Source organism: Pleurodeles waltl, chromosome 2_2, assembly GCF_031143425.1.
Source record: "Pleurodeles waltl isolate 20211129_DDA chromosome 2_2, aPleWal1.hap1.20221129, whole genome shotgun sequence".
Classification (NCBI taxonomy): domain Eukaryota; kingdom Metazoa; phylum Chordata; class Amphibia; order Caudata; family Salamandridae; genus Pleurodeles; species Pleurodeles waltl.
The window spans coordinates 773,165,743-773,454,100 of record NC_090439.1 but is presented as its reverse complement, the minus strand read 5'-3'; positions in this window follow the sequence as shown (position 1 = coordinate 773,454,100).

The following is a 288,358-nucleotide window of genomic DNA, read 5'->3' as shown; positions in this document are numbered from 1 at the left end:
CTTTTCTATATTCTCTTGTTTCTCTGATAGAGGTTGATGGGTAACTGTTAAACTTGCCCTTTCTCTAAAACATAACAGGCCCTATTTACAACCTTTTTTCGACACCTAAGCATAAACATTTTACAAACCACCAAGGTTGGAGGAAGTTTTGTGCAGGAATTCAAATAAGAATGGGAAATATGTGAATAAAGTAGTCATGTTTTCTTCATGGTGCCACCACGGCCCTTTAATGTAGCCTCTCTCTGTCAAGTAACTTCTCATTTTATCCATCTACACTAAAGTAGAAGCTCACAAACTGACTGCCCACAAAATAACTCAGCCAGCTGAGGCATGATTCACATGAGAGGTGCAATAACTCACATCATACTCTTGCAGCCACTTACTACTTATCAAAAGACAAACCGCTTAACAACTGTCCAAAATGACTTGCTTAACATCAAACTGAGCTGAATCACCTGCATGAGATAGTATAAAGGGCCTGATTTAGGTCTTGGTGGAGGGAAATACTTTGTCACAAAGGTGACAGATTTCCCGTCTGCATTATTACGATCTGATGATATCCTATGGAGATCATAGTAAGGTAGACAGGATATCCATCAAGTTTGTGATGGAGTAATCCCTCCGCAAGATGTAAATCAGGCCCAACTCTATATGCCTCTCTGGAGCTCCCTCTACTCTTTTCTGCTAGTTTTCTCAAACCCCCACCTTTTATAGCTCACTTCTCACAGCTACTCCCCAAGAGCCCAACATACACAACTCCAGTGCTTTGAAGCATTTCACCATGCACATCAACTCAGTAGCACTCCACACATCTCAATACTCCGTGTTAACTGATGATAAAACGTACTTTTACTATATTAGCCACAGCTAGGTGTGCTTACCATAATGTTAGGATCCGGAGGCCTCCAAAGCGGCCCACACTCCCCCCGCCAGGAATACACGAGGCAACAAGCTTTTCTCGTTGGAAGAGGTTTCTTTTATTTTTAAAAGACATATTTTAAAACATCTCATAACTTCAACAAGCCAAAATCAATAGCCAGTATAGCAAGGTTAATCATTAAAGAAAACATTTTTATTCACATGTTAATGAGAAATTCTTGTGACCATAACCCAATCTGACAGAATCCCTTCCTGTCCTGAACCACCATTTGGACCACACAGGTGACCCATGTCTCACCTGTATCCGTAGTAGGGACGGTTACCCTGACTACACAGTACCTTGTCCTCCAGTTTCGTGTTCCGCCCCCCCCTCCAACCACCAATCAGCCCTGGGGTGTAATGGGGGAGCCTAGAGCTGGAGCCCCATGTTCTCCCCCAGTGATCTGAGGTCTCTTACCCCCTGATCTGGTGTGTACATCCGCTGGTTGGCTCAGAACTTCAGGATCCTATCCCAGATGTCCTCCTGGGGGCCCCACCTTGGGGACCCCCTCCTATTGTTTCTAGTCACATTTTTTATCTCAATTTTCCACTTCCTTCCAAACTACTAACCTAAAGGAGAGGGTGGGTGGGACAATCGCGGGCTGCAGCGCAGGTCCGGCCGCCGCACACAGGTAAAGAAGGACTCACCTTCTTCGGGGGGCCTTTAAATAGCCCCCACCAGTATGCGGCGGCTGGAACCGGCCCACAGCGAACGTCGGCCCCACGACAGGCCCCCTGCAGGAATGACTTCCGCCCTAACGCCTCGCGAGGCGTCAGGGCGAAAACACGGCCGACCACAATGCGCTCCTGGCGAGAGGACAGGGGGGAGTGCCCCAGGGCCTTAGAGGCCCTGTCTCCTTACGGGCCGAGCCCCCCCACTTCGGTGCGGGCGCTTTTCCCATAGCGATTACGTCCCTGTAACCTCAGAAGTGTAGAATCTCTTTCACTCATCCCAATCACTGGTCCCTTTCACATTACATCGAATCACCACAGTTTGAATTTTACACTCAAGGAAACCCAATTTTCCTTATCCTAGATGTCACTATCTTAGCACTAGGACACATCTTTCTTCATTGTGAACAAAACACAAATAAATGGTGGTGGTTGCTTTCACCCACAAGTCCCCTAAATGCAAACGGGTTAACTCATTATACTCCTTATTCCATTGTTTCAATGTGGAGAATACAAATACAACATCTAAAACATCGAGACTGAAAATCTTAACACCCACGGAATCTATAGACCCCAAACACATTGACAACAATCATTGGGGAAAACCATCACGGCTATCTTCAATGTAGTACCATATGCAAATACAGCAATGCACAAATGCAAACAGACAACATGGACCCTGACGATGTGCAATCTTTCCCTTTCTTGCTTCTTATATCTATGTTCTGTTTGTCATTTCCAAAAATTGTGATGCTTCAACCACACCATACAGGTTGTATATTTTATCCAAAAATGGTGTGCATATCAGCTATTGAGATGATGGTGTTAATACTAAGTTGGAGGAAGTACAAAGGCAAATGTGAAAAAAGGGAAACACGAGGGTGCTAACTTAAGATGCTATATTTTTCTCACAAGAACTTGTGTGTGAAATTGTGTACTTGCTTTTTTGAAAATTTCCCAACATTTTGTGACAATGACATTGAAGTATGTGAAATTACAGGGAATGTAGGTTGCCTGTATATTGATTGCAAATTTCTACCAGTGTTGTTACTTGCATTAACAAAAAGTAATGCAAGATACCAGCAACCCGTAGCAGCTTTCTATTTCTTGGGGCATTTGTGAAGATGGCGCAGCTGAGGACGCAGGTGGTCCTGCTGGGATTCTTGGTGGATGTTTGCTGAGACTGAACTCAGCACTGGAGGCCATGTGGCACCTCTCAGCAGTTCAGACAACTTTGTTTTCAGCTTCCTGGCACCACCAGAGTTGAGGGGCTGCCACACTGGTTACAGCAGAAGATGTCTCTCGAGCACCATATCTGTGTAGTAGAATTGTCATTGAATTGCGTAATATAACATTTCAAGCACTTTTGCAAATTTCATGTATTGCAAAATTTGCAAATTTCATGAATGTTGAATACGTATTTAAAAGTTCAGCCCACTCCAAGTCACAAGCACACAATGTAGTCTATTTATTACTTACCCCATTTGCAGCGTCTTGGTAACCTATAAGTGTATTTTTTATGTGCAAAATTAGATCTGGAGTCAGAAATCCCCTATTACTGATCAGAAGTTATACCTGTACACAGACAAGACTTAATAAAGATGATGTTGCATTAGCATTCCGGATTTATTGCAGTAGCAAGTTTGTGGGTGTCAAAAATTGTGCGCATGATGTTTCCACCCCACAGTTATTCCTCCAGAGTTATTCCTGTGAAAAACAGGGGTGATTTTCCTGGGCCAGACAGGAAAGGTTGCACCACCATAGTTCAAAGGGGGTATAGGCTGTGCTTAATTTGTAAAGAATTTAGTGCAGATCCCTAAAGTTTTTCTTTGAAGCCCACACTGGCTGTGCTGGGTTAGACTTGTTTCAACCTAATGACTCTTTATTTCACTGCTCTACACACTTGTTTCTTTATCTAAGTCTTACAGTTTATTTTTCATCCGTGCTTTCCCCGCATTTGCTCCCTTGTTTTTCTCTCTGTCCTTTCTGCCTTTTTTCTCTTAATCTGTTTTGCTTTAAGTCTGAGACTTAAGCGGGCCTAGCACCATTCCAGCGCCACATTAGCATCATTTTTTTACGCTAATGTGGTGTTGTGCTTGCATTGCGCCACTTTGTAACCCTTTGCACCACATTATGCTTGCGCCAGGCATAATGTAGGCAAGGGTGGCAGTCCAGTGCTGCGGGGGCCTGAAAACATGGCGCATAGAAATCTAAAAGATTTCTTTGTGACATTTTTATTAGCATTCAGCAGGCATTAAAGGTAGGCTACCATTGTTTTCAATGGGCCTCTGGGTGCTTTGAAGGAATAGCGTTAACATTTTTTACACTAATCCTGCAAAGCACCAAACTAGTGTAACAAATTATGATGCTAGTACCCCTGACTACCGCCATGGTGCACCGTATTTTAAATTTGGCGTACACATGGTGGCGTAAGGGGGTGCTAATGGGCACAAGAAAAGTGGTGCTGCACTAGTTGTAGCGCCACTTTTCATAAATCTAGCCCTAAGTGTATTCATGAAAGTAAGTCCCCCTTCCCAGAATGAGTGCTTGTACCTAGCACTGGCAGCCTCCGGCACAAAGGATGGGAGGCATGTAGGTGACTGGTTTTTGTGCATGCCATCAAGTTTTCTTCATGGAGAGAAAATATGAAAATGTACTAGTAGTATACGTTTCTGCCATATATAGCCCGGTAATTTGTCTGCCAAGAGCAAAGACCTCTGTAACACCAATAGTGAACAGTGCTCTGTGACACTCTCTTCTACTTGTGGCTGGTGAAGTAGCGTAATAAACGGAAGCCGAAGATTCATCTAAACTGAGCCCCTTATTCCATCGGGCCATCTAGGAACCTTATGGCGAAGAAATTCGAGCGAAGCGCAACATATATCGAATCTCTTGTGAAATATCTTGTAAACAGAACAGTTGCAGAGCACAAAGGACTAGAAACAAAGACCCGTGTTTGCTGAAGGCAAAAAAATGTAAACACAAAGAACAAAGCAGTCTTTTTATTGAAGCATCATGTTTTTTTTTTTTTTATATTTTCACCAATGCGCTTGATGCTACTGTGAAAGTATAAGAGCCCTCCAATAAAACAGACACATTAATACCCTGTGGAGGTATTTATTAGAAGCTACCCCTTTACCCTAGCTCTTATATTACGTACATTGAGCTCTAAGAAGCAGGCACCAGGTCCTTTTTCTTTCTAATGAGGGAACTGAAAACATATATCTCAAAGAAGGGAGCGATCATAAATTACATTTATGACATACGAGGTTGCGGACTGCTGTGCAGGGAACACAGAGTAATGGCGCTAATATGCACTCTAGCTCGATTTTCCCAGTTCCCAACAAGCTCTAATTCCACACTACAAATCTTTAAATGGCAGTTATGTTTTAATTAATGTGATTATGGGGTGCCATTAGCCGGCCCTCCCTCTTGCACTTTCTTCTGCCTGCCCCCACGAATGCCAGTAAACTATTAACATAAAAGGGCTGTTTGCTTATTAAATTCATCTACACAAATAGGCAAGGGTTGCGACTGCTGATTTCCTGTGGAAAGCAGAAAGAGAAGGAGTGCTGCACAGTAGCCGGCGCTCACAACTATCTCCGGTAATTAAACCTAATTTATAAACTCCCCCTACCTGCCCTCCCCATGAAAAATAACCATTTTTGTTAATTAATAAAATCATTTGCAAAGCTTGTTAGTTCCATCAGTCCCCATCTAGCTGCAGAGGCGGTGCGGGTGGGGGTGCAGGCATGCCTCAGCCGCGCGCGTCCGGGATGCTTTCTGCAAATTAATCTGTTTGGATGGCCCAATGATTGAAATAGGAGATGGAAATGGATGTTATATTGTAGGCGAGGGAAGATCTACTGTTTTCATTTGTCTTTACAGCAATGTAAGTGCTTTGTCATTATGGTGTGCATGAGGTTTCATTATTGTGATACTCGGTTACAGCGCCTCATGCCATCATCCTCATGCGCCTGCAGGGTACAAGAGCACTTATCTTTGCTGATGACTGTTGAATCATTTAAAGCACGTTATAAGTGAAACAATTAAAATGATATTGGTTCACAATTGTGTTTATAGCTAGCAGGCATAATGAAATATTCTGAAAAGCAGTCGGGGGTTCTCAGAATGGATAGGCGCGTTATTAATCAGAGACAAGAGAGGCCTCTAATGAAAAACTAAATTGCAAGGACACATTAATTGTATTGGAACATTTCATTTAATCGAGAACAAAGGCAAAGTAAAAATCACATTATCAATGTTTTATGAACATGGAGGAATATGAACATTACCGCCTCGTTTGTCACACATCATCCTGACAGGAATGAAAATTAGAAAGGCTGTATTTAACTTTCACGAGCCCAAGTCAAATGTATAACATTTTCCTGAGACTCTGTATGGATATCAACGAGAGAGGAGAGAAGCAAACAGATAAAGAATCTAATCCATAGACATAAAGAAAACACTCACTACGTATCACGGATGTGTCTTTTTTTACCACAATCAAGTTACAAACACACACATGCGCGCAAATTTCCTGCAACAGGATGGGTGCCTATGTCAAAGAAAATGCATGAAGCTTCATTTGTGCTAGGCCTTTTCTTTCCATAAACGGCAAGGCTTTGTTTCAATGTGTAGTTCATAAACTATTTACACGCACAAAAGGGAGGAAGAGAGATGAAATAAAGTTTACTAATTCTTCTCTTAGAAATCTATAACATTCGAGCAGCATAGTAAACTATAATTTCGTTAGTCCGATGATGAAGCATGCCACAAATTGTGTGTGGCTGGTGACCATTCTTACACAAATAAACTCGATTTTCCTCGAAGTATCTAAAACAAATACTCCCTAAAAGTAACCATAGATCAATATACAGTTCGTTCAGAAAATATTGACATAAGAAAGAACATTTTTATTGTGTTCCATTGCCATGAAAACTATTCTGAAACTCATTAGATTCCGAAGTAAATGTGAGGTCAGTTCTGCTAAACTAACATAAGCGAGAGAGGCAGATAAGGCCAGTTTGATGCATTTTGTAACCAGGAGCTACAACCCATGCTACAGTCTCTGCAACATCATACTGTTGGAAATGCAGCACGTCCTACTTTTCCCGTAATTCTCGTGCTACAGCGATGACTAAGGAGCTATATTGAGCAATACAAAAATTAAAATTCCTGAAAAGTCATTAGTGGGCCTGCCATTGATAGTGGGAGGTCATGTTGGCGAAAAACTACTGTCCGTTCGGAAATGTGCTTTAGAAGTGACCAGTGCTAAAATCCTGGGCTGCTGTACCGCATGGGAGTTCACCATGGCAGTGTGGAGCTCAGTGAATATGGCTCACAGGCACTAAGCACTGCCTCAGCAGACGAGATCCTCCCTGAGACTCACTTGAATCTGCGATCCATGGCAAGGATACAGAATTGGAGGTAGATCGAATGAGACTATGGCACTGCCAGAGAGATAGCTATAGCACGTGTGTTACTTTTTCTGCTGGTGTGTAATCTCCAACTACTGCGACCTTGTGGACCATTATTAGTTACAGGACCACTGTCCATCCCAGTGTGCCAATACTCCCAACAGCAAAACCCACAGTCAAGATTTCTTACAGTTCAAAAGGACCACCACATTGGGCCAGGAGTGGCCTGCAGTAATTTCTTGTGGCTTTCATGGTTCATTAGCAGTATAAACTTTTGAATAATTACAGAACATGATCTGACACCAGCCTCTGTGACTTTTTGTCACTATATCACTGCCTCCATGCAACTAGCAGAGTAAAATAGTTTGTGTAAAACATACACTGATGCAGTGTGCAAGGTTCAAGAAAGCAAATGCATACATCATTTAACATAGGTGTGCCTATTTTAGGGCCCAAAATATGACGTGATTTTGTAGTCTCAAAAGGCGAATTTTGCCTTTAGCGACCGCAAAATGGCCATTCCTAATGTAATATCCCTATTTCGTGAGCTGGCATGCAAATACCGACTCACAAATAGGGATTGTGACTCACAATTAGGAAGGGGCATTTTAAGGGCGTTCCTTCCTAATTGTGAGTGGCAGTGCCATGTATGATTGTTTTGTGACCGCAGTTGCAGTCACAAAACAATTGCAGTTGCCACCAATTTAAAATTGGTGTTAACCCATTCACAAATGAGAAGGGTCCCCAGAGGGCACATTGCGAATGGAAGCGAAAATATGTTTTCAGAGAGGATAGCGATCTCACGGATCACAGCCTACTCTGAAAAAATGAAAAGAAAACTTTTCGTTTTTTTGTTTGAAATGCAGCCCATTTTCCTTTAAGAAAAATGGGCTACATTAAAAAAAATGCTTTATTTAAAAAGCAATATCAGACAAGGTAGCCTTGCTGTCTCCAGCAGGTCACCGTCCCTGTGACTGCAGCCAATCCTAATTGGGTTGTAATATTGTGAATATTGATGAGGTAGGTCATTTGCGATCCCATTGTGAATCACAAACACTGTGGTTGACACTGTTGTACATTTGGTTTTGCGACTCACAATTTACGACTTGGAGATGAGTCACAAATTGTGAGTCACAAACCATACGGTCATACATCTGTCCCTTATTCTTCACATTGCACGTTGTATTTTGTCTGTGTTCATTATAAAGACTTCTAGAAGCTTCTCTTTTCATGACAAACATCCCTGCAGAATAGTATGTTACTATACATATGTGTCCCACTAGGAAACTTTGTAAGAATGGAAACATAACACCTGTGCTTTGCCAGGGTAGCTGCTCTAAATATAAATCTCACGCAACCAACTCGAAAATTGACAGATACATGATGCAGCTTTTTGTGGTCCTGTAGGTATATTACAACCACTAGGTGAATCCTGAATCAGAGCATTTCAATCAAGAATTAGCCAAGCAGCCCAAGGTGAAACTCTTGATTTGTTCCATGCTCGAAGGACCAGTCAGCACATCAAGACACACGCTAAGGCGGGTGGAATTCAGTCTTTGTAATGTTTCGCTTCAGGAAGTTAGTCATCTTAGACTGAATAAATTCAGGGCAGGATTTGTTGTTGGGTGAGGATGTTTTTAGGTACAGTTGGTTATCATCTGCTAACTAATGGGTTTTTACAGTTTTTCAGACATGCTACCCAATCAAAGCAGACTGAAACAGAAAGGCTGTAGATTGTAGCTGCACATCTCAGTGCTGTCAAACCAGAAGAAGTTTATCTTTCCAGGATGGGAAAGGGGAAGGAACACCTGCATATTTAATGGCGGTGTAGGGCAATAATATTCATGGGAAAATAATGAACCATTAGTGAAAAAATGTGCGAATGTCAGCTTACACATCATTCCAATATGAAGAATTTCATACCCGCTTTTAATTTCAAGGGCATCCGTTTCGTACTTTGGAATAGTATGGAAAATCGTTGACTATTGTTGATATCCTAAAGAATATCTGCGATCCACTGTGAATCTCTAAAGTGTTGGAATACTTACTTTCCTTTACCCATCACATTAGAGGACCAATTCGAAATCTAAGTGCCTTTAGCTACTTAATTTTAGAGTTGTTAGAAATGGGGTCTTTGGTTGACAGTCAGGTTACCCCCTGTTCAAGCAAAGACCCTCACTCTAGTCAGGGTAAAAGAGAATCACCCTCAGCTAACCCCTGCTTACCCCCTTGGTAGCTTGGCAGAGCAGTAGGCTTAACTTCAGAGTGCTAGGTGTAAAGTATTTGTACCAACACACACAGTAACTTAATGAAAACACTACAAAATGACACAACACAGGTTTAGAAAAATAGGAAATATTTATCTAAACAAAACAAGACCAAAACGACAAAAATCCACCATACACAAGTCAAGTTATCAATTAAAAATCAAAAAGAGTCTTTGAGTAGTTTTAAAAACACACTAGCGCTGCCAGAGTGAAAATGTACCTGGTGTGCGTCAAAAATAACTCCGCACGGCGGTACTTGAGTCAAAAATCCAGCCGGACGATGATTTGAAAATCCCGCAGCGCAGGTTGTGATCTCCCAGCCTCCGTCAGTGATGCTGCGCGTCGTTTCTCCTGCTCCGTGGGTCGATTTTTCGGTCGCGTTTCCTGCGAGCGTCGTTTCTCAGCTGCGGAGCCGGCGGCGCGTCGTTTTTTCAGCCGCAGATCGGATTTGTGTCAATCTTTTCCCCGCACGGCGCTCTGTGCGTGGATTTTCTTGTCTTTAGGCTGCCAGCTTCTCCTTTCAGGGTCCCAGGAACTGGATGGGCACCACAGGGCAGAGTAGGAGTCTCTCCAGAGACTCCAGGTGCTGGCAGAGAGAAGTCTTTGCTGTCCCTGAGACTTCAAACAACAGGAGGCAAGCTCTAGATCAAGCCCTTGGAGATTTCTTCTCAAGATGGAAGGCACACAAAGTCCAGTCTTTGCCCTCTTACTCTGGCAGAAGCAGCAACTGCAGGATAGCTCCACAAAGCACAGTCACAGGCAGGGCAGCTCTTCTTCCTCAGCTATTCAGCTCTTCTCCAGGCAGAGGTTCCTCTTGGTTCCAGAAGTGTTTCTCAAGTCTGTAGATTTGGGTGCCCTTCTTATACCCATTTTAGTCTTTGAAGTCACCTTTCTTCAAAGGGGACTCACACCTACTTGTGAAATCCTGCCTTGCCCAGGCAAGGCCTCAGACACACACCAGGGGGTTGGAGCCGGCATTGTTAGAGGCAGGCACAGTCCTTTCAGATGAGAGTGACCCCTCCACCCCTCCCTCCTAGCAGAGATGGCTAATCAGGAAATGCAGGTTACACCCCAGCTCCCTTTGTGTCACTGTCTGGTGTGAGGTGAAAAACAACCCAACTGTCAAACTGACCCAGACAGGGAATCCACAACCAAGGCAGAGTCACAGAATGGTTTAAGCAAGAAAATGCTCACTTTCTAAAAGTGGCATTTTCAAACGCACAATCTTAAAATCAACTTTACTAAAAGATGTATTTTTTTAATTGTGAGTTCAGGGACCCCAAACTCCACATGTCCATCTACTCTCTAGGGGAATCTACACTTTAATCATATTTAAAGGTAGCCCCCATATTATCCTATGAGAGGGACAGGCTTTGCAACAGTGAAAAACGAAATTGGCAGTATTTCACTGTCAGGACATATAAACCACATTACTATATGTCCTACCTTATCCATACACTGCACCCTGCCCTTGGGGCTACCTAGGGCCTACCTTAGGGGTGCCTTACATGTAAGAAAAGGGAAGGTTTAGGCTTGGCAAGTGGGTACACTTGCCAAGTCGAATTTACAGTGTAAAAATACACACACAGACACTGCAGTGGCAGGTCTGAGACATGATTACAGAGCTACTTATGTAGGTGGCACAACCAGTGCTGCAGGCCCACTAGTAGCATTTGATTTACAGGCCCTGGCACCTCTAGTGCACCTTACTAGGGACTTACTAGTAAATCAAATATGCCAATCATGGATAAACCAATTACATACAATTTACACGGAGAGCATATGCACTTTAGCACTGGTTAGCAGTGGTAAAGTGCTCAGAGTTGAAAAGCCAATAGCAACAGGTCAGAAAAAAATAGGAGGCAGGAGGCAAAAAGACTGGGGATGACCCTGCATAAGCAAAAGTCCAACAAGAGTACTGTAGCCAAATAATGCCAATTTGATGGTAATAAAATAACCAATTGAAAGTAAGAATGTGTCGGTGCATTGAAGTGTTGTACGTACATTTTCTAGTTATCTTATCTGGTTTTGATGAAGTCTTTTCTTTTTTTAGACCAAAGTGACTACTCTGTGGCCTGTTAACATGTGCAAACACAAGCCCACTTGATAGCAAAATACTTTTGCAAACAAAGCCACCACCTGAGAGTTTTTAAACTGCGGTGAAAGAACAGTTCGAAGTTCGACAAACTTACTTCTTTGCCCATACTCAGGCTATCTCAGTGAACTTATAACCATCTCTGTTTCTTTTACATCAATCAATCAATCAGGGATTTGTAGAGCACACTACTCACCCGGTGGGTCTCAAGGCGCTAGGGGGGGGGAGCTACTGGTCGAAAAGCCAAGTCTTGAGGTGTTTCCTGAAAGATGGAAGGTCATTGGTCAGGCAGAGGTGGAGTGGTAGGGAGTTCCATGTCTTTGCGGCAAGGTGGGAGAATGATCTTCCTCTGGCAGTCGTGCGGCAGATGCGAGGAACGTAGGCGAGGGCGTGGTTGGCGGAGCAAAGGTTGCGGGTTGGGGTGTGAAAGGTGAGTCTGTCGTTGAGGTATGTGGGACCTGTGTTGTAGAGGGCCTTGGGTGCGTGGATGAGGATTTGGAAGGTGATCCTCTTTGATACTGGCAGCCAGTGTAGGTCTCTAAGGTGGGGTGAGATGTGGTCGCAACGTGGGATGTCCAGAATGAGGCGGGCGGATGCGTTCTGGATTCTTTGCAGTTTTGTTTGGAGTTTGTTTGTTATTCCTGCATATAGGGTGTTTCCGTAAACCAATTGGTTACTGTCCAAGCCGTGGGTGACGGTTTTCCTGGTTTCGATGGGAATCCATTTGAAGATTCTGTGGAGCAGGCGGAGGGTGTTGTAGCAGGAAGAGGAGATGGCATTTACCTGCTGAGTCATGCTGAGTGTGGAATCCAAGATGAAGCCCAGGTTGCGTGCGTGGGTGGTGGGTGAGGGTGCAGATCCTAGGGATGTGGGCCACCAGGATTCGTTCCAGGCTGAGGGGTTGGTGCCGAAGATGAGTAGTTCCGTCTTGTCTGTGTTTAGCCTGAGGTGGCTTGATTCCATCCAGCTGGTTATGGCGTGGAGTCCATTGTGGAGGTTGTCCTTTGCAGTGGTGGGATCTTTCGTGAGGGAGATGATGAGCTGAATGTCGTCAGTGTAGGAGATTATGTTGATGTGGTGTGTTTGTGCGATGCTGCTGAGGGGGGCCATGTATACGTTGAAAAGTGTGGGGCTTAGTGAAGATCCTTGAGGGATGCCACAGGTGATATTTGAGGCTTCTGATAGGAAAGACGGGAGGCGAACTCTTTGGGTCCTGTCCGTGAGAAATGACGAGATCTAGTCCAGGGCTTTGTTGCAGATTCCAGCGTTGTGGAGGCGTGTGCGGAGAGTGTGATGGCATACCGTGTCGAAAGCTGCGGATAGGTCCAGGAGGATGAGTGCTGCTGTTTCTCCTTTGTCTAGCATGGTCCTGATGTCGTCTGTTGCAGCAATGAGTGCGGTCTCGGTACTGTGGTTTTTGCGGAAACCGGATTGGGAGGTGTCGAGTGCCTTGTTGTCTTCCAGGAACCGGGATAGTTGATTGTTCATGATTTTTTCGATGACCTTGGCTGGGAAGGGGAGGAGGGAGATTGGTCGGTAGTTCTTGGGGTCGTCATGGTCTGCCTGAGGTTTCTTTAGCAAGGCGTTGATTTCTGCATGCTTCCATCTCTCTGGGAAGGTGGCTGATTCGAAGGAACTGTTGATGGTGTGGCAGAGATGGGGGGCATTGATGGTGTTGGCTTTGTTGAAGATGTGGTGTGTACAGGGGTCCGATGGAGATCCAGAGTGGATGGTGGCCATGGTGTTCGCGGTGTCTTCTGTGTTGACCGGGGTCCAGGTGTGGAGGAGGTGGGTGTTTCTTGTAGCGTGGGGTTCGAGGGTGTTTGTAGTTAGCTGGTGGGATTTGGAGTTGAAGCTGTTGTGGATTTCTTCTTTCTTTCGGCGGTAGTGGGATGCGAGTGAGTTGCAGGCCTCTTGTGATGGTGGGGGTTCGTTGGAGCATTCCTTCGGGGTTGATAGCTCTGGGATGATGCCGAAAAGTTCTTTGATGTTGTGAGCGTTGGTGTCTATGCGTTTTTTGAAGTGGGTCCTTTTGGCGGTGCGTATCAATTGGTGATGTCTGCGTAGGGCCTCCTTGAAGGCGAAGTGATTGGGGGTGGTGGGGTCATGGCGCAAGTTTTTTTTCCATTCTGCGGCAGCGTCGTTTGGATTCCTGTAAATCTGGGGTGAACAAGCTGGCCTTGTTTCTGCGTGGGGTGTTTGGGTGTTTTTTGAGTGGTGCGAGGGTGTTGGCGCAGTCTTCTAACCAATGGTGCATGTTGGTGGCGGGTGTGTTGGGGTCTGATGCCCCGGGGGGGGGTTCTGGGCGAGGGTGGAGATCAGTTCGTCCGTGGATATTGTGCTCTAGTTGCGTCGGGATGGCTGTGTGCGGTGGTGGTGAGTGACTGGTTTCTGGTAGGAAAAATGGATGCAGCGATGGTCTGTCCAGTAGAGTTCGGTGATGTGGCTGAAGGCAACATGGTTGCTGGTTGTGAAGATGGGATTGAGTGTGTGGCCTGCGGAGTGGGTTGGTGAGGTTACAAGCTGCTTGAGGCCAAGGTTGTCGAGGTTGTCGATTAGGATGGTTAGATACATGCCCATCTCTGTAGACAATCTGACAGAAAGGTCACCTACCCATGTTTGCCTGAAAACAAAATATACAGGATGGCTATGCATGTTAAACATTTATACCACATTAATGACATTGTAGGACATCCTTGTCGGCAATAAAACCCTTCATGATTAAGCACCTAGAAGATAATCAGTACAAATGTGAAAAAAGCCCTGACTGCTTGCTTGGCTTTGTCATGTAAAGACGAAGAGACCCATTAGAAGGCAAATATCCAAATCACCACAAAATGGGTCAGGTAATGCAGAAGAGTACAGCCAGTAAGAGCGATTTATAGTTACGAAAGTGCCAACATCGCATCCTTCACAATCATATATGTGGTTGATTTCCATGCGTACAGTATCTGTAATATGGTATGAGCAGCTTACCCTTGCTATGCTGACATGGGGCAGTGCACTCTGTATTAGCCAAGGTATATTTGAAATTTACTTCGGGTAATACAGCACTTAGCATTGTTTCCACTAATGGGGAAGAGGTCAAAATATGGCAAATTGCCCTTGGTCTCTTAGGGAGGTGTTAAAAGTTAAAACAGGGTTGTAAAGCTGCAAAATGGTATCATTGTTGTACCTTATGTGTTCCTTAGGTGGTGACTGTAAGTGATTGGTTGCTGGTTGACTGGTGTGTGACCCCCTGGTAAAGCAACAACAACAATGCTTGCCAGGGTCAGGCAAAAGAGAACCACAAATCATCCTGTGTTCAACTCTCTTGTAGCTTGGCATAGAGCAGTCAGGCTTAACTTAGAGGCAATGTGCAAAGTATTTGTGCAACATTTCAAAGAGTAATAAAGTGAGAAAGATCACGCAAAAAGGATACCACACCATGTTAGGAAAATAAAGTTATTTTTAATAAATACAAAAAGACCAAAATAACAAAAATCCAATCAATAGAACCGGGGATATGCAGTATTAAATATTTAAGTGAAAACAGTGCCAAAAAGCACAAAGTGCCAACTGTGGGTATCTGGCCATGCCAGGCCGGACAATGTCGCAAGTTCAGGCCACCTGAATGGGGCACGGGCCGGGTACAGGAAGCCACCATGGCCCACTGAGCAAAGTACCTTAAATTCTGGTTTACGAGAATTATGAGGGATCGCATCAAAGATGTGATGTGCAGCCAAAGCTATATGTGCAGGTTTCAAGATTTAGGTGTCATATGAAGTCCTGCATCATCGTTGAGCATCCCATTGACAAGGGCTTGCAATGCAAAGTCCAGAGTCAAAGAGGCAGTGAGCAGTCGAGATGATGCGTCAGTTTTGAGGAGCTACGAGGCTGTGATGCGAAGTCGAGCATTGTCATCGGGGCTGCCATCAACAAGGGATGGAAGAACCTGCCTGAAGATGCATTACACAGTGGCAGTTCTGATGAGGGTGATACGTCTTTTCCGCTTCATCCACAGAGGCTGGCAGAGCACCTTAGGCACACTTCCTATGATCCAGGACTACGGTGGCACTACTTGGCAGTGTAAACTCATAGAAGGCAGAGTCCAGGTGCTGTGGTCGAAGTTGTTGGAGCCCTCTGTGCTTGAGGTTCAAGTCAAGAAGCCAGCTGACTAGACCTTGGAGCCACTCTGGAGCCTTGGGTTCAACAGATGTAGGCCCAGGCAAGAGAGCAGCAGCCAGCAGGTCAGTGCAGCAGCAAAGCAGTCCTTCAGAGCAGCAGTACAACAGAGTGGCAGTCCTTTTAGGAGCATGGTGGTTCTTCTTCCTGGTAGAATATGCCCAGGTCCAGAAGTGTACTGAAGAGTTGGTGTCTGAGGTCCAATATTTATAACCAGTTTTGCGTTTGAAGTGGGAGAAGCTTCCGGAAGCATGCCTTTGACGTGCACAAGTGTCCTACCTTCTTTGCACTGGGGAATGTAGCCCTTTGTGTGGAGACAGGCACAGCCTATTCAAGTGTAAGCTGAACTGTGCAGAGTTCCTCCTTTCCAATCTGCCAGTGATGACCCATCCAGTAACACCTAAGTTCCCTATTGAGTGAGGAATGCACAAAGCCCAACTGTCAACTACACCCAGTCATGTAACCCAAAGACAGGTTGCAAACACCAACTGGTTAAGACAGGAAACTGGCAACTTTCTAAAAGTGGCATTTTCAAAATTGTAGTTTAAAATCTAACTTCACCTTAAGTAAGGATTTGCATTACAGCTCCAACGACACCGAACATGAATCTATTATCTGTTACCATTTGGAAGTTACAGCTTACTAAATGTAATAAGGTAACCCTAATGTCATCCTATGGGAGAGGTAGGCCTTGCAGTAGTGAAAAAAGAATTTAAGAGTTGGGTTGCCCTGGACATGTATAACTTAAAAGTATGTACCTACTTTTTAAAAGCATGACTTCTTGTCCACTGGACTGACGAGGACTTACTCCAAGGGTGACTGATATGAATTAAAAAGAAAGGTTTGGGCCTTGCAAAAGGTTAATTTTGTCAGAACAAAATGGCAGGTTAAAATTGAGCACACAGGCTGTGATGACAGGCTTGAGACATGTTTAAAGTACTACTTTAGTGGATGGTACATCCAGGGCGGCAGGCCCATTTGTGGCATTTAAATTACAGGCCCTGTTTAGAGATAGTGCCACTTTAATAGGGACTTACAAGTAAATTAAATGTGCTAAATGGATATTAGCCAATTGTATCATGTTTAAGGAGATGACAAGCACTTTAGCACTGGTTAGCAGTGGTAAAGTGCACAGAGTCTTAAAAGCCAACACATATGGGTACAGAAACCAGGTGGCTGAAGGCAAAAAGCCAGGTGATGACCTTGCAGAAAGGGCCAAGTCCAACATTGACTCTTTGGCAATTGGACAGCACATCCCCACATGTAAGGCTGACAAAGGACTTGTCTTTGAGGTGCCTTCAAGTTGGCACAGGCCAGCCCTTTATGGGCAGCTTTAAAGAAAGATATGTTGCCCTGCATGTGGTATGTGCTGTGAAAGATTAGGGCAGCCTGAGGAGGCCTATACAGCAAAATTTAGGGTATATACATGAAACATAAAGAAAAATGTAAATAGCTACAGTGAATACTGGCAACCGAAAGTAACAAAAGAAAAGGGCATGTGAGCACAAAGTAAATTTTTAAATAAGGAACACACTAGTCACAAGAAGACTACAAACTAAATAGGGAGGGAAAGGGCTTTTGTGTGAAAACTGTGAGTCCCAGAACTTAATTTTTAAAATATTAATTGCTGGTGTCCAATGTTTTTCTCAGAAGCCTGCAGCAGTCACTGATGAATGTTGATATTGCTGAATACCAAGGCTGCATAGTCTTGATTCCAAATCATGCGTCTTTTTTTACCATCATACACATCCTGTCCATTTATTTTTCACTCTTATAGGTTTTTTCATCACTGCTTTCTTCCTTTTTTATTGTTTTTCCATCTTTCTCTTTGCCCTACTTTTCTCCTTTTATGTTTTTAGTTCTCTTGCTCTAGACCAAACCCTAAAAATGAGGGTCACTGGGCCCCACCTGGAACCACCAGCTCAAATTAAGAACTGGCAGTAACCCAAGGTCTAATTTTCCAACTTGTATTTTCTGTTGCTACTGTTCAAGGCAACATCAGATCCCCCCTTTCAAAGCTTCCCGTCACTCCTACGGCAAATCACATAGGATAGCTGAGTGGAAGTGATAAGAAAGTTCTCCTGCAGTGTTTCTCCCCCTAGTAAATTTCACACTTTTTGACCCCTCCCACTACTCAGATCAAGATACATTTTTTTTTATCGATGCTCAACTTAGTGACATCAACATCCCTTATTACAACAAACGACAGTGCACCTGCCCCACACTGAGTGCAGCGAAGCATTCTGGATATTTCTGCACCCTATCTGACACTGTTATTTTCAGCAGTGTCTAAATGCGCAGACTCGAAAGTGAATCCCCGACAGCACCCACATTCCACGCAATTGGTCACATATGAAGCGATAAGATTAAACCCTAATCTCTCCCCTTCTAAAATTAACCATCTGAGGCCCGCCAGCACATGTGCCCTGTTTACCTACAATAAACGCCATGATTTCTGCTCACATAGAGAAAAATTAGATTTCCAGAACGTAATATAGCAATAAACATTGGTAAGCAAAACAAATGACTGACCCAGCACGCAATATGCTCCTGTCTTGTGAATAAATTCCGCCTGCACAATATGTGGGTGATTTACTTAAGTTTCCATATCAGAAGTAAAATCTTTCCCTGGGCAATATGAGAATTGTTTTTAACGATAGGGCTCTATACGTTGATGAGCAACTTTAGTATAAGCATAATTGCTTTATTTATATTTGAGTATACTGCACGATCTTTGTGGAATCAGGTTAAATGAGTGCTAAATGCATGCACACCGGAGGTGAGCCTCGATCCCCCAATACCCTGTTGTCTAATTGGAAAAAAAATCTCTTGGTGACTTCACTCGAACGCTTATGAAAGAACAACATTTCAGGATTAATGACTTAAATGAGCAATCCTCGTTTTGTCGGCTCAGTTGCAGTTCATCGTGCTCGAGACGGTGCAAGTTGGCTTTTTGAGATCTCTCTTACATTGTCCTGGGCCTGCTGGCCTTATTAATTCAAATCTTACTTTCAATGCTTGCATGTCGCTAGGATAATTATTAGAAGGGGAGATCAAAGCAAGCATATTATAGTATTTCTCCATTTTCTGCTGATGTGAGTGATCTACCTCCCCTTTGATGTCGTGCGCAGCTACAGTGAAAGTACAGGGGATAAAAATACTACACCATGTAATCTGCCATTTATCCCATGAGAGCAGAATTCCAAATTGTGACACATGTCAAGAAGCAAAAAAAACTTAAAAGAGGCCCGCGGTTTATGAAGTGATACACTTTGCATTTAAACACCATCAAACGTCATTTTCCATTACAAATGTAGGGCCTCACATACAATTCAAAGAATTTTCAAACTTTCGTAAAAGGAAATGACAACATTACTTTATGAAATGGCTACCATGTTTACTATTAGCTGCATTAGTAGCAGCTTATCAGCATTCATTTGAAGTACATACCAGCCCTTCTAGCCGAAGAGATATGCATTTGTGTGTGAGAACTCTTAAAGGCGTGCTCTGTTGGTTTCCTGGTTTTATTCTGGTTTATTAAAAGGCAGTGAGTTCCTATTTCCCATATGTTCATATAAGGCTGTGAGAATCTATTACGGATATGTTCTACTGGCTGTGTGGTTGTTTAATGATTTATTACAAAGCGGTGGGTATACATTACAGATTTGTTTTGTGGGCTGTGTGGTTGTTTTATAATTAATTGTAAAGCAGAGGGTATCTATGATATGTGTGTGTGTGTGTGTGTGCTGTTTGTGGTTTGATTTGGGTCCATTACATGATGAAGAGTCAACAACGTCATCAATCTAAAACAAGGTCCAGCTTGAACAACATAACAAGAGTGCAGAGTAATTTTACATGAAGCGGAAAGTGCAAAAAAAATTGCAAACAGTGACGCTATAAAAACACAATTTGCCCGGTCTGGTGAGGTAAGATTCTTTGCACCCATCACTCGGTGTAAAATGTGTGCACCGGTCAGAAGGCGACAAAGGCAATGCAGTATTGAACTGCAACAGAGGAGGATAGCCTGGCTGCATAGTAATAGAAATAATTCAGAAATCTCCAGGTTTCTCCCGAGTAGAACTTCATGTGCGCGCTGTATCAATTTAGGAGCTGCTCCACATTTTGCGATCCTTTGTAAAATGTGAGATGTGTGAAACTAGGATTTATGCCCTCAATAGTATTTAACGCCCTCTTGTGATTGGAGGAAAGATGCAATCACTTCTGCCATTAAAAAGTGCCTGTTCTTGAGGGCTAGTGATTTCCAAAGTTTACCAACAACTTATAAAATCCCCTTGACAATGGGAGCCAAAGGCCTTGCAGGCTCCATGCTCTCGGGGAGGTTTACCAGAAGTGAACTAGCTTAAAACTCTGAATTATTTATCAAAGAATTGCACTGACAAAACCAGAGCAATTGGAATTTGATAAATGCCTTGCCCAGGCTTCTTGCAGCAGAGCCATTTTTGAAGACATTTCACCTGTCATGGGCTTGATAAATCTTGCACTATGTGCGATGATTAGTGGCTCTCACAACATTTCAAAGAGACCGGAATCCACATTGGCACTCTTGAGAAGCCGGCTATGCTGTTTGTGTTTTCAAACCTTTGAATTCAGCTTGAACGTGAATTCTCGGTTTTAAAAAAAAACAACGAATAAATGTTAGGTGATTTGTAAAAACATGCAGTAATGATGATTAAACGAGCACGTTGTTATGGAGCATGGCATTACACCTTCTGACTGGTCAAGGCACCTAGTCTGATTCAACCCGGTACACTTAGACGCTTGGCCCGGGTGACAGCTGGCTGTTTCTCAATTTTACAATTTGGGCGTTACTCTAGAGAAAACGTGTCTGTTTTTTCTGATTCCAGTTATGTGAACAGTCTCTCAAAGGTCTTCTGCAGGTGCGTGAGGCTCCAAGTATCTCTATGGATTTGTTCTGATATTTAAACTTCTTGTTTTTACACCACCGGCAGTTCTTTGGCAAGTGTTCTCTAGTGTTAGCAGGATGTGTTCTTTTAAGTCGTGATGTAAAGTCAATTTAGCCTTATATCTGTTTTCTTAACAGTATCACATTAATCAGCCATCCTCTGAGGCCCACGAGCCTGGGAAAATGCTGATATGAAACGTCCTGACAATCCGTCAGTCCTCATGTGTGCCCTTCCACCTACCTGACCATTCATCCTTCTATCCATTCCTTTATTCATTTAACCATTCATTCAACTTCCTCCCATTAATATGTTGAAGCGCCTATGCATGCATTTGACATCATTTCCTGGAAGACTTAAGTAATCAAGAGCAGTCATGGACAGTTAGAGATCTATCTTCAAACTGAGCCTGTGGTTGCAGGTGGGCGGTCCTGGCCTTTATCTTCTGAAACATATTTTTTATCATCTGATTTTTGATCCAGAGAAAGAGATCAAAAGGCAGAAAACATCGAAGGACTAAGGAAGAGAAACATAGAAAAGCATTGGCCAGCGGGGGAAGCAGGGAGGACGAGAATGCGCCTGTTTGCGATGAAGCGACAGGAAGTGTAGGGCAGTGGAAGAATCAAGTCTAGAGAGCCTTGGTATTCGGCCACCCTGGCACTCAGCAGCGCTGGTAGGTAGCTCCTAAGAAAAACTTTGAGTCCCTGCATGTATCTACTTATGAATTAATCAATGTGGCACTCTCCATACAATACGATGAAGCTGGCGTTTCCGCACCCACATTTCTGAATATCAAGCCCAATTCATAATGTATTTCTGTCAAAATGATTAGGGCGAGGCATAATGAAAGGGGAAAGATAATAGCTTTAACATTCGCTTGGCGAGAATGTGTCCTACCCGCAATGGTGCTTTAAAAATTAACTAGTAAACCTATTGGCTTGCCCTTAAACAAGCATGACAGCAGAAATTTGCAGTGATTCAATGACCTCATCCATGCATAGATCTCGGAGCATTTCACTCAGTTGGTCACCAAAGTGCCAGACATTGTGAATTGTACGGGGTGAATAAATGCACAGAATAGTGTTTTGTAGTTAGTTGACTATCCCTGACAAACTTTCTTGCTTCTGCGCTGCGTAAGGCATTTAGGGCCATATTTATACTTTTCGACGCACAACTGCACCAACGCAGTTGTGCGTCAAAAAATCTAACGCCGGCTAACGCCATTCTGAAGCACCATGCGGGCGCCGTATTTATTCAATGACGTTAGCCGGCGTTAGCCGGCGGAGCTGCCTGGTGTGCGTAAAAAAAAATGACGTACACCAGGCAGCGCCGGCGTAGGGGAATATGGAGCTTGGGCGCCAAAAAATGGGGCAAGTCAGGCTGAGGCAAAATTTTCGCCTCAACCCGATTTGCGCCATTTTTTTGGACTCCCAACCCCCATTGAAATGACTCCTGTCTTAGCAAAGACAGGAGTCATGCCCCCTTGCCCAATGGCCATGCCCAGGGGACTTCTGTCCCCTGGGCATGGTCATTGGGAATAGTGGCATGTAGGGGGGCACAAATCAGGCCCCCCTATGCCACAAAAAAAAAAAAAAAGTTACTTACCTGAACTTACCTTATGTTGGGATGGGTCCCTCCATCCTTAGGCGTCCTCCTGGGGTGGGCAAGGGTGACAGGGGGGGTCCCTGGGGGCATGGGAGGGCACCTCTGGGCTCCTTCCGAGCCCACAGGTCCCTTAACGCCTGCCCTGACCAGGCGCTAAAAAACTACGCAAAAGCGGCTGGACGTCATTTTTTTTGACCCGCCCACTCCCGGGCGTCATTTTTGCCCGGGAGTGTAAATACGGCGCACATGCCTCGGAGTAAATTTTTTAGACGGGAACGCCTACCTTGCATATCATTAACGCAAAGTAGGTCTCCACGCTAAAAAATGACGCAAACTCCATGGACTTTGGCGCTAGACGCGTCTAACGCCAGAGTATAAATATGGAGTTCGTTTTGCGTCGAATTTGCGTAAAAAAAAAACTACGCAAATCCGGCGCAAACGGAGTATAAATATGGCCCTTAGTTTTATTACGTGCAACCCATTTCTATCGAACTTTAAATGCACAGTTCCACACCATCATTGCGTGACATTTCTGAGACCTCAGCCCAGATTTACAAGATACTCTATGGGTTCGCTGTATTAACAATATGGCGCACCATGGCGCTTTGCTCCACTAGCATAAAAAATGTTGACGCTAGTGGGGAAAAGTGCAGGGATACCTATTGATTTTAATGGGTGCATCCTTTTAATGCCTGCTTTCAGCAGGTGCTAAAAATGGTACCAAAAAAGGTGCAATGAAATGTTGTAAATTTACTGCACCATTTTTGAGGGCCTCCTAACGCCGGAATGTCCCCCTTGCATACATTATTCCTGGCTCAGGCATATTGTAGCGCAAGGGGTCGCAAAGTCATGCAATGCATGTATTGCACTAGTTTGAAAATATGGTGCGGTGATTTTTGCCTTGTTGAGCCACATTAGCAGAAAAAAATGACTCATTTACAGAGCCTCTTAAAAATGTTTATTAAGAAAGTGCTGTATGTGGAGTATTTGATTCAAAATGTTCAAATATCATTACATTTGCTGATTTGTTTAAATATTGCAAAATAAGCATGCATAAGTGTAAATCTTACCAGTAAGAAAACTGCTAACCACACTGAACCCGTTTAGAGTTGGTGGCAATGCAAACGTTTGCTATTGCCTCTGCAATTAGAAATCCTTGACATGGCAGCCTACCTCCTTAGCGTCACCATTTTCTAGAGTCTTTGATCCCATCAGGGGTGTAACAAGGGCCCCTGCAACCCCTGAGGTGTAGGATGGCCACAGTCCTTCAGGACCTACCCAACCCTTCAGGGAGCCCTCAAATTTTGACGCACAATCAGCGCAAACGTTGCCCCATATTTAAACCCTGACGCCTGAGGTCGCGCACAAGAAAAATCCGCAGTGTGCGCCATTTTCTGGAAGCAGTAACCCGCCCTGCGTTAATGATATGCAGGGTAGGCGTTCCCGTCCAAAAAACGACGCACACGGCCGCGCGTCGTATTTATGCTTCTGGGCAAAAAGGACTCCCGGCCGGTGGCGGAGCAAAAAAATTACGCAAAGCCCGATGTGCGTCAAAATTTAACGCCTGGGTCAGGGCAGGCGTTAAAATGGGGCAAACACACCTGTATTTAATCAGAACACACAGAACAAACAGCAGAGCAGCAGAGCAGAAACAGGGAGACATGGAGGTGATTTTTCTTCAGCGTGCACGTAGACGCAGAGCCCTGCAGCAACAACAGCAGCCACAACAACAACAGCAGGGACCCCAAAGACAGCGCAGAAGGCAGGAGAGGATATTCCGCCCAAGAACAACCCTGCATGGCCTCAGGGAACACGACATCATCCAGAGGTACCGGTTGAACTGGCAGGCCATTCAGCAGCTGCTGAGAAATATTGAACAGCAGTTGGCCCCCACTTTGGTGACACTCCGCACGATCCCAACAGAAACAAAGCTGCTTGCCGTACTTCACCTGCTGGCAAGTGGCTCGTTTCAGACAACTGGTGCCCTGGTTGGTGGAATATCACAACCATCATTCTCTGCATTCCTGCCAAAAGTACTGGATGCCATCATTCGCCTGACACCCCACCACATCTGCTTCCCTAACACACTGCAGAAGCAGCAGGAAACTAAACAGGGGTTCTACGCCATCAGTGGCTTCCCACACGTCCTTGGTGCAATCCACTGCACACATGTACACCTTGTGCCACCTGCTGCAACAGAACACCTCTACCGCAACAGGAAGCACACACATTCAATCAACGTGCAGGCCATAGTCGATCACCAAGGACTGATCAGCAACATCGTGGCTAAATATCCTGGGAGTGTACATGACGCATTTATCTTCCGTCACAGCACCATCAACCAACACTTCCAGGATGGACGGTATGGCAATGGACTACTTGTTGGTAAGGACAAAAATCAAACTCATATACACACTGCACAGCAACCCTCTAGGACAAACAACACATACACCACATTAGCAACACCTAGCCAGGAACACACTGAGGTCCTCACATCACTAGCCATGTGTCATAAGTCACCATTGAACCTGTCGCACATTGGAATGTACTCCACAGCTTAATGTGAAGACATTAATGAGTGTGGTTGCCTAAATGTCACCTTGCAAATTGGAAGTGTCACAATAACCTGTACATTAACACATTGCATAAGTCTTAAGGTATGGGATGTCCAGGGTACTTTCATATGAACGTCTTAACTACACTTTCATGTTTTAACTCTGCATGGAACTATCATCTCACCCCCAGTGAAGACACACGGACACGTGTATCACAAGTCACAATGCAAGGGAGGGCACACTGTTATGAAAATCAAAATACAGACTGCTGACAAACGGTTAGCTAACAAACACTTGCTCAGCCAAGGAAAAAACTCAATGCAAAACTTTTACCCTACAAGTATAGTTGTCACATTAGTACACAAAAGAGTCACAGACAACACAAGACAACTACTGCCATCAAAGGTCTGTACAAGAGTGCTTTCTACATCTAATTGATCCCATTCTGTGTTTCTATTTCAGCTGATCAGGGGTATGGCATCCAGCCTTGGCTAATGACATCATTTGGGAACCCCACTACTGCTGCAGAGCGGGCATACAATGATGCCCATAAGAGGACACGCAGCATTGTTGAGCGGACCTTTGGGATCCTAAAGTCAAGGTTCCGCTGCCTTGACATCACAGGCGGTAGCCTACTCTATTCCCCAGAGATGGTCTGTAGGATCATACTCACTTGTGCCATATTGCACAACATTTGTGTAAAAAGGAACATTCCCCTCCTTGAACCAGACCCAGACATGCCTGAAGATGACGAAGAGGAGGATGCTGGCCTGCAACAGGAGGGGGAACAACCAAACACGGCAGCAGGAGTGCGTAGGCGCCAACAGCTTGTAAATAATTTTTTTTCATAATTTCTTATATCAACACTTATTGCACAATTGTAAATAAACACAGATAACAAACACCACATCATGCTTTGGCCTATTCATTTCTGCCCACCTTTAGTTCGAAATTGTTGAAGAAGAATGTCGTCTCATTGAGCAATAATGACATAACACTCATCACACAAAAAATATACACCACAAATGTCTGGACAGAGGGTAGGATGTTACAAGATACATTACCATCCACAGAGGCCAACAGGAGTACAAATGAGGCAATGACACATGCCTGATCCAGACACCTGAGACAGTCTCTCACTCAGCCCAAAAATGTAGATCATTTGAAAGTCTCATTACACGTGTTCAGTGACAGGGTGGGACCATCCATGTGTACGTGACCATGTCCTCAATGGCTTCTCTCAATTTTTGATATAAACAATACCCAATTGGAACAACATTAGCTGCCACTAACTCATGAGGAGACCTTGAAGTTACAGTGACAACATACACCCAGACAGGTGATAGTGGATCCACATTCGCACACACATATAAACATATGTCATCCAATCAACCAAATATTTGCAAGCAGCCCATCACAGTAGTGTCCCAGTTCGAACCTAGCAGGAAGAATGTAACATGCCACTAAACCAGGTAATGCATAAAGGGCCACATACATCAACAACCTATTTGTCATCAGCACATGAGGAACGCTGAGATTTAGCAAACATAGTCAGTGCAAAATGGTATGTCAGATTGCTCCAAATAATCAATAGGGCAAACGTCAAATGGGCTAATGAGATGAATGAATGGCTAACAGTGATTCATACCCTATGACCTTCCATTAGCCTGCTGCTGCAGGTTTTGCATAACAGAATAAATGAAAGCCATGGATAAATTAGCAAATGTGGAAGGGCAAACCCTAGGGTGCTCGGGGCCTAAGTCCACCTCTACCGCCCCCCAAATATACAAGAATCATGTACTTGTGAACTAAACACATGCATAAGGCGCATGTGTGGCCTACATGTCAAAAGTCAAACACAAATCAGATACACAAAATGATAATAGGACATGGTTAGCCCCATAAAAAGTGTAAGTGACTATTGCACTCCCTGTTTGGACTATAGATAAATGCATTACCATGATAAATGTGGACACATTTTTGAGAAGGAATACATCATGGTATCCCATTCATCATTTAAAAATAGCCATCAGCAATTACCCAAAATATGTGTACAAATATGGTTAATACATTTTTTGAGGTTTCATAAATATTACAGTGTGAATGCCTTCTATACATCCAATAAGGGACATGTGTCATAGCTAACCACAAATGTGTATCACATAGCACCGTTTGGTCATGACAAAGTTCCTTTCTCAACTTTAAAAAATGAAGACATAATTTAAAAATGCGTCAAATTTCCACGCATACAGCATGGGCGTCATCATTTTTTCACGTACAGGAGTGCACAGAATGCAGAGTCAAAAAATATGAAATGAAAAATAATAAATTAATAAGGTACATGACATGTCCACCATAATGTCCATGTAGCGTCAAATTTCCACGCATACAGCATGGGCGTCATCATTTTTTCACGTACAGGAGTGCACAGAATGCAGAGTCAAAAAATATGAAATGAAAAATAATAAATTAATAAGGTACATGACATGTCCACCATAATGTCCATGTAGCGTCAAATTTCCACGCATACAGCATGGGCGTCATAATTTTTTCACGTACAGGAGTGCACAGAATGCAGAGTCAAAAAATATGATATGAAAAATAATAAATTAATAAGGTACATGACATGTCCACCATAATGTCCATGTAGCGTCAAATTTCCACGCATACAGCATGGGCGTCATAATTTTTTCACGTACAGCAGTGCACAGAATGCAGAGTCAAAAAATATGATATGAAAAATAATAAATTAATAAGGTACATGACATGTCCACCATAATGTCCATGTAGCGTCAAATTTCCACGCATACAGCATGGGCATCATAATTTTTTCACGTACAGGAGTGCACAGAATGCAAAGTCAAAAAATATGATATGAAAAATAATAAATTAATAAGGTACATGACATGTCCACCATAATGTCCATGTAGCGTCAAATTTCCACGCATACAGCATGGGCGTCATTATTTTTTCACGTACAGGAGTGCACAGAATGCAGAGTCAAATATAAATTTTCATATATATTTCTCATATTTGCCAGGAAATTATAATTCTACACTAGAACTGTAAACTCAGCCTCACAATAATGTAAGGGAACAATGAAGAAATTACTTTTGACTCTGCATTATGTGCAATGTTATGCGTTAAAAAATATGACGCACAATCTGTATGCGTGAAAATATGACGCATAACGGGAAAATAAAAACGGCGGCCATTTTATGCAGGAAATGATGTAATAGGATATCCTGTTTACAAAATCTGTACTGTGAGTTAACTTTCACTTTCACTTTGCAGTCTCAGATTTATCTAGACTGTGTGGTTGTGTGAAAAGAGTAGTCCTGTGTTTAACTGCTTTTGTGTCCTGTGTACCTTGTATTTTGTGTTTTTGTGATCATAGTCTTGTTGTCTAATATTGTCTTAGTCTGTTTAGTATACTTTTGTCCAATCCTGTTTTTGTTTGTATTGTCTGTGGGAGTCTGTTCTGGGTAGTTTAACTTTGGGGTTAGTTGGGCTATTTTTCCTAAGTTTTATTTTTCCTTCACTACTCTACCTTTCCCCATTTCCCACTTTTACGTTTGTCTCATTTTTCACCATTCAATTTGTTAATATGTCAGGTAGGCCTCGGCTTGGCAGGATGGGTGAGGAGGAATTGGGGGGATTCATTTGGCTTGTTTGCCATTTCCTCTCACTCATGCTGGAGGCTGGGGGCCGTGTGATACAGGGGTATCACACGGAGGCACGTAAAGTCCGGTGGGTGAAGGTGCGCCATCACCTGGTCCGGGTGTACGGTAGCATTAGGAATGAGCATCAACTAAAGCACCGCTGGGCTGATCTAATATCCAGGGAGCAGGACCTGCTGGACCACCTGTCAATCAGGATTGGTGGCCATGTTGGTGAGTACAAATCAATTACATGTGAATAATTGAAATCTGTGTGGGGACATGTGATGATTGTTACCCAATCTGCTAGATAAGTAGCTGACTGTGTGTAATGCTAGGGAAACCTAATGTGTATTTGTTGCACAATTTGTAGGAAGACCAATGCTAGCAGTCAGATGGCTCATGTTTTCAACACATACCGGATGCCTGTAGCTGTATGTAATGTAGTTTTGCCTTTGTGTCAGACAAGCGACACGTTAATGCCTCTATTTGAACTCTACAGGTCATATTGGCCAGTGAGAAAGTTATGTTGAAACAACATACCTACATATGTAGACGCCATAGCTAGACACAAAATTGTAAACCCATGATGATGCTATAAATGTGTGGTGCCTTCACGTCACATGAAGTTAGCTATGTTGTCCACACATATGTCACATGTGTGTCTGGTTGCTGTGTGTTGAAAATGTCCACATAGCCTGTTTGAGTTTGCGGGGTCATGCAGTCCTCAAGTAACCAGCTTTTGGATGTTTCTCTGGGATGCACATGATGAGATGAATGCAAGCCATTATTGTTGGGGCATACTAATGGAGGTGTATCTTTGACAACACATGACTGTCCTGGCCACTGCATGTGTGTAGTAGGGTGTGTAACTGTAGCAGGAGACTTATCCAATGTTAATGTTGATTAAAAAATCATCCATGCAGTATGAGCATGTGGGAAAGTGTATCATTACCATGTCATATTCACACAGTGTCATAGTAACTGCAATTATTTGTCAGTGCACGGAGTCTGAGTATATTCTTCCTTTCATGCTTTACAGGTGGACCAGCACCGTACACCGTGGGAGAGGTGGCACATTTTGGGGACCCCGATACCTACAGTGAGTGTGGCCTGAGTGCTATTTTTTTTTTGTTTGCTAGTGATGCATGATGGACTACTGTGCGTTCAACAGAATTCATGATTTGATGCGCTGCCCGTTCATTGGCATTGTTGCTTTAGTGGGATTTCAAATATCACTTCTGTTTCTGTAGACCAATACTTAGCCATCTCTCAGATTTAGGGGCTGTGGGTCATTCCAGTCGGCCCGCTATGGGGAATGGGATGAGTCATGTGGAATACACTGGTTAATGTAAGAGTTGCTCTGGGACTTGGCTTGAACTGAATCTGCATATCAGACTGACATTCTCCCAGATAGCTTTGGCAAATGGCTTGTATGAAATATGCAGTTTCCTAGTTGAGGATGCACTGTGTACACTGTAGGTTGGATCTTCCGGGGGCATGTACTTCCTCAAGTTGAACTAGAAGTGTGTGTGACTAGAGTGCAATGGCCTAGGTGTTCAGTCGACTCCTGATCATGGGTGTTCTTGCTCCTCTGTGTGTGTTGTAAAACATGCCTCACTGATAGTATGTGATGTTGGCCTGAGTCAGAGTATTTTGACATGTGTGGACCTTGGATATGACAATGTTTGGCTGACTCCAACGTGTTGCTAGCCCTTCATTGGTGTTGTGTGTGGAGGCAAATACTTGTTGACCTTTCTATACACTCCTGGGTGTGCATTGAACCTGGGATTGTTGGTTCTTCTTCCCACCCCACCCTCAAAGACTGCCATGTGATTGGGAATAGGGTACCTAGGACTGTAGCAACCAGTATGTTACAGGTACTTGTGACCTTTTGCAACTTTGTTTAAAACCTAGGGCCAGATGTAGCAAACAGTTTTCAAGTCGCAAACGGCGAAAACCGCCGTTTGCGAGTCGCAAACGTGTGTTTGCTATGCAGAAATGCATTTTGCGAGTCGGAACTGACTCGCAAAATGCATTTCCGACTCGCAAATAGGAAGGGGTGTTCTCTTCCTATTTGCTGCTCGCAGTGGTATGCAATCCCATTTGCGACCGAGTACGCGGTCGCAAATGGAGTCGCAGTTACCATCCACTTGAAGTGGATGGTAACCCACTCGCAAACTGGAAGGGGTCCCCATAGGACCCCTTCCCCTTTGTGAGTGGACCCAAAAATATTTTTTCAGACCAGGCAGTGGTCCAAGGGACCACTACCTGCCCTGAAAAAATCCGAAACTAAAGGTTTTGGTGTTTTTTTCGAAGTGCAGCTCGTTTTCCTTTAAGGAAAACGGGCTACACTTGGAAAAAAAAACACCTGCTTTATTTAAAAGCAGTCACGGACATGGAGGTCTGCTGTTCCCAGCAGGCCTCCATCCCCGTGAGTGCCCATAGTCGCTATGGGGGAGCACATTGGGACCCACCGGTTTGAGACACCGTTCTGCCTAGCAAATTGCGAGTTGCAATTTGCGAGTCGCTCGGACTCGCAAATTGCAAGTCGCAATTTGCCGTCTTCCTACCTCTGGCCCCTAGTGTACACATTCGGTCATGGCCCATGGGTTCAATATTTGCAAATAACAAATTACAAATGGCATTGAGTGAGGGTTGTGATAGTTATCACATAGAGTGACATATGTAGTGAAGTCAGTATGCGGAAGAGGTTCAGCCATAATGTCAGCTGCATTAGGCATTATTTGGATGAGAAGTTTATGCTGATGTCATCCATCATGTAGAGACATGGATATGCTAGGTGTGAGATGGCCTTAGGTATGCAGGCTTCACATGTACTTCCTCTGAGACTTTAAATAAACTATGTTGTGACAATTGCTGTAACAAATACAGTACAAGTAATGTACAAATAACCCATTGTGCTATTCCACCCAATGCAATTCCCATGGTAAATATTTGCCATATCTCTTCACAGCTGCAAACATGAGTGCTGCAGATAGACACCAATTTGAGAGGCGTGCCATGCGATACCGGCACATCCTGCAGGTGCAGTCGGGGTACAGGAGAATGGCCCGAAAATACCAATCAGATCGGGCCTCCGGGGCATGGTGGGCCTCACCACAGGGTGGCCCTACATTGCCCACAACAGCCACCACCACCACATCCACCAGGTCTCCCCAAGTGGCCCCAGGAACGTCGGGCACAGTTGACCCTGGCTCCTCATCAAAACCTGGACCCAGCCATGTTCAACAACCAGGACAGTCCAGTGGGCATTCAACTGCTGGCACAAGTTCCACCTCGGCCGGCACACAGACTGCATCAGCCCCTCCTGTGGACCCAGCCGCATTCCTGGCATTGAGCCGTAAATTGGACAAGGTGTTTACAAAGGTGGACAAGCTAAGCCAGGATGTGGCATATTTAAAAAAAAGGGTTCGGTCCATCAGGCGGACCCTACGGAGGGCCAACCTCTAGGACATTTGCCATGTTTAACATTTACCCCTCCCCTCTCTCCTCTTTCCTATTTTGTACTGATAGTTGGGTTTTGGGGATTAGAATTAGGTTAGTATAGGTAGTTAGCTTAGTTAGTGTTAGGGAATAGGGTGGGGGGTACTTATTCTTTCTATCTTTATTTTTTGTGTGGGTGGGGGTCAATGTTGGGATTCCTGTTTGTTTAAAAAAAAAAAATATATATATATATGATTGTTTAGGATAGTATAGTATGTGTGTAGGTTAGTAAGTGTTGTCCTGCATGTGTCCTGTCTCATAATGGTGGGTGGGGGGTTGATGTTTAGATCAATTAGTTATATGTGTAGAGTAAGTTTAGCTTAGGTTAGTTAGGGACAGTTGTGGGTTAGTAGTAGTCAGGGTAGATTAGTGTAGGTATTACTTTTCCCTTAGTTGTCTCTTGTGTGAATAAATAGTAATAAATATATAGTTAACCCTTTACATGATGCGTTAGGTGCTACTTTATCATGGCCTTGACATCAGTGTAGGTGAATGTTTTTTTATGACATTAGTGTCCTATGCTAGCCATCCCCAGAAAATGGAGGTTTAACATGCCAGCTACCCGTGTGATAACTTGGTAAGTATCCACCATTTGGGAGACCCACCATTGGTAGTTTGCATCGATCACCAAGGTTTTGTGTTGGTGAGTATGTATTCTACTTCACAAAGTGTGCTTCCAGACTTGTTATTGTGGGTAATTTCATAGGTCGGACTGCAGTGTGATGTTCAGGGAGATCTTTGTAGATGAGGTGTTCTTAACACTCTTGTCTTGTTGCCTTCATTGCTGACCTACATCATGTGTGTACTAATTCTGCATGACTTTCCTTCATGGAAGTATACTCAGAAAGGGTGATTGATGCAGTGATATTTTTTTATGTTTGCATACATTTTGCAGCATAATTTCATGTTTTAGTATTGCATGGTGCCTACATATCTCAGCCACCATTAGTTGACTAGAATTGCTATAGATGGTGCATCATTCTGTCCAACACAGCATGATTGTGTGTGGTTAGTCCCTTCATCAGTAATTCTCCTCAGTATGGTAAGGCTATGATGCAATCCTGGCCACTGCACAGATGTATCAGACTACATGATGTCAGGACAGTTGTATTGACAAGCTACATGGTTGCCACACAGGCACTTTGGAGTTATGTACTGCACAGTTGAAGTGTGAAATAACACAGAGACATAATTGGTGTGCAAGTGCTATTTATTTATAGGTGCTGTAGTGCAAAATGTCCATTGTCCATGTTTGCTGAGTCCGTTCTGGTACATTCTTACATGGTGATCCTACAGAAGGGGTGTGGATGAGGCTCCTGACATGCTGGGGTGATGTCACAGACAGTGCAGAGGGACAGGAATTGGCAAATAGTAGGAGAGAGACATTCACTGGCAATGCTGACAAGTCATACAGTGGATTGCAGAACAGTCATTGAGAGTAGTTGTAGTGAGACTGGCATTTGAAAAAACGTAGGACCTTGGTCAAAGTAGGCCATGGTGCAGGGACTAGTGCTTCCGGGTACTCTTCCGTGAGAATGTGATCTGTTCCATGTCTTCTTCTTCTGATGTGTGTGTTGCCTGGTTTGTCCTTGTTGTTGTTGGTTGTGAAGGGGCAACACACACCTCAGTGTTAGAAGACGTGGAGGCAGACATCCCGGGGGCTGCTCCCTGTGGAGTTATTAAGGGCAGTACTGCAGCAAGGAGGGCCTGCTGGTTTTTCAGAATAGCAGCCACATCACGATGGTGGGCAGCCAGGTCGGCCCTGAGGGGTTCAATGTTGCATTCGTGCACACGTTGACTGGATTGCAGTTGTAGGTGTTGTGTTAACTGGATGACAGCTGTGCTGATTTCCTTCAGTGTTTTGGCAAGTTCCTGCAACAGAGATGTTCGGGCTTGCATAGCAGCTGCCTGATCTGCAAATGACGTCATGCACGAACGCACCCCCTCAAGGCTGGCTGCCATGTTTTGCATCCCCACCCGCACCTCCTTGGCCAGCTCCCGCTGTACCCCAACTACAGTTCTTTCAAAGCTGGTGCCAGTGTCGTCAGAGTCCTCAGCTGTGTTGGAGCTGGCAGGTCTTAGAATTGGGGTGGTGGGTGGTTCTTCTGTGATGGCTGCTTCTTCTGTGCTCCTCCTTGTGACTGAAGGTGGGGTCTGGAGGGTTTCAAGGACCTTTTGGATGGTATCCTGGGAAATAGTTATGGGCTCGTCATCCATGTCATCAGGGAAATCAGGGACAGTCATATCGGCAGGAGATCCATGTTCCTCTGCAATGAAACAGGGTACAATTAGCGTGTCTGTGTTGTGACAATTTTGCAATAAGATGCAAGCCTTTGGATGACTTAACTTTGTGCTCTGGTTTGGTATTGGTATCTGCTGTCCTTCATATGGGCATTGTTATAGGCCAATGGCCCACCTGTGTGTCACATGTATGATATAGAGTTATCAGACTTGTCTGCCTAATTGCCTCTAGGTGTTGCTTTGTACCAATTTGGGAATAGGCATCTTTTTGTCCTACTCGTCCCTCCGTGTATATCTATTCTTATGGAGAGACATTTTGTTGCGTGGGCTCTCATTATCCTACATGAGATTACTGGATTTCTAGGCAGCAGGATAGCTAATGGTGTGGGGGACTGAGTCTGACCCACTTGTAAATAACTCTGTCACCCTAATTCTTTCTTTTTGCTCTGGCTAACTAGCAGTGCCTCATGTCTCCCACGGCAAAGAAATTATTAGACAGCCGAGTGCATGACATCTTTGGAACTTCTCAGGGAAGTCGTGCTCACTCAGATCCAAACCAATTCTCTCTTTTCCAGTATGATCGCATATACAAATGACAAAGACAGTATTTGTTTTATATGATGATTTCATAAAACAACTGACTTTTAGATAATTAGGTGTGAGCCACAATAACCCAAACAATACAACATGGTAGAATTGAAATAGTCACCAGGAGTGTAAAACATTTGAACAAAGCTATCATGGTGCCTCACTGTTTCTACTCTCCCTCTGCTTGTTCTATTTAGAGCACAGCATGTTAAGCTTCGAGCTTGCCTGTCTGAATCACTGGGGGGACATCAGCCCTCATATCTGAGCAATGGCCTGTGATCTGGTTCAGCATCTGCAGCAAAGCAGGCAGCGTCTAGTTGTGGTTCTCTGTTCGGAAACTCCCTCTTGCGTGTATTGGGACAAGGAAGTGATTTTATAACTAACATGTCATCGTGATGACAAAGTGTCCCTACGCAGGAATGCCAAATCTGAACTCCTACCACATCTATCGGCAATATACCAGACTGTATCCTTGACTGGAGCACAGAGTGAATATGTTATGGAGAACTCCAGTGCTGAAGTAGGCAAAACAGTGTGATATGAATAAAAAACAACACCGTAGAACTGGCTATTTGCAAAATAACTGATACGAAGCCTAATAAAAAGCATTTAGTGCAAAGTGCACAGAGGCTCTCAGCTGTTAGCAAATGAATAAAAGTACATTCAGGGCAAAGTGCACAAAGGCATAAAGTCTGAAGCTAATGCGCAAAGTATATGTAAAACTTACCACACTACACTTTGACTGGCTGTGGGTGTTGTGAATGCCCTGGCAGCACACTTGCCTCTCAGGACCTGCCCCAAACACTTTTTATTCACATTGACCTAAATGTACATGTTATGTGGCATATCCTATGCATGGCAATGTTAGGATGTGGTATGGATGTAAACATTGTTGATATTTCCAGATGATGTTGGGTAATGTGTGTTTAATTGGATTGCCCTGTTTATCGTATCAAAGTCCTATTTGGTTCTCAGACTGTGCAGGTGTGTTTCAGTGACCAGTTGCATGTGTCCCCTCCTCAATGTTGTTGTCTGAGCAGTATGACATTAGTGATGTTTCCTTTTTAGCCAGGCACGTGAGGGACCCTGATCTATGCAGCATGTGTGTGTCCTTAGTGCTGTGTGGCTCCTATTGCTGTTTACTTTGGCTGATGTATGTGTCAAGTATGGGCATTGGCATTTGAGTGTACTGGTGCCTTTGTCTTATTTCTCTAAATAGTTGCAGATGTCATCCTCACCCCCTAATTTAGGTATGTATGTTCCATGGGGAGGTTCCTGCCATTTGCTACTATAGCTGCACAGAGATCAGAGGTGTTATTGTCAACTGTTGTCGCAGTTACATTGCAGTTGTTGTTTTGGCTACTGGATTACTGATAGGGACCTAGTTGATGTAGGATACACTTTGACTGACGAGTGCCTGGATGTAAGTTTGACGTAGTGGCCTTCCCACCTGTTGCTGCTTTCCCTTGGCTCCATTGTTGTAATTACAGGATGGCCCCATGGGACTGTTGTTGGTGCTGTATTTTGTCGTGGCCCAGCTTCAGTCTGTGCTGGCCATGCCCCCCTGCCGTGCCCCTTTACCCATGCCACTTCATATATATGCTGACTTACATGCATTGTGTAGTAGGTATTCCCCCCCCCGGTTGCAGTTATCATTATTGCATTATAATTCCCCATGCGACTTACCCTGCATGTGCGTTGTGTCGTGGTAGTCTGCGCTGTCCTGTCCTTGAATCCCTGTGACGATCTCCTCAGGGATGACGGCTGCGACCATCTCCTCCATGTGGTCCAGGGCCTCCTGGTGTGCTGGACTCCCCCCTCCAGTCTGCAGTGCTGCCTTCCTGTTCCTGGCCATTTTTTCTTTTGTCCTACGTTTGCAGTCATGCCAGAGTTTCTTACACTCGGTGACTGTTCTGCGTTCTTCAGCCACACTGTTGATCTTGTCCACAATTTTTTGCCATATGGCCTCTCTCCTACTGATTGGCAATTTAGAGGTGATGAACAATTGGTGCTGGTGTTCCGTCACCTCTTTAACCAGGATTTCCTGCTCCTCTGCACTGAAGCGACACTTTCTTTTTTTTCTTAAAATGTCCTGGTTCCTGTATGGATCATCCTGGCTGGTTCCTGGTCTGCTGTCATCTTCCTGGGGTCTGTTGTGGCATCTGGGATCCATTTTGGCTCTCCTCTGCTGAAAGGGCAGTGTTCGCGGGTAAATTTGACGCTATTGCGTAAAAAAAAACAGCGCTTTCCGGGTTGCGCTGTCGTAAATCGACCCACAGTCATTTGAGTCGCGTTAACGTTGGTTTCCTTTACGACTTGACGCCGCTGTGTGCGTCACGAAATAATGACTCCCACCTGTTGGTTGCGCCGCCGTGCGTCAAAGTATAAATTTGACGCCCGCACGGCGCATCGAAATGGCATTAGCCGGCGTTAAAATTTTTGGCACAAAGCTGCGCCGGCGCAGCTTTGCGTCAAAAAGTATAAATATGGCCCTAAGTCCATAGATGTAGTAAATCCCAGGAATCACAGGGTCTACACCATTCAACATAAAATCCATTTAGTCTGAAACAAAAACACATGTCTACATTCACTTGTTCCCACAAATAAAGTGTCAGTGCGTGAATTTGGCCTATATATACACAAAGCTTCCCCATGTTTAACTCATCTAACGCTAATCTCCCTTGTGTTTTAAAAGCAGTGTAAGCACAGTTATTTTTATAGGTTCTTTTCTATAGCCCTTTTTCTAATTTCTCTTTTAATGCTTTTCTTCTATCATCAGTATGCTCTATAAATTTATTTTCCAACGGAGTTAGTAAGCAGGTCAAATTATTACAGTGAGCATAAGCAGTTCCAAAAGTTAGTGTTGGCTCAAAGAATCCTCTAACTAATACTATATCATGCTCCTTAGCTATTGTGCTCTAATATATAATGATGGGTACAAAAGAAAACACTAGATCATGATTGGAGTAAAAATACTGGATATACTCTTGATTATAGAATCTGGTTAGTAGCAAACTAATAGTTAATCTGTATGCTAGTGGCAGACTATGATACGTAACCCCTTCTTCCACAGAGGAAGGAATTTGCGTATACACAAGACAATTCTTTGCATCCATCTTTTCCATATACTCTCTCAACAACCGATAGAAAACATTAGAAGAAAACTCTCCTCGTGCATTAGTATAATCATGCAAATATTTTTCATCTAGTTTAAACCTCTCTAAAGCATTTAGTGTAGTAGTGTCATGAACAGGAGCAATAGCAACTTCTTTCATCTCATGAATAGACATAGCCACATTCATTATTATAAACATTATTCCACACATAATTGCCACTCCAACGCTCAAATATCTACAATAACTAATATTTCTAACACTATTATGTAACTCATCCATGATCTGTAATGAATCAGAGAGTAGAAATACTCTTAGATAAGGTGCCACAGAAAAAATCAAAATCAAAATCAAAAATATGCTTCTTTCTTGAGATTCAGTTTCACACATGGGAACCCTTTCCTCCTTTATGAAAATCGGTTAGCAGCTTGTCACATCAGGTTTTCAAATGTCATCTCAGGTTATCAATGTCTTTTCCGGGTTTATTTCAACAGTCTCCTTTTAAATTTCCTTCAGATCAGTTCAACAATCTCAGTCCATTGCCTCCCTTCTGGTTGCATCAAAGTACTGATTCGGAACTTCGCTGTCAAAGCAAAAGGACATGAACTCGTTTTGCCATTCACTTGTTGCTGCATATGCCCACTCAGGACCTGCGTATATTCGACTTGCTAGTCTCTTTCTTTTCAACCTTCGTTCTCCTGCTAGTTCTCCTTCACTTAGTTCATCTTTTCTTGTAGGGTCTACTTCTTCCTCTATTGGTTTGTTTATAACCAACTCCTTCTTCTTGCCTATTTGTGATTCAGGCCAATTGTCTCCTTTCCTTGTTCCTTCTGTGAGTAATCTCTTTAAGATTGGACTCTTCTCTTTCCCTCTATCTGTGGTGTTTTCTCTTGATGGACCTGAAACAGGTTCAGGAGGAGTCAGATCACTTTGACTTTGATCCATCTCAACTCTTTCCCCTTGGTCTGCTTGTGCTTCAGCACTGTCTACTTCTGGGAGAACCCCTCCTGTGCTTGATTCTCCAGGCGCTTCCATTGGGTTAGGCTCTTGCTCCGCTTCTTGTACTCCTGCACCTTTGTCTCTTACTGGGGTAATTGACCCATCTTCCACCAGCTCTGGGTCAACTTCAGGCTCAACTTGCTCTGGCTCAGGAAGTGCCACTTGTTTCACTGCTGTTGGTGCTCTCAACAACCCTTCTTCATGATCTTGTGGACTCACCACTCTCTTGGTATGGCTCGCATGTATCTAGTTAGGTAGTCAAGCACACTTCACAGCTGACGTAGTTGTCAGCACCACCTGGTATGGGCCCTTCCAACATGGCTCTAGGCAAGTCTTTCGAACATGCTTTTTGATGACGACCCAATCTCCAGCGCTTAGATTGTGACGTGGGTCATGGATGGGTGGCAGGGTAACGGGCTGCACCTACTGAGAGAAAGATTGAACCACATCAGCCAGACCCTTGCAGTAGTCCAACACCATTTCATCTGTAATATTGACAAGTGCATTTGCTGGAATTGCTGGCAGTCTCATTGCTCTACCCATGAGAATCTCATGTGGTGACAGTCCTGTCTTTCTGTCTGGTATATTTCGCATTGACATCAACACCAAAGGTAATGCGTCTGGCCATTTCAGATTTGTTGCCGCACACATTTTGACAATTCTTGATTTCAACATACCATTCATTTCCTCTACAAGTCCTGATGCTTCTGGACGATAGCTGCAATGCAGTTTCAGCTCAATGTTTAATGCTGCACATAAGAGTTTGATCACTTTGTTATTGAAGTGTGTTCCCCTATCTGATTCTAAAGAGATCGGGAATCCGAACCGTGGTACTAACTCTCTAAGCAACAGCTTTGCAACCGTGAGACTATCATTCCTACGTGTGGGGTATGCTTCAATCCAATGGCTGAACAAACACACACAATCACCAACACATACTTCAGTCCACCACAATCAGGCATTTCAATGAAATCCAACTGCATTCTGCTGAATGGTCCTCCTGCTCTTTCAAAGTGGCTCAAATTCACTACTGTCCCTTTCCCCACATTTAGTTGCTGACAGATTACGCATCAATGACATACTGCCTCTGCTGCTTGTCTGAAGTTCGGATTAAACCAGTCAACCTTAAACAATCTAACCATGGCATCTCTTCCAATATGTGCCTGGCCATGATAGTACCTGGCCATCTGAGTCAGTAAACTATTTGGCAGTACCATCTGGCCCTCCTCAGAAACCCAAATCTCATCTGGTCTTTGAATACACTTAAACTTCAACCATAGCCTTTTTTCTTCCTTGTCTGCATTTTCCTGCAACATTTTCAACTCTTCTAAAGTGTCAATTATCTTTAAAGCAAAACTTGCACACTTTGTTTCTTCTTCAGGCATTAGTTCCCACTTGTCCTTGAACGATGTACAGTTCAATGCGCAAAACCTTGCGACTTGATCTGCATATCCATTTCCCAAAGAAATGTAATCCTGTGTCTTTAGGTGTGCACTGCATTTCACCACAGCAATCTCTTCAGGTAAGTGAATTGCATACAACAAATCTTTTATCCGGTCGCCATTTCTCACTGGAGTTCCAGTTGAGGTCATAAAACCTCGCTGCAACCACAATTTGCCAAAATCATGAACAATTCTGAATCCATATTGACTATCAGTGTAGATTGTGACTCTTAACCTTGCAGAGACATAGCAAGCTCTAGTAAGAGCTACTAGTTCTGCCACTTGTGCAGAATACACACCGGAAGCCATGAAGCTTCTAATGTGCCTGTAATCGTGCACACAGCATATCCTGCTCTCAGTGTGCCTGTTCCATCTCTGAGACACGAGCCATCAAAAAAATCAATTAGGTAGTTTTCTTCTAAACGCGTGTCTCTAATATCAGGCCTCGGTTTTGTATACAGCTGCGTTACCTCAAGGCAATCATGTTCAATATCTTTCTCCTTTTCAATTTCATCAGTATCACTTGGAAGTAATGTTGCTGGATTCAGCACTGTACATCTTTTCAATGTTACATTCGGAGCACTCAATATGCTCGACTCATACCTTGTCAGTCTAGCTCCCATCAAATATTGTGTTCTCATCCTTGTCAGTAAAATCTCAAAAGAATGTCGTACCGTTACTGTCAAAGGGTATCCCATGACTACCCCCTCACATTGGGAAAGACTTTGACCAACTGCGGCCACTGCGCTCAGAAAACCTGGTAAAGCTGCTGCAACTGGGTCCAAGGTAGCTGAAAAATAAGCTACTGGGCGATAAGTACCTCCATGGACCTGTGTCAAGACAGACAAAGAACAAGCATCACGTTCATGACAAAACAATCTGAAAGGCTTTGTGTAATCACGCATTCTCAGCGCTGGAGCTCTGCACAAACTCTCTCTCAATTCGGTGAAAGCTTTCATCTGGTCTCATCTAGAATAATAGGATCTGTAATTCCCTTCTGCGTCAGCTGCTGTAAAGGTTTGGCTATTTCTGCAAAATTTGGAATCCACTGTCTACAGTACCCCACCATTCCCAGAAACATTCTGACATCCCTCTGTGAAGTCGGGGGATTTCTCTGCAGGATCATAGTAATCCTCTCTCTGGAAATTCTTCTCAATCCCGTCTCAATCTGATGTCCAAAATATTTCACTGACTTTTGACAATACTCTAATTTCACAGGCGAGACTTTGGCCCTGATTCTAACCCCGGCGGTCTTTGACCGCCGGGGCGAGGGTCGGCGGGAGCACCGCCGACAGGCCGGCGGTGCCCCGCAGGGCATTCTGACCGCGGCGCTTTGGCCGCGGTCAGAAAGGGTAAACCGGCGGTCTCCCGCCGGTTTACCGCTGCCCTCAGAATCCCCCATGGCCATGGGGGATTCTGACCCCCCCTACCGCCATCCTGTTCATGGCGGGAAAGCCGCCATGAACAGGATGGCGGTAGGGGGGGGGTCGCGGGGCCCCTGGGGGCCCCTGCCGTGCCCATGCCAATGGCATGGGCACGGCAGGGGCCCCCGTAAGAGGGCCCCGCAAGGTATTTCAGTGTCTGCCTTGCAGACACTGAAATACGCGACGGGTGCTACTGCACCCGTCGCACCTGCCCACTCCGCCGGCTCGATTACGAGCCGGCATCCTCGTGGGAAGGGAGTTTTTCCCTGGGCTGGCGGGCGGTCTTTTGGAGACCGCCTGCCAGCCCAGGGAAAAACTCATAATACCCTCCGCGGTCTTCTGACCGCGGAGCGGTATTATGAGGGCGGAATTCTGGCGGGCGGCCTCCGCCGCCCGCCAGGATTAGAATCACCCCCTTTATGTCCAAACTTTCCCAAATGATTCAACAGGGCAATCGAGTCATGCTTACACTCTTCCCTTGTTCTGGATGCAATTAGCAAATCATCAATATACTGTACAAGAGTCGATTGGCATGGTAATTCCAATGACTCCAGATTCTTTTTCAGGATCTGATTAAACACTGATGGTGACTCCGTATACCCTTGTGGAGCCTGCACCAGCTGTAGACTCTGTCTAGGAATTTGAAACTAAAAAGAAACTGACTATCCTCATGAAGTGGCACAGAAAAGAAAGCTTGCGACAGATCTACCACTGTGAACCACTCTGCATCGCAGGGAATCTGAAACAGTATCACTGCTGGATTGGGCACAATCAGGCAGCATTTAACCACCATGTCATTCACTTTCCACAAATCCTGTACTACTCGTACCTTCCCACATGTTTTTTTCAAACCCATTATCGGTGAATTACATGGGCTGCTCAGCACTTCTTTCAAAACTCCTTGTTTTAAAAAGTCTCTGATTATTTGTGCCACCTTCATCAAAGCATCCTGTGTCATGTTATACTGTAGAAGCTCCGGGAATACTGCATTCGGCTTCAAAGTGATTTTAATGTGCTCCACTCCCTTAATCAGACCTACTTCCTTTCCTGTCAAATCCCAGACATCCTCCTTTACAGTTCCCTGTAAATCTGCATGCAATTCTTTCACAGTAAACATTGGGAAAAATTTAATCAATAGGTATTCTTCACAGGCATTGCTAACTATCATTGCAGATGCCTGCTCTTCTTCCTCATCACTATTTGTATAGACTTCTATCCCTGTGTCTGAACAGTTGATGGAATATTTGGTCTTGCACAATAAGTCTCTACCCAGTAAGGACACAAGACTCGAATCACACACCACAAATCTATGCATTTCCAAATAATTTCCAATTTTAACCTGCACTGGCTCCGTGATTGGATTTTTCAGCTCTCTGTTCTCTACTCCCACAACTTGCACTGTTCTGCCTGAAAGAGGTAAATTTGGGACTTCTATGCTTCTTACTGTAGAGCGCGTAGCTCCTGTATCAACTAACCATGAGACCTTCAAACACATCACCTTTCACTTCACAAAAGGACTTCTCTGATCTACTTCTAAGGACGCAGCAAGCATACAGGCTCTCTCATCCGAACTATCACTCATCCATTCTTCGTTTATTTCATCCTCACTGTAAAATGGAAACTGGTGCACTGTGTTATTACTATTATCTTGTCTTTGACCTGTGACCTACTGAGTAAGCATCACCTGTTGCTGCACCATTGGGCTTGAGGTATCAGCATTTGCTGTCTAGGTACCATGGGAACCTGCTGCTGTACTGGCGGTAATGAAGCAAATTGTGCACGCGGCACCTGCATTTGCTGCACTGGTAGGAAATTCTGTCCTCAATTCTGAGCATTAGGAACAAATCCCTTCATTCGCGGGACTTTCATAATTTGAAATGTACTGATGTCATCTTGCTGAACCACACCATCCAGCACCATCAACGGACACTCCCGCTTCTAGTGTCCCAAGTTTCCGCACAAATGACACGGTAACATCCTTTTCATACCTTGCATGTCATTCTGAACAATCACAGTTCCCAAATCCGGACCACGCATCATATCCATTCCACACCCTCTACCCCTCACTTGAGGTTGAAACATAACAGCTCTCTGTTGCAGTGGCATAGGCGGTACTAAAGCTCCCTGCACTCCGGTTTGAGCTGCTTTAATTTGCATCACCATCACCTTTTCTTTCAATTTCTTTTGTTTCAACTCAATCTCGTCACTACAGTATTTTGCATATTGAAAACCCTCATCAATTGGTCTTGCCTGCCAGCAAATCGAATGATTTTTAATCATCTGTCCCACCTCTGGTCTTAGACCTTCGACAAATCTGAACACAAAATGCAACATGTTTTTCGGCTCAATTGCTTCTTTACCACTGTACTCTTTGAATGCTTTCAACAATCTCTCATAGTAAGTGTGTATTGATTCTTTAGACTCTTGGACCGTTCTATTAATCCGCTGCTAATCAATGTTTTTAGGAGAAATCCTCATCTTCAGAAACTCAATCACCTTATAATAATCTTTCATTACCTCGGGTGAATGCACCCCATTTACCTTATCCCTTTCCGGTTCACTTGTTGGCCAGTCTACTGCTCTCTTGCACTCAACCCACAGGTCTGTTGGTACCACTATTTCCAATAATGTGTTAAAGTCTTCCCACAAACATTTGGAAAGTTTCACAAATCATTCTGGCCCTCATTCTGACCCTGGCGGTTCCCTACCGCCAGGGCCAACGGGGGCGGGAGCACCGCCGACAGGCCGGCAGTGCTCCCTTGGTCATTCTGACTGCGGCGCTTTGGCCGCGGTCAGAACGGGAAAACCGGCGGTCTCCCGCCGGTTTTCCACTGACCCTTAGAATCCTCCAAGGCGGCGCAGCTCGCTGCGCCGCCGAGGGGATTCTGACCCCCCCTACCGCCATCCTGTTCATGGCGGGAAAGCCGCCATGAACAGGATGGCGGTAGGGGGGGTCGCGGGGCCCCTGGGGGCCCCTGCCGTGCCCATGCCCATGGCATGGGCACGGCAGGGGCCCCCTAACAGGGCCCAACTAGGCTTTTCAGTGTCTGCGATGCAGACACTGAAAAGCGCGACGGGTGCTGCTGCACCCGTCGCACGCCTTCCACTCCGCCGGCTCGATTCCGAGCCGGCTTCCTTGTGGAAGGCGCTTTCCCGCTCGGCCGGCGGGCGATCTGAATCAGATCGCCCGCCGGCCCAGCGGGAAAGTCAGAATACCCCTCGCGGTCAATTGACCGCGGGGCGGTATTCAGGCGGATTCCGACGGGCGGGCGGCAACCGCCGCCCGCCTAGGTCGGAATGACCACCTCTGTCTGTTGATACCACTCGACTGGCTTCTCTCTTAATTTTGGATAATCATTTGTGAATGAAAATATATCACTCCTGTGCCACGGGACATGAACAAACTGTCCTCCTGGAATTTCCCACATTGGAAGCATCTTAACTGATTCCCCTTTGTCAGCACCTTCTGCCCCTTCTTGGGAATCCCGCTTTCGTTTATCTTTTTTCGTTGTCCATCTACCTTCCTACTTCTCTAATGCTCCCCAAACGTGGGCACTCTGCAGCAGTTCTCTCAAGTGTGCTTTCTTTCCTGCTGATCTCATGTGTTCGAAATCCTTTGCTTCAAAATCTAATCTGTAGCTGCGTTTCAAATGCTTCGTCTTCTCAATGTCAATGTCACGTTTTACTGCTAATTCTGCTAGCTTCTGATGTATTTTACTTACTTCTCTTGTAATCTTTGGGCATAAATACCTCACCTCTTCTTCTGTGTAAGATTCTGGTCTGTTCACACCTATTGCTCCCTCGACTAATTCAGTGGCTTCTATGTTCAGTCTAACACAATTTATCTGATCCTCACCCTTGGATGCATTCTGAGGAGTGTTTAAACTATCTAACCATTCACTCAACTGCTGAGCTGATAGTCCCTGCAATGAAATGTTATTTGCATTCAGCACTGGTAGTTGTCGTACCACTGCACCTGAAATTTGCAGTGTCAGAAGTCTCAAACTCTGACTTGCATTCTGGCCATTCACTGCATCTGGAAATGCTACAAGTGGACTAAGATCCATTAGAGGGCTAGATCCATTGAAAGTTTGTCCTGAAGATGACATTAGCTGCGCAGGTTCACTCACCCCCTTCCTTACGAGGCTCTGTGATACTTCATTCTGCTCTCCTGTATCTGACTTCTTTTGAGCAAATAAGGGTACCGATGGACCAACAGTAATTGGTAGCGATATTGCATCTGGAGCTGCTCTAGCACCTGCACCTTGCGGAAGTGTTACCCCCATTGCCTGATTCATGACTGGTGTGAGATCTGACTGCGTTCCTGTCAGTGGTGTAAACTTCGGTAGAACCTGTGCTTGAGCTGAAGACAACAACATTGGGGTTGGATCTGTCTGAATCAGCATTGGCTTCGGGAGCACCTGCTCCCTCGGCACCATGATGTTCGAGACCGTCTCACGAACTGGCAAATCTGGATAGATTCTCTGCACTGAAGGTGGAGGTATCTGCACCTGAACTACAGTACTAGTTCTTGCATTAGGTGTACTCTGTACTACCCCTGGTAATTGTCCGCCTTCTGCCTGAACAGCTCCCTCGGCTCCCTGTGCTTGTGCCAGAGCAGCTGTAGGGGCAGTAGCATTAATGCCTGGACCCCGCATAGGTTGTTGAAGGCGGAGGTCTATCTCTCAACAACTGCATAATTAGATGCTCAACATCAGAATCATCATCATCTATAGAGGACTTTTTCTTTTTCTTTCTTCCTCCATTCTCATCCTCTTTGGCACTATCTTCCCCTTCTACCTCATCTCCTTCTGCAATAACAGGGAACTATTTGATATCCTGTAATGCCACTGCCCTCCATCTCTTTTGCTCCCAATCCTACCTAGCTTCAGCTAATGATTTTTCTACTCGCTTCATCCTCCTTTTGAACTTCATCTCTCGTTGCTGTCCAGCAAAGCTCCCAAACCGCTAAGGCTTCAAACTGTGCTGGTTTCGGTAATGGCTTCATGTCATATAATGACATCCCCAATTAATCCAAAATTCTCAAATTGAACGTTCCATGCTCCGTAAATGCTAAAGACCCTTGATTTTTAGTTAACTTGCACCATTGCTTCAACCACAAATACAATGCTATACCTCGCTCCTCCATCATAATGTAAGCTGGAGTATTTTCGGGTGGGGTCGGCTCGACCACTGACACCTTAATGTAAGTATCACCCTTCATCGCAGTCCTGAATGCCTTGAAAAACTTAATTTTGTCTATTCTGTTTACTTTTGATTCAATAATGAAATTACTTTTACTCTGAAAATTCCCTTCATCTGCTTACTCAAGCAATTGCCTCTCATGGACGGCTGCCGATCCGGTCGCAGCTCTTTTCACTGACCAACCTATCCCAGCGCGGCACACCCTGATGTCCCACTCACACACAGCGGCTGACAAAGTCTTGTGGCTCGTCCTCGTTAACTCGATTCACTCAGCTAATGCAATTTATTGCGAGCATTTACCAAAAACCCAATAACTAAAAACAAACCTGCTGGTTTGCTACAGGAAGGGACACAATCGCTTCAGAGACCTTATGGATTTTCACTTATGGCTCCTTTGGCTCATATAGTTATTCATCTTTCTCAGTCCCCCACATTCGCAAGCAAAATTCGACCTGCAAATTTTACTCCCAACTGATGAATGGGTCTGTTCTGGTGCACATAGAACTCGCCAAATCTCAGTCGAAAGTTTTCTCGCACCCAATTACCATACTCGCTGACTTGTTGACCACGCCCGATCAACCTACTAAACCAGACAGATTACAACATATAACCAAGTGTCTTCTACACTTGTCAATATACTCTGGAGTCTTAGACCACGCAGGGTCCGTACATCACCAGCAACCACATGGACAATTTTTGAGCACAAAGCACCACACACATATGAAATTCGACGACTTCTCTACTCTCATGCTACGGACTACGCACACTCCTACTAACCTCAAATGGAGTACACAGACTCACTACTATACCTCACAATTTACCTGCGATTTTGCTTAAGCCTATGCAAGCGCACCCTACTACTTTTGTATTATCTTAAAAACACGCCAAGAACATACCCAACTTTGCTAGCTGGATCCAGGATCTGGGAAAGTCATTTCTGGGCTTAAAGGGACATCATCTTTGCTACAATTGCCATTTCAGAAAAATGAAATTAAAATCTCATAAAATACAAACAACTAATCCTAAACTTAAACTAATACCATAACCAATAATCACCACATAACTAATTCTCCAAGGATACAAACCATCAAGCTGCTACCAAAAACTGATAGTGCGCCTGGTCCTTAGTAAGTAAACTTACAAGGGGATGCCCATAGGTCGATGAATCTTTTGAATTGCATGGAGTATCCTAATCATGCAGTGATTACTGAACCAATAATCAACATCAGAAGATAATATCAACCACTTAAAGAATCAATTAAAAAACACTTTAGTCGAAATAACCATCACACATGGAAAAGGCTAATAGTTTGTATTCCCTATTGATTACAATTCTAATCAAAAGTTAATTTTGCCTTTATTAATCAATCATTATTAATCATCAAGGAAATCAGTATTCTCCAAAGAAAATCATAAGCAATGATGCAGTTCATAAGTCAATGATTATCAACGTTAATGGAGTAATTCAGCAATTCAATTTGTCAGTCATTGTCACTGTCAACGTCTCCCCTAACAGCCTACCTAACCAAGATTAGCATCAGCATGTGGGTCTTCATGCGAAAATAATTTAGAGAAAAACATTCATTTGGAAAATTCTACCTAGGAGGGAATTTCTATAAAACAGCGCAGCTGGTACCTAGAAGGAAATGCACAGTCAGTCAGTCACATTTTCATAGCTACCTATCCAGGTTGGATCAGCAACAAGTCAGTCTTCGTCCCCAGGTCCTCAGTGATCAGCTACGGATCAGGCTCACAGAGTATAAGCCCAATTATCAGCACTTCGGACAGTGTCTCCTGATGTCATCAACTTTCTCCTCGGAGTTCTGATTCCGCGCCCCTTTTCATAACTTTTTATTAGGGTCTCCCAGTCCGTCCCACTAATTGCTAATTGGTCAGTCTCGTCGGAAGTTATGACTCTAACCTATAGTTTTTATTTACCAAATCTCTATTTCTGCATGGGCTTCAAACCCCCTAAATTTGATTGGTCCTTCTTGTTATGAGAACATCATCCGGCTCTTCAGGTAATGAAATTGTTGCATACATAGGTGGTCATTCTGACCTCGGCGGTAAAAGGCGCCTACCGCCGGTCAGAAATCCTCCATAATCCCGCCGCGGTCGCTGAAACCCGCCACGGTCATTCTGACCCGCAGAAGGCAAACCTCCGAAAATCCGACCGCCACAACAGACAGCCAGACCAGCGGTCGGCGGAAAGGTGGAGGTGACAAAACCTCCACCGTCACGCCAACAGAAATACGCCCATGCCATTACGACCCACGAATCCACGCGGCGGTCATTCAAACGCGGTATTCCATTGGCGGGACACACCGGCGCGGTCAGAATACACACAAACGAACAAAACTCAGCCACATTGGACGATTTGAATCCCACACACCTGATACACATACACACACCACTCCCACACACACAATACAATATAAAACACACACCCACATCACCCACAAACCCCTACGCTAAAAAATTTGTAAAGAAGGCAAGAGCGAGACACCAGCATCCAAAAAATAACAGCCACAGTCACTCTACACCATCACCCACACACTATCCACACACAAAACAACACACACCACCACACTCAACTCACTTAAATACACATACTCCACCCCACACATCATACACACCACCCCATGGCACCCCAAAGACAACCCCGCTTCACAGACGAAGAACTCAGGGTCATGGTGGAGGAAATCGTTCGGGTAGAGCCCCAGCTGTTCGGCACACAGATACAATACACCAGCATTGCCCGGAGGATGGAGCTATGGCAGAGGATTGTCGACAGGGTGAACGCAGTGGGACAGCACCCCAGAAATCGGGAAGACATCAGGAAGCGATGGAACGACCTACGGGGGAAGGTGCGTTCCATGGTATCCAGGCACAACATCGCCGTGCAGAAGACTGGCGGAGGACCCCCACCTCAACCCCCACAATTCACATCATGGGAGGAGGAAGTCTTGAACATCCTGCATCCTGACGGCCTCGCAGGAGTCGGCGGAGGAATGGATACTGGTAAGTTGAAGCTTCAATACTGCTTCCCCCCCACCTGCATGCCAAATCAGACCCCAACCCTCACCCCCATCCTCGAACCCCACCCTCACCCCCACCCCCATCCTCACCCCCACCACCATCCTCACCCCCACCACCATCCTCACCCCCACCCCCAGCACACCTATTCCCCGCCAATGTCTCACCATCACAACCCACACATCCCAAAACCTAGGCCTGCATGCGTCCACTAAGCATGGACACCCATCACCAAAGCATGCCCAATGCATATACACATCCCCCCCACAAGCCACCCTCACCAAAGCCCCCACACACGAATGCCAGCACTTGGGGACACGAGAACCCACAGATACACCCATATGCCACTCATTGAAACTATAACCATACCTCTATACCCCTGCAGGACCCGACCGTCAACACACCGCAGCGGAGGGGCCAGAATTCTCCACACCCCCCACCCAAGAGGCCGTCAGCGATGACAGCAGCTCTGTCGACCTGGACACCGATGACCAGCCCGGACCATCGGGGACCTCTGGACAGTCGGTTCCCCTCACACAGGCCCAGGCCACTACAGACCCTAACCCCTCTGGGAACACCAGCACAGCTCCCACCCAGCGGGCCCATGCCTCTGTCTCCAGGGCGCGTCAATCTGCGGTGTGTCTACCACTACAGGGCACCCAGGATAACCCACCACCCCAACAACAACAGGGACCTGGGTGCAGTGGTAGTGGGCACACCGGCCAGGGGGCAGAGGCCCAGGGAAACAGGGGAACTCGGAGGGCAGCTGTGCGACAGGGGGGGGAGGAGAGGCCCAGGGAACCCACTCTCCACGAGGTCCTCACCACCATCATTGGAGCATACAACCGCTCCCAGGAGACGATGGCGACGGTACTGGCCCGGTTCCAGGAGATCCAGGCACTGCAGGAGGAACACTATCGGGGGTACAGGGAGGACATCAGAGCCATCAACACCACCCTGGTTACCATGGTAGGGCTGCTGCAGGACCTCGTAAACACCAGGGCGGACACTCAACAACACCCAAGGGCCCCTGCCACTAGCCTGGACCAAGAACAGCCAACCACCTCCGCCGGCGCTAGTGGACAGGATGTCCCCGCACAGCAGCAGCCCACCAGACCCCCACCTCCTGCAGGAGAAGAACCACCCCGCAAGAGGGCCCTGAGATCTCGCAAGAAGACAGAGTAGGATGTCAAGACCCCCGCCAGCAATGGATACCACCTGATGTCATCCCACTGTCCCACATTGTCACCCTGTCCATCCTTGAACTGCCCATGCTCCATCTCTCCACAGGCCTCTGGACAATGCACCTGTGTGACTGTTACTCTGGACTCTGCCATGGACATTCCTTCACCATAGCCCCCACCCACTTGAAACCACCCATCCCATTTTGAGCACTTCAATAAACACCTATTTTGCACCAAAATATCTGGAGTCTGGCTGTGATTTCAATATATTGTAATTGACATGACAGTGCAAATATGTCCTTGTACATGGTGAAGTCAACAAACAGCTGCCACAAAGCTGTAGTCCATGGGGAAACGAAGCACAGGACTCGTAGTGGGGACCCCAGATCTGAAATAGGGAGGGAAAAGCCAAAACTCAGTCATCATACACTGGGGCAAATAGACAGGCAGCAGAGATGCAGGAGAGTAGTTAACATTTACTAAATTATCTTAGAAATGTTACCTGTGTCCTATTGGAAGTACTGTTCAATGATTCTGTCCCTGTTGTCTGTTTCAGCCCCGTCGTCTTCCTCCTCGTCACTCTCCTCAGGTTCCACCGCTGCCACAACACCACCGTCTCGACCATCCTCCTGCAGGAAAGGCACCTGGCGGCGCAAAGCCAGGTTGTGAAGCATGCAGCAGGCCACGATGATGTGACACACCTTCTTAGGTGAGTACATTAGGGATCCACCTGTCATATGCAGGCACCTAAACCTGGCCTTTAGGAGGCCAAAGGTGCGTTCGATCACCCTCCTAGTACGCCCATGGGCCTCATTGTACCGTTCCTCTGCCCTGGTCCGGGGATTCCTTACTGGGGTCAGTAGCCACGACAGGTTGGGGTACCCAGAGTCCCCCACTAGCCATACACGGTGTCTCTGTAGCTGTTCCATCACGTAAGGGATGCTGCTATTCCTGAGGATGTAGGCGTCATGCACTGACCCTGGGAATTTGGCATTTACATGCGAGATGTACTGGTCAGCCAAACACACCACCTGGATGTTCATTGAATGGTAATTTTTTCTGTTCCTGTACACCTGCTCCCTGTCTCTTGGGGGAACCAAAGCCACATGGGTCCCATCAATGGCACCAATTACGTTGGGAATATGTCCAAGGGCGTAGAAATCACCCTTCACTGTAGCCAATTCGCCCACCTCAGGGAAAATGATGTCGCTCCTCACGGATTTCATCAGGGCAGATAACACTCTGTATAACACCTTCGAAAACATGGGCTGAGACATCCCAGAAGCAATTCCCACGGTTGTCTGAAATGACCCCCTTGCCAAGAAATGGAGTACTGACATGACCTGCACCAGAGGGGGAATCCCTGTGGGTTGGCGGATGGGGGACATCAGGTCGGGCTCCAGCTGGGCACACAGTTCATGGATAGTGGCACGGTTAAGACGGTAGGTCAGGATAATGTGGCGTTCTTCCATTGTCGACAGGTCCACCAGCGGTCGGTACACGGGAGGATTCATCCGTCTCCTCGCCCAACCCAGCGGACGGTGCCTAGGAAGGACAACATGGAGCACACAGTCAAGCAACCCACAGGTACGTACTCACAGCTAGCACAGTAAACGATTCTCTATGCAGTGAATGGCGTGTCTGAGTGGCTATGCAAGGCCTAGGCCTGTGTGACGCAGTTGAAATTGAGCCATGTGGGCCCTGGAAATGGCGGCTGCCTGACCTGTGAAGTGTGACAATGGGATGTGAGGTCAATGCGCTGGCGTGGCACACCGCGGCGGGCGGCGGGCCAAGACCGCGGCGCCAAGCCGCATTGGTTAACATTGAAGCCTATGGGTTTCAGGAGCCAATGGCGAAGGGCGCCGGCGGGACGCACCGCCGCGGGACGCACCGCCGCGGTACGCATCGCCGCGGACGTGACCGCCATTTTCTATCTACTTATCCACTTGCGACTTGAACTTTCACAGGAGAGGACCTATACTGCAAGTGTTGCTGTGACCTCGGTCTGGAAGGGACAATGGCTGCTACGCCTGGGGAAAGGGCCCCTGCCTTCACTGGAGAGGAGTTGGAGAAACTTGTGGATGGGGTCCTCCCCCAGTATGCGCTACTCTACGGTCCTCCAGACCAACAAGTGAGTTTAATTCAATCTGGATTTGGGGCCACGGGCTGGCTTGGGGGCCTGGCGGGGGGCCTGGCGGGGATGGGGGGCATGTTGGGCCTGGCGGGGGGCATGGCGGGGGGCCTGGCGGGGATGGGGGGCATGTTGGGTCTGGCGGGGGGCCTGGCGGGGATGGGGGGCATGTTGGGCCTGGCGGGGGGCATGGCGGGGGGCATGGCGGGGGGCCTGGCGGGGATGGGGGGCATGTTGGGTCTGGCGGGGGGCATGGCGGGGGGCCTGGCGGGGATGGGGGGCATGTTGGGTCTGGCGGGGGGCATGGCGGGGGGCCTGGCGGGGATGGGGGGCATGTTGGGCCTGGCGGGGGTCCTGGCGGGGGGCCTGGCGGGGATGGGGGGCATGTTGGGCCTGGCGGGGGGCATGGCGGGGGGCCTGGCGGGGATGGGGGGCGTTGGGCCACTGGAAAGGAAAATGCTGACAAACTTGAACGTGGTATTTCTCCCTCCCTGTACGTGTCACATAGGTCCGCGCCCATGAGAAGATCGGGATTTGGCGTGCCATCGCCAAGGAAGTCCGGACCCTGGGGGTCCACCATCGACGGGGCACCCACTGCCGCAAGAGGTGGGAGGACATCCGCCGCGGGACCAAGAAGACCGCCGAGTCTCTGCTGGGGATGGCCTCCCAACGTAGGCGGGGTGCCTGCCGTCAACTGAGCCCCCTGATGTTCCGGATCCTGGCGGTGGCCTACCCTGAATTGGATGGGCGCGTGAGGGCAGCACAGCAGACACAAGGGGGTGAGTACAAGCATTATCTACTCTGTTGTCGCGCAGTGGAGGTGTCTGGTTGGGGGAGGAGGGCTGGGGGTCCCCCTAGGCCAGGGCGATATCTGTAGGCTGGGCACCCCCGTAAGCCCCTGTGTCCCCAGCCACCACCCTCAGTAGTTTGTCAGTACAGCCATCCCTGGGCCGTGTCATCCATGGGTGCAGTTGTCAACTCTAGGCGTGTAGGGCATGTTCCACGGAATGCGTAGCGGACCCCAAGTGCGCAACTTAGTGCAGGGGGCATCTGTGTCTGTCATGTCCGCTAACTGTACCGGAGATCCATGTACTCAATATCCCTTTATTTCTCTCTCCCCCCCCCCTTTTTGTTTGTCTTTCTGTGCTTGTGTGCATCAGCATCATCAGGCGGAGGAGAAGTGGCATCGGGGCAGGAGGGAGCTGCATCTCACATGGCCCAGGAGGGCCATGCCACAGAGTCAGACTGGACCAGTGAGACGGAGGGCGAGGGGAGCTCCACGACGGGGACGACTGGACCCTGCAGCGACACGGACACGTCCTCGGAAGGGGGCTCCCTTGCGGGGGTGGCACCATCCGTGCCCCCCGCCATTACAGGTACAGCCGCCACCCAGCGCACCATCTCTGCCCTCCCAGCAGCCCCTCAGCGTTCGCCCCGTGCCCGCTCTGCCAGGAAGCCGGGCATCTCCTTCGCCCCAGGCACCTCAGGCCCTGCCCCTGTTACCCCCGCTGCCCTCAGTGAGGAGGTCATTGACCTCCTCCGAACGCTCATTGTTGGGCAGACTACCCTTTTGAATGCCATCCAGGGGGTGGAGAGGGAGGTTCATCGCAGCAATGCGTACCTGGAGGGCATTCATTCGGGTCAGGCTGCCCATCAGCGATCGTTCCAGGCTCTGGCCTCAGCACTGACGGCAGCCATTGTCCCTGTCTCCTGCCTGCCTCTACTAACTCCCTCCTCCCAGTCTCCTGTTCCTCTGCCTGTCCCACCCACACCATCAGACCAGCCTGCACACACCTCAACACCCAAGAGAAGCTCATCCAAACATAAGCACCACAGATCACGCAGACATTCACACACGCAACATTCCGATGCAGACATGCCAACAGTCACTACCACCTCTGTGACCCCCACCTCCTCGTCTCCCTCCTCCCTCCCTGTGACGTCTACACTCACACCTCCATTCACCTCACCATCAGCCAGTGTTTCCATCACCAGCACACCCTCCACTCCAGTCCGCACACGTGCAGTCACCATCCCCACTGCCATTTACACGTCCCCTGTGTCCTCTCCCACTGTGTCTGTCACCCCCTCTTCCACACCACACAAACGCAGCCACCCACCCACCCAACAGCCATCCACCTCACGACAGCCTATCCCTCCTGCACCTGCACCCAAAGACAGCAAACGTGACTCACCTACAACCACATCCTCTCCCTCCACTCCCATTCCCACTGTACCTACCACTCTCCATTGTCCCAAGAAGCTCTTCCTCGCCACTACTAACTTCTTTCCTGACCCTGAGCCCCCCCCCTCCTTCTCATCGGGGTAAGAAGAGCACCTCAGCCACCACCAGCCCTGCAGCCCCCTTGACAAGGGTGCAGGGGTATTGGAGCCCGCCAGCCCGCATGTCTGGATCTTTGCCCAGCAGCAAGGGGACAGCCATCCCACCCCCTGGGAAGAGGAGCAGAAGGCGGAAGGGGCGCCGCAGGAGCCCGCCTTCTACATCCCCCCCGGACACCACCCAGAGACAGTCACCAGCCACAGCTCCAAAGGGAGGAAAGGGACACAGGCCCACGACTAAGGAGGGCAAGGGCAGCAAGTCGGAGAGGTCAGGCAGCAGGCCTGCTGCCCAGGAGGAGCCCACAACCCCCATAGCCGCTGCCCCGGGAGGAACCGGCACAGCTGCCCCGGGAGAGCCCACCACCCCCATAGCCGCTGCCCAGGGAGGACCCAGCCCAGCTGGCCAGGAGGGCCCCACCACCCACAGCCCAGGTGGGCAGTGAAGGAGCACCATCCCCGCTGCCCAGGAGGGCACCACCAGGCAATTAGCAGTTGGCCATAGACCGGCCGCCGTCTCAAGAACCGCTGAACTGGGCCCTTCAAGGCAAGGAGCGCTGAACTGGGCCCCGCCGTCTCAAGAACCGCTGAACTGGGCCCTTCAAGGCAAGGAGCGCTGAACTGGGCCCCGCCGTCTCAAGAACCGCTGAACTGGGCCCTTCAGGGCAAGGAGCGCTGAACTGGGCCCCGCCGTCTCAAGAACCGCTGAACTGGGCCCTTCAGGGCAAGGAGCACTGACCTGGGCCCCGCCGTCTCAAGAACCGCTGAACTGGGCCCTTCAGGGCAAGGAGCGCTGAACTGGGCCCCGCCGTCTCAAGAACCGCTGAACTGGGCCCTTCAAGGCAAGGAGCGCTGAACTGGGCCCCGCCGTCTCAAGAACCGCTGAACTGGGCCCTTCAGGGCAAGGACCGCTGAACTGGGCCCCGCCGTCTCAAGAACCGCTGAACTGGGCCCCGCCATCTCAAGCACCGCTCCGCTGGGCCCCGCCGTCTCAAGAACCGCTCCGCTGGGCCCCGCCGTCTCACGCACCGCTCCGCTGGGCCCCGCCGTCTCAAGAACCGCTGAACTGGGCCCCGCCGTCTCAGGAACCGCTGAACTGGGCCCTTCAAGGCAAGAACCGCTGGCCCTTTGGCAGACGTGGCAGGGCAGGATCTATCTCGGGCAGGGCTGCAGGATGTCCTCTGGCCAACTTGACTCCTCCAGTGGCAGTGGGGTCTGTTATGGACTGTATGGACTGTGGCTTTGCTCTCCCCAGGATGGCCCAGTGGGCAGGCCACCCACTGTATGGACTGTTTGGACTGTGGCTTTGCTCTCCCCAGGATGGCCCAGTGGGCAGGCCACCCACTGTATGGACTGTTTGGACTGTGGCTTTGCTCTCCCCAGGATGGCCCAGTGGGCAGGCCACCCACTGTATGGACTGTATGGACTGTGGCTTTGCTCTCCCCAGGATGGCCCAGTGGGCAGGCCACCCACTGTATGGACTGTTTGGACTGTGGCTTTGCTCTCCCCAGGATGGCCCAGTGGGCAGGCCACCCACTGTATGGACTGTTTGGACTGTGGCTTTGCTCTCCCCAGGATGGCCCAGTGGGCAGGCCACCCACTGTATGGACTGTTTGGACTGTGGCTTTGCTCTCCCCAGGATGGGCCAGTGGTCATGGAGTCCCCTCGTGGATCTGGCGTCGTGTACTCAAGTGGCTGAGGTGCCCCCCCTTCCCTTCCCCCTGAGGTGCCTGTCCTATTTTCTTTCTGATGCCCCTGCAGTGTTCTCTCCGTGGAGTTCTTGTCGTGGGACTGGGCCTTGCCCCTTTGCACAGGACCCCTGTGATCCACGGACAGTGGTTGGACTACATTTAGTAGCTGTATATATTTTGTACATAGTTTATTTATTTATTGGGATTACTGGTGTACATATTTCAATATATCTGCCCGTTTATGATCTCTTCTTTTGGTCTTTGCATTATTTCGGAGGGGGGTGGTTTGTGGGTTGTGACAGTGATCTGTGGGAATGCATTGATGTGTGTGTTGTAGTGGGTGTGGGTGGGTGGGTGTGTGCCGGTAATCTTTTCCCTCCCCTGTGTCGTAGGTGCAGTACTCACCGATGTCTTCCGCGCCGCCGGGCGTGCTCCTGGTATATGAGCAGGAATAGGAGTGCGGGGATGACCTGCAACTCTGTTTCCATACTGCCGGAATCTCGCGTGGAGTGCGTAGAGGTGAGCGTTTTCCCGTTCGTAGTCTGTTTCCGCCGTGTTCTTATCGGCGGTGCTCCCGCCCCGGAAAAGGTGGCAGATTGGTGGGTCGTAATAGGGTGGGCGGTACATTGTCTGCCGCCTGGCTGTTGGCGGGAACCGCCACGCTGTTTGTTTGTACCGCTGTGGCGGGCGGAGTGTTAAGTTGGCGGGCTGTGTTGGCGGTTCCCGCCAGGGTCAGAATTGCATATTTTAGACCGCCGGCCTGTTGGCGGCTTGGCCGCCGCTTTATCACCGACCGCCAGGGTCAGAATGAGGGCCATAGTCTTTAGTCAGTGACTCTATTGTTCAAGTCCTGGGAAAGTACATTTAGCCTACACTACACATAAATGTATCAAATTGTCTTCATCATATCCTGTCCGCTGGTACATTGCAGAATGTTCTAGCACAGCCGACTGAACTCTGGGCATTTCAAGGTCCTTTCTCCCGGTTACCAGTCCTCACAAGGTTTTTTCGAAGTCTCCATTTATTGAGCAAGCAGGCCCAGTGAAACCAGGCCCTTAGTCGAGCTAATTTAAGAACATGGATTAACATAAAACATAGGTTATACATCCAGTTATGATATATTAATACATTTTATATAGGTCTTCTCATTATTGAACATCTGTTCATACATATGGTGACCATTCCCGATGGGCACATTCTCGATTATTCATGTCATTTTCTAATATTAATTTCTCTACACGTTTTTCTCAATATTAATCACACATTAATCATTAGTAAATGTCCTTAATTAACATATCCGCTCCTTCATACACATCTTAATGATTGCTCTGGCATTACCAATGGGATACTCCATATGAAATCTAGGGAAATGAAGGGAAGCAAGACTGCTTTGTCTTGTGTGTCAGCCATGGGTGAATAAAACCTATGTTCAGAACAAACCAGACTGGGCTGTACCAGACTCACAAAGACATGACTGCAAACGTATTTTCCTTTTCCTTAGCTTACCCGTCTTCCTTCTTCTCTTCCTGCTACTCCGTATCTTACATTTCTGTGTAGCATCCTTCTCATCAATCTTTTTCTCACTAGGAGGAACAGATATTAGTTTATCCTGAGGTGATGAATGCACATAGAAAGCAGGAAAATAGACTTCTCAGTTCTTGTAAGAAAGGCAAGATGACATGCAACAGGCTACAGTTGAATATCAATTAGATTTGGATTTGAATGTTTTTCTCAGTTTTGCCTTTTAGTTGTAGATGCTCCTCCATTCACTAAGACAATGTAAGTGCGGTCCCCAAAGGAATTAAGAGAGGGAAAAGGGTCACCTTGAGTTATTCTGAAGAACTGTTCATTTGAAGGGTTGGAGATTATTTGCTGTTTGTCCGTGATACAATAAAGGCAGCACGTGTGAGAGGACAATTGTGGTCACGACTGTTTCTTCGGGTTACAACATCCTTAAGGAGTGCTGCACCACTAGGGACCAATGTGGAGTGGATAGAAGGGGGTCGCTACCCCGTTGGGACCTGCCACGTAAGGGGCAATGACCGGAAGAGGGTGTTGTTGAACATTGACAGCCTATACAACAAAATCTTCAAAGCAGGACACAACAGTCTTTTACGGGGCCTTACTTTCAGGAAGGAACAGACATTAGCTTGTGCTTTATCTAATGTTTTTCTTTGCCCTCATGTAGTTCACTTCGTATTCCGCTCCATCTTTAGTCTCTAGAACACAGTTATATTGATTCATTAATTCCTACTTCACACAATGGGCAGCTGGTTAATTACTCACTGGGAGACACTAGCTCATCATTCCTATTTTCTAAACCATCATGAAACAAGTCTTTAAATTATCATCTGTTAGCCCTGCCTCCCATTCAGATACAGAGTGCAGACACTCAGCCCAATACAAGTAGCTCCAGATATGTCAAAATTATTTTCAAGCATAGTAAGTGGTCAGGAAGCAGGCTGTAATATTGCATTAATTTAGTGCTGCATGTAAAACACCCAGTTACTCATAAACAGAGTTTCTTGGTGCAAGAGGTAAATAAATCCTAACTGTGTCTTATTCTGTGGAGAATAACAGTGGGGATCTATTCTTGTTGTTTTAAGATTGTGTTCTAAATTTGAAAGGGTGTGTTTCTATTTTTAAATCCAAAGGAAGGAAGATCCAAGGAGAAAATCCACCCCCAATGAAGAAATGTCCCTTCCACCCTAGTTTTTGGTTCAGCACGTTTGAGGTGATTACTGAATCTCATGCTGCAGGAAGAAATACATTTAGCAAATTTGAGTTTTAGAAAGTTAGGGCCGTTGCCATGCTATGTTATGCAGATTGGTAGAGTGCACTGTCACCTAGGAGAATATCCTGGTGTTGAACTATGAATGATCATGTGTATTATGCCTGCTGATTTGAATACATCTCCATTTTAAACTGAAGGCCAGTGTAACTGGCAAAGACATGATCACTATTTTTCAGACTGTGGAGAAGTTCAACTGTATCATTCCAATTTTTTAATGTCAATGAATGTTTTTGTTTCTCAATACTAGATAAACATCATTAACATAATCCAGACAAGACTGATTTAATGCCAGAACAATGGACCGTTAATCCCATACAGTCCAGTGTTCCCTGTTCAGATCATTAGGGCATGAGGCATTTCCACCTCCACAGACATATTCCCACAAGCTAAAACACCTCTAAAAAAATCAATGCAATCGTGCTCTTCCCTCTCACAGAATATATACCCTTGGCTCCATGAGAGGCTTGCAGCAAGTAGAAGGGACAGGGCGGTGCGTGGGGAGGGAGTCGGTTGGGGTTAAAATAAAATGTAAGAAAAAAAAAACTTACCTTAACTGTTGCACGCCACCCCACTCCTGCTTCTCCTCGCTGCAGGCACAGGCTCCCAGCCTTCCCTGCTGCAGCATCAGGATTGGCTGGGAGTGCCGAGCCAGGGCAGACTGAACTATTGCTGGCAAAGTTGGAGCTCCCACAGTATCACATAATTGTAAATAAATTGGGAGCAGCAATAAAATATTTGATGAAGAAATATTTAAGACATAGGGTTTAGCCCAAAGAGATCATAGGCCTTTGAGTCCTACCTATAGTCAAATCAAGAGTCAGCAGGAAGGCATCATTCTCTGCAGAGCTCGTGAACATGGTTCCAGCATCGGTGTTGGTGTTCAAACAGTTGCTGTTTTTAAAAGCCTTCATATTGACTAGTCACTCCTCACTGTTTTTCTTTTCTAATCAAGCCATGGTCCTTACTACTTAGTAAACCGCGCCATCTTGGAACATTGAACTAGACACAAAATATATCGGATGTTTGCACATCATTACTTTTATTACTCAAAGTATTGGTGGAAGAAGACAATTTTGTGAAAAGTTATCAAATTACAGAAATTGGAGATTCAAAACTGTGACGGCTAGTTCTACCTCCGGTTTGAAACAGTAGTTAACTAGGTGCTATTATTCTGCATCAGTGATCTTTGAGCATGTGCAGTTTATTTGAGGGGGTGAGCTTTCACTAGAATCCCTCGATCGATCTGCACCAGATTTGTAGTAAAAGAGGCTAAGGGATGGAATTTCCCATGATCACCCCGAGGATATGAAGTACAAAGTAGTAAAATTAAGGTAAGTTGCCCGTGAAGAAACATTTCTAAAAAATGGTGTAGAGCACATAGAGACTAATAAACATAGGGGGTCATTCTGACCCTGGCGGCCGGTGGCCGCCAGGGCCACCGACCACGGGAGCACCGCCAACAGGCTGGCGGTGCTCCAACGAGCATTCTGACCGCGGCGGTTCAGCCGCGGTCAGAAGCGGAAAGTCAGCGGTCTCCCGCCGACTTTCCGCTGCTCGTTTGAATCCTCCATGGCTGCGGAGCGGGAAAGCCGCCATGAACAGGATGGCGGTAGGGGGGGTCGCGGGGCCCCTGGGGGCCCCTGCCGTGCCCATGCCAATGGCATGGGCACGGCAGGGGCCCCCGTAAGAGGGCCCCGCAAGGTATTTCAGTGTCTGCCTTGCAGACACTGAAATACGCGACGGGTGCTACTGCACCCGTCGCACCTTCCCACTCCGCCGGCTCGATTACGAGCCGGCATCCTCGTGGGAAGGGAGTTTTTCCCTGCGCTGGCGGGCGGTCTTTTGGAGACCGCCCGCCAGCCCAGGGAAAAACTCATAATACCCTCCGCGGTCTTCTGACCGCGGAGCGGTATTATGGGGGCGGAATTCTGGCGGGCGGCCTCCGCCGCCCGCCAGAATTAGAATCAGCCCCATAATCCTGTTTCACATTCCCTAAAACCTTTCTGTGCATTCTTCATGGACAGAAACTATTGTGAAAAGACGAGGAGAACAAGAAGGATAGAGGAAAGTAAGAGAAAAAAGTGGTGAAAGGAAGAAATGAAATAAGGAAATGAAAAAAGTGAAGAACATTTAGGGCCACATTATGGGCCTGATTCTAACTTTGGAGGACGGTGTTAAACCGTCCCAAAAGTGGCGGATATACCACCTACCGTATTACGAGTTCCATAGGATATAATGGACTCGTAATATGGTAGGTGGTATATCCGCCACTTTTGGGACGGTTTAACACCGTCCTCCAAAGTTAGAATCAGGCCCTATGACTTTTTCAGTCTTTTGGGAAGACTGCTGAAGTGGCGGCCACAAAAGACCGCCATATTGATGGTCCTCCAACCACCACAATAGGAGTCACGCTGTGAAGACTGCCATAAACCAGCCAAAAATCTGACACTGCGAGGACACAGGAGGGCAGGAAAGAGGCGGTTCCACCATCAGCACCGCCAGGCTGACACAAATCCACCCACCAGATTACGAGCCACAAGTCAGCACAGCTGTTTTCCATGGCAAAAAACCATTGGCGGTACGAACCGCTGTGGTCAAACCCACTACTGTCAAAACACGACATCACATTGGACAGTTTGAACACCCCACACCTGACACACATCCACACACCGGACACACCCACTCACTGCCATATATAACACACACATCTCACAACCCACAATCCTTTGCAACTAAAGTGACATACACATACACAGAGAGCAGGCAATCAGAGAGAGAGAGCTCCCAAACACCATTGACACACACACACCACTCACCAGCACAACTAACACACAACACACATTATGAGCACACTCAAATCACCACAAGCGCCCATCACTCACAATGCACCACCCACAACCCATCAATCACCCAAAACTGCACCCTTACACACACACAACAACCCCTCTCCCATCAGCACAACCACAACCATGTCCCCCAAAAGCATCTAAGGTTCACAGACAAGTTGATGGTTGATATTGTTAGGATAGAGCCACAACTGTTTGGAGCACAGGCCCAACAAGCATCAATTGCCTGGAAAATGGAGCTGTGGCAAAGAATAGTCAACAGGTCAACTCAATAGGCAACCATCAATGCACAAGGAAGGACAGCAGGAATAGGTGGAACAACTTTAAGGGGCAGGTACCTTCCCGTGCACAAGACTGGCAGTAGTCCCCCACCTCCTCCCCCATAGTTCACATCTTGGGAGGAGAAGGTCTTGGACATTCTGCATCCCAAGGGCCTGACTGGAATACCTGGGGGACTGGACTCTGGTAAGTACTGACAACTTCCATGTTAAACAGTTGTGGTGTCTTGCATGCTTTCTCACCATCCAAGTACTCTCCAATTCACTGTATGTCTCACTACACCTCCCACCTATTTAACTTTTACCCCTCTCCTGCATGCCACACCTCCACCCAGCCCAACTGCCCACAAAAAAACTTGGCAAAGGCACAGATGGCATTGCCTAGTACTATCACTATGTCTCTATCAACACACTAGCCCATCTACGTTAAAACATGGAATGCGCACATCATGTCTCATGCATGTATGACTATTGTACGAGCTACACCAACTAGATGGTGCGACTTAGGAACACTATGGCAATGACAGCAATGCAACGGCACATCAAAATTCCAACCAAGGCTAAATACAGCTACAGCTCTTTGACTAATCCAAATTGCCACTCATTCAGATCTCTAACCCTGAACTGGACTCACCATGGTGTGGAAAGTGTAAAGGCAAACTCCACGCACATGCAGAACATGCTCAGATGGGACATCTAACCTTGCATACTCACATACTGTCCTCCCACTGGGACACATGGCACAATGTCCAGCCATTTCGTGAAACATCTAGCAAGCCTGACTATTCACCAGGTAACAGTGCTGAACAGTCATGTGAACTATCAGACAATACCTGAACCCATCCGCCTGTGCTATATATACCAAACCTGAATGACACCACCCCACATGGAGTATATAACACATGTCACAGACTACTATGTACCACCAAAGATATGCTGTGCAGCATCTGTCATTGTCATAGCTGGGAATCGAGTTAAGCCACTGTATGCATCTGACAAAGAGATAACCAAACACACTTTGAAAATGTAACTCTGTGTCTCACTCCATCCACAGGTACCCCTGCCAGTGCCTTAACGGAGAGGATACCAGAGACTGCCAGCCCTCCTCAGAATAAAGACCCCAGTGAGGACAACACACCTGGATGTCTGGACATTGACAAGCTACTAGGCCCATCTGGGACACCTGGCAATCTAAGACTCCCTGCCTCACCTTGCCCACATCTATCCACCCCCCAACCATGTAGCTACAACTTCACAGCCAAACCTTTGTCTCCAAACCTGTGTCCCAAGGACGTAGAAACTATTCTATGCCCCAGAGTACATGGACCTGAGTTGACCCCTCACACCACAGACTATGAAGGTCCTGCTAATACTGGGAGTTGTGACACCGTGCCAGGGGCACAGGCACCTAGGTGCAGTGGGCATGGGGGGGAAGCTGGGGGCTAGATGTTGGGGCCCCCAATGGACTCCACTAACCAGGAAACCATCTCCCAAGTCCCAAGTCCTGGGAGGATACCAACAATTCCAGGATTGGATGGGCCAGATTATCACCATGTTGGGGGAAAACAAAAGGTACCAGGAGGTCATGCATCAGTGGCAGGCACACAATGCCACCATGGCCTCCATTGCAGGGATGCTGAGGAACATTAACACCACCCTGCGTGCTTCCTCAACCACCATCGGGGCCCATCCGCTAGTAACCTAACATCTGAACCATCTACAAAAGTGGCAGTTAGTTGAATGGAGGTCCTGCCAGGGCAACTATAGTCCTCAGACACCACTCCCTCTGTCGCTGAAGGACCCCCCCACAAATGTGGACATCCACACAGACATCTGGCTGGGGTAGATGCCAAAACCAAACCCACTGCCAGGTAGTGAACCTCACCTAATTTGTCTCTCCTGTGTGCCACTGAGACACCCTGTTGACTGTTCAGAGACATTACTACATTTTCCAATGGCACATGAACACTGCACCTGTGCAACCAGCTTCTGTAGCAGCTACACTAAGGATTCCATCTACCATCACCTCACGCATCCCCTTTGGGCAATTTGAGCACCTTAATTTTGCCTTTCACAATCATGACATGCACAATAAACATCATTAAACATTGCTACTGTACATGTGCCTTTAATAAACATCTAAAATTGTGATGCTTCCCAACCGTGGTCTAGTAATGCCCCCCTACATCGAAGAGGAAGTGTAATGGACAGCAGAGGGAGACACCCTCAGCAGGAGACACATTCCAACAGACACGTCCCAGGACAGATGTCAGAGAGGTTGAAAACCAGGCCCACACAAGACTATAGTCAGTATTCCAACCTGCAAAAAGAGCATCCAGAGACTACCATCAGGATGGAAGGCATGGTGCCACACAAAGCACACATGCAGGTCCTAAGCAGGGGCCCTAAGCAGAACATTCACAAAAATCACCTTACCTCCCATCTGTCATCTACAACCCCAATTTGTTTAATCATTTACCAATAGTTAATGACTATGAGTGCCTCAAACCATAAGTAGCAGAGGCACAGATTTAAATACCAAAGTCAGTGGGGGGAATGACATGAGAACAGGAGAATGCAGGACACATATCTCATTACTGATCTGTCCATTTGAGAAGTGAATGTAGGAAACTGCAGGGAGAAGACATATTCGAGCTGAACCACTTTTACTGTGCACCTTACATTCTATCAGCCAGCTTCCACAACTCACACATAGGACCACATTACATCCCCATTGATGAATCACGTCAGGAGGACTATTGTCATGTATGAATATGGACATACAGGACTTGAAAAATCCCACTCAACATGCCTGTATGTCAATGGAAGTACTGCTTGATGAGCTCAGTCCTAGAGTCAGCTGCACCTTCTTCCTCTGGTGTCTCATCACCTTCCACTTCAGCATTTCCAGCCACTAGCCCAGCTGCCTCACCCTCATCAGCTAGCAATGGTATCTGATGCCTCATGGCTAGATTGTGGAGCATGCAGCAGGCTACAATAATTTAGCATATCTTTTGGGGTGAGTTGAGGAGGGCACCTCCAGATAGGTCCAGGCATCTGAATCTAGCCTTCAGTAGGCCAAATGTTTGCTCAATTACATGCCTCATTGTCCTGTGGGCCTCCCTGAAACGGAGTTCCCCTTCCGTGGCAGGGTACCTCACTGGTGTCAACAGCCAAGGAAGGTTTGGATAGCCAGAGTCACCTGTGTGCACAAATATAGGCCAGTGAAATAATAGGTACAGCGACTGTGCAGAAGGTGATGACAGGCACCATGAAACACATTAATATGCATACATACCACGGAGCCAGGCTCTCTCTGTTGGTAGTCAAGCGATCATGTGAGGGACATTGCTGTTCCTCAAAAGGTAGGAGTCATGCTAAGATCCAGGAAACTTGGCAGTGACTTGTCATATGTACTGGTCTGCCAGACACACCACCTGAACATTTATGGACTGGTAGTTCTTCCTTCCTATACATATGTTCCTTAGCACTGGGAGGGACCAGGGCTACATGGATGCCATCAATGGCACCTACCACATCACAATTGTGTCCGATATCATGAAGGTCTGCCTTCACATAGGCCAAGTCTTCACGTTGGGGGAACCTGATGTAGCTGTCCAGGTGCCTTAACAAAGCATTCAGTACATCCTTCAACACCAGACTGAACATAGGCTGACATCCCTGCTGTTAAAGCCACTGTATTCTGAAAGGAGCCCATGGCAAGAAAGTGTAGCATTGACAAGATTTGTACTGGGAGGGATGCAATAGAGATTGCGTATGGGCGGCAACAAATCCGTATCCAACTGCGTACATAGATTCATGATGGTCTGACGATTCAGATGACAAGTCTGGATTACATGCCTGTCCTCTATTGTTGCAAGATCAGCTAGTGGAGAGTATACTGCCTGTTGTTGATTCAATCTCCTCATGGCAGGATATCTAGGTTGAGAGGAGAAAATGTACAGTGAGTAAAGCAGTAGGCACATGTAAACAGCACATGTTACATTAGCACACTCCTAACACTGTAGGGGATGAGTTGAAACTTTTAGTTGTATCATAATTTCTGAAGCCACCCTATGTAGTAGTGGGATATATTGTCAGTGCAATGGCAGTCATGTAGGTCCATGTGTGCAGTATGCGTACATATCATTTCTGTTTGACATGTATGTTGTGAGGACTTAGGTACAGTTAATCAAATGTCAGGAATGGTGTGAGTTATAGTGGTTTGATCATGTTGTGAAGTCAAAGTACTGTAGCTGCCTGTTAGGTGGACTGTGCGTTCATTAGTTGTGACACTGCACTCGATGATTGACTATGGATATGTCATGTGTGTTATGTAGGCCACTGTAGATGCACTTAGATGTATGAATATTTGAGGTATTTGGTGTTTGCAGATCTTTATCTGTGAATGGGTTAAGAATAATCACATGGCTGTACACAAGACTTGGATTCTACACATCAGTTGTCACCTGTATGGGAGTCCAACTTGTAATGGATACATCAGTTATTTTATCGATATTGGCATTTCTGTACAGAGTGTTAGGTCAGCCATGATGTGTGACAAGCAGGTGCTGTTTAGTCTGTGAGTCGAGTAGTCTTCACTATCAAGGGACACTACAAATGGACATGGACTGATCAGGTGTAGTTACAGTACAGGCCTGATGTGTTTTGTTCAGTCATCTGCTCTTCCAATAGGTGATAGGAGTATGGAGAGGTATGATCAGGATTCAGACAGTCATTTGTACTTCAGCCAGAGCATGATGTGCATGCAGACATGGCTTTGCTGGTTATCATGTGGATTACTTCAGTCATGCTAACTTACTTTGAGTTTGATGTCTGTGTGTGGGTTGGCATACAGGGGTGGCTAGTTGTGGACTGTTGTGACATGATGTAGGATTTGGGTATTGCCACCAGAGATAGCCTAGCCAGAAGAAGTTTACCTATAGACGTGCATGTTTACATGTGTGTATGTGGGGAATATGTTAACCCTTTTTCTTGCTCTCCCTCCCTCCCTCTCTCTGTTTGTGTGCATTAGCATCAGCAGGTGAAGGAGATGGGGCACAGGTGAGTGGGGATGCTGCAGACCATGGGACCTGGAGTGCTGCTAACAGCAACAGTGAAGTTCCAATGGAACGGAGGACAAGGGGAGTGCCCTAAGGGAGACCGGATCTTCAACATCATCTTCAGAATCCTCCTCCAGTATACACTCTCTGATGGTGGCGGACCCTTCTGGGACAACCCCAGTACCATCTAAGCCCACCGCCTCCTTACTACCACTGACCTTCCTGTAGCTCCCCACCCAGTTGTCCGTGCCCACACACCAGAGAGGGTGGGAGTCTCCTTTGCCGCAGGCACCTCTGCCCCTGCCCCAGTCAGCTCTGCTGCCCTCAATGAGGAGGCTATTGACCTCCTGAGGGTGATTTCTGTGGGTCAGTCGACCTTTGTGAATGCCATCCGAGGACTGGCAACTCATGTCCAGCGGAGTAATGTGTACCTGGAGAGCATTTACTGTGCACTGGCTGGCCTACAGAGATTCTTTCGGGCTCTGGCCTCCACACTGATGGCAGCCAGTCACCCCTTGTCTTCCGTCCCCCCTCCACCTACTTCTTCCCAATCCCAGACCCCTCTTCCCCATACCAGCCTAAGCACACAGATAGACAAGCATGCACCCACCACAACATCGAAAGGCCACAGCTCACAGACACAATCACCACAAGACCCACCACTAGCATGCAACAAATAACACCCACCTGCAGACACACCAACATCCACTACCTACACAGACTCCCCCACCACGCCAACCTTCACAGACACCACACTGGACGCACCTGCAGTCACCACACCTACATTCACAGATACAGCCACCACTCCAATCCTACCTACAATCAACACAATAGCAGACCCGCAGACATCCCCTCCTGTCACCACATCTGCAGATACCACAAGCTCCAACACACCCACATGCAGCACATCGTCCATACCTGCAGACACCACCCCAACAGACAGTCAAAAATCCACCATGGAATCTCTCAGCACCTCCTACCCGCTCCTCCCAAGACACATAAACACCCACACATACCCACCCAACAGACACCCAGCACCCACAAGCATACCTCACACAAACATGCACCCAAGACATCTACCATGACATCTCCTACAACCACTCCCTTTATCTCCAATACCAAACCTTTTTGCCATTACCATCCCTGTGTGTCTAAAAAGGTGTTCCTTTCTGAGTTTTCCCTCTTCCCCACTCCTCTCCCACCCCTTGATACCACCAAATGGTCTGTGTCTCTCCCAATCCAGCCCTTCTACCTCCAAGACCTTCCCTGCCCCCTGCCAGTACCCATGCCCCCCATGCCAAGATGTCAACCCCTCCCAAGTGTTCCCAGCCTTCCCCTAAACCTCACCCTAGGCCCACCTCCCAAGCCCAAGCCCAAAGACATCCAAACCAAAGCCCAAAACCCCCTCTAAACCCCCAATCCCTGAGGTGCCTGCCTGCCCCCTTGATGCCCCTACCCTGTAGAGGCCATTTAGCAGTCAGGAGTCATGTAGGGGTACACAGATGTGCCATATGTGCATTGTACACATTGTTATTCATACTGGCCTATGTCCTTTTTATATTGTACATAGGAAAGTATTCATTTGCATATTTATTTTTGCAATATATCTGGGCCAACCATTTGTTGGTACCATGGTCACATATTTGTCCTGCCTTTCTTTCCCCATGGCCGGTTTGGTCTTTCCTGCTTCGGTTTGTGTGTGTGTTAGTTGTGCTGGCAATTGTGTCTAGGCAGCATGTGTGAGTGTGGCCCTAGCATTTGTCCCACTGTAATGGCTGTGTATTGTGTGTTAGACTTATTTGTGTATGGTAAATGCATGTATGTTGCTATTGTGCGTATTGTTTGTGTTTACATGTGTATTGGTAGTGCTGTGTGCTGTTGTGTGGTTGTACTGTGTGCCTGCATGTGTGTGTGGTGATTGGTACATCAGAACCGTTCAATGGTGTGTTTGCATGGTATGGCATATGCTTTGTTATATGGCTGTGTGATTGTGTGTATTGGTTGTCAGGTGTTTTTATGTGTTGTATGTATGTAGTGTCAGGTGGAGGTGTGTATTGTGGTTGCTTGGCGATGCGTTTGAGATGTTGCAGTTGTGATGTGGTTGTGTGATTTTGGCTGTGTATTGTTGTGTTTGACTGTGCCGGTGCAGTGTGTCTGTGGGTTGGTGTGTGTTTTGTAACTGTGCATTAGCTATGGTGTGTATAGTAGGTGTGTGCATGGGTGGATGAGACTGTGTGTGAATGTGCGTATCAGTGTGAGTTAACATGTGTGTGTGTCACCCTTACCACCTGTCAGGGTGTGCATGTTGTGGGTGCATGGGTACTTTGCCTTTTCTCCACATTGTCAGGTAGGTGTGTGTCCTCACGATTGTCGTGGTTGTCGCATGTTCTGGAGTCGTTAGGTGAGCAATAGCAGTGAGACGATGTGCAGTTCAGATTCCGTGGTGCCTACAGACAGGTATGTGTTCCAGAAAGTGGGTGTCTCCTTTTATAAAGTTGGTTTCCGCCAGGGTTTCCATGGTGGTGCAAACCTGGCGGAAATCTTGGCGCTGTGCAGACTTGTGATGTGCAGCCCTGTGACTGGAACATGGTGTTCGCCGGCCTGAAGGTGGCTACCGCTTTCTGTGGCGTGCTGACCACACTGGCAGTGCCAGCAGTTGTTTGGCTGTATTATGTAGTGAATACAGCCATGGTCATAATTTGGTGGTCTTCTCCGCTGGTCTGTTGGTGGTATGACCACTGCCGCCAGGCTCGTAATGACCCCCTTAGTATTTAACATTTGGCTCCAAAAGCAGTTGTTTTGATCTCATTATGTCAGTTATGTATAGATAGGAGCTCCAGCCTGTTTCTGTACAATCTAAATATCATAACCAATAGTGAAGTTCAGCATCTTTGTTAAGTCCTTCTTTCATTGTATTGAACTTCAAAATCATATTACTCTCTCATTAGCATGATTTCCAAATCCTCCTGCCCCACTGGGTTTTTGTTGAGTTTCTTAATCCCACAGAATGTAAAAGATCTCTGTTGGGGATGATATTTCCCAAAGTGTTCAACTAGTGGTAATTTTAAATCAGACTTTTGTATGCTGCAATAGTGTTCTTGGATCTTGTGTTTTAATGGTCTGATCATTCTGCCTCCATAGTTATTTACATAGGGACAGAGTATTTTTTAGACTATATATGTTCTTTCGCAGTTGATACATTCCCGAATATGGTGTTTATGGTTATTTATTGTGCAAACTTGTGTTTTGTTCGCCGCTAATTTACAAATTAAACATTTTCTACAGGTGTAAAAACCAACAGGTTTGGCCAAGAAGGAATCTGTTTTATCTTTTTTCACTTGGTAAAAGGAATGATATAGTTTCTGTTTCAGACTCAGTGCTTTTTGGAAGCTGATCTGAGAAAAGGGGTTGATCTCCTCCTGTAAATGTGTATGGTGTGTGAGTAAGGACCAATGTTTTCTTAGATTCTTTCTGTCAGTGAAACCAGATCCTCGGGGACTGCGCACGCTCCCAATGTCCACCACTAGACAGCTCCACAACTCTGATAGAAATATCACAGAGCCTGAGAGAGTCCAAGTGGGGGAAAAGGGGATTAGGTAGGGAACAGCTGGGAAGGAGACCTGTAGGAAACAAAAGGTTAAACAACACAATATCAAGATATAATCACATTGACTTTCACTAGACTATGGTTCTAAGCGTTGTCATACTGTAACCATGGATAACCTAAGAAGTGATTATAACTAGACCTCAAGAACTCTGGGTACCTGGAAAAAATCAAGAATGGTTAATACAATGTTTCATATGAGCTTTTCAGGAAATGTCACATACTGTCTAGGAATACAAGAACCTTCTAGAATAATGTTTCAGAACAAACATTGCATCTTTACATGAGGACAAAAGGCAATCTGAAACATTCCCTGGAAAACAATAGGAATTGTATTAGGGACTTAATATGCACAAAGAATGTCACATTTTGAATTTAGCATCTTCACAGAAAATCCATAGGCCCAGGATAAATGTGTGCACTTCAACAAACACTACACATCAAAGTTTTAATTGCCATGAAATGATCGCGCACACTATTGCCGATCTGAATATCAATTTTTACATGCTGGAAATGAATCGCTCACACTGTCGATTCTAACAAGAATATGCAAATGCCATGAAATGATCGCGCACACTGTTGCCGATCTGAACATCAAATTTTACATGACGGAAATAAATCACGCACACTGCCGATTCGAACAAGAATATGCAAATGCCATGAAATGATCGCGCACACTGTTGCCGATCTGAACATCAAGTTTTACATGTGGGAAATGAATCACGCACACTGCCGATTTGAACAAGAATATGCAAATGCCATGAAATGATTGCGCAAGCTGTTGCCGATCTGAACACCAAGTTTTACATGCGGGAAATGAATCGCGCACACTACCGATTCAAACAATAATATGCAAATGCTATGAAATGATCGCGCAAGCTGTTGCCGATCTGAACACCAAGTTTTACATGCGGGAAATGAATCACGCACACTGCCGATTCGAACAAGAATATGTCAATGCCATGAAATGATCGCGCAAGCTGTTGCCGATCTGAACACCAAGGTTTACATTAGAGCAATGATTCGCATACTCTGAAAGTTTTACGAGTAGGCCCAAAACTCTAGAGTCTTTGAGAACGGGATCGGGGGCCCAGCACGACCTCCGCCTTACCACCCTGCTCAAGGATCACCAAAATAATGCGGGCAGGCCTGGAACATCAAGGTAGGCCCCCGGAACATGAGCTCAGGAAAATGCTGCTGCTCTGCACCGGGACCTCTGAATAGTGAGCACTTGGAGCTGGGCTGGCTCCCTTATATAGAGTCTGGCCCATCCCACAAACCACACCCAGACATGCTGCAGAGAAAGCTTCTAGAAGGTCCTAGAAAGGGACCACACCCTAACACACTCAGTAAGTCTGCAGCAATACCTTGCAAATGAACAGTTATTGCAAACATCATTAATAGTGTTTTTCAAGGTTAAAGTCTGCAATGCAAAAGGTTAACATATTGCATATAAACAAAATGCATGAATTATGCTCTTGCATAAAGGCTGGGTTTTTGCATTTTGGTCGCCCGATGATGAGCATTATGATATGCTGTGATGAATATGATGCTGGGTTATGTAGTTCCAGTATTGTGTGTCCAAAATAAGTTGGTTTCTATTTAATTGGACAATTTCTTGCATGGTGTTTACTAAATGATTTTCCTCATAGTTACTTTCTTTTAAAAAATGTGCAAGTTCAGTCACTTTGTATTTGTAGTTTTCGCTTTTGCTGAGATTTCTTTTGATTCATTGGTACTCCCCTTTCAGTATGTTAGCAATTGTGGTCTTCCTGTGTAATGTGCTGTATAGTTTGTTGTTTTCAATGTGTATTGTAATTTCTAAGAACTCTACTTAGTCTTTGGAGATTGAGAATGTCACTTGTATTTCTCCTTTGTTCACATGAAGTTCTGATATGTATTCCTTGAAGAGTTCATTGGACCCTTCCATCAATAAGTTTTCGATATATCTTGCCCAGAGGATGATGTTGCTGTTAAACCTTTCATATTTCTTGTGCCAAAGCCAGTGCTTCTTAATTTCACCAATTAGGATGCCAGTGTATGGGGGAGCACATTTGGTCCCTATTGCAGTCTCCTGCAGTTGTAGTAAGATGGAACAATTGAAGGGGAAAAGGTCATTGCATAGGCAGAAATCAAGCATAGCAAGAATCTTCTGATTCCTTCTAAAAATGTACTGATGTGGTTGAGATGGTGTTTTCCACTGCTTCTAACAATATTTGATTGATGTATAGAGCCTAATCACATCTATTGTGGCCTGCATGCAGTTGGACTGCCAGTCAAAATTGTTAGGTTTGAGAAGTATGTCTTTTGTGTACCTTATGTATGAAGGTAGGTTTTTCACAAATGGTTGCAGTTCATGGTTGTTAGACCTGACAGCCTTAGGGTGGTCATCCTCCAAATTTGTTTCTGCCTCCCTCCATTTTCCTGACCATGTTTTTGCTGGTTTTAGGACTCTGCACACTTTACCACTGCTGACCAGTGCTAAAGTGCAAGTGCACTTTCCCCTAAAAATTGTAACATTGGTTCCTTCCGAATTGGCATATTTAATTTACTTGTAAGTCACTAGTGAAGTGCACTAGAAATGCCCAGGGCCTGTAAATTAAATGCTACTTGTAGGCCTTCTGAACTGGTTGTTACACCTACATAGGTAGCCTCTTAACCATGTCTCTGGTCTGCCATTGCAAGGCCTTTGTGTGCAGTTTCACTGCCACTTCGACTTGCCATTTAGAACTACTTGCCAAGCCTTAAACTCCCCTTTTACTAAATACATCACCCCTAAAGTAGGCTTTAGATAACCCATAGGGCAGGGTGCTATATACGTAAAAGGCAGGACATGTACTTATGTGTTTTGCATATCCGGGTAGTGAAAAACTCACAAATATGTTTCCACTACTGTGAGGCCTGCTCCTCTCATAGGCCAACATTAGAACTGTTCTCATATACTTTAAAGTGGTAGATTCTGATCTGAAAGGAGTAGTCCTGTCATGTTTAGTATGGCCAGAATGGTAATAGGAAATCCTGCCGACTGGTGAAGTTGGATCTAATATCACTATTTTAGAAATGCCACTTTTAGAAAGTGGGCATTTCTCTGCACTTACTTTCATCTATTCCTTACAGGCTGTCTCCAATCCACGTCTGGTCTGTGCTGGTTGACAGCTCCCCTTGTGCATTCCACCCAGACAGCCATAAACACAGGACACTCAGTCACATCTGCATTAATCTGCATACTGAATGGATCTCCCTGGTCAGGAAGGGTGGAGGGGCTCTCTCGTACCCTGTAAAGGCCAGTGGCCTATCCTCACACAAAGGACTGATAACCCCTCACAGGGATCCTGGCAGACAGGACTGGGCTGAAAGGGGAACTTGTGCACTTCAGAACCACTCTTTGAAGTTTCCCCCACTTCAAAGGGACTTTTGGGTATATATGCAGAGTCTCTGACCCCACCAAATCTGACAGTTCTGGATCTACACCTGGACTCTGTGAGAAGGACTGCCTGGCTGACCAAAGGACTCATCTGGACTGCTTTGCTGGGAAGGACTGCGCCCTGCTTCTTGCCCCACTGCCTCCTTTCTGCTGGCCTCTGACTCTGCTGGAAGGACTCTGCCTTCCCCACAAGTGTTCTCCAAGGGCTTGGATTGAGCGTGCCTCCTGTTCTGAATTCTCAGGGCCACAAACACTTCAACTCAGAGAAGAAAATCCCTGTATGTCAGAAAATCAATGCAACGCCGGCAGAAATTGATGCAGCACCTGCCTCGCAGTGGAAAAATCGCTGCATCACCTATCGGATCGAAAAAGTGCCTGCTCCTTCTACCAGCATGTGAAGGGTTTTCAATGCATTGTTCTTGGGCATCAAAATATTCCTGCATCGCAGTGAGGAACCAAGGCTGTGCTCCTGTAAGTCAACTCATCACCTCTCAGTGCGGAAAGAAACAAATCATCATCTGTCCCGCACCGGAAAATCTGGCGCAGCGCCTTATTTTTCAACACATCTTCTCCTCTGCCACCCCCAGGCATTGTTATTTTCGATGCATGCTATGTACAGTGTGTTACAAGGATATAATCACTGATTCTTAAGGATTGAGACTCATTTAAACCTTTAAAAAGGGATATATCGACATGCATATTGGATTTTTGTCATTTTTATCTTTATTCAGATAAGTATTATCTATTTTTCTAAACTGGTGTGAAGTACTTTTGTGGTGTTTTCACTATGTTACTGTATGAGTTATTGCACAAATACTTTACACGTCGCCTTCTAAGTTAAGCCTGCCTGCTCTGTGCCAAGGTACCAGAGGGTGAGCACAGAATAGTTTGGATTGTGTTGTGACTTTCCCTGACTAGGACTGTGGTCCCTACTTGGACAAGGTTTTATAATTCTGCCAAATATAGACCCCAATTTCTAACAATGGTCTATATACTTCACATGTCTGGAGCAGATCGAGTATATGCTAGCAATGATAGGCCGTTCTTTTGGTGGGAATCCAGGTGTATGTATTTTTGTTAATACATGTAGAGTAGCCATTACTGGATGTTTGATATATAAAGAAATTTCTTTGCTTCGAAACTAAGAAGGCTCTTATTGTACCATTTGTCAAGGAGGTCTGACAGGTCTTTTTGTACCTCAGAAGTTGGATTTTGTGTTAGGTCATCATCTGTGTGTATAATAACTATATTTCCTCCTTTGTCGGCTTATTATATTGTAGGTTATGGATTGTCATTGATGTCCATAATAGCCAGTTTTTGTCCCAGAGTGATATTATACGGTATGTAACTCTTTTTTGTTTTGCATTTTATGTGTTCTCCTTCAAGATCCCCTAGAACCGCTGTGTAAAAAAGTTCTATTGTGTTGCCTGAAGATAGGATATTTGCAAATGTAGATTTTGGGAAGAAGTGTTCATTTTGTTTTGCATGTGATGTTTGGTTCAGCGGCAATTTATGCAAGGTCCAAGGTGATTGGCTTATAGTACACTCTTTTGAGGTACTGGCAACACAGCAGTTCAAGTAATTCACTCCACATAATTTTATATAAACATAGTAGTATTGCATTGGATGACCACAGTTAGACCTGCCAACCTTCCCCTTGACGTGGTTTCCTCTGACTTTTTGCCTTCTGACCTCTTGTTTTTCAGACTTAATTTTTACTGACTTTAGGATTTGGTGCTCTTTACTACTGCTGACCAGTTTTGAAGTTTATGTGCTGTCCACACTAAACTTAGTAACACTGGCTATCCACAATTGGCATATTTAATTTACTTGTAAGTCCCTATTGAAGTGCACGATATGTGTTAAGGGCCTAAAATTAAATGTTAATATTGGGCCTGCAGCACTGAGTGTGCCACCCACTACGATAGCCACATAAACATGTCTCAGACCTGCCACTGCAGAGTCTGTGTGTGCAGTTTTAAACTGCCACTTCCTCCTGGCAAGTGCCCAAACCTTCGTTTTTGTTTTATATAAGTCACCCCAAAGGTAGACCCTGATTAACCCCAAGGGCAGGAGGCAGTGTATTTAAAGAGTTGGACACGTACTTTTATGTTTACCATGTCCAAGTAGTGAAAAACTCTTAAGTTAATTTTTACTACTGCAAGGCCTGTCCCTTCCAAAGTTTAGCATCGGGGTTAGCTTGAAGCCTCCTTAAAGTGTTACTTCCAATTGGTAAAATATAGACGCCAGACGGATGTGTCTTCCTTGGCTAGATAGGTGGTAGAAGCTGACACTTGTACCTGAATAGGGATGTGCCTCTTTGTACCCAAATCAAGTGTCTGGAGCAAGGGAAGAAAGGGCAGGGACATGGTGATCTTCAAAGGCCTCTTTGAAGTCTCCCCCACTTCAAATCCACATTTAGGTATAAATTCTGGTCCCCAAACTCCACCAAATCGGAAGTCTGCTGGAACCAAGAACACTCTGCCCTGAAGAAGGACTGCTGTGCTGCCAGGAAGGATTGACACATTGCACCTGCATTACTTTGTTGGCCTACTGCATGCTGTGTGCTGTGCTGTAGGAGGGATTGGCACTTTGCTCTTTGCTTTGCTGTGTTGGCTGCTGACTGCTGTTTCTTGCCTGCAGTGAGTTGGACTGGATTTGTTCTCTACATCCTTGCACCCAAGAGTCTCCAAAGGCTTTCTGTTTTACCCACTTTTCTCCTGAAGTCTCATGGACATTTAAAACTGCCTGCAACTCTCCTGGTACTGCTGAACTCTGCCATCTGTGAGTCCATCCCTTGCCTGAGGTGACCCTTTCCAGTCCTGGGCCTCAGAAGTGGGTTTTGCAGCCTTTTCCCTCTTGACGAAGACGCATCTGGATTGGAACCTCGGCATCTTCCCTTCAAAGTCAATACAGCAGCTGCTCAATGACATTGTCTCAACTCCTGGCGCAACTCAACACCGATGGACACCGGATCTAGGATCTACTCTGCTCGACAATGATGCATTTCCATTCACTTGAACGGGTTCGACGACAATGCAGGATACTCTTTGTGCAGTTCGATGGTGACGCAACATCAACAAAGGCTTCATCATAGGTACTGTTTCAACGGGGCCTGTCTGAGGCCTGTGGCCAGCCTACCCTCCATCGCGGTCGGCCTGAATTTTGGATTTGCACCAGTCCCTCGGGACCTCAAGTAACCCTTTGACCGCTAGTGACTTCAAAGCACTGTTTTCACATTTAGGTGGTCATTATGACCCTGACAGTCTTCTGACTGCCAGGGTTAATGTCGCAGTATCACCACCAACAGGCTGGCGGTAATGACTGCCAAATGATGACCATGGTTGTGATCCCTCTGGTATACAACCAATGTACCACACCAACCGCCAGTGCGGTAGGAACACCGAACATGGCGGTAGCCACATACAGGCAGGTGAAAGACAAGGATCCGCCCACCATATTATAACACAACACACCACCACGATTTCCGGGGGCGGTAGCAATCACACCAAGAGCCACATGACTTAAAAGGAGCCACTCTCCTCCAGGGACACACAGGAGTCCGTGGCCTCCATGGAACCAGAAATGCAAGTATTCCCAATGCTGTACCATGCCATTGCTGTCCTGGAGCACCAACACCAACGAAGACTACGAGGGAGAGTACAGCCGCCTAGCACACAAGGGTAGGAGGGTGATACACACACATGCAAAAAACAGACCATACACACACCACACACCCAGAAACACATGCACAGGAATAAACAGCAACAGAACCCAGTAGTAAATAAAAGCAGGACACATACAAAGTTCCAACCACTTTATTCCTATTGTATGAATATGTAAAATACAAAAACATGCACAACTGCAGAGATAAATAAATGCAGGTCCAAAGGCCAGTCCAAAGTCATTAATGCCCACAGGGCGAAGTCCAAGCCCCAACTTGACTCCTGACAACATCGGGATGCCACTGTTCAGGGTCATCATGTTGGCACCTCAGATGGTGGGGGTGTGGGGTGGATGGGGGTTGCAACGCATTGTGAGGGGGATCCTAGCCCACTGGTTCAGGAGGGGGCTTCCTGCCCACAGGATGAAGAGGGCACTGGCTGTCCACTGGTTCTGGAGGGGGCTGGCTGCCCACAGGATGAGGAGGGTGCTGGCTGCCTATTGGTTATTGATGGTGCCCCTTGGCCTCTGGTTCTGGATGCTGCTCCATGGCCACTATATTGTGGGCCTCCTGGTCTGGGGATTTCTGTGGGGCCTCCTAGTACAGGGATTTCTGGGGCTCCTCCTTCTTCAGGGATTTCTGAGGCTCCTCCTTGTCCAGAGATTTCGGGGGGTTCTCCTTTGATGTCTAGGGGGCTTCCTTGGCCTTTAATTTCTGGGGGCCTCCTTGGCCTTTGTTTTCTAAGGGGCCTCCTTGGCCTTGGATGTCTGCGGGGCCTCTTTGGCTTTTGTTTTCTGGGGGGCCTCCTTGGCCTTTGATTTCTGGGGGGCCTTCTTAGCCTTTGATTTCTAGGGAGACTCCTTGGCCTTTGATTTTTATTTCTGGGGGGATCCTTGGGCAGGGACTTTGATGGGGCATCCTTGGCCCTGGGACTTTGATGGGGCCTCCTTGGCCCTGGGTTTTGGAGGTGGTCCCATGGTCTTGGCAGTCTGGGAGGGGGCAGCACTTTAGTCCTGTTTGGGGGGGAGGAGTGTCCATGTTGCGGGGGTCCATCTTTACACTCATGTGCCCCATAGTGGCAGCTGGAAACTTTGGGGGTGGAGCTGTGTCGGACTGGGTGCTTGAGGAACTGGCCTGGGGTAGAGGGACCTTCTTTTTACCGGCAGGATGCATGGAGGGGGTGGGAAGAGGTCAAGGCGGGCAAGGAAAAGCTTCTTAGGGACAATGGGGCGGGATGTGGGAGGAGGGATGGGAGTGGAGGTAGAGGGAGTGGTTGCAGGAGGAGGAGGTGTGCTGGACTTGGGTGCAGGTGCATGAACAGTGTGAATGTGCGAGGTGGATGGCTGTTGGGGGTCTGATGTGAGCATGTGTGTGTTACTGTAGGGGGGCAGACAAGGTAGGGGAGGACAAACAGGATGTTTGGATGATATGGTGGTGCCTGCAAGTGAGGTGGGTGTGCTGCATGTGGTGGTGCTGATGACAGGTGCTGATGACAGCACATGTGGTGTGTAGGGGGGATCACTACGTGTCTGCTGTTGCAGTGACTATGGGCAAGGCTGTGCAGGTGGCAGGATCTGGGACGGTTGATGCAGTGCATGCAGTTGTGAGTTAGGATGTGACTGTGAGGGTGGAGGAGGAGAGGGAGACAGTGGAGGCAGTGGATGATGTTGTGTGTGCATCTGTCTGTTGGCTGTGTGAGAGCTTGTGGACTGAAGTGTGCTGATTGTGTTTGTCTGTGCGAGTCTTTTGTGTTGGGTAGTGGGACTGGGTAGTTGTAGTTGGAGGGGGGACGGATAAAACAGGAACACTGGCTGCCATCAGTAAAGAGGCCAGAGCCTGAAACGGTCTCTGTAGGGCCGCCAACCTACTGTGGATGCCCCCAGGAAGGCATTGCATTGCTGCATCTGGGATGCCAGCCCTGGATGGCATTCACAATGGTTGGGTGCCCTACAGAGATGGATCTCAGGAGGTCAATAGCCTCCTCACTCAGGGCAGCAGGGCTGACTAGGGCAGGGCCTGATGTGCCTGGGGTGAAGGAAATGCCCACCATCCTGGGTGAGCGGGCAAGGGAAACTTGGTGGGGGGCTACTGGGAGGGTGGTGCTGGTACGGGGCTGGCGGTAGAACCTTTAGCTGGTGTGGTCCCAGAGGGGTCCACCGCCACCAGGGAGCTCCCATCAGAGGATAAATCAGAGTCAGTGGTGTCAACTCCTGTCCCCGCTGTGGTGCTCCCCTTATCCTCCAGCCCACTGGTCGCCTCGAAGTTGATGCACTCTGACTCCTGGGTCCCGTGGGCTGCAGCTTCATCACTTGCCGGTGCCCCTGCTCCTTCACCAGATGGTGCTAATCCACACATGGACAGGATGACAAAAAGAGAGAGAGGAGAGAGAGAGAAAGGGAGCACAGGGTCAATCAATCTCAGCACCAACAGCACAGATGGTAGATACATCACTATCACACACTGAGACTGACTTACCATTGGCTAAGTACCACAGCAGGTAGAAGCCAAACACTTCAACACACTATGGATGGGTGAGAGGGTATTCCTGTCCGACCTCCCTTAACCAAAGTAATCACACAAAGAGGACAAGGAATATAGTCAAGTATCAAAACCCGACTGATTCAAATAACAATATTTTGAAAAAACAGCCCTCACCCACAAATTGTGGCATGCTTCATCTTAAGGCTCTGCTAACACACTCCAAAAATATGAATCCCCTTTGGAGTGGAGCAGTAAGGGTGGGGGAACATGTAAGCAAAATATACAAGACCAACAATTATGGCACAGGGACCGAAGACGAACAACAGAAACAATATATATATAAAACTGACTCAGGCTGACCACTCATCCTATTTTATTCCGGTACAGCCTGGAGAGGATTAAAATATAATTGGTGGTGTTTTAGGAGTTAGTAACCTGTACACCCCAATCTCTGAAGAGAGTCAACATATTTCGGCCTGTTTCTAATGCCAGCTAGGGTCATACGACCTTCGTCAGGACCTTCGCCCTGTCCCTGTATTATAAGACAAAGACCTACCTGTCCTTTTTTCAGGAGGCTAGTTAATTCGTGCCACTAGATACTCTGCCAAACACTGCCAGCTACACACCCACTGGGACCAGCTGAGCCCTGCCTGACATGGGAAGCCACCTACCTAGCTATCTAATACATGCCTTACACCCTATTATCCTGATCTGGACCACACAGCAATATCTGAACTGGCATATCAGGGCATCCACTGACTAGTACCCTGCACCCAAATCCCATGCCAGGCAACAGATATGGTTGACATACACACTGTACTCACCCCCTTGTGGCTGCTGTGATGCCCTCAGACACCCATCCAGCTCTGGGTAGGCCACTGCCAGTATGTGGGCCATAAGGGGGGGTCAGGTTCCGATGGGCACCCCTTCCTCATTGGGAGGCCATCCCTAGTTGGGCCTCTGCGGTCTTCCAGATCCGCCGTCTCAGGTCCTCCCACTGTTTACTGGAGTGGGTGCTCGCCTGCTATAGACCCGCAGGGTCCGCATGTCCTTGGTGATGGCACGCCACAATCCTGTCTTCTGCTGACCTGCAGAGGAAACACAAAAGGCTGTACACCATGAACCTGACAATCCAGCCAGTCGCACATATGGACCATAAAAAGCATTTCCCCTCATCAGGCACACACATGACCTGTACCCCTGCATTGACGCTGCCACCAGCCATTCCCCCACCTGACACACTGCCAGAACATACACACATCTCCATGCAGTCATGTCACATGCATCGTACCGATGGTGTACTCTCCTGTTGGTCTGGAGGCCCATACAACTGGCCATACTGGGCTTGGACCCTGTCCATGAGGCACTCCAACTCCTCTGACATGATGGCTGGGGCCCTTTCCCCTGTAGCACAAGCCATGGCTGGTTCCAGACACAGGTCACAGCAGCACACTCAGTGGAGATGTCTTTCTGTGGAAAGTTAGGAATCAAGTGCTAGAAAGGGAAATGGTGGTCACGTCCACGGCGGTGAACATCGTCACTGTCGGCGTTGGTACCCACACTCAATAGTGGGCTATGTTAGCCAATGAGGAATTGCACGGCGGTGACGACTGCCTTCTGCAATGACGCCAGCGGTGTGAGGTAACTTCCACCTGTCCCTGAATATAGGACAGGTGGGTGCCATTTTCTAATGCTGGTACACATGTACAGATTAACAAGTGCGTCATAGTAGTTGAATTTACTCACCTACACAGTTCCAGTGTCCAACATACAAACATCCTCTGTGTACACTGCAGTAGTGTTGTCATGACTCCTGTTGACACTCCTTTTCTACATATGAGTCCTTTAGGTACCAACCACAGCGGAGGAATAGGAGGAGGCAAGCACCTGTGTACAGACCCCTTGTGGGCTTGGCTACACTGGAAGACCGGCACATCATACTCACCTATCTTCTGGACTGGGCCACAATCACAAAGCTGTGTGCACAATTGAAGGCTGTTATGCTACCTTCTATCTGTATCACCACAGCAATCCCCCCTCTTGTGCAGGTACTCTCAGTGCTCCATTTACTGGCAACTGGCCCCTTCCAGGTGACAGTGGGCTTGGCTGCAGGGATGTCACAGCCAATGTTGTCTATTGTGCCTGCAAGGGATTTGTCTGCCTTGCTCAAACACATGTGCAGCTACATCGCATTCCCCCAGGTAGATGATTTACCCACTGTGAAGGCTGGATTGTATGCAATGTGACCCATATTGCTTTAGTCCCCCCAGGGCCAATGAGCAAGTGTACAGTAATCGGAAGAGTTTCCACTCAATGTCCAGATGGTGTGCCTTGCTGACTAGTACATCTCTTGTGTCACTGCCAAATATCCAGGGTTGGTGCACGATGCATTTGTCCTGAGGAATACCAGTTTCCCGGAGCTCATGGCACAACTACAGAGTGTGGCCAATAGGTGAGCCTGTTTTCCCACCCAATGTTTGTGAGTGTATGCCTTCAGGAGTCATGGCTCATGCCATTGCGCAGGGTTAATGTGTGTCCCTTACTTCTTACAGGTGATTCCTGCTACCCAAACCTTTCCTGGCTCATGACCCCTGTTAGGAATTTGAGAACAGGGGCTGAAAATAGGTACAATGATGCCCATGGGCATACCAGGAGGATTGTAGAAAGGACCTTCGGTCTCCTGAAGGCTAGGTTCAGGTGCCTCCATCTGACAGGTAGATCCCTATGCTACTCCCCTGAGAAGGTCTGCAGAATCGTTGTTGTGTGCTGCATGTTGTGCAATTTGGCCCTCAGACAGCACGTACCCTATCTGACAATGCAGCCGTGGCAACAGTGGACACTGAGGACAGTGAGGAGGAGAAAGAGGAAAAGGATGCGGACAACAGTCCCATTTGATCCAGCAGTACTTCCAATGACACTTAAGTAATACTGTTGAACTAAGCAAGACTACATTTTAGTGTTGTACTGTGTCTGCAGCACGATGCCAGTCATTCCCTTTGCATCCCGCCTGACTGTCACCTATACCTTATTGCAGATGTTGGTGTTGTTCCAACAGTGTACTACTGTGATGTGTACAGACTGCTAAGACACATTTGTTGGATGGGTCAACACGTTACTGGACATTTACACAGGATCATGCTGTTCATTACAGTTCATTACATTGTACATTACTTGTAGATAAATCACTATTACTCAAGATGTGTCCAATGGTCTGTATTGAAAATAGTTCTACAATGGGAAGTACAATAGAGTAGGGTGATGGTTGGGAATAGTCTAGGGCAGTGGTTCAGTATGTTTCTAGCACAGGTCCAGTGTCCAAGGGGCAATAGAAATGGGAGCAATGGCTGTTCAAAGTGGACAAGCTGACACATTGGAACACAAGGGGGACATTCAAGAGGGGCTCATTTCCTAGCAGTGGTCTTGGTCTGTCTGGGTCGCAGGGACGTTTGCAGGCTGGTTCACCTTCTGCAGGAGGAGGGGTGCTGGTGGCCTGTGGGTGCTGTGGCAGGGCCTCCTGTCCACTAGCTGCAGCAGATGTGAAGGGCTGGTCAGCTGACTGGCTGGTGGAAGGGGCCCACTTGTGTGATGAATACTCCCTCATGATGTTGGCCACATCACCCAGCACCCCTGCTATGGAGACCATGGTGGTGTTGAGGGCCTGCAAATCTTTCCTGATCTCCTGGTGGTGTTCCTCCTGCAGCTACTGGTTCTCCTACGTGATGTCTATCACCTGACCCATCTTATCCTGGGATTGTTGGTAAGCCCCTAGGACGTTAGTGAGTGCCTCCTGGACAGTCAGTTCCCTGGGCCTGTCCTCCCCCTGGCACACAGCTGCCCTTCGAGTGTCCCTAGCCCCCGTGCCTGTGTCCCCTGAACAGTGTGCCCACTTCCACTGACCCCAGGATGTTCATTGTCTTGCCTGTGAAGTGTGGACTGGGGTCCCTGTACAGGTGGGCACACTGCTGATTGACGTCTCTTGGGGACAAAGGCCTGGGGACATTGGGTGGCTGCTATGGTGTTGGATACTGAGGGGGAAGGCTCTGTGGCAGACTGGGTGTGGGCTGGGGTATCCGAATGACCATTGATCAGGGAGTTCATACAGATCTAGAACTCTGCTGCTGTCATCACTGGGGGCATCGTCTGGTGGGGGAATGAGTAGCTGTGGCACCTCCTCACTGCTGAGATTGGCTAGGGCGTCTGTGGGGATGTAAGTGGTGTATTATGCTACATGTATGTGTCATATTCTGCATCCATAGCTTCCCCTGTATTATTGCTGTAGTCCTGACACCTTTGTTTGTGTATGGTGATGTATTGTGGGATTGTTAGTTCTCCATGCTGTGCATGCCTTGGTGATGGGTGCACATGCAGGGCTTGAAGGGATGCACATGCAGTGGGTATGGCATACAGGGATTGGCGTTTAGGTTTGTTAATTGTGGTGGTGCACTGTGTGGGATGGAGTGGAGTGATGGGTTTCAGGATGAGGGGTGGTAGTGGCATGCAGGTATGCGAGGGATAGGTAGTAATATTGACTCACCAGTGTCCAGTCCTACGGCATCTCTAGTGAGTCCCTCAGGATGCAGGATTGCCAAGACTTGCTCCTCCCATGCTGTCAGCTGTGAGAGAGGAGGTGGGGATCCACCGCCAGTCTGCTGGTGCCTTGCTGCTATGGAACGTACCTTAAGCCATTCCACTTCTTCCTGATGTCGTCCCTTGTCCATGGATGCTGTCTCATGCCATTCACTTTGTCCAAGATCCTCTGCCATAGCTCCATCTTCCTGGCATTGGATATCTGCTGGATCGGTGTTCCAAACAACTGTGGCTCTACCCTGACTATTTCCTCAACCGTGACCTGCAACTCCTTATCAGTGAAACGGGGGTGCCTTTGTGGCCACATGGGTGTTGTGTATGTTGTGCAGAGGGTGTTGAGTAATGTGGTGGGGTGTGTGGTGTGTGAAGGATGAATGGATGGTTGTGGTGTGTGTGTTTAGTTGTCTATGTGATTTGCGTGGCTAGCTATTGCAGTCTTTTCGTGTTAGCGAAGGATTGTGGGTAATGTGGGTGTGTGTTTTAGAGTGCTGTTGGTGGGTGGGTGTGGTGTGTGTATTTGTGTCAGGTGTGGGTTTTTTCTTCTGGCCAATGTTGTCTTGTTTTGTCCTTGAAGGGCCTTATCCGCTCTGGCGGTGTTCACCGCCAATAGTTGACTGCCGCTGAATGTCCTTTATGGTGATTGGTGGGCCATTATTTGGAGGGTGTAGTGTTGGTGCCGTAACGGTATGGGAGGTAGTACCGACAGCTTACCATGTTCAGTGGGTCTGGCGGATTTGTGATTGTGGCTGTTTTCTGTCGGTTATTATGGTAGACAGATGTCCGCCTCCACGGCGCTATGCTGGTGGAAGTCAGCACAGGTGTTTGTTATTTACAGCCAAGGTCATAATTAGGGCCTTAATCTTTAAAAATTTATATCTGACTTTTAATTGTTGGATTTTTATCATTTTGTGGAATCTTTTTGTGTTTTCTTTCACTATGTTACTGTAATTTAAGTGTTGCACAAATACTTTACACATTGCCTCTTAAGTTAAGCCTGACTGTTCTGTGCCAAGCTACAAGAGGGTGAGCAAAGGTGAATTTAGATTGTATATCTGATTTACCATGACTAGGACTGTGGTCCACAATTGGCCAGCATGCATACCTCTTCCAATTAGAGGCCCAATTTCTAAGAAACACCACTAAAGGTTTGGGGTGTGAATTTAGGAAAATGTACATATTAGTCATGTAAATGTCATAATGCAAGTCTTTTGGAAGATAAAATAGTTGTTTATTTTATGGGCAAAATAAAATGTATTAAGGAGAGAAATGTTCTACCATTATTTTTTGGGCCTGATTATGATCTTGGCGGATGGGATACTCTGTCACAAATGTGACGGATATCCCGCCTGCCATATTACAATTTCCACATGATATAATGGAATTTGTAATTCGGCGGACAGGATATCTGTCTGCCAATCTAAATCTTTTAGTCATTTTATTTGGACTACAACCAAGGGACATGTTAGGCTACATGATCGGCTAATATGGAGCCCAATTCACTCAAGCAGGTGCTGATAGACACTGTTGTCATAAATTTATTCAGGCTCTGAATTAAATAATATTGATATGATGAAAAAGTTCCAATTGGATAAAAGTGTTTTTAAAACGCTAAACCAGATACACAGCTAGATGACAAGCACAATTAGATTCTCCTGGCCGGTTCTCTCAAAGGTGAATGGCTGAGGCAAAACTCTGTCATGCTGGAGAAGGCTCTAGGCAATGCCCATATAGATTTCACATCCTCAATTCAACTTGTCAATTGTTCACTTAGAAGTAGTTTGTAAGTCAAAACAATACTTGGAACTAGGAGAGCATAGGCTGAATATAAAGCTGGATACCACATCCTCAGGTCAATATAAATGCTTATCCTAGTTGACTCTTTCAATGGGGATGACAGAGCCTTGATGCGGTATAGCTACACAGGAAATTTAACAAGCACTTATTTGCTCAGATTCTCGTGAAGAGCGTTTAACAGTTAAAGTCTCCATTGTATTCAAAATGTTTAAATTACATATGTTTAGACTATGTTGTCAAATATCAAGGTTTTGCACAGTTCTTGTCTTTGCCATTAATGTTTAGTTTCTAATGTGTTACAGCACAGTGCTTATGGATTATGATTGAAAACTTGAATACTCACTCTGGATGCTGCCTTTCAGAGACCTCCTGGATTAGTTGGTAAATTATTTCTTTCACTCTCAAATTAAAAGGAGGCACAATAGTTACCCGTCGCTACTTCTTAGGCTACCAAGCACTTGTTTTACAACCGCTTGTATTCCAGCTTGCAAGGCATACTGTTCTAATGACAAGGAAAGCATCCAAATAGTTCTCTGGAAATTACAAGAAATTGGTTGTCAGACCTGTCAGTCTTAGAGTGGTCTTACCCCAACGTTTTTACCTACTTGCCATGTTTCTGCTAATTCTATTTATTGGCCTTAGGACTCTGAGCACTTTACCACTACTGACCAGTGCTAACGTGCATGTGCATCTCCCCTAAATATGGTAACATTGTTGTTTAAAGAGCTGGCATATTTAACATACTTGTAAGTCCCTTTTAAAGTGGTATGCCATAATCTCGCGGCCTGTAAATTAAATAAAATGTCTCAGGCCTGCCACTGCGGAGCCTGTGTGTGCAGTTCGACTGCCACTTTGGTTTGGCATTTAAAAGCTCTTGCCAAGCCTTAACCCACCCCCCTTTTATTACATAGAAATCACCTTTAAAGTAGGTTCTAGGTAGTCCATAGAGCAGGGTGCTATGTAACTAAAACGTAGGACATGAACCTTTAAGTTTTACATGTCCTGGCAGTGAAAAACTCCCAATCTAATTTTTCACTACTGTAAGGCCTACCCTTCTCATAGATCAACATTGAGAACTCCTAATTACATGTTTAGCTGTAATTCCTGACTGAGGAGGATTAGCTATGTCATGTTTCATATCATTTGAATGATAATGATAAATCCACTTTACTTGTAAAGTCAGATTTAACATTATATTTTAGAAATGCCACTTTTAGAAAGCGGGCATTTCTCTGCTCTTACAGCTCTGTGTGCCTGCGGCTGTCTCTAATACACTTCTGGGGTAGGTGACAGCTACACTTTATGCATTTCCTCATCTGCATTCTGATGGCTCTTGCTGGGCAGGAAGGGTGGGAGGGGCTGACCCTTACACCTAAATAGGCAGTGTCTTCTCACACATAAAAGGCTGATTACCCCCTAATGATTCTCTGGAGCCAGGGTTTGGAGGAAACGACCTCTGTGCACTTTAAAGTCTCTTCTTTGAAGTCTCCCTCACTTCAAAAGCACAAATGGGCATAAATACTGGGTCTCTCACCCCACTACATCAGACACATCTGAGCCTACAACTGGGCTCTATGAGAAGAACTGCTGTTCTGCATCAAGGACTAGTACTCTGATGGAAAGCCTGCTCTTCCCCTGTACTTCTCTGCTGCCTGCTGCTTTCTGACCCAGCTGAGAGGGAGCTGGACTCTTCCTTGCAATTGAAGTGATCTGGAACTGGAAAGACTGCTTTTCCTCTCTGCTGCCCTGCTGCCGGCTGCTCTCTGACCCAGGTGAGGGAGAGATGGACTCTGTCTTGCAATTTAAGTGATATTTACGGAGAATGTTCTGGCTTCCCTCCTGTTGCTTGAGACTCAGGGGTATCAAAGGCTCTTCTCCTGTTCCTGTGCCTGGTTCACTGGAAGTGAATCCAGATACCTACACCAGAAAAAAATTATGCATCTCCAGTCTGCTTGGAGCAGTATCAGTGCATTGACCCTGCTGTTGAAACAGATCCGGCACATTACTCTTGCAACCAATACATTGCCTTGAGAGCCCGATGCTCTTTTGTTCATCCATGGGACTAGACATATGCTGACTAGCTGAAGAAGAGTTGCCACATTTGTAGGGGTGTGCATCATTTGTGTAATTTGCTTGGTGTAAGTATGACAAATTTCAGTCAATTATTTTTGTGAAATTTTGGTGTGAAGACACATTATGCTCTGAACAAAAATTGCAAAAAAGCTTCATACTTTTTGTTGTTCCAGTGCATTTCCTGTAAGTGTGTTTTGTGAATGGCGCATTTATTTTAAACTTTTACTGTTAATGGCGCATAATTACTTGAAGTGGGTTAGTGGTTTAATTGTGAGAATTTCATGTAACAAGCATAACACAATATCCTCAAATTAATACAAATAATGCCAGTGTAATTAAAATGTTGCCCTGGCCTACACTTGTGTGCAGTGCACTAGCCTATAGGAGGAGATAACTCTCTAGACAATAGTTCCACAGTTCCTAAGGGTAAGCCGCCCCCCTTTTTCAACACATCAGATCATGTTTCTCTTCGTGCTAACTTTCACCAAACTTTCAATTTCAAGCAAATTTAAATGGGAGAACCTTTCTCCCTTTGGAGAAGGCTTCTGGTCTCCACTGGGATGTGTCCAAAGTAATGAGCATCCTACCTATTCACACAAGCTTATTCTTTGACCAGCTTCCCTCCCACTGTGAAAGGACCCAGCCAGGATGGTTAGGATACACCACAGGATCAAGTGGCCCTTTACCCACATTTCACTTTATGCTTAACTGTTAATGACCAGGTCTTGAATGGTCCCTTACAAGTTCATGAAGTTTCAGAATCCTTCCAATAGCCCTTCCTGAGTTAGGCTGAGCTGACTAACTCTCTAAAGGCCATTCTGCCAAAATGCTTAACCCATTGCTCTTACTTTGGATGCAGTTTCTCACCTACTCAGGGAGTGAGGCGTTGGCACAGAGGGCAGACCAGGCAGGCTATTGGAGCTTCAGTCCGAAAAGTGTAATTTTGTAAAAGTCACTTTTTCTTTATTTGTATCAAAACTCCAACTTCTGCATTAAAATTGTATTTTTATAAATATGAATCACAGTAGTTGAATGGACCCTGTAGCTTTTTAAAAACCAAGTTACAAAAGATTGTTTTATTAGTGCTTTAGCTGTTCTTGCAGAAAAAGCCACAACACCTAAATAATACATCTAGATGTTGGAGGCTAGTCACAGTAGGAACAAACCAAGCTTTAAGTTCCACATGTTACACTTTCAAATATGCTGCTGTATGGGTTTTCAAATGGCACTTACGGATGACCTGTTTAGTATTTAAAGGTAGGCCTTTCTCATGTCAAAAATGGCTTGTTTTGATAGGTAGGTATTGAAGCTTCCACAGTAAGGCTGTAAATGTAGGCACGGAGTCACTTTTTACTGGCAGTTCAGTTGATGCTTTAATACATGCTGCAGTCCAGGTGACAGTTACATTTACTGCTATTGGTGCATTCTATGTACCATGTATTATGACCTTACTACAGAGTTAAATGTGCCAATTGGGGATTAGCCAAAACAAGGCACTTTCTCACACTGACCTTCATAGAAAAAACAAGGGACAACCTGAGGTACCCTGCAATGTGCAGCTGAATCTTCTACACTGATTAAAAATAAAATATCTTTCATTGTTGTGCTAACAAAGTGCGAACGATTCTACATCAATGCGTACAAAAATGCATGTACCCCGTTGTATTTCATTTCTGGATCATATGAAACAGGCACGTAAGGAAGTGTGTTATGTTTCTACTATGCTTTGAGAATTTGTAAACTCTTTAGAAGCCATTTTCTGATATTTGTTTCTGTTATCCCTTGTGTGTAAACACAAGAGTGGCCTATCATAAACATTAGCAAAAAAGAATTGCATTTACAACTTAAAAATTATTGGAAATAAACTTGCTCAGGTATGGTCACAGATTATTATTCCAAATTCTACTTCCAATGTAATTAAATTGTACAAAATGATCCATCAGCCTGTATCACTTTTTGTATTGTATTTTATTTAAACACGTGTTCGGTCAATGAAGACCATTACACAAAAAAGTGAAAAAAAAAGAAAAAAAAGAGGAAAAGAAGAAAACTAAAATAAAAGGAAAACAACAAAAAAACAACAAAAAAAACAAGGAGTCATAATACAGTGATAAAATCGATTTGAGTTAAAATGTTTCAGCTAAGTTACGGAGTGCTACGATGTTACTTGCAGGCTGATTGTGCGCGTTTGTCTTGCCTGTTCATTCTCTTGAAGACGGTGCCTTAATTTGTCCAAGAATTTAGCCAGTCTGCAGCTGTGCTGTACGTCATCCCCTTTAAAGCCTGCCAATATCGCCGGTCTGCATCTGCGCAGCCCCCTTTGAAGCCAAACTGGTCATAGGAACCTGTTGCGGTCTGTTGTGATGCTTTTGCATAGGCATATCTGAGGGGTCAGCGTTTCATGAGCCAGCCCACATAATCAACAGGTGTCAGTCATATTGACTCTTGTCCACCTGGGAAGATGGACATATGTTGGAAGGCAGCCCATTCAATACTTCATAAGGGCTGCCTTAATCCGTGGATTAATTGCTGCTCCCAGATATTGTTGTGGAATTAAAGAGCTGTATGATGATAAAACCAGCCAGGCATGGCCTCGTTTCGATAAAGCGTCTTTCTCCTAGAGATGTGAGAGAGACTTGATGCTTACTTTCGTTGCACGTTTGACAAGCTGATGGGAGCTGAGTTGGAGTAGTTGATCTTCAAGACCAGTATTGTCAAGGTGGACTCAAGGTAGAGGTGGAAGGCGAAAGTTGGGTCCGAAATCATGTCCACCCAAATAGAGAGCTTAGTGAGCCTTCTTTTGCTACCTTGAGCTCATGGCGTAGGTTGATAAATGCCCCTTTCCTTGCTAGAGACTGCTTTACCAAGCCAAGTTCTAGTCGATCTTGGGCCGGTGAAACATAGGGGGTTATTCTAACTTTGGAGGAGGTGTTAATCCGTCCCAAAAGTGACGGAAAAGTGACGTATTTACCACCAGCCGTATTACGAGTCCATTATATCCTATGGAACTCGTAATACGGCTGGTGGTATAACCGTCACTTTACCGTCACTTTTGGGACGGATTAACACTCCTCCAAAGTTAGAATAACCCCCATAATTTGGTAAGCAGAACAACCTCTTGAAAAGCTTAGTAATCATTTTGTCCAAGTGGTCGTCGCCAAGGCCTCTTAGAAATTTGCTGCCATATGCGATTGTTGGTATTAATTTGGCTTGGATAACCTTTAATAATGGCAGATAGGTTGCGGAACCAGTTGCTTTTTTAAGGCTTTTTTAAAGCTGTTGAACGCCAATGCAAGCAAGGTGGATTTCCGACTGAGGGACTCCAGATGGGGTTTGAAGGAGCCACTGCTGTCAAGAAGAACCCCTAGATGTTTATATTCGCTCACTGTTTCAACCTTGTTACCCAAGTACCACTGATGTTGCAGCCTCCCTGTCGTCTTGAAGAGCATGATTTTTTCACTTAGAAACTCCCAAATCTTCCCAAAACATCCAGGTTCTGGTCTCTCCATCGCTTACATCCCCTCCTTTCTCCCTCATATTAGGGCTTGTGTCTCACTCAATTAGTTTAAAACTGCCCTAAATACATACCCAATGCAGTGTCAAAAGAAGAAATAACAATAGTATTACTGTACTCAGATTTTATGTATGTAATTTGCACTTTTAGCAAAAGGCTGTAACGTGCTGTCTCCTTGTCATAGTATGTTTCCCTTTGGCTACGACCTCTATAATGCAATCTGCTTTAAGTTATTCACCATATTCTTCTCTCATGCTATGAACTACCCTTGCTCATGTTCAACATTTCTGTTTGCAATCTTCAACTTACTTCAATTATAAATACATCAATTTAATAAAAAATGTAATAAAAGTAATGACTACATTTGGTACTTTTGATTTCCTAGTATTTTTTGTAGAATACAGATACGTTAATGAATTAAAACGAGCACAGTCATGGTGCCTCAGGAAACTTGGTATTTTTTTATTTTGTAGGAGAGACAGTGCAGCATTCTACATACCACTACTTCATCTTGGGCCAGCATAGCCCTGGGATGTCCATATGCCCCCCAACAGGATAGATTTCACTTGCTCTGGATCCTGCTGTTGTTCCAAATAATTTTGCTTCCCAAGTTCCTGTTCAGTCTCGCTCTTTTATAGAAGCTCTTATCCTAAAATGTTCAATCAAACATAGCTTTCATTGTGTGGGGGCAATCTGTTCGAAAAGTGTCATTCTAAGTTTCATCTAGTAGGAATATTAGTGGCATGATGAAATTATTTACCCTGAAAATGAAATACTTTGTTGTGGTCAAAAACTTGATAAAAAGAAGATGATGAATTGACTTGATGATTCAAACTCCTCCCCATCATTATCTAAAGCTACTGAATACCCTGAGGTGAGAGCATCATATAAAAATCTTTAAATAAATAAATTGTGATTCTTTAATGTGAACATCGAATGATAATTTCATAGCTTAATTTATCCTGTCATGTTTTTATGAATACTTCTAAATCATTAAATATTACTCTATCTAAACATGCCAGAAGTAAACACTAAAGCCTTTCAAAACTAAGGGCCCAATTATGAGTTTGGTGGTCTCACTGCGGGACCGCCAAACTTGCGGGGAAGATGCCAATGCCATGGTGGTTCTGTCCTCCCAAACCGTATTACAATGTTCCCGCCAAGCAGACTGGCTGGAACATTGTAAAATGCATGACAGGCAGGAATAGTGCTACTGTATTGGCATCGGCTCCTTTCGGGGAGCCGAGGCCAATACTGTAGCACACAGCAATCTCAGATTGTGCAATGCCTGCACAACAGACAGTGCACATTCTGACAGTGCTGGGCAGGGGGGCCCTTGCACTGCTCATCCCATAGGCATGGGTAGTGCAGGGGATCCCCTATGGTCTCCAGCACTGGCTTACTGCCAGGCTTTTCATGGCACTGCAATCGCCATGGAAAGGCTGTCGGTAAATGGGGGTGTAATCAGCCAGGCGGCACTTAGTTCAGTGCCGCCCTGGCTGAGTACAACCCTGACCACCGTCACCATGTCGGGAATGATGCCCCTGGAGGGAACGGCAGTCTTCAGGTGAGTGCGCCCACCAGGGTTGTAATGTTTTGGTCGGGCCACCTCAGTCGCAGTGGTTCGACGGTTACTGCAACGCTGGCTTTCCTTGAACCACAAGCCTCGTAATGAGGCACTAAGGGCCTGATTACAACTTTGGAGGAGGTGTTAATCCGTCCCAAAAGTGACGGTAAAGTGACAGATATACCACCAGCCGTATTACGAGTCCATTATATCCTATGGAACTCGTAATACGGCTGGTGGTATATCCGTCACATTTGGGACGGATTAACACCTCCTCCAAAGTTGTAATCAGGCCCTATGTCAGAGGCTTGTTTGTAAGTATGTGGCTTTGTATGTATGTGCCTATGGCAGGAAAAGAAAGGCCATTTAGGCACTCTGGACTTTCCTTTATGGTAGTTTGACTTCGATGGCTGCATGTGTATGAGCCCCCTGAGGGAATCAGGCTTGCCTGCTATAGTTTCTCACATGGTCCATCAGAAGGCTGATTTGAACACTTTTACCCGGGCTGGTTTTAGTTCTCAGTTTTAGTTCTCAGCCTGGCAATGGATTTCCCATTCACCCCTCAAAAATCAATGAGATTTGCAGCTACACACCAAGAAAGAAAATAATCATTAAAAATAAAATTAAATACAATCCTTTGATTCATGAAAATGCTTGGAAAACTTTCTTTGTTCTTGTTTATTGTAAATAACCTTTCAAATACTCTAAAATATTCACATGTAAATTAGTTGAAACCGCTGGAGAAATTGCCCATAGTACACATCTGTACATTGCAGTAAACCAATGGCTGGTACAACTACACTTTTTCCTTTGTAAACTCTGCTGAAACCCACATGGATGGCACGACCCTAAGGCTGTCACCTTAAGCACCCCCCCATATTGCCATAAAAAGAGCTCTTCACAGCGTATGAGTAATTGCAATGATGCTAATCCCCCAACAACAGTATATGTATGCGCTGATCGTGCGACCATCCTTACTTGGCCAAGACGGCTATTTGATCTCCAAATATGAACATAATTGTTGTGGAAAACTTGCTCCGATGTTGGAGAACACGAGCCTTGATTGCATTTGCAACACTCCAGGGGTTAGGAGATAAAAATGCATGTTCTGATTGCAACATACTTATCTATCCACAGCCATACTTATTATCAATTAATTCAGGCAGCTTCTACATCAATTTCTGACTTTCCTTCCTGCTCCCCGCAGTCTGATAGGCTTCTGACCTGGGCCCTGGCAGTGCCTTCAGGCAGTCCACCTGATAATTGACACATTCCCTAACACAGGATAGTGATGCCCATGCCAGCGCGTCCAGACCCAGCGCCAGCTTTAGGAGGCTGAAGCAGGAACTCCTTTTATCCCCCATAAATCAGGCCACAGTGACAGCTCTCCCAAGCAGGGACCAAGCGGAACTCTCCCTCAGGAAAATGTATGCAAAACACCCGCAGAACATTGCAAGGGTTGCTAGGCATCACAATGGTGACATCTTTATGATAAACACGGCGTGCTGAAAAAAGGTTTAATAAAAGAACAACAAATTATTACAACCGGAGGGCAATTTCACAAGATTAACTGGTGTAATAAATTACCCTGCTAGTCAGAATGTCAGGTTACCTTTTAAGGTATTTCGTAGTTGAAACAAAATGAGCCTGTTGATAAAAAACACACGCACAATGCATATAAGAATACTTTAAATTATTTGTTTTTAAAGTGAGCCATAAGACCCGTGTGCTGTATCTGGCGTGCTGCCTGACGGCATATGCAAGTACTTGCCATAAAGTAGGGTTATGTGCGCAATTCATGCCAAGATTACTATGTTTATCTCTATTATTTTTCATACACAGCATCGGAGTTCAGTCCCACTGCAATCTACATAACATCAGCGCAAAACGAAGCCTGTAGCATTTCATTTCAGAAACCATTTTAATGCATAAAACATCATGAAGTTAATGCCAGACACCACACATTTCCCAAACCAATTAACAGATATTTGTTTTTGAGAAATAATATTCTTCAACACACAAGTTAACTTTCTGTTTATTTCTGACCCCATTCAGTCATTTCTCTTTTAAAGGAAACGGCAGCACTGCAACACAAAGAAATGTTTGGAAAACACTTTAAACAAATGCATTCATGAATATTATGAATTACAGCTCTCGCATATATAGAAATTAAAGCAGTATGGAGCACTGAATAGACTTTCCAAGAAGAAGAATATGACGTATATATATATGAATCCAGCCCAATGTTTAGGCCTACATGGTATTAAAGCAAGGTCTAAAATTAATGAACACGTCCGTGGCACAAGGTCATGCACAAATGATAATTTATACATGCTGCCAAAAAAATCAGCAAGCCTTTTGCAAGCGTTCCACTCATCCTCTTTTGATGTTTCAATGTGATGTCCTAAGTGCACTGGTGAGCCTAGGCGCGGGTTGCTACGCCTCACTGAGGAGGTCCAACAAGGCTTAAACCACCCAGGCGTTACCTGTGTACCTGAGGGAAATGCGCTGTGACTGTTCCCCTCCTGGAATTACTCATCTTATGGTCGAGTTACAAAAAAAGGAATACCTTCATGCCCCTTATTCTTACATTGGTAATGCTCGCAACCATTGCTTTTATTGATTGTCAGAACTTTTTAAATTAACGAGACTTTCAGATTACTGAGCATATGCATCACTAATGTCAGCCTCAGTTGAGCAGTGAATGCACTACACACAGACCACATCGGCAAATACAGATAACACACCGTTCAAGCCCGTAGAACATATGTGTTTGCACATAAAATAATGTTGTGTGGTAGCTACAATTTATCCAGGTGCTAATTCTGGGAAGTCTTTCCATGTGCATTGGTAATGCAGACAGTTTTGAACACACAATCTGCCCATATGCTCCAACTACCAAACCTAATGGCCCCTTCTCCACTAGAAGGCAGCCACAGCTAAAATGTTTAGGAAATGAAGTTGCAGTCCCATCAAAGGAGGCAATGGAGGAGGAAACAAGACCACTTCGTGGCTAGGACAACTCTAAAGTCATTCTATGCAGGAAAAGCTATTGTCGTGAGCAGCTACCCACAGGGCGTTGATGTAAAATACAAGCAACAGAATGAATTCAAGATATGTGTGTTGGGCATCATCAAGTCTCCCTTCCCAGGCAGCCTGTTATGAGGTGGTAGTTACCAACACCCAGTGGTGTAACAAAGGTGCCCACAGCCCTTGCGGTGCAGGGGGGAGGTGAGATCCAGGGGGCCCCTTCAGCACAGCACCTTGCCTGCGTGAGCTTGAGGTGTGCTGAGGGGGCCTCCTCCATGTTTTACGCGGGGGTCCTGTTTCCTTATGCTACTGCCAACACCAGCTGACCATCTGACTCTGTGTTTCAAGCCGCATTGTGGCTGGAAGCATCTGCTGGCATCAGTGTGGTAGGTGTACATGTTCTAAATGTAACTATCTCATACTACACATGTAATATACTACTGGGATATCATTAGGCCCCGTTGTGATGAAATGGACAGTGTTTCTGCATGATGTCTCATTCCACGCTCAGAACAAATTCCTTTAGCAAGATTGTTTTTTGCACAAATATACCTCCTGCTATTACTACGGGGAATGTCCATGATGAAACCAGAAAGTGGAATATTATGTGATTCACAGAGCGAGTAACAATGAAAACATACAGTATTCCCCCAATCCACTAGAGAAACCATATAATTGACAGGGGCAGGAAACCTGCCTGAAGTAAAAGTATGGCCCCAAGCAGTTTCCTGCTTCATTTTAACTGAGGTGGTTTTACCAGTGAATGATGAAGCAGAACCTGTGGTGAGGAGGCGGTACATAGCGGAACAACACACGAATCACCACATGTCTCTTCAGGAGAGAGCCAGCATTCTGAACATGTACGGAAATAAGGGACTTTCAATGCCCAACCATCTGCACCCACTGCCAGTGCACTAGGTTGGTCCACTGAGGTGCTCATTAACGCTTCCAAACGAAACCAGTGATGGTCAGTGAGATCAGCAACAAGGTCCTCACACAGATTCAGCCTGGAGACTTACTCCCCATAGTCATGAAGGAAGGATGCAGTTGATAGCACCATACGTGCTGCATGATATGGAGCAGATAGGTTGTCAGCGGCTGGACCTCTCCCATGTTTAAAGAATCAAAGGACTGATGTTTGTCCTGGGAATACGTGACCTAAGTGATCTTGTGACTGGATTTGCTCTTCGGTGATGTGCATCTTGACCCTCTTCATGTTCTGTTGTAAGAGGAATGGATCTAGAAAAGTTCCAGCATAATCCATGCAAACATTGTGTCCATTTTTCCATTTGTGAATGTGTCTGAGATCTGAATTTAGAGCACTGTGGAGTTTATTGTATTCATTTGAGTGGGGTCCATTATAGTGTTCAATATAGTGGTCTTTTGTGACAGTTCTACAGTTTGAAGTTGCAAGAGGAAACGATTTTCATAATTTTAAAGTTGCATTTCAGTTTCTAATATTTTATACTGCAGTTTCCAAATTTGAAAGTATAGGTCATGTGCTCGTTATCGGTTTGTAATCTATTACTACATACTTTTGCGCAGACGAGGCATTTAAGGGGAGTTCCTCCAATCCATCTCATGTCTATTCAGATTGGATTCACTTGTTTTTGGCAAATGCAGTACAACTGCATAAGGGTTTTTCCATGTACTAAACGTTCACGCACTTTTAATGGGGGCTGAACATAAATATTTGCAACTAGCAGAAATCCATCATTTTATTTTAAGATTAAAATGTTTATTTTTATTACTTTTACTTCACATCAAACTACTTTCTCATTTGAAGAAATTCTTTCCTCTTCAGTGTAAAACATATTCTGCTATTTGTGAATTTTCACAGCCAATTTGCATCCCTGCATTTTTAGTACGAATTTTTTTAAGGCCACATTTCACAAAGGTAAAGCATCATATCTGTAGGGGGAAAATGCCAATCCCACATGTGTGACATTTTCTTTGGGCACAGGTCCTAATTCACAGATTTGACTTGTGGCAAGAGGGAGGGCAAGGAAATCAGGTAGAACAAAGTAGCGGCCACACATGCAGTTCTCTGTTTTCTACTGGTTCCAGTATGGCATATGATCATTGTGATGAAGAGCGATAGATAGCAGGAGTTCCCCCTGCTCCTTACACACACTATCCGTGTCAGCTTCATGGTCATGCTTGGATTTTAAAAAGGCCAATATATCTCAATGATGAAATGCACCTTTCCACCTCTAAATTAGAGTTAGACATTTTAATCTATCATCCAGAGTTCATGTATTGTCTAAGGAGTGGAACGTGGTGTGCAAAGGCAACCGGGAGCAATAGAGAGAAACCCCTAATTTCGAAATAAAAACACATTTAAATAGAAAGGGCCTAAGGTTATGCAAAGAAGTGTGCACCTATTTTGACATTGAATTATGCATTAGCATTTAAAGGCCTGTTTTCACATTGAACTGTTTTGCAGGAGAGGTTTTCTGCTCAACTGCAGAGCTGTACGTTTACAGGAGCCTTCTGTTAGTTAGCGAATAGACATTTGTCATGTATTAAGCAAGTGATAGCAAGGTTCTCCATGGAAGGAGAGGAGATGGCAGGAAATATGACTCACATGAAGAACTGTCTGAACCACAAAATGTGGACTAAGCATCTTTTCAAGGTCTTGGTTCTGTGGTCTATTGTGAAGGCATGAGAAACTAAGGAGTTTACCTGCTTCCAGAGTTTGTTGAAATCCAATTGGATGTTGACAACGTAAAATGTCCCTATTGTTTCTACATATGTTTTGATAAATTTATATTAGCCTGTGTTCCTAGAGTAGACTTGCACTCTGCCTTTTAGCATCCAAAAGCATTCTGGACTTTTTAATTGAGACCTGTAGGGTTACCTCTCTTCAAGGAAGATCCCATTTTAGCCCATCCTTTTCAAAATGTCTGCTGATTTATAGCTGATATTACTTTTCAGCTTGAAAACTCTTTTGCTTAACCGTGAACGCTTTATGCTTATGCATCTTATTCTTTCATCAGAGGCCCTTACTAGTTTTGTCAACTGACACCTTTACTCCAGTTTAATTCAGAAATTGTCATTCCTATCTTTAATTTAGATTAAGTAATTCCTTTACAGAACATGCTTGCTTTCTTATCTCTATACTATATCCCTATACTATTTGAATTACTTAATAATTTGGCATTTTAACTTGTTTTGAAATATTGACTAATGGATTATTTGAATTTGTTATAATGATGACTAAAGATTAATATTTACTAATTAAAAAAAAATACATTTATTAGAGTTGTTATTAAATCCCTTTAACAGTTACCACCTCTCCTTATTGACTAATAAAAAGGTTAACAGGAACTTAGGGTGTATGAAGAATTCATGTAAATGATTGTGTCTTTTAAATTCTCCTTGTCAATGACAAAGATGCACATGACCAGTGGTGGGGTGATTTAATGTTACACCTGAAGACTGAGAAACAAAGATCCCCATGCTCTCAAGTGCTATTAGGTGGGTAGGTCATGTCGCAAGAGATAGAAAGGAGCGAAAATAAATTGCCCAAGTTTAGAAGTGTCCATGTCCCTTAAATCAAAAGCCTGAAGTTGAAGCCTGAAGGAATTCGTAGTTCACAAGGTGGTTGCAGCGGTGGAGGTGTGAGTATCAATAGAGTTGTGTATCACAATTGTCCTTACATTATTGCATGGAAGTTATGTGTTTTGTGTTTTGCTAAAGTTTATGGTTTAGTTGTACTTTTGTGTTTGATGTTGAACTGTTGAGCTTGTTAACAGATTTGAAGTGGTCTAAGATCCTGGGACAAACAAGACAGATAAATCAGAATTTGTGGTATTACTTATCTGCTAAGGTTTTGTCTTGTTGGGTTGTAGCATTAACCACACAATTGAGATAGGCGCTTTAACAAATTGTTGCGATTGTGCTAACCGGGATTGGTGTTAGTGGAACCTATTGCACAAAGGGCAAACTATATAAGTCAGGGTCATTTCCTGCTGGTTGAGAGTTCATCTGTGTGTCTCTATGCTAGGACATTGGAAGGTGTAATTTCTGATTGTTTCTTGTATGACTGAACTATTTTGAAGTCTCTAGTCGAGTATAAAAAAGTTATTTTTTGTGCTTGCTCAAAATATGTGGAATTTAGTGTATGAGAAATTGTAAAGGAGGGTGAACCTTTGTGAGGAGTGAGAATTATGTCAAAGTGTGCAGCACTGGGATAGGTCAATTGGTGCAAAGTGTCACACTAGGATTGTTTGGAGAATCATTTAGTGCTGTACTGTGAAAGGCTCACAAAGAAGGATTATATTGGGATTGGAAGCAACTTTTGATTTGTACGGAAAAGTGAATTGAACAAGAACATTGAAATTTAATTGAATCAATGAATTAATTAATTAATTTCTATAATCATGAAATGCTTTAAAGCTACTAGAGATTTAATGAAAGATGATATGCGAGCCTCTGTCTGTGACGTTGAGGAGGCACCACCTCAAGGTGTCCCAGGTCATTATATGGTGACTAATGTAGGGAATCATACATGTTTTTTGCTTTGTCAGTGGCAGAGGATCAGTAAACAATAAGGAGCATTAAGGCATCCACAATATGTTTCCTTTGATTGAAAGATTACTGAAAATTTAAGAGAAAAACTATGTGAAATGCAGCCACCTCACTGAACCACACAGTATGAAGCATTAAATGCTGGGGAGTGAACAGTTTGAACTAAAGAGAAAGAACGGTAGCTGAATAGAGCCAAAAGAGCGGTGCATACTTACACTGATGTTACATGGGATGAAGAGCAACAGAGATGGAGCATATGTATAGTTGAGAGAGCTAGAATGCACCCAGCAAAAATGTCAGAAAAGCTTGAAAAGAATCAAAAGCAGGGAAATGAACATGAGGAGTTCACAAGGAAAACTGATACTGATTTGGGGGATTACATATTAGATGCTTTGTTGTCCTCCCGTCCACCACTGTATGTGGTTCCAACATCAGGTTCAAAAGTATCATAATCACTAGTGGTACTGTGGCTACAGCCCCTGATGACCCATATTTGCTTCAGGTTGGGGGACCACTTCCAACATTCCCAGTTACAGCTTAATCTGCTGCAGTAGCCACTACTGTAATTTCTCTTTTTGTTATAGCTCCCAATATGACTGTTCCTCACCGAGTGTCACAAGTTGTATCAGCAAAGACATTGGCAATTCCTGTTGCACCTGCACCAATAAACCTTGCTCCAAATCCTGCTATTTCAGGAGTTGTGTGAGGACTAGTCGCAACAGGGTTTATCCCAATGTTGCAAAACTCACAAATTGTTGCTCAAACCCCACCACAGAGTGTCTAATCTTTAAGAGAAGGGAGAGTGATTTTTTACAACACCAGTTGCAAAGGGAGAGGCAGGATGATTTGATGATGGAATCTTGCCCCTATTGCTTAAGGAATTCTCCTGAGAATAAAAGAACCGGAGATGCAGAGCGACCATCTATAAATCAAGAAAGGGCAAGACAACTATATGTACCAAAATTGAAGGTGAAATTAGAAGAAATGATTAGGGAATGTTTAGACATTTCACACTTGAATCAATTTTAGGAGAATGTGCTGAGATACCTGAGGAAGGAAATTACAAGACATGAAGCTTCCACTCATGACAAGTTGACCACATTGACATCAGTTGCAAAGGGAGAGACACGGCTATTTGATGTTGGAATCTTTCCCCCATGGTCCATGAGAATAAAAGGTCAGGAGATGCAGATGAACCTTCTACAAATCAACAAATGTATGTAACAAAATTGAAGGTGGAACTGGAAGAAATTATTAGGGGATGTTTACATATTTCACACTTAAGTCAGTTTCAGGCGAATGTGCTGATATACCTAAGTAAGGAAATACATGATTTGAAGCTTCCACTCATGATAGGTTGACCGAATTGGCAGGTAAATACGAGGTAGACCTCACCATGAGTATCCTTTTACAGAAACATTTTAGAGCAAAGTTAGATGTTGAATCCATTGTGAATGTGCAATCCTCAGGAATGAGATTGTACATTGCTGAATCGGTTAAATGCATTCAGCAGTGAAGTGATTTTGGCAGTTTGCAGAGTGATTAGGCAGAGAAGCAGGAAAAGAAAAAGAAAAAGAAAAAATCAGTACACCCAGATGATGATGAGGCTCTAGGTTTTCTTAGGAGGGAAATACCAGGTGGCGGGTATGTTCATATACCGTGGAGCAGAGGTGATCTTATGACATTCACAAATGACTTGTCAGAATTGAGAAAGAATCTTGCTAAGTGGAATAAACAAGTTGACAGGTTTGTGACAATTTTGAATGCTCTATGAACAGATCTCAACACCTTTATTAACGGAGTAGCTAGTGATTCATGGGCTAAATCTAAAATAACTGTGAAATGGTAATGTATAGAGCCTCCAAAAGATGCATGTACCCATGGCCGCTTACCTATAGCGATGACAAACTGGGGTGAGGTAATTACCTTTTTGATAGGAAAAGTTCAAGTGAGAGGTCCTACTTGATTAAAGATTAACAACTCCGAAAGTAAAAGAATAAATGCATGCTTTTAATGAACAGTTGTTACATATGTTTAAACAGCAAAATGGATAAGAAAATCCCAGAAAGGGAGACATGGGGAGTTTTGTGTCACAGTTTGCTCTTAGGTTGCAACCAGAAATCAGTATGCATATACAACAAAATGTGATTTTTAGTCAGACAAAAGTTTTTGATGGGATCCTAAAGTACACAAAATAGTGTAGGGATGAACAGGAGATGATGCAGAAAAGGTTCAAGGAGGAATTCATGCTGCCTCAAGGAAAGCCGGCTCAGATTAGATTTCATAATCAACAGGACCTAGGGAATTTTGTTGGAATGCAAGGTGTTGGTTTTCAAAATGGAGGTCAAATGGCACAAGGTGGAGTATTTCACAGAGAATAGGGTAAAGTTATTCCAATTGATCGAACTTTAGGGGTAGTTATGGCAACACAAAGAAGTCCACTCCTTATCACCATTGTAAATGGCTTTGACATTGGAAGAGGGGGTGTAGGCCCAATCCTAATAGAGTAAGTGCTGCAGGATGAATGCAGGGTTTGAATCTAAGATAGATGCAAATTGTTCCAGTTTAGGCCCCTGTTCAGCGAATGTAGACACCAGTCAATCAGTAGTCCCTATGATGCAGGTCCCACAAGGTTCAATGGCCCCTCAGAACATGGCCAAGCCCAGATTCATTATGAATCACATTTCAACAGTCCCCCATGTTTGACAATGAGAGATCTGATTCTGACAAGTCATAATGATGGGGTCTAAGGGGGAGTAAGATTGTGACAGTATAATTGTTCCATGTTGCCCCATGGTGCCTCATCCAACTAAAATATTATTTCAAATTCCCTGAGATGCAAAATGGTTTACTGTTGTGGATCCCTGCCAGGTCTTTTTCTCTATTCCATTGTTTAAGGACAGTCAATACCCGTTCTCCTTTGTGTTCAAAGATAGAGTTTTGTCATAGTTCAGAGTTCTACAAGGGTATACAAAGAGGACTTTGATCTTTAATCAGACTTTGAAAAAGAATCTTTACAAATGCCTTGCTACTCCATTCTTGTGCAGTAGATTGATGACCTAATAGTGGTGTCAAGCACACAAGAAACTTTTAAGAAGGGCACAATCTCCCTTTGAATAATTAGGCTGATAACGTACATAAAGCATCCCCAGAGCCAATTGCATTACCTCCAGAAAGATGTCCTATATCAACGACATCTCATTTGAAAGGAAATGAGAAGGTGTCACCAGAGAGAATCACACCAATTTTGGCCAAGCCTTTACTGAGGCTGCCACACAAGGATGTGCCTGATCTGCTTCTATGGGAAAACAGCTGCTTAAAAGCATTCCTAGCCCTGAGAGAGAATATCTATCATGCCTTGGCACTGGGAATGACTGATTATAGTAAAATGTTCACTTTGTTTTGCAGTGAGAGGGAGGACTGTGCTCATTCAGTGATTACTCAATTACATGAAGAATCTCGAAGACCTGTGGCATATTTTTCAACTACTCTTGACCCTGTTGCCACAGGATTGCCCAGGCTGCCTTAAAGCAGTTATGATGGTTGGTATGAGTATTGAGAGCAGTGAGAGCATAGTTCTGCGACATCCTCTGACAGTTTTCCTCCCTCACTCTGTAGAGGTTTTGCTCACTCATAATAAGACCCAATATTTGACAAACAGCAGACTTACACAATTTCAACAATTGAATCTTACTGCTGAAAATTTTGTGTTGAAAAAGATGTAAAACTCTCAATCCAGCTACATTGTTACCATTGCCTGAAAATGAATTTGATGAGGAAGAGGTTTTGCATGACTGTCTCGATGTTATCGATCTATGCACCAAGCCAAGACCTGCCATCAAGGATGAAACCCTTAATGAGCCCCACTATCTAATCTTTGTAGATGGCTCATGTTTAAGAGATAATAAACCTACTTTGAGAGCAGCTTGAACTGTTTGCACAATTCAGGCACAGGTGGTAGCCTCCTGGCTTCAAGGTGTTATCTCAGCAGAAGTAGTGAAAGTAATCATGATCATCTTTGCATGTGTCTGCTATCTTTCAGCACAATTATAAGTGACTACCTTTATAGATGTTCAGTGATACACAGCAGCCTTAGGGTGGTCTTCCCCCAAACTTTATGGCTGCTCACCACAGTTTTGCTGAGTCATTTAGTTGGCCTTAAGACTCGAAGCACTTTACCACTGCTGACCAGTGCTAAGGTGCATGTGCTGCTCCCCCAAACATGGTAAACATGGTAACATTGGTGTATACAGAATTAGCATATTTAAGTTACTGGTTAGTTCCTTCTGAAGTGGTATGCTATATGAATAGGGCCTCTAATTTAAATGCTACTATTGGGCCTGTACCACTGATTGTGGCATCCACTCAAGGAACCCTTTAAACACGTCTCAGGCCTGCACTGCAGAGCCTGTGTGTGCCGATTCACTGCCACATCAACTCAGCATTTAAAACTCTTTACCACACCTTACGCTATTTATAAGTCACCCTTAAGGTAGACCCTAGGTAGTCGTAAGGCAGCGTGCTATGTAACTAAATGGAAGGAAATGTACGCTTACGTTTTACATGTCCTGTTCCTACAGTGAGGCCTATTTCTCTCATAGGCCAGCATTGAAAATTGCTTAATATACTTTTAAGCTGTAATTCCTGATCAGAAAGAAGTAGCTGCATCATGTTTTACATTATTGGAATGGTAATGATAAATCCTGTTTACTGGTAAATTCAGATGTGACATTACTATTTTAGAAATGCCACTTTAAGAAAGTATGCATTTTCCTGCTTTTACATCTCTGTGTGCCTGAAGCCTGTGTCCAATACACATCTGGGGTTGGTGACAACTATACTTTAGGCATTTCTTCTAGACAGTCACAAACACAGGATAGTTAAGTGAGTCTGAAGACTCATCAGTATTCTTGGGAAGGGACATTGGAAGGTAGCTGACACACCTGAACAGGGAGTGACTGTCCCCACATAAAGGGCTATTTACCTCTGACAGATAGTCTGGAGCCACAGCTGATGAGGAAAGGACCTTTGTGCACTTCTTTGAAGTCACCCCAACTTCAAAGGCACATTGGATTAAATAAATACTCGTTCTCTGACCCTATCAAATCAGTACACTAGTTGACCTGTGAATAACTCTGTCAGGCGATGGACTGCTGTGCTACATGGAATGCCACTCCACTGGACTGCTTTTCAAAAAGGGCTTGTCTCTTCTTTGATGAGGTACTATGCTGCCTCCTGATCACTGCCCTGCTGTGAAATGGCCCGACCCCTCTCACCTGAACCCAGAGTAACTCCAAGGGCTTGTTGGCTTGCCCCCAGTCTCCTGCAGTCTCAGGAACATAAAAGACTGCCTGCAAACAGCACCTGGACTCTGTCTGCTGTGAGTCCTGCTCTGCCAAGAGGTGCCAATCCAGTTCTGGGCTCTTCAAAGTGAGTATCTGTGCTGCAACATGAGGAAACTAATGCATAGATGATGTTGCGTCAATCGGAACCAGTGCATTTCCTCTCAATGCCAAGGCAGCCCCACTGCAGCCTGAGCTGTGGACACCACTTTGCTGACTGCACAACACATCATCTCTGGATTCTGATGCATCTGCGACCTTGCACAACTCAGCACCACTGCTTCACTCTAGCCCAGTGGTTTGCATCGCCTTGATGCTCAACATGACCTGATCTTCTATGGATCCTCAGTGCAGCTCAGAACTGATGACATCTCCTCGATCAACAGTGACACATCTCCTCCTCTGCTCCATGTATTGAGTCCTCAACATCAACACTTCTTCTGTCCAAGGTACTTTCTCAACGGAACCTGGGTGGGTTGTGTAGCCGGCTTCCCTACCATCCTGGCCAGCCTGAACTTTGAATTTACCCTGGTCTAGGGCAATCTCAAGTAACTTTTTAGCGCTGTTGAATTTTAAGCACTATTTTTGGTTTATTCTGTATAAATTAATATCTCAGCTTCTACTTATTGAAAATTTGTCATTTTTATCCTGTTTTATATGTAAATATCTATTTTTCTGAACTGTGTGAAGTACTTTTTGTGGTGTTGTTATTATGTTACTTATGTGTGTGTTGCACACATACTTAACATATTTCCTCTTTAGATAAGCCTGACTGCTCTGTGCCAAGGTACCAGAAGGTGAGCACAGGTTATTTCCAAGTGTGCATCTAGCTTACCATGACTAGAGTGTAGGTTCCTGCTTGCACAGGATGCATACTCTGACAACCAGAAACCCCACTTCTAGCAGTCAGCATGGCTTTAGTGTGTCCATGACTTTGGACAGTTGTGGTCACAAAGGGGATTCATGACCTCACCTGGAATGGAGAATATGTGATGAGATTGTTGAAAGCACTACAATTGCCACAAGAAATTGCAGTAGTTAAATGTGCAGCCCACCACACTGAAAATAATAATGGCATCCTTGACGTGGTTCCCCTGAATTTCTTGCCTTCAGACCTCTTGTTTGCTGACTTCATTTTTGCTGGCTTTAGAACTCTGGCATTTTACAACTGCTGACCAGTGCCAAAGTGCATGAGCTCTTTCCCTATAACATGTTTCCATTGGCTTATCCACAATTGCCTAGGGCCTAAATTAAATACTACTAGTGGGCCTGTAGCACTGATTGCGCCAGCTACTTATGTAGCCCTTTAAACATGATTCAGATCTGCAATTGCACAGCCTGTGGATTCAGTTTTTAACTGACGTGTCAACCAGGCAAGTGAACTCTCTTGCCAGGCCCAAACCTTCCTTTTTAATACATATACATCACCCCTAAGGTAAGCCCTGATGGCAGGATGCAGTGTATTTAAAACATTGGACATGTACTTTTACGTTGTACATGTCCAAGTAATGAAAAAATCTTACATTTGTTTTTTACTACCACAAGGTCAATCACCCTCAAAGGTTAACATTGGCATTGCCTTTTAACATTTTTAATTTTAATTTCCAATTGGGAAGAGATGGCACCCCAGGGTTGGTGTTGCTGGAATCACAATTTAAAATTACAACTTATGGTGAAGTCAGATTTTAAATTGTAATTCTGAAAATGGCACTCTTTGAAAGTTGGCATCTTCTTACTATAAATCATCTAGTGCCTTCTGCCTGTCTCTGAATACACCTCTGGGTGGGTAACAGTTGTGCTCATGTGCATTCCCTCTCAGACAGCTACACACAAAGGGAGGTTAGGTGTGACTGAGTGGCAGTCTGCATGTTGATGGCCCATCCTGGGCAGGAAAGGAGGAATCAGATGACACACCTGAAAGAGCTGGGGGGTCCTGAGACCTCACACATGTCTGCATAACCCCCTGTAGTGTGTCTGGAGCCTGGTCAGGAAGGGCAGGGACTTTGTACACTTCAAAGGCCTCTCTTTCAAGTCTCCCCCACCTCAAAGGCACCTCCGGGTATAAGAACTGGACTTCTGATCATGCCATATCAGTACATGAGGACATTCTGCCAGGAAGGAGGACCGCTGTGCTTCTGAAGGGACTGTCACCCTGCTGGAACTCTGCTGGGCATTGCTGGACTCATGTTTTGCTGTGCCTGCCCTGCTGCTTGCTGCCCTCCTTTCCTGGGAGTGAGAAGGGCTGGATTTGCATATTAACATCCCCAGAACCAAGGTGACTTTGAGGGCTTGCTGGCTTTCCTCCTGTTCTGAAGTCTCTGGGACATAAAATACTTCACTCCACACTGCTACAGCTTCTCGACTCTGCCAGCGGTGAGTACTACTCTGCCAAGGGGTGCCAATGCAGTCCTGGGCCTTGAAAGTAGGTTCTGCAGCTGTTCTCCACCAAAATCCATGCATTGTTGCCACTGGGACAGTAGGAACTGCTGCATCTCTCCTTGTCACTGTTCCATCACCGCTGCTGCTTTGTATAAAGGCATCGCAGCACCAACAGCACTGATCAGAGCGGGCACATCATCCGCAGTTCTTACGCACAGCCAGTTGCGCAGCTCGACAACAAGACGTTGGCTTCATTGCAAAGGGGTTCAACGCCGTGTCACTGCTCATGGACATCGCATCGACAATTTCACAGCTTGATGGCAATGTATCCCTGACTACACGGATTGTGACAGATGCATCACCTTCACATTGTCTCCTCTGCTCCTCACATCGGATCCTCGACAGTGATGCAACCTTCCACACAAGGTACTTTTTCAGTGGGACAAGTTGGTCTACGTAGCTGGCCCATGCTCAATCACAGCCAGCCTAAGCTTTTTTCATTTACCCCGGTCTAGTGCAACACCAGATAGCTTTGGTTTGTGGTTTAACCTCCAGTGTGTGCAGGTCATCTGCATACACTGTGGCATGTGAGGAGGATGACACCAAGCCGTCCCCTGCACACGAGCCGGAATTCCATCTGGTACGGACACATTTAGATTTCACTAGCAACCAGGGTTAAAAATGTCCCTTCCCTGTCATTGGCACGACGTGCACGCCAACATCATTGTAAGGAAAGTGAAAGTTTAATGAACAGATCATCTCATCTACTTTCATTTCCATCCGTGCTCGGGGGCATATCTCAGCCCCGAGCACATAATTCAATGGGAGAGGTGCCGTTGGAAATGGGAGAATCCCCTCTTTCCAGAGGTACCATTCCCTGGTGGATCAATGTGTGGTGATCATCACAGAAAGGCGATCCCCAAGCAGGAAACCACCGCTAGACAGAGGGAAGTGCCCTTTGGATATTTATTTTTTACATTCAGACTTTCTGCCTTCCCGGAGGGAAAGATGGGGGTTATAGCCCCCGATCACCCCCCCCCAGAAAGCCCACTAGACAGTAGGGGCTTTTTTTTAGTGTGTGGGTTGGGGCTGCCCGACCTCCAAAAATGTGCACAGTCGTTCTGCCCCATGGGGGGCAGCTGAGGCTTATTATCCTTGATGTGCTCCCAAGGGGGGCAGAAAACCCACTACACACCAGGGAAGAATTGTTAAATTTTTCAAGATGGATGGGGCTCGCCACAATGGGTATATCAATGCCCCCATCCCAAATTAACGGAGAGGAATGTCTCTCTGTCTTCCAGGGGGCAGATAAGACAATAGCCCCAATCTGCCCCCCCCCAGGGGGCAAAAACCCACTAGGCACCAAGGATTACTTTTTTAGTTAAGTGTAGGGTGGGGGTTGCCCAGAATGGCATGTCAGTGACCCACCACCCCAAAAAATTGGTACAGTCTTTTTGCCCAACAGGGCAGCAGATAGAGGTTATCAATCCTGATTTGCCACCACTGAGAGGGTGTCAGGAAGCCCACTATAAACAAGGGAAATATTTGTTTTTATAAAAGAGGAGTGGGGGCTGCCAACCATGGGCATGGCCATGCTCCCGACCAACGAAATGGGGACCAAGGTCTTTCTTCCAGATGAGGCAATAGATCCGGATCTGCCACCTGGGAAGGCAGAAAGCCCTCTAGGCCTCAGGGATTATATTAGTCGTGGGGTGGGGGCAGCCCAGAATAGACAAGGCAATGCCCACACCACCAAAAAAAAATAGGTACAGCGGTTCTGTATAATTACCCCTAATATGTCCCCCAGGGGGCAGAAAGAGGGGTGGGGCCAGCCATTCCCCCAACCCAAATAAATGGGGACAAAGGGCTTGATTTAGAGTTTGGCAGAGGGGGTAACTCTGTCACAAACATGATGGATATCCCATCTACCATATTATGATCCATAACAGTCTATGGAAATCATAATATGGCAGAAGGGATATCCGTTATGGTTGTGATGGAGAAACCCAGTTGTCAAACTCTGAATGAGGCCCTAAGTCTTTTAGTCGCCTTGACAGGCAGATGGGGGTATCCCCGATCTGCCCCGTGGGAGGCAGAAAGCCCACTAGATACCATGGAATAGTTAAAGAAAATAGGGGTAGTGACTGCCTACCATGGGCATGGCCATGTCCCAATTATAAATAAATGGGGCAGGGTCTTTCTGCCCCTCTGGAGGGCATATGGGGGTAACTGCCCCAATCTGGTCCCCCAGGGGGTGGGGGAGGCAGAAAGCCCACTCAATGCCATATAATTGTTTTTTTTTTAAAGAGAGGTGGGGCTGTCCACAATGGGCATTACCATGCCCCTACCCCAAAGAAATGGGGATACAGTCATTCTACACCCCTGGGAGGCAGATAGGGTAATTACTCCTGATTCACACTCAGGCGGGCAGGTGGCCCACTAGATGCCTGGAAATTAAAAAGAAAATAGAGATGGGTGGGGGCTGCCCAAGCCAATGGCCATGGTTATGCCCACTCCTCAATGGAAGGGGGAAACAGTCTTTCCGCTCCACCCGAAGACTAAAACATCTCATCCCAATGACAAGCAAAAGGATATCTGACTCTTTTGGGTAATGATTTTACATATGGAAAAGGAGAGCTTTGCTGACTCCCAATGTTGTCATACTTGCAATGGTGAATGGCTGCACTTTTTGGGCTTGTGTATGCTACCAGCTGGAAAAACCTACCAGACTCAGACAGTTCTGAGAGCTTGACATCTGGGAGGGTCCAGGATAGTGTGCTTCACATATATCCATACCACTGTCCTATGCACAATGCCCTGCAAACCTCAAACAATGACTAAAACACACATTTGTGGCACATTTTAGTGAAGACAACTTCTGGAATCTGTGCGAAGCCACAATTTTCCTACCATACAGAATTCCCCCATGTCTCCCGATAAAAATGGTTCCTCACTTGTGTAACTGGGCCAAGAGACCTTAACACAAATGGCCCTAAAGTGATACATGGAGAGATCAACAATAGGGGCAGCTGTGGGATTTGGGGCCATGCTTGGCTGCCACTCATTGAAACCTACCAACCACAGACATTTTTTTAAAGTAGACGACCAGGGGATTCCAGGGTGGTGTGACTTGTGTGAATCTCATGATGTTTCCTTTCACAAAATGCCCTGAGAATCTCCAACTTGGCCTGAAGTTACACATTTTCCCTACATTTCTGTGATGGAAACTTCCGGAATACACAGGAAACCACAAAATTCCTACCACCCAGCATTGCCCCACCTGTCCTGATAAAACCTCTGCCACACTTGTGTGGTTGGGCCTAGTACCAGTGAAAGGAACGGATCCAATGCGATCAATAGGAGTCACCAAGCAAGGGCTCATATTGCCCTTGTTTTTATTAAGGTATTTTCTTGGGACTTGGCTGAGTCCGTGTCCCAAGATGGGTGCCAACACTTGTTAGTTGATATGTTGGTAGTCAATCAGATCTCACCTAGAGATTCGTCAGGTTGGCTGACCGCCTCCCATGTCCCTAGATACCTATATTTCTTTTTCCTATAATAACTCCACAACTACTGAACAGATTTACACCAGATTACAAAAAGAGATTTTTCTGGACCAAACGTTAGTTTTCCTGCCAAATTTGGTGCAATTCCATTCAGCGGTTAAGGATGGAGTTGCGTTCAAAATCCCAATGGGAAATTGCTTGGGGAAAATGTATATTGGCACCCTTTGTTTTTCTCAACCCCAATTTGACGAATCACCCTGAAGAGTTCCTTGCAGCAGCTGAAGTGAGTAACAAACTAGTTTTTTTTAAATTTGGAATATATATTACTGACTGGCAGTAGGTAGCTATAGTTAGGATCTACTTTCCATAGAAAAATTTTTTTTTAGGTTATCTTTGGTGCCGTTTGAAGAATCTTTACAAAAACAAGTGCCTTTTCAGGATGGAAGTTTTGGGGTGATCTGTCAAGGGGGGCTGAGGGGAAGGGGATATGAAAAAAGTGTGTTTCCTGTGTTAATTCCCTTGGACTTTTTAGACATGCCTGCAGCCCAAACTGCTGGACAGAATTACACCAAATTTGGTAGTAGCATTTGGTCCTTCACAGATCCACATGTGGCAAATCTGTGAGCCCTCGTGCCACAGCAAGGCCCTAATCGGTTGCCTGCAACCTGAGCAGAAAGTTGCAGCTGCCATTTTCTATTATAAGAAATGGTCCCTGGGGCTGAAAAATAATTTTTAAAGTAGTATTAGGGGTCAGGGTGGAGATACCCTAACCCCATTGGTGAGCTTTTAAATCATGGAAAATGTTTTTTTCTAGAGATGCAATGTTTGCAAATTCATCACGATGCTGTGTAAAGTTTAAATGAATTCACAAATATCTGCAAAAGAAAATGAAAAAAACAATATATATTCACGCACTCACATGCTCACTTAGACACTCATGTACCCACTCACAGACCCACTCATACACTCATGCACCCACTCACAGATAGACTCTGACACTCATGCACCTACTCACAGACACACTGAGGCACTCATTCACCCACACAAGCACTCATGCGTCCACTGACAGAGTAACTCAAGTATTCAGCTAACCCCTTTCAAGCACAGCTGGAGGCTGTGAATGGGGTGGGGTTGGTTGGTTACAGGGGTTGGCCGCAGGGCATGGCCCCCGCCATGAGCAGTTTTTTCTTCAATAATTTGACTTCTAATGTTGCATTGATATTTGTATTGATATTATAAAATGTGTCATGAGTGCTGTAGTATCTGGGGTAATTAGCAGGTCACAGTAAGGGCACGAGTTATGGTTACCTTAGGGTGGGAGTTATAGTTACTTGAAATAACTCTAACTAAGGCCCTCATTACAACCCTGGCAGTCGGTGTTAAAGCGGCGGTAATATCGCAAACAGGCCGGCAAAAAAAAAAAAGGGATTACGACGTGGTGGAAACCGCCAACATAGACAGCCACTTTAACACTCCGACCACCACAGCGGTAGAAACAAACAGCGCGGCGGTCACCGCCAACAGACAGGCAGGAGACAAAGTACCGCCCACCCTATTACAAGAGGCCTATCCGCCACCTTTTCTGGGGCGGAACCAACACTATCAAAAGCACAGCAGAAACAGTACACAGAATGGAAAACACTCACCTCTCGACACCCAACGAGGAACCAGGACGCCATGGAGCCCGAACTACACACACTGCCCCTGTTGGTTTACCTCCTCTTCTAACAGGAGTACGACCCGCGGCGACCACGGTGAGTACTGCACCTACAACACAGGGAGGGCGGGGAGGAAAGAGAGTGACACACACACGCAACACCCCCACCCTCACCAGCACACACAACAACAGACACGCAAATACATGCAGCAACATCACATATACATCCCCCCACCCCCTGGAAGAACGCAAGGACAAAAGGAAATGATTGTAACCATTGTAATCAAGAAAAATCCATTATTCAAAAGTCAAAATTCAGTATATACAAATATGCACACCAACTACACAAGTCCGGATAGCGTACTAATCATTGTCCGTGGACCACTGGGCCCAAAATGCATGGGCGAGGCCCACACATGATACCTGACTGGAAACGGAGAGAACATTTCTGGGGTATCAGATCAAAAATATACAGGTACCTCAGTGGTAGGGGGGACACCTCAGCCTGATGAACGCACGACGCCACTGCTGCACAAAGGGGCTCCATGCCCATTGATGTATCCTGGGGAGTGCAAAGCCACAGTCTCTCAAGTCTTTCCAGTGGGTGGTTTGCCCACTGCTTTATCCTGGGGAGTGCAAAGCCACAGTCTCTCAAGTCTTTCCAGTGGGTGGTTTGCCCATTGCTTTATCCAGGGGAGTGCAAAGCCACAGTCTCTCAAGTCTTTCCAGTGGGTGGTTTGCCCACTGCTAGGTCCTTGGGAGTCCAAAGCCACAGTCTCTCAAGTCTCTCCAGTGGGTGGTTTGCCACTGCTTTATCCTGGGGAGTGCAAAGCCACAGTCTCTCAAGTCTCTCCAGTGGGTGGTTTGCCCACTGCTTTATCCTGGGGAGTGCAAAGCCACAGTCTCTCAAATGGATAACAGTCTCCACTGGTTCTGGAGGGGGCCTGGTGCCCAGAGTGCTTCATTCTGCCAAGGACTGAGGTAATGGATGTCATTCTCCACTGGTTCTGGAGGGGGCCTGGTGCCCAGAGTGCTTCATCCTGCCAAGGACTGAGGTAGTGGATGTCATTCTCCACTGGTTCTGGAGGGGGGCTGGTGTCCAGAGTGCTTCATCCTGCCAAGGACTGAGGTAGTGAATGTCATTCTCCACTGGTTCTGGAGGGGGCCCGGTGCCCAGAGTGCTTCATCCTGCCGAGGACTGAGGTAGTGGATGTATCTCTCCACTGGTTATGGAGGGTGCATAGTGCCCAGAGTGCTTCATCCTGCCAAGGACTGAGGTAGTGGATGTCATTATCCACTGTTTCTGGAGGGGGCATGGTGCCCAGAGTGCTTCATCCTGCCAAGGACTGAGGTAGTGGATGTCATTCTCCACTGGGTCTGGAGGGAGCCTGATGCCCAGAGTGCTTCATCCTGCCAAGGACTGAGGTAGTGGATGTATCTCTCCACTGGTTCTGGAGGGGTCATGGTGCCCAGAGTGCTCCACGTGCAGTGTGGCTGGTACAATTCCCTCACCTGGGTGTGCGTGCTAAGAGATTTGCGAGGTTCAGGTAGCATGATACGCCATGGAGGCAGCGACATACCCCACACTGCTGCGGCTGCACCTTCCACCTGCAGGTGTAAACAGTGATGGAAGAAATGCCTCATGGAAGCTGTCCAGGGTCCAGGAGCTCTCCTCCAGCCTCAGACTACTGACCACTGGGGATGATAGCCATGTCAGCGGTGGTGCCTGTGTCCGAGGACGCCGCGGGGCCGGTGGCAGTGCTTGCGGCGGTGTCTGTTGCGGTGGTGCTTGCGGCGGTGCTGGCGGCGGGGCATGGTTCAGCACCTGCAGAGGGACACAGAGGACATTTCCTGCAGCCTCGGACAGCTGCCCACTGGGGAAGAGGCTGGGGACTGTCGCTAAGGCTGTAGACATGCGGGGGAGGTGCAGGTCACGGTACTTGCGGCGGTGTCTGTCGCTGCGGTGCCTGTGGCGGTGTCTCTTGCGGCAGTGCTTTCGGAGGGGCTTGTGGTGGGGCGGTGCATGGGTCAGCACCTGCAGAGGGACACAGCAGGAAGTTTCCTGCAGCCTCGGACGGATGCCCACTGGGGAAGAGGCTGGGGACTGTAGCTGAGGCTGTAGACGTGCCGGTGGCGGTGCAGGTGGCGGTTGTGGTGGCGGGGCAGCTAGCGGTGTTCGCCGCCATACAGGTTGGGGTGGTCGTGGACAGAAAGTGTGACACTGGTCCCCAGTCAATGCCGACATGCCCTCTCCTGACCTGCTCTTCAGCTTTTGGCCCTTCCCCACCTTTGATGGAGCCGCAGTTGTCTTGCCACTATCCCCTTTGGTTTTTGCTGAGACCGTGGCTGGTACTTTCGGCTTCTCCCTCCGGGATGTGGGCACCTTTTTCACCTTGGCAGGTGGCAGAATGTCATTCCCCTCACTACGTGGCACACTGGCAGCCCTGATGGGTGGTGCAATCCATGACCCCGCAGTTGCTGGCACCACTGTGCCTGCGGATTTAGTGGCAGAGGTGATGGGCTGGGACCTGGAAAGCCTGGCCCTAGGGGAAGGACGGGGGGGAGGTGTAGGGAAGAGGTCAATGTTAGTCAGGAAGAGTTTCTTAGACACACTGGGACGGGAAGATGGAGGGGGTTTGGGAGTGGAGGTAGAGGTAGTGGTTGTAGGAGGTGTACGATTGCAGAATTTGGGTGAAGGTGGAGGGCTCATAGACACACTGGGAGAGGACACAGGGGATGTGTGAATGGTAGTGGGGGTGGTGAGTGCACATGAACGGTGTGTGGTGATGGGCGTGCTGGTGATGGAGGCAGTGGCTGAGGATGTAGTGCATGCAGGTGTGAGTGGAGGCGAGACAGGTAGGGAGGAGGAAGACGTGGAGGAGGGGACACAGTGGAGGCAGTGGATGTTGTTGTGTCTGCATGGGGATGGTGCTTGTGTGAGTGCCTGTGGGATGTGTGGTGCTTATGTTTGCCTGAGCCACTCTTGTGTGTTGATGAGTGTGCATGCTGGTCTGATGGTGTCCTTGGGATAGGCTGAGGTACAGGGAATTTAGTCTGGGTGGAGGAAGTTGGAGGGGGGAGGATGGACACAGGGACAATGGCTGCCATCCGTGCTGAGGGCAGAGCCTGAAATGCTCTCTGTTGGGCTGCCTGCCCAGAATGAATGCCCTCCAGGTATGCATTTGTTTGTTGCAAATGTCTCTCTACACCCTGGATAGCATTCACAATGGTAGATTGCCCAACAGTGAGGGATCTCAGGAGGTCAATAGCTTCCTCACTGAGGGCAGCAGGGCTGACTGGGGCAGGGCCTGAGGTGCCTGGGGCGAAGGAGATGCCCATCCTCCTGGGTGAGCGGGCACGGGACACACGCTGAGGGGCTGCTGGGAGAGCGGTGCTTGTAGGGGGGGTGGCGGCTGTACCTGTTGATGCGGTAGGCACAGAGGTGCCCGCCACCGCAAGGGAGCTCCCATCAGAGGAGGAGTTGCTGTCACTGCTGTCTGCTCCTGTCCCCACCGTGGAGCTCCCCTCACCCTCTGTCCCACTGGTGGCTTCAGACTCTGTTGTTTCGCCCTCCAGGGCCAAGTGGGTTGCAGCTCCCTCATGCTCCGGTGCCATTGCTCCTCCGCCTGATGATGATATTGCACACAAGAACAGGGAGACCACAAAAAGGGGGGGAAAGACAGAAGCAAGACATGTTCAGTGCATGGAACACCACTACCGTTGGCGGACACAACACACATGGAGCAGCCCTCTGCACTACGCAGTGCACTAACAGTTCCTAGAAATTTCAGCTGACTATGGGGTACGAGGCCTAAGACCAATTGCTGGACACCTGAAAGTCACAGGAGCCTGACTAGGTGTAGATGGCTCTTTCCACTGGTGGTGTTGGGGTGCCACATATCCTGCCTGTGAAGGGACCTTGCCTACCAACTTCGCCCTGGCCTAGGGGAACCCACTGTCCACCTCCCCCACCCAGACACCTCGTTATGCGCGCAGAGTCAGCTGAATGAGAGTGTACTCACCCCCTTGTGGCTGCTGTGATGCCCTGAAGTGCCCATCCAACTCCGGATAGGCCACCGCCAGGATCCGGAACATCAGGGGGGTCATGGCCTGACGGGCACCCCTCCCACGTTGGGAGGCCATACCCAGCTGGGCCTCCGCCGTCTTCTTGCTCCAGCGGTGCAGGTCTTCCCATCTTTTACGGCAGTGGGTGCTCCGTCTGTGGTAGACCCCCAGGGTCCGGACGTCCTTGGCGATGGCACGCCAAATACCCTTCTTCTGGTGGGCGCTGACCTAAAGGAATGGTATGGGGAAAAGGAAATTACTTACCCGTCTGGACCATCATACTCATTGCGCCCCAGTTCCCACCCAGATCTGACGCACATACACTCCCCATCCGCACATTCAGGCCTCAGCCCTCCCCATTGCATCTTCCACCCACACCACTCAAAACAGACATTGCCCAAGCAGCATGCTCACAGTGTACTCACCTGTTTGTCTGGAGGACTGTACAGCTGCGTGTACTGGGTGAGGACCCCATCCACTAGTTTCTCCAACTCCTCCGAAGTGAAGGCAGGGGCCCTTTCCCCAGACACATGAGCCATCTTCGCTTCCAGACTGATATCACAGCAGCACTTGCAGTGTAGGTCCTCTCCTGTTGAAGGTCAGGTATCAAGTGAGTGAACAGACAGAAAATGGCGGTCACGTCTGCGGCGGTGCGTACCATCACCCCCGGCGTACATCGTTATTGGCTCCTGGGACCTATAGGGCCAATGTTAACCAATGCAGAATAGCGCCACAGTCTTCGACTGCCCACCGCAACGGTGTACAACGCCAGTGCAGTTACCTCATATCCCCTTACCCCACCTTACAGGTCAGGTAGCCGCCATTTCAGGAGGTCACATTGGATGGATGTTAACTGCGTCACACCTATCTAGGCCAGGAATATAGACAGATACCGGCACATTGCGGATTAATAATGTTTCTGAAAATAAGACATTGTGATACCTCAGTTTTGGATGACTCGCTGTTCTCCTCCATAGGGCACGTCCGCTCCGGCAGGTGATGAGATGGCGTCATCCTCCGGTGTACAGACCCCTGGTGGACCTGTCGACAATGGAAGAGAGACACATCCTGGTCACATACAGACTTGATTGTGCAACAATCCAGGAACTGTGTGCCCAGTTGGAGCCGGACCTGATGTCAGCTATCTGCCATTCCGCAGGAATCCCCCCTCTAGTGCAGGTCCTCTCTGTACTCCATTTCCTGGCCAGTGGGTCTTTTCAAACAACAGTGGCCATGGCATCAGGGATGTCCCAGCCAATGTTCTCTAACGTGCTGTCCAGAGTCTTGTCTGCCCTGCTGAAACACATGTGCAGCTACATCGTTTTCCCTCAGGTGGAGGATTTGCCCACAGTGAAAGGTGACTTCTATGCCCTGGGACATATCCCCAACATCATTGGTGCCATTGATGGGACACATGTGGCATTTGTACCCCCCCTGTGCGAAATGAACAGGTGTGCAGAAACCGGAAGAGCTACCATTCTATAAATGTGCAGATGGTGTGTTTGGCAGACCAGTACATCTCCCATGTCAATGCCAAGTATCCTGGCTCTGTGCATGATGCTTACATTTTGAGGAATAGCAGCATCCCTTATGTGATGGGCCAACTCCAGAGGCACCGTGAGTGGCTAATAGGTGAGGGCACGGTCCCAATACAGTTGCCATAGGTTTCTGGGTATGGGGCTGTCCCTAAGGGTTAGTGTGTGTCTAACAGTTGACCCTCGACATTTGCAGGTGACTCTAGTTACCCCAACCTGTCATGGCTACTGACCCCAGTGAGGAATCCCAGGACATGGACAGAGGAATGCTACAATGAGGCACATGGGTGAACTAGGAGGGTGATCGAATGCACCTTCGGACTTCTCAAGGCCAGATTCCGGTGCCTCCATCTGACAGGTGGCTTCCTATACTACTCACCGAAGAAGGTGTGCCAGGTAATCGTGGCCTTCTGTATGCTGCACAACCTGGCTTTGCGATGCCAGGTGCCTTTTCTGCAGGAGGATGGGCCAGATGGTAGTCTTCTGGCAGCTGTGGAGCCTGTGCACAGTGAAGAAGAGGAGGGAGAAGAAGAGGATATCGACAACCGAAACAACATCATCATGCAATACTTCCTGTGAGACACAGGTAAGAAGATGCCACTGCTTCCCACATCTCATTCTATTGTTGGAACAAGCATAAGTGTGTCATTTTCATTTAGTTTATGGACCCTGACTTGTCACCTTGACTTTCCATTTCATAGATTTGGGTCCCACTTTGTGCCCTCTGCTATGTTTACTGCTGTCCTACAGCTGTGTTACATTGGTGTGTGAACAAGTAAATTGACATTGCTATATTCCATAGATATTGCAATTACACATATGTGAAAGCACAGACTGACTCCAGATTGTTTTGTGATTGAAGTGTGTTTATTCCTGTGCTAATAAGTGGAGGGGTTGTAAAATGGGCTGGAGTGATGGTGGAGGAATGTCCATGGCAGAGTCCAGTCAATTTGTTTCACAGGTGCATTGTCCAAAGTGGCATAGGAAGTGGAGCAATGGCAGTTTAAGGATGGACAGGGTGACATAGTGGGACAGAAGGGTGACATTCAAGGGGGACTCATTTCCTGGCGGGGGTCTTGGCAATGTGCTCTGTCTTGTGGATTTCAGGGACCATTTGCAGGGTGGTTCTTCTGCAGAGGGTGGGGTGCTGGTGTCCTGTTGTTCCTGTGGCGGTGCCTCTTGTCCACTAGCGCCGGTGGAGGTGGAGGGCTGTTCATTGTCCAGGTTAGTGTCAGGGGCCCCTTGTTGTGCCACTGTGTCTCTCCTGGTATTGGCGAGGTCTGCCAGCACCCCTGCAATGGTGACCAGGGTGGTGTTAATGGACTTCAAGTCCTCCCTGATCCCAAGGTAGTGTTCCTCCTGCAGCCGCTGGGTCTCCTGAAACTTGGCCAGTACCGTTGCCATCGTCCCCTGGGAAAGATGGTAAGCTCCCATGATGTTGGAGAGTGCCTCGTGGAGAGTGGGTTCCCTGGGCCTGTCCTCCCCCTGTCGCAAAGCAGTCCTCCCAGTTTCCCTGTTATCCTGTGCCTCTGTCCCTGAACCGTGTGCCCACTGCCACTGCCCCCAGCTCCCTGATTGTCTTGGGTTGGTGGGTTTGCCTGGGTTCCCTGTAGTGGTGGACACACTGCTGATTGACGTGTCCTGGGGACAGAGGGATGGGCCTGCTGGGTGGGTGCTGTGCTGGTGTTTCCTGAGGGGGGAGGCTCTGTGGTGGCTTGTGCCAGTGTCAGGGGAACTGACTGTCCCGAGGTCCCAGATGGGCCGGGCTGGTCATCTTGATCCAGTTGTGCAGAGCTGCTGTCATCACTGTGGGCCTCTTCTGTGGGGCTACTGGATATGTCTGGCACCTCCTGTCCGGCGACGTTGGGTAGGGGTCCTGTTGGGGTGTAAATGTATAATTATTGTATCTGTGTGTGCCATCGTGTGCAATGGGTGGTTGACCCTCTACTCCAGTGCTTGCATTATTGGCTTGGTCCTTGTGTGATTGGTGATTTTGGGGCATGAGTGAGTCTCTGTAGTGGACATGCTTGGGTGATCAGTGTCCATTCATTGGTGTCACATGCAAGGCTTGGTTTTGGGATGTGTGGGTTGTGTTGGTGGGGTATCTGTGGGTTGTTGGGGTGATGGGTGTGAGGGTAAGGGTGGGAGTATGTGATGGGATGCAGGTGGGGGGATAAGGTAGTAAAGATTTGCCTTACCAGAGTCCAGTCCTCCTGCTACTCCTGCGAGGCCCTCAGGATGCAGTATTGCCAAGACTTGCTCCTCCCATTTTGTTAGTTGTGGGGGAGGAGGTGGGGGTCCACCGCCAGTCCTCTGTACAGCAATCTGGTGTCTGGAGACCACGGAACGCACCTTCCCCGTAGTTCGTTCTCCCTCTTTCTGATGTCATCCTTAGTTCTTGGATGCTGTCCCACTGCGTCAACACTGTAGACAATTCTGCGCCATAGCTCCATCTTCCTTGCAATGGAGGTCTGCTGCACCTGTGATCCGAATAGCTGTGGCTCTACCCGGACGATTTCCTCCACCATGACCCTGAGCTCCTCCTCAGAAAACCTGGGGTGACGTTGAGGTGCCATGATGTGGTGTGGGTGATGTGTGAGGTGGTGTCTGTTGTGATGTGTGAGGGGGTGTGTTAGTGTGTGTTTTTTGAGGTGTGTGGATGTTGTGTAAGTGATGGTGTTGTGTGTCTGTGGATGCTGGTGTTGTTTTCGGTAGTGTCTCTCTCTGGCGTGCTTTCAAAATTCTGGTAGTAAGTGTTTGTGGGTGATGTGGGTGTGTGCTTTAAATTGGATTGGGTGTGTGGGTTTTGTGTGTGTATGTGTATTAGGTGTGTGTATTTCGAATTGTCCAATGTGGTTGTGTTTTGTATATGTGTATTTTGAGCGCTGATTCGTGGGTCATGATAGTGTGGGCGTATTCCTGTTGGCGTGACGGTGTCGGTTTTGTTATCGCCAGTTTATCACTGACCTTTGGTGTGGCGGACTTGTGTGGGTGTCTGTATTGTGGTGGATTCCGGGCTGTGGGTCGTAATACCTGTAGTGGAATTCCGCTGCAGCAGCGGTATGTTGGCGGTCTTCTGCATGGCGGTAAGCGGGGTTTACCGCCAGGGTTGTAATGAGGGCATAAATCTGCTTCATATCTCTGGTTTTGTTTGACTATATTCAGAACCTACCTATCACATCCCTGTAACCAGTCAAAGCTCCCGCCAAGTCACAGCAAACAGCTAAGTCCCAGGTGTGGGCACTCCGAGACACAGCAGGATCTGGACCCAGGTGGTGGCAGTCCCCAGGGCCATCCCTTGAATGTTTAATCAGCCCCAGAGAGGTGGTGGTCCTTGGGATCAAGGGTTTTCAATGGACCCCCTTCATTATTTTATTTCAGCCCCGGGGAAGTGTCGATCCCTGGGGTTACACGGGGCCCTGCACCCCCCCTTAATTTAAGTGAATAGCTCTGGGGAGGTGGGGGTCTCCAGGGCTTCGGGGGGCTGCATGGCCCTCCACATTAATTGTTTAGCCCCAGGAATGTAGCATACCCCAGGGCTGCAAGGGGGCTGTGTGGCACCCTGCATATTATTGAATATAAGCTCCAGGGAGGTGGTGGTCCACAGGGCATAAATAAGTCCAGGAGGGTGCCAGGTGAGCCCCCCTCCTTTATTTTATATATGCCCTTTTAGGACCTGGCCCTCCTGGAGTCATTAGTAAAACAAGTGCGAGAGCCCTCGCTTGGTTTTTAAAAACATTTTTGCAGTAGATTTGCAATCCTGTCACAAATTTGTTGCAAAATGTTTGTTAAAGTGTTTTTTGGCCCCAGGAGGGTTTATCTGGGACCATATTACCAGAGCTAACGTGTCACGTGTCCCTACTCTAGCCCCTTTTCTTATTTTTATCTTTTTCCTGGGACTCAACTAAAGCTCTGCCTGCATGTTGTGATCTGTGGGCCCAGCTTTTCAATTTCCTTCAAATGTTTGTCCTTATTTAGTCTGTATGATTTTAAAAACACTTTTAATCAGTGTTTTGAGAGGAAATTTTTTCAAAAATAGACTTTCTGATGGAAGACATTTCAGTGAAATATACTTTTAACAAAAAAACTGGGACTGCAAAATTATGATAGGTATTTCACACACATCAAAGCTCCAGGGAGAATATTTCTAGCAAAATGTTTGCTGGATATGTAATCCACCACAAGGGTGATGTGGAGAAAATCACTTTAATGCAATGGACTGAAAATGTGAATCTTTGGATAACTCAGGAAAGTTGGAAACTGGGATCTTCGAAAAACACTGTGGGTGGAAAAACATTAACACCTTGCTCTTCTTTCTTGGGGACGTTCTCTCTCTGCTAGGAATCCAAAAATGTCAAGTATGTTTTTTACACAGCACTGTTTCTTGATTCTACTAGTTCACAGTAAACTGTCTGTCCTATGGTTGTGCTCACCAAGCTGTTTTCTTTTTGTTTCATTGGTCCTAAGAGGTCTCCAAAGAACTAGGGGCCAGATGTAGCAATTTCCGATTTTGCGATTCGGAAATTGTGAGTCGGTGCGACTCTCAATTTCCAAATCGCAAAATCGGATTCAGAACGGTGTCTCAGACACCGCCTGCGAATCGCAATGCGGTTGCAAAGACCCACCTCATTAATATTAATGAGGTGGGTTGCATTTTGCGACCCCATTGCGATTCCCTGCACTCACAGGGATGGTGGCCTGCTGGAGACAGCAGACCTCCATGTCTGTGACTGCTTTTTAAATAAAGCAGTTTTTTTCCTTAAAGGAAAACGAGTTGCAATACAAAAAAATAACAAAACCATTTGGTTTCGTTTTTTCAGAGTAGGCAGTGGTCCATTGGACCTGAAGGGTGTTACCCCAGTATGCCTTTCTGGTTAGGGACAAGAGGTCACCTAGACACCATCAAAAATTAATTAAAAAAAAACCGTGGAGAGTGGCGTGGCCTTGCCACGGCGGAAGATGGCTGTCTAGTCCAGGAGCTCCGCGAAGCGGTGGATTCTGGCCGGGGACAGGGGTGACGTGGTAAAAAGTTCCATGTGAGCCTCGGAGGCTCCTCACCACCTACAGGCAACCAACCAGGGGCAGTGGGGCTGAGGGGGGAGCGCATTGAGGGCCGTGTGGCTCTGTGGCGGCAGAGACCTAGGAGATGGGGTGGAGCCGCAACCTGTAGTCACGGGAAGCAGAGCAACAACAACAGCAGGATGCTGTGTGGGTGGGAGATCGCCGGCGCTTTTCCCACCCCCCTCCCTTCTCACACTGGAAGAGCCTCATTGAGAGGTTCACGAAGACTATTACAGCTACGGCAATGAACTGTGGCTCTTGATTCTTTTTGCCTAGGCTCTGGAGTGGTCCCCATGGCTGTCCGCCATCGATTGGAAGCCGTGGTGAGTGCTGTACTCTACGGGGATAGGGGTGAGCCACGGAGGAGGGGAAACCCAAGAGATGGGTTATGATGCCTTACTACCTTGGTGATCTGCCTCTACGAAGGCGAATTGTGCAGAGGAGACAGTGTTGCTGCACTGATACCCCCCTTCCCCCACCTGCTGAGCGCATATCAATGCATTACCAGGCATAGAAATTAACTTTGCCTCCTACCTTTATTTTTGAGGCCCCTTCGACCTCTGGTCTTTTCTCTCAACCAGCTACTGATCACCGGTGGTGTCAGTCACCTCACCTCACCCTGGGGCGATACCCGTAGGCCCTCCTTCTTTCTCTACATACCACCCCAGCTGGGACACAAGGGACGGGGGCCTACCAGCACCATTGAATTTACCTCTAGTGGGGCTGCCATATTTGCCCAATCATTGCGTAAGACAGTAGTCTTCAAACTTCTTAATGCCGTACCCCCAGTTGAAAAATAGAGATAATTGGGCCCCCCTTCAGACTTTTTCACAATTATTTTATAAAGATGGCAATGTTTAAATATGTCTAGACATATTTAAACATTGCAGTTAAGTACTGGTATATTTGTTCAATGCAATAACATGCTTCTGTTTAAAACAAAGGCCTGTTATCTGTATAATGCTTCTTTTGGCCAGAGTCTGCTGCCCCCCCGAGATCACTTGAGGCCTCCCCTAGAGGGGCCCGCCCCCCAATTTGAAGACCTCTGGCATAAGATGTAAACAGATCACATCTCTCCTGTGCTCTTGGTGGCCTTGCTGCACCCAACCTGCGCTGCGCTTCGGGCGAGGAGCGGAAGCTGCATTGGGACTCTGGCGTCAGGTAGTCAGCTGCCCAGTGCCGCTTTGCCACACTGTGCCCTCCGCCCCATCAGGCCCTAGACTTCAGCGACGCCTTCTCTCACTCAACCAGCACAGGACTCCTCATTGGCATAGTTTGAAGGTCTTGGCGTACTACTGTGCCAGATGTACATTAAATTACTATTAGGCCCACACATGGCCAACCCTTGCTACCACCAAGACCTGACGGGACGGCCCCCCACTCCCCCCCACTTAAGCCTCAGATCTTGCAGGCTACACCCACACAATAGCCCTGAGATGCCCGGTGGCAAGGTGATGGGCAAATCTTCAGGCAGACTAGCGCAACAGCTGCTCTCTTCTGAGGCCCTCCACCGGATGCAACCTGCATCCCCTGCTGTCGGGCCCAACCCACCTGCACAGTCACCTAATATGTCCGAAACGGAGCAGCCTATGACCATGGACCGTATACTACAGGAGATCACTGCAGAAAGCTGCAGGCTGGAGGGAATGGGTGCCGCCATAACTTCTTTGACACTGGAGACAAAATCCATGCAATCAAATATAGCTGGTTTCCTGACCAGAGTAACAGGGCTGGAACACCGTATGGTGACCCTGGAGTCCCACATGCACAATGTCCAAGACAGAGACAAGGACCTTCTGTATCTTTGCAGTAAATTAATGGACCTGGAAGACAGAAGCTGAAGAGATAATGGCCCTCATTCTGACCTTGGCGGTCTTTTTGCAAGACCGCCGAGTTACCGCCGCGGTGAAGACCGCCGACCGCGGCGGTATGCCGCTGTGCGCATTCTGACCGCTGGGAGCGTACCGCCGGAAAACCGCCAGCAGCCACACTGGCGGTCGGCGGGAAAGTGGAGACTGGTCAACCTCCACCGCCACGCCAGCAGAACACCGCCCACAGAATTACGACCCACATTTCTGTGTGGCGGTCTTCTGTTGGCGGTCTTCTGTTGGCGGTCACCTCCCCATGGCTCCTGTCACCTCCCGGAGGACCAACGCACAAGGTAAGTTGATCGTCCGTGAGGGGAGGGGGTGGGGGGGTGTTGTGTGATGTGTGCGTGCATGGGGGTGTGCGTGGGAGTGTGTAGAGGGGGTGTGTGAGTGCGTGCATGCGGGCGGGGAGTGCTGCTGTGCCTATGGGCAATGTGTGTAGTTCGGCGGGTGCGCATGTCGGCATGTATGTGTGCGGGTATGTGTCCCCGTTGTGTATGTGTGTGTGTAGGGGGTGTGTATATGTGCATGTAGGGGGTGTGTGCATGTCGGGGTGCGTGTATGTGCATGTCGGGGTGGGGGTGGGGAGGGGGTTCGTACCACCTCTGGGGGGTGGCAGGGGGGTGGAGGGTGTGGGGGGAGGACTCGGGGGGGCAGTGGGGGGTGGGGGAGACCCCTATCAGTGCCAGGGAAGGAATTCCCTGGCCCCGATAGTGCCTACCGCCATGGTTCGCATGGCGGTTCCCGACTGCCAGAAACCGCGGCGGTAAGCAGGGTCATGATACCGTTGGCGGTCTTGGGTCGACCGCCGGACCGGAGTGCGCAGACTCCAGCCCGTCGGTCATGACCGCCGTGGCTGTCGGAGTGGGGAAGTGGCGGTCGGTCGCGGCGGGGACCGCCGCGGTCAGAATGCCATTTTTAATACCGCCGGTCTGTTCGCGGTCCGACCGCCGTCTCTCCGCCGACCGCCAAGGTCAGAATGAGGGCCAATGTCTGTTTTTTTGGATTTACCAGAAAACAAAGAAAGTTCGAATATTCAGACCTTCCTCAGGTCAGTCCTTCCCAAATTGACTGCACTAACCTTCGACTCACCATTGGAATTTCAACGGGCACACAGGCTGGGCCTGAGTCATCAAGGTGGAACTTTCAGACCCCGCCTGATCATTGCTTGCCTTCTGAGACACGGGCAGGCCCACCAACCTCTTCTTGCAGCTCAAGCGCATGGACCCTTTCGGGCAGAAGGCTATAGCATTCGCATAACGGCTGACTACTCAAAGGACACCAATGATCACCGAAAAGCATTCTTGGTCCTCAGACCCCGTCTACATCAACTGGAGATGAAATACGCCCTTTTTGATCCAGCGAGATTGTGGGTCAACAAAAATATAGTTTCCGAAGACTTCTATGATCCTGAGGATCTGCGACTTTTCCTGGACAATCTTCAGCACCAACCCATGGACACAGCAACCTCAGCTGAGCCACAAGGGCTGCCCAAGGACAGTCATAATATGCCACCCCAAACAACCGACAAGGGAGGGGCAGATCGGCGTGACCCTGATCACCGTCTCAGAGGCAGAGATCTAGAGAGACTTGCAAGGACACACAACGACAGGGGCCATTTGTTACAAGCAGTGGTGCTCCACGCCCACCTCTCAGAAAGGGACAAATCTTGCTATCCTTTAAAACTGGCCCCAACCCCTACTTGACATCACAGCTGTGCTGGGAGATGATCAGGGACCCAGAGTTTAGTTGAGAGCCCAGAGAGATTTTTACTGAATCGGCAGACAGATGAGTATCTGGCCGAATGATGTTGTTGTTGATATAGATGTTAATGTTATACTGCTATTAGGTTGTGATATCCTTGTTTATACACCGAGATTGCACTCAACGGATCTCGACTGAACATTACTACAAATGTTATGCATATTCACACTTGTAGGGTATATGACTGCTTGATGCTTATTGCATGACAGTATTTTGCCTTTGTGGCCTATAGGTCTACCATCTCCCCTACCCAATAACCTCCTCCCGCCCAAAGCCCTTGCGGAGGAGGTCACTGCCTAAATGGACAGTTAGGCCTCATAGTTAGCAGTTGAACTATGGGAGGTACATTGTGTCCCAGCTACAAAGCAGCGATACACGTAAGCGACTGAACCTTTGACATGACATGGCCCAAACAAAGGGACTATGGGCGTACTGAAAACCACCATTATGTGTGCTAAGGGGAGCACAATTTGATGCAACAACACATCTTCATGGTGACGTTGACTGTTAACAGTTGTGATGGTCTAGTGAAGCCTGAATTCCCCCATCCCTCTCCCGCCAATCATGTCCTGCTTTCAGCGACTGTATGGCACATGGACGCTGCTACTACTCCTGGCCAACGGGTAATGTACACAGGACTACTATTGTTTCTTTCTCTCTCCCTCCCCACCTTTCCATATTCCCTACCCCTTGTCCCCGTTAGGGGAGAGACTGGTTGTGGTGATGGCTTACCCCTCTCTCTTTCACTGGACAGACCACTCCTCTCTCTCCTTCCTCCTCCCGTCCCTTGACGGCATATTACCCTGTGAAGGCAACTTCAGTGCGTTCTTCACATGGCGGCGGGTGAGGGGCTCCCCCACCCAGCCGGGGCCTACTTAGCTGAGTAACAGGGTCCCACAGGTTAGGACCCTCAGTCCACGGATCTGACCGTTAGGGGCTTTGCTCCCTAACTCCCGTCGCCAATTCACAGTTACTTTTCCTTTTTTGTTTACTCTCTTCTTTTACTCCATTTTCTTCTTTCTTTCTTCCTCCCTTCGTCTCTATCCCATCCACCCCAACCTCCTTCTCCCCTCATTACTCCCCTCCACCCTTTCTCTTACCACCTCCCTCCACCCCCTCTCCTAATGCAGGGGGCTGTCTGGCGTCCACCAGCTTCCCCTTCCCTAATCCATTAAGCTAAAATTTGCTATGCTCAGCGAGGAGTCCCTCCTTCCTCCCTAGCTGCACAGTTTTCATCAGTACCATAACCCCTCCTGCCCCCCACACTCATTCCTTTGGCAGCATGTTGGGAACTATTCCCCACACGACCCACCCACTTCAGATTTTCTCCTGGAACGGGAATGGCTTGACGAACTTCGTGAAACAGAAAAAAATATTTTCCTACCTCCAATCAAAGAGGCCTGACATAGCTCTTCTTCAAGAGACACATCTTGATAGTGTGGAAGCCAATACACTACACTGAGATTGGGTGGGAAGGGAGTTTTCTAGCTGCTGCCTTACACAACAGGAGGCAGGCGGTGGACCCCCATGAAAATGCAGGGTAGCGATAGTGCTCTGCAAAACCCTACCCGTCACGGTCATTAAAACATGGGATGACCTGGAGGGGAAATACGTGTTCTCCAAACTAAAAGTGGGAGACTCGTCTCTCTGTGTGGGTTCCCTGTATGCACCGACCGGCTCTAAGCGACTTTTCTTCTTGCAACTAAACCGCCTTCTGACCGAAAAAGGCTGGGACTGGAATCTGGCCCGTGATGCAATATTGGATAGGACGGGCCCCCTAGATGTGGGTAGTAATCATGACAGATCTCTTCTAACAGATGTGTTGACAGATACTGAACTAGTGAACTATTGGAGGCTCACCCACCCTACAGGCAAGAACCACCTGATCACGGCACCCAATCTCAGTTGGACTACCTTATGGTGTCACATACTATGGTGGCCCAACTACAAGACGCTTGCATACTGGTCAGAGGTCTCTCTAACCATTCTCCAATCCAGATGTCAATCCAAACGGGTCTAATGTCCCCTGGACATAAACCCTGGCGTTTCGCAGTACACTGCTATCGATCGCCCCGGGTAAGGCACAATTGCAGGCCCACATGTCCACATACATGCCTGATAACGCTGGTACTGTCACCTCCAAAAGGATACTCTGGGAAGCAGTGAAAGTGACCCTGAGAGGCCAAATGATGCATGATGCAGTATTGGCCAAGAGGGATAGGACGACCCGTCAGAGGACCCTTGAGGATGACATACAACGTCTTACGAGGCAATACACTGGCCATCCATTTCTTGCAATACGCCATTCCCTGGAACGTGCCCGCGTGGCACACAACGAGCTCCACACCTCCCAGGCCGAATATGCACTGCAACGCTTGCCTGGCCGATATTACAAGCAGGGTGAAAAGGCTGAACAAGTGCTAGCGGTACAGCTCCGTCAGAGAGAAGCTTCTCTAGCCAGCCCAGCCATAACATCCTCCAACAAGGGAGAAACTTACACGCCCAGAGGACATCGTTAACGAATTTGCGACCTTTTATCAACATCTTTACACCCCTGAATTGGTTGCTGACGCTGCCTAAATAGACGCCTTCCTCAATGACACTAACCTACCTTGCCTCTCAACTGCTGGTCGCGCCCTCCTGGATGGAGAAATAAGCATAGCAAAAATAGTACAAGCCATTTCGGACACTCCCTACCACAAATCGGCGGGCGAGGATGGCTTTCCAGCAGAATTTTATAAATTGGCCGGTGGAAAAGTGGTTAGCGCTGTCCATGAGCTACTCGGTGAGGCTTGTCAGGAAGGCTCTCTAGGAGCAATATCTAAGAGAGCTACAATAGCTGCTATACCAAAACCAGGCAGGAACCCTCTACTTTGCGGCAATTATCGTCCCACATCTCTCCTGAATGGAGACATCAAAATATTGGTGGGTATCTTGGTGGCGCATTTGCGCCCAGTCAAACCATCCCTGATCTACCACACTCAAGTGTGGTTTGTACAGGGACATACCTCCAGAAATCACGTGTGCACTCTCTGCCATACCCTGTGCGAGACCAAGAAGAGGTTCTGGCCCTATCCCTAGACGCTAAAGGCCAGATGTAGCAATTTCCGAATTTGCAATTCGGAAATTGCGAGTCGCACCGACTCGCAATTTCTGAATCGCAAATTTGGATGCAGAACGGTGTCTCAGACACCGTCTAAGAATCGCTATGGGGTCGCAAAGACCCACCTCATTAATATTAATGAGGTGGGTTGCATTTTGCGACCCCATAGCGATTCCCTGCACTCACAGGGATGGTGGCCTGCTGGAGACAGCAGACCTCCATGTCTGTGACTGCTTTTTAAATAAAGCAGTTTTTTTTCTTCGTATTGCAGCCCGTTTTCCTTAAAGGAAAACGAGTTGCAATACAAAAAAAATAACGAAACCATTTGGTTTTGTTTTTTCAGAGTAGGCAGTGGTCCACTGGACCACTGCCTGCTCTGAAAAAACATTTTTGACAACATTCACAAAGGGGAAGGGGTCCCATGGGGACCCCTTCCCTTTTGCGAATGGGTTACCACCAGTGTGACACTGGTGGTAACTGCGAACTGCTTTGCGACCGCGTTCGCGGTCACAAAGCAATTTAGCATTGCGGTGCGAGTCGCAAATAGGAAGCGGACACCCATTCCTATTTGCGAGTCGCATTCACATTTTGCGAGTCTGTACTGACTCGCAAAATGTGAATGAGCATTGCGATGCGCATTTTGCATGGCGCACACTGCGATTTTCGCAGTTTGCACCATGCAAAATGCTACTTACATCTGGCCCTAAGAAGGCATTTGACCGTATCGAATGGCCCTACCTGTTTTCCACCCTGACAAAATTGGGGCTGGGAGAACAATTCATCTTCAAAATCCTTTTGCTATGCGACCACCCCATGGTGCAGGTCAACTGCGGGGGCTTTCTATCAGACCCATTCCCCATTAGTAGGGGAATGCAGCAGGGTTGTCCTCTATCGCCACTCTTGTTTCTATTGGCAATGGAACCCCTTGCGGCTACCATCCACCACTCTCAACAGATCATAGGAATACACTTGGTGGGCGGGACCTCGAAAATCTACCTTTACGCTGATGACATTTTGCTAACCCTAACTGATTTGACGAGATCACTGCTGGCTTTACTAGCAACCATAGACCGTTTTGCGATCCTGTCTGGATACCAGGTGAACTGGGATAAGAGTTGCCTCTCTCGCTGATCACGACGAGGTCCACGATCCGTGGCCTCCTGTTCCGCTGGACCCCAAATCGCCTCAAATATCTGGGGATCCTCGTTAACCGGGGTCTGGAGCACATGATTGTGGACAACCTGGATCCTATTGTGGCTCGTATGAAACTGGACTTTACGAAATGGTCACTATTGGGCCTCTCCATGTGGGGCAGAGTACAGGCAGTGAGAACGGTCACACTCCCGCGATTTACATATGTTCTTGGCATGCTTCCCCTCCAGGTGCCCCTTTCAACACTTTGGCTGATGGATGTAATGTTGAGGGCCTTTGTATGGGGTTCCACACACCCCGAATGACACCTGCAAAAATAATCGTGCACCTTTCCTGTGGGGGTCTAGGATTCCCCTCAGTGGAGCATTACTCCCTTGCCCTCCAGCTCTCCCAACAGACATATGTGCTCCCCGGAACTCCGGATCCGCTGCAATGGTTGACCACAGAAAAGCTCCTGCTGGCCCATCGTGGCGGACTTGGAGGTCTGTATTGTGCAAACCCCTTGCAGACCCACTCAGTTAACCCGATCCTCACGGCGACACATGCGGCATGGCGTAGGGCCCATCGTTTACTAGGTCTACACCCTTCTTTAAATGCCCAGGCCCCCATATGGGGTAATGACAGACTAAAGATAGGGGCAACTGCCCTTAGGTGGCTGCAATGGAGTCTCGCTGGTATTGATTGTATAGCCCAAGTCATAGTTGAGGGACTGCCCAAATCATTTGACAAATTAAGAGAGGAGTACAACATACATCATAGGCAAGAATGGCGTTAACTGCAACTTAAGCACTGCCTTCAACGCTCTTTGGGAGCCACTCCATGGGAGATCATGGCCTCACCTATTGTTGCCTATCTGCAAACCTGGGGCTGCCACAAAGGCATAATGGCAGGCCACTACTATGTGTTAGTGAGCCATTTTTACTCACAGCCCCTCCTTGAAACGCTGTAATGTAAACGGCAGACTCAACTAGGGACAGATTACACGGTGGCGGACTGGTCCGACATTCTGGACGCCCTTGATAGAGGTACTCAAGAAGCCCGACTGAAGTTCTGTCTCTTTAAGGTCATACAAGACTGGTATTGATCCCTGTTGAAACTGCATAGGGCAGGCCTTCTGCCACATGCAAACTGCTGCCGATGTGCGGAGATAAGATGCGATCTACTTAACATCCTCTGTGAATGTCCATCACTTCAGCCCTTGTGGGAAGCGGTGTGCCATACTCTGATGGATTCTCCACAGCTTCAATCCCCGATCCCCCCCTCGCTCATCCTCATACACAACACAAGACCCCTCCTTACCATATTGCGTTTGCAACAGAGATTATTGCATACGGCATTTGCAACAGCAAAAGTTTCCATTCTTAGACACTGGAGGTCAAGTACCACCCCTACCCCAGCAGAGTGGATGGCTGCTATGATCCAAATAGCTGCACATGAATGGGTCATTTACAATCTACAGGACCAAGCGGGCCTATTCAGTAAGGTCTGGACCTCATTTCTTGCAGGTCTGTCATAGCAATAGCCATAACTTTTCCATCACTAGCCGTTCCCCCTCTCCACCTCTCCCTACCACTGCCACTGCTGGTAGGACGTCAGCGCCCTCCCCCCTCACTCCCTAGCCTATATCTTCTGTTGTACCTTCCCTTATCCCCCGAGAATCTAACAAAACCATCTTATCCTGCAATCTTAAGTCCTTTCTCCCCTTCCCGCCCATACCCCATTTACCCCATGCGCCACGCTGCAGAATCATAGTTTACCATTCATAGTCTCATCAGGGTAGATATCCTCTAGCCTATGATCTCGTTCATCTCTTTATCTCTCATCTGCCCACCAGCCATGTCCCTCTCCTTCAATTCCCTCCCTCCCCCACTTTTCTTTACTCTCTCCCTCTCCCCATCCTTTTTCAAATCTATCAAGTACTATCCAAATGCCCAGTGCAGAACTCCCTGTATTATCAATCAGGGGGCATACCGTAATGGTATGCTTTGACTTGGGCCTTCCTGACCTCCCTCACATAACTGCTCGGGCGAGCATCAAGCACTTACGATGGCTGAAAGCCCGACCGACCCACACTCAGCCTACTAGCAGGCGACAACGTAGCCATCCGTCTTGCCTACTCTCCTTACTGTCATGTAGGACAACAACGTGTCAGAACCAGCCAAACTGGTTACACTCGATAGTTTTCAAGACATGCAATGTGCTGTATCTCACGATGATACCCATTGTCAATGGTTTACAATTTATATCTTCACATGTCAACCCCTTTGGACTACTTGGATTACTCTGACTACGCTGACCACTCTGATTACTCTGATCACACTGACTACTCTGACTTCCCTGTCTATCACAACACACTGTCAGTCTGCCATCAATCTCCCCCTCCTCACCCTCACTTAAATTCCCCCCCAATCGCCCCTTTCTTTTTTCTTTTTCTTCTCCTTATTTTTTTTCTTCCAAGCATTATCCTTTTCACATTGGTATGAATAGTAATAAGCTTACACATGTCTCCATCACAGTAGTATCCATGGTGATGTACCTTATCCCCTGATATAGGCTGTTCAGCCTCCCTTTGTACTGTTACTAGACTTATATTAAATAATTGCAATAAAAACAAAAAAAGTGGAGTGCCTGTCCCAGCATCTGGCAGTGACCACATCTTATGACAGTCCAGGAGTCGTTTCTGCCCCCCCAGGTGAAAGATTGTGAAGACTTCTTTAACAGTGGAGAAGAATCACTAGACACCAGGGATTAATTGTTTCAACAAAGACAAAGGAAGGGTGGGGAATCCCCACCCGTGCATCCGGTTGTGCTCTCCCCCCATAATGGCTCCTGCAGTCTTTGTACCCTTACCGCCCTCCATCCAATGGCATATTTGGGAAGTTTACATTAATTTACTTCCACCAGGGGGGGCAGAAAGCCCACTAGACATTTTACCTTATGAATTGATGCATACCTGGTACACAATGAATTATCATTCACTTTGGCTCAGTTGTTGGCCTTGTGTATCTATCTTCTGTTTTTGGACAGTCAATAAATGATATATGTCCTTGCAATCAGAAAGATCTCACAAAGTTAGCTGTGTGTTACATTTTTTTAAACCAGCCATTAGGGCAAAAAATTAAAGATAAAAATGTAACCTATTTAAATTGTGTCCACATTTTTACATTATTTTTGAGTTCCATTATTATTTCCTTTGGGAAATCAATGAGCAATCTTCACAAATAACCCATACTGACTTTGAAATGTTGTCTTCTTTTCTGAAATATATAGTGCTCCAGTTTCACCCATGGGTTTAAATGCTTGACCACAAACTATAACTATGAAGAAAACTCAAAAATAAGAAAAAGTGGCTGATGCTTAGAAAAATTAAAAAAAACCCATGTAAAAAAATATTAGGGAGATGGTGATCTAGGCACAGAAAACGTTTTACTAATGCCACTTTAGAAAAAAACATAGGGCCTCATTATGACATTGGCAGTCTGACTGCCACATTACTACCCTGGCCCCGGACCACCAGGGGGCCGCCCTCCCCACCAGGAACATGGTTCCTGATGGGCAGACGGCAGTCACACTGATCACGAGTCTGGTTTCCACCATGAAAAGGCTGGCAGAAACCCAGTGCTGGGGATTACACGGGGACTATGTCTTGGGCAGTTTAGGGGCATCCCTGTCCCGCACCCTCTGAATGTGCATTGTCTGCTATGAGGGTACTAGGGTCACCCTCTGTACGACGGAATTGGCCTTGGCTCTATGAGGAGCTGAGGCCAATGCTGCCACGCGGTTTCCACTGAGATGACCAGCAGTAATCTCTGACGTCAGAGGTTTCCACTGGCCAGCCCAGTGGAAACCTCATAATGTGCCTGGGGTCAGACAGCCAGCTCTACAACAGTCTCCTTTGCACGGGGCTGGAGGGCCGACCCACCAGCCTTGTAACAAGGCCCATAACCTTTCACACACAGAACTTTTTCTCATTTTTTCAAGGGACCCCCCCATGAAAAGGATGGCAGAAACCCAGTGCTCAGGGCCACAGGGAGGCCCCTGCAATGGTCATGGCAATGTTTTGGGCAGTGTTGGGCACCTCTTCCCAGCACCCTTAGAATGTGCTTCAGCAGACAGTGTGCATTCCAAGGGTGCTGGAAGCACCTTCTGTGTGGCTCATTGGCCTCAGCTCCATGAGGAATTAGAGGTGACATTCCCACTTTTAGTTTTCCATTTGGGAAGTTCACCCACCCTTATACTTGCAAGTCATGGTTTATAACCAATGGGTATGCAATTGTGGCAGCTGAATATTCGGTGGCAGTTGTTTGCAGAGATCTAAGACACTTAATAAGACCACTGCCTGGTGATTTGATATATGCCTGGAGCTTCTGCCTTTGGGAATGTTTACAGGAATGTGCCCCAATAGTTAACGCCTAGATTTGAGATAGGGTAATTTTTTCATCTCAGCAGGCAATATGGTTTCTGGAGGCCATAATTAATCTTAATGGGTTTAAGACTTGTAGATTTAAGGTAACCGGTTTGATTAATCTCAGTTGCTTGTATTTCTCATCTTTTGAAAAGTAATTCTTACTTTTTAATTAACATACCAATTTGTATATTGACTAAATAAAAGGGAATGATACTGCCCCAGAGCAAGAGAAATTAAAGAAAAGTGTGTGAGATTAAAACAATCTTTTCTGTATTTGGCAAATATATATTTGGCAAATATATATTTGGCTACTAATTTTGACACTAATCTGAGCAATGCAAAAAGAGGACATTATTTGTGGGAAAACTATATGCATCACACAATTAATTAGCTTTAGTTCCAGGGGCACATGCCTATTAAACGTAGTCTATGAAGCAGTGTGAGTGTGAAGGTAACTACAAGTAGATGCAATAACATCAAAGAAGTCCATATTATGAGTCATATGACATACGTAAGAGTGCCATTAGCTTTAGTTCTTGAAGCATTTTACATATGATTTACCATTTTTTTCTTTGGAATGTAGTAAATTGGCCAATCTTCATTCCAGATTCCTTGATAGCTGACTTCAACTGAGCCTTAGTTGTCAGAGGGAGACAGAATACTGTTTTCCATTAATGTCTCAAGATGGTTTGTTGAGTGGGCTCCCAACATCCAAGGATTATGTTGCTATGATTACAAAAGTTTGTTTCATGAGAAAGAAGTCTAAAGTGTGTGGTTTCACATATATGTATTAGTTTTTTTGTTATCTTATACTTGCTGTAAGCATTTTAAAACAGGTAAGCTTAAAGCCCATTTTCTGGTCTGGCTAGGGTGAGCTTCATTTTCTTAGAAGATGTCATGTCAACAATTGTTCAAAGAAGCCTTGAGTCAATGATCTTCAGACATTGTCTGTCATGTGTTTTCATAGTTTGCCATTGCTTGAATAGGCTGCCCATCAGGGCCATGGCATTGTGAGTGTGGTTGCATTGTCCCATTTTTCTCCTTAGATTTTGGTGATGGGGCATCAAGTAGTAAGTTAGTCTGCTATTTGATATATTTACTTTCCTGACACAATGGAACTTAATTGTTGATTTAAAGCTTTTTGTGTAGGAAGTGTGTACCGTTTTTATGTATTACTTTCTGAAATACAGAGTACCACTCAATAATCACCCTTGCACATTCACTTCTTTTACTTTGCTCTCATGGTAACAGGATGTTTGACTTACATATTTTTTTCATAAAGTAAAGATGATGTGCACAAACATAGACCTTCTTGTAGATACAATGAACGTTTTGGCCCTTTGTCAAAAGTATCTACTATTCAGTATTTTTAGTATATGCCTTTAAAGCTTGCTAATTGAATAGCACATCTCAGCTTCTGACTGCTTTTCATAAAACTCTTCTATGAGGGTACTGTCCTAAAGGCAACAAAAACGGTTTCGGAAAACGAAGAGGGTGAAGACAAAACGTTTGAGGTGACCCTGCATAGAAGGCTAAATCCAACACAATGAATTAGGGCAACTGAAACTGTCTGAGTCCTGATGGCCTCTGCAGTAGTGAGTTCCTGATCCCCATGAGGAGCCCATCAGAACATGGACCTGTGGTGTGGTTTCAGTCGAGCTTCTCCTTGAAAAAAGGTAGAAATCCTGAAGTTTTTGGGGCTCTTTGTGATCTTAAATGGGCATGTTTGTGGCAAGATCTCACCCCCCACGCTGACCATCAACACTAAGTTCAGGTGAACCCGACTCTTTGCGATACAGTACCCACCAGTGATGACCAGCAATGCATGGATCTGCACTTCACACTATAGCCCGTGGTGGCTGTCAATGCAAAACTCCAGCAACGACCTTCCAGGATACCTGACAGATTTTCATGCTATAGTGATGGTCATCTGCAACACCCAGGCTGGTCTTCGCACTGCAGCAATGACCATCCATGATGCTCTTCCTTCTCTTTGCGGCCTGCTCCACCTCAAACTGAACTCTTTGTGTTAGACTTTAGAATGTAAATCTTTCAGCAGGTGTAACCTGGTCCCTGTATTTGGCTTGTGCTCCATGGCAGTTGGCCTGAACTTGTGACTTTCAACCAGTCTTGCGCTTTGATCACTAACATACCAAGAAATGTGAAAACAAAGAGGCCCTGGGGTTTTTGTTTTAAGTGAAAGCACTTTTCGTCGATAGATGCAATTGTGTGTATAGTTGCGCAATTTAATTAATGGATGAATCTGAGAATGAAGGTGGGCAAATGGATGAATGAGTGCATAAATGAAAATGCAGGTTGTTGACAGAGCATTGACAGACAAATGGGTGAGTGAATGAATACATGAAAGAATAGGTGAGTGATTACACAAATGAATGAAAGAATGATGACTGAGAGAATGTATGGATAGATAAGATGATGAGTGATGATAGTGGTAGTCAAGGGCAGGTTCTGGGGTGGCTGCAGCAAAGTAAATCTGTCACCTTCCTCTGTAATAACCAAGGAGGGTACTCCGGGACCGCTCTCATGTTCAGTGCTCTATGTCTGTCTATCAAGGTTCGTGTTCAACAAATACCTTTACCTAAATATATAAATTACCTGCTGAAACTATCTTATATTTTATGTTAAACGTATTTAGAGTGCCTTCTCCATACAGAGGAAGACATTGTGAAACGAAATCATAAGCAATGTAGTACGCTTAACTAAGGAGGCATTGTTTTGACAACATACATTATGCACTGTAAATAAACAGAACAAGTGCACTTGTGTGCCTTGTATTTGGATGCCTATAAAGTTAGAGCGCCGTCTCAATTTTATAGTCATGTATGTGTAAGGGTAGTTATGGAGGATGAATACGAAGGAAGACTCTATGCAAACAATTACAACAATGTGAAATGAACATGAGCAGCGTTATCAAAAGGTGACTCCCTGGTAGTCAAGGCAGGGATGGATTTTTGTTGTTGATGATGATGATGATACAAATCTGCTGTGAGGACGAAGCTGAAGATACTTATTGGGTGGCAAATGACACTTAAACATCAAATCTCTGATTGTTTTGAAAAACATACTATATCCGTCATGATATTTATGGAGTCCAATAAAGCATTCCAGAGTTGGCTTGCATTGAAATAGAAGTATGTGACCAACACATTTTGGTGATATCCAGCCTTACCTTACCTCTGAAACATGATTTCCTTTTTAGAGTATAATCCTTATGTCTGACCTCAGAAAGGAAGTTTGCCATTAATTTCGTTTTAACTAAATGTATTAATATTTTTATTTGCAATTTTCAAAGCCTAAACTAGACCAGATATGTATTTGAGTGCATTACAAATTGAGGTGTATTACTAAGATTTTGTGCCAGGCCTGCATAACAAAATTGAGGCAAGTCCATACGATTCCAATTTCCAATTTACTTTCCAGAGCAAAATGTGTTTCTCCTTAGAAATTCGTTTGAAAGTAGAGCAAAACAGTGCCTAGCGTTGCTTTGTATTACTTAACACCAAGGGGCTCTTCCAGTGTAACCATCCATTGTTTTTGATGCAAAACCTTGTCTACTAAAAAACAGAAGACAGGCCTTGGCATAAAAAAAATAATTCGCTTTTGAAATAGGCCCCTCAAGTAGAAATGCTTTTATTTCTCTGTTCTTTTCCAACTTTGCATGTGTACTGCACTCTATAGCACACATACTAAGTAGGAACAGTTTTAAAGTTACTGTAAGCATAGTAATTTCTACAGGAGAGGTACCTTTCTAGTGCAAAAGGTATACTAGAGTGACGCAGACACCTCTGCACTATGGCTCAAAGTTGTGTGCATGGCGTTTAGCAGCCTCATTGTGCACTGGTATTGAAAGAGAAGAGGAGGAAAGTACCATATTTCTGTAGATATTGCACTGCCCTTGTCTCTCCTTCTCAAGCAAAGCAGCACTGCTTTTAGCTGCTGTCCATACTGGAATTTAGTAAATAGACCCCACTGTGTACATTAGAACATTTATATATCATTACAATTTTCAATTTCATTTTATATGAGGCCTGTTACAAGTTGTGCATGGAAATGTTCTGTTCCAACTTAAACAAGAGAAACTAACAGCTGGAAGGATCCGGGAGTCTCGATGTATACTTTGCCTTTAGGATTACAGAAAAAATAATCTCACAGCACCTTTGAGCTGCAGAATTCAGTAATCCAACAAAGCCATCTTTCCTGTTGTGGGGTACCATGGAACATCATGACTCTTCACTGTTAGTGCACCAATACCGCTAATTAGGTAGTTCCTAATTAGTAGACAGTAATTTGTAAGCCTTTTCCATTAATCATAAGCAGAGATGTTTTAATGCCTGGGCAAAGTGAGCATTTGCCCACTGTCCCCACCTTCCAGTTGCACCCCTGGCAAAGTTAATTTGCTTTCTAGCTCACTTCTATGTATTTTTGTAACTTAACCTTTAATTTATAATACAATATTGTTAGGCTACATAGGCTTGAATTAGCAAAAAATGACAAATACAATTTCACGTTGTTCCAAAAGTAAAGCCACCACAATATTTATTGCCATGGCCACCAAAATCCTTAATAAGCCATTGACTTACATAGGCATTTCTTGAATAGTTTCCTGCATCAGCACTGTTGGCCCTGGCCCTCTGTGCAAGGTCACACCCAACCTTTTTGCCTTTATTCCTCGAGCTTTCACTTTACCACTGCTAATCAGTGCTGAAGTGTGTGTGCTCTCTCTTTTAAACATGGTGGAATTGGCTTACACCCGATTGGCACATTAATTACTTGTAAATCCCTAGTAAAGTAGTACTGCATGTACCCAGGGCCTGCAAATTAAAAGCTACTAGCAGGCCCCCAGCACATATTGTGGCAAATAGTTAAGTAGCCTTTTAAAACATGTCTCAGGCCTGCCATTGCAGCCTGTGTGTGTAGTATTTAAACTGCCATTTCGTCCTGGCATGATAAACGTTTTGCCAGACATAAACCAACCTTTTCATTACACATAAGTCACACTTAAGGTAGGCCCATAGGGCAAGGTGCAAGGTGCACTACATTTAAAAATATTTACATTTATGTTTTACATGTAGTGGTGGCAAAAAAACTCTCAAATCCATTTTTCACTACTGTGTGGTCTGCCTTTCCCATCTGATAACAGTGGGTTACCTTTTTACATTTAATAAGTGATAATTGTTTGGAAGCAGGTAGGAAAGTCATGTTTGGTGTCTCAGAAATTGAAATTCAAAATTCTGTTTGATAGAAAGTTGTCATCTTCTTGTTCTGACCATTGGTCGCATGACTAGGTATAATTAGCAGTTGACCTTTGTGTATTCCTCCCATATGGTATGAGAACAGGAAGTCTGGGTGTTGGTAGGATTGGTCTTCTCTGGCAGAACTGTAATCTACCATGCTTGCACTTCAAAGGCACTGGATCAGCTCACATACAGAGGACTTCACGCTAATCTATTGTGCTCTCAGACAGACCGGGACCAGGGCCGGGAGGCAGGAAATTCCAGGCACATCTGTAGAGGGACACTCCAGAAACGTCTCTCACTTTAAAGTGGCCACCAGGTATAAAAAGGGGACTGTCAGACCACCTTCTGGGTATACGTTTGGGTCTGTGGACCCTACAGAAGCAGGACATCCTGTTGCCCTACTACCGGAGGCCTGCCCTGCTTACCTCCAACTGGAAGGGAAGACTGGATCTGCACCCTTCATCCCAGGCTGAAGTGTCTCCAAAGGTCAGCTTACTGACCTGTTCTGAGCTACAGGGACACACCTTTCTCCCAAGACCTCACTGCAACTGCCCAGTTAACATGCTTCAACTGGACCTGTTGGGACCTGCAACTGGCCCTGTTGGACCCCTTCTGGCCTCTGTTGGAGTGAATTCCTGACCCCTAAGAGGTGCGTCTTGGGCCCTTGGTGTGGCATTGGTTGAGCTCTTCCTTGACGAAATGGGGAAATTTTGATGTTTTGGTCTATTCTCTGCTGCAAACTGGCCCGGTCATACCAAGATCTTGCTGTCTGTGCCTGATGGACAGCGCCAAGCTCTGGTGAAGGTGGCTCTTCTCACTACAACATTCAACAATAACAATCAGCAACACAAGATCTGCACTTCACGCAGCAGCATCGACAACCCATGGTGACAGCCAACGTGAATCTCTAGCAACGATCAGTTACAACACCCAACAGGATCTTTGCGCTATATTTATGACCATCTGTGATGTCTGGCCTGCTTTTCGCACAACAGAGATGACCCTCCACAATGCTCTCCAGGCTCCTCAGTGCCTCCTCCACCATAAACTACACTCTTCACACTAGACTTTAGAAGGTAACTTTTTCATCAGGACTAACCTGGTCCATGTATCTGGCCTGAGCTCTATTACGGTCAGCTTCACTTTGTCACTTTCACCTGGTTTTGCAAACCCAGATAACCGCTTGTGGCACTTTCTGTTTTTTCATGCTAAATTTACCTTAAATCTTTAACATTGCATATCTACGGTTATACTGAATGTATTGTTTCATTTTTGTGCAAATAGTTTAGTACATTTTACTCTATTTTTTTTAATTGGTATGGGATTTATTCTTGTGTTGTGCATTCACTTTCATACTGTTTATGTGCTGCATAAATAATTGTCTCTAAGTTAAGTCTGACTGCGTTTGTGCCACGCTATCAGAGGGTTAAACACAATTTAATGTAGTACCTTTTTGTGGTTCACCCTGACAAGGATTGTGGCTGTTGCTTGAGCAGAGTTTTCCCCCCCTCAACCAACAACCCAATTTATCACAGCACCTACACTACTCCCTCCCTCCTGCTCTAAAGTAGGCTGTTGCTTGGAGTTTGATGAATGTCTGACAATATTAGGTTTTGTTAGAAATGGGGTCTTTGGTTGGCAGTCAGGTTACCATCAGTCCAAGCAAGAACCCTCATTCTAGTCAGGGTACGTCACACACAATCCAAATTATCCTGTGCCCACTCTCTGGTAGCTTGGCACTGAGCAGTCAGGCTTAACTTTGAAGGCAATGAGTAAAGTATTTGTGCAATAAATCATACAATAACACAATACAGCACCACAAAAATACACCACACAGTGTCTAGAAATATATCTAATATTTATCTGGATATTTGCAGGTCAAAACGATCAAAGATGCAATAAGTAAATGTAGATATATCACTGAAAAGTGATATAAAGTGTCTCAAGTCTTTTTAAAGCAAAAAAAGTCTCTTTTAAGAACAAAGGGCCGTATTTATACTTTTTGGCGCACAACTGCGCCAACGCAGTTGTGCGTCAAAAAATTTAACGCCGGCTAACGCCATTCCAAAGCACCATGCGGGCGCCTTATTTATGGAATGAAGTTAGCCGGCGGAGCTGCCTGGTGTGCGTCAAAAAAAATTACTTACACCAGGCAGTGCCGGCGTAGGGGAAAATGGAGCTTGGGCATAAAAAAATGGGGCAAGTCAGGCTGAGACAAAATTTTCGCCTCAACCCGATTTGCGCCATTTTTTTTTACTCCCAACCCCCATTTAAATGACTCCTGTCTTAGCAAAGACAGGAGTCATGCCCCCTTGCCCAATGGCCATGCCCAGGGGACTTATGCCCCCTGGGCAAGGTCATTGGGCATAGTGGCATGTAGGGGGGCACAAATCAGGCCCCCCTATGCCACCCAAAAAAAAAAAAATACTTACCTGAACTTACCTTAAGTTCCCTGGGATGGGTCTCTCCATCCTTGGGTGTCCTCCTGGGGTGGGCAAGGGTGGCAGGGGGTGTCCCTGGGTGCATGGGAGGGCACCTCTGGGCTCCTTCCGAGCCCACAGGTCCCTTAACGCCTGCCCTGACCAGGCGTTAAAAAATGACGCTAAAGCGGCTGGACGTAATTTATTTTGACCCGCCCACTCCCGGGCGTCATTTTTGCCCGGGAGTGTAAATACGGCGCACATGCCTCGGAGTCATTTTTTAGAAGGGAACGCCTACCTTGCATGAAGGTGTCCACGCTAAAAAATGACGCAAACTCCAAGATCTTTGGCGCTAGACGGGTCTAACGCCAAAGTATAAATATGGAGTTAGTTTTGCGTCGGATTTGCGTAAAAAAAATGACGCAATTCCGGCGCAAACAGAGTATAAATATGCCCCAAAGTACCTGGTTTGCGTGAACAATCTCCACAATGGGCCGCAGAGGGGGAGAAGCGTGGAAACAAAGGGGGTGTGAGTCGATTTCTCGGGTCGCACACAGTGATGCGTCATTTAGTTTCCATGGAGGGACGGCTGTGCATCGATTTCCGGCGCTCGTTCGTTGATCCTCTTCGGGTTGCTGGGTTTTCAGACGCCCCGTGGTCTGTGCGTGGAATCCTGGGCTTGTGGAGCAATGTCACAAGCGCTGGGTCATTCCGGTGGGCATTGCGTGGAAGTTTCAATGTGGTTTTGATGGCCTAAGTGGTCGGAGATGCTGTTGAGACATTTTTGGTAAGGGTCAATTTGATTTCTAGAGGCATCATTGAAAAAGATTGGTGTTGTGTTCACTTGATTCAGACATTGCAGGCTCCTTCTGCAGTGAGATAGTTAAGCCAAGAAACAACACTAGTATCAAAGAATGTAATTGTTAGACAAGCACATTTTTCATCTTCAAGGACATACCTTGGGCCATATACCAGTCCATACACTACTGTCCTTTTAGATAATGCTATATGCCCCGTAAGTCACATTGGGAATCTAGCCAGATCATTTTAAGTTCTATATGAGGGTCATCATGGTCCTGTCATAAATACGTTTCATGCCATCACTGATATTTATCCCCAGGTTAGGGTGACCACCTTCATTGAGGTCATTACGAAGACAGTTTCCAGTCCTAGACTTTTTTGTGTTACCCTAATGCAATCTGGGTGTCATACTCTTCTTTTGTTTCCATTGATCCACTTAGACTAAAACACCTGAAATCAATGAATTGTAGGTGATAGGGTCATGACTGGCGGCTGCATCTATAAGTCTGAAGAGTGAGGTTGTCACTGCATAGGCACCTACATAATGACATTGGGCAGCTAGGGCAGGATTGTCATTTACAAGAGGGCAACCTTTGCTTAAATTCATATTATGTGTGCCATACCCTTTATTGTAACTCCATTTTGTGCATGTTTGATTTGCATCATCTGTGTCAATTATTTCACAAAAAGCATAATAATCAGTGGCAATTGCGGAAACACCTGACACATGCTGCAACATATCAACCACATTATCTTGACTCTCATTATAGCCTTTTTATATGATAAGAATATACATTTGATAAGGTTTTGCACTAGGCTGAATTTGTACACATCCTGCTGCCTATAGTAACATTCAACCATGTTGAATGCTTATGTATATCAAGACTAACTATGGCATGTGGCAAGTAAGACCCCTTCAAGGACTCCAGAAACATTGTCTAATATTAAATATAGTATGTCAAGCTGAGATTAATCCTGATTAGTGTTTCTGTACCAATAATGTATCAACCGTTCTGACCAGTGTGCCTGCCAATAGTTTCCTCACTACTTTACTGTAGCTTATTGTAGCAAATCTGCAGTTTCGGCATGGTCAACCCAGTGGTTTACTCAAAGTCCAATTCATTGGTGAAGTTCCCTTTTTTATTTAGGAATAGTGACCTCTTGAGTCTAATTTTCAGCTGCCCGGAAAGTGCTTGAAGTTAATGAGGTGTGAAAACTGCTCCAGAGCAGATAAATGCTTTGGGTCTGGTGGCAAAATAGATTCAGTGTGGGACATTTAATCACTAGCAGCCCAGGACCAATAGTTAGCGTGGAGCAGAAACTTTGTTAACTTGAAAGGGACATAGATGAGGCCTGCCCATTTACAGATTGTGTAAGGAGATATCTGAAGAAGGGAAAGCCTTTGTTCCCACTACTCACATCAGCCAGGCTAGCTCCAAATCCAGTGGAAGGAAGGAAAGAGAGAAAACTGGTTTAGGATTGGTACAGGAGTGAACTGTTCATTTCCCTGGCCACATTTCTGGGTTATCTGATGGCTCTGCACAAGGGGAAAATGGTTTTTCCTTTTTGAATCGTTAGAGTAAGGTGTCATGAGGGATTGTTGGTGATTGACCTGGTCCTTACTGCAGGGTCATTTCCCAAACTTTTTGCCTTTCTCCATCCCTTTTGCCTGAAGTCTTTTTTGTTGGCTTTAGAACTGTGGGCCCTCTACCACTGCTAACCAGTCCAGTGCTAAAGTGCATGTGTTCACTCCTTAAAATACCTATAAATCCCTAGCAAAGTGACCTACAGGTGCCCAGGACCTGTAAATTAAATGCTATTAGTTAGCCTGCAGCTATTCTTTGCAACTCATGTAAGTAGGCTTTAAAACATGTCCCATTGCAGCTTTTAAAATCACTTGCCAAGCCTTAAAATCCCCTTTTCTCACATGTAAGTCACCCCTAAGATAGGGCCTAGTCAACCCGTAGGGCAGAATGCAATGTTAATAAAAGGCCAGGCATACACTTTTAAGTTTTACAGATCCTGGTAGTGAAAAACTCTCAAATTCATTTTTCATTACTATGAGGCCTACGTCTTCCATAGGATAACAATGGAAAATCGTTAATACTTTTAATAAGCTGTAATTCCTGATTGGGAAGGGGTAGACCTGTCATGTTTAGTACTTATTAAGTTGTAATGATGAATCCTATTCAATGGTAAAGTCGGATTGATTATTACCGTTTTTGAAAATGCCACTTTTAGGAAGTTGGCATTTTGCTGCTCTTACACCTGTGTGCCTGCAGCCTGTCTCCAATACATGTCTTGCCAGGGTGACAATGGCCTTGGGCATTCCCTCCAGACAGCCACACAGGAAGGGAGCTTTGGTCTGACTGATGAACTATCAACATCCTGATGGGCCATCCTGAGCAGGATGGGAGGGAGGAGCTGGCCACAGCCTCACACTTACACCTGAATAGGCAGTGTCCTGACCTCACACAAAGGACTGCTTAAACCACTGTAGTTATTCTGGAGCCAGGGCAGGAATTGAGGACCTCTCTGCACTTCAAATCCCTTCTTTGAAGTTCCCCCATTACAGGGTTTAAGAACTGGACTTCTTACCCTACCAACTCAGTACACTTCTGGACCTATGGATACTCTGCCAGGTAGAAGGACTACTGTGCTGCAACAAGGACTGCCACTTTGCTGGACGGTATCGCTGGAAAGACTGCTTGCTTGATGTCCTGAACTGTTGCCTTCTGCCTTCCTTGCCAGATTGAGAAGGACTGGACCCACAACACTTGAACCCAGAGCCAGAGTGACTCCAAAGGCTTGCAGGCTTGCCTCCTGTTCTTCTGAAGACTTAGGAACACAAAAGTCTTCCAACTCATCACCTACAGCACCTGGCCTCTGCCGTTTGAGAGTCTTGCCCTGCCAAGTGGTGAAAATTCAGTCCTGGACCCCTGGAAATGGGTATAAAGTGCTTCAACTGCCAAAGTCCACCCATGGAGGATGTAGTGCCTCTCGGAACTGGCACATCTCCATTGACGCTGACACATCACTGCTTCTGCAAGGATCAAGAACATCACATAGCCATCTGCACGGTGCATCGCCTTCATTCTCAACACATCCATGACTTACATGGCTCGGAGCCCATGCTTTGCCTGCATCCTCTGGATCGATGCTCCACGCATCTTATCCTCAATGTCAATGCAATGACGAACCAGGGCACTGCTTCAGCAGCTCAAAGCTGGTCCCTGTATTGAAACTGCGCTCCATCGCTGTCAGCCTGACTTTTCAGATTTGACCCAGTCTAGTGTGGCCAGTTTGGCCTGGTTGAAGCTTTTTGCTTTTAAGCACTACATTTCAATTTGTTCTCTAGAAATTCATATCTTGAGTTCTACTAATTGGATTTTTGTAATTGTGGTCTTGTTTTGTTCATTAAATTAGGCTCTATTTTGCTAACCATGTGTGGTATCCTTTTGTTTAGTTTTTCTACTGTTTTACTGTTTGAAGTGTTACACAAATGTGTAACACATTGCCTCTTAAGTTAAGCCTGACTGCTCTGTGGCAAGCTATCAGGGGGTGAGCACAAGTTTCTAACCCTTTGTTAACAGGCGCTGATGCAAAGGTGCCCTTCTGAACTTTTACCATATTGGTTAGGAAGGGACCAAGAGTCCACCCCACCCACTACCTGGTGCCAACCATAAATATTGTACCCCAAGGGACCCTTCTGGGAATACTTTGTGGACCTGTTTAAGATCAAACAACAGCTGGGCCATGCTTGTTGTGGCCTGATAGAAGCCCTAAAGGACTAAGGCCCTCATTCTGACCCTGGCGGTCGGTGATAAAGCGGCGGCCAAGCCGCCAACAGGCCGGCGGTCTAAAATATGCAATTCTGACCCTGGCGGGAACCGCCAACACAGCCCGCCAACTTAACACTCCGACCGCCACAGCGGTACAAACAAACAGCGCGGCAGTTCCCGCAAACAGCCCGGCGGCAGACAAAGTACCGCCCACCCTATTACGACCCACCAATCTGCCACCTTTTCCGGGGCGGGAGCCCCGCCAATAAGAACACGGCGGAAACAGACTACGAATGGGAAAACGCTCACCTCTACGCACTCCACGCGAGATTCCGGCAGTATGGAGCCAGAGTTGCAGGTCATCCCCGCACTCCTATTCCTGCTCATATACCAGGAGCACGCCCGGCGGCGCGGAAGACATCGGTGAGTACGGCACCTACGACATAGGGGAGGGAAAAGATTACCGGCACACACCCACCCACCCACACCCACTACAACACACACATCAATGCATTCCCACAGATCACTGTCACAACCCACAAACCACCCCCCTCCGAAATAATGCAAAGACCAAAAGAAGAGATCATAAACGGGCAGATATATTGAAATATGTACACCAGTAATCCCAATAAATAAATAAACTATGTACAAAATATATACAGCTACTAAATGTAGTCCAACCACTGTCCGTGGATCACAGGGGTCCTGTGCAAAGGGGCAAGGCCCAGTCCCACGACAAGAACTCCCATGGAGAGAACACTGCAGGGGCATCAGAAAGAAAATAGGACAGGCACCTCAGGGGGAAGGGAAGGGGGGGCACCTCAGCCACTTGAGTACACAACGCCAGATCCACGAGGGGACTCCATGACCACTGGCCCATCCTGGGGAGAGCAAAGCCACAGTCCATACAGTCCATACAGTGGGTGGCCTGCCCCACTGGGCCATCCTGGGGAGAGCAAAGCCACAGTCCATACAGTCCATACAGTGGGTGGCCTGCCCACTGGGCCATCCTGGGGAGAGCAAAGCCACAGTCCATACAGTCCATACAGTGGGTGGCCTGCCCACTGGGCCATCCTGGGGAGAGCAAAGCCACAGTCCATACAGTCCATACAGTGGGTGGCCTGCCCACTGGCCCATCCTGGGGGAGAGCAAAGCCACAGTCCAAACAGTCCATACAGTGGGTGGCCTGCCCACTGGGTCATCCTGGGGAGAGCAAAGCCACAGTCCATACAGTCCATACAGTGGGTGGCCTGCCCACTGGGCCATCCTGGGGAGAGCAAAGCCACAGTCCATACAGTCCATACAGTGGGTGGCCTGCCCACTGGGCCATCCTGGGGAGAGCAAAGCCACAGTCCATACAGTCCATACAGTGGGTGGCCTGCCCACTGGGCCATCCTGGGGAGAGCAAAGCCACAGTCCATACAGTCCATACAGTGGGTGGCCTGCCCACTGGGCCATCCTGGGGAGAGCAAAGCCACAGTCCATACAGTCCATACAGTGGGTGGCCTGCCCACTGGGCCATCCTGGGGAGAGCAAAGCCACAGTCCATACAGTCCATACAGGTGGTGGCCTGCCCACTGGGCCATCCTGGGGAGAGCAAAGCCACAGTCCAAACAGTCCATACAGTGGGTGGCCTGCCCACTGGGCCATCCTGGGGGAGAGCAAAGCCACAGTCCATACAGTCCATAACAGACCCCACTGCCACTGGAGGAGGCAAGTTGGCCTGAGGACATCCTGCAGCCCTGCCCGAGATAGATCCTGCCCTGCCACGTCTGCCAAAGGGCCAGCGGTTCTTGCCCTGAAGGGCCCAGTTCAGCGGTTCTTCAGACGGCGGGGCCCAGTTCAGCGCTCCTTGCCTTGAAGGGCCCAGTTCAGCGATCCTTGCCTTGTAGGGCCCAGTTCAGCGGTCCTTGCCCTGAAGGGCCCAGTTCAGCGGTTCTTGAGACGGCGGGGCCCAGTTCAGCGGTTCTTGAGACGGCGGGGCCCAGTTCAGCGCTCCTTGCCTTGAAGGGCCCAGTTCAGCGCTCCTTGCCTTGTAGGGCCCAGTTCAGCGGTCCTTGCCCTGAAGGGCCCAGTTCAGCGGTTCTTGAGACGGCGGGGCCCAGTTCAGCGCTCCTTGCCCTGAAGGGCCCAGTTCAGCGGTTCTTGAGACGGCGGGGCCCAGTTCAGCGGTTCTTGCCCTGAAGGGCCCAGTTCAGCGGTTCTTGAGACGGCGGGGCCCAGTTCAGCGGTTCTTGAGACGGCGGGGCCCAGTTCAGCGGTTCTTGAGACGGCGGGGCCCAGTTCAGCGCTCCTTGCCCTGAAGGGCCCAGTTCAGCGGTTCTTGAGACGGCGGGGCCCAGTTCAGCGGTTCTTGCCCTGAAGGGCCCAGTTCAGCGGTTCTTGAGACGGCGGGGCCCAGTTCAGCGGTTCTTGAGACGGCGGGGCCCAGTTCAGCGGTTCTTGAGACGGCGGGGGCCCAGTTCAGCGCTCCTTGCCCTGAAGGGCCCAGTTCAGCGGTTCTTGAGACGGCGGGGCCCAGTTCAGCGGTTCTTGCCCTGAAGGGCCCAGTTCAGCGGTTCTTGAGACGGCGGGGCCCAGTTCAGCGGTTCTTGAGACGGCGGGGCCCAGTTCAGCGGTTCTTGAGACGGCGGGGCCCAGTTCAGCGGTTCTTGCCCTGAAGGGCCCAGTTCAGCGGTTCTTGAGACGGCGGGGCCCAGTTCAGCGGTTCTTGAGGCGGCGGGGCCCAGTTCAGCGGTTCTTGCCCTGAAGGGCCCAGTTCAGCGGTTCTTGAGACGGCGGGGCCCAGTTCAGCGGTTCTTGCCCTGAAGGGCCCAGTTCAGCGGTTCTTGAGACGGCGGGGCCCAGTTCAGCGGTTCTTGAGACGGCGGGGCCCAGTTCAGCGGTTCTTGAGACGGCGGCCGGTCTATGGCCAACTGCTAATTGCCTGGTGGTGCCCTCCTGGGCAGCGGGGATGGTGCTCCTTCACTGCCCACCTGGGCTGTGGGTGGTGGGGCCCTCCTGGCCAGCTGGGCTGGGTCCTCCCTGGGCAGCGGCTATGGGGGTGGTGGGCTCTCCCGGGGCAGCTGTGCCGGTTCCTCCCGGGGCAGCGGCTATGGGGGTTGTGGGCTCCTCCTGGGCAGCAGGCCTGCTGCCTGACCTCTCCGACTTGCTGCCCTTGCCCTCCTTAGTCGTGGGCCTGTGTCCCTTTCCTCCCTTTGGAGCTGTGGCTGGTGACTGTCTCTGGGTGGTGTCCGGGGGGGATGTAGAAGGCGGGCTCCTGCGGCGCCCCTTCCGCCTTCTGCTCCTCTTCCCAGGGGGTGGGCTGGCTATCCCCTTGCTGCTGGGCGAAGATCCAGACATGCGGGCTGGCGGGCTCCAATACCCCTGCACCCTTGTCAAGGGGGCTGCAGGGCTGGTGGTGGCTGAGGTGCACTTCTTACCCCGACGAGAAGGAGGGGGGGGCTCAGGGTCAGGAAAGAAGTTAGTAGTGGCGAGGAAGAGCTTCTTGGGACAATGGAGAGTGGTAGGTACAGTGGGAATGGGAGTGGAGGGAGAGGATGTGGTTGTAGGTGAGTCACGTTTGCTGTCTTTGGGTGCAGGTGCAGGAGGGATAGGCTGTCGTGAGGTGGATGGCTGTTGGGTGGGTGGGTGGCTGCGTTTGTGTGGTGTGGAAGAGGGGGTGACAGACACAGTGGGAGAGGACACAGGGGACGTGTAAATGGCAGTGGGGGTGGTGACTGCACGTGTGCGGACTGGAGTGGAGGGTGTGCTGGTGATGGAAACATTGGCTGATGGTGAGGTGAATGGAGGTGTGAGTGTAGACGTCACAGGGAGGGAGGAGGGAGACGAGGAGGTGGGGGTCACAGAGGTGGTAGTGACTGTTGGCATGTCTGCATCGGAATGTTGCGTGTGTGAATGTCTGCGTGATCTGTGGTGCTTATGTTTGGATGAGCTTCTCTTGGGTGTTGAGGTGTGTGCAGGCTGGTCTGATGGTGTGGGTGGGACAGGCAGAGGAACAGGAGACTGGGAGGAGGGAGTTAGTAGAGGCAGGCAGGAGACAGGGACAATGGCTGCCGTCAGTGCTGAGGCCAGAGCCTGGAACGATCGCTGATGGGCAGCCTGACCCGAATGAATGCCCTCCAGGTACGCATTGCTGCGATGAACCTCCCTCTCCACCCCCTGGATGGCATTCAAAAGGGTAGTCTGCCCAACAATGAGCGTTCGGAGGAGGTCAATGACCTCCTCACTGAGGGCAGCGGGGGTAACAGGGGCAGGGCCTGAGGTGCCTGGGGCGAAGGAGATGCCCGGCTTCCTGGCAGAGCGGGCACGGGGCGAACGCTGAGGGGCTGCTGGGAGGGCGGAGATGGTGCGCTGGGTGGCGGCTGTACCTGTAATGGCGGGGGGCACGGATGGTGCCACCCCCGCAAGGGAGCCCCCTTCCGAGGACGTGTCCGTGTCGCTGCAGGGTCCAGTCGTCCCCGTCGTGGAGCTCCCCTCGCCCTCCGTCTCACTGGTCCAGTCTGACTCTGTGGCATGGCCCTCCTGGGCCATGTGAGATGAAGCTCCCTCCTGCCCCGATGCCACTTCTCCTCCGCCTGATGATGCTGATGCACACAAGCACAGAAAGACAAACAAAAAGGGGGGGGAGAGAGAAATAAAGGGATATTGAGTACATGGATCTCCGGTACAGTTAGCGGACATGACAGACACAGATGCCCCCTGCACTAAGTTGCGCACTTGGGGTACGCTACGCATTCCGTGGAACATGCCCTACACGCCTAGATTTGACAACTGCACCCATGGATGACACGGCCCAGGGATGGCTGTACTGACAAACTACTGAGGGTGGTGGCTGGGGACACAGGGGCTTACGGGGGTGCCCAGCCTACAGATATCGCCCTGGCCTAGGGGGACCCCCAGCCCTCCTCCCCCACCCAGACACCTCCACTGCGCGACAACAGAGTAGATAATGCTTGTACTCACCCCCTTGTGTCTGCTGTGCTGCCCTCACGCGCCCATCCAATTCAGGGTAGGCCACCGCCAGGATCCGGAACATCAGGGGGCTCAGTTGACGGCAGGCACCCCGCCTACGTTGGGAGGCCATCCCCAGCAGAGACTCGGCGATCTTCTTGGTCCCGCGGCGGATGTCCTCCCACCTCTTGCGGCAGTGGGTGCCCCGTCGATGGTGGACCCCCAGGGCCCGGACTTCCTTGGCGATGGCACGCCAAATCCCGATCTTCTCATGGGCGCGGACCTATGTGACACGTACAGGGAGGGAGAAATACCACGTTCAAGTTTCTCAGCATTTTCCTTTCCAGTGGCCCAACGCCCCCCATCCCCGCCAGGCCCCCCGCCATGCCCCCCCGCCATGCCCAATATGCCCCCCATCCCCGCCATGCCCCCCGCCATGCCCAACATGCCCCCCATCCCCCGCCAGGCCCCCCCGCCATGCCCAACATGCCCCCCATCCCCCCCAGGCCCCCCGCCATGCCCCCCCGCCATGCCCAACATGCCCCCCATCCCCGCCAGGCCCCCCGCCAGGCCCCCCGCCAGCCCCAACATGCCCCCCATCCCCGCCAGGCCCCCCGCCATGCCCAACATGCCCCCCATCCCCGCCAGGCCCCCCGCCATGCCCCCCGCCATGCCCAACATGCCCCCCATCCCCGCCAGGCCCCCCGCCAGGCCCAACATGCCCCCCATCCCCGCCAGGCCCCCGCCATGCCCAACATGCCCCCAATCCCCGCCAGGCCCCCCGCCATGCCCCCCGCCATGCCCAACATGCCCCCCATCCCCGCCAGGCCCCCCGCCAGGCCCCCCGCCAGCCCCAACATGCCCCCCATCCCCGCCAGGCCCCCCAAGCCAGCCAGTGGCCCCAAATCCATATTGAATTAAACTCACTTGTTGGTCTGGAGGACCGTAGAGTAGCGCATACTGGGGGAGGACCCCATCCACAAGTTTCTCCAACTCCTCTCCAGTGAAGGCAGGGGCCCTTTCCCCAGTCGCAGCAGCCATTGTCCCTTCCAGACCGAGGTCACAGCAACACTTGCAGTATAGGTCCTCTCCTGTGAAAGTTCAAGTCGCAAGTGGATAAGTAGATAGAAAATGGCGGTCACGTCCGCGGCGGTGCGTACCGCGGCGGTGCGTCCCGCCACCGCCGGCGCCCTTCGCCATTGGCTCCTGAAACCCATAGGCTTCAATGTTAACCAATGCGGCTTCGCGCCGCGGTCTTCGCCCGCCGCCCGCCGCGGTGTGCCACGCCAGCGCATTGACCTCACATCCCATTGTCACACTTCACAGGTCAGGCAGCCGCCATTTCCAGGGCCCACATGGCTCAATTTCAACTGCGTCACACAGGCCTAGGCCTTGCATAGCCACTCAGACACGCCATTCACTGCATAGAGAATCGTATACTGTGCTAGCTGTGAGTACGTACCTGTGGGTTGCTTGACTGTGTGCTCCATGTTGTCCTTCCTAGGCACCGTCCGCTGGGTTGGGCGAGGAGACGGATGAATCCTCCCGTGTACCGACCGCTGGTGGACCTGTCGACAATGGAAGAACGCCACATTATCCTGACCTACCGTCTTAACCGTGCCACTATCCATGAACTGTGTGCCCAGCTGGAGCCCGACCTGATGTCCCCCATCCGCCAACCCACAGGGATTCCCCCTCTGGTGCAGGTCATGTCAGTACTCCATTTCTTGGCAAGTGGGTCATTTCAGACAACCGTGGGAATTGCTTCCGGGATGTCTCAGCCCATGTTTTCGAAGGTGTTATCCAGAGTGTTGTCTGCCCTGATGAAATCCGTGAGGAACTACATCATTTTCCCTGAGGTGGGCGAATTGGCTACAGTGAAGGGTGATTTCTACGCCCTTGGACATATTCCCAACGTAATTGGTGCCATTGATGGGACCCATGTGGCTTTGGTTCCCCCAAGAGACAGGGAGCAGGTGTACAGGAACAGAAAAAATTACCATTCAATGAACATCCAGGTGGTGTGTTTGGCTGACCAGTACATCTCGCATGTAAATGCCAAATTCCCAGGGTCAGTGCATGACGCCTACATCCTCAGGAATAGCAGCATCCCTTACGTGATGGAACAGCTACAGAGACACCGTGTATGGCTAGTGGGGGACTCTGGGTACCCCAACCTGTCGTGGCTACTGACCCCAGTAAGGAATCCCCGGACCAGGGCAGAGGAACGGTACAATGAGGCCCATGGGCGTACTAGGAGGGTGATCGAACGCACCTTTGGCCTCCTAAAGGCCAGGTTTCGCTGCCTGCATATGACAGGTGGATCCCTAATGTACTCACCTAAGAAGGTGTGTCACATCATCGTGGCCTGCTGCATGCTTCACAACCTGGCTTTGCGCCGCCAGGTGCCTTTCCTGCAGGAGGATGGTCGAGACGGTGGTGTTGTGGCAGCGGTGGAACCTGAGGAGAGTGACGAGGAGGAAGACGACGGGGCTGAAACAGACAACAGGGACAGAATCATTGAACAGTACTTCCAATAGGACACAGGTAACATTTCAAAGATAATTTAGTAAATGCTAACTACTCTCCAGCATCTCTGCTGCCTGTCTATTTGCCCCAGTGTATGATGACTGAGTTTTGGCTTTTCCCTCCCTATTTCAGATCTGGGGTCCCCACTACGAGTCCTGTGCTTCGTTTCCCCATGGACTACAGCTTTGTGGCAGCTGTTTGTTGACTTCACCATGTACAAGGACATATTTGCACTGTCATGTCAATTACAATCTATTTAAATCACAGCCAGACTCCTGATATTTTGGTGCAAAATAGGTGTTTATTTAAGTGCTCAAAATGGGATGGGTGGTTTCAAGTGGGTGGGGGCTATGGTGAAGGAATGTCCATGGCAGAGTCCAGAGTAACAGTCACACAGGTGCATTGTCCAGAGGCCTGTGGAGAGATGGAGCATGGGCAGTTCAAGGATGGACAGGGTGACAATGTGGGACAGTGGGATGACATCAGGTGGTATCCTTTGCTGGCGGGGGTCTTGACATCCTACTCTGTCTTCTTGCGAGATCTCAGGGCCCTCTTGCGGGGTGGTTCTTCTCCTGCAGGAGGTGGGGGTCTGGTGGGCTGCTGCTGTGCGGGGGCCTCCTGTCCACTAGCGCCGGCGGAGGTGGTTGGCTGTTCTTGGTCCAGGCTAGTGGCAGGGGCCCTTGGGTGTTGTTCAGTGTCCGCCCTGTTGTTGACGAGGTCCTGCAGCAGCCCTACCATGGTAACCAGGGTGGTGTTGATGGCTCTGATGTCCTCCCTGTACCCCCGATAGTGTTCCTCCTGCAGCGCCTGGATCTCCTGGAACCGGGCCAGTACCGTCGCCATCGTCTCCTGGGAGCGGTTGTATGCTCCCATGATGGTGGTGAGGACCTCGTGGAGAGTGGGTTCCCTGGGCCTCTCCTCCCCCCCCTGTCGCACAGCTGCCCTCCGAGTTCCCCTGTTTCCCTGGGCCTCTGCCCCCAGGTCCCTGTTGTTGTTGGGGTGGTGGGTTATCCTGGGTGCCCTGTAGTGGTAGACACACCGCAGATTGACGCGCCCTGGAGACAGAGGCATGGGCCCGCTGGGTGGGAGCTGTGCTGGTGTTCCCAGAGGGGTTTGGGTCTGTAGTGGCCTGGGCCTGTGTGAGGGGAACCGACTGTCCAGAGGTCCCCGATGGTCCAGGCTGGTCATCGGTGTCCAGGTCGACAGAGCTGCTGTCATCGCTGACGGCCTCTTGGGTGGGGGGTGTGGAGAATTCTGGCCCCTCCGCCGCGGTGTGTTGATGGTCGGGTCCTGCAGGGGTATAGAGGTATGGTTATAGTTTCAATGTGTGGCATATGGGTGTATCTGTGGGTTCTCGTGTCCCCAAGTGCTGGCATTCGTGTGTGGGGGCTTTGGTGAGGGTGGCTTGTGGGGGGGATGTGTATATGCATTGGGCATGCTTTGGTGATGGGTGTCCATGCTTAGTGGACGCATGCAGGCCTAGGTTTTGGGATGTGTGGGTTGTGATGGTGAGACATTGGCGGGGAATAGGTGTGCTGGGGGTGGGGGTGAGGATGGTGGTGGGGGTGAGGATGGTGGTGGGGGTGAGGGTGGGGGTGAGGATGGGGGTGGGGGTGAGGGTGGGGTTCGAGGATGGGGGTGAGGGTTGGGGTATGATTTGGCATGCAGGTGGGGGGGAAGCAGTATTGAAGCTTCAACTTACCAGTATCCATTCCTCCGCCGACTCCTGCGAGGCCGTCAGGATGCAGGATGTTCAAGACTTCCTCCTCCCATGATGTGAATTGTGGGGGTTGAGGTGGGGGTCCTCCGCCAGTCTTCTGCACGGCGATGTTGTGCCTGGATACCATGGAACGCACCTTCCCCCGTAGGTCGTTCCATCGCTTCCTGATGTCTTCCCGATTTCTGGGGTGCTGTCCCACTGCGTTCACCCTATCGACAATCCTCTGCCATAGCTCCGTCCTCCGGGCAATGCTGGTGTATTGTATCTGTGTGCCGAACAGCTGGGGCTCTACCCGAACGATTTCCTCCACCATGACCCTGAGTTCTTCGTTTGTGAAGCGGGGTTGTCTTTGGGGTGCCATGGGGTGGTGTGTATGATGTGTGGGGTGGAGTATGTGTATTTAAGTGAGTTGAGTGTGGTGGTGTGTGTTGTTTTGTGTGTGGATAGTGTGTGGGTGATGGTGTTGAGTGGCTGTGGCTGTTATTTTTTGGATGCTGGTGTCTCGCTCTTGCCTTCTTGACGAATTTTTTAGCGTAGGGGTTTGTGGGTGATGTGGGTGTGTGTTTTATATTGTATTGTGTGTGTGGGAGTGGTGTGTGTATGTGTATCAGGTGTGTGGGATTCAAATCGTCCAATGTGGCTGAGTTTTGTTCGTTTGTGTGTATTCTGACCGCGGCGGTGTGTCCCGCCAATGGAATACCGCGTTTGAATGACCGCCGCGTGGATTCGTGGGTCGTAATGGGATGGGCGTATTTCTGTTGGCGTGGCGGTGGAGGTTTGGTCACCTCCACCTTTCCGCCGACCGCTGGTCTGGCGGTCTGTTGTGGCGGTCGGATTTTCGGAGGTTTGCCTTCTGCGGGTCAGAATGACCGTGGCGGGTTTCCGCGACCGCGGCGGGATTGTGGAGGATTTCTGACCGGCGGTAGGCGCCTTTTACCGCCGAGGTCAGAATGACCCCCATAGCCTGCTCATTATTGTACCCAGGACAAGGAAGTGGACTTCAAGGGTCTGTTTGGTGACCTCCTGTATGATTACAAGTATAGAAAAGCAACAAAAGCAGAGATATTTTAAGGCATGGACAAAATGGGCAATTGCTCAGGGTGTCCCACTTACAAAGGGACTCTAAGAAAGTGATCCTTTTCTCTATTTAATCTTTATCTATTCTATTTATCTATCTAAACCGCTTTCCTTCTCTATTCCTACCTTTACATCTGGCAATTTCAGCTACCAACCTAGTGTCATTTGAAGGATTTTGGGTCTTGGTGCAAGTTTTAGTTCAGGCATTTTTGTGTGATGTGTTATTTTTTTAATAACTTTATTTATTGTATTATGGATTTGTACATACAACATGCAGAGGCAACATACTGATGGGAACAGTGCCGGAATAAAGCCTATTATAAGCACAATTTCATCAGTCAAACTATGCTCATGTAGGGTTCTCACACTGCAGTACCCTTTAACCCCCTCAATCCCCCATCCCCTCTCCCCTGTCAGACACTCCTGTCCACAGTTATCCCAAATGGGGGAAGGGACTGGAGGTCCCAGAGGCCACCTCACCCCATAACCATCCTCCCCCCTCAGTGAGCAGGGCTCTGTGGTACCTCCCTATGCCTGTTCTGACTTTCCATCAATAGGGGAGGCATGGCTGCCCCACAGAACATCTGTCTGCCAAGCCTCCCCCTGAGACAGATCTTCCTCCCCAGGATCCACCAAACTACACAGTAGATGTTACCTTATTGTGCACTCCACATCTGCGTTCTCATCAGTTCTCACCACTCTCATCCTGCGCTCTTCCGCTGCCACACATTCTTCCATGTCCTTCAGCCATGCAGCACACTGAAGGCCCGCATTTGCCATCCAATGAATAGTAATTCACCATTTAGCGAGGAGGAGGCCTATTCGTGCAATGCGTCTCTGAATTCTTTCATGCCTGAGGGAGAGGGACAAGCCCTAATAAGCATAGTCTAATCAAAGGTTTCAATGAATCCTCAACACAGCCCACAGTTTACCTACAACCTCAGCCAGTATTGCACGACTTCAGAGAACCTCCAACTCATATGCAGAAAGTTGACCTGGTATATTTCTGGGGCACTCATGGCGTCATTGGGGGTATATACGATGTAAGCACTCAGACATAAAGTATGAGTGATGAAGGACCTGAAAATGCAGCAATTTAAACCACGCATTACTGAACAGCTCCCTTACCTGGATGCACGCTCATCCCCATTCACTGTCTGTCAGTGTCTCCTATAGGTCCTCCTCCCCACCATGTTGTGCTTTCAAAGCTAGCTACAGCCTATCTTCCCATCCTTGAAGAACCTCCTTCACATACCCCCAAACGAGCATATCAAACACCTTTTCCACATCTAAGGCCACTAGCACACCCTCCGAGTCTGACTATTGGAAAATATGACCAACGTTTATTAACAATTGGATATTAATCATGGTACTTTATGTGGGTACAAGCCACATTGATCCTCATGTACCACAGCCCCCATTACCAGCTTGATTCTATTGGCTAATACTTTTGCTAACACCTTGACATCTGTGTTCATCTTGGACAAAGGGTAATAGGATCCCGGTAATAAGGAGTCTGTGTCAGGCTTGATTATGAATCCCTGTCGCATAGTCAGTGGGAGTTGACCCACCCTACAGGCTTTCCAGCAGCTGAAACAACAATGGATCAGTGAAGCTCTGTACAACTCCGGCAGAAGCCTATCCGCCCTAGAGGCCTTGTAGTATGGCAGGTCACATACCAGTGCTCTAAGATCCTCAAATGTGATAACAGCCTCTTACACTGTCAGACCATTATCAGACAGCCTAGAATCTTTGAATAGGTAATATACAACCCTGTCTAGGACTTTTGTAAGTCTCCACTAGATAATAGGTCAGGTAATCATTTATCACCCTTTGAGTGGAGATAAACATCTCATTTTCTCCAGTAAGCCTATGATCATGGGGGTTCCCTCTATTTAACAACCAGACAAGTAGGTGCCCTGACTTATCCCCGTCACTTTGCAACCTCAGCCGGTAGTCACTTTTGGGAAATCTATCTAGTACCATGCATGAGTTCCCTATGCTCTTTTTTAGTGCCAAGGTGTCCCTGTTTGACTGTCATGCCTTCCCCTCTAATCTCTGCAAGCAGGCCAGTTGCATTTCTTACTCCTGGAGCGCCTATAGGAGAGATTTTATTCCAGATACTTTGCTAAGGCATTCCCCCAAGCACTACCTTAAGGGCGTCCAATTCGATTGCCTGGGTCCTCGCCATATCAGAATTGGTGGCAAAAAACCCCTCCAGGACCTTAGCTATGTGATCTTGAGAAACAGCATCTCACAGGATCCCTCGCGGCAGAGGGTTTGCCCACAACACAAATATGTCACTGTCGGAGTGGCATGCTCCAATAAGAACCTATTGAAGTGTTTCACTCAAGGAAGCCGATACCCCCGTTTCCAGGATTCAGCATTTGCACAATAGGCCTGATGTGATAATTGCACCCCAAGGGCCATTCAAATTTCTACCCTTCTGGCATACACAAGGTACAGTATGTGGAAGAGTACCACTGACCCCCTCCATTCCTTCCTTAATATTTCACTTAAAAGTGTTTTCTGCAGGAAATCCAAACCCTCTCCAATTGCCTGAAGATAGATTTGCACCAGGTAGCACTTGGTGTAGTCCTGAAGCCCCTAGACATTCCAGGTGATAATTCTTGTGCTATCCCCATCTGCTCTCTCGCCCTTGAACAGTTGATCCAGTCCATCGAGGACCACACCCTGGACTCTTAGTGCCAGATGTAGCAAGGTCTGGATTTGCGATTCGGAAATTGCGAGTCGGTGCGACTCACAATTTCCGAATCGCAAATCCGGATGCAGAACGGTGTCTCAGACACCGTCTGCGACTCGCTATGGGGTCACAAAGACCCACCTCATTAATATTAATGAGGTGGGTCGCATTTTGCAACCCCATAGCGAGTCCCTGCACTCACAGGGATGGTGGCCTGCTGAAGTCAGCAGACCTCCATGTCTGTGACTGCTTTTTCAATAAAGCAGTTTTTTTTTATTTTGCAGCCCATTTTCCTTAAAGGAAAACGAGTTGCAAAATAAAAAAAAATTACAAAACCATTTGGTTTAGTTTTTTCAGTGTAGGCAGTGGTCCATTGGACCACTGCCTGCTCTGAAAAAAACCTTTTTGCCCACATTCACAAAGGGGAAGGGGTCCCATGGGGACCCCTTCCCTTTTGCGAATGAGTCACTGCAAATTACTTTGCGACCGCATTCGCGGTCACAAAGCAATTCTGCATTGCGATGCGAGTCGCTAATAGGAAGGGAACACCCCTTCCTATTTGCGAGGCGCATTCACAATTTGCGAGTCGGTACAGACTCGCAAATTGTGAATGAGCATCACATGAGGCAGTTTGCATGGCGCAAACTGCGATTTTCGCAGTTTGCACCATGCAAACGGCTTCCTACATCTGGCCCTTAGTTCCCCTGTAAAAGGTCTTACCATTGACCCCAATGTCTTCAGCTCTTCTGGATTGGTACCACCCTGCTTGACTCCCACATACTGACACAAGACTACTCCAGCTGACACAGAACACCACAACTTCCCTCAACCCCCTTTGCCCAAACCTCCCACGAGGTAAACAAATCTAACCCCAACAGCACATTGTTTCCCCATAGACACACAGCCAATCAGCCACTCCCCATACTCCTAAAGACTAAGCTGTAAACTCTTGTAGCGTTTGTTATCCAAACTCTATGTGAAGAATCACACTCCAAAATGATGAAAAGGAGAGCACTAGTGCACTCTCTGCCCAAGGGAACCGACCTATTTATTACCCTATAGCAGAGAGCAGATCTCCCCACGCCCCTAACTTTAACTGAGAGAGTACACCCTGCACTAAAGGGGAAAAAATGTCTACCCACCACGTTTTGTCATTTGCAGTGGCTGCCTTTCTCCCCTGTGCTAAATAGAGCTCATGTTGCGCTTTGGCTCCCTTCACAGAACCTGCAGGCACAGGTGACTATTACAAAATGCAGCAGTTCCCACTGCTTTTGGAGCCTATAGGTTCCACCTTTCCATCCAATAACCTGCAAAGCTCAGTGCCACTTTCATGAGTTCCACTGCAAATGGCAGTCAAGCAGCATTCCACCACTTATCATCTGCCTCCCCTCTCACTGCCATGTGTCCACAGTAAGTACAGGTGTTTCTATCATCACTCCCTCCTCCAGGTCTCCTAGCAGGCTCTCCTCCAAGCCAGCTACCAACTCTAGCATACCATCCTGCTGTACTTCAACCGGGAGCTCAGTCTGTCTGTTGCCACACTTTACCTGTTCCTTTATTCAAGCCACTCGGTCTGTTGCGGTTTCTACGACGTTCGATCCGTGGATGTCCAGCTAGTTCCCTGAGACCCAGGCCCTCTAGTCTGTCTCATATTTCTTCTAGATGTGGGAAGAAGTGCAATGGCTCTCATGCATCACCTTACGTTTTGCAGGGTGCAACATCATGTATTTAAGACCAAGTTAGCATAGGCGTTGCTTGGCTGCTGCAAAGATCTTGCTTTAGGACTGTACCTTTCATGTACAGTGTTGGGAAAATCCACACACTGGTGTCATCAAACTTATGACCCCCCTTTGTCCTAGACCACATCAGGATGCCATCCCTGTCCCCATAGTTAAGGATGTGTGCTATCATCACCCTCGGTGGAGCCCCCGGAAGTGGCCATGGTATCAACATCCTGTGTGCCTGCTCAACAACAAAAAAGTTCAGCAGGGTTCAGGGGGCTATGGACATTTCAACCTGTACTCTCAGAAGATCTCTGTAGCCTGCCTCACTGCCTCCTCACGGAAACCCACAAAACATGAGTTACATTTGGGGGCCCTACCTTCAGCATTCTCCATGAGTTCCTCCAGAAATGCAGTCCGATCCATGAGAGTGCGCACAGTTGATGGAAGCCTTCCAACCTCCTTCGTGAGCCTATTTACATTCCTTTCAGTCATCAGGTAGTATTCATTGACTTTACATGAATCCGCCCTCAGTAGTTTTACCCCAATAGAGATGGGGTCCATCTGTGCTCCAATGTCTGTTTTGACTTCTGGGTAGCCTCTAGTATCCTTGCCTCTGATGTTGCTAGAGAGATAATTAGTGAACCCTCCATGTTGGTGCTCAACAGTTTTTTTCCCACTTGCTCCATCTGTAAATTTTGTTTGTTGCTATGCTCTAGGTGCTCTATCTTGTCCCATCACAGAGCTCCACAGTTTACTCATGTGGGATGAACTCAGCCCAAGTGTGCTGCTGAACATTCACACTTGTACCCAGAGGCCAGCCATTCTGTATGGTGGACAATTCCTTGTATTCAGTCTATCTGCTTACACTTCCACAAAGCTGATCTTCTTGTTGCCTGTAATCTGTAGCCAGTCCAGTGCCGACACCCAGCTGGGTCGAGAAGGACTTCCACTGCCACTGGGCTCTGCAGTGTTCCTCCTCCCCTTACCAGTCCTCTGTTCTCTGCCCACTGGTGGGCAGCACCATGAGCCTCAGATGCTGGGTGCAGACACCACCTATATCTCTACTATCACAAGCACCTGCCTTTTCTGTGACCCTCATCCACGAACTGCAGTTTCAAACTCCAGGCCACACATCAAGCTCTCATCTCCACCCGAGTACTGCTGACCATCATCTTGTGAGCACTGCGTCCAGCAGGGCATCCGGTGGTGGGTCTGCCCAAGTCATCTCAGGGCACTCTGAACAGCTCTAAAGGGGACCGCCACCTTCCTAGTTCCCAATCATGGAAATCGTGCCCCACTACAGACACATTGAGGCACAGGATGTTTCAGGATTATACAATGGGGTCCGGAGCCTCAGCCTAGGTCCCGCTGTTGTGACACATGTTTATGAAAGTTTAACCCCACAAAATAACACAGGCACTTTTCTTTTCATTTTTAGTTACCAATCTGAGTTGGATCAGTAACTAAAAAGAAAAAAATGCTGGAGAAGGGCTTTGAAGCAAAATGGAGGACTTGGGCAGACAAGGAACCAAAGTATGGGATTCTGATGGGGAGGGAAGCAACAAGAGAGAAGAAAACAATGTGAGGAGCACAGAAGCCCACAGTGAGACAGATCAACATGGACCTAAGGCAAACTACACTGAAGGTAATCAATACTGGAGAGGCAGAGAGCAACACTGAGAATGGGGGTGAGGAGCAGAGAAGCACACAGTGAGAAAGCAATACAGAGACAGGATCACAGAAGCACACATTAAGATGGAGCAGAGGAGCACACAATACAGCAGCTGGAAAACACCTTCTCTCTCACAGAATGGTAAACTAAAAAGAGAACAGTAGCAGAAAAAAAAAAAAAAAAACTAGCAGTTTAAGGACACAGTAACGTGACCATGCTCCAGTGGAGCAACAAACTTATGACAGGGAAGTAAAACTGCAAAGCCATCAAATAAGAAGCAAGCAAATGAGTGACAATGAGGCCAAACAATGGGCGGGCTCTAAGCCCACTGTAAGCTAACAAAATGTCTAGCAAGAAAAAACACATGGGCAATCTTAGACCTAAAGGAATAGGTTACTTGGTGATGTTCTGCCCACTATCCCATCACTTCTTCATAGAAAATGTTAATGAAAGCTACATAACAAAACATCTAGGTGCATGTTGATGACCTACAATAAAGATTCATATAAGGATACAACAGTGCTTCATATACTGGATGATGCACTATGAATCTTGGAAAAAAGACGACTTTGTGCCTGCACATTCCTCTTTCAGCTGCTTCTAATACTTCATTACACCTCCCCTCTGAAAAGCCAGAAGGCTAGTTTGCAGCAGGATTTAAGAAGTGTAAATTGTAGTTTTTCACTGATGCCCATAAGAAGGCAGATCATTTCCAGAGACCCGGATCCAGCGTATGATTTTCAAACTGTAATACACATCCAAGGAACACTGTCACTGCTGATTATTATTCTCCAGTAGGTGAGAGGAAGATGAGGAGCACAACCTCAGCCAGGAGACAAAATCTAAATACGCTTGTGCATGTGTGTGAGGACTTCTTTAAAGCCAGTGTGTGAGTGCATAATTTATTTGTAGTGTGTGCATCTGGTTACCTGGAATTCTGTACCACCTCCCCAAGGGCAAGCCTATGGCCTCTGGACAACTAGCAAATATCTGTTTTGTGTCCAGAGGAGACCCTGTGGAATGTGGAAGCCTGTGATGCAGGACCCCTGTGTTTAGGCCAGTGAAGGGAAGTTTATTATTTTCTTCCACTTCATAACAGCCCTTCTTTTTCTGACCACATAAAAACCCAACCATGTTAAATATGTACTACATAGATGAGCCAAGGTAGCCACTTTAAAAGGCTGCCACACCGCTGCCCCTCCCCAATTAAGAACACCAAGACATAGGTGCAGCTTCAGCTGTTTTCTTTTAAATAATGGACTTGCATTGTTCAGTACTAATCTAGCCTGTACAATCACACTGTTGGCGACTTTCCTATTTTGCTACTTGTGGGGCTGGTGTTTCAGTGGTCTCACAGACTACTTATTGCTGCCCCTGCTATGTCCCCAGTCTTCCCAGTATTGTCCCTTGCTTTCAGTCCATTAACAAGGTGCCCCACCCTACATGGGTGTGTTATGTTGTACTGCTGCTACTCTGCTATCCTTGATATGTTTCTAAGGTGGTTTCTGTTAGACTTGGCATCATTAGCATAGTCTCCCCTGTCTCTTTGCCTCTGCTTTCCATGTTGTGACTGTGTGATGGACTTTGTTTTTGATGGTTTTTGATATTCTGGGCACTTTGCCACTGCTGACCAGTGCTAAAGTGCAAGTGTTTTCTGTGTAACTATAACTTGAATTGACTTTTCCATAATTGTCATATTTGATTTACACATATGTCCCTATTAAAGTGAACTAGAGGTGCACTGGGCCTGTAAATGAAATGCTACTAGTGGGCCTGTAGCACTGATTGTGCCACTCGCATGAGTAGCCCTGTAAACATGGCTCAGACCTGCCACTGCAGTGTCTGTGTGTGCAGTTTTAAACTGCCCATTAGACCTGGCAAGTGTACCCACTTGTCAGGCCAAAACCTTCCCTTTTTGTACATGTAAGGTGCCCCTAAGGTAGGCCCTAGGTACCCTAATAGCAGGGTGCAGTGTATGTTAAAGGCAGGACATGTACTGATGGGTTTCACATGTCCTGAAATACTGCTAGACTCGGTTTTCACTGTTGCAAGGCTTATCTCCCTCATAGGTTAACAAGGGGACTGCCTTTTAATATCTTTAAAGTGCAGTTTCCCATTGAGAGCAGATAGAGATTTGGAGCTGAGGGTCACTGAACTCACAATTTCAAAATACATCTTTCAGGAAAGTTGGTTTTTAGATTGTTAATTAGAAAATGCCACTTTTAGAAAGTAGGCATTTTCTTGCTTAAATCATTCTGTGCCTCTACCTGCTTGTGTATTCCACATCTGGGACAGACTGACAGTTAGGCTGTTGTGAATTCCCTCTAGACAGTGACACAAAGGGAGCTGGTGTGTAGCCTTCATATCCTAATGAGTCTCCTGGGCTAGAGGGGGAGGGAGCAGCTGACACTTACACCTGAAAGGGCTGTGCCTGTCCTCACACAATGCAGTCTGCAGCCCCCTAGTGTGTGTCTTGGGCTAGGCCTGGGCAAGGCAGTATCTTGCGAACAACAGCGACTTTCCTTTGAAGTTTACCTACTTCAAAGGCAGAAAGGAGTCTAAGTAGTGGACCCCAGACTTTTAGATTACTTCTGGAGCCAAGAAGAACCTCTGCCAAGGAGAAGAGCTAAAGAGCTGGCCTGCAGTTGCTGCTTCTGACTTTGAGAGAACAAAGACTGGACTTTGCTGTGTTTTCCTGCTTGTGCAGTGTCTCCAAGAGCTTGAGCTGAGCTTGCCCCCTGTTCTGAAGTCTCAGGGCCATCAAAGACTTCCTCTACCAGCACCTGAACTCTCTTGCGGGGACTCCTACCCTGCCCAGTGGTGCCCACTCCAGTCCCTGAATCCTTGAAAGGAGAAGCTGATCGAACCAAGATCGAAATTCATGTCATGGAGCCTTACAGGGGAAAAATTGACGCAGCTTCTGCTTCGCGGCTAAAGAATCGATGCACCATCTGCATCGCAGCTGGGAAATTGACCCAACACCCGTTTGCAGCTGCCAGAATTGACGCATCACCCACGCAGCGTCACTCTTTGCCACCATACACCGTAATTTCACATGCATCGTCACTGGGCATCAAAACCACAGTAAACCTGCGTGGACACGAGGTTGCCCATCCCGAAATCGGTGCTTTGCTTTTCTGCAGGGGGAAAAAATTATGCATCGCCTGCCCTACCGGAGAAGAAATGACGCACGGCTTCACTTGTGAGTAAGGAATCGACGAATTGCTGACTTTTCCAATGCATGCTCACGCAGCAGCTTTATTTTTGACACAAACCAGGTACTTTGTGTAACATCAACACATCTATTGTGTTCTATGGTGTAAGACTTTACTTGTGTATGTTTGTTTTTTTTGTAATTTTGGACTTGTTTGATTTTGATAAATATTGGCAATTTTTTCTAAACTTGTGTTGTGTCACCTTCGTGGAGTTTTCACTGTGTTACTGTGTGTGTTACTATGAATACTTTACACATTGCCTCTGAGATAAGCCGGACTGATTGTGCCAAGGGGGTGAGCGGAGGTTATCCTAGCTTTTTATCTCCTTTACCTCGACTAGAGTGAGAGTCCTTGCTTGAACAGAGTGCAAACTGACTATCATCCAGAGACCCTATGTGAGAAAACAGGGCTAATTGCAGAGGCCCCCTAACTTTTGGCCCCATTTTTCACTTTTTGCTGGTGTTTTCCTGACTCTGATGGTTTCCTGGGTATTGCTAACGAGGACTAGGGCCTGTGCTCTGTATAAAATAAGTATGCAAATTAGGCTAATTATAATTGGCTATGTCAACCTAGCCATAAGTCCCTAGTATGTGGTAGGGCATGTGGGTTTAGGGACCCCAGCATAGGTAGGGCACTCATAGGTGCACTGCTGAGGGGCCCAGGGTCATTTTAAAGGGAGCCCCCCCCTTGCTGGCTGCTTTTAAATTAAAGTTAAATGCAAATTCAACATTGGAATTAAAAGTCTTAAACTACCTTATTTATGCATATAGGTCACCCATAAGGTGTTCCCTATGTTCCCCTAGTGTTGGGTGCTATGTACCTATATGCAGGGACCATATAAAAATAGTTTTATAAGCCCTGGTGAGTTGAAACAGCCAAATTAGTTGTTCTCTCATTGTAATGAATGGCCTCCATAGGCTAAAATGGGAAGGCTTTGTTTTAATTACAAAGTCCCCTTAAATGTCAGATTGTCAAATGAATTGTTATACTAAATCCCACAACTTACAATTGTTGGATTTAATATAACTAGTTAAGGTAAAGAGTTTTAAACTCTACCTAAAAGGTTGCCAACTACAGCTCTGTAGTGCCCTTCTCTGATTGACCAGCGTCTGGCAGCCTGGCCAGGGTGCCTTGATGAGGAATGAAGTGGCCTGTGCTGAATACAAAGGATGTGCCTGGTGGAGGAGAACTACCTCAGCAGATGGGGAAGCAGGAAGGGGGAAGGGCTGTCAAGCTGGTTTTTAAAGTCAGGGAAGGACCTTTGGAGCAACCCAATACTTCCCTCACATCCTGCAACCCCAGACAATTAGGTTCCCTCTTGAATAGATTAGAAGAGGGCAGGAGAGGGGTGTGTTTAGAATTTTAGCCACATCAGTGGGTGGGCTCAGCCAGATGTAACCTCCAAAAATAAGTTTCAGCCATGATGGATTTTTGATGAATGTTGCTCCCTGGGATTGATTATTGCCACACTTCCCAGGAAGTGGTCATCACAGGAGGAAGGACCCTACATCTGATTGGAGAACCAGGTCCCCCCTGTTATTCACCCAGGAGTAAGGATAAATATGGCAGAGCCGCACCCACACTGCAGATCCCTACCAGATCCATACAAAGAAGAACATCAGAAGAAGAAGGACTGCCCTGCTGTACCGCAAACCTGCACCTACCAGCACCTACAAACTGCACTCTGAAGGACTGCACCAGCTGCACACTTGGGCTTCACCATAAGAAGGACTTTGCCTGGCTTCAAGTAGTTCAAGGAGGGACTCCCTGTTTTTACAGGTGAAAAGTTGCTAACCAGAGTCCCCTGCCTCAGATCCTGAAGAAACTGACCAGCTGGCCACTGTCCAGTGGCCGTTTTGGAGTTTGAGCTAGGTGCATTCTGGGAGTTCTAGTCTGCACCGTCAAGGAGCAACTCAGAGCTTCTACAACCTTGCGGTGAGCTGTGGACTCCAAAAGAACCTTAAAAGACCTTCTGTAAGTGGATCCAAAAGTTTGGAGAAGTTTGGAGAACTTTATGGAAAAAGCTCATAAAGGGACCGACTTTCTATAGCAACTATAGCCGGCTTGCCTCAACTGCGACCCGGCCTGACTTGCAGCTTAGTCCTGCTGAAGAAAATCTCCAAAAAAGTGACTAAGTGCGAACGTAGAAAGTTGACTGGGACCTCCTGAGCAGTGTATGCAAAGAGGGCTCCAGGGACGTTGGATCAAGATTCAGGTTCTGCCCGGTCAAAAGATTTTCATCTCGAAAAATCATCTAAGTCCGAACGTAGAAATCTTCCCTGAGGGCTCCAGCAACGTGTATCCGAGGAACGGCTCCAGGGAGGGCGGATCAGACTGGCAACTTCGTCTTGCTGAAGAAAATCTTCAAAAAAACAACTAAGTCCAAAGGTAAACTTTTGATCGAGGCCTCCCGCTTGCTGTAGCCGAGCTGGGCTTCATCATGGTCAGACTTAAACTTTGACTTTGCCCCTGTTGAGGTGCGACCAGATGACCAGATTGACGCTATTAGTTTCTATGCCCTAAAAAACACTAAGGCCATCATTTGGACCTCAGCGGTCTTTTTTCAAGACCGCCGAGGTACTGCCGTGCTGAAGACCACCAGTGCAGGTGGTTTTCCACCCAGCGTATCATGACTACTGACAGCCCTCCACCCTTTTTTGGCGGGAGAGCCGCCAGCAGCCATACTGGCGGTTGGCAGTGAAGTGGAGGCTGCTCCACCTCCACCCCAACACCACCCAGCAAATCACAACCCATGATTCGGTGTGGCGGCATTCTGGTGACGGGGAGCTGGCGGTGGAGCAGCCCCCATGGATCCCGTTCCCTCCCAGAGGATCACCAGACAAGGTAAGGTGATCGTCCGTTAGGGGAGGGGGTGGGGGGTGTTGTGTGTTGTGTGCGTGCATGGGGGTGTGCGTGTGAGTGTGTAGAGGGGGTTTGTGAGTGTGCGTATGCATGTAGGGGTGTGGTGTGTGTATGGGAAATGTGTGCGTGTATGTCTGTGTGCGTGTATGTCTGTGTGCATGTGTGCGTTTATGTGTAGTAGTAGTATGACTGTGCGTGTAGTGGGTGGGGGGTGTGTGTGTCAATGTTTTGGAGGGAGTGGGGAGGGGGTCCTGCCACCTTTAGGGGGGTTGTAGGGGGGTTGTGGGGTTGGGCGGAGGACTCTGGGGAGGGGGACAATTGGTGGGGAAGACCCATATCTGTGCCAGGGAATGAATTCCCTGGCACTGATAGTGCCTACCACCATAGATTGCGTGGCAGTACAGAACCCCACGAAATCCATGGCAGTATGCGGGGTCATGATGCCGCCGGCGGTCTAGTAACGGCCGCCGGGCTGGAGACTGAAGTATCCAGCCCAGCGGTTGTTACCACCCTGGCGGTCAGAGTGTAGAAGTGGCAGGTTTGCATGGCGGTAACCGCCATGCTTGTAATGTCATTTTGTTTCCCACCGGCCTGTTTGCGTTATTACCGCCACTTCTACGCCAACTGCCAGGGTTGTAATGAGGGCCTAATTCTTTAAAAAATCATATTAATGATTCCCCTTCTCCAATTTTATTTGTTTTGGTGTCATTTTAAAGATACAAATATAATCTATTTTTAGAATTTGGGTGTGGATTTTTATTGTGTTTTGTGTTTTACTTATTTACTGTTGGGTGATTTTTAAATGCTTTACACATTTGTTAAGCCTTGTTGCTCATTGTTAAGCTACCAAGGGTTGAGCTGGGTTTAATTTATTGAGACCTAACTATACCTAAGTGGATGTTAGTGGCCTATTGCTAAGTGTAGGTACTTACCTGCCCTTACCAATGATCCACTTTTCAGCACCCCATTTCTAACAGTTTCCATCTTGTCAAATTATCATCAATTAAGTGTTGTCATGACTACTTTGTCCTGCCTTGTTTGCCTCTCATTTCTGATATCACTGATGACATCTCAAATGTCATCACTGATGACATCATCTGCAGAACCACTCATATACCCACTCATACCCGTATACAAGCTCTCGTACATCCACACACACACACAGAGCTATTCACATAGTCATCCACAGACCCATAAAACTACTAACATAGACCCAATGCCTCACTCACACAACAACTGACACAACCACTCACTCACCCATACAGTTCTAAGTCAGCTATTCACATACCCATGCAGCTACTCACTTACCCATTCACAGATAAACCCATACAATCACTCACATACCAACCAACAGACCCACATAGTCACTCATACACCCACTTCCTCACACATACAACCACTCACACACCCATACTCTTAGGCATACAGTCACTGATACAGCCACTCACTCAGCAATACAGTCACTTACACAACCATTCACTGACCCATACAATCACTGACACACCCATTCACTTACCTGTACAGATACTCATACACCCACTCACCCACGCAGCCACTCACGCACCCATTCATTCACTGAAACAGCTACTCACACATCCACTCACTCTCCCATACAGTTACTGACACAGTTATTCACATATGCATACAGACACTGATATAACAACTCACCCACCCATACAGTCGCTGACTCACCAATTCACTCACCAATACAGTCATTAACACACCCAATCACTCACCTATACAAGCACTCACACACCCACTTAGTCATTTGTATAGATACTCCTACACCCACTCACTCAACCAATGCAGCCACTCGCATAGCCACTTGCTCACCCATACTGCTACTTAGACATAGACTCACTCACCCTTACAGCAAATGACTCAAGCACTCACTGATACATAGTCCCACTCACACACCCACTCACATATCCATAAAACTAGTTACACTCAGTGGATGATTTCATCAGTGATGTCACTAGGGTAACTATAACTGCTGAATCTCTATGATTTTAATTGAATATACATATATATTGAATATATATCAATTATGCTTAAAATGTTTATAGGCCATTGCATAGTTTCTATATAAATTGGTTGATTAGATACTTATGAAACTCTGTTTTATTTATCTATAGGTAAATACTACACTATTGAAAAAGTGAGGAAAATATAAAATAAAAAAAACATTGTGTGATAAAAATACACAAACAAATCACCTTCAACTACTGCAGCAAGTCTGTGTTTATACAATGCAACTTCAGCATACTATCTTCCTTACACATATATTCACTTTCTATGTAATTATAGGTATCTATTTATATAGTCATTACTTTACTCCTACAGTACAAGAGAAACAAAATCAGTCTCTCCAATGCACTATTCTGTCTCACCCGATACCTCTCTCAATCTAGCCTTGATCTCCAAAATAACCCTTCCTAGACTCTTCCCTCCTCTATACCTCCCACCTCACCCCAAATCTCAGTTTACTACTGTGATCTTCCAAACACCCTTACTAAATTTTTCTCTCATGTATCTCTCCTTTGACTCATCCCAAACCTCATTTTACTAGTATGACCTCCCAATTTACACTTTCTAGATTAGTCCTTCTTCTAGCCCTCCATTATTCTATTCAAGCCAACTAAGAGACTCACATGTATGCAACTCAAATCATCCCTTATTTTTCTGTACTAATCCACAGCTAATCCTTTTGGGTTCCAGAGGAGCATGCTATTTGCAGAAAAAGTGCTTCAATGCCTTCTTAAGGATAGTAAGCGCTATGTAATACAATAAGAATTGCAACATAAATCAGTACTTTTTGGCAACATGTGAGAAATGAGTAATACAATTTTTGGAATAGGGGCCCCCAAAATTTGTCTTGCATAGGGCCCCATAATCATTAAAATGAAGCTTTGCAACATGCCTTTTTCCTGAAGTAATCAGTTGACCAGTACCAAATGGGTCTTTACTGGACCATGCTGGGGGCCTTGGTGAAATGAGTCCTGGCCCATATGTGTTGTCCCTGAAGTTATGAGAGCCTTAGAAGTGACACAGAGGAGCTGACTCAGAAACCCTGAAAATTTTTTGTAAACCTCCAAGAACGCAGGAGCTATCAAAGTGATTTCACAGCAAAGGTGTCCGATTCTGATGCACCTTCTTTGGACAGATTCAGGCTTGCCACGCTGGAATATTTTGAACTCCATCAAAATGACTAAGGGGCAGATTGAAGATCCCTTTGTGCCATCTAATGAAACAGTATAATTTTTTTTAACGATAATGTGGCATTAGATGTCCAAGAACGCTGTGCCAGATTTACAAAGTGGCTCAATGCATCCATTGCATCTCTTTGTAATCCTTTGCACTACATCATGCATGTGCCATGCATAATGTATGCAAAGGGGGCGTTCCCCCGTTAGGCAGGCTGAAAAAATGGTGCATCATTTTTTTCAGCACTTTTAACGCTTGCTCAGAGTAGACGTTAAGAGGAGGCACACCATTATTCATAATGGGTCTCAATGGGCTTTGCAGGATTAGCAAGAAGAAAAGACTATTGAGGGTCCCTGGTATAATGCGTAGCCCATCCAGGGAAATACTTGAGTACAAGAAAAGAGATTGAGCTACAACTAATGTCCACTGCTATCTACAATTGTAGAACAACAACAACAATCAAGATAACTGAAATACACAAAATGATATTTATTACATATGTATGTACAACAACAAAAGAACATAATGATCAAGATTAAATATAAAATATTTACATATTCACAGGGAACGACACATACATTTATATATAGTGAATAGACAGAGGCAAAGAATAATGCAAAACAAAACACAACAAATAATGACAAATAATAGAATCATAACATTGAAAAAAGGAGCAAGAAATCCAAGTTGTCCAAAATACAATACAATACAATTTAGATATATACTTTCTCTATAACATTATTTTAAAGCCTTACTAGTATTCACAGTTTTAACATGTTAACTTAGAACCAGATCGCGTCTCCACCTAATTCAAAAAAGAAAAATTACTTGGACCCTAAAATTCATATTCCATTATAACAACTGTAGGAACTAAGCCTACGCGCGTTTCGGCAGTAAACCTCTGTTTTGTAAAGCCGCCTTCATCAGGGCAGTTCCTTTTTGATGTTAGGTAACTGACATCGCAGATCTTTTAGATTCTCGTCTTTCCCATCCGAATCACATCAGATGACAATGTTGATGCGTTATCTCATAAAGAGAACACGGAAAGGTTGGTTCTCTAGCTTCAACTTTTGATCACACGGGGCTCCCCATATAGGCCCACACTCAGATTCACAAATCCATCTCATAATGGTCTTCAAAATAACCGGATTCCTAGAAGGATAAATATCACAGCTTCCATCAGTCTTTCATCTTCCCATACACCGATTTTAAATAGCGAGTGCTAAACAAACACGCTAGATAAAAAGGCGTATTTAATGCTAACCTCGCAAAGCTCCAAACTAGCGTTCAACATGTTGATGCTAGTTCCCTAACTACCTCCAAGTTGTGCTATTTCTTAGATATGGTTCAAACATGGTAGAATTAGGGGGGGTGCTAAGGGGCACAAGAACAGTGGCTCTGCACTTGATGCAGTGCACTTTTCTCAAATCTGGCCCAAATATTACTAGTTTTTCGGGTTCACAAATAACATGCAGAGTTTTACAACTCTGCACTCCCTGTACTCATTCATAAGAGTTCTCTGCATCAAGAGATTCTGTGGTCAGAGTTAAGAACTATGCACATATAAGTACAGGAAGTGCTGAGTCATAAAATTCCGCACTTAATTTGTGAGTTACATTTTGTAGTATATTTTGTAGTACTACAAAACAAACTACAAAGTGCAGTTTAAGAATTAGGCCCTAAGTCAAAAGGTAAAATCTATGATTTAGACAAATATGGTTGGTGTGTCTGACCTATGCTCTATTGGAGTTGGTGTGAAATCACACCTACATCCTAATCTGCCACTTTTATTTAATATCATTGGAATTTATGGTTTTTATGCTGTTTTTACATGAAATGTAAACAAAAAGTCATATATCCAGGTCCACTTATTGGATTTAAAATGTTTTGGTGTAATTTTGTTTGTTAACTTGAGCAATATCTTTCTAATTGGGCTTTGGATTTTAATTGTTTGGTATTTTGACTTTATTACTGTTATGGTACTGCATAAATACTTTTTTCACTGCCCTATGTTAAGCCTGTATGCTCTGTGACATAACTACCAGGGTTTGAGCTCAGGTTAATTTAGTTACTTTGGTGTTTACTCTACAAGTTAGTGTCATTATTGCTTGAGATGGATGAATGACCACTCCAAATCCTCCACCATTTATAGGATTATAGATGATGGTTGGTATGAGTCACATTCATTTCCCTGATTTCAGTAGTACACCACAGTGCCTTCCAAAATGGCTGCAAGAAGCATTTTATTGAATATTGACAACCTTCAGTAAGGTGTGTGCCATTTGCTCCACTTATGTCTTATAAAACACAGAAAGCTCATCACTACATAGAGTGCTACCAATAGAGAGATTATTGACTGTCTATTTAATGTGATCTACTTTTATTTGCCATTTTGCATCCTTCTTTAAGTTCATCTGACAGTTAGTTTGGGGAAACTAGCTTTGTGTAATATATAACTCAAATGTTCTGGACCCATCTGTTCTTGTTGAGCATGTACATCTTTATAATAATCCACAAAGTGTTGCTTTGTCACTTGAGTCCATCTTCATTTGCCTCTTTCAAAATGACTTTTGGCTATTGTCTCTACTCACTTGATAGGCCGGCAAACACCCTGCTTAATCCCCTTTTCATGTTGCCTCATACCCGGCCAGGTTTTTTAGATCTTCAGGATGGAGGTCACACCAAAACATAGAAGATATCATTTGCACCCTATTTAGAGTGCTCAACCATACATAGAATTCATAATTCCTATGGATATACACTAAAAAAGGTGGACAGAATATCTGACTATTTTTTAAAGATGCTTCACGTTCATCAAACTATAATAGCTCTAATATTATCTGTAGGTTTGTTTGCCTCATCTGTCAATTCCTTCCATTAATTCCTTTCTCTTCACTATCAATTTGTCATGAATTTCTTTGCCCAGGATCATTGTCACTTCTTTTCTTTTGATACCATTTTCCAATTTTGTAACAGTGAGTGAAACAGCAATTCCCTTTTTTCATTTCAGGCTACCCAAGAATGTTCATTTCTGATAATACTGATAAGCACACATTGTGCATTGATGTTATAGCTGCAACAGTGAAAGCAACACTTTCTTCTTTACTTTCAGTGCTTGTGCATATCTCAGCCTCAAGCACCAACTTAGTTTCAGAATGTATCAGTGGAAAGGGGAGAATGTCACTTTTACCCATGAAATCTCTCCCTAGTGTGTTCCTGTTAGGGGATCACCAAAGAAGGTGATTACCAAGCATGGATCCACCCACTAGATACTAGGGAACAGATTTTGAGGGGGAACACCCCCCTGGCAATGTGCTAGTGTTTCCCTCTCCCCGGATAACAGAAGCCTTTCTGCTCCATGGAGGGTATATAGGCGGTCTTTAACTCTAATCTGCCCACTGGGGAGCAGAAAAAATCACTAGATGCCAGCGTGTGTTTTTTTTACTGAAAAGAAAGCAAGGCTGACAGCCCACACTGACATAGGACCTTGCCGCATCCTCAAAGTGTCAGTTCAGTCTTTTGCTCCCTCTGGGAGTCAGATTGCTTATTTTGCCCCAATATACCCAGCGGAGACATAGAATGCCCATAAGACACCAGGGAACGTTTGATTTTTTTTAAAGAGTGGGTGTTCCCCACCCTGGTATAAGAGCAAAGACATACCCCAAAGTGGACAATACAACCTTTCTACACACCCTGGGTCTGTATATTGGGAGATCTGTCCCCCAATCTATTCTCTGGGAGGGTATAAAGGCCACTAGAAAACAAGGAATGGAGTTATCTTATTATAATGTTTTTAAAAAGGAGTGGGGTGACCCAAACACCCTGACATAGGGTCATTCCCCACCCCTAAAAAAACAATGTAATCATTCTTGCTTTGGAGGCAGATTTGTTTTTTAGTCCAATTCTGCCATTCTGACTCCCTCTAGGAACAGAAAGCCCACTAGACACTAGAAAAAAAATATATATATATATACACACACATATATATATATATATATATACATATATATATATACACATATATACATATATATTTGTGTGTATATATATATATATATATATATATATATATATATATATATATATATATATATATATATCTTTGTGAGAGGCAGATTGTGGTTTGTCCCTAACCTCCCCCAGTGGACTTCAGGGATTTCACATTAGGAAAAAAGGGGTTGGAGCATACCACGCAAGTATGGGTTAGACACTCACCCCGTAAGGGAAAACACAGCACAGGCTTTCTGCCCCCCAGCAGCAAATTGAGGATTGTCCCAATTGTCTCCCAGGAGATCAGAAAGCTCACTCAATACCAGGCATTTTGAAATAGTGCCAAAAGGAAAATGATGGGGGCAGCCTATCCTGTCAATGAGCCATACCTCCACTGTAGAAGGAACAATGAAGTCTTTCCTCCTTGGGTAAGATAGGAGGTTTGTGCTGTTTAAGAATGTTCCCCCCAACCTACCCCCAGGGGTAAAAACCCCACTAGACACCAAGGATTTTACATTTGGGCAACAGAAAGAGATGAGGGCATCAAAATTGGCATCAGGCCATACATCCCACCGCAAAAGGGGAAAACCAGTCTTTCTTTCTCCCTGAGGGCAGTATGACCACTACACACCATGAATTGTAACAATGGACAAAAGCAAACAAAAAGGTAGGGTTGGTCTACTCTTGCATTGACCCATAGCCACACCCAGAAAAGGAGACAGATAGTCTGTTTGTCCTGATTGTGAAGGGAGCCCCTAATCTGCCTGTGGGAGAAACAAAAGTCCCACTAAAAAACAGCGATTTTACTTTTGGAAAAAGCAAGAAGAGTGTGGGCATCCTACCCTGAAATTTGGTACTCCACCCACCACACAAGAAGCAATCCAGGCTTACTGCCCTATCCAGGAAGCAGAGAGTGGGTTTGCCCCAGTTTTCTCAATGTGGAAAAGGAGGGATAGCAGGTAGCCCAAGAGTAATGGGGTAGGTTCTGACACATCCTGACATCAAGTTCCACTGACACCCTGAAAACCTCAACAGTCTTTCTGCTCCCCTGGGAACCAAAGCATCCTCATCCCTATGGCAGGCAAGTGCAAAATTAAAATCTTTTGGGCTATGATTTTATATATGGGCCAGGAGAGTGAGGCTAAATCCCAATATTGTCGAACCTGCCAGGCTGAATGGTTGCACTTTTCAGGATAGGGTCAGCTGCCAATTAGGCAAACCTGCCAAATCCATACATTTCTGAAAACTAAACACAGTGTGGAATGTATGTTTTATTTTCCTTACACTTCTGTGATCTAAAATACCTGAAGATCCCAAAATTTCCAACCACCCATAGTTCACCCACTTTTCCTGATGAAAACGCTACTCCACTTGTGTAGCTTGACCTATGGGTCCACAATTCAAAGGGCCACAAAACCTAATTTGGAGGCAAAGGCAATAATGTTAGTTCTGGTATTTGGGCCCAGACTCTGCCGTCACCTAGGGAAACCTACTAAGCCCAGACATTTTGGAAAACTAGACGCCCCCGGTGGAAGTCCAAAGTATCATGCCTCACATGGATCCAATACCATTTTTAAGACTTTCCAAAAACACAGTGCAGTGGAGGATTTGCTATTACCAATTGGGTTTCCCCTCAATTGTGGCTTCCAAATGTAAGCCTCAGTGCAGGAAAGAGGACAGTTTGCAAAATGGCCTCTGAATCACATGATAGTATGGGTAAACACAAATTGATAGGTGTACAAATAACCACTTTTCCTGATCTCAGTATCTTCTGTACATAGCAGAAACACATAGGTGTTCTTGATACCCACTTTCTTTCTTTATATTTTACCATAGGATTTACTTTACAATCAATGTACAGAGAATAAACATTGCTAGGAGCTGCTCAGTTATTGGCTATCGGTATTGCCTGTTTTTATAAAACTTACAGACCCTATTGATCCCCACAACTAGAATGGTCTGTCTGATATAATGACATGGTGACAAGATGTTACACATAAAAGTATTGGCCCAAGTGCCCTTTTTCCTTCTTATTTTAATTTTATTTAAATTTCAACTGTTTCTTTGGGAAAACCTTGAGGTATCTACACAAGTGAACCATTTACATAATTCTTTCCATTTTTCATAAATATATAGCTTTCCAGTATCAAACATGGGTCTCATACCTATGTACACCAAAAACTGTAAGTAGTCTGAAAGCACAAAAATTAGGAAATATGTACTGCCTCTTAGAAAAAATTGAAAAATACTAATAAGAAATAATGTTTTTTAAAATGACTCTGTTTGTTCATGAAAGCTGGGAAGATGGTGATCCTAGCATTGTAAATATTTCATTGATGCCTTTTTTTTTAGAAAAAACATACTTTCTTTCACAGCACTTTTTTCAATTTTTCAAAAAGAAAACCCCCAAATTCAGGTGATTTTGTCAATTTTCCAGTGGAATATACAAACCTTGGGAATCTTTAGAATCTCAGGGATGTTGCACACAAGGATGCACATTTGGAGTGGGCACTGTTGTTAGTACCTACACTTAGCAATGAGCCACTAACCCCCACTTAGGTCCAGTTAGGTCTCAATAAATTAAACCCAGCTCAACCCTTGGTAACTTGGCAACCAGTGACAGGGCTTAACTAAGGAGACAAGTGTGTAAAGCATTTAAAATCCACAAAACAGAAAAATAAATAAAACACAAAACATAGTAAAAATCCAGCACCAATTTATAAAAATAGGTTATATTTTTATCTTTACAATGACATCAAAACGATTATATTTGGAAAGGGGAACCGGAGATATGAATTGGTAAAGAATTAATGTTTTTAGCACATAGAAACAAAAAGTGCTCAAAGGGTTAAAAAGGTCACACTGGACAGGGACAAAGTCCAGAGTTCAGGCCACCCATGAGGTAACACTGTTACACTTACTTTCAGAAGTGTTTCTTGATTTAGGAAAGTGGTCCACAGCATTAGCCAAGGGTTCAGAGGATCTGGTTTGCCTCTTGCGGTCTGGGATAACAACTCCCCAGTGCACCTCTTTAACTATTAGAGTTGATCCAAATATCTCCAAACTTCTGGATCTTCTTCTGGAGGTACTTTTTCGGGTCCTTGAAGAGTCCACAACTTGATCCAAGGTTCCAGAAGCTCTGTGCTGCTCCTTGGGAGTTGGGACTACAATTCCCAGGAGCAATGGGAGCAATTTGACCAGGAGCAATGCATCGGGTCAAAATCCTAAAATGGCCACTGGACACTGGTCAGCTGGGCTCTGCTTGTAGGACTTGATGCAGGGGACTCTGGGCAACTCACTTGTACCTGTAGCAAAGAGGGAGCCCCTGCTTGAAGCAATAGAAGACAGGCAACGTACTTTTAGTGATGAAGCCAAGTGGGCAGCTGGTGCAGTCCTTCAGAGTGCAGTGTCCAGGTGCAGGAAAGGGGTCCAGCAGGGCACTCGTTCTTCTTCTTTGTCTTGTTCCTTGTTGGGATCTGAGGTGTAGGTGCAGCTCTACCCAATTTATCCTTTCTCCTGGGGTGGAAAGCAGTGGGGCCTGACTGTCCTATCACAGGCAGGTGCCCTCCCCCTTTGATGACCACTTCCTGGAAAGTGTGGCAAAAATCAATGCCAGGAAGCAACATTCTCCAAAAATCCAACACGGCTGAAACTGATTTTTGGAGGTTAGATCTGGCTGAGCGCATCTATTGGTGTGGCTAAAAATCCTTAACACACCCCTCTCCTGCCCTCTTCTAACCTAATCAAGAGGGCACGTTATTGCCTGGGGTTGCAGGGAATGGGGGATGTCCTGAGCTGCTCCAAATGTCCTTTCCTGCCTTTGAAGACCTGTTTGGCTGCTTTCCCCCATCCTGTTCACCATCTGCTGAGGCAGTCCTCCCCCCCAGGCACATCCTTTGTGTTCAGCCCATTCCCCTTCACAACTCATCAACGCGGCCTGGCCAGGCTGCCAGAGGCTGGCCAATCAGAGAAGGGCACTACAGAGCTGAAGTTTATAACTTTCAAGTAGAGTTTTAAAACCCTTTACCTGAACTAGTTAAATTAAATCCAACAATGGAAAGTTGTGAGAGTTATTATACCAATTGATCTGATATCACGGTATCTGTCTTTTATGGGGACGTTGTTAATTAAAATAAAGTCTCCCTATTTTAGCCTATGGAGACCATTCACTACAGTGAGGGAAAAACACAGTTGGCTTTTTTATTTCACCAGGGCTTATAAAACAATTTGTATAAGGTCACTGCTTATAGTTACAATCCTAGGGGCTCATAGGGCACACCTTAGTGGTGACTTATAATATGTAAAATTAAGGTAGTCTAAGGCTTTGGAAGTACTTTTTATTCCAAAGTTGAATTTGCATATAACTTTAGTTTAAAAGCAGCCAGCAAAGCAGACCTGCCTAAAATGACACTGGGCAGCTCAGCAGTCCACCGATGGGGGCACTACCTGTGCTGGGGTCACTAAACCTACATGCCCTACCATATACTAGGGACTCATAGGTAGGATGACACAGCCAATTATAATTAGCCTAATTTGCATACTCATTTTACACAGAGCACAGGCCCTTGATCTTTTTAGCAGTCCACAAGGCACCATCAGAGTCAGGAAAATACCAGCAAAAAGTGAAAAATGGGGGCATAAAGTTAGAGGCCATCTGAAATCAGCCTGTGTTCTCACAGACACCTTTTCTGGAACAAAAAGTTATGAAGGTTTAAGAGCAAGCAACCTCGAACATACAAAAAAGGAGCTGAGCACCAGAGGCCTAGCAGTGAAAGAGATAAGGGGCCAGATGTATGAAAGCTTTTTGCATTTGCAAACGGTGCGAATGCCCATTTGCGAATGCAAAAAGCCATTTCAGAATGTATTAAAGGCATTCGGAAAGCAATTTTAAGAAATCGCAAAAATAGCGATTCCTTAAAATTGTGACCCTGTTTAGAGAGTCGCAAATTGCGACTCTCTAAATAAGAAATCGCAAATAAGGATTCCTTATTTGCGATTTCTAAGCACATGTAAGAAGCAATTCCTTAATGCGAATTGGGCATTAAATTAAGGAATCGCTATTTACCACCAAGTTGAACTTGGTGGTAAACATGTACAAATTTTAAAAATGCATTTAAAATGCATTTTTAAAATGTACATGTAAAGCACACATGCCCTTTTGGCATGTGTGCACCTTACATGTCCTAAAAATCTTTTTGGGGTGCAGCAGAAGGGGCCTTAGGCCCCCAGCACCCAGGGGTTTTGCATTTCCAAAATTGTGATTTCTAGTTAAGCAAATTTGGAAATGCAAATAATTCACAAATATGGGCCTACAGGCCCATAGGTGCGAATGGGGCCAGTATCGCAATTTGCGATTCGGTAATAGCATTTGCGATTTTTAAGAAATCGCTATTACCGAATCGTAAATGTGATACATTGCATTTTGCGAATCAGAAATAGCGATTTCTTAAAAATCACTATTTCCGACTCGCAAAAGGCCTTCTTGATACATCTGGCCCAAGATGTCTTTCCATCAGAAAGATCCTATTCTGAGTCACATAGCTACACCATTGGTTCTATTAGAATTACATGAAATCATAGTGTAGTCGCCCACGGTTACATCTCATCCACAAATCTGTCCACACAATTACGATCTGCATGTCTTATTTGTAGCACAGACCAGTTGAATGCTCATTGCATAGACTGACTCCGCTCCTCAACTCAAATGTAAATATCTTTGCTTCTATACAAGTCTCCCATTTACACATGGTCCAGCTTAATTTCTCAACAACACGCGGGATTCATTGGAGGCCATCATGCCCAAGATAACACAAAAGTCGACCTAACTCCAACTACTAGCTCACTCCACCTCATACCTTTGCATATGCAAATCTAAAGCAGTAGAAATTCAAATGAACTCCACTGGACTGCCCACCTTCCCAGTCAGAAAAAATGCATCCAATCTCATTGACACTAAGGGGCATATTTATAGGGATTTGGCGTAAGGCAAAGCAGCAAGTTACCTTGCTGCTTTGCCTCACACCAAAATGAAAGGGCAAGAATGCACTGTATTTATGCAGTACAGCACATTCCTGTCTATCCCCCCTGCACTGGTGAAGTTTCAGCAGACTAGCACCAATACAGGTACCCTATCACCATGGTGCCAGGGTGTCTGCATTGCATGCAGGTTTTTTTGTGTGCAGGAAACAACACTTTTCCTGCTTTAAAACAGAGGCATTTTTCTCTTTCACCAAAAAATCCTACCACACCGAGTTTTCACACTTTTCCCAGAAATAATGGTGCCTTACACCTCTGGGTGGACCTATTGCCACATTTGCCACAAATGAAAACTGAGACCATATGAACTTAATGTGGTCTTCAAATGATCTTTGGTTTGGTCCATTCTTGTCATAAATAAGTGGGTACCGTTGCTATTAAGAGAGAAAATTGGGAATGTTGGGTGATAGGTATTTTGTAGATTCCTGTAGATTCCAGACCACTCTCTACATAAATATGCGGAAAATGCATGATTTTAGCCAAATATTGACATTTGAAGGGCATTCTAGGTGTGAAATCATACCAGAATACATACAAGCCACATCGCCCTAGATTTTCCTGGGTCTCTAGGTTGCAGAAATGCCAACGTTTTGTAGAGTTTCCTGGTTGTCAGCTGACCCAGAGCCTGAATAGTGCAGCCATTCACTATAGTGAGAGTCCCTTGTGACAGTTGATACAAGTCTGAAGGGTCTTTTTAAGGCAATCAACAGTGGACCACCCATATCAAAACAAAATTCAGAGGTACTTACCTCATAAGCCTTCAAACAATGTACTACATAAAGCTCACTGTTGTCAGGAAATGCAGGGTAAAAAATTGACCTGCAATAGTTTTTATTCTTCTGTTAATGGAAAAAGATACTCCCTCTAGAGAGAACACTCAGCCAGAAGGATCCAGGGCCCTAACATCAGGCACTCCCTTACCTGAAATCAAACATAGCAGAATTGTCAATTTCACTGATAACTGTTTGCTTGAGAGAATATTTGTTGTCTGGACAAGGGTCTCAGACATTTAGAACAATATTGGTGTCCCAAATGAGTGAATGGCATGATTGAGAAGGCTTAAACATCTGTTGTCTCTCAATGGTTTTCACACAATCGGATGTTCCCTAATGGGTCTACCATCCAAAAGGAGGTAGCCTGCATGAAAAGTAGACCTAAAGTTGTTAAATTACCTGTAGGCCATGCCAACCCACACAAAAGCTGATAAGACATTTATGACTAAACAGCAATCTGGTTCAGTGGGATCTGCACTTCACCATCAGCACCAAATACACCAACATCACCAGGCTGAAGAGTACCGCTTATGAGTGCTTGCTGACCAAGCCTCTCAGGTGAAAGACGCAGGGTCATGAAAAAAGCCAGGGAGATTCCACCTCTCCCTGAAACCTTCCACATCAATAGCGAGAGGTGACCCGATAGGATCAGCAGATGAGTTTGTCCAATTGGATTCAGAAATGGGTGCCAATAGAACGGGGGCTGTACCAGACAGACACACACTAGGTCGAGGAGGACAGGAAACCATGCTTGGGCTTTCCAAAACGGAGTCACCTGAATCATGTCTGCTCCCTGAAGTCTCAACTGGGGAAGAGCTCTGGGGATCATCATGAATAGAGGAAACATGTAATTCACAGAGAGGGACCAGTTCTGAAGGAAAGTATCTGTGACCTGTGCTTCTGGATCCGGGAGCCAACTTAAAAAGGTCGGCAAACAAACCCACTGCACTTGGGCCCCAAGAGTGATGAAGCGTGTGAAAGATCTTTGAGTGTAGTCTCCAGTTGCTAAAATCCCTTAGATGTCGGGAAAGCTAATACACTCTACAGTAGGCTGGCCTGAAAGATACTCTGCTACCACCAAGAAGTGATATTGCAGACAAAAGTGCCTGCCTAATTTGTTCACATATTGAACCGCAGAGACATTGTCCATCCGCAGAAGGGTGCAACAGTCCATTCTGTTCACTGAGAGACTCTGGATTGCAAAGGATCCTGCTAGGAGGTGCAAACTATTGATGTAAAGCAACAGTTCCATATTGGTCCAACATCCCCCTGTGGAAATGATGCCACATCGAGTTCCCCAATCCCACTGACTGGTGTCCAATTCAGTGATCATCTCCAGAGATGATCCAAAGATTGCTCTGCCGTTCCATGCTTCCTTGTGATCCAGCCACTAAGACATTTCCATCTTTGCTTCCTCCAACAGAGAGACATGTTCCAAGTAAGACAGACCCTTGCAAAGGTGTTGTAATTTCAGACGTTGGAGGGTCCGATAATGGAGAGGACCCAGAAAAATGGTTTGAATGGACACACCCTAAAATCCGAGCTATCGATCTGAAAGATATCTGTCCGTTCAAAGCAGAACTCAACTCCTTCTTGATATTCTTCACTTTCTGATGGGGAAGGACTAATTGTGTTAAGATTGAGTCGACCTGAAAACCCAGGAATTCTAAATGTTAAGAAGTGGTCCTTGATGGTAACTGGGGCTGAACACTTGCCCTCTAAAGCATCCTGCCCTGCCAAAAAGGGTTTAGCAAAAAGCTTTCTTCAGAAGACAAAGACAAATGAAGCAACCAGGGGAGGTACAGAGTGATATATGTGCCCTCTGGTAGGACGGTGTGTCAAGGGGAGTGCATTGAAACTTAAAAAAAAAAACAGGCAGGCCGGAATGACTGCGGGGCTCTAGGTCTCGAAGGCCTAAAATTATCTTTTAAAGCACCAAATTAAGGGGGTCATTCTGACCCCCGCCGGCGGTGGAAGCCGCCGGCCTGGCGGGAACCGCCAGAAGACCGTGGCGGTCATTCTGACTTTCCCGCTGGGCTGGCGACCGCCAAAAGGCCGCCCGCCCGCCCAGCGGGAAAGCACCAGCAACGAGGATGCCGGCTCCGAATGGAGCCGGCGGAGTTGCTGGTGTACGACGGGTGCAGTTGCACCCGTCGCGATTTTCAGTGTCTGCCAAGCAGACACTGAAAATCTCAATGGGGCCCTGTTAGGGGGCCCCTGCAGTGCCCATGCCAGTGGCTTGGGCACTGCAGGGGCCCCCAGGGGCCCCACGACACCCGTTCCCGCCATCCTGTTTCTGGCGGTGAAAACCGCCAGAAACAGGATGGCGGGAAGGGGGTCGGAATTCAAGCAGCGCCGCCATGGAGGATTCCCTTGGGCAGCGGGAAACCGGCGGGAAACCGCCATTTTCCCTTTTCTGACCGCGGCCTTACCGCCGCGGTCAGAATTGCCCCAGAAGCACCGCCAGCCTGTTGGCGGTGCTTCCGCGGCACTCTGCCCTGGCGGTTTTCAATAACCCCCTAAATGGCATTAGCTTGCAACCTAAATAAACAACTATTAAACCATTATTATAACATAGTAGGAGTGTAGATTATAGAATGGTAAAAGCATCGAACTGACTGGCAAAATAGCAAAGAAAAATGACACAGCAGGGTGTTCTGGTGTTATATGGGACAAAGTGCTCAATGATTGGTGGGTGTGACTATGGTAATTCATGGGCTATGTAGTGTTTTAAACTTATATTTGATTGGCTACTGATAAAATAAAGCATAGAAAGAGAAGCTTAATTGAAGCCTCTGGTCCTGCCAGTGCTGACAGTGCATGTTTCAGTCTGCATGTCAGAATATTTTAATGAAGCAAAAAAGGAAGATTTGAGACCTTGCTTAAAATGTGTCATTTTTTTTCTTTCTACAGCACTAAATGCTATTTATAGGGCAAAATTAACCCCTTTATTTTCTTCCTTTCTAAATTAAATGTTTTAGGTTTTACGAGTTTAATTAAATCAAGATTGCTATAGGTGTGCCAAACTTTTTTTCACAAAAAAGACTGTTACCCCTCTAGTTGTTCTTTAGAACACTTTGGGGGGGCTGCAATAGTACACAATCAAATAAACTGGCTGCTCCTATTGGAAGTACATTTTACTGAGAATGTCAGACTTCATTATTATATGGCTGAGAAATATAATGTAACTTTACAGAAAATATGCTCTCACTTTAGCTTCTGGAGCACCTTCCATAACCTCTTTGGGAAAATATTGAGAAAACAATTTTCTCTCAAGCATGATATATGAAATACCAGCTGAAGGCTTTTTCACAGGGTCAAAATACCTTAAAACTCACCACAATTCCTAAAACAAGTATGGTCCCACCAACAAATTATTTATATTGTAACTAAAACCCTTTATTACAATTTATTGCACTGCTAATTATCCCACATATTGCAACACTCATTAAATCTTTGATAATATAATTTTAATATTTTCAGTAAAGCTATTGAGAAGAAAGCTGTGCATGGCGGGGGCACGAGTTTTAGTTACATTATGGCACGAGTTATAGTTACTTGACATAACTATAACTGTTGAATTTCTATGGCTTTGTACATTTAAAATGTGAGCCTAACTATAACGTCCCTGGAACCTTTATTTTGTAAACTGATTTAAGAAAAAAATATGTACACATACACACATTTATATATATATATATATATATATATATATATATATATATATATATATATATATATATTTCGTAACCAAGTCCCGGAATGCAGGTGCTCCACACAGCGGTCCTGGATGGGTTCCGAGAGACCCTAATATAACCTAAAACACTCCTTCCAATATCAGGAGAACCAGGACACCTCCAATATGAAAATTCAGTTTATTTCAGCACAAAATCCGATTTTGTGCTGAAATAAACTGAATTTTCATATTGGAGGTGTCCTGGTTCTCCTGATATTGGAAGGAGTGTTTTAGGTTATATATATATATATATATATATATATATATATATATATATATGTATATATATATATATATATATATATATATGTATATATATATATATATATATATATATATATCACATTTCTCCCACATTGCCACATTGTAAGACATCTCTTATTTCTTCTCCAAACAGGCTTTGCAGAAGAAGGCAGGACAACCGGGTACATTCAAATCAGGAATATATGCATTTAATATCATTTAATTTTCAAAATACAATAAAAAGCGCAAGTTCTGAAAAATATAGCAACATGTTTCGGCAGCAAATCCTTCTATTGACCACAAAGTGTACAGGTGAGAGTGAGTTGAAAAAGGGTCTTATGACCCACCCTTTAGTTGACACAGAAGCATTACTATGCATGCAATTCTTAAGCGTTATAGACAAAAAAAATTATTTTAAGTGGAATATCACTTATTTTGCTTCAAGCATCAGTGTTCAGAACAATCTTCAATCCCTAAATGTAAATGAGGGGCAATATCAACAACCATTAACATCTTTCTTCTCCTTTCATGGTAAAGTACCTAATCTCTCCCAATATGTTAATGCAATCTCCCTCATCAGAACATATTAGTATGACTATTTTAATTATCCAGCAAAGCCCTCATGAGGGGGATCAATCACACACAGTGTTTCATAGTTTACTTATTGTAAAGCACATATGTCATCTCAACTAATCACAGACCCCTTGTTTATTTCCCCTTGGAACTCTCATCATTAATGATCTAAATGTAATCTTCTGACCTTAGTCATATTAATCATAAGTTCCAGTGTTTTGCATATAAGGTGTATTTTTCACTCTACCAGCAGAAATTATTAATTCCTATCACACTATCTGTATCTGATTGACATCCTGATGCTCCACTTGAGAACCTCAATATCAACCACAGAAGAGACAAAAAGAAAAATCACAGATAAATATGTCTCTAGTCTGAAAGCCATTTCCAACCTAAGTTTTTCAAGCATGGATCAATAATTCTCCACATGCTCAGATATCTAATATATCCATATATCCTTTTCTTTATCATACCCCACCATCACAAATTCACAAAGGTTCAAATTTTTTATTTCCTGAGAGAATGTTTACTGGTTCACCTGGTTCACTCTGCATCAAAGTTTAACCCCTACAGGGTTTCAGTCCCCATCAAAATAACTCACCTGGACACAGATTTTATAAGGGCCAACTCTCAGTCTCTTCCTCTTGGTGCTCTCACGATGTGAAGGATCCCAACATCACACAACCCTGTGTTATTCCTTCCATGGCCCTCCCAAATAATTTTGGCCATAGCATATCTCAAGTCCTTATTCTGTATGGCCCGGATGTTTTGTAGGATCTGCAATTTGAGTTTATTAACAGAACTCCCAATGTACCTTTTGGCACAGCCATACTCCAAACCGTACACTACATACTGTGTTTCACAGTTGATGCTGTTTTTAAAGGAAACCCTTCTTCCAGTCATTGATTCAAATTCACATGCATTCTGTCCAAAAAGTACATGCTTTACACTCCAGACATTTCCAAAATCCCTTTTGAAGGCTCACCGATCAGTTTGATTTAGTATTTGGTGTCTTTTGCATGAAACTATGTACTAAATAATCTCCTAATGAGGCTGTCTTACTATAAGTTACCCTCGATTGTTCTGGTAATGCTGATTCTAGCGTCTCATCAGCCTCGGTATTTGCCAATTCCTCTGCAGATTGTTTTTCACATGAGCACTAAATTTATCCAATTCCATGATGTAGCGAAAAGAGTTCTCCTCCACTTCTCTTGGTTCAAGCTGTTTGAGAATCAGTAATTCCTCCCTCTTTAATGATGATGCTCTTCTGAGAGCACCTTCCAAGACACTACTAGGGTATCCTCTAGCTCTAAACATGTCAGTTAGTTGTATTCAGAATTTACTTGTATGAAACCATAGAAATTCAGCAGTGATAGATAAAGTTCTTTCAAGTATTTATAACTTGGGCCCAAAGATAACTATAACTCGCGCCCTTGCATGCATAGTTTCCTTAGTAATAATTTTATAGCAAATGTTGCAGTAATAATATCAAAGTTGCAATACAAGATCACAGCAATTATATAATATGTGGAGTAATTAGCTGTGCATGACAAAGGCACAACTTATAGCTACTTTAGGGTGAGAGTTATAAAGGGGGTCCCTGTGGGACCCTCATGCCCTAGGGACCACTGCCCCCAGGGCTAAGTTCTACTTGGAGAGAAGCCACACGGCCCCCCTTGAGGAGCCTATGATGGCTCTGGGGACCACCACCCACCAGGGCCGGCTCCTGCTATATCCCAGGGGTGCCAGCCCCTGAAACAAAGCTGTTTGCTGTGGCTTGGCTGCAGCCAAGCCACAGCAAACACTTTGGGTTTTGACAGCGGGACCTTTAAAGCAGGTCCCTCGGTCGAAATCCATAGTTACATCTCGATGAAATGCTTCAGCAAGCAGGGAGCTACTGTCAAAGCAGCTCTGTGCTAGCTGAAGCATTGGCACTGCGGAGAAAGCCTTAAGGCTTCCCCCGCAGTGCCAGGTAGCCCGTAAGGGAATTGTTTTTAAAAAATCAAATTTTAAAAAAAGTAGGGACAGGGCGGGGAGCCCCCGAGGGCTCCCTTGCGGTCCTACATAGCCCATGTAGGACTTTATAATAAAAATTGAATACATTATTAAGAGCTCCACCTGCGGTCCCTAATTTTCATTCACACAGCCACTCACTGACCAACACAAGTTCTCACACATCCACTCACTATCCTCTCTAAACATGGACTCACCCACTCAGTTTATGAAGAAACTATAACTCATGCTCGAAAGTAACTTTAGGCCATGAGTTCTAGTTTCTTAACATAAGTATAACTATAAATATAACTATAACTGCTGAATTTCTATGGTTTTGTATGAGTGAAACATCAACCTAACTATAACGTCTCTGTAACCTTTGCCTTTTTTCAGTGAATATTTATAAATATATATTTTGAGAAAACAGGGCTGATTGCAAAGGACACCTAACTTTTTGCCCCATTTTTCACTTTTTGCTGGTGTTTTCCTGACTTTGATGGTGCCCTGGGTACTGCTAACCAGTCCCAGGGCCTGTGCTCTGTGTAAAATGAGTATGCAAATTATGCTAATTCTAATTGGCTATGTCAACCTCCCTATAATTCCCTAGTATATGGTAGGGTCTGTAAGTTTAGGGACCCCAGCATAGGTAGTGCACCCATTGCAGGCCTGCCTTGCTGGCTGCTTTTATATTAAAGTTATATGCAAATTCAACTTTGTAATTAAAAGTACTTCCAAAGTCTTACATGACCATATTTTTACATGTAAGTCACCCCTTAGTTGTGCCCTGAGTGCCCCTAGGTTTGGGTGCCATGTAACTGTTAGCATGGACCTTAGGGAAATAGTTTTATAAGCCCTGGCTAGGTAAAATAGCCAACTTTGTTTTTCCCTCACTGTAGTGAATGGCCTCCAGAGGCTAAAATGGGGAGACTTTATTTTAATGAACAATGTCCCCATAAGAGACAGATACCTTGCGTTTGGTATCAAATTAACTGGTATAATAAATCCCACAACTTGCCATTGTTGGATTTAATACAACTAGTTCAGGTAAATAGGTTTAAAACTCTACCTGAAAGTTGCCAACTTCAGCTCTTTAATGCCCTTCTCAGATTGGCCAGGCTCTGGCAGCCTGGCCAGGCTGCCATGATGAGGTGTTAAGTGGCCTGGGATGGACACAAAGGATGTGCCTATAGGAGGAAATCTGCCCCAGCAGATGGTTAAACAGGATGAGGGAAAGCAGCCAAACTGGTCTTCAAAGGCTGGGTAAGACATTTGGAGCAGCTCAGGACCTACCCATTTTCTGCAGCCCCAGACAATTAGGTGCCCTCTTGATTAGATTAGGAGAGGGCAGAAAAGGGATGTGTTTTGGATTTTTAGCCACACCAGTGGGTGGGCTCAGACAGATCTAACCTCCAAAAATCAGTTCAGCCTTTTAGGATTTTTGTAGAATGTTTCTTCCCTGGATTTATTTTTGCCACACTTACCAGAAAGTGGTCATCCAATGAGGTTGTTGCTTGCCTGTGATTGGACAGTTGGACTCCCTGCTTTTCACCCCAGAAGCAAGGATAAATATGGCAGTGCTGCACCCACACCTCAGATCCCTACTGGAAGAGGACACTGGAGAAGAAGGACTGCCCTGCTGGACCCCTGACCTGCACCTGGACGCTGTCCTCACAAGGACTGCACCACCTGCACACTTGGGCTTCAACAAGAAAAGGTCTCTTGTCTTGCTTCTGCAACTCCAGGAGTGGACTCCCTATAAGCTATCTGTACAAAGGAGCTGCCCAGAGCCCGCTGCATCAAGTCCTACAGCAGAGCCCAGCTGACCAGTGTCCAGTGGCCAGTTGAGTATTCTGACTAGGTGCATTCTGGGAATTGTAGTCCCTACTCCGAAGGAGGAACTCAAAGCTTCTGGTACCTTCAATCAAGTTGTGGACACTTCAAGGACCCAAAAAGGATCTCTGGAAGAAGATCCAGAAGTTTGGAGACGTTTGGAGGAACTCCATAAGTTGAAGAGATGCAATGTGGGTGTTGTAGTGCCAGATCTCAGGAGGCAAACCAGAGCCTTTGAACCATTGGCTAGTGCTGTGGACCACTTTCCTGAGTCAAGAAACACTTCTGAAAGTAAGTGTAACAGTGTTACCTCGTGGGTGGCTTAAACTCTGGACTTTGTCCCTGTCTAGTGTGACCTTTTTTAACCCTTTGAGCGCAAGTTTCTTCTATGCACTACAAAACATTAATTCTTTAAAAATTCATATCTCCAGTTCCCCCATCCGATTTGTATCAATTTGGTGCTAATTCAAAGGTAAAAATCAAATCTACTTTTATAAATTGGTGTTGGATTGTTATTGTTTTTTTGTGTTTTACTTATTTACTGTTTTGTGATTTTTACATGCTTTACACACTTGTCTCCTAAGTTAAGCCTTATTGCTCGTTGCCAAGCTACCAAGGGTTGAGCTGGGTTTAATTTATTGAGACCTAACTGGACCTAAGTGGGGGTTAGTGACCTATTGCTAGGTGTTGGTACTTACCTGCCCTTATCAATAAGCCACTAGTTAGTTATAGTTAGGATTATGTTTCATAGAAAAAGTGTTTTTTGACTTGCATATATCTTTGACACTGTTTGAAGAATCTTCATGAAATTTTCTACAATATGTGTTTTGTTGATTTTTGTTCCACATAGAAAGTTTTGGGTTAATCCGTCAAGGCGGGGGGTGGGCTGAGAAAAAAGGGGCTCACAAACATTGCATTTCCCATTTTGATTCCCATAGGATTCTTTAGACACAGCTACAAGCCTATAACCACTGGACGGAATTACACCAGATTTGGCAGAAAGCTAGCTGTCAGTACGCAGATCACGCTTTTGCTTATTTGGTGTGAATCCGTTTAGTAGTTACTGAGAAATTTAGGGAAATTCAAATTTGTATATATCTGATTGCGATGTACTCATGGACAAAGACAAGCTTGTGCAGGGAAATGCACAGATCTCATTGCCTGCCAACACTTCAAGCCAGGAAGTCTTGGCAGCCATCCCAGAAAAAAAGTTTTAAAAAAAAAACAGAAAAGGGGCCAGGGTAGAGACACCCCGACCACTTAGCACTGGTGTGAGAGACCCAGAGGGAACCCCACCAACCACAGCAAAATAACATTTTTTAAATTATTTCTTTGCTGCAAATTTGTGAAATTCGCAAATTTATAGCTTTTTATTTTTTAAAGAGCGGGGTGCGGCGCTTGCTTTTTTACAGGCCCCCGGGCAGCCAGGTCCTGAGGGCATTAAAAGGTTTGTGTGGAGGAGGTCTCCTGGCCAGCCCACAGCCCCAGGGACCACTACCCCCCTGGAGCTTTCATTTTTACAATATGTGGGGGGACCGTGGCCTACTCGCAGCCCCAGGTCTTTCTTTTTTATATATGGGGGCCGATGCCCCCAGCACCCTTGGGACCACCACACCCCTGGGACTTTGTTTAAAATGTATGCTTGGGGCTCGTGTCCCCCTGTACCCCCATTTGCCCTAGGGACCACCACCCCCTGGTGCTTTGTTTAGCTTTTTTTTAAAAGAGTGAAGGGGATCAGTTTCAGACCCCCATTAGGCCAGGGGACCATCACCTCCCAGGGCCGCCTCCTGCTATGTCCCAGGGTGCCCACCCACAGGACATAGCAGTTTGCTGTGGCTTGGCTGTAGCGCTTCAGCTGCACCCAAGCCACGGCAAACACTTCGTTTTTAACAGCAGGACCTTTGAAGCAGGTCCCGCTGTCAAAATCTGAAGTTTCATCACTGTCCCTTGCTCTCCTGCAGAGAACAGAGATGAAATGTGTCAGCTGAAGCAATTGCCAAATGCCAATTAATCCATAACATCATTTTTATTTAAAATAAAATAAAAACGATAATAAATAATTAAAAAAACATGTAGGGACTTTGGGAGAGCCCTCGAGGGCTCTCTTGAGTCCCCAGAAAAATAGAAAAAGCTGTAGCTTAGTGTAAAGGGGCATCGGGAGTTCAAGTCCAGCTAGACTTGTTACCCTTTTTTTACATAGAAATAAAGTACAAATTGTTCTATTTGTAATTTATTTTTTAATTTTTAATTTTTAATTGGGCTCAAATTGCTCATTCTAAGTATATCAGACATCAAAGCCTAAAAAACTCTCTATCTCTCTCCCTCTCACTTTCTTTCTCTGTCTCTCTTTCAATTTTCCCACTCACACACCCAATCAGACACTTGTACCCCCTCTAACAGACCCACTCAGACACTAATGCACCCACACACAGACCCACCCACTCTCCCACTCACAGACCCACTCAGACCCTCATGCACTCACTCACAGCTCCAGTCAGACCCTCACGTACCCAATCAAAACCAGACAGTTACGTTCCCACTCACACACCCAGTCAGACTGTCACACACCTACTCACAGACCCACTAACACCCTAATACACTCACTCACAGACCGTGCATATACTGACGCACCCATTAAAACGCTGATGTACGCACTCTCACACCCAGACAAACACTCTGACAGCCGCTCTTACCCCCAGATACAGCCTCCACACCTATTCTCAGACCCAGAAAGGCAGCGGCCAACTTCAGCTGTGCATGTACAAAGGGTCGTTCAGAGGATAGGGTTGGGTGGGACTGGCTGCTGGCCAGCCCTTTTGGCAACCCCTACTGCACATGAGAGATGGCCGTGCATGGTGCACGGTTTGGAGCTTAGAGGGGGTTGGCCTCAGGACCTTCATCCACTGCTGCACATGGCACACGCCCTAAGGTAACTATAACTCTTGTCTTAGCTATGCACAGCTAATTACTCCTCATATCATTGATTACATATTCTGTGCCATCTTTCATATTGTAGCTGCAACATTTGCAATAACATTATTGATGCAATATCTCTGAATGGTGAGGGTGCGAGTTATAGTTACTTTAGGGCGCAAGTTTTAGTTGCTTGAAAGAACTCTAACTATAACTGCTGATTGTTTATGGTTTTGTATGAGTAAATTCAGAACCTAACTATAATGTCCCTGTATCCTATGTTTTTTTCAGTGAAAACATATATATATATATATATATATATATATATATATATATATATATATATATATAGTGTTTTGTTTTTCTTCAAGTCAATTTTTTTCCTATGTTTAAGCTTCAGTTCTCGTTTTCAGCTAGGTAGATTAGAAGGTGCTATCATGCACATTGGCCCCAAGATGGCTGCTAGCACTTCCTGGTTGAAGTGATACAGCCAATCAGATCTCATCATGAGACCTGTGCTTAGGCTCCTCCCAGATATCTCTATTTCTTGTTTCCTTAGTATCTCAAAAACTACTGAACGGATTTACACCAAATAACAAAAAGGGTGCTTTCTGAGCCAAGAGCTATCTTTTGCCAAATGTGGTCTAATTCCATCCAGCGGTTCGAGCTGTCATTGTGACCAAAAACACCTATGGAAATTGCATTGGAAAAATTAGTTTTGAGCCCTCTCCTTTTTCTCTGCCCCTTCTTTACAAATCACTTCGAAACTTTCAACACAGCAGCTGAACTGTCATACTCGTTTTGAAAAATCCATGACGTTTTGTCAAACGGTACCAAAGTTATTGGCAAAACAAAAAACCCTTTATCTTTGGGAACTAGTTCCTAATTATACCTATCTACTGGGCACCACCAGTAGGTAATAGATACAAATATATATTATCCACTGGTCTGTTGTTTTGTTATTCACATATTTCTTCCACTCACTTCAGCATAGAGCATGTGGCAGTGAGTCAGTCCACCCTAGCTATTGGCTAACTTCACTGTGAGTAACTGCATTCTGACCTTTCACAAGGAACACATCCACACATAAAGTAGTTTCTTTCAGTGCAAGGTCCTACTACGGCAATGCAGCCTTTTTTAGACCAAATCTTATTTTCGATTTTAACCTGTTTTTTAAAGATTGACGAAGGCCCTGCAGCATCCCCAATAATAAACATCTGGAACAATCATCACAAAATAAAACAAGCCTTGACAAAATTATGCCCTGTTAACACCAGATCTGTAGGCTTTGCCACTGCTTGTTTACATTACTTCAATTTTAAAGCTGCCTTATGCGGAGCATTAGGTTGGCCTTGTTGACAATGGCCCAATAGAAGGCTACGGGAATAAACTCTTCTCCCAGTAAGTAAAGACGTCATCAATGATTTTCGTCTATAAACATTCCACAGTGTTAATAGAATCTGACTATTGATGAAACATCTCAAATGAAGAAACATTGTCTGGTCTATTCCACATTAATTGCATACTAGTGTCATTTAAGTTTCAGTTTAATAAAGAATACAAAACACGGCATTCTCTTGAGGAAATCTGAATGTATGTACCTGAAAAAAGAAATGCAATTATCGGAAATGAAATTTGAAATAAAATTACAGATACATTGCTTCCCGGCTTACTGGATTTATGATAAACCCCATGAAATTGCAACAAGTAAATACTGAGCCTCATCTGATGTATTATGTTGAGAAGGTTCGGTATAAACATATTTATTTTTTGCCGTGTTAGGAGAAAATTTTATTATGATACCGTAGACTTGCCCTGGAGAGTTTTTAATAAAACATACCTTTTATTTGAATTGTTTAATAACAAAGAAAATAATTTACCTTCCCTTATCACATCTTTGTTCCTTTTAGCTTTTGAAAGTATTTTTTTTCTCATTCGTGGCCTGTGTAGGCTGGCAGAAAATGTGTTATATTTGCTGTGAATAGAAAAATAGCAGAACTATACGATGACAAATAATTTTATCTGATATTTCTTTATTTGGGTATATAAAATGGTTTGCAGTAACTGCAAATTCCTAAAAAACATACCTTCTTAAATATGGAAAACAGCACTAAAGATATTCTGTGGTATTAGTTGTACATATATTTCTTTGCTTAATAATTTGGAGGGTTTGCTGTTTCTTTAAATATTTAGCCTTTTGCTTATTTAAATAAATACACTCAGATATGTGAAGCCTTCACATAGACAATACATAGCTTTCAGAGCTATACCTTGATTGTGTTTATCCCACTTCTCCTTAAACCAATTTAAGGGTGCATGAGTATTTTTTCTCCCAGACCAAGCACAGTGAATCAAATCAGGTTTGTGCCAATCTATCCTGTGAATGTCGTGTTCAAGGTAACTGCTGGTTGGAGGACACTAATAATGTAATTTATCCACATGAAAGCTCTTATACACAGTTTCAACCAGGTGATCAGCAAACCTGAGAAGCTGCGTGTGGCAGTACAAAATGAGTGCAGTTGTTATTAGATTTTCACTGTATACGTTTTGTTACTAGATTTTCACTGTATATGTTAGTATTCATGCTGTAGTAGTTAAGTTAGAAGTCCTTAAAGTCAACCAAGAACAACCGAAGGATGCAGAAATGATATACCAGGAAGCATTTTAACTAGGCTTGGGCGGAGTTCATGGAGTTCCACTCCTCGGGATTCCATGGAGTTGATTAAAAAATCCATGGAATTTCATGGAGTTCCATGACCCGCGGTGTCCTGCATGCGCCCAATCTCTTAAGCGGTTAGCCAGGCTCGACCCTGCTTAGGACTTCCGAGATCTGGCACATTCAGGATAGGGTTGTAGACAGTGAAAGCTGCCGTTACAGGCCTCTTGTGCACCAGCCTGTCTGTGTGCACTGGACATGGGGCAGGTCATTGCACAAGAGACATGAAAAAACAACTTTCTTTCGTTACCTATGGCCCTGGCCTGAAGTCAGGACACGGCTGTAGGCAGCATAAGCTGCCGGGCCTCTTGTGCATGTGCTGTGGAGAGCCCATAGCTGGGCTGCAGTGTGCACTGGGTGAGCTCTGCTCTCGCTGGCAGGACTAGTGGAGTTTTGGGGTGAACTCCAAAAACTCTGTTAGCTCCACCAGCAGAGCGGAGCTCCCCGCCCACCCCTAATTTTGACATCATTAACATGCATTACAGATTGGAAAGTTTTCATAAACGTATGTTCTCATTAGATTTACACCTCTGACAATCAGTTCAGTAGGATTTGGCTTGGGTAGGCAGTATGATATAAATTCCTACCTTTCTGTAATTTTTCAGGTAATGTTTCATATTTTCTATACGCAAAAGGGGAGAGGAAGCAAAAAGCTGAGGAATGCTACACCCTCCCTTATCCAGTTTACAAATATAAGAATATCATCCGTGTGCTATATTTTGGGTTGACATAGCTGTTGTATGCTATCTGAAATATCACATAATTTGTCAGCTCTCTCTCTTCAAGATAGGGTTAGGCATAACAGAAATGAAAATGACAGACTTCTTGGGCACAGCGTCATAAATTGAGTTGTTAACCATCTACATAATATGAGTTGATTTTCATCATATTTTGATGTCCTTTTTTGTGTGTGGTTTCTACTGGTGAAGGGTACATAAAACAGCTGCAAGTAATTGTATTCCAGTTTATCTGTCTCTTGACATGCTTATTACAACCCAAGCACTGTTGTTTCATCTCTACACCTGTAACAATCCTTCACATTTTAAGAGGATTCCTACATATTTAGGGGCATATTTATACTCCGTTTGCGCCGGAATTGCGTCGTTTTGTTTGACGCAATTCCATCGCAAAACTAACTCCATATTTATACTTTGGCGTTAAACGCGTCTAGCGCCAAAGTCCATGGAGTTAGCGTCATTTTTTAGCGTGGACACCTACTTTGCGTTAATTATATGCAAGGTAGGCGTTCCCGTCTAAAAAATCGACTCCGAGGCATGTGCGTCGGATTTATACTCCCGGGCAAAATTCACGCCCGGGAGTGGGCGGGTCAAAAAAATTACGTACGGCCGCTTTTGCGCCGTTTTTTAGCGCCTGCAAAAGGCAGGCGTTAAGGGACCTGTGGGCTCTGAAGGAGCCCAGAGGTGCCCTCCCATGCCCCCAGGGACACCCCCTGTCACCCTTGCCCACCCCAGGAGGACACCCAAGGCTGGAGGGACCCATCCCAGGGACATTAAGGTAAGTTCAGGTAAGTATTTTTTTTTATTTTTTTTTTGTGGCATAGGGGGGCCTGATTTGTGCCCCCTTACATGCCACTATGCCCAATGACCATGCCCAGGGGACAGAAGTCCACTGGGCATGGCTATTGGGCAAGGGGGCATGACTCCTGTCTTTGCTAAGACAGGAGTCATTTCTATGGGGGTTGGGAGTGAAAAAAAATGGCGCAAATCGGGTTGAGGCGAAAAAATTGCCTCAACCTGACTTGCCCCATTTCTTGACGCCCAAGCCCCATATCCCCCTACGCCGGCGCTGCCTGGTGTACGTCGTTCTTTTTAACGCACACCAGACAGCGCCCGCAGCTAACGCCGGCTAACGTCATTCGATAAATACGGCGCCCGCATGGCGCTTCAGAATGGCGTTAGCCGGCGCTAATTTTTTTGACGCAAAACTGCGTTAGCGCAGTTTTGCGTCAAAAAGTATAAATATGGGCCACAATCACTTAAAATATCCCTATGGGGTTCATACTGGCTCACAAGCCCGGTGCTTTCATTAGGATAGAAATCACACCAGAGTATATTGCTCCTCATGAACCAATAATGACAGAAACATAGCTCAATTTGTAAAAATAAAAATAGTGCCAGGGTGCTAATCAGAGGCTGCTGTTGCTTGCACCACACATTGATCCTGGAAGTGGTGCCATTGATAATATTAACACAACTCCTAACAATCACACTCCTACAAGTGTCACTTTTCTGACTATGCAGGCCCCTAAACTATGAGAATGGCTTGGGGGATCAGTAATAGACATTTTAATGTATATTGTGTTAATTAAAATTGTATTATTGCTATTCTCCTCATTTCTAAATTAGACCAGCCTTGGTGTTGGCAATTAAGTGCCAGTGCACTTAAGTGTACACTTTTGACTTCACAAAGAAAAGGACTTTGCATTGCTTCTGTAACTCCAGGAGTGGACTCTCTGTAAGCTACATTTACAAAAGAGCTGACCAGACTCCCCTGCATCAAGTCCTGAAAGAAGAGCCCAACTGGCCAGCGTTTAGTGACCATTTGAGGATTACGGCCAGGTGCATTCTGTAAATTGTAGTCCCAACTCCCAAGGAACAACTAGAAGATTCTGGATCATTTGATCAAGTTTGTGAACACTTCAAAGACCCAGAAGGACTTCTGGAAGGCAGATCCTGAATTTTGGAGAAGGTTGGAGCAACTGTAGTAAAAAAGCTCCATAAATTGAAGAGGTGCATTGTTGGAGTTGTAGTCCCAGTCCCCAGGAGGCAAGCCAGAGCCTCTGAACCCTTGGCTGGGGCTGTGGACCCCTTTTCTGAATCAAGGAAGGTAAGTGTAACAGTTTTGCATCATAGGTTGCCTGAACTCTGGACTTTGTCCCTGTCTAGTGCGACCTTTTTTTAACCCTCTGAGCACTATTTGCTCGTAAGCACTAATTTACTTTTAATCTTTAAACATTCATATCTCTGGTTCCATATATTGGATTTTTGTGATTCTGGTGCCGTGTTAAAGATATAAATATGTTCTATTTTTATAAATAATATAAATTAGTGTCAGATTTTTATTTTTTGTGTTGTGTTTTACTTATTTATTATTTTTTTATATTAAATGCTTTTTACACCCATCTCCTAAATTAAGCCTAACTGCTCATGGGCTAAGCTACCAAGGGTTGAGCAATGATTAATTTAATGAGATCTTGACTGGACCTGGCGGGGATTGTGGCCTATTGCTAGGTGTAGCTATTTACCTGCTCTTACCAATAATCTGACCCAAAACCTCCGTCTGACCCAAGACCACCTCTCCTTCAGGAAGCAACTCAAGACCTGGCTGTTCGAGCAGTAGCGGTTCCCCCTCCCCCAGCGCCTTGAGACCCTCCGGGTGAGTAGCGCGCTTTACAAATTTCTTGATTGATTGATTGAATAATCTACTTTCCAACAAACATCTCCCTATAATTTCAATGAAAGCATATCAGGTGGCAGGTCCCATTGATTAAAGGCTAGCCACTAATTAATAGATGTTATTAAAGGTAAGGTCACAGTTCAACACATTATGATTCTGCCTGGGATTCAAGCATTACCTTTTTGACTAAGCAAACAAAACTGGTACCTATTTGCACAGGTGAATTGCAGCAGCCACTTTATTGCTGTGAGCTCACAGCTTTCTGTAATTCCTTTTCTGGTGTCTGGGTTCACTAAAGAGACATGAAAGTAATCAAATTAAAGGGACCAATTGGGGTCTTCATTAGTGTAGCGTCATCCCCAGCCTCTGTACTCATAAATTAATACACCACACACAGAGCTTTTTCTTACACATCTTTACTCCTCTGTGTGTAACCTGGAACTCAGCATTCTAAACATGAAATCTATTCACAACACCAAAACACTTACATCACAGTTCTACAGGGTCCATCAGGAACCAAAAGGGTCCCGTCATCGCTAATTCATCAGACACTACATCTCACTCCTCGTCATATAAAAAATACAAATCACTGGTGATGTAGGGACGGATGCTGTCAGGGGGCTCTCGACAATCTCAATCGAACCAGTCTCATCTGTGACATTAGAAACTGGTGAATAATGAGGCAAATGTCTGAAGTGTGACAAAACACACATTATGGGCTTTGCAGGAAGTTGAACAGTCAGAGTACATAGGGCCTCGTTTTAAAGAATCAAAACCCCCTTTTAACGTCTCCTCTTGAGCAGGGGTTAAAAGCGCTGTAAAAAATGGCGCAAGGAAATCTGTTAACGCGTCTGGTCCTTAATAATTAAACTTACAAGGGGATGCGTATAGGCCAATGAACCTTTCGGATCGCATGGAGTATCCTGATCACGTAGTGACCAGTGGCATCAATAATCAATGTAATCAATCAGTAACCACTAAGAGAATCATTAGTCAATCAACCACTAAATGAATCATTAGTCAATCAACAATTATAACCAACATTTCATGGATACCCACAACTCAATAAGCGTTTAAAATGTTTTATTGTCCTATTATTTACAATTCTAATGCATTTGGTTAACTCAAACGTTATTTAATCAGCTCAAAATTTGTTTAATAGCAACCACCAATAACGCAATCTAATCAAAACTTGAGGAAACAGATGTTCAAATACTTAAACATAAGTCAATAAGATGAAAATAGCAGTATTAATAGCAGAGTTCAGCAAACCAGTCCGCCTATCATTTGTCACTGTCAAGTCACCCAAAAGACTCTTAACTAACCCTGATTGGCATTAGCATGTGGGACTTCATGCAAAACAATTTATAAAACGTGAATTTGGAAAACATCTAGCTAAGAGAAAAACTATAAAATAGCGCAGTTGGTACCCAGAAGAAAAGCCACAAAGTTAGGTAGTCACATTTTCATAGCTACCTATCCACAGATTAGCAACAAAGTCAGTCTTCGTCTTCAGGTCATCAAATAGATCAGCAACGCATCAGGCTCTCAAGAGAATGAGCCCAATGACAGAATCCCAAACCACGTCTCCTGACGTCATCAATTCTGCCCTCGCATCTCCCGCATCTCCCTGAATTCTGAAGTTTTAGCCCCTTGTCATGACTTATTATTCGAGTTTTTCAGTTCATCCCCCTAATTCCTAATTGGTCAGTCAATCAGCAGATATAACTCTAACCTATAATATTCATTTTTCAAATCTATGAGTTTCAATATTTCTTCTTTCACAGTTCACAGATTGGTCCACTGTACGATGTCTTCATCATCCGGCTCTTCAGGTATCGAAAATGTTGCATGTTCCTCTTCAGTCAGTGCTCCCATTGTTCAAGTCCTGGGAAAGTACATTGGTGTGGTGAAGCATCAGATCCTCGCACTTCCGGTGGGGTCGATATCCGGCAGTCATGGTGTAGTGCTGAAAACTCACAGGCTCGTGGTCATGAAACGATGCTGCAGGCTCCACAGCAGAGTCAGTTGTCACGGACGTCGATGACATGGCACTTCGGAAATCATGGAGTTGTGGACTTTGGCAAGGCTGCATTAGCGTTGGGCCTGCAGGGTCATGGTCTGCTCACTCCAGCAGGGACCACAGCTTCAGTTGCAGGTGGCAGCACAGGTACCGGCAGCGGCGTGAGTCATTAAAAGTCAGTGCACTTAGTTTTCTTGGTTTTTCACCAGCTTCTCCTTTCAAGGGCCCGAGGGACTGGATTAGGCACCACTTGGCAGGGTAGGAGTCTCAGAAGGAGAGTCCAGTGGCTGGTAGGTGAACTATTTGCTGTCCCTGATACTTCTTAACAGGAGGCAAGCTCGGTCCAAGCCCTTGGAGAAACTTCACAAGCAGGATACACAGCAAAGTCCAGTCTTTGCCCTCTCTAAGGCAGAAGCAGCAACTGCAGGCCAACCCAGCGAAGCACACACAGCAAAGGGGCAGCCCTCCTCCTCCAGCTCTTCTCCTTGGCAGAGGTTCTTCTTGATCCAGAAGTGTTCTACCAATCTGGGGTTTTGGGTTCACTACATATACCCCTTTCTGGCATTGAAGTTGGCTGTCACTGTCTAGTGGAGATTCAAAAACAGCCCAACGTTTAGTCCTACCCAGATGTGGAATACATATACAGGTATAGTAACAGAATGGTTTAAGCTAGAAAACTCACACTTTCTAAAAGTGCAATTTTCAAGCTGAAAGGTTGAAAACCAACTTTACCAAAAGATGTATTTTTAATTTGTGAGTTCAGAGACCCCAAACTTCTGATCTCTATCTTCTCCTAAAGGGAAACAGCACGTTCAACTTATTTAAAGGCAGCCCCCATGTTAACCTATGAGACAGGACTTGCAACAGTGAAAACGTAATTTAGCAGTAATTCCCTGTTAGGAAATGTAAAAACACACTCAGATATGTCCTACATCTAACATAGACTGTACCCTGCCCATGGGGCCTGCACCCACAGACACTGCAGTGGGAGGTCTAAGCCATGTTTACAGATCTGCTCATGTGGGTGGCACAAACAGTGCTGCAGACCCACTAGTAGCATTTGATTTACAGGCTCTGGGCATCTCTAGTGCACTTTACTGGGGACTTACTAGTAATAATATGGCAATCATGGAAATGCAAATTACACATACATTTTACACAGGGAGCACTATCACTTTAGCACTGGTCAGCGGTGGTAAAGTGCCAAGTGTACCAAAACTGGCTTAAACAAAATCCATCACACAGTCAATACATAGGAAGCAGAGGCAAAAAACACAGGGGAGACCATGCCAACAATGCCAGGTCTAACAGGGAAGCTCTGGCCTCCATGTCAGCAGCTTGTCGATCTGCAAGTTCTTCAGCTCTGACAGCCATGAGTACTTGCTCCAGACTTAAGGGGTCATTATAGCCCACAGCATGGCAGTGCAGGACCACCAACTCATGACCATTGCAGTGAACTGGCTGCATCACAGCCAGTTCACCGCCTGTACCACCAGTGGGGTGGGACTGCCTGGCTGAAGGTTGAGCACATTCGGCCCGATGGTCCACCTAATACCGCCCGCGGTATAATGAGTATTCTTACCACCAGGTATTTCGTGGCGGCAGACCCGCCACAAAATCCCAGACGGTAAGGATACTGACAACAGGAATACTTATTCCTGTCGCCACTACAGGACTCCCCAACGCCCCTCCCTGTAGGAGCCCCCCCACTCCTGACCCCATCAGGAGTCCCCCACCACCCCAATCAGTGATATCCCCCTCCCTAATCCACATACTGACACCCCTCCCCACTGATCACTGTACTGACCCCCCCACAAATACAGACATACATGCACAAATCCACATATACATACATACACGCACCCATCCATGCTCACTCATTCACACACACATGCACACATGGCCACAACACCCCTCCACCCCCGCATACACGCATTCACACAGACACTTGCACACACATGCACACAAACACACACAGCACCCCCATCACTCTCCATTCACACAAACACTCATTCACGAGCACAACACTCAACACCCCCCTCCCCTGTCAGTCGATCACCTTACCTGGTGGTCGTCTGGGAGGGAACGGGGTCGATGGGGCTAGCTCTGCTGGCACCACCCCATCACCACAACACCGCCACGCTGATTCCAAAGTTGTAATACGGCGGGTGGTGTTGTGATGACGTGGCAGTGCCAGCACACCAACCTCCACTAGACCTCCGACCGCCAGTATGGCTGCTGGCAGCTCTCCGCCCAGTTTATGGCAGAGAGCTGCCAGGAGACATAGGCCCTCATTACAACCCTGGCGGTCAGTGTTAAAGCGGCAGTAAAACCGCCAACAGGCCGGCGGAAATAAAATGGAATCACGACCATGGTGGAAACCGCCAACAAAGACAGCCACTTTAACACTCCGACTGCCATGGCGGTACAAACAAACACCGCAGCGGTAACCACCAACAGACAGGCGTAAGACAATGTACTGCCCACAGTATTACAACAGGCCAATCCGCCACCTTTTCCGGGGCGGTTTCACCGCAAACAAAAACACGGTGGAAACAGGACTTGGAAGGGAAAACACTCACCTCTACACACCCCACGAGGAACCTGGACGCCATGGAGCCGGAATGCCATATTCTACCTTCCTTTGCCTTCCTGCTCCTCTACCAGGAGCACGAACACCGGCGGCGAAGACCACGGTGAGTACTGCACTTACGACACAGGGGAGGGGGGAGGGAAAAGAGAGTGACACACACATGCAACACGAACCCCCCACCCTCACCCACTACAACACACACACTAATACATGTTGATACAGTGCAGTTACACACCCCAAACCCCTGAAAGAATGCAAAGACAAAAGGAAATGATTGTAACAATTGTAATCTATTAAAATCCAGTACTCAAAAATATATATACACTATAAACAAATATATACACCAATAACACAAGTCCAGGTAGTGCACCATTAAAGTCCGTGGACCACTGGGCCCAAAATGCATGGGCGAGGCCCACACTCGATACCCGATCAAAACGGAGAGAACACTGCAGAGGCATCAGGTAGAAATACAACAGGCACCTCAGGGGGAAGGGAAAGTGGGGCACCTCAGCCGGATGAGTGCACAATGCCAGATCCACGAGGGGGCTCAATGCCCACTGCTGTATCCTGGTGAGTGCAAAGCCACAGTCTCTCAAGTCTCTCCAGTGGGTGGTTTGTCCACTGCTTTACCCTGGGGAGTGTAAAGTCACAGTCTCTCAAGTCTCTCCAGTGGGTGGTTTGCCCACTGCTTTATCCTGGGGAGTGCAAAGCCACCATCTCTCAAGTCTGTCCAGTGGGTGGATTGCCCACTGCTTTATCCTGTGGAGTGCAAAGCCACAGTCTCTCAAGTCTCTCAAGTGGGTGGTTTGCCCACTGCTTTATCCTGGGGAGTGCAAAGCCACAGCCTCTCAAGTGGATAACAGTCTCCACTGGTTCTGGAGGGGGCTTTGTGCCCAGAGTGCTTCATCCTGCCAAGGACTGAGGTAGTGGATGCCTTTTTCTACTGGTTCTGGAGGGGGCTTTGTGCCCAAAGTGCTTCATCCTGCCAAGGACACAGGTAGTGAATGCCTTTCTCCACTGGTTCTGGAGGGGGCTTTGTGCCCAGAGTACTTCATCCTGCTCGTGGTGGCCCCAGTAGCGGCGGTGCTTGCGGCGCTCATTGGCCTGCGGTGCTAGTGGCGGGGGTGTCCTTGGCAGCGGTGCTGGTGGCGGTGTGTCCTTGGCAGCAGTGCTGGTGGCGGAGGTGTCCTTGGCAGCGGTGCTGGTGGAGGCGGTGTCCTGGGAAGCGGTGCTGGTGGCAGTCCTGTCCGCCATGCAGGTTTGCGGCAACTTGCCTTTCTTTCTGTGCCCCTTCCCCACCTTGGATGGTGGCGCAGCTGTCTTCCCACTCCCAACTGTAGTTCTGGGAGAGCCCTTGGTGGCAGGTGTTTTGCCCTTCTCCCTTCTTGTGCTTCTGAGGTGGGGGACTGTCCGTGGTCTGGCTCCTTGGCGCACTGGCTGCCTTGCTGCTTGGAGCACTCCAGAAACTGGTTACTGCTGGCACCACTGTTCCCGCTGATGTGGTGGCTGAGGTGCTGGGTGGGGACCTGGAAAGGCGTGCCCTAGGGGACTGAAGGGGTGGGGGAAGTGAGGGGAAGAGGTCAAGGTTGGACAGGAAAAGTTTTTTAGACACACTGGGACGGGTAGATGGAGAGGCTATGGGAGTGGAGGAAGAGGTAGTGGTTGTAGGAGGTGTACGTTTGCTGACTTTGGGTGAAGGTGCATGGACTGGAGGCTGTCATGAGGTGGATGGCTGTTGGGTGGGTGTACCTTGGGAGGTAGGCTCACAGACACACTGGGAGAGGACACAGGGGATGTGTGAATGGTAGTGGGGGTGGTGAGTGCACGTGAGCGGTGTGTGGTGATGGGTGATGGACGTAGTGGCTGAAGATGTAGTGCATACAGGTGTGTGTGGAGACGTGACAGGGAGGGAGGAGGGAGACGAGGAGGAGGAGGACATAGTGGAGGCAGTGGATGTTGGTATGTCTGCATGGGTATGATGCTTCTGTGAGTGCCTGTGGGATGTGTGGTGCTTATGTTTGCCTGAGCTTCCCTTGTGTGTTGAGGTGTGTGCATGCAGGTCTGAGTGTGTGCTTGTGTGTTGAGGTGTGTGCATGCAGGTCTGAGTGTGTGCTTGGGATAGGCTGAGGTAAAGGGGTTTGGGTCTGGGTGGAGGAAGTTGGAGGTGGGAGGCTGGACACAGGGACAATGGCTGCCATCAGTGCTGAGGCCAGAGTCTGAAAAGCTCGCTGTTGGGTTGCCTGACCAAAATGAATGCCCTCCAGGTATGCAATTGTCTGTTGCAACTGCCTCTCTGCACCCTGGATGGCATTCAGAATGGTAGACTGCCCAACAGTGAGGGATCTGAGGAGGTCAATGGCCTCCTCACGGAGGGCAGCAGGGCTGGCAGGGGCTGATGTGCCTGGGGTGATGGAGATGCCCACCCTCCTGGGTGAGCGGCCACAGGGCACACACTCAGGGGCTGCTGGGAGGGCGTTGCTGGTAGGGGGAGGATGAGTCTGTGTCACTGGACTCAGCTCCTGTCCCCGCCGTGGAGCTCCCCTCGCCCTCCGTCCCACTGGTGGCTTCAGACTCCATTGTCTCGCCCTCCAGGGCCATGTGGGATGCAGCTCCCTCCTACTCCGGTGCCACTGCTCCTCCGCCTGATGATGCTATTGCACACAAGAACAGGGAGACCACAAAAAGGGGGGGAAAGACAGAAGAAAGACATGTTCAGTGCATGCAATACCGCTACCGTTGGCGGACACTACAGACACAGAAGCCCTCTGAACTACGCCGTGCACTTTGAGATCCCTAATTCATCACAGGGACATGGGGTAAAAGGCCAATGCCCTATTGCTGCACATATGGAAGTCACAGGAGCCTGACTAGGTGTAGTTGACTCTGAACACTGGTGGGGTGCCACATTGCCTGCCTTACGAAGGGACCTTGCCTACTAAACTCGCCCTAGCCTAGGGGAACCCACAGCCCACCTCCCCCACCCAGACACCTCCAATGTGCGCTGAATCAGCAGAATGATAGTGTACTCACCCCCTTGTGGCTGCTGCAATGCCGTCAAGTGCCAATCCAACTCCGGATATGCCACCGCCAGGATCCGGAACATCAGGGGGGTCATGGGCACCCCTCCCACTTTGGGAGGCCATCCCCAGCTGGGCCTCCGCCGTCTTCTTGCTCCAGCGGCGAATGTCCTCCCATCTTTTACGCAGTGGGTGCTCCGTCTGTGGTAGAGCCCCAGTTTCAGGACTTCCTTGGCGATGGCACACCAAATATCCTTCTTCTGGTGGGCGCTGACCTACAGGAATAGTACAGGGGAAAAGGAGAAGATATAACTGCCCGGACCGTCACAGTCATTGGCCCGCGTCCCTACCCTTGCCATGACGCACATGCATTCACCATTGTTTCATGCACACCTCATTCTCCCCCCCATCTTCCATCCACAACACTCCACACAGGCATTGCCCATACAGCATGCTCACAGTGTACTTGCCTGTTTGTCTGGAGGACCGTAGATTAGCGTGTACTGGGGGAGGACCCCATCCACTAGTTTCTCCAACTCCTCCGTGCTGAAGGCAGGGGCCCTTTCCCCAGACACATGAGCCATTGGCTCTTCCAGACTGAGGTCACAGCAGCACCTGCAGTGTAGGTCCTCTCCTGTCGAAGATCAGGTATCAAGTGAGTGAACAGAGAGAAAATGGCGGTCACGTCCGCGGCAGTGCGTACCGTCACCGCCGGCGTACATCGTCACTGGCTCCTGGGACCCATCGGGTCCAATGTTAACCAATGCAGGATTGCGCTGTGGTCTACGACCGCCTACCGTGACGGTGAACAACACCAGCACAGTTACCTCATATCCCCTTGTCCCACATTAAGGGTCAGGGAGCCGTCATTTCAGGGGGCTACATGGCATTATTTTTAAATGCGTCACACATATCTAGGCCTTGCATACACACTAAGACAGGCACATAGCAGATTTAAATATATGTGTAATAAAGTTGTATTTTCGTACCTCAGTGTTGGCTTACCCTCTGCTCGCTATTCTCCTCCATAGAGCACGTCCGCTGGGACAGGTGAGGAGATGGCGGCGTCCTCCAGTGTACAGACTGCCGGTGGACCTGTCGACAATGGAAGAGCGACATGTAATTGTCACCTACAGTCTGGACCATGCAACAATCCATGAACTGTGTGCCCAGTTGGAGCCGGACATTACGTCAGCTATCCACCATCACACAGGTATCCCCCCTCTAGTGCAGGTGCTGTCAGTACTCCATTTCCTGGCAAGTGGGTCTTTTCAGACGACAGTGGCCATAGCATCAGGGATGTCCCAGCCTATGTTCTCCAACGTGTTGTCCAGAGTGTTGTCTGCCCTGCTGAAATACATGCGCAGCTACATCGTTTTCCCTCAGGTGGAGGATTTGCCTACAGTGAAAGGTGACTTCTATGCCCTGGGACATATCCCCAACATCATTGGTGCCATTGATGGGACACATATGGCCTTGCCCCCCCGCAGGAGTGAACAGGTGTACAGAAACCGGAAGAGTTACCATTCAATGAATGTGCAGATGGTGTGTTTGGCCGACCAGTACATCTCCCATGTGAATGCCAAATTTCCTGGCTCAGTGCATTACGCTTACATTCTGAGGACTAGCAGCATTCCTTATGTGATGGGGCAACTCCAGAGGCACCGTGTGTGGCTATTAGGTGAGGACATGGACCATGTACAGTGTGACTGGGTGTCTGGGTCTGGGGTTGTCCCTAAGAGTTAGTGTGTGTCTAACAGTTGTCCCTCGACATTTGCATGCGACTCTGGGTACCCCAACCTGTCATGGCTACTGAACCCAGTGAGGAATGCCAGGACAAGGGCAGAGGAACACTACAATGAGGCCCATGGGCAAACTAGGACGGTTATAGAGAGGACCTTCGGTCTCCTGAAGGCCAGGTTCCGGTGCCCCCATATGACAGGTGGTTCCCTATTCTACTCACCAATGAAGGTGTGCCAGATCATAGTGGCCTGCTGTATGCTTCACATCTTGGCTTTGCGACTACAGGTGCCTTTTCTGCAGCAGGATGGTCCAGCTGGAAGTCTTGTGGCATCTGTGGAGCCTGTGGACAGTGAAGACGAGGAAGCAGAAGAAGAGGATATCAACAACAGAAACACAGTGATTCATCAATACTTCCAGTGAGACACAGAAAAGAAGACATCACTGCCTGCTACATCTGATACACTAGTTCTACCTCTCATCTGTCTGTCACTTTCACCCAGTGTATGGACCCTGAGTTTTTACTTTCTCTTTCAATTTCACAGATGTGGGTCCCACTGTTTGACATCTGCTTTGTTTCCTCATGGACTACAGCTGTGTGACATAGGTATGTTTACAATACAATGGATATTGCATTTTTCCACAGTTCTTGCAAATACACATTTTTGAAAGCACAGACTGACTCCAGATAGTTTCGTGATTTACGGTTGTTTATTTAAGTGCAAAATAGTGGAGAGGGTTGTAAAATGGTCAGGGGTGATGGTGGAGGAATGTCCATGACAGAGTCCAGTCTATTAGTCTCACAGGTGCATTGTCCAAAGGGGCATAAGAAGTGGAACTGGGGCAATTGATGGATGAACAGGGTGACAAAGTGGGACAAAAGGATGACAAACAGGGTGGTCTCATTTCTTGGCGGGGGTCTTGGCATTATTCTCTGTCTTTATCCTGGATCTCAGGGACCGTTTGCGGGGTGGTGCTCCATCTGCAGGGGGTGGGGTGCTGGTGTCGTGGTCCTGTAGTGGTGCCTCCTGTCCACTAGCGCCGGCTGAGGTGGTGGGCAGTTCATCGTCCAGGCTAGTGTCAAGGGCACCTTGTTGTGCCACAGTGTCCCTCCTGGTGTTGACGAGTTCCTTCAGCACCCCTACAATGGTGCCCAGGGTGGTATTGATGGTTTTGAGTTCCTCCATGAACCCCAAATGCTGTTCCTCCTGCAACCGCTGGGTCTCCTGAAACTTGTCCAGTACGGTTGCCATTGTCTCCTGGGAATGGTGGTAAGCTCCCATGATGTTGGAGAGGGCCTCGTGGAAAGTGGGTTCCCTGGGCCTGTCCTCCCCTTGTCGCACAGCAGTCCTCCCAGTTCCCCTGTGCTCCTGGGCCTCTGTCCTCTGAACCGTGTGCCCACTGCCACTGCCCCCAGGTCCCTGCTGTTGTTGGGTTGGTGGGTTAGCCTGGGTTACCTGTAGTGGTGGACACACTGCTTCTTGATGTGTCCTGGGGACAGAGGTATGGGCCCGCTGGGTGGGTGCTGTGCTGGTGTTTCCAGAGGGAGGAGGCTCTGTTGTGGCTTGTGCCAGTGTGAGGTGAACCGACTGTCCTGAGGTCCCAGATGGGCCGGGATGGTCATCTAGATCCCGTTGGACAGATCTGCTATCATCACTGTGGGCCTCTTCTGTGGGGGGAGTGGAGGAGTGGACATGTCCTGTCCGGTAACATTGGGTAGGGGTCCTGCAGGGGTGTAAAGGCATGATTATTGCATCTGTGTGTGCCATGGTGTGCAATGGGTGGGTGACCCTGTACTCCAGTGCTTGCATTCTTGTGTAGGACCTTGTGTGCTAATTGTTTAGGGGTGTGTGTGGGTATGTGCAGTGGCCATGCATTGGTGATGGGTGTCCATGCTTTGTTGTTGAATGCAGGGCTTGGTGTTGGGATGTGTGGTTTGTGATAGTGGGACATATGTGAGGACTTGGAGTGATGGGGGTGAGGGCGAGGGTGGGCGTATATGATAGCATGCAGGTAGGGTGGGGGATGAAGTAGTGATAGATTTGACTTACCAGAGTCCATTCCTCCAGCTACTCCTGCGAGGACCTGAGGATGCAGTATAGCCAAGACCTGCTCCTCCCATTTTGTTAGTTCTGGGGGAGGAGGTGGGGGTCCGCCGCCAGTCCCCTGAACTGCAATCTGGTGTCTTGAGACCACGGTACGTACCTTCCCCCGTAGGTCGTTCCACCTCTTACTGATGTCATCCCGTGTTCTTGGGTGTTGTCCCACTGCGTTGACCCTGTCCACGATTCTGCGCAATAGCTCCATCTTCCTAGCTATGGTGGTGTGCTGCACCTGTGATGCGAATAGCTGTGGCTCTACCCGGATGATTTCCTCCACCCTGACCCTGAGCTCCTCCTCAGAAAACCTGGGGTGTCTTTGCGGTGCCATGGGGTAATGTGGGTGATGTGTGGGGTGGTTTGTGTTGTGATGTGTGGGGTGATGTTTAGGGGTGTGTGGTATTTTGTGCGTGGGTGTGTATGTGTGATGGTGCTGTGTGCCTCTGTATGGTGGGGTTGTCTATGCTGTGCTGTCTCTCTGGCCTTCTATCGCAATTCTGGTCGTAAGGGTTTGTGGGTGATGTGGGTGTGTGTTTTATATTGTATTGGGTGTGTGGGAGTGGTGTGTGTATGTGTATCAGGTGTGTGTATTTCAAAATGTCCAATGTGGTTGTGTTTTTTAGGTGTGTGTGTATTTTCAGCATGGTGGTGTGTACCGCCAATGGAATACTGGGGTTGAAAGACCGCCTCGTGGATTCGTGGGTTGTGATAGTGTGGGCGTATTCCTGTTGGCATGACGGTGGAGGTTTTGTTATCGCCAGTTTATCACTGACCTTTGGTGTGGCGGATATGTGTGGGTGTCTGGATTTTGGCAGATTCCGAGCTGTGGGTCGTAATAGCTGTGGCGGAATTCCGCGGCCGCGGCAGTGTGTTGGCGGTCTTCTGCACGGCGATAAGCGGCATTTACTGCCAATGTTGCAATGACCCCCATAATATGGTGGTCCCAAGAACGCCATCACTGGTGGTCTCCTCGAGGGCTTGACTTCGGCGGTCAACTGTTTTAACTGCATGAGTCGTTATGAGGGTCTAAGTGTTTCTTTCAGCATTCATTGTGTGACAAAAAAAGTCTAAAACTCAGAGACATATGGCTTCTTTATCATTGAATAAATTGAACTGACAATGTTTGATAAGTATATCAAGTCTTTCAACAAATCTGTTGATTGTTTTACCTGGTCTCCGTCTTTCCTGACTGAAAATATACCTTTCGTAGTCAGCATTTGGCAATGAATTGAACTTGAGATTTAGTGCTTTTTTGATTTGACGGTATGAGACTTCATCAGCATATGGTATTTTCATTAGTACTTCTTTTACTCCTTCTCTGGCAAGATTCTTGAGGTATTTGACTATCTTTTTGTAATCTGTTTTTTCAAGTGCACCAATAAAATCATCAAAAGTTTCTTTTCAGGCAGTCCATCTGTCGCCAATATTTTCTTTTTGATGGTATTGAAGGGAGTTGGCGGTTTCAACAAGGGGGCTGCTGTGTAATTCCTGGCTCCTGCTACAGTCGGTAAAAAGTATGTGCCGTTCAGACAGCTCTTGATGTGCACCTGACTCTGCATCTTCTGGAGGTACTGGCTCAGTATTTGAACTCGGGTTATTGGGCCCACTCACCAGACGCACTGCTCTTTCTTCCTTTTCTATTACAAGTACTTGTTTTGTCTCAGGTACCTGTTGTTCACCATTGTCGTCCTTCTTCATTGCACTTGATTTTCACTGCCTTTAGCATTTTTCCATATCGGGCTATCAGTGCTTTGAGCTCTTCTTTGCACTCACCTGTCACGGCCTCTAGCGCTTTTCTGTATCTGGTGATTTCTGCCTTTAACATTATCATTCCATATATTTTATAGCTCTGTGTTCCGTTGTGCAACAGTACCTTTTTCACTGCAACACCAGCAGATTCCTCATCAATGATACACAAATCTCTATGTAAGGCCTTCATCTTCTTTGATTTTCACTTTGACAGAGGCATTATGTGGCATGCACGGGCAGTTTGCTGAATCATAACAAACTCCCTGGGAGAGCACTGTCAGTTTTTCAGGTCATGTATCTGCTATCTTGCTTCCAGTTGTAGCACCCTCCGCAGCCTGGGGACTCGTAAATGAATATGCCACATGTAGCACATGCTCTTACACGTCTTTTTTTCCAATGTGTGTAACCGCGAACTCAACATTCTAAACATGAAATCTTTTAACCACATCCAAACACTTATGTCACAATTCTAGTGAGTTCATCGGGAAACCTAAAAGGTCCCATCATCGCTAACTCACAAGACACTTAGACGGTCATTATGACCCTGGCGATCCTGCCCCACAATGCCAGCGGTGGCGGCCAGACCACCGACAGCGTGGTGGTACAGGACCGCCAAATTATGACCATTGCAGTGACCTGGCTGTACCGCAAGGGGGGTGGAACCACCTGTCCGAAGGTTGACTACCATTCGGGCCGGCAGTCCACCTAACACCGCCCACAGTTTCATGAGTATCCTTAATGCCAGGGATTGTGTGGTGGCAGCCCCACCACGAAATCCCTCGCAGTAAGGATACTGGCGACAGGAATACTAAGGCCCTCATTGTGACTTTGGCAGTCAAAGCAGTTGACCGCCAAAGTCACGCCCACCAGGAGACTGACATATTATGACTCCTGGCAACTCTCCACTGTAAATTGGGTGGAGAGCCACCAGAAGCCATACTGGAGGTCGAAGGTCTAGCTGAGGTTGCTCCACTGGCACCCCCACGTCATCACAACACAGCCCGCCGTATTATAACTTTGTAATCTGCAGGGCAGTGATTTGGTAATGGGGTAGTGCCAGCGGAGCAGGCCCTATGGACGCCATTCCCTCCTGGACGACCACCAGGTAAGGTGATCCACCGACAGGGGATGGGGTGTTGAATGTTGTGTGCATGAATGGGGAGTGTGTGTGTGTGTGAATGGAGGGCGGGAGAGGGGGTGTTGTGTGTGTTTGTGTGCTTGTGTGTGCAAGTGTCTGTGTGGTTGTGTGAATGCATGTATGCGGGGGGTGCTGTGGCCATGCATGCATGTGTGTGTGAATAAGTGAGCATGGATGTATGTGTGCGTGTATGTGTATATGTGTGGTGTGTGCATGCATAGATTGGGGGCAGCATGGGGATCGGGGGTTGTGGGGTTCAGTACAGGGATCCGGGGAGTAGGGGTCAGTAAGGGGACCAGGGAGGGGGCGTTGCTGCTTTGGGGGTGGGTGGGTCCTGATGGGGTCTGGGATGGGGGGACTCCTACAGGGAGAGGTGGTTGGGGAGTCCTGGAGTGGCACCAGGAATTAGTTTTCCTGTTGCCAGTATCCCTACCACCAGGGATTTTGTGGTGGGGCTGCCGCCACGGAATCCCTGTTGGTAAGGATACTCATTATACTGCTGTCTGTGTCAGGTGGACTGCCGGGCCGAAGGTGGTCAACCTTTGGCCATGTGGTCTCATACCCCTGGTAATACAGGCGGTGAACTGGCTGCAATGCAGCCAGTTCACTGCAGTGGTCATAATTTGGCAGTCCTTCACTGCCACGCTGTCAGAAGTCTGGCCATCCCCGCTGGCGTGGCAGGGCAGGACGGTCAGGGTCATAATGACACCCTAAATTTAGGAGATGCCCAGAATGTTACTACTGCTTGTTTTGAGCATTAATACCACTTCACATGAATGCAAGCGAAACTGGGAGTGTTCAATACCATGTAGAAAATGAGATGCAACACCTCTCCCGGAATTAATATACAGAGAAACATCGGGTGTATTAAATCAGAGTTCAGGAACATCACATTTTCCCTGTGTCGAATTATTGCACCCAGAACCATTCCAAGTCTAATTTTACACCCCTGATAAACCTGTGTGTATAAAACTTGGGTACAGAATTAACTGCTATAACAAGTTTCTGGTTCAGCATGTCGACAGGTGCAACTATCACAACAAATTTTCACCTGCTAAGAACAGGTGGTAAACGTTATCAATGTTTGAAATATGAGTTAAAATGTTTGTTTTGAAGAGAAAAAAGTATTAATAAGATTAAAATGTATTTTGAATTAAAGTCAAAACCTTTACAAGAACTGTATTTACGTCATTTGCCTAATTGTTAGCTCCTATATGCACACCTGCACACTTCAAACCACAAAGCACATGGAGGTAGGAGTTGACCAGGCCAGCAGATTGACAGCTTTACAGATCCAAATTCAGCTCATGCTCATACCCCATCATGATGAGAAAACAGCACCAGTGTCAGCAAAAATGTATGATACAGCGAAGACTGATCAGAGATGCAAAAATCCTTTCAAGTTGACCTCATTCTACATTCTTACCAGATGTAAACTGGATATTGATTCTGTCATGGACCTGCTGAATGCAATGGAAAATGCACTAACGCCTAATATAGGCATAAGACTGCTATACCACCTCTTATAAAATGACGGTCAGTGCTACATTTTCTATCAACAGGAGGCTTTCATGCACCGTTCACACTCTGCATGAATGGAGGAGTCCGCATTTTCAAAGGTTTTGAAACAAGTACTTCCACCTCACTTCTGTTACTCCCAAAATATATTAAATGTCCACATGATCCACATACTTTCAACAATGCCAAAGCAAAATTGTATGCAATTGATTAATTTCCTAATGGGATTGGAGCACTGGACTGCACCCACGTGGAGTTAATACCACTATGAGCCATAAAAACAGCAACACACTATAGATGTACATATGGTGTGTGATGGAGATCTTGCAATATCACATTGGGCCTCATTATTGGCGATTGTACCGCCAACAGGCTGGCGGTACAAATTGCCATATTATGACCGCTGCGGGACCGTTGGATTCCCGCCATTGTTGTCCTGGCAGTTATAATCCGCCAGGCTGGGGATTATGACTCCCCTTACCGCCAGCCTGTCCATGGCGGTAGAGACTGCCATGGAAAGGCTGGCGAGAAGGGGAGTTGCAGGGCCCCTGGGGGTTCCTGCACTGCCCATGCACTTGGCATGGGCAGTGCAGGGGCCCCTAGGCACAGCCCCACCCTGCTTTTCGCTGTCTGCACAGCAGACAGTGAATAGTGCGATGGGTGCAGCTGCACCCGTCACACTGGCACACCACCGCCGGCTCCATTAGGAGCCGGCTCCAATGTTACGGCCGACATCACCGCTGGGCCGGTGGGCGGAAACTCTGTTTCCCCCCGACGGCCCAGCTGGGATGTTGTAATGTGGCTGGCGGGACTGCGGCCGCATAGGCGGCTGCTCGGCAGACCAACCTTGGCGGGCAGCAATGAGGGCCATTGTCTGTATTTTCTAAAGCCTACTCATGGTCGAATGACAATTCAAAATAGTGTAATTCTGAGATCAAAGGAAGGTCGCATTCAGAAAGAACATAGCTTGTAAGTATGTAAAATGTAAACCACATATCCATAATCCATCAGTTTGGCACAAAATATAACATTTTTGTTTCCCCCCCTAAGATAGGTGACTTAAGCTACCTACTAAGAACATGAATAATTACTCTATTGCTTCGAACGTCTACAAATACTGAAGAGGTATAAAAGCTAGTGCACAATTGGCAAGAAATGCTAGAAAGCTTACCTTTGGTTTTTTAAATTAAATGCACCTTTCATTAGCTTGCATAGGAGTGGTGGTGTTTTACAGTATTTATCAGAAAGAGTATGTCATATTGTTAAGCTTGCTATTTTCTACATATGACTATTAATTCTCTTGCCTTAAGATGGACATGTTGCCATTCTCAATCGAAAGATGAAGAGGAAGGAGTATGGAAAACATCATCTTGATACAAATTTGGATAAAAGAATCAAACAATTTCAAATTATTTATCTTTTCTTATAAAATATAAAGCATTTATATATCCAAATAATGAAACAATCGGGAAACTTCAAAAAAGTTTATTTTTTGTTTGTATCAAATCTTATCTGTGAGAAAAATATCTTTCTTTGGTTTGGATCCTGTAAACATTTTACCACTACAAAAAAATATTTCCGATCAATTCTCCGGCAAATTGGATATAACTGTGGTTGATATGTACCTTAATCACCTTATTCTCCTTATTATTAGTCAGGTTTTTTGGCAGGTGGTTCATTGCCTGTAGGAGTTTTACCACTATGTGCAGATTTGTGTTTTGGCCTTGTTGGAGACACCAGCTGCAAAGGCTTGGAAGCAGTAGAAGATGACATTGCTGGTGAAGATATAGGCCCTCATTATGACATTGGCGGTAAATCCCACTTAACGCCATGCTGACTGCCGCCAACATACCACCGTTGCGGCAGATATCTCTCCACCATATTATGACACACACACACCATCCAATCAGTATTCAGCCACAGACACAAGTCTGCCACACCAAAGGTCAGTGATAAACTGGTGGTATACAAACCCACACCATTATGTCAACAGAACAAAACCCACCACATTATGACCCACGAATCACCATGGTGGACATTCAATGGCAGTAAACCATTGGCGGAACATACCGCTGCGCTCAAAATACACACACACATACAAAACAACACCACAATGGACAATTCAAACAACACACACCAGACAACCATACACACACCACACCCACACCACTATAAAACACCCACCCACATTACCCACAACCCCTTATGAATACAAACCATTGGCACGAGACAGACACCACAACTACAGACAAAACCAGAGCCACACACCACCTACACCTATACATCACCCAGGCACCACACATCACATACCCCAACACATTACCCTACGCAGACTCACCTACACAACTCACACAACACCCATGGCACCACAAAGACACCCCAGATTCTCAGAGGAGAATCTAAGGGTCATGGTGGAGGAAATTATCCAGGTAGAGCCACAGCTATTTGGAGCACAGGTGCAGCAGATATCCATTGCTAGGAAGATGGAGCTAATGGCGGAGGATCGTGGACAGGGTCAACGCCGTGGGACAGCACCCCAGAACAAGGGACGACATCAGGAAGAGGTGAAACGACCTACGGGAGAAGGTGTGTTCCATTACAGCAAGACACCAGCTCGCTGTACAGAGGACTGGCAGTGGACCCCCACCTTCTCCCCCACAACTAACTGCATGGGAGGAGCAAGTCTTGGCAATCATGCATCCTGAGGGCCTGGCCGGAGTAGCAAGAGGACTGGACTCTGGTAAATCAACTCTATACTACTACTACCCCCCTACCTGCATGCCATACATACCCCCACTCTCACCACCACTCCCATCACTGCACCACCTCCCACCCCCAAACCATCACATCTCACTCATTCCAATTTCAAACCCTGCATGCCATACCAATGCATGGACACCACTCACAGACCTGCATGGAAACCTATCAGTAAAGCATGCACACTAGAGAGAACTAATCATCCCACCATACACCAACGTACACAAGGGAATACTGCCAGGACAACTACAAACAAAGAGGGCAGCCCACCGATGCACAACATGTCACACACAGAAACAATAACACTGCATTTACATCCCCACAGGTATCCCAGCCAATGTCAGCGGCGAAGAGGTGCCAGCACTATCCAGTCCCCCAGCTGAAGAGGCCCACAGTGATGACAGCAACTCTGGTCGCCTAGATCTGGATGACCAACCTGGCTCATCAGAGACCTCTGGACAGTTGGTTACCCCGGGACAGTCACAGACAACCACAGAGCCTCCCCCATCTGGAAACAGCACCACAGCACTCACCCAGCATACCCATACCTATGTCCCCAGGACACGTCAATCAGCAGTATGCCCACCACTACAGGGACCCCAGGGTGCACCTCATACCCAAGATAATTAGGAACCTGGGGTCAGTGGCAGTGAGCATGCAGTTCAGGGGACAGACGCACAGGACAACAGGGAAACTGGGAAGTGTGCTGTGCGCCACGGGGAGGACAGGCCCAGGGAACCAACTCTCCAGGAGGCACATGCAGAAATCCTGGGAGCCTACCAACATTCCCAGGATATGCTGGGCCAGATCCTGGACAACGTGCAGGAGAACAGGCGGCTGCAGGAGGGACAGTACCTGGGGATCAGGGAGGACTTCCAGGCCATCAAACCACCCTGGTCTCCATAGTAGGGGTGCTAGCAGACATGGCCAACATTATGAGGGAGATAGTTTCACAACAGAGGGCCCTTGCCACTAGTCAGATATCTGAAATGCCTTCCACCTCCGCTGTCGCTAGTGGACAGGAGGCACCGCCACAGGACCAACAGGCCACCAGCACCCCTCCCCCTGCAGAAGGTGAACCACCCTGCAAACGTTCTCTGTGATCCAGGCAGAAGCCAGAGACTACTGCCAAGACACCCCCCAGGAAATGAGACTCTCCTGATTGTCACCCTTGTGTCCCACTCTGTCACCCTGTCCACTTGAACTGCCGTTGCTCCCCTTCCTATGTCCCCTTGGACAATGCACCAGTGCACCAAATAGACTGGAACAATACCCTGGACTTTCCTCCATCATCACCCCATCCCAATGCACTTGCCCCTCTTCTTCTTAGCACTTCAATAAACACCCTTTGAAAAAATACAAGTATGGAGTATGTCAAACTTATTTACGTATGCATTCGTTTAGCCAGGTTCAAACATTGCAATTCAATTGTACAGTAATGTTCACATAGGAAAGACCTGTAGTCTGCTGCAGTGAACACCAGGAGCGATAGTGGGGCATCAACATCTGTAAAATTAGTTGCCAAAGGGTACAATGAGTGGGCATAGAAGTGGGAAATAACAGCATGCCCGTGGCAAAGATAATCTAAATGACAATGAAATGTGAAGTAACACTGACTTACCTGTGTGTCATTGGAAGTATTGTCGAATCAGTGCTGTTCTGTTGTCCTCATCCTCATCCTCTCCCTCCTCATCCTCACTGTCCAAAGGGTCCACTGCTGCCACATGGCCATCTCCAGCCTCCTCCTCCTGCAGAAAAGGCACATGGCGTCTCAAGGCAAGGTTGTGCAACATTCAGCATGCCACGATTATCTGGCAGACCTTCTTGGGTGAGTAGCACCAGAATTCCCCAGTTAGATAGAGGCACCTGAACATGGCCTTCAGGGGGCCAAAGGTCCTTTTTATTATCCTTCTTGTTCACCCATGTGCCTCCTTGTAACGTTCTTCTTCCCTTGTCCTGGCATTCCTCACAGGGGTCAGTAGCCATGATAGTTTGGGGTAATCTGAGTCACTTGCAAATATTGAGGGACAACATTTAGGCACACACTATCCTATATGGCCCACACCATATCCATACACCAACATCTTCTGGGTGGAAACCAGGGCTCACCTATTAGCCACACCCAGTGCCTCTGTAGTTGTGCTATCACATTAGGGATGCTGCTATTCCTCAGGATAAAGGCATCATGCACTAACCCAGTATACTTAGCATTGACATGGTAGATGTACTGGTCCACCAACCACACCATCTGTACATTCATAGAGTGGAAACTAGTTCAATTTCTCAACGCCTGTTCATTTTGCCGGGGAGGGGGGACAAATGCAATATGAGTTCCATCAATCGCCCCAATTATGTTGGGGATGTGTCCCATTCCATGGAAGTCAGCCTTCATTGAGGTCAAATCCTCCACCTGGGGGAGAACAATTTAGCTGCACATGTGTTTTTTCAGGGCAGACAACACTCTTGTTAGCACTATTGAGAACATTGGCTGTGACATTCCTGCTGCCAAGCTCACTGTCACTTGGAAAGAACCAGTTGCCAAGAAATGGAGCACAGATAGGACTTGCACAAGATGGGGGATCCCAGTGGGGTGACGGATAGCAGGTATCAGGTCAGGCTCCAGTTGGGCACACAGCTCCGTGATTGCGGCCCTGTCACATCTATAGGTGAGGATAATGTGCCTGTCCATCATTGTTACCAAGTCAACCAGGGGTCTGTACACGGGGGTATGTCTCCATCTCCTATTCATCCGCAGCGGTTGCAGTCTAAGGGACAAAAGAGTGAGGAGCCAGTCACAAACTGAACATCGGAGCCACAACAGTGGAATGCATGATGTTAATTTGTAATGGGTAAGTGGTATTTGTCCTTTATGTCCTATTTTTAACAGTGACGCAGTTATCATCCATTGCCTGCCCCACCCAGAAATGGCATCTGTGTGGAGGGACAGGTGGAAGTGAGGTAATTCTGCTGACGTTGTGCGCCATTGCGGTAGGCGTTCCGGAAACCGCCATGCAACTCCTCATTGGTTAACATTGGGCCCTATGGGGTACAGTGACCAATGGTGATGTACGCTGGCGGTGATGGTATGCACCACTGCGGACATGACTGCCATTGTCTATCTGATCACTAACTTGCTACTTGACCTTCAGCAGGAGAGGACCTACACTGCATGTGCTGCTGTGACCTGTGTCTGCAACCTACCATGGCTCATGTGACTGGGGAAAGGGCCCCTGCCTTCACCTCGGTGGAGTTGGAGCAACTGGTGGATGGGATCCTACCCTAGTATGGACTGCTGTATAGGCCTCCAGACCAACAGGTGAGTACACTGTGAGCACGATGCATGTGGCATGAATGCATGGAGTGGTGTGTGTGAAGGCCTCCTGTGGGGGGGGGGGTTGTCCCCTGGGAGGCGCTCAGCTTTTGTGCTGGGCCATGTGTGTGCAAATGGTGATGTGAAGGGGTATGGTGGGACATAAGTGTAACAGGCAGGACGGTCTGACAGATACCATTTTCTGTGTGTATTTCTCTGCAGGTCAGTGCTAATCAAAAGGGAATATGGCATGCCATCGCCAAGGAGGTGCGGACCCTGGGTCTCTACAGCAGGCGGGACACCCACTGTCGGAAATGGGGGGAGAGAACCTGAGACGCTGGGCATGGAAGATGGTGGAGGCCCAGCTGGGGAAGGCCTCCCAACGAGGAAGGGGTGTCCATCGAACCCTAACCCCCTGATGGCCTGCATACTGGTGGCTACCTATCCGGAGGTGGATGGGCACCTGAGGGCATCACAGCAGCCACAAGGGGGTGAGTACAGTGCCCATCATTACAACTTACACATGTCGGGGGTTCCCGGGTGGGGGATGTGTGTCAGTGGGTGCCCCTAGGGCAGGCCTGACATTGCAGAGAAGGTCCCAGGTTGGTCAGGGGTCTGAAGGGATAATCCTGCTACCTAGCTCGTAGGCATCCAAAACTGGTCAGGGCTGTGTTGGTCCCAGATGTGCTGCATTTGGCGGTATGTGCCCCTGCCCATGGTTTGGTGGCTAGCATTATAACTGGTAGTGCAATGCATAATGCGTAGGGCTATTCCCTTGTGTGTGATGGTGGTGTGTACACTAACAGTGGTGTTGATGCAGCCATTGACCCAGTGTATTGTTTGTCTCTCCCCCCCTTTTTGTTTTGTCACCCTGTCCTTATGGTCATTAGCATCATCTGGCGGAGGAGCTGAGGCACCGGCGACAGAGGGAGCTGCATCCCACAAGACCCAGGAGGCAGAGTCCACTGACGCTGAGGGCACCAGTGAGACGGAGGGCGAGGGGAGCGCCACGGCGGAGACAGGAGGAGACAATTCGGACATGGATACCTCCTCCAATGGGAGCTCCCTGGTTGTGGTGGACACTTCTGTGCCCACCCTAGACACAGGTACAGCTGCCACCCCGCACCAGCACTGGCCTCCCAGCAGCTCCTCAGAGAGTTGCCTGTGCCCGCTCACCCAGGGGTGTGGCATCTCCTTCGCCCCAGGCACCTCAGGCTCTATCCCAGTTAGCCCTGCTGCCCTGAGTGAGGAGGCTATTGACCTCCTGAGATCCATCTCTGAAGGGCAGTCCACCATTGTGAATGCCATCCAGGGGCTGGCAGCCAGGTGCAACAGACTACTGCATTCTTGGAGGGCGTTCACACTGGCTTGGCGGCCCAACAGAGATCGATCCAGGCTCGGGCCTCCTCTCAGATGGCAGCCATTGTCCCTGTTTCCACCCTTCCCCCTCCAACTTCCTCTTCCCAATCCCATTCCCTTCAACCCCACCTACCCCAAGCCCACAGGCAGATGAGCATGCACACAAGACAACAGACAAGAGTGTCCCAACGCAAACACAAGCACCACACATCATCCCACAGGCACTCATACAAACACCATCCAGATGCAGACATACCAACATCCACAATTTCCACTGTCTCCCCCTCCTCCTCTTCCACCTCCCTCCCATTCACGTCTACACTCACACCTGCATGCACTACATCCTCATCCACTACCAGCATCACCACCACACCTAGCAGAACACACACCTCACTGGCAGACACTTCCATGACAGCCATGCACACGTCCCTGTGTCCTCTCCCACTGTGTCTGTCACTCCCTCTCCCAAGGTACACAAATGCAAGCACTCAGGCACCCAACAGCCATCAACATCGCAACAGAATCCAGCCCATGCACCTGCACACAAACACCGAAGACAGACACCTCATGCAACCACTCCCTCTTCCTCCATTCCCAAACCTTTTCCCTCTTCCTGCCCCAATGTCCCTAAGAAGTTAATCCTCTCCACCACTCACCTCTTCCCTACCCCTTCCCCCCAGTCCTTCACATCTGGCCAGGGTGGCAAAAACCCAGGCAAGCACCTCAGCCACCCAGTCCACGGGCCCAGTAGTCTCCAGACCCACTCGTGCTAGGAAAGGATCCAGGGCACCAGGCAACCTCAAGGAGAGCTGCAGGCTGGAAGACCAAGGAGCCTGCCCCAGCTGCTGGCCGGAAGGGCAAGGAGCCAGTCCCAGCTTCTGCCAGGAAGGGCAAGGAGCCTGCCCCAGCTGCTGCCAGGAAGGGCAAGGAGCCATCCCCAGCTTCTGCCAGGATGGGCAAGGAGCCTGCCCCAGCAACTGCCAGGAAGGGCAAGGAGCCAGCAGGCAGGAAGGACAAGGGGCCTGGAGCAGGGACTCAGACGGAGCCCCCACCACCAACCATTGTTGTGCAGCTGTCCAACACTGCAGGGGATGGGAAGGAGCTTCCTCCCACCAGCAGCAGCACCACCACCACCAGTGGGCAGCCATCCGAGGCTGCAGGGGATAGGCAGGAACTTCCCCCACCAGCAGCAGCAGCAGCACCACCACCAGTGGGCAGCCATCTGAAGCTGCAGGGGATGAGCTGGAGCCTCCACCCCACCAGCGGCTGCTTCAGCAGCACCACCACCACTAAGCAGCCTTCACCGCCGGCAGATGGTATGTAGTCCTGCCTCCATGGGCTGCTGTGAGGCCTGCCCCCGGCAAATCCTGTGGGTATGATACCCAGCTGAGAGACTGTGACCTTGCACTCCCAAGGATCAAGAGCACAGGGCACGATGCCCCCTCCAGAACCAGTGGGGAAGGCACCCACCAACCCCAGCCTCCCCAGGATCAGAAGCAGAGGGTACGATGCCCCCTCCAGAACCTTTGGGGAAGACACCCACCTATCCCAGCCTCCCCAAGATCAAGAGTACAGGGCACCATGCTCCCTCCAGAACCAGTGGGTAAGACACTCACCAACCCCAGCCTCTCCAGGATCAGATGCACAGGGCATGATGCCCCCTCCAGAGCATGTGGGCAAGTCACCCACTTGAGAGACTGTGGCTTTGCACTCCCCAGGACCAAGCAGGGGGCATGTTGCCTCCTCCAGAACCAGTGGTCTTGTTCCATCTCCCGGCTTAGGCACCCTTTCCCCTGTTCCCCGTCCCCATGAGGTGCCTGCCTATTTTCCAAATGATGCCCTGCAGTGTTCTCTCTGTGTTGGTGCAGGTGACAAGTGAGGCCTTGGACTTTGGCCTGTGGCCCTGTGGCCCGCGCACAAAGAGAACTGGTCAGTGTCCCTTGAACTGTACATATGTATGTTCCATTACATTGCATTTTTGTATTTCTACTATGTTGTTATTATTACACTCACTTTTGCACATTCCTGTTATCCTTGCATTATTCCTCAGGGGTAAATACGTTTTATTACTGCAGCTGATTGTGTGTATAAGGGGTGGTGGGTGTGTGTTGTGTGTGTGTGTCACTCTCTTTTTCCTCCCCCCTCCCCTGTGTGCTAGGCGGCTGTACTCACCGTGGTTGTCTTCACCGTCGTTGGTGTTCGTGGTGCAGCAGGATGTAGAAAGTCATCGGGAATATTTGCAGTTTGGGCTCCATGGCAGCATGGTTCTTCCCTGTGTCTCCAAAGGTGAGTTCTTTCCCTTCTGTGCAGTGTTTCTGCTAGACTTTTTAATGTTGTTGGTACCACCCCGGAAAAGTGGCGGTTTCCTGTCTCATAATACAGGGGGCAGAACATTGACTTCCGCCTGGCTGTAGGCAGCTACCACCGTGGTGGCTGTTGTGTCCGCCCTGGCGGTCTGTGTGGTAAAGTGGTTGTCTATCTGAGTTGTCACAGCCATGGTCATAATTTGGCGGAACTTACTGCCAGCCTATTGGTGGTATTACCACCACTTTATCATCGACCATCAGGGTTGCAATGAGGGCCATAGTGTTGCTTTGTTCAGGGTCACTTAATGGGTGAAATGGGTGAGGTATCAAATGCGACCCAAATCTTCCAATCAGACAGCTATGTGACTGCATGGCAGTTGTAAGGGCAGCCTGATTGAGGGTGAACTTTAATAATCTGTAAATATTATTTAATTTTCTAAGCAGTTGCAGACCCCCTATGTAGGCTTCGAGGATCCCCACGACAGGTTAAGAACCACTATCCTATTTTATTCCTTGCCTTAACATGCCTCTTCCTTTTTTAATTTAATAGCAACAACAAACTCTATTCATTTAAACTACACAGTCCAGTTAAAAGTAAAGCCGCACACTTAAGTTAAAACATACAAATCTGTTTAGATATTTAACCAACTGTTTTTCAAACTGGGACGTCTGCATGTGCTTCTTTCCTAAACATGGTAACATTGGTATATACACAATTGGCAAATGTAATTTACTTGTAAGTCCTTTAAAAAAGTGGTAAAGGCCTTGTAAATTAAATGCTAATAGTGGGCCTGCGGCACTGATTGTGCCACCCACATAAGTAGCCTTTCAAACCTATATCAGGCCTGCCATTGCAGAGCAGGGCCTGTATTTGCAATTTACTGCCACTTCGACTTACTATTTAAAACTACTTGCCAAGCTTTAAACTCCCCTTTTAACACACATAAGTCACCCCCGGGGAATGCCCTAGGTAGCCATAGGGGCAGGGTGCTGGGAAGTAAAAGGTGTCACATGTTTTACATGACCTGGGAGTGACAAACAGCCAAACTTGTTTTTCACTGCTTTGCTCATATGCTAGCATTGGGAACTTCCTAATTCACTATTAAGCTGTAATGCCTGATTAGAAAGGTGTAGCTGAATCACGTTTCATATCTTGGGATGGTAACGATAAATCCTCTTTAATGTCAAAGATGGATTTACCATTACTATTTTAGAAATGCCACTTTTAGAAATTGTGCATTTCTCTGCTCATACTTGCAGCCTGTCTCCAATACTCGTCTGGAGTGGGTGACAGCTACACTTTGTGAATTCCCTCTTTTCACAAGCACAGGAAGGGTGGGTATGACAAAGAAGTCTTGTGCATTCATCTGCATTCTATCTCTTCCTTGGCAGGAAGAGTGAGGGAAAGTTGGATTCTACACCTGCATAGTCACTGTCCTGTGTCCCACACAAAGGGCTGACTACCTCGTATTCATAGTATGGACCGAGGGCTGGGAAGAAAGAAAGACCCTTGAAATTGAAGGGCCTGCTTTGAAGTCACCCCAACTTCAAAGGAACAACTGGATATAAGTACTGGATCTCTGGCCCTAAAGACAGTACCCTACTGGACCTGTGAAGAACTCTGCCAGGAGTAAGGACTGCTACAAGGATTGCCACCATCACATTTCATGAACGAAGTCACCATCACAATTCATGAACAAAGGCACCTGTCGGCCGATGGGTGACCTTACCTATGAATGTGCCTGCTCACTAGGTAAATTCCATTGTCTGCTCCTGAAGAGTAGAAAGGACAGCCTTTCATACTGAAGGTCTAGGTTCATGCTTTGTGACAATATAGCAAGGGGATATGTGGTTGAAGGCTTGCAGAATGAAAATATATTTGGGGGAAGGGGTGGAAGAAATTCCCCAGTGAGAGTGATGTCTGGTTTCCAGACATTGTCACCTTGTATGAATACAAGTAGGCAGAATGTGGTAATGGTTATTTAAGTGTGCAGTGTGTATGTCCAGTGAGAGCAGAATCTGAGCTAGACATGTTTCACACCAAGCTTTTAGTTCCAAGAGACAGATGCGAGGAGAACACTACGGATAGGTTCATGTACCACAACAATTTGTGTTCATTGTTTGTCATGTATTGACCGCTTAGCTGTAAGTGTAATCTAAGGAGATACCTTGATGTCAAGGGATTTCAACTTAGCATGTTTGTGTTTGAATTTCCAGGTCTTAAAACAACATTTTAAGTGCTGTAAATTGCCGTGCTACAACAGTAGTGGTTCTGGGAGAACAGTATTGCTCCTGTGAAAGCAGCCCAACAATGGCAGAATATTTGTTGACTATTCAGATGTGTGCAGCGTTGGGCACTTAGAGAGTAAAGGGGAATTGTAACTTGCTTCCTATTCATGAGGGATGCAAAGCTACACCTGCATAGTCAGTGTCCTGTGTCCCACACAAAGGGCTGATTACGTCGTATTCATAGTATGGACCGAGGGCTGGGAAGAAAGAAAGACCCTTGCAATTGAAGGGCCTGCTTTGAAGTCACCCAAACTTCAAAGGAACAACTTTAAGTTGGGTATAAGTACTGGATCTCTGGCCCTAAAGACAGTACCCTACTGGACCTGTGAAGAACTCTGACAGGAGGAGGGCTGCTACAAGGATTGCCACTCTGTTGGACTGCTACTCTGGAAGGACTGCTCCCTGCTTTGCTGAGGTGCCAAGCCAGCTGCTGATCTCTGCCCTGCTGAGGACAAGACTGGACCCGTCTCGCTTGAACTCAGAGTGACGCTAAGGGCTTGCCCCCTATTCTGAAGTCTCAGGGCCATCAAAGATGTCCATCAACCCTGCAACAGCATCAGGAATCTAGAGTCTTTTCCTTACTAGTGGTGCCAATCCACTCCTGGGCCCACAAAATGTGATTTCTGCTATGCTGAACCAGCAGAACCAACACAATAGCGTTGATCAGAACCTGTACATTTTCAAACAACGATGATGCACTTCTGATCTCCTGTGTTTCTGGTCGCAGAAACGTCCCCAATTGCGTGGCACAATGAAGCATCGCTTGAATCACAATGGAATTCAGGAATGAGGCCTTCATTAACTGCACTGATTGGAACCGAGACCTCACCGCCATCCACAGGATCAACGCATCGCCTCTTCTGCTCCATGCTTTAAATCTTTGACATCAACACTTCCTCCATCTAAGGACCTTTTTCAGCAGGTTTAAGTGCCATGTAGCCAGCCTCCCATTCATTGAGGTGGGTCTGAACTTTGGATTTACTCTGGTCTAGCACGACCTCAAGCAACCTCTAAGCGCTATTGATTTCTAAGCACTACTTTTTAATGTAATCTTTAAAAAATCATAATTCAACTTCTACATGTTGGATGTTTGTCATTTTGGTCTTGTTTTACTCATAAAATTATTATAAATTTTTCCAATCCTGTGAGAAGTGTTTTTGTGGTGTTTGCATTGTATTAAAACCAACCCATGTGCCAATGATGCTCACTGTATAATCTGGAATGGCCGATACAATTGCACCTGTTCCCCAGGTTACCTGGGCAAGAATCACCGCAATGATGTGGATGAATGCCGCCCATGAAATATCTGCCAAAATGGTGGCACTTGCATTAATGCCCCCGGCTCCTTCAAATGCCAGTGTGAGAATGGGTACACCGGGCAGCTGTGTGAGAACATTTACGTGCCCTGTTCACCATCACAATTCATGAACTAAGGCACCTGTCGGCCTATGGGTGACCTGACCTATGAATGTGCCTGCTCACTAGGTACATTCCATTCTCTGCTCCTGGAGAGTGGAAAGAACTGCCTTTCTTACTGAAGGTCTAGGTTTATGCTTTGTGACAATATAGCAAGGGGATATGTGGTTGAAGGCTTGCAGACTAAAAATAAAATTGGGGGAAGGGGTGGAAGAAATTCCCCAGTGAGAGTGATGTCTGGTTTCCAGACGTTGTCACCTTGTATGAATACAAGTAGGCAGGATGTGGTAATGGTTATTTAAGTGTGCAGTGTGTATGTCCAGTGAGAGCAGAATATGAGCTAGACATGTTTCACACCAAGCTTTTAGTTCCAAGAGACAGATACTAGGAGAACACTACGGATAGGTTCATGTACCACAACAATTTGTGTTCATTGTTTGTCATGTATTGACCGCTTAGCTGTAAGTGTAATCTAAGGAGATACCTTGATGTCAAGGGATTTCAACTTAGCATGTTTGTGTTTGAATTTCCAGGTCTTAATACAACATTTTAAGTGCTGTAAATTGCTGTGCCACAACAGTAGTTGTTCTGGGAGAACAGAATTGCTCCTGTGAAAGCAGCCCAACAGTGGCAGAATATTTGTTGAATATTCAGATGTGTGCAGCGTTGGGCACTTAGAGAGTAAAGGGGAATTGTAACTTGCTTCCTATTCACGAGGGATGCAAAGCTTTTAGTGCTGGTACAGCAATGGAATCACAGTTGTAGCATATGTGTTGTTAATTATCACAGATGTATAGCATGGGTACTGCAAGAGCTCCCCCTATGAAGGACTAAGATAATATTTGCAGCTCTGGCTCCTCTAAAAGCAACTTAGGAATGCTGTCTACTTGTCGAGGCTGTGTGCTGCCAAGGGGTGAAACTTTGTAGGCGGCGTGCTTGCGGATCTTTGTACTTGTCAGAGATATGCAGCAAGGGCAGCATCGCCAGCTGCAAGAGCAGTCGGATGGCGATTGTGGCACACTTGCAACTCAGTAATGGGGCTGTGCAGTGCTGGGTGCTGCAAGAGAATGGGATGAATGCACTAGTCCAATTTTGGTTCATTACTTCCCCTTTGTAGCTCTGGGTGCTGCTATTCAAGATGGAGTGACTTTGAGAGGTGAATTATTGGCCGCTGCTTTAGGATACTTGTCAGTTCATTAGGAAGGTCTGCATCTACCCATCTGCACCAAGTTCTGCACAGATCACACACCCGACTGCCTGTGCAACATGTGTACGATCTGGTGTAGCCAAGAGGCTTCCACCACCCCTGAGCTCCACGCGATTGGGTTGTTGTGGAGTTAGCCAGCCAGTGGCCAACCATTTACAAGTGGCTGATGCAGGTTTTATGAGGAGTAATTTACGTTAGGTATGAGTATCTTGTCCCCAAGGCTTATGGTGCATTGTTGGAAAGAATATCTGTCTATATAATTCTTTTACCGGTGATAGCTCTGAGGGAATAATATTGTGGTTAAAATGGTTTTCTGCGTTTTATGAGGCGCATAGAAGCAAGGAATACACTAGGGGTTTAATTTCTTCCACTTCCTGGTGCTTTGTTTAAGGGAAACGGAGTGTAACCAAACAGACAAGTGTTGCATTCTTGGATGCTGATGTGTTCACACCACCTAAGAAGTATGTAAATTGCTTCTGTATGATTGGAGTCTTATCAAACTGATGCAGCATCAATATCATCGTATCCCTCCTACACCATTCATAGGTACACCACTTTAAGATAAATCTCAGAACAAACACATCCCACTTTGACTTCTTCACTATTTGCTGGAAATTTTATTTAGCCCTCTGGGGGTAACTCTTTGATTCATTTACAGTGAGTTGAACACCTCAAAATCTGGCATTGTTACATGTGAGTGCCACCACTTGGTCCTTCGATAAGAGGCGGAGGATCACAGCCATGGGCTCCCAAGCCTTTATTTCATCTTCGGAAGAGCCCATATTTTCCTCATTTGTGACTAAGTATGGATTGCTCTAATGTATTTATGGTCCTGACTTGATCACAGTGCCCTCAATTCTCTAATGTTCAGATTGCTAATGCATAGTCCACAAACTTTTTCCTTTTGGTGCTGAAAAGGGGACTTGGTCTACCACAGAGAAGGGGTCTCGTTCACCATATTCCCAGACCTCTAGTACTCATGTTAATAGAAGTGCCCACATTTGGCACATTTATCAATGGGCATGGACCATGGCCGTATAGTGGCAGTGGTGCCTTGTTGACAATAAGCCTTGTCGCTAATTCTCTGATATTTCTTTATGCGCCAGGCACTTCATTGGGCTTGTTTTTTGTCGCTGAGTGTCCCGAAGTGATCCATTGTCCCAGCACTAAGGCAGGAAGCTCATAGGAAGCTTGAGAGAGTTAGAGGGTAGGGCGTGAAGTGGATAAAACAGCAGACAGAAACGCTTCATGAATGAGAAGAAAATAATTCTGAACATTGCCTGTACACAGCGGGCGGAAGCTGTGCAGTCAGTGTTCAAATAGAACTGTGGAGCAAGGCATCCTCTGGCTAATTCCTTGGGCTACTGCCCGCCCAAAGGTTGATTCTCTTCTGGGATTCTCAGCTTCAAGAAGCGTCTGCCTGTTGCAGGGAGCGGCATCCTTGTACCATTGAACTGTAAGTTGTCAGCATAGGACTCACAGTTTTTTAAATGAACCCTGGAAGTACACCTTATACTTCACCCCACAAGTGGTATAGGATGTGTGTTGTGAGTAGGTGGTCTCGGCAGTCTCCCAGTGTGCTGTCATCTCTATCACAATCGGTGGTATGTACAAAATACAAATCCTTCACAGAAAACTACTACATCAATATCCCCTCTCACTATTCCACAAAAACAATACAGACCACACACATCAGCACATCAAAATAACACAAACTTTCATTATACTTTCTGTCACACCCACTCCCACCCTCATGACTACACAAAGAATACAAATCCTGACAAATCTTTACCCCTTCATTCTCCCTCTTCATAAACATCTACCACAAGCCCACCAACACAGCAACATTCATTCACCCGCCTCCGATCCATTGCACAATTCAGAGCCTTACATTATGATCCACATGCTCCTCTACCACCCCTAACCCATACACCTTCCACACTAAACAGACACAAACAAAATAAACAAAATGCCACTCTTAACAACTTCCCATCCCCTTGTCTATTACATAATAAGGCTACCCTACAAATAAAGTACACTCTTCATGTTTCTCCCAGCCACCAATTCCACCACATTCACACACAGACCCAACAAAATGCCTCCTAAGCCTGCTGGAAAAGAAACACTATATAGAAGAACAGGACTATTGTGACCCTCACATAGTTATCACACCTAACAACACACCTAACAACACACCTGCTAGAAGCTCAAAATATACTGCTCACCCTTCTCCTAAACAAAACAACACCGCCACTAACACACATTTTCTAAACTGCCAGCTCATAAAGGCTCGATCACTCTAAAAAAACAAGCATCACATCTACGACCTGCTCACAGACACACAACCTGATTTACTATTCATAACAGAATCATGGTTGGGAGTTGACATGGCCTTGCATGAAGCTGTTCCTCCGGGCGATCAAACCATCACACAAAACTGTATAGGAAAGAGAGCAGGTAGACTATCTATTATATTCAAACAAACAATTAATCCCAGGAAAACAGACATTTCCATACAAGGTTGTGAAGCCCTCCTCACCAGATGCCACCCTACTCCAACTTCCTCCTGTAACGTTCTCCTCCTTTACAGTCCTCCACCTAACAACTCAACATTCCCAGACATTTTTCTAGATATAGGCCCTCATTACAACATTGGCGGCAAAAGCCGCTTACCGCCGTGCAGAAGACTGCCAACACCCCAGCCCGGCAGCGGAATTCCGCCACGGTCATTAAGACCCACTGCTCGGAATCCGCCAAAATTGAGACACCCACACAAGTCTGCCACACCAAAGGTCAGTGATAAACTGGTGATAACAAAACCTCCACCGTCACGCCAATAGAAATATGCCCACACTATCATGACCCACGAATCCACGCGGCAGTCTTTCAACCGCTGTATTCCATTGGCGGTACACACCGCCGCGCTCAAAATACACACACTCTTAAAAAACACAGCCACATTGGGCAAATCAAAATACACACACCTGATACGCATACATACACCAATCCCACACACCCATTACAATATAAAACATACACCCACATTACCCACAAACCCATACGACCAAAATACCGAAAGAAGGCCAGAGAAAGACACTACAAACTACTACCAAGCATCCACAGGCACCCAATACCATCACCCACATAACTTCCACGCACCTCACAGAACACACCACTAAATAACTTATCACTACACACCCCACCCCACACATCACACACACACCACCCCATAGCACGGCAAAGACACCCCAGGTTCTCTGAGGAGGAGCTCAGGGTCATGGTGGAGGAAATCGTCCAGGTAGAGCCACAGCAATTCGGATCACAGGTGCAGCACACCTCCATAGCTAGGAAGATGGAGCTATGGCGAAGAATCGTGGACAGGGTCAACGCAGTGGGGCAGCACCCAAGAAATAGGGATGACATCAGGAAGAGGTGGAATGACCTACGGGGGAAGGTGTGTTCCGTGGTCTCAAGACACCACCTTGCGGTTCATCGGGCTGGCGGCGGACCCCACCTCCTCCCCCACAACTAACAACATGGGAGGAGCAAGTCTTGGCGATTCTGCATCCTGAGGGCCTTGCAGGAGTAGATGGAGGAATGGACTCTGGTAAGGCAATGCGTTACTACTATATCCCCCACCCTACCTGCATGCCATCACATACCGCCACCCTCGCCCTCACCCCCATCACTCCAACTCCTCACAAATGTCCCAATATCACAAACCACACATCCCAACACCAAGCCCTGCATGAAACAACAAAGCATGGACACCCATCACCAAAGCATGGCCACTGCACATACCCATACACCTCCCTAAACCACCATCTCACAAGGTCCCACACAGGAATGCAAGCACTGGGGTACACGGTCACCCACCCATTGCACACCATGGCACACACAGATGCAATAAACATCCTTTTATACCCCTGCAGGACCCCTACCCAACGTTACTGGACAGGAGGGTCCACACATGTCCACACCACCAACAGAAGAGGCCCACAGTGATGACAGCAGCTCTGTCAAACTGGATCTAGATGACCAGCCCGGCCCATCTGGACCTCGGGACAGTCGGTTCCCCTGACACAGTCAGAGGCCACCACAGAGCTTCCCCCCTATGGAAACACCAGCACAACACCCACCCAGCAGGCCCATACCTCTGTCCCCAGGACACGTCAATCAGCAGTGTGCCCACCACCACAGGGAACCCAGGCTAACCCACCAACCCAACAACAGCAGAGACCTGGGGGCACTGGCAGTGGGCACACGGTCCAGGGGACAGAGGCCCAGGAACACAGGGGAACTGGGAGGGCTGCTGTGCGACAGGGGGAGGACAGGCCCAGGAAACCCACTCTCCACGAGGCCCTCTCCAACATCATGGGAGCCTACCATCATTCCCAGGAGACGATGGCAACAGGACTGGGCAAGTTTCAGGAGACCCAGTGGCTGCAGGAGGAACAGTATTTAGGCTTCAGGGAGGAACTCAGATCCATCAATTCCACCCTGGGCACCACTCGTAGAGGTGCTGAAGGAAGTCCTCAACACAAGGAGAGACACTGTGGCACTAAAAGGGGCCCCTGACACTAGCCTGGATGATGAACTGCCCACCACCTCTGCCGGCGCTGGTGGACAGGAGGCACTGCCACAGGACCACCACACCAGCACCCCACCCCCTGCAGAGGGGGAACCACCCCGCAAACGGTCCCTGAGATCCAGGACAAAGACAGGGAACAATGCCAAGACCCCCTCCAAGAAATGAGACCACCCTGATTGTCATCCTTCTGTCCCACCTTGTCACCCTGTCCATCCTCAAACTGCCCCAGCTCCACTTCCTATGCCAATTTGGGCAATGCACCTGTGAGACTAATAGACTGGACTCTGCCATGGACATTCCTCCACCATCACCCCTCACCATTTTACAGCACCCTCCAATATTGAGCACTTAAATAAACACTCTTAAAGTACAAAACAATCTGGAGTCTGTCTGTGATTTCGAAATAGTGTATTAGCAATTACAGTGTCAAAATGCTCTTTCAATTGTAATGTCAACATACCTATGTCACACAGCTCTAGTCCATGAGGAAACAAAGCAGATGTCACGCAGTGGGACCCACATCTATGAAATCGTAAAGGAAAGTGACAACTCAGTGACCATACACTGGGTGAAAACGACAGACAGTAGAGAGGTAGTAGTGTTAAAGTGCATGTAGTAGGCAGGTTTGTATTCTTACCTGTGTCTCAGTGGAAGTATTGCAGGATCACTGAGTTCCTGTTGTCGATGTCCTCTTCTTCTGCTCCATCGTCTTCACTGTCCATAGGCTCCACAGCTGCCACAACACCTCCATCTGGACCATCCTCCTGCAGAAAAGGCACCTGTCGTCGCAAAGCTAAGTTGTGAAGCATACAGCAGGCCACGATGATCTGCCACACCTTCTTTGGTGAGTAGAATAGGGATCCACCTGTCATATGGAGGCACCTGAACCTGGCCTTCAGGAGGCCGAAGGTCCGCTCTATAATCCTCTGAGTTCGCCCATGGGCCTCATTGTAGCGTTCCTCTGCCCTTGTCCTGGGATTCCTCACTGGGGTCAGTAGCCATGACAGGTTGGGGTAACCAGAGGCACCTGCAAATGGCGAGGGACAACTGTTAGACACACACTAACCTGTAGGGATATCCCCAGACCCAGACAACCATTCCCACTGACTTGCTTCCAGGTGCTCACCTAATAGCCACACACGGTGCCTCTGGAGTTGACCCATCACATAAGGGATGCTGCTATTCCGCAGGATGTAAGCGTCATGCACTGAGCCAGGGAATTTGGCATTGACATGGGAGATGTACTGGTCTGCCAAACACACCATCTGCACATTCATCGAATGATAACTCTTCTGGTTTCTGTACACCTGTTCACTCCTGCGGGGGGGTACCAAAGCCACATGTGTCCCATCAATGGCACCTATGATGTTGGGGATATGTCCCAGGGCATAGAAATCACCTTTCACTGTAGGCAAATCCTCCACCTGAGGGAAAACGATGTAGCACCGTATGTGTTTCAGCAGGGCAGACAACACTCTGGACAACACGTTAGAAAACATAGCCTGGGACATCACTGATGCTATGGCCACTGTTGTTTAAAATGACCCACTTGCAAGGAAATGGAGTACTGACAGCACCTGCACTAGAGGGGGGATTCCTGTGGGATGGCGGATAGCTGACATCAGGTCTGGCTCCAACTGGTGATACAGTTCCAGGATTGTGGCACGATCAAGCCTGTAGGTGATGATCACATGTCTTTCCTCCATTGTCGACAGGTCGGCCAGCGGTCTGTACACCGGAGGATGCCGCCATCTCCTCACATGTCCCAGCGGACGGTGCCTATGAAGGACAACAGCGAGCACAGAGTCAACCAACTCAGAGGTACGTACCCACAGCTTGCACAGAACACGATTCATAATCCGAAATTTGCATGTATGAGTGTTGAGGCAAGGCCTAGGTATGTGTGACGCAGTTAAAAATTAAGCCATGTGGGCCCCTGAAATGGCGGCTGCCGACCTGTAAAGTGGGACAATGGGATGGGAGGTAACTGCGCTGTCGTTGTACACCGTCGCGGTAGGCGGTCGAAGACCGTGGCGCAATTCTGCATTGGTTAACATTGGACCCTATGGGTCCCAGGAGCCAATGACGATGTACGCCGGTTGTGACGGTACGCACCGCCGCGGACATGACCGCCATTTTCTATCTGTTCAATCATTCAATACCTGATCTTCAACAGGAGAGGACCTACACTGCAAGTGCTGCTGTGACCTCAGTCTGGAAGAGACAATGGCTCGTGCGTCTGGGGAAAGGGCTCCTGCCTTCAGCACGGAGGAGTTGGAGAAACTTGTGGATGGGGTCCTCCCCCAGTACACGTTACTCTACGGTCCTCCAGACAAACAGGTGAGTACACTGGGAGCATGCTGTGCCTGTGTGGAGTGGGGTGGATGAAAGATGGGGGGGAGATTGAGGCGTGCATGAAACGGCTGTGAGTGCATGTGCCACATGTCAAGGGTAGGGATGGGGGCCAATGACTGAGACGGTGCAGTTGGTAATAACTTTCTTTTTCCCCTGTACAATTCATGTAGGTCAGCGCCCACCAGAAGAAGGACATCTGGCGTGCCATCGCCAAGGAGGTCCGGACCCTGGGGGTCTATCACAGACGGAGCACCCACTGCCGTAAGAGATGGGAGGACATTCGCCGCTGGAGCAAGAAGACGGTGGAGGCCCAGCTGGGGATGGCCTCCCAATGTGGGAGGGGTGCCCGTCGCACCATGACCCCCCTGATGTTCAGGATCCTGGCATGGCGTACCCGGAGTTGGATGGGCGCTTGAGGGCATCACAGCAGCCACAAGGGGGTGAGTACACTCTCAGTCAGCTGATTCAGCACGCAGTGGAGATGTCTGGGTGGGGAGGTGGGCTGTGGGTTTCCCTAGGCCAGGGCGAATGTGCTAGGTAGGTCCCCTTCTTCTGGCAGACCCTGTGGCACCCCACCCCACCTGCGTACAGTGCCAACTACACCTAGTCAGGCTCCTGTGAGATCCATGTGTGCAGATGTCGGCCATAGCCTTGTAGGCCATGTCCCAGGGATTGAACAGTGGACCCCAAGTGCGCGGCTTAGTGCAGGAGGCTTCTGTGTCTGTCGTGTCCGCCAATGGTAGCGGTAATGCATGCAAGCAAAATGTCTTTCTTCTGTTGTTCCCCCCCTTTTTGTGGTCTCCCTGTTCTTGTGTGCATTAGCATAATCAGGCGGAAGAGCAGTGGCACTGGAGCAGGAGGGAGCTGCATCCCACATGGCCCTGGAGGGCGAGACTTCGGACTCGGAATTCACCAGTGGGACGGAAGGCGAGGGGAGCTCCACGGCGGGGACAGGAGCTGACACCAGTGATACGGATTCGTCCTCTGACGGGAGCTCCCTTGTGGTGACGGCCACATCTGTGCCCCCCGCATCTACAGGTACAGCCGCCACACCCCCTACCAGCATCGCCCTCTCAGCAGCCCCTTAGCCTTTGCCCCGTGCCCGCTCACCCAGGAGGATGGGCATCACCTTCCCCCCAGGCACCTCAGGCCCTGCCCCCTCAGTGAGGAGGCTGCCCTCAGTGAGGAGGCCATTGACCTCCTCAGGTCCCTCACTGTTGGGCAGTCTACCATTTTGAATGCCATCCAGGGCGTAGAGAGGCAGTTGCAACAAACCAATGCATTCCTGGAGGGCATTCATTCTGGTCAGGCAGCCCTTCAGCGAGCTTTTCAGACTCAGGCCTCAGCACTGATGGCAGCTATTGTCCCTATCTCTAGCCTCCCCCCTCCAACTTCCTCCACCAAGACCCACACCCCTGTACCTCAGACTACCCCAAGCACACCATCAGACCAGCATGCACACACCTCAACACACAAGGGAATCTCTGGCAAACATAAGCACCACACATCCCACAGGCACTCACGCAAGCATCACACACATGCAGACACACCAACATCCACTGCCTCCACTGTGTCCACCTCATCCTCATCTCCCTCCTCCCTCCCAGTCTCATCTCCATTCACACCTCACACCTGCATGCACTACATCTACAGCCACTACTCCCATCACCAGCACACACACCACCACACCCCGCTAACGTGCAGTCACCACCCCCACTACCATTCACACGTCCCCTGTGTCCTCTCCCAGTGTGTCTGTGATGCCACCTCCCAAGATACACAAACGCAGGCACACACCCACCCAACAGCCATCCACCTCACGACAGCCTCCAGCGCATGCACCTTCACCCAAAGTCACCAAACGTACACCTCCCACAACCACAACCTCTTCCTCCACTCCCAAACCCCCTCCAGCTACCCGTCCCAGTGTTCCCAAGAAACTTTTCCTCTCCACCCTTGACCTCTTTCCCTCACCTCCCCCACCCCGTCAGTCTCCTAGGGCCCGACTCTCCAGGTCCCAACCTAGCACCTCAGCCACAACATCTCCGGGACCAGTGGTGCCAGTAGTCACCGGATTCTGGAGTGCACCAGACAGCAGGGCAGCCAGTGTGGCAAGGAGCCACAGCACGGACAGTCCCCCACCTGTCAAGCATGAAACGTTGGCCAGTGCCCGGCGGGAGAGGGGGAAGACTCCGGCCACCAAAGCCGCTCCCAGGGTTACAGGTGGGAGTGTGGAGTCAGCTGCAACACCTTCCAAGGTGGGGAAGGGGCACAGAAACCCGGCAAGTCTGGGAAGAGCAGCACGTCGGAGAAGACCGCCATCATCCCCGCTGCCCAGGAGGCGACCGCCATCATCCCAGCTGGCCAGTAGGCCACCGCCATCAGCCCCGCTGGCCAGGAGGCTACCGCCATCAGCCCCGCTGGCCAGGAGGCCACTGCCATCAGCCCCGCTGGCCAGGAGGCCACCGCCATCAGCCCCGCTGGGCCAGACAGGACCGCCAGCACCAGCCCCGCTGGGCCAGACCGGACTGCCAGCACCAGCCCCGCTGGGCCAGACAGGACTGCCAGCAGCTGAGTTGCTGCCAAGGACCCCGCTGCAACAAGCACCGCTGAACAGTACACCGCTGCCACAAGCACTGCTGAACAGGACACCTCCGCCACAGGCAGCGCTGCCAAGGACACCGCAGCCACAAGCACCGCTGAACAGGACACCTCTGCCACAGGCACCGCTGCCAAGGACACTGCCGGCACAAGCACCGCTGAACAGGACACCTCCGCCACAAGCACTGCTGAACAGGACACCTCTGCCACAAGCACAGCTGGCCCGTGATCGCCAAGGGCAATGACGCTACTGAGCCCGCCACGAGCAGGATGAAGCACTCTGGGCACAAAGCCCCCGCCAGAACCAGTGGAGAAAGGCATCCACTCACAAAGTCCTTGGCAGGATGAAGCACTCTTGGCAAATAGCCCCCTCCAGAACCAGTGGAGAAAGGCATCCACTCACACAGTCCTTGGCAGGATGAAGCACTTTGGGCACAAAGCCCCCTCCAGAACCAGTGGAGTATCACATCCACTCACACAGTCCTTGGCAGGATGAAGCACTCTGGGCACAAAGCCCCCTCCAGAATCCTGTTATCCACTTGTGAGACTGTGGCTTTGCACTCCCCAGGATTGAACAGTGGGCAAACCACCCACTGTAGAGACTTGAGAGACTGTGGCTTTGCACTCCCCAGGATTGAACAGTGGGCAAACAACCCACTGTAGAGACTTGAGAGACTGTGGCTTTGCACTTCCCAGGATTGAACAGTGGGCAACCCACCCACTGTAGAGACTTGAGAGACTGTGGCTTTTCACTCCCCAGGATAAAGCAGTGGGCAAACCACCCACTGTAGAGACTTGTGAGACTGTGGCTTTGCACTCCCCAGGATTGAACAGTGGGCAAACCACCCACTGTAGAGACTTGAGAGTCTGTGGCTTTGCACTCCCCATGATTGAACAGTGGGCAACCCACCGACTGTAGAGACTTGAGACACTGTGGCTTTGCACTCCCCAGGATTGAACAGTGGACAAACCACCCACTGTAGAGACTTGAGAGACTGTGGCTTTGCACTCCCCAGGAATGAACAGTGGACAAACTTCCCACTGTAGAGACTTTAGAGACTGTGGCTTTTCACGCCCCAGGATTGAACAGTGGGCATGTGGCCCCCTCGTGGATTTGGCGTCGTGCAGTCAACCGGCTGAGGTGCCCCCCCTTTCCCTTCCCCCTGAGGTGCCTGTTTTATTGCTATCTGATGCCTCTGCAGTGTTCTCTCCGTCATGTTCGGGTATTGAGTGTGGGCCTCGCCCATGCAGTGTGGGCCCAGTGTTCCACAGACTTCAATGGAGCAATACCTGGACTACTATTCTTGGTGTATATATTTGTTAAAAGTGTATATATATTTTAGCGTACTGGATTTTAATATATTACAAGGGTTACACTCATTTCCTTTTGTCTTTGCATTCTTCCAGGGGGTTTGGGGAGTGTAACTGTAATGTATCATGCTGTATTAGTGTGTATGTTGTCGTGGGTGAGGGTGGGGGTGGGGGTGTTGCGTGTTGTGTGTGTGTCACTCTCTTTTCCCTCCCCCTCCCCTGTGTCGTAGGTGCAGTACTCACCGTGGTCTTCGCCACCGGCATTCGTGCTTCTGGTAGAGGAGCAAGAAGATAAGGGCAGGGAAAATGTGTAGCTCTGGTTCCATGGCGCCCTGGTTCCTCGTGGGGTATGTAGAGGTGAGCGTTTTCCCTTTGAAGTCCTGTTTCCCCTGTGTTTTTGTTCGTGGTGAATCCGCCCCGGAAAAGGTGGTGGATTGGTAGGCTGTAATAGTGTGGGCGGTACATTGTCTTCCGCCTGTCTGTTGGCGATGATCGCCGCGCTGTTTGTTTGTACCGCCTTGGCGGTCGGAGTGCTAAAGTGGCTGTCTTTGTTGGCGGTTTCCGCCACGGTCGTGATTCCAATTTTTTTTCCACCGGCCTTTTGGCGGTCTTACCGCCGCTTTAACACTGACCTCCAGGGTTGTAATGACCACCATAGTCTCAAACCTTATTACATTACACTCATATGCATTTTGGGGACCTAAATATTTGGTTTGACAAACCCAATATGCTCCATCCAAAAGCTATCACCACTGGTCAATTTGCATCGAACATACATCAGATTGTACACAATCCCACACACATCCCTGGACATATCCTAAATGTCATTTTTTCTAAGCCTGAACTAGTCACCATTCATAGCATCACATCAATCACATGGTCAGACCACCATTTGATAACTTTCCGACATAAAACACCACAAATCATAACACCCCACAACTACTTAAATGCATGCACCTATCGACCATGGAGCAAACTCAATTTTGATGACTTAGAAACACAACTAACAGCCAACACAGATCTAGATACAATTAATTATGTTCCAAAACTTTGAGTGGCTACAGGAAGCTTTTGATATCCTAATATCACTCAGAAAAACTAAACAGGACAGAAGAAAACCAATACCTTTGAGAAACACGGAACTTAAACAGATAAAGCAACAAATCAGAAGGTTGCATCAGACCTGGCTCAAAACAAACAACATTCAAGATAAACTGGAGCTTCACAAACTTAACAGAATATACAAATCATCAATCAAAAAAGCTAAAAAGAAGTACTTCTCAGACAGAATTCAAAATGCTAAATCTGCAACCAAAGAATTTTATAAAATTCTCAATTAATTTTGAAAACTTAAATGCATGGAAGGAAGTCATCGCACTACTCAAGATTTCATGAACAAATTTGCAACTCATTACACAACCAAGGCAGCACATTGGACTCCTATTTAAGACAAGAGAAAACCATCAGCACCAACCCCTTTCCTAAAATCCCCTCTAAGAATAAACCAACCCAGCCTCCACAGTCCTTCAAACAAATATCACAAGGTGAATGTATGGATTTGGTCAAAGCAAATGGGCCTTCCGGTAGCCCTTCTGACCCTTGTCCACCACACATCTTCATTCACATTCTTTTATCTAATTCTGTTCCCACACCTGTAAGAAGACTGCTCTTAACTACAGGAACTTTTCCTGAAGACCTGAAAAAGGCATACATATGTCCGTTATTAAAAAAAACAATCCTAGACCCGCAGGACCCCAACAACCACAGACCAATCACAGATGGACCTTTCTTGGGCAAACTGATAGAAAGAGCAGCATTCACTCAGATGTAACAATTAATTGAAAACTATTCCATACTTTCAGACTACCAAACTGGATTCTGCCCAGGAAAAGGCACTGAATCGGCATTCATAGCAATCTGGGATGATCTTAAAAACACATTTGACCACACTCTCTTAGACCTCTCAGCTGCCTTTGATATGGTTGACAATGACACCCTAATTCAAAGACTCCACGAAGCTGGCATAGAAGGGACAGCTCTCGACTGGATTACATCCTACCTTAAAAACTGAACTAATATTAACTATTATCCCCCCTTGTTGTCCGAACGATACATCACAAAAGCAGGGGTCCCCCAAAGGATCAATCATCTCACCTTTGATTTTCAACATCTACATGGTATTATTACCAGAACTGAGCCATTGATCAGTGGTAGAATTGGAGCCATTTCAAACTAAATGCCTCCAGAACTGAAATACTCATGTGCGAGTGGAAACATTATGAACCATTGTGCACCTGGCCTGACGATCTCGGACCATCTCCTCAATTATCAAAGGAAGTTAAAAACCTTGGAACTACCATGGACTCCAAGTTTACAGTGAATGCCCAAGTGGACAAATTAGCACAAACAGGTTTCATCACCTTGAAGACTCTGCAACGCATCTTCCCCAACTCGGATTTCCACACAAGGTGCAGGCTACTATTTCTCTGTCTCTCTCCAAACTGAATTATGCCAATGGACTCTACCATGGGTAATCTCTATCTATTATGAGAAAACTACAACTTATTTAGAACTCCGCGGCCAGGCTACTATTACATGTAAAGCCACAAGCCCTCATCTCCCCTGCCTTGAGAGCTCTACACTGGTTACTCGTTGTCAGAAGATCCTCCTTCAAGCTGCTTTGTCTCACCTACAACGCTATGCATGGAACACGACCGCTTTTTTATCAGAAACAAAATAACCAAATACATTTAACAAAGAAACCTCTGCTCAAGATTGGCACCTTGGCTTAGAACACTATCATACAAGAAAAAGACTATAGGTGGTACATCCTTCTCAGTTCAAGCAGCTAAACTATGGAATTCTTTACCCCAGATATAAGATCCACAGATAACTATCTTGTCTTCAGAAGACTACTCAAGAGTTGACTCTTTCCTTCAAAAACACCATGTTCAAACCGCAATTGGCTGCATATGCCTGAGTTGATAAATATTTTTAGTCTGATTATGTATATATTCTAGATCTGTATAGCTCTTTGGGAAATATGTATTGCTACTATGTCATAACAATAAATTACACACATACTCTTTAAACCTTTTTAACAAATGTATATTTACTCAGGGTTAAATATTTATATGTATATGAATATATATTGCCAAGGTTGACACTGTGTCAAACCTACGCTTAAAGACTTTGCTGTACAAATGGCAAAAGACTTTGGGTCACATGTACGTAGCATTTTGCATGTCACAAACAGCAAATTGGGAAGTTTGCAACGTGCAAAATGCACTTTGGGATGTACAGACCCATTTTTGTAATCTGGGAAACTATTTACTGAATCGCAAAAAGGGTTTGCGAGTCGCAATTAGGAAGGGGTGTTCCCTTCCTAATTGTGAGTCGCAGTCCCATGAATGATTGTTTTGTGACCTTGAATGGGTTTGCAAAATGATCGCATTTAGCACCAGTTTCAAACTGGTGCTAACCCATTTGCAAATGGGAAGGGGTCCCCAGGGGACCCCTTCCCCTTTGTGAATGGCAGCAAAAACATTTTTGCAGAGCAGGCAGTGGTCAGCTGCTCTGACAAAATGAAAAGAAAACTTTTCATTTTTTGTTTTTGAAATGCATCTCGTTTTCCTTTAAGGAAAACGAGCGGCATTTAAAAAAAAATAAAAAAAATTGCTTTATTTAAAAGCAGTCACAGACATGGTGGTCTGCTGTCTCCAGCAGGCCACCATCCATGTGAGCACCGCCATTCCCAAGGGGGGCGCAAATTGAGACCTATCTCATGAATATTCATGAGGTAGATAATTTTTGCCCCCCTTGCGAATCACAAATATTGTCATTGACACTGTTGAACCTAAGGTTTTGCGAGTCGCAAATTGCGAGTCGCTCTGACTCGCAATTTGCGAGTCGCAAAAACTATACTTCGTACATGTGGCCCTTTGTAACTATCTAGCACGGCGTGGATAGCACTGTGCTGATCCATTGCTGAAAAACTTTGCTAGATAAACAGACATTTGAGGTGAGCAAATCTAGAGTGTCGCTGGTGTTGCAGGGTGCTCCTTACTGGAGCTGCTCTCCACCTAAACTTGGGAACTACCCAGAGTTCTCTAATCTTTTTTGCATAATCTATGCATCACTCTAACCCTGAAAGGGATTTGTTTTGACTTATACTGGGTGCTCCCTTGTGTCTGGACAAAGCTAAACCTCTCTGATGAGCTCTAATGAGAGTGAAACATGTGTCAGGGGTTGCTTTTACTCATTCCAGGTTGGCTTGGATGGTATTTTACTAGTTCAAAGCTGTAATATTGTGCCTGGAGTGGTAAATGGCTTTTGTCATTTTACAGCTCGGCAAGGTTGACACTGTGTCAAATCTATGCTTAAAGACTTTGCTGTACAAATGGCAAAAGTCTTTGTCTCTATCTAGCTTGGCGTGGATAGCACTGTGCTGATCCAAGGTTTAAAAACTTTGCAAGATAAACAGACATTTGAGATGAGCAAATCTAGAGTGTCGCTGGTGTTGAAGGGTGCTCCTCACTGGAGCTTCTCTCCATCTAAACTTGGGAACTACCCAGAGTTCTCAATTTGTTTTGTATATATATTTGTGTATATGTGTGTATGCATGTGTGTGTGTGTGTGTGTGTGTATACACATATATGTGTATGTTATTCTATGTTTAACATGTTCATAGATCATTGCATTGCTCCTTGATTAATTGTTTTATTAGATACTTATGAATCCCTGCTCTCATTTTTATATCACGCTGATCACATGTTTTATTATTATAAGCATTTCACTACTCAAAAACTGAGGAAAGAAAGAAATGCTAGAAAAGTACACTCATTAATTAACTTCAAATATTACAAATCTTGAAAGTCTGGGTTTATAGAATACTACTTTTCTTCTCATATTATTATAATACCCATTATTATATTCCTTGAACATATAAGCCCTTACTATGTATTTGTATCTATTTATTTATTACTCTAGTCCTACTGTACTAGAGAAAAATTAAATACAAATAAATAAAATAAAATCTATAAATAAAATTCAAATTATAAATAAGTAAATGAAAGTTAAAAAATGAAAGAATAATAATTAATGAATAAATAAATGAAAGATAAATTAAAATAATGATTACAAAATTGTATACATATATATGAATAAATACAAATAATATAAATGTACTCTCTTGTAAGCTTTACTTTGTCTACTTATCACCATGTCATGTCTCTATCAATCTATCCTCCATCCCCACTCTGACTGATCCCAAACACATTCTACCACTTTTCATCTCCAGAATAACCCTGCCTAAACTCTCTCCTTCTCTTCCACATCTAGCTCATCCAAACCTCATTTTACTACCATGATCTTCCCGACAACCCTACTAAATTCTGCCTCATTTATCCCACCTTTCACTCATACAAACCCCCTCCTGTTACTATGATCTCCCTCACCCTGTCCACAGTCTCTTCCCTCCTCCATCTCTCCTTTACTCATCCCAAGCCTCATCCTATTACTATAAACTCCCAATTAACACTTCTGGAGTCTTCCCTCCTCTATCCCTCCATTACTCAAGTCAATCCAACTAACAAACTCGCATATCCTCTGCTCAAATTAACTCATAATAATACTGAAACTGAACTCATATTTCCCTATACTAATCCACCACTAATTCCTCCTCGGTTCCGGAGTAGCGTGCTACTTGCCGAAAAGCACTTCAACGCCTAGTCAGGGGTAGTAACTGCTATGTAAATACTATTACAATACAATACAATTGTGTGAGTGTGTTGCGCAAATACTTTACACATTGCCTTTTTAGATATGGCTGACTATTCTGTGCCAAGCTATAAGAAGTTGAGCACAGGTTATCCTTTGGTGTGTTTCTAACCTACCCTAACTAGAGTGGTGGTTCCTGCTTGTACAGGGTGCATACTTTGTCAACCAGAAACCCCAATTCTAACACCCACTTTGAAGAGTGATTGGGAAATACATCATGTAGTTTATGATATCTACAGGACCTACTGCAGTGGGTTGCTATTTTTTAAATTCCTGTCTTTTTGGAAAACTAAGCTCAATTTTTACAAACCTTGCATAATCGTAAGGGGTTTAGATAAAGAATGGGAATATGTCTCAGCAATCAGAATGACTAAGGTTGGAGAAAAACTCTTGCAGGTAGCATTAGCTGGCAGATAGCATATTTTCCTGTTGACTTCAGGAAGTTCACTACTGTTGCCCAATTCAGGAATAAGTGCAAGACTCCTAGCTAATTAACCTTGGTGGACTGTCAACGTCAGGCCTGTATACCCCAGGATTTTCTACCCTGTAACCACAATGTATCTGATACTTGACAAGTCAAACATGGAACAGATTTGATATATAGATGTCCATCTACATGAGGTCAAAACATTCATTTTGACATTGCTTACTAAACAGATAATATTGTTAGTAAGATATATCATACCACAAATTTACATTCATTTCAACAACTCAGAAAAGATTTCAGTATGGATAGGCAACTCTATTCAGCAAATCTCTTTCATGAAGGAATCTAACTCGATGTCACCTGTCTTCTTTGACTTCCAGCCAAAAGCATCTATTCAGTGCTTTGTATATTTTTCCAGAATGATAGCATCAATGTAGGAGCTAATACTACATTCTTCAAAACAAGCATGTTCTTAAATGTCAACAAATATTTGAATAACTTAGCTTTGCTGCCCCTGCTACGTTGTAGGCCATTGGGAAATACTTTTGTAGAATCATGATTATGTAATCAAATGTGTTATGTGGGGCATGGCTAAGCTGCACAGCATGGCGGGCGTGACCTAGAAACAATGTGTTCTACAGCCCGCATAACCTGCCATAATTATTGCGATTGGCCCACCACACCACTGCTCCAACCCTCTGCAGATACCTGTTTGTCATGGCAGAATCTGTATATCAGGAAAGTATGGTTAAGTGCCCATAGCTGAGATGAGCAGACTGAATGGAAAGATCCCACTACCCTTCAGCGCCCAATGCATCCCACCTCGTTATCGCCCTGGCTGATGCCCTTTAGGGCTGAGCCGATCTGACACCACAGGCATGTGATGTGAGAAGGCGGGGACTCTCCTGCCATCTAAACCTGTGGCCATCTGACGGACTCCAACAGCAGATTCCGCTGTAGCCCTTGGGCCCAATGCTGAGCCCTCCGAGTGGGGCCCCTGTGGGGATCTGAACTGCCAGAGCAGCCGTGGCCCGCTCCCAGGTGCTCACTTTCTGACATGGGCTGAGTGCTGTGCATCACAGGCCCAATCTGCCATTGTTTTGACATATATGTAGTTCAAACTTATAATGGGGTCCCTGCACTCACGAAGTCTGGGAATTTGGGCCTGGACAATGTGGGGGCACCTATGCTAGTGCAAGGGTGCCCTCATACACAGTAGCATTGCACCTAGCCTTCAGTAAATGAAGGTTAGACATATAGGTGACTTATAAGTTGCATAGTGCAGTGAAAATGGCTGTGAAATAGTGTGTGCACTATTTCACTCAAGCTGCAGTGGCAGTCTTGACAAAAGGTTTTTATGAGCTCCTTCTGGGCGGCAAAAAAATGCTGCAGCCCATAAGGATCTCCTGGAACCCCAATGCCCTGGGTACCTAGGTACCCTATACTAGGGACTTATAAGGGGGGTCCAATGTGCCAATCAGAATTGGAATATGGAGTCACTAAACTGTAGTGACAAATTTGGTAAGTAGAGAGAGCATAAGCACTGGAGTTCTGGTAAGCAGAACTCCAGTGACACAGTTAAGCATACTGACAACACACGGCCACAAACTATGGGGCACTGGGGCCTGGCTAGCAGGATCCCTGTGAGCCAGGAAAAACACACTGACAAACAGGCAGAAATGGGGGGTAACATGCCAAAAAAGATGGTACTTTCCTACAGATGGCCTCCTCAATGGTAAGTCTATCCTGTAGGGGAGTGTATGTTCAAAATGTTGATCAGGGTTCCTTTTGGGAAAAGCTATCAGCCCTTCTTTCACTCAAGAAACACCTGCCTTGGCTGTTAGGTGGCAATTACAATTGTGTGCAGGGCATTACTTCAGATAGATCTCTTCCCTCCCTACCACTCTCCCTTTCTAGTCTTCAAGCAGCCCACTTTTGAACTTGGATCCAGCATTGATCTCTCATGGACATGTGGAGAGCGCAACATCCCACAGCTAGGCTCTATTCCTTTCATTGCAACCCACTAACCTCTATGTCAGTCTCAATAAATTCTTCTGTTCAGATTCCCTCCTCACATGTGCACAATACTCTGACTACCTGGGAAGAGTGATCTCAGACCACAACGCACACATACTAGACCCAGAAGGGTTACCCCTACACCACAGCTCCTTTTAAGATGCACAGGGGACACATATACAGCAATATTTCATGGAAAACCACCACACAGCATCCACTAGAGCTGAGGAATGGGACATATTCAATGAAATTACACTGTAGATACTGGGAGTATGCTGAACCATGGAATGGGAACATACACAAGCTGAATCCTGACTCACAGATTTAGGGAAAGTATACATTATTACCAACACTGACTCCTCATGTATTTTGAGGCAAAAGAAGCACGTGCCTCGCTTCTTGAGTGCCTACGGTATTTCAACTTTGCCCCACATGCCGCAAATGGACATAAGGAAGGTAATGAAGCTGGGCAGCTACTAGCTTGGCTTGTTAGACAAAATGAGAACGTAATCCCAATAACAGAAATTCAGTTGCCCTTGGGAGGACTGGTCTAAACACGGGAGGCGAACCTTCAGGAATTCCATGCATACTTTGCGGAAATATATAATGCTTTGCCCACTGTCCCCCCCACCACATAGACACACCAATAATGCCCCAGGAGGTCACATAAGCAATAAAAGACCTTGCATGTTATAAATCCCTAGGCTTTGATGGTCTCCCATTAGAGCATTATTCTAATTTTGCAACTAAGCTGGTCCTGTGTCTGACGAAAATGTATGAGGAGGCCTTGCAACTAGGTATGTTTCCTGCCTCCCTCTGAGAGTCACTTTTGGCATTGATGCTGAAGCCTGATTGCGACCCTACCCAACTGGGTTTATATCACCCCATTGAAATGCTAGGATCCAACTACAAGATCCTGGGAAAGATCCTGGTGAAAAGGTGCTCACAGATTACCCCAACATTTATCCACACAGACCAAATGGTTTCATTCCCAGGCACAAAACCTCCCAAAGCATCCACCACCTTTTCCACACCCATGACCAGGTCCAGAAAGGACAAACACTAGCAGCCTGTCTGATCCTTTACATAGAGAAGGTGTTTCACACCCTCTATTAGGATTATTTATTCCAGGTACTTGCGTCTATGGGTGGTGGGAAATGCCTCTTAGCATACACCCACCTACTGTACACAGGTTGCTCCTCACATGTACAATTGGGTCTCCTGGTATCGGACCCCTTCCTGGTGAACCGGGGCATTAGGCAGTGATGCCCACTTTCCCCCCTTGCTTTTTGTTTTGACAATAGAACAAATGGTGATCCACCTTCGCACGGAGGGCAAGACTGGGGCATACCTCTGTAAGATCATGTTCATACAGTATCACTTTATGCTGATGACTTGCTTGTATACCTCAGGGATATGACAACATCCCTAACTCCACTACGATCTCCACAGAATTCAGTAAAATCTCCAGGCTTAGGGTGAATTGGTCCAAAACAGCAGTTTATCCCCTGTGCTCTCAAGAGCCATAGTGTGACTTACTCCTGGGGGAAACAAGACTGCAATGGTGCTCTGAGGAAATCAGCTATTTATGAGTTTGTCTTTACCACTCCTCTTTTGACCTGTATGAGGTCAAGCTTTGCAAGAGGCTTGTAGGCATCCATACACAACTAACCTTCTGGGAAGCCCCTACCACTTGCCGCTCAGTAAATTAACTCTCATAAAAAGGATACTGCTACACAGACTACTGTATTTTTTTGTTAATCTCCTGCTCATCCCTCCATGATCCATCTTTAAAGTACTGAACACACTTCTTTGTTCACTCATGTGGGGTGCAAGATGTCACTGAGAGGCTCTAAAGAAACTTCTGCTTCCAGTAGGTGAGGGGGGCTGGAGCACACTCCTTTCGAGGCATACTTCTTAGCAGCACAGTTACAGTGGCTTCCACTATGGGAGAGGCCAGTGATGCCGAATATGCAATCCCACCAGCAATGTTACATAACTTGATTTTCCCCAAGATGCTTCCTCACTCCCGCTTTCAAGTGTTGATAGCCTGGTCCTGCATGCTCTGGTACACCACCTTTCACAAGACAAACCAACCTATGCCCCTAATATCCTCCTGGTGGGGCTACCTTGCTTCCCAGGGTATTACACCACAAAAACAATGACTAGTTGGAGGTCATGTTCACTTCGTACAATGAGTGACGTGTAAGCTGAGGGTCTTCTTCTTCCTTTTGACCAACTGGTCACCAACCATGAGCTACCTATCGGGCAATTGCTTACATACCAGCTATTGTGGAGCACAGCACAAACACTGTGGAATACTGTGGATATGGAGCTGTCTCCACACCCAGTCATACGCACAGTGTTCACCATGAGAACTGGTCATCACCTCATCACCTGGATTTATAGAGCTATCTGCAAATGTTTTGATACACCTCTCCTAGCTCTTCATCAGCAATGGCAGGGCGACATAGGAAGAGACCTTCCAGACAAGGAATGGAGCTTGGCAGTTCAGCATCTGCAATGAGTCTCCCGGAACTCCAGTTCAACTTCTTACACAGAGCATATCTTACCCCGGCTTGCTTGAAACACTACTATCCAACAGTCCAAATTTCATGAGCATGACGCTCTCTCATAGGTGTGGACTTCCAACATGTACTATGGTCCTGCCCCTCATTGCAACAATTCTGGACCTCTGTGCACACAACCCTTCATGAAGTAACAGATTTGACTAATTTGAATACATGGGAAGCGAGTACACTAAGCATCTTTTGGAGCCGGAAAAGTCACATAGTATGCACCCGCTTTGCTGCCCTGCTACTATTATTGGTGGTCTGCATTTTAACACTCCATTGGTAAACAGTGACCCTGCCACCTGTAGAGGCATGGAGAGGAGCCCTGTGCAAATGGGGAGCAGCCGAAGAGGGGGCACTCCATGATGCAGAGTTACATGGCCTCTGCAAACACCCGATCTCCAGTCATTAGGCTACACTACTCTCATACTTCCTCCATCACACATGAGATGATACCATGCCACATTGATATGTGGTAGCATATGCCGCACCTTCCCAGTATCCTACTCATCACTTCATTTCATCAGGATTCCTTACCCCATGGTTGACACAATATTGTTACTACCCAGCATTGTTATCTCACCCCTCTCAACACCAATATTCTACACAGGATCACTCAAAACAGCCACAGCCACTCTAACGCAAGATTCACACCACCCCTCTCCCCGATTTCCCCTTGGTTCCACTGTCCCAGTTTCCAACCAGTTTATCATTCACTTCAGTGATAAGTGTATTTACCTGCTAGCACTGCTACAGCATCACGCTACGGTTGTTGCACTATTGTATGTGATTGATCAACTGACACTACCAACTGTACGGTTCCAGGAAATTAAGTAATGGTACATATCAAAGTGAATAATGCACAAACGTTTACAATGTAAGCTTTGACCTTTTCAATAAAAAATACATTTTAAAAAATTGTAATTAAATGTGTTGTAAATATGAAATAATATGTCACAGCTCAACATTATGGGCCTGATTTAGAACTCAGTCCATGGGTTACTCCATCACAACAGTGATGGATATCCAGTCTGCCGAAATCTAAATCCCATTCTATCCTATGGGATTTAGATGTTGGCAGACGGGATATCCATCACTGTTGTGACAGAGTAACCTGTCCGCTGTATTCTAAATCAGGCCCTAGATATTTAGGGGGTTATTCTAACTTTGGAGGAGGTGTTAATCCGTCCCAAAAGTGACGGAAAAGTGACGGATTTACCACCAGCCGTATTACGAGTCCATTATATCCTATGGAACTCGTAATACGGCTGGTGGTATATCCGTCACTTTACCGTCACTTTTGGGACGGATTAACACTCCTCCAAAGTTAGAATAACCCCCTTAATGTCTTAGATGCTTATTATTATACAATTCAAATATATATTGTTCACTATGTTCCCTGTATTCATCACGTTCTCTTTCTGTCAGCTGGCAACTGAATTGCTTTTAATTAGCTCACAAATTCTAGTTTTACTTTACGTATGCTTTGTTCTTGATCATATGAACCTGTTCATGTTTTGAAATGTTTATAAGCATATTTGCGTCTTGTAGCAGTCATTCATAAATAAGAATAATTAGACAAATTCCAACCAAAGACACCATTCTCACTTGCCATGTTTGCTGTAGACACGGAGTCATGTACTCAATTGGTATCATTCTAGTTCTATAAACTCTTATTTTGCATTTCGAAATGTATATCGTCCCAAATTAATTGATACATTTACCTTAAGCCTGTTACCTGTATGATTTGAGTCTTTACTTCCCACCATTAAAGGAAGTGAATATGGTAAACATTTTTTTTAAATCTGATAGCCATTGCCTTGGTAAGAGGACCTGCAATAGTCAAGGATGCTGTAGTGTTCTCATTATTAAAACAGCCAAAAGACTATCTGACGTCCTTGCTATCGAGATAAAGACAAGTGAAAGCAGTTTAAAGACAGGATAATGACACTATCATATAAAACGAAACTAAAGGAAGTAACTAAAACTTTAACAGAATATAAGGATTACTTAACACAACAAAAAAATAACAACATTTCAAAAAGATCTGAAAAAATTTGCAGATGAAAAAGTCTATCCTTATTCAAGGAAGGATTTTACCCTTAAACCCACAGCTTCATCCGTTACCTCCTCAGGGAGTAGCTCAGTGTCGGAGTCGAATAATGAGCCAAGGTATAACTCAAGACAAAGGAGAGGAAGGAAAGGTAACCATAAAGGTCGTTGGAACAGACCACCATTAATGGGATATTTCCACCTACATAGAGACCAATTGTGGGGCTTGTTAGAAATGGGGTCTTTGGTTGGCAGTCAGGTTACCCCCTGTCCAAGCATGGACCCTCACTCTAGTAAGGGTAAGTCACACACAATCCAAATCATCCTGTGCCCACCCTCTGGTACCTTGGCACTGAGCAGTCAGGCTTAACTTAGAAGATAATGTGTAAAGTATTTGTGCAATAAATCATACAATAACACCATATAACACCACAAAAAAACACCACACAGTGTTAAGAAAAATATGTCATATTTATCTGATAAGATGCAGGTCAAAACAACTAAAATGCAATAAGTATATGCAGAGATATCACTGAAAAGTGATATAAAGGGGGTCATTCTGACCCTGGCGGCCGGTGGCCGCCAGGGCCACCGACCACGGGAGCACCGCCAACAGGCTGGCGGTGCTCCCACGAGCATTCTGACCGCGGCGGTTCAGCCGCGGTCAGAAGCGGCAAGTCGGCGGGCTCCCGCCGACTTACCGCTGCTCGGGGGAATCCTTCATGGCGGCGGAGCGCGCTCCGCCGCCATGAGGATTCTGACCCCCCCTACCGCCATCCTGTTCATGGCGGGAAAGCCGCCATGAACAGGATGGCGGTAGGGGGGGTTGCGGGGCCCCTGGGGGCCCCTGCCGTGCCCATGCCAATGGCATGGGCACGGCAGGGGCCCCCGTAAGAGGGCCCCGCAAAGTATTTCAGTGTCTGCCTTGCAGACACTGAAATACGCGACGGGTGCCACTGCACCCGTCGCACCTTCCCAATCCTCGTGGGAAGGGAGTTTTTCCCTGGGCTGGCGGGCGGTCTTTTGGAGACCGCCCGCCAGCCCAGGGAAAAACTCATAATACCCTCCGCGGTCTTCTGACCGCGGAGCGGTATAATGGGGGCGGAATTCTGGCGGGCGGCCTCCGCCGCCCGCCAGAATCAGAATCACCCCCAAAGTGTCTTAAAGAAACACAAAGGAGGAGGTGCGTGGAAACAAAGGGGGTGTGCGTTAATTTCTCGGCCCACACACAGCGATGCGTCGTTTAGTTTTCATGCGGGGCGGCTGTGCATCAATTTCCGGAGCTCGTCGTGGATCCTCTTCAGGTTGCAGGGTTTTCAGATGCCCCGAGGCTGATGCGTGGATTTCCTGCGCTGGCAGGATAAAGTCACAGGAGCTGCATCCATCCGGTGGGCGTTGCATCGAATTTTCTACCTCACGGCAGGCGCTGCGTTGATTCCTCTCTGGAAGTCGGGCTGCGTCGTTCTGAGTCGGCTGTGCATTGATCCAGTGGGCCGTGCGTCGAATTTACGGTCACTATGCTGGCGCTCCATTGATCTTCTCGTGGCGAAGTCGGGCTGCGTCGTTCCGGTTCGGCGTGCAGTGAAATTTTCACTGCGGGGCAGTCTGTGCATCGTTTCTGGCAGGCTGTGTGTCAAATTTCACAGCACAAGGAGTCCTTCTTGAAGAGATGAAGTCATTTTGGTCCTGAGACTTCAGGGAACAGGAGGCAAGCTCTATCCAAGCCCTTGGAGAGCACTTCTTCACCACAGCCAGAGAGCAGCAAGGCAGCAGGGCAACAGCAAGGCAGCAGTCCTTCACAGAAAGCAGACAGGTGAGTCCTTTGGGCAGCCAGGCAGTTCTTGGCAGGATGCAGGTTGTAGTTACAAGTTTCTTCTCCAGGAAGTGTCTGAGTTGTTAGGGGCAGAAGCCCGGTTTATATATCCAAATGTGTCTTTGAAGTGGGGGAGACTTCAAAGAGTGGCTTAGAAGTGCACCAGGTCCCCTTTTAGTTCAGTCCTGTCTGCCAGGGTCCCAGTAGGGGGTGTGGCAGTCCTTTGTGTGAAAGCAGGCCCTCCACCCTCCAAGCCCAGGAAGACCAATTGAAAATGAAGATGCATGCAAGTGAGGCTGAGTATCCTGTGTTTGGGGTGTGTCGGAGTGAATGCACAAGGAGCTGTCCACTAAACCCAGCCAGACGTGGATTGTAAGGCACAGAAAGATTTAAGTGCAGAGAAATGCTCACTTTCTAAAAGTGGCATTTCTAAAATAGTAATATTAAATCCAACTTCACCAGTCAATAGGATTTTATATCACCATTCTGGCCATACTAAATATTACCTTCCTACTCCTTTCAGATCAGCAGCTATCGCTCAAACAATGTATGAGGGCAGCCCCTATGCTAGCCTATGAAGGGAGCAGTCCTCACAGCATTGTAAAAACGAATGTAGGAGTTTTACACTACCAGGACATGTAAACCACATAGGTACATGTCCTGCCTTTTGCCTACACAGCACCCTGCTCTATGGGTTACCTAGGGCATACCTTAGGGGTGTCTTATATGTAGAAAAGGGGGAGTTTTAGGCTTGGCAAGTACTTTTAAATGTCAAGTCGAATTGGCAGTGAAACTGCATACACAGGCCTTGCAATGGCAGGCCTGAGACAAGGTTGAGGGGCTACTTAAGTCGGTGGCACAATCAATGCTGCAGGCCCACTAGTAGAATTTAATCTACCGGCCCTGGGCACATATAGTGCACTCTACTAGGAACTTATTAGTAAATTAAATAGTCCAATTGGGTACGATCCAATGTTACCATGTATAAAGGGAGAGAGCATATGCACTTTAGCACTGGTTAGCAGTATGCCACCAGAAAAGCTTGCCTATGAAAAAGCTGTCTATAATGAGATTGACAAACTCAAAGATGCACCACTAGACATTTTTCACAATATAAGTAACACAGAAATCAGAAGACTCTGTAGATTATCTGCTGACAATGACATTGTGATAAAACCTGCAGATAAAGGAGGAGCAGTTGTGATAATGTCTATAGTAATATACCATGATGAATGTTTGCGGCTCCTAAATAATACTCCCAACTACAAACGTCTAAAAGGGGATCCCACTCCTGAGAGTAAGGAAGAAATCAACTTCTTGGTTAACAAGGGCCGGGAGCATGGATGGATCATGACACATGAGGCTGTTCTTTTATTACAGACCTCACCCAAAATGTCCTATTTTTCTATACTTCCTAAAATACATAAAGGAAAAGTTCCCCCTCCTGGAAGACATATAGGCCCTCATTCCAACCCTGGCGGTCATAGACCGTCAGGGTGAATGTCGACGGAAGTACCGCCAACAGGCTGGCGGTGCTTCATTTGGCATTCCGACCGCGGCGGTACAGCCGCGGTCGCCCAGCCGGGTCGGGCGGTTTCCCGCCGGATTTCCCCCGGCTGGGAGAATCCTCCATGGCGGCGCTGCAAGCAGCGCCGCCATGGGGATTCCGACCCCTTTCCCGCCAGCCTGTTTCTGGCGGTTTTTACCGCCAGGAACAGGATGGTGGGAACAGGTGTCGTGGGGCCCCTGGGGGCCCCTGCACTGCCCATGCCACTGGCATGGGCAGTGCAGGGGCCCCCTAACAGGGCCCCAGCATGATTTTCACTGTCTGCATAGCAGACAGTGAAAATCGCGACGGGTGCAACTGCACCCGTCGCACCCCTGCAACACCGCCGGCTCCATTCGGAGCCGGCTTCTGTGTTGCAGGGCCTTTCCCGCTGGGCCGGCGGGCGCTCCCTTGGCGGGCGCCCGCCGGCCCAGCGGGAAAGTCTGAATGGCCCCCGCAGTCTTTTGACCACGGAGCGGCCAAGTGGCGGCGTAAGTTTGGCAGGCAGCAACCGCCGCCCGCCAAACTTGGAATGACCACCATAGTCTCAGGAATTGGTTCAGTGTTGGAACCACTATCACACTTTTGTGACAGTGTATTTTAACCATTAGTCAAGGAGATACCCACCTTCTTACAGGACACTAAGGATGTTCTAAAACTTCTGGAAACGTGTTTTAATGAGGAGAATGAACTTTTGATTAGCCTAGGTGTTGAATCATTATATACTAACATTCCCCAGGAAGCAACCTTTGAAGTAATTGAAGAGATGCTCAATAAAGTAGCCTGGGAATCTAGGACACCCCCGAGTTCCTTCTAGATCTAGCATACCTGGCTTTACCTCTGAACTATTTTGAGTTTGAAGGAGAATACTTTCTCCAGGTACTGGGGACATCAATGGGGAGTACCTTTTTCCCCAAGTTTAACATTTCTCTATGTTCATGGCTTTGAAACAAAATATGTTCAGCACTCCTCCAATCCATTTCTGGAAAGCATCAGATTATGGAAATGGAACACTGATGACATCCTTCTGATCTGGAAGGGCTCTAGAAGTAAAGAACTGGAGTTTGCAGAATGGCTGAATGCCCTCAACCCCCATTCAAAAAACAATATGAGGCTACAGCTGCTGTGGTGTGAGCAACAATGAGTGTGGAGGCTTAAAACCTATGTGAAAAGCATTAACGAGGAGATACTTTGGCCATTATTACAAAGGGACTAGAAGCTAATAAAGGGTGTAGGATCTTTAATAACCCCCCACCCCTCACCATCTCCACCCACTGAACCTCTTAGAGTTTACAGTGAGAGGTACTTGCAGGCTCTTTGTTTGATTCTATTAATGATCCCAATAGACCCCTGGAAATATTCTTCAGACTACCTCAAATTACCCCACACAACTCTTTGATCGGCAGCCAGCACATTGAGATCTAGACATATTGGCCCTCATTATGACGTTGGTGGTAAATCCCACTTACCGCCATGCTGACTGTCGCCAACATAACGCCGCTGCGGCGGACAACCACCAAGCATACTATGACACACACATACCAAACTGTTACTATACAGCCACACACACAAGTCCGCCAGCACAAAGCTCAGTGATAAACTGGCGGTATCAAAACCCACACCGTTATGCCAACAGAACCATCCCCACAACATTATGAACCACGAATCACTGCTGCAGACATTCAGTGGCGGTAAACCATTGGCGGTACAATCCGCTGCTCTCAAAATACACACACTCAAACAAAACTACACCACAATGGACAATTCAAACTACACACACCTGACACAGATACACACACCACACCCACACCATTATAAAACACCCACCCACATTACCCACAACCCTTTACGACTAGAAAGAATTGCCACCAGATTGACATACAGCAAGAGCATCCACACAACTAGAGCCACATAACATCATCATCTATATACCATCCACGCACCTTATATCACATACCCCAACACTTCATCCCACACACCCTCACCCTCACCACTCACACTACACCCATGGGACCACAACGACACTCCAGGTCCTCAAAGGAGGAGCTAAGGGTCATGGTGGAGGAAATCATCCGGGTAGAGCCACCGCTATTTGGATCACAAGTGCAGCAGACATCCATTGCTAGGAAGATGGTGCTATGGTGGAGAATCGTGGACGGGGTCAACGCCATGGGACAGCACCCCAGAACAAGGGATGACATCAGGAAGAGATGGAACGACCTACGGGGGAAGGTGCGTTCCGTGGCAGCAAGACACCAAATAGCTGTACAGAGGACTGGGCAGTGTCCCTACATTTGTAAATATGTATATACTTATTGATTTTGATACACGTATTTATAGTATTTTATCTTATTACACTCACTTTAATCCATTCCTTTTGTCCTTGCATTATTCCTGAGGAGTGCGGGGTGTATATGTAATGTTCTTGCATCTGGTTATGTGTATGGTGTTGGGGGTAGGGGTGTTGCATGTGTGTGTCACTCTCTTTTTCCTCCCCCTTCCCCTGTGTGCTAGGCGGCACTACTCACCGTGGTCATCTTTGCCAGCATTGGTGTTTGTAATGGAGCAGAAGGTAGAAGATCATGCGGAACACATGCAACTCAGGTTCCATGGCATCATGGTTCTTCCCTGAGTCTCCACAGGTGAGTCCTATGACTTCTGAAATCTGTTTCAGCCAGGCATTTGATGTGGTTGGTACCGCCCCGGAGAAGGTGGTGGATTGGTGTCTCATAAATCAGTGGTCGGTACATTGTCTTCCGCCTAGCTGTAGACGGTTACCGCTGTGGTGCCTGTTGATTTCGCCTTGGTGGTCGGTGTGTTAAAGTGGCTGTCTGTCTGAGCGGTTTCTGCCGTCGTCATAATTTCTTATTTATTACCGCCAGCTTTTTGGCGGTACTACCAATGCTTTATCACCAACTGCCAGGGTCGTAATGAGGGTCATTGTGTAATTTCATTGCGGGACTGAGCAGCATGGACTACATCTTCCATCATGTCTCATGTTGTAGTTTCAGTCGGCGTCACACAGGTGAACCACAAGGGTGTTATCCAGTTATACTCTCCCAAACTAACGGGGGACTTGAACACTGAAGACTGCCCGGCCGGGCGCTTCCTCTAACCAATTTCTCCTCCCTCTTTGGGGAGGAAAGAGAATGCGCCTTCCGGTATTTGCACACACTGGTACTTCAGCTGTGCAAAACATGACGTGTAGCCAGATAACTGGCTGCCCAGCCTAGACATTATTTTCCCGCTCCCGCAGGGGCCTCAAAATACGCTTTCCCACAGTATGGAAAGTGGACAAGAGGCTGGCAGCAACAATGTCTAGGTGATATCACGTGATTAACCTTTTGACAAAGTACAGTATGAGTGTGGTATGAATGGGCTCGTCATATGGTCAGTGAGAGTTCTCTTGGGACCTATTATAAATTTGTGCTTATTATTTTAGTACATGACTGTAGGAGGCTGGCCTGGCTTGTAGTGGGTACCAAGGGGTACTTACACTTGCACCAGGTCCAGGTATCCCTTATTAGTGTCGAGGGGTGTCTAGCAGCTTAGGCTGATAGAAAAGGTAGCTTAGCAGAGCAGCTTAGGCTGAACTAGGAGACGAGTGAAGCTCCTACAGTACCACTAGTGTCATATGCACAATATCATAAGAAAACACAATACACAGATATACTAAAAATAAAGGTACTTTATTTTTAACACAATATGCCAAAAGTATCTCAGTGAGTACCCTCAGTATGAGGATAGCAAATATACACAAGATATATGTACACAACACCAAAAAATATGCAGTAATAGCAATAGAAAACAGTGCAAGCAATGTATAGTCACAATAGATTGCAAGGGAGTACATAGGTATAGGGGCAACACAAACCATATACTACAAAAGTGGAATGCGAATAACGTATGGACCCCAAACCTATGTGAGCTTGTAGAGGGTCGCTGGGACTGTAAGAAAACAGTGAGGGTTAGAAAAATAGCCCACCCCAAGACCCTGAAAAGTGGGTGCAAAGGGCACCTAAGTTCCCCAGAGAGCACAGAAGTCGTGATAGGGGAATTCTGCAAGAAACAACAACACCAGCAATGCAACAACGATGGATTTCCTGACGACGGTACCTGTGGAACAAGGGGACCAAGTCCAAGAGTCACGATCAAGTCGGGAGTGGGCAGATGCCCAGGAAATGCCAGCTGTGGGTGCAAAGAAGCTGCCACTGGATGGTAGAAGCTGTAGATTCTGCAAGAACGACAAGGGCTAGAAACTTCCCCTTTGGAGGATGGATGTCCCACGTCAGAAAGAGTCGTGCAGAGGTGTTTTCGTGCAGAAAGACCGCAAACAAGCCTTGCTAGCTGCAAGGGTTGCGGTTAGGGTTTTTGGATGCTGCTGTGGCCCAGGAGGGACCACGATGTCGCCAATTGTGTGAGGAGACAGAAGGGGCATCCAGCAAGACAAAGAGCCCACTCAGAAGCAAGCAGCACCCACAGAAGTGCCAGAACAGGCACTGCAAAGTGGAGTGAACTGGAGCTCACCCGAAGTTGCACAAGAAGGTCCCACGAAGCCGGAGGACAACTCAGGAGGTCGTGCAATGCAGGTTAGAGTGCCAGGGACCCAGGCTTGGCTGTGCACAAAGGAAATCCTGGAAGAGTGCACAGGAGCCGGAGTAGCTGCAAAACACGCAGTTCCCAGCAATGCAGTCTAGCGTAGGGAGGCAAAGACTTACCTCCACCAAACTTGAACTGAAGAGTCACTGGACTGTGGGAGTCACTTGGACAGAGTTGCTGAGTTCAAGGGACCTCGCTCGTCGTGCTGAGAGGAGACCCAGAGGACCGGTGAAGCAGTTCTTTGGTGCCTGCGGTTGCAGGGGGAAGATTCCGTCGACCCACGGGAGATTTCTTCGGAGCTTCTAGTGCAGAGAGGAGGCAGACTACCCCCACAGCATGCACCACCAGGAAAACAGTCGAGAAGGTGGCAGGATCAGCGTTACAAGGTCACAGTAGTCGTCTTTGCTACTTTGTTGCAGTTTTGCAGGCTTCCAGCGCGGTCAGCAGTCGATTCCTTGGCAGAAGGTGAAGAGAGAGATGCAGAGGAACTCTGATGAGCTCTTGCATTCGTTATCTAAAGAATTCCCCAAAGCAGAGACCGTAAATAGCCAGAAAAGGAGGTTTGGCTACCTAGGAGAGAGGATAGGGAGCAACACCTGAAGGAGCCTATCAGGAGGAGTCTCTGACGTCACCTGCTGGCCCTGGCCACTCAGACCAGTCCAGTGTGCCAGCAGCACCTCTGTTTCCAAGATGGCAGAGGTCTGGAGCACACTGGAGGAGCTCTGGGCACCTCCTAGGGGAGGTGCAGGTCAGGGGAGTGGTCACTCCCCTTTCCTTTGTCCAGTTTCGCGCCAGGGCAGGGCTGGGGGATCCCTGAACCGGTGTAGACTGGCTTATGCAGAAATGGGCACCATCTGTGCCCATGAAAGCATTTTCAGAGGCTGGGGGAGGCTACTCCTCCCCTGCCTTAACACCTTTTTCCAAAGGGAGAGGGTGTAACACCCTCTCTCTGAGGAAGTTCTTTGTTCTGCCTTCCTGGGCCAAGACTGGCTGGACCCCAGGAGGGCAGAAACCTGTCTGAGGGGTTGGCAACAGCAGTTGCAGTGAAACCTCAGAAAAGGCAGTTTGGCAGTACCCGGGTCTGTGCTAGAGACCCGGGGAATCATGGGATTGTCTCCCCAATACCAGGATGGCATTAGGGGGGCAATTCCATGATCTTAGACATGTTACATGGCCATGTAGGTAGTGACCTATGTGTAGTGCACGCGTGTAATGGTGTCCCCGCACTCACAAAGTCTGGGGAATTTGCCCTGAACAATGTGGGGGCACCTTGGCTAGTGCCAGGGTGCCCACACACTAAGTAACTTAGCACCCAACCTTTACCAGGTAAAGGTTAGACATATAGGTGACTTATAAGTTACTTAAGTGCAGTGGTAAATGGCTGCGAAATAACGTGGACGTTATTTCACTCAGGCTGCAGTGGCAGGCCTGTGTAAGAATTGTCAGAGCTCCCTATGGGTGGCAAAAGAAATGCTGCAGCCCATAAGGATCTCCTGGAACCCCAATACCCTGTGTTCCTCAGTACCATATACTAGGGAATTATAAGGGTGTTCCAGTATGCCAATGTAAATTGGTAAAATTGGTCACTAGCCTGTTAGTGACAATTTGGAAAGAAATGCGAGAGCATAACCACTGAGGTTCTGATTAGCAGAGCCTCAGTGAGACAGTTAGTCATAACACAGGTAACACATATAGGGCACACTTATGAGCACTGGGGCCCTGGCTGGCAGAGTCCCAGTGACACATACAACTAAAACAACATATATACAGTGAAATATGGGGGTAACATGCCAGGCAAGATGGTACTTTCCTACACAACCCCCCCCCCCCCAAACGAAGGACAATAAGACTAGCCATGACCTGATGAGTCTTCATTGTCTAAGTGGAAATATCTGGAGAGTCCATCTGCATTGGAGTGGGTACTCCCAGGTCTATGTTCTACTGTATAGTCCCTTCCCTGTAGGGATATGGACCACCTCAACAATTTAGGATTTTCACCTTTCATTTGTTTTAGCCAAAGTAGAGGTTTGTGGTCTGTTTGAACAATGAAGTGAGTGCCAAACAGGTATGCCTCAACTTCTTCAGTGCCCAGACCACAGCAAAGGCCTCCCTCTCTATGGCAGACCAATGCTTTTCTCAAGGGGTCAACCTCCTGCTGATAAAAGCAACAGGTTGATCCTGGCCCTCAGAATTAAGTTGTGATAAGACTGCCCCTACCCCTAATTCAGATGCATCAGTTTGGACAATTAATTTTTTGGAGTAACAGGGGCTTTTCAGGACAGGTGCAGAGCACATGGCCTGCTTCAACTCCTCAAAAGCTTTCTGACAGCTAGCTGTCCACAATACCTTTTTAGGCATTTTCTTAGATGTGAGGTCATTAAGAGGGGCTGCAATGGAGCCATAGTTCTTTATGAACCTCCTGTAATACACAGTGAGGCCTAAGAAGGCTCTCACCTGGGTCTGAGTTGTAGGGGGAACCCAATCTAGAATAGTTTGGATTTTCCCCTGAAGTGGTGCAATGTGTTCTCCACCTACCAGGTGTCCCAGATAAACCACTTTGCCCTGCCCTATCTGGCACTTTGAAGCTTTGATAGTGAGGCCTGCCTTTTGCAGGCCTCCAAAACTTTCCACAGGTGGACCAGGTGATCATCCCAGGTGGAGCTAAAGACAGCTATATCATCTAGATATGCTGCACTAAAAGCCTCCAACCCTTGCAGGACTGTATTCACCAACCTTTGAAAAGTGGCAGGTGCATTTTTCAACCCAAAAGGCATTACTGTGAATTGGTAGTGCCCTCCAATGGTTGAAAATGCAGTTTTTGCTTTGGCATCCTCTGATAACTTGATCTGCCAATACCCTGCAGTCAAACCAAAGATGCTTAGATACTTGGCAGATGCCAGTGTATCTATTAGCTCATCTGCCCTGGGTATAGGGTGAGCATCAGTTTTAGTTACCTGGTTGAGACCTCTATAATCTACACAAAACCGCATTTCCTTCTTTCCATCTTTGGAATGAGGTTTTGGTACAAGTACCACGGGAGAGGCCCATGGACTTTCAGAGTGCTCAACCACTCCCAGTTCAAGCATTTTCTGCACCTCTTGTTTTATGCAGTCTCTGACATGGTCAGGCTGCCTATAGATCTTACTTTTGACGGCAAGCTGTCTCCAGTATCTATAGTGTGCTCACACCAAGAAGTGGTGCCTGGCACAGTAGAAAAGAGTTCAGAAAACTGACCCAGGAGATTTATGCAGTGGTCTTTCTACTCAGCAGTAAGACAATCTGCTAGTACTACACCTTCCACTAGAGCATCTTGTTCTGTGGAAGGGAAGAGATCAGGGAGAGGGTCACTCTCTTCTTCCTGTCCTTCATCTGTTGCCATCAGCAGGGTGAGATCAGCCCTGTTATAGTAGGGTTTCAGGCGATTGACATGGAGCACCCTAAGGGGACTCCTGGCAGTGCCTAAGTCAACCAAGTAGGTGACTTCTCCCTTTTTCTCAACAATAATGTGGGGTCCACTCCATTTGTCTTGGAGTGCTCTTGGGGCCACAGGCTCCAAGACCCATACTTTCTGCCCTGGTTGGTACTGAACCAAAACAGCCTTCTGGTCATGCCATTGCTTTTGGAGCTCTTGGCTGGCCTGAAGGTTTTTACTAGCCTTTTTCATGTACTCAGCCATCCTAGATCTTAGGCCAAGTACATAGTCCACTATGTCTTGCTGAGGAGCTTTTAAAGGTTGTTCCCAACCCTCCTTCACAAGTGTTAGAGGACCTCTTACAGGGTGTCCAAATAGGAGTTCAAAGGGGCTGAAGCCCACTCCTTTTGGGGTACCTCCCTGTAAGCAAAAAGGAGGCAAGGTAACAGGATATCCCATCTCCTGCGGAGTTTTTCAGGGAGTCCCATTATCATTCCTTTGAGAGTTTTATTAAACCTCTCAACCAGTCCATTTGTTTGTGGATGATAGGGTGTGGTGAACTTGTATGTAACACCACATTCCTCCCACATGGCCTTTAAGTAAGCAGACATGAAATTGCTTCCCCTGTCTGATACCACCTCTTTTGGGAAGCCCACCCTGGAAAAGATTCCCAGGAGGGCCTTTGCCACTGCAGGAGCTGTAGTGGTCCTTAGAGGAATTGCTTCAGGATATCTGGTGGCATGGTCCACTACCTCCAAGATAAACCTATTGCCTAAAGCAGTAGGAGGGTCAAGGGGGCCAACTATGTCAACCCCTACCCTTTCAAAGGGGACCCCAACCACAGGTAGTGGAATAAGGGGAGCCTTTGGGGTGCCACCTGTTTTGCCACTGGCTTGACAGGTTTCACAGGACTTACAAAATTCCTTTGTGTCCTCTGACATTCTAGGCCAATGAAACAAGGGGACAAGCCTGTCCCAAGTTTTCATTTGCCCTAAATGTCCAGCTAAGGGAATGTCGTGGGCTAGAGTTAGGAGGAACTCTCTGTCTTGGTGAGGAATCACCAATCTCCTGGCAGCTCCAGGTTTTGGATCCCTTGCTTCAGTATACAAGAGGTTGTCCTCCCAGTAAACTCTGTGAGAGTCACTGACATCCCCATTTGCTTGTTTGACAGCTTGCTGTCTTAGACCCTCTAGTGTGGGACAGGTTTGCTGTGCCACACTCAGCTCCTCCCTGGCAGGCCCCCCTCCACCCAAAAGCTCAGCAGTGTCTGCTTCCAGCTCCTCTGGTGTAGGTTCTGCACAGAGTGGAAATTCTTTTTCCTCAGAAGTTGAATCCACTGTAGAGGGAGGGATAGTAGGTAGTGGTTTACCTTTACTAACCCTAGCTTTATGGAGCACTTGGTCCATTCTTCCAGGATCCAAGTCACCCTGTCCTTTTTGCTTTTTGGCCTGAGCCCTGGTTAAAGCAAAAATATGCCCTGGAATGCCAAGCATTGCTGCATGAGCCTCCAACTCCACATCTGACCAAGCTGATGTCTCTAAATCGTTCCCTAGTAGACAGTCTACAGGTAAATCTGAGGAAACCACAACTTTCTTTGGACCAGTAACCCCCCCCCCAGTTGAGATTTACAACAGCCATGGGGTGGCTAAGTGTGTTGTTATGAGCATCAGTTACTTGGTACTGGTGACCAAGTAGGTGTTGTTCAGGGTGGACCAGTTTCTCTATTACCATGATAACACTGGCACCTGTGTCCCTTTAGGCCTGAACCTCAACACCATTTATTAGGGGAAGTTGCTTGTACTTATCCATATTAAGGGGACAAGCAACCAAGGTGGCCAAATCAATGGCACCCTCAGAGACTAACACAGCCTCTGTGGTCTCCCTAACAAGACCAACCCCAACTAAATTACCAAAAGTGAGCCCAGCTACTCCCTTGGATTGGCTATTAGTAGGTTTGCTCACACCACCACTGCTATTACTAGGGGCACTAGGTGTAGCAGTAGGGGTTGTAGTGGTAGGAGGCTTGGTGCTTTTCTTTGGACAACTGGGATCTGTTGTCCAATGGCCTTTTATTTGACATAAATAGCACCATGGTTTCTTTTCTTTGTTTTGATTTGAAGAGGATTTGGGCCCACCACCCCCACCAGAGTGTTTTTGTGGGCCTGATGAAGACTTATTCTTAGATTTGTCCCCACCCTTGTCAGAAGACTTACCATCCTTCTTCTTGCCATCCTTGTCGCCCCCTGTATGAACTTTTCTGTTCACCCTTGTTCTGACCCATTTGTCTGCCTTCTTTCCCAATTCTTGGGGTGAGGTCAGATCAGAGTCCACTAGGTACTGGTGCAAGAAATCAGACAAACAATTATTAAGTATATGCTCTCTCAGGATTAAGTTATACAGGCTTTCATAGTCAGAAACTTTACTGCCATGTAACCACCCCTCCAAGGCCTTCACTGAATGGTCAACAAAGTCTACCCAGTCTTGTGAAGACTCCTTTTTGGTTTATCTGAACTTGATCCTGTACTGTTCAGTGGTTAAGCCATAACCATCTAGGAGTGCATTCTTAAGAACTGTAAAATTATTGGCATCACTTTCCTTCACAGTAAGGAGCCTATCCCTACCCTTTCCACTGAAAGATAGCAATAGGATAGCAGCCCACTGCCTTTGAGGGACCTCCTGTACAACACAAGCCCTCTCAAGTGCAGCAAACCACTTGTTAATGTCATCCCCCTCCTTGTGAGGGGGAACTATCTTGTGCAGATTCCTGGAATCATGCTCTTTTACAGGATGACTATTTGGAATACTGCTGCTGCCACCATGGGGTCCTAACCCCAACCTCTGTCTTTCTTTTTCTAAGTCTAAAGATTCCCTGTCTAGAGCCAGCTGTTGCTTTTTAAGCTTCAGCCTGGACTCTTCCACTCTCAATCTATTGAGTTCCCTTTCTAACAATCTGTCTTCAGGGAGGGTGGGTTGGGCATGCCTTGACACAGAAGAATGGTGTGAATGGACAGAGGGAGACCTGTCCCTAACAGATGGCACTCTAACACTCTGGCCTACAGAAGTAACAATCCTACTGTGATGGGAACTCACATAAGTACCAGCTATGCTAGGTGGCCTGCTAAGGGGCAGGTTGGGAAGGTTTCCTTCTAACCCTTTTCCTAGGGGTGCCTCAGAATCAGAGTGGGAACCATCAGCTAATTTCTCACCAGAAGTGCCAACTAAGGTCTTATCTTGTTCAATGAGCATATTAAGTAACAGTTGTCTTGAGGGATTCTTCCCTATCCCTAAACCTCTATCTATGCAGACACTCCTTGCTTCCTTCCAGCTAAGGTTGTCATAAGCTATGCTGGCCAGATCAAGAGTTTGGCCTGTACCAGACATGATAGAAAAGGTTTAAGGGACAGAAAAAGAAGGAAAAAGTTTTAGAACTTTTTAAGGAACAGAAAAAAAACTTAAAAAACTTTTTAAGAACTTTTTGAAAGTTTAGATGTACTTTTCAGCACTTAGCAATGGAGTAAGAGAAGAAAAGCAAAACTTTTTGGTTAGGTGTACATACACTGAACTTGCTGTGTATATTTTTCTCTTATGAAAAGTACAATATGACAAAGTGGTAAGTAGTTGCACGTACTTATCCCACCGCTGCACAACCAATGTAGGAGGCTGGCCTGACTTGTAGCGGGTACCAAGGGGTACTTAGACCTTGCACCAGGTCCAGGTATCCCTTATTAGTGTAGAGGGGTGTCTAGCAACTTAGGCTGATAGAAAAGGTAGCTTAGCAGAGCAGCTTAGGCTGAACTAGGAGACGAGTGAAGCTCCTACAGTAGCACTAGTGTCATATGCACAATATCATAAGAAAACACAATACACAGATATACTAAAAATAAAGGTACTTTATTTTTATGACAATATGCCAAAATTATCTCAGTGAGTACCCTCAGTATGAGGATAGCAAATATACACAAGATATATGTACACAACACCAAAAAATATGCAGTAATAGCAATAGAAAACAGTGCAATCAATGTATAGTCACAATAGATTGCAATGGGAGCACATAGGAATAGGGGCAACACAAACCATATACTCCAAAAGTGGAATGCGAATAACGTATGGACCCCAAACCTATGTGAGCTTGTAGAGGGTCGCTGGGACTGTAAGAAAACAGTGAGGGTTAGAAAAATAGCCCACCCCAAGACCCTGAAAAGTGGGTGCAAAGTGCACCTAAGTTCCCCAGAGAGCACAGAAGTCGTGATAGGGGAATTCTGCAAGAAACAACAACACCAGCAATGCAACAACGAGGGATTTCCTGACGAGGGTACCTGTGGAACAAGGGGGCCAAGTCCAAGAGTCACGATCAAGTCGGGAGTGGGCAGATGCCCAGGAAATGCCAGCTGTGGGTGCAAAGAAGCTGCTGCCCGATGGTAGAAGCTGTGGATTCTGCAAGAACGACAAGGGCTAGAAACTTCCGCTTTGGAGGATGGATGTCCCACGTCGTGAAGAGTCGTGCAGAGGTATTTTCGTGCAGAAAGACTGCAAACAAGCCTTGCTAGCTGCAAGGGTCGCGGTTAGGGTTTTTGGATGCTGCTGTGGCCCAGGAGGGACCAGGATGTCGCCAATTGCGGAGGAGACAGAGGGGGCGTCCAGCAAGACAAAGAGCCCACTCAGAAGCAAGCAGCACCCACAGAAGTGCCGGAACAGGCACTACAAAGTGGAGTGGACTGGAGCTCACCCAAAGTTGCACAAGAGGGTCCCACGAAGCAGGAGGACAACTCAGGAGATCGTGCAATGCAGGTTAGAGTGCCGGGGACCCAGGCTTGGCTGTGCACAAAGGAAATCCTGGAAGAGTGCACAGGAGCCGGAGTAGCTGCAAAACATGCGGTTCCCAGCAATGCAGTCTAGCGTGGGGAGGCAAGGACTTACCTCCACCAAACTTGGACTGAAGAGTCACTGGACTGTGGGAGTCACTTGGACAGAGTTGCTGAGTTCAAGGGACCTCGCTCATCGTGCTGAGAGGAGACCCAGAGGACCAGTGAAGTAGTTCTTTTGTGCCTGCGGTTGCAGGGGGAAGATTCTGTCGACCCACGGGAGATTTCTTCGGAGCTTCTAGTGCAGAGAGGAGGCAGACTACCCCCACAGCATGCACCACCAGGAAAACAGTCGAGAAGGCGGCAGGATCAGCGTTACAAGGTCGCAGTAGTCATCTTTGCTACTTTGTTGCAGTTTTGCAGGCTTCCAGCGCGGTCAGCAGTCGATTCCTTGGCAGAAGGTGAAGAGAGAGATGCAGAGGAACTCTGATGAGCTCTTGCATTCGTTTTCTAAAGAATTCCCCAAAGCAGAGACCCTAAATAGCCAGAAAAGGAGGTTTGGCTACCTAGGAGAGAGGATAGGTTAGCAACACCTAAAGGAGCCTATCAGGAGGAGTCTCTGACGTCACCTGCTGGCCCTGGCCACTCAGAGCAGTCCAGTGTGCCAGCAGCACCTCTGTTTCCAAGATGGCAGAGGTCTGGAGCACACTGGAGGAGCTCTGGGCACCTCCCGGGGGAGGTGCAGGTCAGGGGAGTGGTCACTCCCCTTTCCTTTGTCCAGTTTCGCACCAGGGCAGGGCTGGGGGATCCCTGAACCGGTGTAGACTGGCTTATGCAGAAATGGGCACCATCTGTGCCCATGAAAGCATTTTCAGAGGCTGGGGGAGGCTACTCCTCCCCTGCCTTAACACCTTTTTCCAAAGGGAGAGGGTGTAACACCCTCTCTCTGAGGAAGTTCTTTGTTCTGCCTTCCTGGGCCAAGCCTGGCTGGACCCCAGGAGGGCAGAAACCTGTCTGAGGGGTTGGCAGCAGCAGCAGCTGCAGTGAAACCCCAGAAAAGGCAGTTTGGCAGTACTCGGGTCTGTGCTAGAGACCCGGGGAATCATGGGATTGCCTCCCCAATACCAGGATGCCATTGGGGGGGGGGCAATTCCATGATCTTAGACATGTTTCATGGCCATGTTCGGAGTTACCATTGTGAAGCTACACATAGGTAGTGACCTATGTGTAGTGCACGTGTGTAATGGTGTCCCCGCACTCACAAAGTCCGGGGAATTTCCCTGAACAATGTGGGGGCACCTTGGCTAGTGCCAGGGTGCCCACACACTAAGTAACTTAGCACCCAACCTTTACCAGGTAAAGGTTAGACATATAGGTGACTTATAAGTTACTTAAGTGCAGTGGTAAATGGCTGTGAAATAACGTGGACGTTATTTCACTCAGGCTGCAGTGGCAGGCCTGTGTAAGAATTGTCTGAGCTCCCTATGGGTGGCAAAAGAAAAGCTGCAGCCCATAGGGATCTCCTGGAACCCCAATACCCTGGGTACCTCAGTACCATATACTAGGGAATTATAAGGGTGTTCCAGTATGCCAATGTAAATTGGTAAAATTGGTCACTAGCCTGTTAGTGACAATTTGGAAAGAAATGAGAGAGCATAACCACTGAGGTTCTGATTAGCAGAGCCTCAGTGAGACAGTTAGTCATAACACAGGTAACACATATAGGGCACACTTATGAGCACTGGGGCCCTGGCTGGCAGGGTCCCAGTGACACATACAACTAAAGCAACATATATACAGTGAAATATGGGGGTAAAATGCCAGGCAAGATGGTACTTTCCTACAATGACTACTTCTACATAGACAACTCCCCTTGTTTTTAATCATAATGGGATGTCTTATCCATATCGTATTGCTTCAAGTATATTAAATGGGTGGTGTTACTATCAGCAATATAGGAGGATGTTGGTGATAACCGGAAAACGCAGATCTGAATTTCCTTACTGGGCACCTTTGATTAAGTCACATAGTTGGTTTGTTGTCCCCAATTTTTTTAAAAGATTTGTTACTGGTATAAACTGGATGCTTAGTATGTCTAATTGTTTTTCCCTGGTGCGTGACGTATAAGGAGATCGCCTTTGCTCCACACTGGAAGCTTGTTATCACCCAAACAGAGGGTAAGGGATTTACGTATCCCTCAGCAAGCAAGGATGCATATATTACATTTTTCTAAGGTTCTCTAAGAGATGTAGAGACATCCATTAATAAGAAGTCAATGAGAATGTTAGCTTTCTCAATCACCAGTATGACACCAGTTTGCAGTGGTTTGCACTACTCATCACCTGTGCATGTTCACATGTGTAATGTGGGACTATAATAAACAGTCCATTGTTTACTATCCCCATTAGCAGATGGGATTCACAACATGTCTTTTTCTGTGTTTCTTTGTCTGGTGTGTAGGTACCTCCATTTTGTGACTTCCACTCAGGTAGGTCCTAAGTGGCTTTTCATCCCTTGAGTATTACACCTTGGATTTAGATTTTAGGGACCCTCAGCACTGATGAAAGCCCCAAACCACTTTAGGCTCATAGAGCAGGCAGAAACATTTTGGCTAGAGTAGACAGTTAGGGTAATTAGGCCCTGGTTACTATCCTACTGAGTTTTTAATTATAGCCTTGGACTCCACCAATCAAAAGGTGAACAGCTCCAGTAGTCCATCTGGATGCCTGACTTTATCCAGTAGTCTTTTATATAAGAACTCTCTCTGGTGTACGTTTTACCAAGAGGTTGAGTCCGCCCTGGTGGTAGTGTCCTACCAGTGTGGGAAGAGATGGTCAAGGATGAAGCATGACACTATTAGTGTGTGAGACCATTTCTTCCATTAAGAAAATATTCTGGTCGATAGACAGGTGACCCAATAACAAACAACTTGGACTTTTCTTGCTGAGAGGGATAGGTTGGGAACCTCTACTGTTCTGGGAGTGGAGCGAATAGCACTGTGTCAACCAAAAATGACACAGAACGGCCATCTATCTTACTATCTATGAATGGTCCACCCTGGTCTACCTTTAAGGCTACACCAAGTACACAGTCTTCCTCCCCATCAGGCACTGTCAAGCTACTGATTGGAGCCACTTCTTTTACCTGTATCAAACAAACTGAACTATTAGAATAGATTATTATCCTGCTTCAGACTTACATTCATTGTTAAGCCCTGATTCATATTCTGATGTGACCCAGCAGCATTCTGCTGTGGTATCAGAAGTTGGGGAACTTGCATCATCAGGGTCTGGGGCAGATTAAAATGTTGACTCCTGTGTCTTTGTACACCCTGCATCTGATTAGAATTAATATAATGAGAAGGCACAAATCTTGCATTTTGGGCCTGATTAGCTGGATTTAAACAACATTCCCACTTGCAATATCCCAGCTTATTGCAAATATGACAAGGAGTTGACCTTTTTAGACTATTTACATTCATTTCAGTATTGGGATCTATATGATCCTTTTTTCTCTATCAGGTTTGGTGTTTGCTGATGTACACCTTGCATTGTTTTTACACTGCTTACAGCTGGGGGCATCCGGCTAGTTCTCTGGGCTACTTTCATCTGGGCAAGGATCAGCTTTTTCTTCAGCTTTTTCTGTTTCATCTCTAGTTCATCATGGCAGTTCTTGGGGTACCGCAAAATGTCATCAATTATACTTCTTCTGCCAATACATTAAATGTTGCTGAATAATCATGCTAATTTCCGGCCTCAGTCCTGTTAAAAACCTCAACACAAAATGTCCCATATCCTTGGCCTCTAATGTCTACATAACGCTGTACTGTGTAAATGCCTTTAACAACCTCTCATAGTAAGCATTGATCGACTGTTTTGACTCTTGGATCATTTTGTCAATTTTGACCCAATCAGTATTTTGAGGAGGCACTTTCCCTTTTAGGAAAGCCATGACCTCCTGATACTTTTTCATTACCAATGGTGAAGGACCCTCAGTCATGGCATTTCTAGTTGATTCCATCCCAGGGCATCGAACAGCTATTTTACAATCAGTCCATGAATCGCTTGGAACCACAATGTCAAACAATGTATTCAAATCAACCCACAGCACCTATCACATTTTCAGTCTGTTTATACCATTCCAATGGCTTTTCGCATAATTTTGGGAAATCATTGGTAAATGCCGCAAGATCACTTCTGCTCGATGGACATGAACATAAACGCCACAGGCACTTCTCTCAAGGAGAAGGTTACAACATCTCCCCCTGATCCAATCAAGGGTGGTTCACCTGAAGGTTCAGTTTTTCACCCATTTAGTCTCCAACTTATCTAATTCATTCCAATTCCTAAAATTCTGAATTAGTTCTCTGATCTGAGTTTTCAATCCTTGAGTTCTCACATCAGCAATGTCCTTTTCACTGAAGCATACACAATAGCTCCTGTGCAGGACTTTAGTTTTATTTAAGTCTACCTCATATTTATGAGCCTGTTCAGCCAATTTATCATGCACTTGACCCACTCACTTTGCAATGTCCCTACAAATAAATGTGAGATCATCTTGTGGATGAGTCTCTACCTCTTCCAGAGTAAGATTTCCAATAATCATTGCACCCAATTGTACCATGAACCTTGCAACATCCAAAGAGTTCTCTCTCATTGTTGCTATAATTGTTCCCTGACTCACTTTTGTACTTTCTCTAGATGGAGTACCACCATTAAAGAATTGCACCAATTCATCTATCTCCTTCACACTAATGCATGGAGTCACCAAAGGAATCTTAGGTGTAGAATTATTTCCCTTATTATTATTTCCCACATTCAAAGGCAGCTTCCAAATGGGAGCAGTACGGGTAGGTATCTTCTGATAAGTGCCTAGTGAGGTGCACCCTGACATATTTAGAGTTGTGTTTGCACTTGCTCCACATGGAGTGCTAGTATGTGTTGGAATCAAAGGGACAACTCCCCATCATTAGTATTTTTGCTAGAACCTTCTGATTGGTACATAGGAACTACTGGGGTAATCATTACTGGCACTGTAAGAGCATCAACAGCACTCACAGTACAGTCAACAGGGGCAAACTCTTTCAGACTCTTACCTCTTAACTCACTTGGTACACTAGTGGAAATGTCTCCCATAGGACTATGGATCAACTTATTTGGAGCAGTCACAAAGATAATTGGGCCACTACCACCAGCGTCCTGATTTTTGCTTCCATCTCTAGTTTCAATATAGAAAGGTGGACCTTCAAAAAGTAACACATCCAGAAGCCTGTCTTCAAAGTCCTCAGAGCTGTCTACACTCATACCATATGATTCTTTTTGTTTCTTCTCCTCCAATTTCCTACTTCTTTTTCTTTCCCCCTCTCTCTCAACTGCATCTGTGGTCAAATTCTGGTACAATCTGACTCCTTCTATCATGTATTTTCTCCATCTGTTCTGCTCCGCATCATGCCTAGCATCTCCATAAGTACGTATAGCTTTATTTGATCTACTGTGGTATTTCTTCTTTTCTCTGTCATGAGCATCACGTTCCCAAGCATTAAATGCCTCTTGTTGTGCACGCCTGGGAGGAGGCTTCGTTTCATATTGTAACTTCATAAAATTCCCAATATCTGCAAATGAAATGTGCCATATTGTGGAAATCTCATGGAACCATCATTTTCTGTGGTCTTGTGCCATTGGCCAAGTCAAACACATGTATGAACCACTACATTAATCACCATATAATTACCCGGGGTTATCTTCATAAGGCGCCAGGTCTCCTTCCCTACTAGGGATGAGCACCACCCCTAAATAAATCTCACGTCCTTTTAAAATATTTCATTTTCCATTAATTACCACAAACCTTCAATTCAATTCAGAACAGCTTTGTGTCCACAATCCCTTATTACGAAGCAACCACCAATCACAGCTGGCTCTCTATGACATTACAGAATAAATAGTTTCAAACACACAAAGTTTCCAAACACTTCACATGAAACCTCAACCCACAGGGTAACATACAGATTTGTACAGCTTCACTCTGCACATTAATATCCACTCTACCAATCTTCTCAAATTCACATTCACACAAAGAAAATTCCTATCTTAACTGTGCCCTTGACAACATCTGACAATGAGCACAATCACTCAGCAGACAATTTAATATGGTGTCTTCTACACCTTTAATACTATCACGGGATCCTAAGTCACATCGGATCTGATAACCACTTCAACTTCTTTATAAATCTCCACACTCACTCAACATATAAAACATCTCCGCAAAACACCATCCAATTCTCACAAACTCTGCAAGCTAAACACAAACTGCTGTATCAACAATCCTATAATTACTCACTTCTCTGCCATCAGTACGACTCTCCTCCAAGTCTCTGCAACTTTGACGATCCTCAAACTCTTGATATGGGAATTAAGGATTGGACTTAGGTGCTAACTACTCTAGAATATGGTTCTAATTATCCTCACTTCAGGAAGAGAACCATCCTCCACTACCATCTGATCTTGTTCTGGATACTATTTCTAAATTCTTGAGCTTGATTAATCTTTTCCTCTGTTCTGAAGTGTGAGAACATACTTATCAATTCATTTCACAAATTTCAATTGCAGTATAAGCTGCCAGCCACACATTAAATCTTGCTAACAAAATAAAAGTTTGAAAGTTTATTACAGACTCAGAGACAAACTTACATAATTGAGTCTCAAAACTATTGCATGAATATAAGCATTACCAAAGGAGAATTAAATCAACAAACCACTTTAAACCTAATCAACACAGAGAAAATCAATATTTCAATAACAGTGATGCAAAACAGAAGAAAAAAACATACCATGCTTTGGATTTAAAGATAAATCTTCCTGCCTAACCATTTGAACTGAATAGCTAATTATCCTAACATCTAACTAGAGTTCAAAGAAAAGCGTCAGAACAACAGAACTTCATTAGAAGGTTCTGTTAAGAGAGGTGTGTACAGCATAAAGCTGCTAGGTTTTGGGAATAGACGTCTGTATCTCAGAGGTGTCCTCTCTGATTAAAGGGAAAAGGGAATCTGCCCTTCAGCTAACTATACAACTCTTAAATCTCAATCCTCCCAAGGAGTGACATCACAGATGAATGTTTTCCACTAAACAGTAACTCTATCAACTGCATAATTGGCAACTGAACCTTGAAGCATCCTTTGGTTCACTTCCGTGCTTAGGAATCGAGAAGGGTGTTTGATTGCCATCTCCACATTACTCCTCTTGGTAAGACGTCATCTCAGGCTCCCTTATCTTTTCAGCATAATAGAATCTTCATTAGCCTCAAGCTCATTCTACTGAACCTGCAACATAGAGAAACATGCAATAAAACAAACTTTAAGGTTGAAGATTAAACACAGAAATAATGTGGATGCTCACTCTGGCCAATCTAAAGTTTAAATTGATTGTACTTGTAGTTAAATTATTTTAAACACATTTCTCTCAGTGAATACAAAAGGACTCTAGAAATAACATTCTCTGAAATACTTTAGCATTAATATATTTGCAACCGAGGAATAAATGTGGGTTATCTGTATGATTATTATCATACATGAATTTCACTTGTATGCATTCCTGTGCACTACATAATGGGGAAATAAATTTTCAACATGTTTACATAAGGAAATTACCACTCCCCTTTTCCACATGCTATGAGACATTAGGCCATATGTACGAACACTTTTTCCCATAGACACAGAATGGGTAAAAACCTTTGCTACATCTGGCCCATAATGACACAGCCAAGGTATGATCTTTCAATTCAAATGTATATGCTTTGAGAAAATGATAATTTGAACAAAGGTCAACTTTTTCACTGACACAAATAAAGCTGATTAGCAGACACTTTACCGTGCGACAAACACTAACACACTCTGGACACCAGTGTTTGTTGTTTTCTTTTTTCTTTATAGGAGGGGTGCCCACCTGTGCCCTGCTGCCCTCCCTTCTGTGGCTAAAGGCAATTTGCCACCTACAACTGCAGTGCTGCTTAATTTGGTGTTGCTTCCTCTACCGTTCTATATATGAATTTACCTGTTCCAAACTCCACATTGTTTTATAATTATCATCCCTGTCTCTCTATAGTGTTTGGAAAAGCATGTTACCAGGGTTGTATATAACATTATAATTGACAAAAATATTTTTGTCAGAGCAATGTCACTGACTAATATTCCGGTATCATACCATTCTAAGATATGAAATCTTCTGCATTGATAGATTAAGCTACCTAGAGCTCAATTTCCTGTCAACCATCCTGTAACATTCCCATTGTTAGACATATTAATACATTGACCTTATATTATAATGTTGATTAAAACTTATGACCCTGGGTTTTGAGTGTATTATTTGAAGCAAAGGCATTATGGGCAAGCATATATACCTTTTGCTACCATCCATCGCGATTATACCCCTTCACATCCTGATTGCACATTAGAGCCACTGCCAAAGGTTCCAATAACATTGCAAATAGCTCTCTCATCCTGCACTGGCCATTGCAACTTTTATTAAAACAAGACTGATTTTCTTTGATATTGGACTTGATCACCTTACTGCATGTGCAAATCAACATAGCTCTTTCTGATTTTAAATCATTCAGAGCGATTCATAACCTAGGTAGATCTAGAATTGAAAGAAAAATAATAACTGTTCTTGAGTCTACTTTCTCCTCACAGATAGTTGTGAAATAATGCTCCTGAAAACATTAATTCATCCTGCCAGTCACATACCAAACCTTATACAAACTCTCTTTATGGATACTTAGGTGGCCATTTTGATGTTGGCTGTAATGACTGCACCGCCGCTGTGGTGGTAATTATCACCGACGTCATGGCGGCGCAGACCGCCATATAAAGATAACAGTATTGAACTGACTGCGAAGCAGCCAGTTCACTACTATCCACTGCCAGGCCTGAATCGACCCTCGGGCCGACAGTAGCCACTTTCGACCAGGCAGTGGAGCCCAGACCGCTGGTGGGATAATGATGCCATTTCCACCAGGAATTTCCTGGCAGGATACCCCACCAGGTAATCCCTGTCGGAAAGCATACTGGTGACAGGAATACTCATTTCTGTCACCAGTATGTGACATGCTACGCCCCCCCCCACTGCTACAACCCTCACATACCACCTCCAAGCCCCTGGATGCCCCCCACCCCCTGAACCCTGAAATCCTCCCCCCTACCCATCCTCCCCTGATCACCCTGTAAGCCCTCCCAACTGCATCACCATTCCCCACCCCCCACCTCCGTTTAGGCCCCTCCAACCCCCACATACATATGTACCATGCATAGACATATACATACACATTCAGACACGCAGACACACATGCCCCTTCACATACACACATGCACACCACCATGCACAAACTTACTCACTCAACATACACACTCCTCCCCCCCTTCCCTCTCGTGCAGCATTTACCTGTTCTGTGGCACTGCTCCGGGAGGGAACGGGCTCCTAGGATGCTGCTCCACCGGCATTGCTGTGTCTTCATATACTGCCACGCCTATGACTGCATCATTATAGGCGTGGCAGTGTCTGGACTGACCTGGTGGTAATGGTGGAGCGGCATCCACCCCCGCCACCGACCGCCAGCATGGCGCATGGTGGCCCTCAATGGTGGTGAGACTCCAGGTGTCATAATATGGCGGGATGCCTGACGCCGCCACTGGCTGTCTTCTGTCGGCCGTCAGCACGTTTGTCGGTGGGGCATCCAGCCATGTTCTAAATGAGGGCCTTAATATTTTAACTGAGGGCTCTAACATTCTAAGTCGATATGATAAACGCCTATGATTCTTTCCAACATTTTTTAGAAATTAAAGGCCTAATTTAGAGTTTAGCGGAGGGGTTATTCTGTCAAAACACAATGAATATCCTGTCTGCAGCAGTACAAGTTCCATGGGCTCAAATGAAATTGTAATACTGCAGACAGGTGTCTGTCACATTTGTGACAGAGTAATCTCCTCTGCCAAACTCTGAATCAGGCCCTCAGCTTAGTATATTATCTATTTTGAAAGCTTATTTGATTAAAATCATACTTCAATTTCACCAAAACCGTTACGTTTTTTATTCTACTCTTTGTAGAGATCAACCTATCTGAACAGTCACATCTCCTTCCACCGGCCACCCAGACACTTTTGCTCCATCGGACAGCTGCTCACACACATCCCACACATACACAGAACCAGATTAGGAAGCGCTTACGTCACGCCTTAAGCATAGAATGACCTCCCACTCTACATCAAAGCTTTCCCCTCTCTTCTCAAATTCTCCAAAAATTTGATGACCTCGCTTGTCAATTAACCAACTTACTGTGAGAAGGTCTCGGCACACATAGGCCCTCATTACAACCCTGGCGGTTGGTGATAAAGCAGCAGTAATACCGCCCACAGGCCGGTGGTAATAAATATGAAATTAAGACCACAGCCTAAACCCTCAGAAAGACAGACACTTTAACACACCGACTGCCAGGATGAAATCAACAGGCACCACGGCGGTAACCGCCTACAGCCAGGCGGAAGACAATGTTCCACCCATTATATATGAGACACCAATCCGCCACCTTTTCCGGGGCGGTACCAATGACATCAAAAGCCTGGTGGAAACACTGCACAGAAGGGAAACGACTCACCTCTGGACACTCAAGGAAGAACCACGCCACCATGGAGCCTGAGTTGCCTATGTTCCCAATGATCTTCTACCTTCTGCTCCACTACGAACAACAACGCCGGCGAAGACGACCGCGGTGACTACTGGGGAAGAAAAAGAGAGTGACACACACATGCAACACGCAACGCCCCCACCCCCAACACCATACACACAAGCAGATGCAATAACATTACATATTCACCCCTTACGCCTCAGGAATAATACAAGGACAAAATGAATTGATTAAAGTGAGTGTATTAAGCTAACTATAGTAGCAATATGTGCATCCAAATCAACAAGTGTATACATATTTACAAATGTAGGGACACTGCCCAGTCTTCAATGTCCGTGGGCCACAGGGCCACATCACGTAGTCCAAGGCCCCACCTCTCTCCTGCAACAACATGGAGAGAACACTGCAGGGGCATAGGTCAAAAATAGCCATGCACCTCAGGGGGATGGGGAATGGGGGGTACCTCAGCTGGAAGATGATACACCGCCACTGGTTCTGGAGGGGGCAACATGCCCATTGCTCTTTGTCCTGGGGAGTATAAGGCCACAGTCTCAAGTGGGTGACTTGCCTACATGCTCTGCAGGGGGCAACATGCCCATTGCTCTTTGTCCTGGGGAGTGCAAGGCCACAGTCTCTCAAGTGGGTGACTTGCCCACTGGTTCTGGAGGGGGCATTGTGCCCAGTGAGCTTCATCCTGGAGAGGATGGGGTGAGTGGATGGCTTCTCCACTGGTTTGGGAGGGGGCATTGTGCCCAGTGAGCTTCATCCTGTGAAGGATGGGGTGAGTGGATGGTTTCTCCACTGGTTCTGGAGGGGGCACTGTGCCCAGTGAGCTTCATCCTGTGAAGGATGGGGTAAGTGGATGACTTCTTCCACTGGTTCTGGAGGGGGCATTGTGCCCAGTGAGCTTCATCCTGGGGAGGATTGGGTGAGTGGATGGCTTCTCCACTGGTTCTGGAGGGGGCATTGTGCCAAGTGAGCTTCATCCTGGAGAGAATGGGGTGAGTGGATAGATTCTTCCACTGGCTCTGGAGAGGGCATTGTGCCCAGTGATGCAGATCTTGGGGAGTGCAAGGTCACAGTCTCTCAGATGGGTGTCAGACCCACAGGATTTGCTGGGGCCAGGCCACACAACGGGCCATGGATGTAGGATTACACACTGTCCACCGGCGGTGACGGCTGCCCAGTGGTGGTAGTGGTGGTGCTGCAGGTGGAGGTGCTGGCAGTGGTGGGGGAGGCTCCGGCCCTTCCCCTGTAGCCTCAGACGGCTGCCCACTGGGGCTGCTGCTGCTGGCAGTGATGCTGGTGGCAGTGCTGTTGGTGGTGCAGGTGGCGGTGCTGGCAGTGGTGGGGGGAGGCTCCGGCCTTTCCCCTGCAGCCTCGGACGGCTGCCCACTGGGGCTGCTGCTGCTGTCAGTGGTGCTGGTGGCGGTGCTGGTGACGGTGCAGGTGGCGGTGCTGGCAGTGGTGGGGGGGGAGACTCCAGCCCTTCCTCTACAGCCTCAGACGGCTGCACCACCATCGTTGGTGGTGGGGGCTCCGACTGAGTCCCTGCACCAGGCCCCTTGTCCTTCCTGCCTGCTGTTGCAGGCCCCAGGCCCCTCCTTACTGCAGCTGGGGCTGCCTCCTTGCCCTTCCTTCCTGCAGCTAGGGCTACCTCCGTGCCCTTCCATCCTGCAGCTGGGGCTTACTCCTTGCCCTTCCATCCTGCAGCTGGTGCTGCCTCCTTGCCCTTCTGTCCTGCAGCTGGGGCTGACTCCTTGGCCTTCCTCGATGCACTTGGGGCTGGCACTCTGTCCGTCTGGCTGGTTGGTGCCTGGGATCCTTTCTCACCTGGGGTAGTTGGGGACACTACTGTGCCCGTGGACTGGGTGGCTGAGGTGCTTGCCTGGGTTTTGACCATCCTGGCCTGATGTGAGGGACGGGGTAGGGGTAGGGAAGAGGTCAATGGTGGAGAGGAAAAGCTTCTTAGGGACATTGGGGCGGGAATAGAGAGTTGGTTTGGGAGTGGAGGAAGAGGGAATGGTGTTAGGAGGTGTCTATCTGCTGTGTTTGGGTAAAGGTGCATGGGCTGGATGCTGTTGTGAGGTGGATGGCTGTTGGGTGTCTGAGAGCTTGCGTTTGTGTACATGTGTGCATGGAAGTGGGAGTGATGACTGCCAGTAAGGGGCGTGTGCTGTTGGGTGTGCTGGTGATGGGGTTTTGGATGAGGATGTAGTGCATGCAGATGTGAGTGGAGATAAAACTGGGAGGGAGGTGGGCAAGGAGGAGGAGGGGGCCACAGTGGAGGCAGTGGATGTTGGTATGTCTGATTCTGGATGGTGTTTGTGTGAGTGCCTGTGGGATGAAGTGTGGTGCTTGTGTTTGCCATTTGCACTCTAGTGTTTTGATGTGGCTGCATGCTGGTCTGACTGTGTACTTGGGATAAGTTGAGGTTGAGGGGAATGGGATGGGGTAGAGGGAGTTGGAGGGGGAGGCTGTAAACAGGAACAATGGCTGCCATCAGAGAGGAGGCCAGAGCCTGGATTGATCTATTTTGGACTGCCATGCCTGTGTGAATTCCCTCCAGGTATGCATGTATCTGTTGCATTTGGGCTGCCAGCCCCTGGATGGCATTCACAATGGTTGACTGCCCAACAGAAATGGATCTCAGGTGCTCAATAGCCTCCTCACTCAGGGCAGCAGGGCAAACTGGGGCAGGGTCTGAGGTGCCTGGGACAAAGGAGATGCCCACACTCCTGGGTGAGCAGGCACAGGAAAATTGATGAGGGGCTGCTGGGAGGGCAGTGCTGGTACGGGAGGTAGCGGCTGTACCTGTAGCTGGGGCAGTCACAGAAGTGTCCGCCACCACCAGGGAGCTCCCATCGGAGG